The 288,358-nt window shown below is 41.2% G+C and overlaps 2 protein-coding genes, 1 long non-coding RNA gene and 1 pseudogene across 5 annotated transcripts; 1 reads left to right on the top strand and 3 right to left on the bottom strand.

Annotated features, from left to right (window-relative positions):
• Positions 1–7,472: 7,472 nt before the first annotated feature.
• On the bottom strand, positions 7,473–24,126 carry Ppp1r17 (protein phosphatase 1 regulatory subunit 17). Its single transcript, XM_042273369.2, has 5 exons — positions 24,006–24,126; positions 18,868–19,251; positions 15,169–15,321; positions 13,861–14,013; positions 7,473–8,675 (listed from the first exon to the last, which is right to left on the bottom strand). The coding sequence occupies exons 2-5, from the start codon at positions 18,959–18,961 to the stop codon at positions 8,596–8,598; spliced, it is 480 nt and encodes a 159-aa protein (XP_042129303.2). The 5' UTR covers positions 18,962–19,251; positions 24,006–24,126; the 3' UTR covers positions 7,473–8,595.
• A 31,210-nt stretch (positions 24,127–55,336) lies between these two features.
• Positions 55,337–200,069, bottom strand: Itprid1 (ITPR interacting domain containing 1). 3 transcript variants are annotated; one of them, XM_076566851.1, is made up of 14 exons: positions 199,896–200,069; positions 166,368–166,551; positions 164,792–164,840; positions 164,380–164,423; positions 152,203–152,254; positions 149,901–149,987; positions 147,831–148,033; positions 139,228–139,802; positions 135,763–135,820; positions 73,692–73,774; positions 71,763–72,944; positions 63,447–63,574; positions 62,247–62,358; positions 55,337–60,284 (listed from the first exon to the last, which is right to left on the bottom strand). In XM_076566851.1, exons 2-14 carry the CDS (start codon positions 166,528–166,530, stop codon positions 60,003–60,005), a joined length of 3,018 nt encoding a protein of 1,005 aa, XP_076422966.1. In that variant the 5' UTR covers positions 166,531–166,551; positions 199,896–200,069; the 3' UTR covers positions 55,337–60,002. The 3 variants fall into 3 exon arrangements, with proteins under 3 accessions (XP_076422966.1, XP_076422968.1, XP_076422967.1); XM_076566853.1 differs by having other exon boundaries at positions 57,245–60,287; positions 199,896–200,047; XM_076566852.1 differs by lacking the exon at positions 199,896–200,069 and adding an exon at positions 186,191–186,458 and having other exon boundaries at positions 57,245–60,287.
• On the top strand, positions 108,400–111,646 carry LOC143272160 (uncharacterized). The gene is made up of 2 exons (XR_013049599.1): positions 108,400–108,779; positions 110,737–111,646. It is a non-coding gene; the product is annotated as an uncharacterized LOC143272160 (long non-coding RNA).
• Positions 200,070–256,925: 56,856 nt separating the features above from the next.
• LOC102926030 (RNA-binding protein with serine-rich domain 1 pseudogene) lies at positions 256,926–258,671 on the bottom strand (annotated as a pseudogene).
• Between the last annotated feature and the right edge of the window lie 29,687 nt (positions 258,672–288,358).

Below are 288,358 nucleotides of genomic sequence, written 5' to 3'. Positions count from 1 at the left end.
CCCCCAGCACTTGACAATGGAGCAAAAAGCTTCGCTGTGGGGCAGAAGTTAGTGGTGTGGGATAGATTTGGATGTGCTGTGGCACTCGCTTGCTTTCTGAGTAGAATTTCAGAGCAATGAAACGGGGCAGAGTTGCATGACTCCCAGTTTCCCTTGATGTGAGGTTTGTGCTTAGTCCGGGTGTCCATAATCAGCTAGCAGCAGAGTGTGGCACACAGCACTACTTCCTTCAGATGCCTGTCTAGGTCTGTGCCTCGGGTTCCCTTCCTCTAGCTCCCAGCATATGCTGAAAGGTAGTTAGTACAAAGGACAGGCATTCCTCCACATCCTTTCATCCGCCTCTGACAGCAAGGACATGTGGATGGTGCCCCCATCTGCCCAGCCTCCAGTATTATGATAGTACTTAGAGCCCAAGAACAGCCTACAAATAGCCTAGAACTTTCTTTCCTTTAAGCTGTGGCTGAACCATTACATCAAATTCCAAGATGATCATGATGGGAGGCTTCCTGATGTTTCCAACCAAGAGGTATTGGTTTAAATATTAAGGCAACTCCACATAGTTAAAAGGGAAGTTTATTTTGTGGGGTAACCTACAAGTGAAGGGATAGGTTACAGTGTCTGGGAAAGGTGTAGTGCAGTCCAGCGGTGTTCTCTGGAGATCTCTGTTTGGTCTGCGTCCAGCGTCCAGGATCCAGGAACCAAGAGAGCTCCCCCATCTGGATCTTGGGTCCTCAGGGGTCCTCTCTTGGCTCCACCTTGTAGGCGTGACAGTTACTGAAACCTCAAAGGGGGTGGTATTTCCAGGTCAAAGCTGGAACGGCTACCCACTACAAAGAGGGGCAGAATTTTTCTCTGCACCTTGTTTTCTGTCCTTGTGTGTAACAAAGGGTCCAGCAACTGTGATCTGGTGCCCTTGTATACTGTGATCCTTAACCTCCCTGTCAATTTACTAGTGAGCTTATTCTTCTATCTCCATTGACTAAGTAAGCTTCAGTCCTGTGTCATCCCTTCACACACTGCCAGAGGCTCTAGACACACCTATAGAGATAAGATGCAGCCTGTGGATTAACATTCTAAGATCTTGGGTGGAGAAGTACTCTGTCTTGTTGTAGGAATTCGCACCACCAATGACCTTGGGTTATCTGGCCCGATAGAAGTGTGTTTTTTTTATTTTTTATTTTTTTCTGGGTATGTGACTGCTTAAAACTGAGGAGGTGAATGCTCTCTCTCTCTCTCTCTCTCTCTCTCTCTCTCTCTCTCTCTCTCTCTCTCCTCCTCCTCCTCCTCCTCCTCCTCCTCTTGGTGGTCAGAGACCTGATGACTGGTTCCACTGACCCCCTGGTAGAACAGAGGACGATGACTACTTTTTTCTTTTTCCATGAGCATATTTCTCCCCATTTTATATCTTAATAAATCCTTGATACCCTTTAACAGACTCTCATGGACTCATTTAACACTGTCTACCACTCCACATCTACAACTGTGCAGTTCAAGGACTGTTGTGGGACCACCACCAAGTGACCACGTTCAGAGTCTAGGGCTAGAACTGAATGAATAAAGTTCTGAAACCCAGGGGAGCTATCCAATTTGAAATTTGAAACAAAGCACAGTGAACAAAGACACTTTCACACATACTTAATGATGGATCTACTTCCCAATGCAGTGATAACATGACATGTGAATGATAAGCAGTTCTTGTGCATGAATTTAATTGAAAGTGTTGCTAAAGGTTTAAATATGAAATTTCTTCCATGACCCCAAGTACTGAATGCTTGGTCTCAGGCTGGTGAAGCTACTTCATGATGTTTAGGAACCTTTAAGAGGATGGCTAAAGTAAAACACTGGGTTAGGTATGGAACCATATCCTGGAAGGTGGCACCTGGTTGTTCCTTCTAGCTGTCTGTTTCCTGTTCACTGTGGAGTGAAAAACCCTCCTCCACCATTCTCTCCTCTTGCCCCCATGGTCTGCCTAACAGCCTGGGGTCAAGTCTTTCTGCTTTGCTTTTTGTTCTCAGTTCTCATTAGAAACTTGGCTTAAAATACCCATAAATCTTTGGGGCTCAGTCCTCTGAAACACGAGTTGCTTTTCTTTCACATTGTGTTTTCAGGCGTTTTGGCCACAGTGATACAGAAGCAACCAAAACATAACATTGGTATCAGAGACTGGAGTCGTTGCTGTGGCTAAACCTGACGTGTGGTTCATGAGCCCTTGTAACTGGTTTGTAGTAAGAATTTGAAGCATTTGGAGGCATAAGTAGGAAAAGCCCAGAATATGGTAAACAGAGTGTCTTGATGGGAAATTTTGGTGGAATCTTGGAAGAGCAGAATGCCACTGAAAATGCAGACAGAGAAGGCCAGGCTCCAGAGAGTTCAGATAGGAGTGAGAATTCTATTGGAAATTAAACTAGAGATTGTAGTATTGCAATATAGCTCAGAACTTGTTTACATTTTGTTCTTACCCTGATATTTTGTGTGAGGCTGAATTTAAATTTGATGGATTCGTTAATGTGACAGAGGAAATATCACAGCAACCAGCACCCAAGCTGAGGTGTGGTTATTCCTGGCTATTTTTAGCAATGCTTATAATGATATTTTGGATCAAAACAACAGAGCAGATAAACTTGAAGAAACTTGTAGTTTGATCAGAAAATCCTATGCACAGATGCAGCGAAGGAGGGGAATGTTTCAGAAGAGATTAGTGCTATTAAAAAGAAACCAAATGTTTCAGATTAGGACAATGGGGAAGATGCGTCCAAGGAATCTTATGAATTGGCCAAACTCTACCCACTGAGGGCTCAAGGTATAAAAATATAAACCTTTTTTTCCTGGTGCTTTCGAGATGATACAGGGTTCAGGAAGCAGACCAGCTTACTGTGAGTGTTATTGCCTTCTGATCCATCATGATGGGTCTTGTCTAATGCAGGAGTTGGTAACCTTGTTATCCTGCAGTTACTTAGATGGCCGTGCAACCTGGAGCCACCAGGCCTGGCTGGTTGTCAGTTAGTTCATTAATTTACTCACCAGATGACATTCTGAAGTGTTCATATCTTTCCCCAAGTAGAGGAGCGAGTGTTATGGATCCGGATAGTCTCTCTACCCTTGGTCCTTTTCCAACAGTGGGGAGGGAACTGTTGTTAACCAGTTATAATGAGCAATCATACAATGCAGTAAGAACTGTGAAGTAAAGAGTATGTGGTTTCATGAACTCTGGTCTGGGCAAAAGAAAACGGAGAGGGAGTTTGTTGAACTCTGGAGAATAACCAAGACTTCACTTGGGTGGTGAGAAGCTGGGATGCAGGATTGAGAGGAAGGCAGAGAAAGAGAGAGAAGAAGAATTCTCTGCAGTGGTCCATGGCACTGGAGCCCACAGCTGAACGGAGGGAGCATGACTCAAGCTTGAGATCCCTGCCCTTATTCTAAGCAAGAGAAGGCAGTTAGAGGGTCTAACATGATCAGATTTGCACATGAAAGTTGCTCTGGCTGCATAGTAGAGAATAGATGCTCCAGAGCGGGAATAGAGTCAGAAGACCAAAGAAATGTTGTCCTATCTTAAAATATGGTGTCCTGTAGCAATGATTCTATTTGACCCCTTTCGAACCCTGATACCTTTATTTGTATACTTATGCTTTCAAAATTCAAGATATAGAGGGTATATTAGCTACTTTCCTCACTGCATTAGCTACATTCCTACTCTCCACATCCAAAAACACCCAAGAGAAGATTTATTTAGGGTCACATATTCAGAGCATTCAATCCATAGTGCATTGACTGATTCTGGACCCATGGTGAAACCCATCACTGTGGCTATGGAAACAGGTGAAGGAGGAGGCAGTTTACATCATGAAAGACGGGAACCAGAGAAAGGGGCAAATAAGAAGATGCCAGAGCAAGAAACAGTCCCCAAGGGCATAACCAATATTGACATTCTTCCTCCAGGCAAGGCCCCATCTCTTAAAGTTTCCAGAACCTCCCAAAACAGTGCCACCTACTGGTGACCTAGCATTCACACACCAATAACAGGGGGCACTTCAGATCCAACCATGACAGAAGGCGACTGTCAGAAGCTGCTTACATAATTGACTTTCTGGATTACTGAATGATCTCCTAGCCTCCATTGTTCCCTGAACCCCGTTTCGAAGGAAGAGTCTCAGAATCCCACACAATATGAACACACGAACAGGGCTGGGCTAGTCAGACCCCTGCCCTCTCACCAGGGCTGCCTTGACTCTTGGTTCCCTGGGTCTTATTTGACTTTTCACAAATTTCTTTTAAGGATTACATGGCGGCACATAGGAAAAGAGCAGACAAAGACTCAGAGAGCAGTGTTTCTGTCCATCTATCTAGCCAGCCCACAGGGCAGATCTTTAGCATCAAGAGGAAGAGGCACATTAGGATGAACACATTTGCCTTTCATTTCCTGTTGTTTGGTCTCCTGTGACTTCCTTTGAGGAATCTCATCTTGCCGGAAGGACCTACTTTAGGTTTCCAAAAGCAGAAACTGGGAAAAATCACTGAAATTGAAGGGGTTTTTGTACCCTTACAGATGCTGGGCAGAAAAGATCCAAGTTCTGGGCAAGTTTCTCTCTGCCACCAGCTACAGGGTGAGACAATGGTTGGCAAGCTGTCCCTTGGACTTCCAGCTAAGCGTGTTTCTAAAAGGCTGGTGAGATGGTTCAGTGGGTAAAGGTGCTTGTGGCCAAGCTTTCCAACCCGAGTTTAATCCCAGAAACCAACGTGGTGTAAAAAGAGAACAGACTCCCACCCCCTGCAAGTCCTCTGACCTCTTTATAACACACACACACACACACACACACGTAATAAAAGTAATTTAAAAAGACTTTCTGCATTGAAAATTTGGAGTTGAAAGCAGTGTGTTTTTCACATGGAACATACACTACGCTGACCTTGTAGGCTGACAGCAGCCCCCCCCCTCCACCCCATGGAGAAAGCCTTAGGGACAAGGGGCCAATTCAGAGGGAGAAGGAATCCTATTCTGGTTTGCTTGCAGCTGTAAGACATGATAACAACTACTGACATGCAGCTTGGGATTTGAAACTGGGTTTTACCATATATTCAGGAGTATGGAATAGTCTTTTGTTGTTTTTGCCTATAACTGTCAGCTGATTGGCTCCTCTCTCTGCCAACACCTTCTGCACTTAGGATTCTATTTAAGGCATCTTGGAATTTTTCTCATCTTAGGAAACATCCATTCTTTTCTTTTTGAGAAAGTAGGTTGGTATCTTGGATATTCCAGGTCTGCGCTTGTTTCCAACAACACATGAGTTCTCTGAATGCTATTAAAGTCTGTCTGGATTTAAGGAAAGACCCAGGCCGGTGCTTTTGAAAGAGAGGTAACTCTCATGAGTGGTGCCTCCTTATCTCAATGAGCTTGGGTCCAGAGAAGGTGATTTTCAAAGAGAAGACCGGTGCACATTCTTCTGGCTTGATTTGGGGGTTCAAAAATCATGTTCAGAACATCTATAAAGATGATAGATTAAAGGAGATCCTGGGTGTCTGGCATTCCCCAGGGCATTCTCAGCTGCCCACTGTCTCTGTCTCCACTCACTGCTTTGGGCCTCTTGTTAGTGTCTCTTTCACATTCCTGACTCACAGTGGCAAGAAAGCCTCACTCACGGGATGACAGAGGTTCCACCGAACCCATCATGTGGCCAGCCTTATAGCTGGCAAAAAAATAATTGCTTTCTGAACTTATTTCCACAACTACATACTAACTCACTCTCCTCTTCTTAAAAAGGGCAACTCGGGTACCACAGGCCGGGCAAGAAAAACTGGCCCAAATGTCATTAAAAGAAAACCCTGCTCTCTTTCTTCACAGTTCTGTCCTACCTTACAGCACCTCTTCTGACTCTCCAAGTGATAAATGGGCATTAGAAGCTGGCTGTGTGACCTCAGTCAACAACTATTTAAGGCTGTCTGGACAGTGCTTTTGAAAGAGAGCTAACTCTCACATGTGGTGTGTCCTCATTTCAGTGAGCTCGGGTTCACTGAGGATACCTTCAGAAAGAATGAATGGCCAACTGCTTCTTCAGTTTGAACCTGATTTCTGAAAGGTGCTTGAAACCCATTTGCTATCAGCACCATCATTTGATTGGAGAGAATGTACAGTATGTAGAGAACTACCGACAGGTCTAGTCAATAAACACCCAATCTGCTACTCAGAAAAGGGACACGTGGGACACGGGGCATGAGGGAGGATTGGCTTCATCCCACATCACTACAGTGACATCCATGTTTGGCTGCACTTTATCTGGCTTTGCCCCTTCCCATGGAGGCTGGGACTCTGTCACAAGGGCCAGATTCTCACAAAGAGAAGGCAGACATTTCTATGAAGGCTGCACAGGGGGCAGGTTCTACCCACTTGAGACCCTTCAGATGTGCCCAGTCAGTTCTTCATAACTGCTTACAGCTCAATGTTAGGGCAGATGGGGTTTGTCCGCAGAAAGGTACCATCCCTGCTCAAATCCTCCCAGTTTACAGTGGGTGGGCATTTTAACTTACAAAACCCCTTGTCTACACTCTGACTCTCAAACTACAAAGAAAGTAAAATAAGGACCAGTATCCTTATTTTCAAACTCAGAGCTCCAGGGATTTGCTTAGGGTCACATAGTTGGGACTGGAATCCAAGACTCTTCTTTTTAGTACAGCCAGTTTATTCCCACCAGAAATGATGGGTGCTTTCCCAAACTACCAGGAGTCCTTAAGCACACCCTGCAGGCATGGCTGCAGGTGTATGCCATGTTTAAACAGAAAAATCTAATAAGACAAGAGTACATCTGTGTTTTCTCCATGAGAAACCTTCTGCAAATCATTCTGTTGTTGGTGCACTAATACTGCTGTTCACTTGCCTCTAATTGCTTTGGACCACCTGAAACCTTTACAGTGGCCCCGTTCGTTGTTTATGCTTTAATCAGCAATGTGGTCATTGTCTTACACTCCTTCCCCCAAACTGGAATTGCTTAGATCAAGAAGACAGGAAGTCCCTGGGAATAGGTTGTATGTCTTTACTAACTTATTTAACTAGGGCTGTAAACTTCCAGAAAAGGTTTAGAGTCATGAAGCTTTAGACTTCACGTAGTGTGAAGTCAATGGGTCAGTAGCTAGGGTGGAACAGGTCTCCAAAAGGGGTGTGTGCAAGCCTTCCAGAATTGTGTACAGAACTCAGTTGTCTTGGGGTTGGCACATTTTAGTTAGAGCCCAGCCTGCCTAGACTGTCAGCTCTCCAAACACCTTCTCAAGAGAAAATAGAATCTAGAATTCCATGTAGGTTTTCTGGATTTGATTCTTAAATATTAACAACTAATTCAAAGACTTAAAAAAATTTATGGGCCAAACAAAAACACGGGCAAACCCAAGCCAAACTGCAAGGTTTGTGGCTGTTCATTCGTCAACCTTTGTTCTTTAAAATTTTAAGCAAGTGGGTTATTAGGAGAGATATTCCAGGACACAGGGATGTGTGCAGAAGCGTCTTTATTTCTGAAGTGTCTTGCATCTTTTACATCTTTGTAAGGAGAACAGAAGGACAGAAGGGATAACAGCCAGAACTCGAGTATATACAGAACTGTCCCATGCTCCCCCTCTTGGGTCTGAGCACTAGGTTGTCGGCTTTTCTTCCATTCAATACTCCTCACATTCCCCCTGTCAGCTGTTTGGTGGATGAAGTCTGGATGCAAAGCTCCCACAGGCACACAGAGATTGCTGGATGCACTGGAGCTAAATGCACACCGGTATTCACTAGATCACACCACCTCCTATATAAGAAAGTGTATTGGAGTCTAAATAAGTGAGATGCTGAAAATATCAGAGCAACCTTCAACTGGCGTTAAAGTTTAAAAAATAAATTCCTCGCAAGCACTGGTATTTATTTACCTACCATTAGTGATGACTCACTTATGACACAATTCACAATTGTCAAGACAACCAATGTAGTTAAGAACTCTCATTTTTAATGACAAAATTAAATGTAAGACCTTCTACACAGACCAGCACTATCTGCCTCCAGCATCTTCAGCTATGGCACGGTGGACTGGCTGCTTCCTCTTGAGCCTTTATAGCATCTGTAACGAGGGTCTTCAGAGTGTGACCAGAATTGGACTCACAATGTAGAAAGGAAGAAATGAAAAACCATTTCATCAGAACATTCTGTGAGCTAGAGACCAAATGTTCTCATCAGTCTTACTGGCTGCGGTGGCCCTGGGGGACTTCTGCATGGGCGTGGTTGATGCTGAGTCAGACTCTGCCCAGCCACTAAGCCAGGAGGAAGGACCCCTTCTCATCCCTGTTCTTTGCTTGCAGACACTGAGCCCTGAGCTCACACCTTTGTCTCCTACTTTGGAAAAATACTCTTCTCGCTGAATGGAAAACCGGAAGTTCAAGAAGTGGGACTGGAAAGTAGCCCAGGAGGAAAGATAAGGAGGCGACTGGCAAGCTGACCAGTCGGTCTCCTGGGGAGGAGGCGTCTAGATCTTAGAGTCACACTAGGACAAAATGAGAGCAGAGACAAATCTATTTTTTTCCTCTAGGTCACCATAGGGAACCGCTCTAACCTATTTGCACCCAATCCCGGGGGAGATGTCTTTAAATAGCTATTGTGTCGCCGTCCTTTTCATCGTCTTCCATAATCACTCTGGGGCTCTCATCTCCGAGCAGAGTCAAACCTGCAACACACAATGGAGACCTGCAATTAGGAATGTCCAATGGAAATATCAGACAGCCCCGGAGCACCAAGACTGCTCTCAAAGGCATAGTGACCCAGAAATGCTTCTGTGGGGGGGAGAGAACCAAGTGGCCTTATTTGACCACTGTAGAGGTGTTCAAGAGGACACTACTCTGGATGCAAGGGGAGACAGAGGCCCTAAGCCACGGCCCATGTTCACAGGGATTTAGGAGGCCTGCTGCTGGGGGCTTCGGCTCAGCCACTCCTTTCATCTAAACTGGGCAAGGTAATGTTTTGTCGAAATGTTCTGTTCTCAAGTGTAAACAGGGGACACGAATACTCATTACAAAGAGGCTTCGTATCAATTAATAAGATGTTTGTAACACACCAGCAAAAGGTCACCTCTGTGGGCCAGTGCGGTGGCTCAGGGAATAAAGGGGCTTGCCATCAACCCTGGCAGCCCCAGTCTGACCACCAGGACCCGTGCAGTGGAAGGAGAGAATAGTTCCTGTAAGTTGTCCTCTGACCTCCACAGGCCCAGTGGAGAACATGTGCTCCCTGCCACCCCGAATTCATAAACACATATTATAAAAAAATTAAAGCCATATCTATGATCGGCTAAATGATGTTTTTGTTTTCTGCTTTATTTTTCTGTGATTTGTTACTTTATTTCCCTTTTGAAAGGAACAGTAAGACTTATAAAGGCAAATGAGAAAGCACCAGAGAAAATATTGATCTCTGAATGTCTGCTCCCCAGTGTCAGCCCTTGGATGACAGGGTCCACATACTTAAGAACAAAGGGAAGAATATAGAGTGCAGTGTATGTTCACACATGGTATGGCCACACCTTAGAGCAATTCTTTGTTTGGAGATAGAATTAAAATATCCCCCCCCCCTTTTTTTTTTTTTTTTTTTACAAAATGTAGAGATGTTAGATAAATCCTTACTTAGACAAAATATGAAGTTGTTCTTCCAAAGATTCCCTGGCCTGTGAAATTCAGAAGATTTAATTTCTTTTTTTTTCTTCTTAGCTTTCCTCTTTCTTTCTTTTCCTCTTTCACTTTCTTCCCTTTTTTCTTTTCTTTTTGGAGTATAATTTTTCAGGGCTGATCAGTTCAGAAAAGGCCAACAAAGGAGACTCGGGTGGTCCTGCCCATTCTGTGATAAACAGTAGGGCCATTTTCAGAAATGACACCTGAACCCGGGTCAAGCCCAGTCCTTGGTAATTTCTGTCATTTTCCTCTCGTCCCCAGGCACATGTCCCAAGCGCAGCCTTGCACGGCCTGCCTCCACTCCTCTCAGTGGAGACCTTGCGGTTCACACAGCACTGCCCAACCGTCTGAATGTGGGGAATGAAGTTATGCTCTGCAAGAGGCTTTTCCACAGCTCTGGCCTCCATTCAGCATCAGCAAATTAAGAAAAACTAGGTGCGGGTCTTAATGACTAGTCATTTGATTCAATTCTTAGTTTGTTTATTTTTAACCAGTTAGTAGTTATTGGAGGAGAAAAACAATTTCAAGTCTGGCTAAAGTTTGCATAAATCACTTATAAAGCACAGTTGGAGAAGTTTTTTCTTATAACAGTGGCATAGAGTTAAATTTTTATTTAGAATTAAAGATAGTATTGCAGCAACATGTAGAATTAGCTATGTCGATGGACTTTGGGTAATTTAAAATTGGCAAAAATATTTAAATTCCTGTGTTCAGCAACTTTCTAGTTACTTTGGGTACCCTTGAAATGTAGGTCTAGAAAATCTGGGCCAGAAGGTAGGGAGGAGGCTCTGGGACAGCAATAATAGCAGGAACATGTTTAGTGGTAAAGGCCGGCCCTTCCTGAAGTGGGACAACCTGCCCACAGGGGCACAGAACATAATTTCATGTGCTCAATGAGCTGCCATTTTATATCAATACATGAAACACTGGTTGGAACATTATATAAGGAAAAGCTATGGGGTGTATTGTGTTCGGGCTCTTACCAGAGCTCCCAGTTGCTGGTGAGGTCAGGAGGTGGTGGTGTTGTTAGGATGCCGGCCTATCAGAAGGAAGTGAGATCATAGGGGAATGCCCTTGAAGGGCTTGGGCAGCCCATCCCCATCCTGTCTTTCTGTGTTCTTTCCAAGCCACTATAAGGTGAAGGGCTTTGATCCACCATGCACCTCGCTTTGCAATGCTCCTTCCTACCACAGGCTCAAAGGCAGCAAAGCCAAGCAGCTATGGATTAAAGCTCTGAAGACTTGAGTCAAATGAAAACGTTCCTCTCCTGAAGTTGACTTTCTCGGATGCTTCATCACAGTGTCAGAGGATGACTTGTGAAGAAGCTCAGAATCGTCTTGACTATCTGGGTATCCTGTTCAGAGGATCCATATAAGGATGGGTACCTGTGACCATTGCTTCTTTTGTCCTTGTTCATGGCTTGAGGACAACCCACTCTGGGAAATGCTAATGTGATGTGTCTTCCTCCTGGTTTCTGTTCTCCTGAGGAGTCAGAACTATGTCCCGGAATGAAGGGAGACACTAAAGCCAGAGCGCTTCCCTTGGTCATCAGGCACCACTGAGGAGCTCACTCAACCCACCCAAGTCTCAGCTTATCCAGTTGGGAAAAATAAATTGCATTTCCTCTAGGGCTCGATGTTGCAAAAGAGATGTGGACCTTCAACCCCCTTTTCCTTTTAATTTTTCACGTGTGTACATACAGGCATGTGAGTCTATATGTTTTGCAGCTACATGTGTACACATGTGTGTGTAGAGGCAAGAACTTTATATCAAGTATCTTCCATAATCACTCTCCACTTTATATGCTGAGGCAGGGTCTCTCACTGAACCCAAAACTGAACAACTCAGCCTATCTAGCTAGCTAGCTTGCCTTTGACATCCCTCATCTCTATTTCCTGAGCCTTGGGGGTAAAGGCAGGCCTCCATACCCCCACCCAGATAAAAAAAAAAAAAGCAGGGATCTGGAGATCTAAACTCAGATCCTACACTTTATCCACTGAACCATCTCCCAAGCCCAGGCCTACATTCTTTAATGTTGTAATACCCTCTAGAACCTCTGCTAAAAACCACTGTGCATTGTAGGAATCCTTGAGCAACTTCGACTTTCCAGAAATCCCCCACACCCGTCACCTAGCACAAGACTCAGACATAGTAAGATCTAGCAACTACCAACTCCTCTTTTTCTGTATAGAGCAGAATTTAGAGTTCAGGGGACTTTAGTGTGTTAGGTCAAGTTTTCTAGTCCTGGGTCTTTGTGGGGCGTTCACCATGCTGTTTCTGAGCAAGATCCCACCTAGACATTATTCAGACTTAGCTATCTGCATTAAGTATATGCTCCTCAAACCTTGGGGAGCCCTGACAAGGTGTCCTCATACACCAAACTCGGGGAATCTTTTCCCTTGGTAGGGCAGACACGTGCTGTTTTCAGAGGAGGTTCCACTTTTTCCTCTGTGCTCCGTTTCAGTCTCTGACCTCCAACTGGCCTGTTGGTGTTTGCTCTTTCCTGCTGCATTATCTTTCTTTTGTTTGGCTCTTTCTGCCACCGAGATAAACTAAAGTACTTCTTCCTCTCTTAAGCAGTTCTTGGTACCTGCATCTGACCAATCGTAAACAAGGCTCCCTGCCATGCGGTTTTCAAGATGGATCGCTGGCAACTGTGGGCCAAGTTCAAACAAAGCCTAGGCCTGGCAGGGAAGCCTTAGAGGGTCTCTTCAGGCAGTTGGACTTGTCAAATAAGCTCATTAACCTAAGGGGGTGAGATGCTTAGCACGAGATTTAGAAGGGAAAGTGAATCCTTGTCCGGTTTCCATTTGCCAAGGGTTAATGAGAGATGTCTCTATGGTGTGTTTGCCTGTGAGCTTCTCTCAACACCCTTATTAGAATCAGCATGAGTCTTTCTGAATACCTGCCAAAGGCTCCATCCTTTTCAGCTTAACTAGTGTTGTGGTTACTGCCAATTCTTTACATACTAAAAGACTCCAGAAATAAAGAACCTCAGCTACTACAGTAGGGAAAGCCAGGACTGTACAGCAGTGACTGTCGCTGAAGGTACTTACAACAGAGCCTCACTGACTCAAGGAATTTCACAACGTCTGTAGAGCCCTTGTATATTTAACACCTTGTAGACACTACAGTCCTTGATCAGCAGTTTTGACTCAGTAGGGAGGTTGCTTCTTTGGGATACAGGTGGGATGCAGGCAGCATCCATTGTCGTGGGATCATAACTGAGTATTCAGGAAGGAAGGCATTTGCATGAAGATGTTAAGTTGTGTATCCGGGAGAATTTTCCTTCTTCATCTCCCTGGCACATTCCCTTCCAAGCTTGATGCCTCATTTCATTTGTCCCAGCAGATATCAGATGATCTGTTTGTTTATGTGATTGTGGATCTTCCTCCAGTACTAATTCCCAGAAGCTAAGTACTACCAGATAAATACTCATGGAAAGAATGGAGATAGTGTGAGGATGGACTGCTGCATATTCTAACTTTCCCATACTATGGATATATGTGAATTATCTAAGGAGGATGCATCTAGTCAGAGTTCAGAGTGGCTAGTTTCCAAAGCTGTGTGGGCTGAGCAAGTAAGCAAGCAAGTGAGCAAGCAAGAAGGCGAGCAGCAAACTCCTAGTCTAATTGGGAGCAAACTTGTTCCATTCCCCAATCACTCCCCAACTTGTGTGTGAACTTCCCAGGCACAAGGATAATACCTCGTTACATTTTTTTGTGTAATTATCTGACACATATTAAGATAGCTATCAATATCTGTGCACCTCCTCTCTTTCTTCCTCCATCTCTGTCTCCTGTCTTGAAAATTAGTCCCTAGAATCTGGGAAATCATCCATCAGCCATAACATGCACAATCCACCTACGGTGGGGAAGCAGGGATTTCACCTATTCTCAAGGTCCCACTGACATTTCTGTTTCACTGGCTCAGTGAATTTGACCAGGTCTGCTGAAGCATGAGTTCTTTCTGAGCCTCCTCCACCCTCACGTCGGCCCTGGGGAATTGCCGATGGAGGAAAACCCGGAAGGCAGCAGTAAATGCACTCCTCCCTGGGGTACCCGAGTACTACACAGCTTGCTGGGCCAGACACAGGCCATGCCCCTCACACCTCCAGATGGTTAGGCTCCAATCTGCTCCCATCACACTTGTGAATGTTCTACACCAGCTTTTTTTTTTTCTTCCCTTTTTTACCTGTGACAAAAGGAGGCATGTGCAGGGCAGGTGTGTCTTTTCTCCTTGGCCTTTTCTGTTCCATGTCAGTGTTGTGAAGAGCTGGGCCTGTTTTTCCTTTCGGGACTCTCTCTTGGACATCATATCTTTTAATTAAGTGTTCTGAGATCACACCTGCATGGTTAGAGGAGCAGAAAGAGGAACAGGGTCAAGTCTACAGATCCTAATGCTGCAGGGGTGTGCCTAGGTACCTGGTGGACTGGTAGGTGGAGAAGGCAAACAATGTAGCTTTTCAAATTTGCTTTAAAGAAAGTCTCCTGTAAGTAAGTGAGAATCGTTTTTATTATTGGGTGTTTTTAATGCCTGGTTTTCTTTTGACTGAGGAACTTGATATTGCTGCCACTGTCTCCTATCTCAGAAAAGAGAGGCAGAGAAACACCTCCGACTTGTCATGGCTAATGCAGAGGTGGAGCCCATCCTCTATATCTAGGAGGGGTCATATTTCTGTCCTGCAAGCTGTGGGTTACACATGTTCGTCCCGATTTCTTATTCTTCTTCTCCCGGTTGCCTCCTCTATCATGTAGGGAGGGAGGCTTCGCGTGGTGGTAATTCTCCCTCATTTCATGTTTCTGTAATAGCCCCTTTTATGAACGTTTGCACAGTTACTCCTCAGACATAGATCTGTGGTTTTGAACTAATAACTTCCATTATAATGTTGCTTCTTGCTGCACATTTCAACTAGGTGTGCACTGTTCACTTAGTGTCCCTCAGAACATGTTATGAGTAGTAGAAAGATACAAAATGAATGGCCACAAGTAAAGGAGATGGGCAAACAAAACTGTGGAGAATGAGCCTATCACAGGGCACACGGAAACGGTGCCGTAGAAATGTTAACTGTCACTTTTTTTTTTCTGGGTCTGGGGCTCCAGTGCCATTCTAGCCTACTCTTAGGTGACACCTAGGCCTGGGGATGCCCATCTCATATAGTCCTCCCCATCAATCCTCCATTCTGATCCTACTCCGTGGCTGCTGGATGTAACCACTCATGGTAACTTTGGAAGCTTATGGGGACTTTATTCTCTGTGTATTGGTGATGCCAACTCTCATGAGCCTGTGACATTGAATTTCCAAAAAGCAGGGAACCTCCTTGTCACTAATCCCCACTGCTACTGAGAGAAAACTCCTACATTGTAGTTTACATATGCTACTCCACTGTACCGTTAGTATTTTAGACTTTAACCCAAACGCTTGAAGGGAAATTCTTGGAGATGGGTGCAGCCTGGCAGCGGGTTCCAGCAGTCATGCAGAGCAGTGTGTCTTGCCCCTTACCTGGTATGAAAGGCGGGATGTGCAGTGCGGGTGTATCTTTCCTCCTGGGCTTCTTCTGCTCTGACTCAACATTCAGAGTGGCCTGTGCATTCTTCCCCTTTCTCGGCTTCTTTTTGAGGTCACAGTCCTTAATGAACTGGTCTGAAAGGTCATCTGGTTTCAAGTAGGAAAAGGAGTAACACAAATAAGTCTTGAGCCACAACTGGGGATCTCTAACCACATCTGATGTTAGGGACAGAAGCCATTAGGCCTGAAAAAGAAACGTGTTTATTTTTATCTCATCAAAATGGAAGAATTGGACAAATGTGCATGTTTTTGTTTATAGAATAGAAAATTAGAACCTGGCAAAGGTTGAAAAGTGTTTAGCGTTTATTATTATTTTATGTTTGGTGGGTTTTTTTGTTGTTTTTTGTTTCTTTTTTGTTTGTTTGTTTGTTTTTTGTTTTGTCCTGCAGGTATGTCTGTGCATGCAGTACCTGCAGAGGCCAGAAGAGGCATCAGTATTCTACTAGGACTAGAGTTTACAGATGGTTGTGAACTGTTACATGTTGTCTGGGACCTGTGGGCTTAACCACTGAACCATCCCTCTAGCCCTCTGGTAAAACCTTAAATTTAGAGAAATCAGGAGTCATCAAGGCAAGCAGAAACATGTGACCAGGGCTTCTAGAACTGGCTTGAGCTGAACTTCTTCAGGACAGTAAGTTCACTGTTCACAGGCTCTTTTGGTCAAGAATCACTTTCTTTAAAGGTCCACAAGCCATGGAAAACAGAGGCTCTCTGGATCCTGGAATGCTCCACTAGAGTAGAGAGTGAATCTCTTACTTGCCTTACCTCTGTGGGCTGCCTAGTTGGGCTTCAGCATCTATAGGGCTTCCTCTGCTCTGTGTCTTTACAAGTCTCCTCTTTATACGTTGTCTTTTGTCGGATTTCTTTATTTTTCACAGCCCCCTTTACTAGATCCTTTCCAGCCCAGCTTCTATGTTACATCATCAGAGGATCTCACAGTGATGACTCCAGACCAATCACTAGCCTCATGAAAGCTTTATCTTGGCTGCATCTTAAGCCAGACACCTTGGTCTGCTCTGCTCTGCTCTCCTATGCATGTCCCTGCTATGATTCAAGCCCCCATCCATTGTTCTGAAATGATTAATCTCCTGCTCCAGACGGAGTCTTCAAGGAGACAAAGATCACAACCTTTCTGGAATTTTGTTCTTTATTGCACCCCTCTCCAACAAGTGTGCTTTAAATGGAAGTTGGACAACTCTGTTCACACCCTTAGTCTCTCATTTGTTGAGTCTAAGAACTTGGGACTTAATTTTTAGACATGTTGATATCATCTCCACTGCTTTAGTGGGGATGATGCTAAAGCCATGTGCATGTGTTTTGTGGATGGGGTACATGTCACCTGTTCAATATCCTGTCCACTGTGCAATGGCTCAGCCGGAGCTTCCAGCAGAGCAGCAGAGAGCTCCAACATTGTCAGTCTTTGTTTCTTAACCACAGCCCTGACCATCCTTTCTCATCTTCTGAATATTAAAAGCATCTTTGATCAGGTAATATTTTAAAGGATGATGTCAGCATTATTGCTGCTATTAGTTTGTATTTTTTAGATCATTTCAGCAGCCATGAATACATATTTGTTCAATATGTTCTTGAATAAATGGACTCAAATAGACTGAGTGGGAAGAGCTGTTCTACTAGGATTCAATGAAGCTACACGGCAAAGAACCCGTATGTTTTCTCTAAGAACTGATAAGCTTGGCTTGGATACAGTGTGGGTATTTCTAGAAATATGAAAGAATGTGGGGAGTTCCAAGGTTAGCCTTTTGGCACTGCCCTGCCCCACCTACCTTTCTTCTCTTTTTCCTTTGTTTGCTCTCTTTCCTTCCACTTTCCCTTATCCCATCCCATAATTCCCTGTGTAGCCCAGGCTACCCTTGAGCTTAGGATCATTTTTGCTTCACCCTCCTAAGTGTGGGGGTTATAGGTGTGTATGGCTGTACCCTGCTCCCACTTTTCTTCCCTGCTTTATGTGTTTCTGTGGGGGAAAATGTTCAGATAAACTTCTTTAAAATATTGAAGATTAAATATGTGAACCTTTCATTTCATTTTTGTGGGTCTAGACATACCCTGTGTCATTTATTACTCTATTCAGACAACATTTCTTAACCTCCTAGTATCTGTCAAGTCACTTATTAGATTCTAGGGATAAAATGGTAAGAAATTACTCTTGCCTTCAAGTTGCCTATAGTGTGTTGGGAAGATCTTTCATAGTCCATATGTTTAAGGAAGTTACACTAGAAATTTTTAGTAAATCATTCACCATTGTGCTTGAATCATCAACCATCATCATATACAATCAGAACAAAAATCAGATGTCATGGTTCTCCTTGGCGACACTGAACAGTGAGCTTTTCCTGTAACTGGAAGACGTTGATGATGTCACCCCATAGTCTCGATCTAATCAACACTTATTAAGGCTGTACTCTGTGGGGGCCCTGGACTGTGTGAAGTTCACATAATAAGAGAAGGAGTTGTGGGAGATTTTACCCATTTCATCGCAGCACGTGGGCTCCCCCAGCTTACCAATGCCTATGTCTTGTCAGTTGGTTGACATTCATTCCATTCCAGAACAAATTGTCTCATTTAATCTCCACACTAAGCCTTCAGTTATTCTCCAATCATCTCTAGTTGGCAGATCTGGCCAGGTTATTGATAAGGATCAAGCTAGGCTCTTAGAGCTTTTTTTTTCTCAGCTATCTAGTCTACCTGGCTAACAAGCAATTTTTCAAAGTTGTTGCCACATAGTAGTTTATTCGCCCTTCCCCATGTTATACACATTAAAGGCATTGATTAAATGGTGTTGCTTAGGATGAGTGCTGCCCAGCTGTGTGTCCCTAGAGTCATAGTTTGCATATAAATCTATTAGGGGTGGGCTACCATCTAAGCCCAAGGTGCTACTTGGCACCCAGTACAAAGAGCAAGACATTTGTTTCAATTTTGACTTTCATTTCAATTGTAATTTTCCTTATTTTTGGAGGAATCCTGAACATAAAATATCTTAAAGGCAATCGAGGAGAGGGGAGATGAGATGAGTCATAACCAGATGAGGCATTAACAAAGGCTATGAATATGCAAAAGGCCCATCCATCAAAAGTCTGAGTGTCTCATTTTTAGAAATGGGTAGAGGCAGGAATGTTTCTGGTGTTTTCATTACAAAGGTTATGCAAAAAGTCAGTTCTGGAAAGGAAACAGATTGACAATAAAGCAGAAAAGGGCTATTTAAAATTCTGTCTTGATAGGCAAAGAGAGATATTTGAAATATTTTATTGGCGCTGCACATGGGGTTTAAGTGTGCTAGAAAATACTGGAAACAAGCTATATTGCCACATTCCATTTATTGCCTCAAAAATGCTCTGCCTGGGACTCTGTCACATCCAAAACACAGGACAATGCTTGTTGTCTGCCTCTCTCTGTCTCTCTCTAATTCGAATGAACTTCTCTCCAATACTTCAGCTAATATTTACATGGCAGACCCCACAGACTCGTGGCTATTTGCCTGTCCATCTGGTGTAGGCTGTCACCAGAAGGCACAGGCGATCAGGTTTCAGGGGGCCTTCTCTCTGACTTGCCTGAAAGCAGGATGACAGATAAACCTTCTTTGGCTTACAGGACCAGCATTCCCAAAGGAACATTTACCTGAGTGGCTGCAGTGAGGATCGAACTTGTCCAGTATGTCTTCTGAAAGCTCCAGAGGCTGCACTGGCTCGGCGGTCATCATCTCAGTGGACATCCTCAGTGGGAGAGTGAGAGAGAAAGAGAGAGAGAAAGAGAGAGACAGAGAGACAGAGACAGACAGACACACAGACACACAGACACACACAGAGAGAGAATGAAAGAGAGAGAGAGAGAGAGAGAGAGAGAGAGAGAGAGAGAGAAAGAGAGAGACAGAGAAACAGAGACAGACAGACAGACAGACAGACACACACAGAGAAAGAATGTGAGAGAGAGAGAGAGAGAGAGAGAGAGAGAGAGAGAGAGAGAGAGAGAGAGAGAGAGAGAGAGAGAGAGTCTTTTCCAGCACTGGAGAAATTAAAGGCAGCAATCTGTACATAAGTATGCCTTCTGTTCATTCCTTCACTCATTTATTCAATAAATCCATTGAATGCTAAGTGATTATTATTGTAGGCCCCTGCTCAATCCTACTTTTCAAGTCTGCTTCTTATAGTTAATTGCTAAATTTGAAATGCCAATATCAAATGAAACACACACACACACACACACACACACACACACACACACACACACACACCTCCCTCCCTATTAGAAATCGCTGTTCATTACTTGGCTAGTTAAGGGTTCCAGAATCCAATAAAGTCAAAATTAGAAATGAACTGGCTAAGAGTTAAAGAAAGCATCAACCATATGTCACGTGTATGTTCTGTGTTGAGTTCTGTAGAGTATGATCATATCTATATAAGAGATGAGGAATGGGAACGCACAAATTCATAATTAATTTAGTTGTCACACGTTAGTTAGTTAGTTAGTTAGTTAGTTAAGCTTAGAACAAAATCTAGTCCCAGTTAGTTTTAGGCACTTTAGTCTCTTAAAAATAAAGCAAATCCTCTGAACCCAGAGTTCACTAAATAAGGCTCCTGGGTCCTCACCACTATAATTTATAAAATAACTCAGCTGCCACCTCACGCATTTCATGAGGGCAGCAGGTACCCAGAGAGGGAAAGCTTGTTCTCTGTGAATATTTCTATTTTCTTCCTAGGGATTTCTGACATAAAAGCAAGTCTCTTCCTGTCCCCAGATTCCTGCCTTTCCTGGAACACAAATCCATGAACTTTCATCATAATAGTTATAGCCTTGTCCAGGAGGAGTGAAATTCTGCATGGATACATGTCAAGTCTGAATGAGAAATGCATTAGCTGAGTTTTCAAGAAAGTCTTCATTAGAGTCTGTTTCTTGTGTTCCCATCTGATAATTTATTGCTGGTGTCCAGAATAACAAGGGTCAAGGGGAAAAATGAATAAGGTTAAAATGACTGAGCTGATCCTCTTCTCCTGCGAGTCCAGAGCCTGCAACATGCAGAGGAACCACAGATCATCCACAATGACAGTTTAGGAGCCCAGAATGAATTAACTCCTTCGCCTTTGAAGACTAAGCCTCTTTCCATTGGAAAGGCTGAGGGATTCTCCCCCTAGAGCTGAGGTCATTGCAGAGCAGATGGGCCATTAGCTGATCACTTGAGCCTGCTTTTAGTGTCACTCTTAGCAGACTGTGTGAGTGACTTCAGCAGAAATCAATTCAGGCCATTGTTCTTAGTGTCTGGGCAGAAAGTGCCAACTCCCTGGAACCATAAGAAGAGTGTTGTAGCCTTCCCTAGGCTATCCTCTGTGCCAGTATTTTTGAAAAGGGAAGAGTGGGGTCTATGCTGAGGGCTCCAGGAAGGGTGACAGACTCAATGTGGCCCTATTTAACGAAACTTTCTCCTTTCTGCAATGTCATGGGTGTGCTGATAATCACTCCATGAAGGTCTGCTGATAGTATCCATCCTCAGAATAAACTGAAGTTGAGAGAGTTCAGCCTTACCTACCATTACTCATGACTCACAACCAGAATCATTGCAGAGACTCAGGCCCTTTCTGTACGCACTTCTCAGATCTGTCTGCGATACTCCCCTTCTCCTCTCCAACTGAAAGCAAATTGCTGCTTATACTGGACCACATTTCCTGTGAGTCCAGTAGTTGATTATTTACTTTGAACCTATATGTTTAAGCCAAACAGACTTGAAGTAATAATACTTTCCCCCATGGACTGCCTGTGAAGATGGGTTGGATTGCCCTGTGTTTAACACATTGAGAGTGCCTTCTGTTAGATAGTTACTATTATGTTGATGAGAACCAGCTGCATAACTGAAAAATTCTAAGAAACAGTAGAAACTTGTACTTTTGTGTAGATGTAGAGCTGGGGAGAACCTGCCTTTATCTGAGATAAGCCATCTCATCAGCAGTGGACCACCAAAGGAAGCATCTATACATGGCTGGTGAAGTATACATGATCCAGGATATCGGAGCCCCCTGGACAGGCTGGGGCAGCCAATACCTCGTCACAAATCTGGCAATAGCTCCTCTCAAAGACAACTCAGATTGCTTTGTCCACAGAAGAAGTGATTCTATTTTTAAACGGGTGTGATTGAAATCCAGCTGTGATGGACTACCGTTTGATAGATTGGAGGGGCTGGGAGATTATTTTCAGATCTGGGATTTTATGTTACAACAATATCAGAGATATTTGGTAGAGATATGTTTTGCCCAGAGGAATATAAGACACTTTAATCTTGGATGATGTCATTATGACTGTCCTGTCATGAAATCTTCAAAGAAAATAAAGAACTTCTAAGAATGATGAGGGAGTGTTAGATTCAGGGTTGTCTCGTTGATGGAGGTCACTTATCACTGCCTGTTGAGTGTTGGTATTAGATGAACAGAGCCCTACCCTGCTCTCCACTCCCATGCTCAGAGGAAAAGAAGCTCCCTACCATGGAGAAACACAGGTCTGTCTCATTCCTGCTCCCTCCTCTGCCCATGTATTCCCCCTTTAGCTACACCTGTATCCCACACAGGATGTCATAGAAGACCCCGCACTTGTCACGATGTACAGGGAAGCTTTCATTGACTCTCTTGCCTGTTTGTTGTCTGTAATTTTGGGAGTTTCTGGGGAACCAGTTATTTTCTTCCAACCTAAATAATTAGTCCTCTGGGTCCTTAGATTGCAACCCCAATGCTTAGGCCTTCTGAGGTGCTTCTTCAGAGACTACACTAGGGGTGTTTCGATTTTAGTCAAGTGATTTTTGATTCCTTTGTCATTTTCTTGCCTCATGCTGTCTCAGCAGGGTCTCTGAATTCTCACTTTCACTCAGTGATGAGTATTAGCATAGGCACACCCACCCTCACCTGAAGCCAAATGTGCTGTGGAAACCAGGGCATTTTCATTATGTAAAATTCCCAGAAGGGCCTCGGGGAGCGGAGCAATCTTATGATTATTTCTACAGCCAAATGCAAGGATTCACAATAAAGGGTGCAAGGACAAGCTCCATGAAGTTTCATATCCTTTCAGGTCAGGTTTTGCTGCTCAGTGAGTTTATGGTGAACTATATCACAGCAGCAGCATCCTTTGTCCTTCCTGTCTTTCAGCTTTCAGATGTCTCAGAGAATAAAAGGCTGATTACCTGAAGCATTTTCTTGGTGGCTACTGGAAAGAATGTGGGTGGCCCATGGAAAGTATATACTAGATCAACCGTCTTAGCTCCAGGATCTTAGGGAGATTTCCAGGATGCCATATGCTAAAATCTTGCAACTTTCTTACTAACTCTTTCCATAACAGACCCAGTCTTTCTTTTTACTGGAATACCTGCAGATGCAAATACCACTCACTGGGACCCATCCACTGTTATCACATTACACAGCCAATGTTGATGACAGCTGTCACTCAATCAGTCTTTTGAGACTAGAATCAGAGGGCCAAGGAGCTAGGCATCCGGGAAGATACCTCACTAAGGTGAGGATGAGCCAGAGGGCCAGTGCGTGTCAGGATAGCTATGAAAACTCAGATGCACACTTTGCCGAGGCCAATCTCCACTCCCCCAGGCTACTTTCAAGGGGACAGTGTGCTGCCTCTGCAGCTTAGCTTGAGGTCACAAGCAGGCCCCGGGCATCTTGTTTGTTCTCTTAAGAGTGTAAAGATATACATTTTAACCCATAGGCAGGAAATTGCCCCAGAGGTGACAGACATACAGTGAGGCAGCTCTAGGCAGAAGCAGTCTTGGTTACTTTCTCCACTGTCTAGCTGGGTAGCGAGGTATTATCTTGCAAAGTGAGCTTTCTCATCTGTGCACTTGATCCTAGCCAAAAGGCCACGAAGAGATAGCTTTCACACTGTAACTGTGTGCCAGATGCTGTTCCCTAAGGCAGCCGAGAGTGCCAGCATCCAGCCAGGAGCCAGGCACACACTGACCTACCCTTCTATGAGCGGATGTCTTCTTTGCTCGCTTAGTTCCTGTGATTATAATACCTATATGTAAATTACTCTAAATTGTCATAGCAATCTCATCCTAGTTCTGGCCCTTTCTAGAACTGCTAATAAAATTAGCACACACAAAGACACAGATTAAAGGCAGAACATCCCTTTTCAGGCCTCAAGATCAACAGAAGCAAGTCTCAGAAGAGGGTGGGCACTCCATTAGCCACACAATATTTTAAAGGACATCCCCAAACAATCAAGTCTAGCTTTACTCAATGCAATAAAAGCTTTGGAAAAATTATATCTGCAGTCCAGTGTAAATCTGGTTAGCATCCCCTCTGACTTTACACAGTTCATATCCCTGCCAACCTCTTTTAACTGGGGGTTGAATTCAGGCCCCAGCGCACCACACACACAAACACCATTTCTTCATTTGGAAGACCCAAGCCTGCATGCAGTCTTCCTCAAGGACTGCCTGTGCCGTAAAGTAGGATTCGAGGGGCAACTGAGACAAGTACACATTGCCCAGATGGGGAAGGCTTCCTGGAGTATGAAGACACACCACACTCAGCTCCAAACTTCACAAAAGCTTTTGTTTGGGAGGATGCATACTGTCAGAGAACTCAGGGCCCTCGCACACCCAGAAAATTGGTGTGACAATTGTGACTTTGTCTGCCCCAGGGAGCCCCAGCTTAGCCTTGCACACTGCTTTGTCCCACCAAACACAAGGAAGCAGTAAGTTACTGGAAGCTTGCTCTGTTGTTTTTTTCATCACAAAAGTTCCTGGGGTAAAAATCCAAAGCACTTACCAAACAGTGCAGGTGCTGAGCTGAGAAGGCAGAGGCTAGAGGCAGTGTGCTTCTCTCCAGGCCAGGCTCTTACTCCTCAGGAGCACTGGCTGCCGCTGCCCTGCTCCAGCTCCTCTTATCTAGGGACCAGCTGCTGTGGTTGCCATGGGGATGTTCTGTTTCTCAGGCACCAGGGCCAGGGGGATGGAGAGGGAATGATAACTCACTTGGTCATTCCTGCTCTCTGCAGCAACAACTGTGTATTATAAACAACAGCATACAGAGTCTATGTTGAGGTCTTAGAAATCTATACAAACCAACTCCACCTGGGAATCCTCCTAAAAATTCAGCCGCAGATTTAAAACCCCTTTTCCAGGGGTGGGGTTGCCTGGCATCACAAATGTGGAAACTGAGGCCCAGAGGTTACCAGCTTGTCACTGAGGGGCCACAACAAATTTCAACACTCAAGTTGGTGTCGGTTAAGTCCAGAGCACAGTGTCACAATGAGGAAAGGGATAATGGTGGTGTTACCCACTAACATTTACAGACTGTTAACACTCTGGGTGCCAGGCACCCCTCCACATTCCTTTATCGTTGACAATCTTGAAGTGAACAGCTGTAGCAACTCTCATTTTAATAGGAGAGTGAAACTGAGAGGTCACACCATCACCACAAGTGTCTCAAAGCTTTACAGATTTGTTCAGGAGGACACCAAGTCACAGAAAACTTAGGACCCTTGGAAGGCAGATGTGAAAGTGGTCTTACCGTCATTAAACAGCAAGAAAAGGGCTTGAACCCAGCAACTGATGCTAAGTCTCCATTCCTGGCCACTCTGTCTTACTGCTTATCAAAGAACATTTCAAAAAGCCCAAAGCAAGAGAGAGCAGCCCCTGACCACACTGTATGGAGGCCAGAAATCCTGCATTCTTCTAAAGGAATCAAACAAGATGTTCCAAAGCAAAAAAAAAAAAAAAAAAAAAAAAAAAACCAAAAAAAAACCAAAACAAAACAAAAAACAAAAAACAAAAAAACAAAAAACAAAAAACAAAACAACACACACACACACACAAAACAAAGCATATGCAGACCACCAAAGGCTTGGGCTCAAGTAAGCTGGTAAGACATGCTGGCCTGTGGGGGAGTCAAGCTCTATATTCTGGGTCAGCTGAAATACCCTTTGCCAGTATTTCTTTTCTTTTTTTTTTCTTTTTCTTTCTTTCTTTCTTTTTTTTTTTTTTTTAAAAAAAAAAACACTTCCTGTAAAAAAATGAAGGCCTTTAATTCCAGCACTAAGGAGGCAGAGGCAGATGAATCTCTGTGGGTTTGAGACCAACCGGGTCTACAGAATGATTTCCAGGACAGAGAGGGCTACACAGAGAAACCCTGTCTTGAAAAAACAAAAACCAAGTAAACAAACAAACAAACAAATAGAGGCTGCCAATGGATCGTTAGGGAAGGAAGGCTCTCATGCCTCCTTCAGAGAGTGTGACTGGAAGCAGCCCCCTGCTTCTTGCTGCCTGACACCGCACCAACAGCCTTGCTGGCCACTCCAGTAGTGGTGTCTTCCTTCCAAACCTAAGTGGAAAGAATGCATTTTCTTCCAAAATGCTTACGTTTTCATTTCAAGTGTCTGTTTGAGGTAACTGTAAAATAGCATGCAACTTCAAGAAATAAGTCAGAAGGAACCCCTGTAATCCCCAGGCGGTCCCCTTCCCCCAATGGAAGCACCTTGACAAACTAGTACAGTGTCAGCGCTACCACATGGTACTGATGTCATCATATTCAGAACATTTCTGACATGACATGGCACCCTCGTCAGGCGTGTACATAGGAAGACCTCCCTCTCACTCACCCATTTCCTTACTGCCAACCTGTTCGATATTTCTGCGATTTTGTCATTTCATCGCTGTGATGGGACAAGCATGGAGTCCTGCAGGAGAAGGCTTTGGACTGGCATTTCTCTTCCAGTACAGTCTCTTTAGTTTCATCACTGCCTACCCCAGTAATCCCTCCCTTTTTATTATGGAGTAATATTCTGTGGTACCAATGTGCTTAACCATTCACCTACTGAAGAACACCTGGGTTGTCCCCAAGGTTTGGCTATTACAAATAAAGTAGCTCTGAACATTTGTGTAGAGGCTTTTGTGTGAACAAAATCTCTTGTTTCTCTTGGATAAGTGCCCAGAAGTACAATGTCTGGCAGTCAAATGTTTAATGTTATGACACCATACAGCAGCTGTACCGTTTGCCTTCCCCAGTAGCAGAGTGGGAACGCTTTGGTCTCTTATCTTCAGTCGCTTTTTGTGTTGGCACAACTTCCTAAGCACTAGTCTCATTATGTAGTGATAGCTCGTTGTGATTTTAATTTGCATCACCTAAAATGACTGTGATATTAAACATTTTTCATGTGCTTATTTGTCACACACACACACACACATATATATTTTTTTCTTGAGAAGTGTCTCTCTGCATCTTTACTCATTTTCTAATTGCATTGTTGTTTTTCAATTGTTGAATTTTCAAAATTCTTTACATACTCTGGATACTAGTCCTTAATTAGAAGTTTAGTTTGCAAATATTTACTCATAATTTGTGCTTATGTTTTTATCCTCTTAGTAGAGTCCTTCACAAAGGGAAGGTTTCTAAAATTTTACAGAGTCAAATTTATCACTAAGAACCATGGGTAACTGAGGTATTCCTGAGTTATACTGACTCCTCAGAATTGAACTACTTTATTATAAGGCTGTATTCTAGCCTGTGGAAGTTTATAAATTTCTTAGTCATTTAATTTCCCACAGTTCAAAGGGACTATCTTCAAAGCATATGCATTCCTACATGTCTTTGCATAGGCACATGCACTCTCAAGTTCAAGTTGGTGCTGCTGTGGACTCTCCCATCCTGCCTGCATACATTCAACACACCCTCTAATTGATCATGTCCCTCCCCCACTGTCAGCATAGATGAAAATTGCAACTGAGATGGCAGATGGTAATGCAGATGTATGCCTCGGAGAGCTTTAAATAACAATCACACGTGCTCTGGTGAAATCACCGACCCATGGCCTGAACACTCCAGTGTAAGCGCAAGAGGCTACTGTGTCTGCAAAATTATCTGTAGTGTGCGAATCCTTCTGATAGATGGCTGAGGCTTCCACTTTCCCTGTTGGATATCCAATATTAACTATCTCTAAATGAATGCATTTTCATTTTTGTTACAAATATTGAATCCTTATGAATGAGACTGATCTCAGAAATACACAATTCCAAATAATTTATTTCAGTTAATAACCCATGAAATGGGCTCTTAAAATATTTGCTGTTCAAAATCAATTTACCAAAGTTTTCATGTGGATGGGTGGGGTATATGTGTGTGTGCATATGTGTGTGTGTTGGGAGGGGAGATCCCAGATATCTTGGAGATGTCTTGCTTGTCCATATCTGCCTCCAAGGGAGGGAATTATCTTCCTGGGATCAATACTTTCTGGTAAACAGCCGTCTGTGCCTTTGCCCTGGGCACAGCTTTGAACACAATTTGGCTCCTGATAATGGGGGGGGGCATTTAAATTAAGAACAAAAATATCTGATATCTAATGAATTCCTTGCCCCAAAAACATATAACATACTTAATCTTCAACTTTTCTTTCATTTCAGCTGGGGTTATTGTGAGGAGCTAGCGGAGACAGAGCCTTTGTATACTGCATTCATTTCCCTCACTGGTGACACTTTGTAACACTGGTGCAGAAGGTCCTGGATCTGAAAGAGGATGTTGATGTCAGGCCCAACTGCCTTCTCATTGAGATTTTCCTGTATGTCTTTTGCATGTGGGTGTGTTGAGTTCTATACTTTTATCTGCCAGATAGGCTTATGTATGTGCCAGTACAGAGCAGGTACATGTATGCGCCAGTACAGTGCAGGAACATGTATGCGCTGGTACAGTGCAGGTACCGGTGACTCCACAGTGCCACTGTCCCTCCTGCTGGTAGGGGTGCAGCCCCTCTATCTTCCCCGACCCTCCACAGCAGTCTGTGCAGCCACTAATCTGTCCTCTATGGCATTTCACCCCGTGTGCCCTGGCCTGACCACGTTTTCTGAAGTTCTCACTCCATCACCTCACTGTATTCTGGTTAGTGCTCATTGCACCCCCATGAGGCGCATGTTCTCACGTCATGGTACCAGTGTAAAACCTGATTTTCTGGGCCATAGGTCCTGGCCAAGGCACATAGCTGCTAGGAACAAGAGGATGGCTGGAAGCCAGGTAGGTGTCTCTTCTCCAGAGTCCACGCTGTCCTTTGTCTCACTCTGTGAGGAGAATGACACTTCCTGTGTGGTCTCTTCACGTTTCAGCCCTTCCACTCACACAGATTGTTGAAGTGAATCTAGTCCATCATTGGTTCGTTCACAAACACATGTTCCCAAAGCTACACATCTGGCTTCTGAATAAAAGAGTAATCCCTAGTCAGGAGAGCAGAAGCTTTCCCTCGGTCACTAATCCAAAGGTTTGCTTGAGTATCAATTCTGTTGCAGCTGCCCAGACATGCAATCCACATATGTACTAATGATAAGATGCATGCTAACAATGTACTGACTGATAAATCTTCAAGGTGTGAGGGGGTATCCTGGTCATTGCTGACCTCTACAACACCCGAGAAAGAGTAGGACTGTGAGAATGAATTCTTTTGCTCACTTCTTTCCCAATGGGCTGTTATAATTTCCAAGTGTGAATTGTCCAAATTTTGAGAAAGCTTTACTACAGAGGCAATGCAGGAAAGGAAACAAGGCCGATCCCTACGGTGTTGCCAAAGCCTATCAAATGTTCTGCAAGTGTTCTTATAAGGCTGCCTTGTTGGAGGAAACCAGAAAGGGGATTGATGTCAGCTAGCAGATGGCGAGAGCAACAAACACAACACATGGTTTCTGCGGGCTTCCGAATGCAGTGGGAGCGAGTACATATATTCTCCCAAAGGGCACATAGAATTTTAAGGTATGTACAATGTACTTGAAAGCCTTTTTGTGCACAGAGAAGGAGTATTTAAAAATGCGGGATTGTCTTGTTTGAATTCTGCTACAAAATATTAGTAATTAATTTCATTAACTTTCCACAAACATAAGGAAAAGTGTTTAGTACGATTTTTTCTATGTGGATAAAAATCTTTTTAAATTTTAAGATTTTTGCCTCTTTGGTTTCAACGGTATGAAAGATGACACCCAATTTGGGGATGTGGGAAAGCAAATTTTAAGCCCAGCATGTATCTGCAATAGCGGCTATAATTTCTGCACTTGGTTTTAAGAAAAGTGTGTGCCTCATCTCACCACACTCATAAAGCCCAGGGAAGCTCTCTTGCATTTGCTGGTGAGAAGGTCAGTGCCCCAGGTGTTGGCAAGGGTCTGTGTGGAGAGCTTTGATCTGCTTGCTGGCCAGGTAACGGCAGCTCTAGAGTGCCACATACGTGCAGCCCATGTGCTTTGGTCTGGAGGGATTGGGAAAATTGTCCAAGCTTTATTAGAAAGGAAGTATATGGTTTCTCATTCAGTTGTGTAGTCTTTGGGGCCTGGGTTAACGGTACAGAGAAGATCATCTCTGTCTGTGTGTCCAATCGGACGTTTCCTAGATTCCCACTGGCATCCAGGAAACTGTAATGATACCAACAGCCTTCAAGGGCAGTTTTGAGCGTTTCCATTAACAACCAGGCTCACCTGGGCTGATTCCATGTTATCTACCTGGTGGACCACTGCTTCCTGAGCAGTTCCCTCTCCGCTCTCCGTACATGTTCCATCTCACACATATGATCTACCTGGAGAGACAGCAGAGGGCATGAGGTCACAGAGAATGAGCCTATGTCCTATCTCCTCAATTTACACCGTGTTGATCATAGACAATTTAATCTCTGAAATCTCATTTTCCACCTAGAAAAGCACAATAGTCACGCTTACTTACAGAGTTGTGATGATTATTAAGTGAGAGGATATGATCAAAGTGTCTGATACAATGGTTGATTCATCATGGACTTCTAAAAAATACTCATTATCTTTCTTTTGTTTAACCTACTCTTTTATTCTAGTAGTCCCATTAATGAGAAAAATCTAAAAATCAAAGTTCAATTCTGTTCCAATGGGATCCTCCTGGATCAGCTTAGACAAACTCTATGCTTAGATACTCACTAGAACTTTGAAAACCATTTACAAGAGCAGCTTGTAGCAATTATAACTTCATGACTTTTCACTCCATTCATTCAAATAAAGGGGGAAAGAGGCTTCTGTTACTGTTTGTAATGTAGAAAACTGCAGGATTTTAGGAATTGGTTCTTTTGAACCTACTATAGGAATGATGATGTAAAGAAGTCTAATGATTTAAACTTAATGAACTAATTCCTGTTAGGAGAGAAGGGAGCCATGGTTGACTTCATCTGTAGCAGAGGGAGAAGAAGGAAGCCATTGTAGGTGGAAATATAGGGATTCCTCAATGGTGAGGTAAGGGCTGGGGAGACAGTTGAGAACTATGAAGGTCCATGGCCAAAGAGAGTCTGACCTCTTCCCCAGTATCTTCACTGAATGCACCAAGCTCTACAGACTGGGCCAAACAGAGAGGCCTGGGACTTACCGGACCTTGTATAAAGTAAATGCAGTGGCCCGCTCAGTGTTACTTTGAGGGTGGGGGAGCCAAGGGAGCCTCAGAGGAAACAGAAAACTGGTTACTACTACTTAGTTTTTACCAGTGTAAATTCCACATAGACTATAATAAGAAACACAAGAAATAGAATTGCCCACTAAAAGTGCAAGAAGATACACGTGAGTATTCCATATCCTTAAATATGAAAATCAATAAAGCAAAGGTCATGAAAACTGACAATATAAAATTTACAGACTGATAAAAAGTACATTAAACAAATTCAGTTTGTTTGAAATATATATGACAAAGACTGGTTGTCTTTAGTCAAGAAAGAGTTCTTACATATTGAAGAGAAAGAGAAGTAGTTTCCCCCCTAAAGGGACTGAATGTACAGATATCAAAATCATGTTGGAAAATAGAGTCCCAGCCATCCATCTCTTGAGAGGTTAGATCTGTTCCAAACAGGCAGGACCTGGTGATTGACAGTCAGCTTTCCTGGTTTTTGTTTGTTTATTATTGTTGTTTGTTTTTGCCTCACTTTCAACTCAACTCAACCAGAACAAAAAGTCAAATAGTTTTATAAACTGATCCTATTGGATGTTCAGCTTTATTAGCCTGCCTCTATCTTCCTGGTGCCAATTTCATATTAGGGCACAGCAGTAGTCTTTTCCTTTTAATTGTATTATAAAATTCTGCACTCTAAAACCTGTCTTTGAGTCTGACAAACTCAAGTGATGACAGCTGACTCCTTTACTATGGCCAGCTCTGGATGGATAGTCTCTACTCTTCTCATGTTAGTAAATCTTATTTACTCTGTTCATATGAGAACAAGTAGAGGCCACTCTGACAGCCTGAACATGGTATGGGAGAGGGCCAGATATTTCACTGTGCTAGCTTCATGAAGTGAGATGAGAAGGGTGAGCAATGTACATCAGGTAGCTGACTTAGCGGGCTTGTGAGGTAGCCATTACAAGACATGGTGCCGAGGTACAATGAGACTCTGTAACAGAGGTAGGAAGAGCCATTGCATCATGTCTTCCTTTAGTCAGGACTTGGGCTTGAAGTTCAGTAGTTGCTGGTGTATCGCTTAAAAACATACTTGACCTCTTTGAAATCCAAGCCATCCTGAGGTAAGAGTTACCAGTTAGAGGAATTAGGAGACCAACAGTGTTGGCAGAGAGATGTGCAGGGACGTGGAGGAGAGAAGGTGGGAGAGAACTCCCCGAGGCAGGAGCAGCTGAGGACTGATGGACAGTGGGTAGGAAGGGTTCAACTTTGTGGGGATTGGGCATGCGGTCTATGAACGTTTGAGACTAACTGAAAGACAAGGTATCAAATCACTCTCACTCTCAAGGTTGATTGCCTTCTAACATTGCTATTTCTGGGTCATCTGAAGAGCTACTTGAAGACCTGTCACAGGTGGGAGGAGGTCTGGAGGAGTCCCAGATCATAGTGGGACATGTCAAGGTTGCACACAGTTGCACGCTTGCTTCACAAACATTCTACATTAGGTAAGGAGATGAACTGAAGACTGGAGGACAAGGAAAATAAGGGGAATTTGTTCTCTCTTAGTTTTTAATTATGTCTGATCATCAAAAATGGCTGTGGGCAGCACTTCAGCCCTGGGGAAAGTGCCCATTGGAAATGATGTTGAACAGCAGACCTCAAATCCCATTCTGAGAAGAATAGTCTAATAAAGCCTGCCTACTCTTTGCCACCCACATCAGGCTGCACAAAGGAAGTGGCCCCTTGGGCAAAATGAGGAGTCTTATGAAAATTCTGTTTTCCAACAGATGCCCTATTGTTTTCTCTGACAACAGCTCTGAAGATGGCAGATCATGATGTACAAAACTTATTCTTTGCTGTCAGTTAGGGACTAGATGGACAGTGTTGTCATAGTCACTTAAAGTGGTCTGTATTTAACTCTGGCTGTGGGTTTTGAAATAAAAAGCAGATTCAAATACTCAGTTGAGGCAATACAGCCTTTCCTAATTTCATAACAGTAATTTAGTGTTTTTGTTGTTGATAGACTATTCTTTTTGTGGCCAATGAAGGTTAAACAGATATTTTGGGCAGATAGTTTTTCTGGGAGACTTGTGAGCTGTTCTTCTCAGTACACAGTAACCTTCTCTTTTATTTATAAATAAAACATAAATGGGAAATAAAAAGGGGAAAGAGAAGGAAAAGAAGAGAAAGGAAAATGAGAAAGAACAAGTGTTGTGCCAACTGTTACCCAAGTTCCTGTCTTAGTGCTTTTTGTTTCTTGTCCTTTGCTTGGAATCAAATACCCACAAGGTAGCCAGACTAATCTTTTAAAATGCACCATACATGTAGAGCATATTGCTTCAAATACTCCAATGGCTTCTTGTTGCATTCAAAATAAAATTCAAACTTCATTTTGCTTAATAGACTACTATAGTTTTGGACATCCCTAAAGGCTATGTGGTAAAGGCTTGGTCATTAGCCTGTGGCATTTTGGGAAGTAGTAAAACTTTTAAAGGGAAAGTACACAGCAGGAGGAAGTTTGGCCATCTTGTCCTTAAAGGGGCTGTTAGGACTGTGGACACTTGCTTTCTCTTTCAGCTTTCCAGTGGCTCTGAACAGTTTTCCCCTGCCCCACACTTCTGCCATCATATACTTGCCCACCAGAGGCCAAAAGGCAATTGGGCCAACCAACTATGAACTTATGAATCATAAGCCAAACTCAACTATGATCCAAACTAAACCTTTTCTCTGCCCTTAAGTTGTTTGTCTTGTTAGTAGGGCAGACCGGCTGGAAGATAACTGGTTCACAAGCCCCATGCTTTAGCCTCTTCTCAATGCTCCTTCCTTAAGTAGCTTGGGTTGGGGTGACTTCTGCATTTCATAAACAGGTAAATGCTTCATCCCCAGACCAGGTGCATCTCCTTGTTCTACCCTCTCCAGAAACCTTCTGCCGTCAGATGTCACCTTCCTTCCTTCCTTCCTTCCTTCCTTCCTTCCTTCCTTCCTTCCTTCCTTCCTTCCTTCCTTCCTTCCTTCCTTCCTTTCCTCCTTCCTTCCTCCCTCCCTCCCTCCCTGGCATTCTCTCTCTCTCTCTCTCTCTCTCTCTCTCTCTCTCTCTCTCTCTCTCTCATGTCATTGGGACATAATTTGAATACAAGCAACTACTTTAGAAGCTTAATAGTATATTTATAAAATTATGCCTCCATCTTTATAAAGGTTTGAATCCATAGCAACCTCTCCCATTCCTCACCTTGACTCCCAGACTTAGATATCCGTTGAAGCATTTTCTGATTCTGTAGATGTGACTTCTGAATGCGTTCTGCAAACAAGGATATAAAATACATGAACTTTTGTGACTGACTTTTTCCCCTTATTGGTAAAATGGGTTTTTGTTTGTTTGTTTGTTTTTTGAGGTTCATCATGTTGTAGTTAGTATCAGCCATTCACTTATTTAACTTCTGAAAAATACTCCATTGTATTGAGCTTTATCTACTCGTACACTTAGCTACTCATCAGCTAATGTAGATTTATGTTGTTTCTGACTCCCATGAGCAATGCTTCTGTGAACATCTGTGTAGAAATCTACATAGAGCCATGAATTTTTGTGGGTAGGCAAGAGTAGAATTGCTAGGCCAGGTGGTAATTCTGTGTTTATCACATTGAAAAACCAATTAATTGTTTTCTAAATTGGCTATTCCCATTTCTACTATCATAAAATTTATAAAGAGTTGTAATTTCTCTGTATCCTCAACATTTGTTGACATGTGAGTGGCTTAGTTTCACTATTCTGGTCTATATGTCACTGATGGACCTGCCCAATGGTTGATGGCATAGTGCAGTATGACCACCACATCAACTATCATGTTGTCTAATTTATTAATTATATTATATAACTGCACTTACTATTATTTCAATATTATTACTTTTACATATTTACTTATATATATTACCTATTCATGTCCTGAATATCTACCAGAATATAAATTAAGTGAAAGCAAGAACTTATTTACTTTGTTTTGTGTGTTTGAGAGACTACAATCTTGACTAGGATAAAATATGCACTCAGTAGTCATTTGTTGAACAAACCAGCCATCCTACTCAGTGATTCAATGTGTAATTATATCTAAGAGAAGTTCCTTGAAATGCAGTTTTATGGGTCAGATACTCTGTCTTTGATATGCTCTTGGAATTGAATCCTTTTAATTTGTAAACTAACACTAATGGTTATACTCCAGATTCTGGATATGATTCTAGTCTTATGACTACAAGAAAGGGAAATTTAGATAGCCATACATCAGCCAGACATTAATCACCATCAGTGTCCAGTATGGCCATATACTCTGGTACCAACCAGTTGGTACCTGAGCTAATTTCCACGACTGTAGCTTGAAGTTTTCTCTGGTCCCTCCTGGGCCTGCAGCTGCTCAGACCCAAAGAGAGGCTTATATTATTTGTAAACTATATGGCCTAATGGCTCAAACTTCTTGCTAGCTAGCTCTTACATCTTAAATTAACCCATATATATATATTGGCTAATGGCTAAACAGGGACAAACTATGAGGAACAAGACCCAAGAAATCAAACTTCAAATATAGAACCTACAAATGGTGAAAACTGATTGAATGTTTGAGTCTCTTCTATGAATCCTTCCTATCCCAATATTCTATTTGTTCACATTTTTACTACTGCTGTAGCTTCTTAATTGTACCTTTATAACAGGTCTTGAATCAAGACTGAGTTTCCAACTTTATCCTTCTTTCTCCCAATTATCTTGACTATTCTAGTTTTTTTTAATTTTCCCATGTAAACTTTAGAATATGATCATTAATTTCCTTAAAGATTCTGCTGAGTTGGTTGTAATTGAATTCCTAGATAGAATTGGGGTATTCTGACATTTTACCAATATACTATTGACTCTTCCAATCAATAAACACATTATCTGTCTACCTACTTTATTTTTATGGCTTCTTTCATCCATGTTTTGTAGTTTTTCTTCAATGGATAATTAAAACCCAATGGTCAAATAGATGGCTCTGTTTAAATTAAATGAATAATAAAACCAAACCAAGAGTCATGAATCTAGGTCAGAATATGTGGTGACGGTGTGAGTATTGTTACAAATGTGGCATGTGAGGGAGGTAAGAAAGGGTGAGGGGAGAGAGTAATAAGAAATCATTGTCTATATGGATAAAACTGTGCAATAACAAAATTAATCAACAAAAACCCACCCTTAAAAGCATCAGAGAGCAGCTGAAGCCTATAGCACGGATCTCTCCACTTGCCACAATTTACCTGATGCATGTAAATACATTTGCTAAATGTATTGATTTAAAACTTTCTTTTGTTCCATGTCTGCATCAAAAGCATATAGTGACACCCATCCAGGGCAATACGAATCCCTGTTTTCTGGCCATAGTACTCTCATTTGACTCAGAGTATACCTTATTCCCTTTTAAAAATCATATATTTTGTAGCTCTTAGTAAGAAAACATTTGTGTATTTTCTCAAATTTATAAATATTTCATTTATTTGCTCTAATTTAGTTATGACTTTGTTTTATTTTATTTTGTTTTTTTGAGACAGGGTTTCTCTGTGTGGCTTTGCGCCTTTCCTGGAACTCACTTGGTAGCCCAGGCTGGCCTCAAACTCACAGAGATCCGCCTGGCTCTGCCTCCCGAGTGCTGGGATTAAAGGCGCGCGCCACCACCGCCCAGCAAGTTTATTTTTCTAATTATTCACTGCACTTTACAAAAAAGCAAATTTGCTCCACTGAGCCAGCCTATGCAGTCTTGCTACACTCATTGCTTCATAGCTCTTCTGTAGAGCCTTGGGAACAATTTTTAACTTTAAAAAAAAAATGTACGGATTTCATTCACTTTTCTTGCATCTTTGCTCTATTTAAATCTTCCAGTAAAATTTTGCATAGGAGTGATGAGAGTAGGCATCCACCTCACTCCTGATCTTGGCAAGGAACCAATAATCTTTTCACTATTGGTGATGATAACGGTTGAGTTTTTGTCAATATCCTTCACCATTTTTGTGACGTCCCCCTTAATTTTTTTTATTGTGAAACTGTCAATTCTATCAAATGTTTCTTCTGAATATGCTAAGGTGTCTAGATGTATCTTTTCTTATGGTCTACTAGCAATAAAATTATATTAATTCATTTTGAATAGCCTATATAAACTGTCTATATATGTCCTACTGTATTATGATTTGCTATTCATTTTTATGAAAATATAAATCTATTGACCAGTCATTGAAGACACTTAAGCAGATCAATGTACTTGACTTACGTTTTTAAAAGGCCATTATGGCTATTGAGCAGCCAGTAGATAAATGAAGTAATGAATTAAGTATTCTATGACAGCCCATTATGAACATGACTGTCTGGACAGGTGAAGTAGATTGAGTGTTCCAAGTTGCAGAATACAAAATGTCCCTTCTAGCTCTATCTCAGAGATATTCTCCTGATCTAAAAAGACTCAATTAATCTCTTTGAAAGGAAAGGTTCCTGTGAGAGGCAGTTCCTGTTGGATGAGGTCCCACATTGTTGGCAAGAGTTTAGAAAACACCCTTCCTTCAAGCCATCTCAGACATGGTAATCCAGGAGGAGTCAGGCACCGCATCTTAATTGATGTCATGATAAACAGTTGCATCTGCTTTCCAGGAGAGCCAGGCACAAACTCCATGTTCCATATCTATGGCAACTGGAACATCATTTTCTATTATGTTCTATTTAGTTCTGACAGACAAATGATTAATTAGCACAATCAGTGTCTCTCCTTGAAAATGGCCATGGATCAGTGTGTCTTCCTTCTTCATGTAATTGAATCAAGGCTCACACACCTGTTTCCACTTCCTTTAAACAAACACCTGCCCACTAACCAACACAAAGCAATATTAAATCTCAACCAGCCTTGTGCATAAGTACATTGTTCAACCTGACCTAATCAAGGCTGAAAGGTAGGAAAGCATGGGATTCAAAGAAGACTGACTAACTCTCATCTACACTGGATACCTGCAGCTTTGTCCCAACTCAGGCTGCCTGACAGAACAGGCCATGATTAGCTGCACTCCTGAGTGATGAAGACTTTGCCTGGTCTTGCACCTCCGTGACATTATCAATTCCCCTAACACCTATATGCCTCTGTTTCCCATCATTAAAATGTAGTGAGGACAGTTACTTCAGGTGCTTGTTTCTTATATGTGAATCACACCCAAAGATGGTTTGGTGCAGTGTCTAGCCCATGGTTCTCAACCTGTGGGTTGTGACCTCTTTGGCAAACTTCTGTCTCCAAAAATATTTACATTATGATTTATAACAGAAGCAGAATTACAGTTATAAAGTAGCAATGAAAATAATTTTATGGTTGGGGTGTTACCACACATAAGGAACTGTATTAAAGGATTGTAGCATTAAGAGGGTTGAGACCCACCAATTTAGCCTGTGTTAGACAAGCATTAGCATAATTTTTAACTATAATAAGAGAGTATTAAGAACAACTATGCAAGTAATTTCTATTAAGTTGAGGAGGAGTGTGTTGGCTGTAGTTTTTTGTTTGTTTGTCTTTTGTCAGCTTGACATAAGGTAGAGTCATCTAGGGAGAGAGAACACCAACTGAGGACATTCCTCCATTAGATTGATCTGCAGCCAAGTCTGTGGGAGCATTTTCTTGATTAGTGATTGATGTGGGAGGGGCCAGGCCACTCTGGGTGGTGTTACCCATTGGCAAGTGGCCCTGGAAAGTCCAAGAGGGGCAGCTGATTGTGAGCCTGAGGAGAAAGCAGCACCCTCATGGTCTTGGCTTCAGTTCTTGACTCTAGGTCAGTAGTTTTCAACCTTCCTAATGCTGTGACCTTTCAAGACAGTTCCTCTTGTTGTGGTGACCTCCAGGCATAAAATTATTTTGTTGCTACTTTATAACTTTGCTACTGAAAATTACAACAATGAAATAATTTTATGATTGGGGGTCACCACATGAGGGACTTGCCTGTAATATCAAAAAGATACAATCTCTAAGCAAACGTTTTGGTACCCTGGTTTTTACAGTCTTTCTGTCTCATCGTCTGTGATGTTCCCTGCACCTTAGGTGTGAGAGTTGTGTTGTAGATGCTATTCATTGGGATTGGGTACCACATGATCAGTTGTTCTCAGGTGTGAGGGTTGTATTGTAGATGTTATCTATTGGGACTGGGTACCATATGATTGGTTGTTCTTAGTATCTTGGCCATCGGTAGTTTTCTTTAATGGTCTCTGTGTGCTGCAAAGAGAAGATTCTTAGATGAAGGTCAAGAGATATATTTACCTGTGAGCAGAAGGGCAAATATTTCAGGTACAGTTAGGAGTTATACTGTCATAGGAAAGTGGCAGTAGAAGATTCTCTGCTAAGATCCATGATGTCACTCCTCACAGGGAGTTGACTAGGTTTCCAGTACCAAGAATAATTTCCTTCCTGTTGAGAGTATTTAGATCTAATTAGACACTTGTTTATCTACAAAATATGAGTGTCACTATCGCATCTTTAGGGATATCTTGACATGCTGGTCATTCTTGTGGCTCATATTCACAGCTGGATAGGGCTATTGCCAGCTTTCTTCCCTTCGCAACTTGCACAGAACTTTTAGAAACTATGAAAACTCATGCTTAAAGAGGAGGCTTTCAGGTCATATTCATCTCGAATCTTCTGAGTCCTGTGTCTAAAGTTGTGGTGTCTTCAGCATCAAGGGCAATAGTAGCAGCCTATATTTTTTAGGGAGTCTTTTGGACTCTCCTGACAAGTAACATGAAAAGAAGTTTCTCATGCCTGGTATACAGGTTTTTGTCAGATAGTGTATTAATAGTGATTCTCTAAAGCAGTGGTTCTCAACCTTCTTAACGTTGTGGCCCTTTAATACATAATACCTTCAATCATAAAATTATTTTCATTGCTATTTCATAACTGTAATTTTGCTACTGTTATGAATCACACTATAAAATCTATATTTTCCAATGTTCTTAGGCAACCCCTGTAAGAGAGTCCTTTGACACCCAAAGGTATTACAACCCACATGTTAAGAATTGCTGCTCTAAAGGAATAGAATTATAGAACAAATTAATACAAACATACACGTGTATGTAACTATACATACATGCATGCATATATATATATATATAACTATTCACATATACAACTATATATGTGTGTGTTCATATCACACACACACACACATGCATATGTAAGAGATTTAATAGAGTGGTTTAGAGGCTGTGGTCCAAGCAGTCCAACAATGGCTGTCTCCTAATCGAAAGGCCAAAGTTGCTCAGTCCAAGGGACTGAATGTCATGACATTCTAAATCTGATGCTTAAGTCCCAAGAAAGTCATAGAGAACTGCTGGATGTTTGTCTGCATTAGAATCCTGAAGAAGCAGGTTCTAACACCAGCAAAGGAATAACTTTGGAATTGTTGCTGTGGGATGGTTTATATGTCAAATTGCTCTGATTGGTCAATAAATAAAATACTGATTGGCCAGTGGCCAGGCAGGAAGTAAAGGCGGGACTAACAGAAAGGAGAACAGAGAAAACAGGAAGGCAGAGTGAGACACTGCCAGGCAGAGGGAGTCACTGCCAGCCGCCACCATGACAAGGAGCATGTGAAGACGCCTGTAAGCCATGAGCCACGTGGCAAGGTATAGATTTATAGAAATTGATTAATTTAAGATATAAGAACAGTTAGCAAGAAGCCTGCCATGGCCATGGAGTTTGTAAGCAATATAAGTCTCTGTGTTTACTTGGTTGGGTCTGAGCGGCTGTGGGACTGGCGGGTGACAAAGATTTGTCCTGACTGTGGGCAAGGCAGGAAAACTCTAGCTACAAATTGTCATCAAGATGACAGCAAGCAGGCAAAAAGCAAAAGCTTCCTTCATCCATGTCCAAGTTCTTTTATGTGGGCTGCCACCAGGAGTGACCCAGATTTAGGGTGAGTATTCAACCTCAAATAGTCCAACCAAGAAAAACCCCTCACACCCTTGCCCAGCTGCTTGAGTTTTAGTTAATTCCAGATATAGTCTGGTTGACAACCAAGATTAGCCATCAAAGGTAGTCTATGGCTTTGGGGGACAGCATTGTTATCCCATGTGGCAAGACTTTGTTAAAAAGGTGTAATCCATGTTTACACACACACACACACACACACACACACACACACACACACACACACACCACACACATTATGTGACTTTAGGTTACTATGAAATAATATGATTTACTATGGCTTTTTCAAACATCTTTAGTGTTACTGATGCCTCTTTCTACCTTTCCTTACCTTCTGAAGAATATCATATAATATCAAAACATCCACAATATAATCTCAAATTACCTGTGTAGAGCAAACTAAGAAATCTTAATACCCTTCAAGGGAAAACATACCAGACAAAATACAAAGACTTTTAAACATATGTATAATGATATATACTCTAGAAATAAGAGATAGACGTTGACAACAAAGTGAGAGAATGTAGATATATCAAAGAACCATATGGAAACTTTAGAAGTAAAATGTGCCATGACAGCAACAAAAAAAAAAAAATCTACTTAATTTCAAAAGTAGAATTCAGATGTAAAACAGGGGAGTCAAACAGATTGAAGGTAGGTCAACCAAAATTATCCAACATGAAAACACAGAGGGAAAATATTTGTAAAATAAGAAGTACTTCAGAGCACTGTAGAACAAAAGGACAAGATTTTGTGTTAGCAATGTTGCAGCTCTACAAGGAAAGGAGAAAGAATTGATGCATCAATACAAAAATAAGTAATAGCTGATTATTTTCTAAGTCTAGACTAGGTTATGTAGTTATGGATATGAGAAGAAACTTAAAGAAAACAAGTTAGCATTCATTGTAGTTAAGGAACAGGCACATGTCATGGGAATTTTGTATATGATTTCTTCCAGATTTAAGAATCAGATCAGCCAAAGTTTTGCTACAGATTAAAGATTTCTTTTGTACTTGGGACTAATACCACCTCTTGGAATTGCCTTCACTAATAACTTCTGCATGATTAGTTAAGGAAGCTTTAGCAGCTCTTGGGCTTTTCTGGCTTTTTCTCGAATCCAACATCAGCCAGATCTCCCTTCTGGGGTGAAGAGGATAGTTGAAAGCCCAGCTGTACTTGAACAATACCAAGTTTACTCAGATCACCAGAGTTCTGGCAGGGCTAGTGCCTACAAAAGTAAGTGGCTAGTGGTATGATTATTACATTTCCAATTTAGTCATAAACCTGCCTCAGTTTCTCTACTTCCTCCACCGTTTCTGCTCCATTAGCATAGACCCTATAGAGCCTTTCTGAGTCCAACTGTCAGTCAGAATGTAGAAAAGAGATGTGAGTTAAAGATGTGAATATACATGAGCTATTTTATTGGATAGCTGAAAGTGGAAATGGGGATTGCTGTGAACAATGAAGGGACTGAAGTAGAAGGCCTTCGGAACATCTCCAACATCCACTATATGGGAAGTGGGCAGTCAGATCAGGATTTAGGAAGCAAACAAATGGGAAAACAAGTAAGATGGAGGAAAAACCTAGATAGTGGAGTAACTTTTTAAAATGGGTGAGCTCCCTGAGAAAAGTGTGGCCCATAGTTTCAAATTCTGCCCACAGACTCAATATTAGTCACAAATACCTGACTGTAGCTTCCACTATTTAACACTAAGCTCTTCCTTGATCCTGTCACATCATCTAAATGACCTATTATTTTATCCCAAACCTTTCAAATAATCTTATGAGGTCTTTGCTAGAATAGCCAGCCTTTTGTTAATTTTTAGAGTGTTTTCTCTCTTTATTATATAAACAAAGAACCTTAGATTGAGGTAATTCACTCATCTTAATGCAATGTGTGGGAGATAAATGCTGTTTTTATACAGAAACCTTCCAAACACTGTGCTGCAAGCCCTTATATGAACCAAACAAAGGCAAAATAACTTTGTTATTTTCTATTAGAAGTCATCAAGTTTCCAGAACCAGTTTAGTGGAATTGTAGAGGGGAAATAGAAATGAAGCCAGGTTTATGGCTAAATTGGAAATGAAGATTATACATACTATTTTATTTGTCTTAGACAGGCTCTCATGTTGCCTAGGCCAGCCTCTAGCTCTTTCTATAAATAACCAACAGTGACCTTTAACTTGTGATCCTCTTCTCTTTCATTCCCACACACTGGGATTGTAGGCATACGACATGCCTGATTTTATGTGGTGTCAGGGATGGAATTCAGGGTTTCGTGTATGCCAAGCAGGTACTCTCCTAGCTAAGCTATGTCCTAGCTCAGTATGCACACTCTTATTTTAGAGTTTCCTCTGTACAGAAAGATGGGGAAACTGAAGGCACAATGCAATATCATTAAGAATCATATCTGAGTCTGGAGAAATGGCTCAGTGGTTAACAATGATCAGTGGTTTTACAGAGGACCTAGATTCCACTTCCACCCGTCACATGGTGGCTCACTATGGTCTATAACTCCAGGGAACCCAATGGCTTCCTCTGACCTCTAACCTTTTTCTTGCGCATAGTATACTTATGTACATTCAGGCACATACACATACACATAAAAATAAAAACAAAAACAATTGTTTTGGGCTGTTAAAACAGCAGCAACACTTCTTCCTGACTTTCCATCTGTATATGAAGAGGCAACAATTTTGTGTTTGTTTGTGAAAGTTCTTACTTATTTGACAAAGAAGCAATAATGTTAAAAAAATTCAAATTATCTTCTCCTGATACAAAAACATCATTCTCACTTCAAGATGAATAAAAGATAGTTTATTCTGGAGCCAAATATAAGTGATCTTGATTTGGGGACACATTTCAGATTTTCATGAATGCCATTCAAGTGTTCTAACAGTTTCATGATGTTCTCATAATAGAACCAAGAGATTCATTCATCAAGGCACTTTAAAAATATATCGGCTAGGCCGGGCGTTGGTGGCGCACGCCTTTAATCCCAGCACTCGGGAGGCAGAGCCAGGCGGATCTCTGTGAGTTCGAGGCCAGCCTGGGCTACCAAGTGAGCTCCAGGAAAGGCGCAAAGCTACACAGAGAAACCCTGTCTCAAAAAAAACCAAAAAAAAAAAAAAAAAAAAATATCGGCTAGAACATGACGAAGTCAGGCCATAGTAAGTCAAGGATCAGACGCTATCTGGTGACATTGGCTTTTGGTTGGTGGAATATAGTGGCTTGCTAAGCATGCATTTAAAGTGGTTTCTATAGTCACAAAGATGTTAGGTCAGACACAGGTATGAGCAATGGATGGTTTTTAAAAATGGCTAAAGATAGCTCAAGATAATTTGTTCTGAAACATTTTAATTCTCCACAATCAAGAAGTTCTGTATATTGGCCTGGTGGAATCTTTCCCTGTTTCCTACTTTGGGAAGTTCCAAAGAGTATCTCCAATATTTCTAAAGAACATCTCTCTCTAGGTGGTCAGTGATTCCCAGACCAATCAATAGAATGAGGCAGCCATCAGCAGGTTTACAAGATTAAGCAGTTTCTTCTCTCTGTCTCTCTGTCTCTGTCTCTCTGTCTGTCTCTGTCTCTCAGTCAGTCTGTCTGTCAGTCTGTTTGTCTGTGTGTGTGTGTGTGTGTGTGTGTGTGTGTGTGTGTGTGTGTGTGTGTGTGCTGAGACAGGATCTCACTATGTAGACCTGATTGGCCTGCAACTCTCTATGTATACCAGACTGGCCTTGAACTCAAAGAGCTCTGCCTGCCTCTGTCTACCACATGCTGTAATTAAAGGTGAGTTCCACCACACCACACCCTGCTGGTTATTATGATATAAAGTGTTCTGGATAGAAGCATAAGCGGACCCTGCATAAGTCAGGGTTTACTAGAGGAACAATGAAGGTATGTTACAAAGGGGATTTACTAGGTTGGCTTACAAGATAGAAGCTGCATAGTCTAGTACTAGCCACTTACGCACTGGAGAGACTAAGAATTGCTCAGTCTACAAGGGTGGATACCTCAGCTGTACCAGTCTAGTGACCTGGAAAGCCTGGAAGATGCCTGGAGATCTTGTAGTCTTCATTATGTGTTTAATGACAAAGCAGCCGGGCTTTGATGTCAGTGAAGGTCAGTGAAAAGTAAGAGCACTCAGCAGCGAAGAATGAGTCTGGCAGGCAGAAGCAGGTTTTCTTTCCCCCACACCTCATTATATCTAAGCAGCAGCTAGCAGATGCTGCCCACTCTAACAGAGGGTTTCCCCTGCTTCAGTGAATCCTAGTAAATGTCCTCACAGGCCCACCCTACAGGTTTATCTTTTCAGTTGAGTCCAATTTCAACCAACTTGAGAACTACAATTAACCATCATTGATTGATGTAGACTTACTTGACAATCATACATACCCCTCTCTTGTAGTACTGAACTAATACTTGTGATTTTTTAAATTGGTATTCCCTTTTCTCGAGCTTATGTGTACTTTCTTCAACAACACTGAGTACCTTGCCACCAGAAATTTCACTATATATCTTTATCACCATTATTTCTGTGTATTTTGTGATTTAAACATGATATACTTTTATTGCTTGATTGACTTTATATTGATATTACTGCTGTTTTTTCTCCTAGACATGTATTTTCATACTTAAAGAAATGCATATGTATTTGGCTGGCTTCTATAGTTCAGTGTCTGAGAGATAAAAATGATTCAGTGAAACCAATGTGAAAGACTGAGGGGTTAAAATAGAAAGACAGAGCTGGCAAGAGGATAGTGTCAGAGACAATAATTGTTCAAAGAACTTTGTTTGCCTTTATGACCAATAATTACAGGTGGATTTCAAAATAGTTCATGATATCCAAACCAACACAGACAATAGGAAAGGAAGACAACTGGACCCAGAGCTGGAACTCAGATCTCATCTTATTACCTTTTTATGGATTTATTTTCTGTGTGCATGCATGGACATGTGTGTGTGAGTGTGTGTGTGTGTGTGTGTGTGTGTGTGTGTGTGTGTGTGTGTGTATGTGTGTGCATGTGAATCTCTTCATACAAATGGAGATCAGAGGACAGCTTGCATGTGGGTCCCTGGGATTGAACTCAGGTTGTCAGGCTTGGCAACAAGCTTCTTTGCCATCTGAGCCATCTCACTGGTCTGTGGGTCTCATTCTTTTAGCCAAAATCCATGTAATAGGGAAGATTAAAGACTAAATCCATAAAATTCCCAATCTTTAACAGGAGAAAATGGCTTTTATTTGTCTCAAATAAAGCCTACTTCCACCTTCCTCCCTTTCATACAGTCTTCTAAATTCTAAGGTGGAGAAATTGCAATTCTGGCCTTTCTTAAGATTTGTGTGTTACCAGGGAAACAGGAGGTAGGGTCCAGAGCTAATTATGAGAAGGAGGGGCTTCCCTCAGAGATCTCCAAGGATATGAATCTCTGTCCAGCTACTTAACAATTACATACAGTGCTATGTTAGGAGCAGGAGAGTAGAGTGAGGACAGAGAGGCATCAAGATTGGCATATGAAAGAAGCCAGTTGGCATAAAATATGAGAACCCCAAGCAAGATTTACATGTAAGAAACAAACCATGTATGAAGAAAACCCCTGATACATAAATACAACCAAGATGGGTGCTCTATAAATGACCCATAAAATGTCATGACTCATGTGGCCCAAAGCTGTTGAGCTTCTAAAATTGCCAAGCTCTCAGGCCCACTTCCACCCTCAGAAATGCTGTCTTCATAAACTGTATCTATTTCTACATTATCTACGTGTCCTAGGTTCAATTCTTTATTCTAGGACATAAGAACCTAGAAATCCTAGTGGGTGTCTTCTGGGATCTGGTCCACCCTGTAACAGTTGGTGAGTCATTAGCCAGGAAGATTTGCCTTTAATCTCTTCAACATTGTAACTCAAGGGAGACCAGGATGCTTTTCTTTGGTCCTTTCTTTTCTTCCCTTCTCCCTTCTCTTCCTCTGTCCTGCTTTTTCTCCCTTCATCCCTCTCTTTCTTCTCCCCTAAACCATTTCCTCCCTCACTTCCATCCTGCCTTCTTTTTGTATCCTTTTTTCATTATTCCTCCAGGCATCCACACCCAGACTGTGGACCCAGATTCTGGACCATGGGTGTTTGGCTGCAGTTGATATAATGAGATCTCTGAAGGCAGTCTAAGGTACAAGATGCATCCTATCCTTGTCAGCTTCTTTCCCCTCTGGGGTTTATGTCACCCTCATCTGGAAGTGCAGAGTATGCCTTGAGTGAGCTCTGTGGTCAACATAGATGGCAAAAGTGGAAGTATAGGCCACATCCTAGCTTAATATGCACACTCTCTTATTTCAGAATTTCCTCTGTGCAGAAAGATGGAAAATTGAAGGCACAATGCAATATCATTAAAAATCATTTCGGGCACTGGAGGAGCTGCTCAGTGGTTAAGAATGATTACTGCTCTTACAGAGGACCTGGGTTCAGTTCTCACCAGTCATATGGTGGCTCACTACTGCCTATATTTCCAGTTCCAGGGAACCCAATGGCTTCATCTGACCTTTGAGGACTCCTGTATGCACATAATGTACTTATGTACACATATATACATATAAAAAGTTAAAATTTTAAAAAATATGGAGGTATTAGATTGCTGGGACGTATTTATATTATGATAACTTATTGATATTGAACATACCATTGAGTGACTTGGATAAATCAATGCCAGCTGCTTTATTTATCCATTTTCTTCTAGATCAGTTTTCAACCTGTGGGTTGTGACCTCTTTGGCAAGGAGGTTTGGCTATAATCCTAGTACTTGGAAGGAAGAGAAAGGGGATTTCCCAGGATAAGATGGATGGATAGACTAACCAGTAGTAGTGAGGTCTGGGTTCATCAAGAGACCCCATTTCAATAAATAAAGTGAAACAGTGGAGGAAAACACCCTATGTTAACACTGATCCTACACAGACGCACGCACGCACGCACGCGCGCGCACGCAGGATGATTAAGCTTGTTGGAGGTCCAAAATAAACAACAAAAATATTTAGGAGAGACAAAGTACACCAGTGGAATGTAAGTGATCAAGTTTACTATAATTAAAGGTTATTGGACACCATCAATAGGACAAAATAGCAGCATAAAGAATGGGAAAAGATTTTCATCAACTCCATATCTAATAAGAGGGATAATATTCAAAATACATAAAGAACGTAAGAAACTAGACCTCAACAAACCAAACAACCCAATTAAAAATGGGGTACAGAGAATTCCCATTAGAGAAATCTCAAATGACTGAGAAACACTTAAAGAAATGTTCGACATTTTTAGCCATCAGGGAAATGCAAATTCAAACTGCTTTGAGATTCCGTTTTTTACACCTTTCAGAATTGCTAAAATCACTAACATAAGTGACAACTCATGCTGGTCAGGATGTGGAGCAAGAGGAACACTCATCCATTGCTAGTGGGAGTACAAACTCATACAGCCACTGTGTAAATCAGTATGATGGTTCCTCAGAAAATTGGGAATCAATCTATCTCAAGATCCAGCTGTACTACTCTTGGGAATATACACAGATCCTACCAGAAGGACATCTGTTCAACCATGTTCATAGCAGCTTTATTCATAATAGAAACTGGAAACAACTTAGATGTCCCTCAACTGAAGAATGGATGAAGAAAATATGTTGTATTTACACAATGGGTTATTACTCAGTTGTTAGAAAGAATGATATCATGAAGTTTGCAGGCAAATGGATGGAAATAGAAAAAAAAAATTATCCTGAGTGAGGCAAACCAGACCCAGAAAGACAAACATGACATGTGCTCACTTATAAGTAGATATTATCTATCAAGCAAAAGATAATTACACTGCAATTCACAGACCCAGAGATGTTAGATAAAGAGAGCTCTGAGGGGGTGGGGACTTATGGATCTCCCTAGGATGGGGAAACAGAATAGATCTTGTGGGTAGACTTGGGGCAGGTTGGGATGGAAACAAGAAGGATCAGGTGGGAGAAGGGGGTCAGGAGAGAATACAGGGAGAGATTACTGGAATAGGTGAGCGTTGGGGGGGCATGTAGAAACCTAGTACAGTGGAAGCTTCCTGGAACCTATGAGGGTGACCCTAGTGAGGACTCCTGGTAATAGAGGATATGGAGCCTGAACCAGCCATCTTCTGTAACCAGAATAGGTTCCCAGTGGTGAGACTGGTACACCAACCCAGTCATAATACCTACCACCCACAACCTGTCCTGACTGCAAGATGTGCTGGGTGAATGGTGGCACAGAACTTGTGGGAGCTAATGACTGGTCTAAGTTGGAGCCCATGCCCAACATTGCCTGGATGGCTAGGATCTGGAAGCTGGATGGCTCAGAGACATAGGGTAGAACCAAACATGACTGACGAAAAAAAAGTCAATAAATGAGTCCTAATGATATCTACTATACTCAGATATCCCTGTGAGGCCTGCCTGTATCTGAAGAGAAACATATGAGGAGGACAGGATAGGGGAAAGTGGGAGAAGGAACTGGGAGGAGAGGAGGGAGGGGAAACTTGGTTTGGATGTAAAAACAAGAAAGAAAGAAAGAAAGAAAGAAAGAAAGAAAGAAAGAAAGAAAGAAAGAAAGAAAGAAAGAAAGAAGGAAGGAAGGAAGGAAGGAAGGAAGGAAGGAAGGAAGGAAGGAAGGAAAGAAAGAAGGAAAGAAAGAAAGAAGAGAGAGAGAAAGAAAGAAAGAAAGAAAGAAAGAAAGAAAGAAGAAGCAACAACAAGAACTATAAACTTCTTGAAGGTTCTGTAGGAACTCGATGTTACCTTATGTTTTAAAGCAAATACTTGGCACTCTGTGGAGTTTTAAGTATTTATATTCAGCTGTTGAATGTTTTCAATAGTTGTTTGCTTCCTGCACCTAACACTATGCCAATTACTTGAAAATTATAAGAAAATAATAAAGTCTGTAGTAACATCAAAAGAGAGAGAGAGAGAGAGAGAGAGAGAGAGAGAGAGAGAGAGAGAGAGACATTAATTTATGGATATAATGATAAGTCATTAGGAGTTAGCCTAATACTAAGTCTATTCAGCAGAATAATAGTACTAGATTTTCCCCAAGGGCCTATGACAGGTCTAGCCACAGGCCCTTGGCCCCAGTAATAGTGCTAGGAACAGATTCTATCTTATCATACAGGCCTTAAATGCAATCAGAAAATAGTTGGTTACTCCAGTAATATTCCTACCACTATTGCACTAGTGGCCATATCTTGTCAGGCCGGTTGTGTTTTTAGATCACAACTGGGAAGACTGATTATTATTTTTTCTTCTCTGGTAGCTTATGTAGTGCCTTACAGCATTATGAAAACTAGCCAGTAGAGGTGAAACCTTCAGGTGAGTGCCAGTTCAATTTCTTCATATTCTATGACTTAAGCCTGTGGTCCTCTTGGCAATAGGATTGTACTGTTAAGTTCTGGAGTGGCAACTAAGAGCATCGGTAATAGCCTGCAATGTTTGGGGGGTCTGTGGAACTTCACTGGACAACAAGTCTAAAAGAGAAAACCCATCCCAGGCACTAGGCTTTTTATTTGTTAGCTTAAGGAGTTTAATAAGGGTATTGTCACTCTTACAGGTAACTCCACTTAAACTCTGTATATATGTGTACACATATCTATCTATCTATCAATCTATCTATCTATCTATCTATCTATCTATCTATCTATCTATCTATCTATCTATCTATCATCTATCTGTGTCTATTTATCTCTCATATATATATATATGAGAGATAATATAGTATATATATATATATATTAAAGCTTCTGTAATTGTAGATTTCCATATGACCTTTGTTCAAAAGTCTTTATTGTTAATTTTTCCTTACTGAATTTCCTCCTTTACTCTGCCCTCCCATTCCCCACCCCATTGACCACCTCTTATTCCATAATTCCCATTTACTCTTTATACCACTGTGTACTATTCCCCTCAATTGAAAGCCATCACCCCACCCCCTACGATGGCCCTTTCCTAATTTCCTGCTCTCTATTGGTATTCCAAATGAAACATACATATCTAAAGATTTAAAGTTACCCCATGCCTATAAGATAAAACAAACATTGTTTGTCTTTCTGGATCTTGGTTATCTTGAATAAAATGATTGTTTCTAGCTCTACTCAATTATCTATGAGTTACATAACTTCATTTTTCTTAACAGGTAAAAAATATTCCATTGTGTAAATGTGCCAGGGTTTCACTATAAATCAGTTGATAGGCATCTATGCTGCTTCTGTTTCCTGGCTATTGTAGATAGAGCAATAATGAGCATGGATGAAAAAAGAGTCCATGGGTTATTTTGTCCATGAGTGATATAGTTGGGTCCTGTAGTAAGTCTATTTCTAGCTTTTTGAGGAACCTCTACACTGATTTCCATAGTGGCTTACCATCTTGCAGTCCCACCAACAGTGAAATTAGTGTTCCTCTTTCTCCATATCCACATCAGCATTTGTCATCACTTTGTTTTAATCCTAGCCATTCTGACTGAGGTAAGATGAAATCTCAAATTAGTTTCAACTCACATTTCCCTGATGTCTAAGAATGTTGAACCTATGGGATGCTCAGCTCTAAATGGGACATCTGTATCATACTATTCCTCACAAAGCTCGGAGATAATTGTGGAAAGAGATGCAGAGGTGGTAGATGGCTACAAGAAAACAATGTCAACCCAGACAAAATCCATGAAAGGAGAGGGGAGGTGGACACAAAGTCTCACCCCTAGGTGAGGTATTGGTGAAATTATTAAGGCCACTCCACGTAGTTAAAAGGGAGATTTATTTAGTGGCCTAACTTAAAAATGAAGGGATAGGTAGGTTGCAGGGTCTGGGGAAGACGTAGTGCAGTCCATTGGTGTTCTCTGGAGAACTCTGCTCAGTCTACCTCCAGCGTCCAGAGTCCAGGAAACAAGAGAGATGGCGCATCCAGATCTCAGGTCTTCAATGTCCTCTCTTGGCCCCGTCTTGTAGGCGTGACAGTTACAGAAGCCTCAATGGGAGTTGGAACTTCCAGATCAAGGTTGGAATGGCTACCCACTACAGTGAGGAGCTATTGGAAATTAATAACTGCTGGGAGAAGGTGAGTTGATTTTTTTTTTAAGTCAATGCCCCCTCTTTATAGGTCAACTGCTGGGTGTTCACATATCCAGGATCATATGGGCAGTACATTTTGTACTCAACGGGTTTAAGAAAAGAGAGGAAAGAAAAGGACAAAAGGTCAGGTGGGTAGGGAAGGGAACTGGATATAAAAAGGAACTGAGGGAGTGAATATAATCAAAATACATTGCATGCTATTCTCAAGTAGCTAATAAGATTGTTTTTAAAGCCCTCTGTTTAGTAAGAAAAATATAAATAAATAAAAAGGCACTGTGCTGGCTGGCCTAGGTATACAGTCCCATCACACTTGCTCTCCATCCCTGGGAGTGTGGTCATGAGGGATCTGGAGCTGCCAGGGTCCAGGCCCAGCACGCAGCAGGTTTCTGCTTCAAATGTGTCTTGCTGCTGTTCCAGGGGAGAGCTGAGCAGAGAGGGCTTCCTGGTGCCGTTCCCCTTCAGCTGCTGCTGTGTGCAATGTTTGCTTTCCTTCTTCCATAGTTCTTAGACGACTTTCTCTGGTTCATTCCTTGGAGATTCTAGCATAGCCTGAATGCCGGTTATCTGCCACCTACCCCAGTCCAGTATTTTAGATTTTAGAGAAGAAATGTATGTAGCTACCCTGTGGTTCTGGCACACTGTTATTAGCCATTCAGCAGTTATTAGACATACTGAGGATCCAGAAATGAGTGGCAGAGTGAACAAGACCTCCAGTGGGGCTGTTGCATTTTCCTGGTGAGTGAGAGGGCAAGGGCTGGCTCTGAGTTAGCAGGTGTCAGCAGTACTGGACGAACTTACATCCTCAAAGAACCAAGAAAAGAAAGGTCTTCAAGTTCATAATTTGAATAATTTTTGATGTGGACCTTTCTTTACTAACTTGTCACAGATTCAAATAGGGAACATCCCATACAAAACCTGTGTTCTGCCAATCTTTTAAAAGTAGACCCTTTTGACAGGGAGAGACAAAATCACAAAGCGGTTTTAATTTGCATTTCCCTGATGGCTAAGAATGGTGAACACCTTTTAAATATCACTGAGCCATTTGCGTGTCTTCTGAGAACTCTCTGTGCAGGTTCAGAGCTCACTTTTTAATTGGGTTGTTAATTTTCTTGGTGCTGGTTTTGAGTTCTATGCATATTCTAGACACCAAGCTGCCACCAGTTGTAGAGCTGGTACAAATGTTTCCTTTTTTTAGGCTGCCTCTTCAGGTGATTAACAGTTTTCTTTGCAATAAGAAGCCTTTTCATTTTATGAAGTTCCACTTATTGTTGCTGCAGCTTCCTGGGTGACCAGATTGTTATCCAGAAAGTCCTTACCAGAACTTACATCCGTAAGTATACCTCCCACTCTTTCTTCCAGAAGCTTTGGAGTTCCAGGTCTAATGCTGAGAGCTTAGCTCCACTTGGAATTGTTTGTGTTCAGGGTGAGAGACAAGGACTAATTTTCATTCTTATATATCCAGGTTTACCAACACCATCTGCTAAAGATTCTGTGTTTTTTTTTTTTCTTCGATATATGTTTTTGGTATTTTTGTTCAAAATAAGGTGTCCATGGGAATATGGACTTATATTTGAGACCCTGATTCTATTTTGTTGATCAGTAGGTCTGTATGTCTGTTTTTGTGGCAGTAGCTTGCTGCGTTTATTACCATGGCTCTGTGTTAAACATTGAAAGCAGAAACCATGGCACATTTTTTTTTAATCAGGACTGTTTTAGCTATCCAGGGCATTTTGTGCTGCCATATGAATTTTAAGTTTTTTGAGTTTCTTTTTTTTTTTTTAATTTTTATGAAGAATTATATTGGAATTTTGATTGGGCCTATGTTGTTGTTTTTACTCTTTTTCTCTTGACTTTTTTTTCTCCTTCTATTAATTCTCTCTGCCTGCTGGCCACTCTTATCCTTTCTCCTGCCTGGATATTGGCCGTTCATCTCTTTATTAGACCAATCAGGTATTTTAGACAGGCAAAGTAACACAGCTTCACAGTAAACAAATGCAACATGAAAGAATGCAACACATCTTTGCATCACTAAACAAATGTTCTACAGCATAAACAAATGTAACACACCTTAAAATAATATTCCACAACAGGGTTACACTGGATCTATAGATTGCTTTTAATATGAGGGCCATTTTCACAATATTAATCTTACCAATCCATGAGCATGGGAGGTCTCTCTATCTTCTGATGGCTTCTTGATTTCTTTCTTCAGTATTTTGAAGTTTCATTCTGTAGGTCTTTCACTTCTTTGGTTATGTTTATTTTAGTACTTACTTTTGTGTGTGGCTAGTGTGAGTGGAATTGTTTCCCTTATTTCTTTTCCAGACCCCCTACAAATGATGTACGTTACTTACAATACTTTTGATTGCCCACCAGAATTTGACGGTAAGACCCTATTGCTGAAGATACCATATACTCTTGTCATGGGACATACAGAAATCAAAGTGGTGCTGACAAGAAGTTTTCTCCTTGATGGCTAGCTTTCATAGTTTTGGACGATGTTGTGCAGGCTGCTAAAGGAAGAAGCCATCAAAAGTCTTAGCCAGATGTGAATTCTGTCCTGCAATAATGACCAGTATGGTGAAATACGCCCATAGTTAATGGGAGTAACCAAGTGCTTACTGATTAGATTTAAGGGCCACAGCACAAGAGATAACATATATCTGGTACAACCAAGAACTCATGGTTGGTTGTTCACGGGCCCTAGGGTTGAATATACTACTACCATTCTGCTAAATAGACAAAGTATCAAACTGATCTCTAAATTTGAATCTCTCTAAACACAGATGACTTCAGTTTTCACACCTCCTCAGAGAAGTTTCTTTGTGCAGTGGGTGGCGGTTAATACAAGAACTCATAAGCAGCCAAAGTGCAGAGAACGTTGTCAGTGGATTGCTCAGCCACAAATGGCACATCCTTATCATACCCCACTCAAGACTCAGGGACCCTCATAGAAGATCGGATGGAAAGCTATAAGAGCCAGATGCCAGGAAGGACTGGAGTGAAACAGTATCTTCTGGTCATGACAGAACAATGGCACTCAATGTTGGCTATAGAAGATTTTTGCAAGGTAAAGTCAGTCAACATTATAACATAGTAGGTAAGGAATCACAAGCTCCTACTCTTAATTGAGGAGCTATGGACAGCTGATGGCTTCTTGGAGAGGAAGAGTCAGTTGTCTCTAAGGGTGTGGCCTCTAGCACAGCAACTACATTTTTGTGGATGGACCCATATTCAGGAATACATGGATAGCACAAATCGAACATGATAGGTTATTTGAAAGCAAAACAAAGTGAGGACATAAAGTTGGGGGCAGGGCTAAAAGTGGTAGTGGATCTTAGAGGAGCTGGGGGAATAAGAATGAATGTGATGAAAATGCATTGTGTGAACTTTTCAAAGAATTAGTAGAGATCTTTATTTTTTAAAAAAAAGGTAAAACATTAGAGAGGCTGAGCTCAAGTTCAGGAAAGATGGCTTCCATGTTTTAGATTCCGTTTACATTCTCCAATTTTCAAGAAAGGAGATTTGACATCAGTTTGAATAATCTGTGGTCCGTTTAATTATAGCTGTTACATGTTGCTCAAATTCCAATTTGAAATTAAATATGCAACCCACTATCCCATAGGAAACTACCCTGGAAATACCTCCTCCCATGAAGAAATAACTGATTCTTTGACCTCTTTATAAATGTCCTATTTTATTCCATTTCATCTCACAGGAACCAATTACTACCTCAACAAAGAATGAGTCATTCAAGAGTAAATTCTCTTATCACTAGAATCTTTCAGCTTCATTTTTCAATGTTAGCAAAATTATTTTCTTTTGAGGAAATCTAAGGTTTAGCTCTACAGAAAGAAAGAAAACAGAACTAAGAAAGATCTGTTCAATACACAAAGTCTTGTGGAACATGCTTCTGGAGAATATTTTTCTGTGCACCAAACGTGAATTTCTTTACGCGAATCTTTGTGGTCTTGGCATAAGCTATGGATCAGAACAACCTTCAAGGTTGTTTTCTTTGTCTCCATCATGCAACTTAGGTCTTCACTCATGCAGAACAAAAACCAAAGAAAATATGTGACTTGAATTCCAAGTGTTATTTCTGAAATGAGCCCCTCTAATCAAGGCTTTTGGCTTTGAATCCTGAAATCTGGAGGGGGTAAAATCCACAGGAGGAAGATCCCTGGAATATGCCACAGAAAAGGCCAAGTTGTTCCCTGGCAAATTTCTAAACTTGAAGTCTGCTTACTCTTTCCTTCTTTTTTAGTTAAACAAGTAGCTTCAGCTTCATGTAAAAGATTGTGTGTGTGTGTGTGTGTGTGTGTGTTGTGTGTGTGTGTGTGTGTGTGTGTTTATCCACTTCCTGAAGGTAATTTCTCTATTTTTATTTCTATTTATAAACACACGATCTAAGATCTCCTCAAGAATTAACTTGGACAATATCAACATATATTAAAAAAAAAAAGGAAACAGAGCTTGGCATCATTCAGGAAATGCAAAGGAATTCTTGTTTATCTTGATGGTATGACAGCAGTTAAGAGCTAAATGTTGCTAAAATGGTAGGTACAAAAGGATTTCTGTGTAGTAGAAAACATTTTATACAAAAGCAACAGACACTATCTGTTTACAAAAGTCAAATGTGGTCAGTATGTTAAGTTTTTCAAGCTCTTCTAAGCAGTGAGTATTTGCCTGAAGTAAGATTTTTGCCAAACTCAATGCAGAATACAGACAGAAAAAGAGTTACTCTGGTTGAGTTGGGCCTATTAGTAAGCTCCACATAAGCCCCAAGGCTTGACAGTTTTAATATATTTCGTTTTAGAAAAATCAGTGGACCAGTGTCAATTTAATCCCCTACTGCTGTGGGATGAAAACTTCAAACTACACCCTACTAGATCCCAAACCTCAGACAGTTTAGTTTTGGTGTGTGTACGTGTGTACACGTGCGTGCGTGCGTGTGTGTGTGTGTGTGTGTGTGTGTGTGTGTGTGTGTGTTATGCATAGGTGAGTTTCTGCTCTGGAGTTTTGTTGTGGAGATATGTGACAAGACACATAGAGTACTTGGTGCAGCACTTAGCTAAGGGTAAGATGGCCAAGCATTGGCATCTACTCCTGCTAATGACAAACACTGTATTTACTTACTGAGCCTTGGCATCATTCCAGGCTCCAGCTAAAGGGCTGAATAAGCATTCTCTGTGTTAATTTGTAGATGATGACCTTGAGATCTACAGAGCTCAGTTTATTAAATACAAATAATTAGTTGTGAAATTGGATCAAACCTCGGGTTTATTGCCAGAGTTCAGTTGCTTCTTATTAACAAACCCAGCACTCAGCATACCTTTTTATAAGTCAAGCTTTTGGTCTTTGAGCTCTTCTTCCTCACTACCAGAGTCATCCAGAAAAACAGAACCAACTGGAGATAAGATGTTTATCACATGAACCAGGAAAGTCAGTGATTACAATCAGTCTGAGTCTGAGAACTGGAATTCCAGGTGACATTTCGCAATCAGCCCATCAGTCATTAAAGACAGTAAAAGTTCTGGGTGGGACATAGAAGTGTTTCTACATTTTTTTTGTTCACTTTTATCTTTCTTGTTGGAGAGCTGGGGTCTGCCATTTACTATGTAGAGCTCTTTGGGGATTTCATTTGCCATTCTTCATTCAAGCAGTGGGTCTCTGTCTCCTCCTTCACATCTGAAGTCATCTTTCCTGGAGGTTAAAATGATCCACACACAAATCCCTTTTAAGTGCAAGCTTAGCTCCTCCTACAGCTTGAAATGGTGTTGCTTCTGCGGTGAGATCATCCGCTTCCCTGTCTCTTGAGAGTGCTACTTTATTCTGCTCATCTATTCCTCAGGCATTTGTTAATATTCTTCCAGGGTAAGCTGCTTTGCTCACAGAATCCTTCTCAACAGAAAGAAGGTAATGATCACATTGGACTTACTGATGTGTTCGTCTTTCATCAACAATAGCCAACATATATTGAGCATTTAGTCTCTGGGGGATATTGTGTTAATTACTGCAACCAATTTACTGCATTTATTCTGTCCAACAAGCCTTATGTTACACAATAGAGTGTTTGCAGAAAACATACACATCTGCATACTTTGAACACTTTAAATCATCCCTAGATTACTTGTAGTGCCTAATAAAATATGTTACAAAATAGTTGAAGGAGGGCAAGAGCAATGTCTATAATGCATATGCGATTGTTTTCTGAATATCGCAGAGCTGTTAGTTGAATCTGTACATTCAGAGTCTGTGATGTGAAGGAATGTAGGGATATACAAAGTAGTCCAAAGGACAAGCATTTCAGATTGACATGAGAACAAAGTAGGGCATGAGGCCATCAAGCAGGTAGTAGGCAGTCCAGTGAAGAACAGGCAGGAACCACAGGCTCAAAGGCTGCAGGCAAAGGCAGCTCAAGTCTGAACCAAGACAAATGTTGACAGTCTAGAAAAGGAAGAAACTTAGGATGTACAAAAGCAATTAGGAGCCAGTTTGCAGCTGGAAGTTGCATCATACCGTGGGAACCAGAGTAGGGGTGTGGTCCAGGAAAGCAAGGCAGCAGCAGAAAGGAAAGGGCATAGTGATTCCTGGCTGGAGCAACATTTTGGCAGCAGACTGCTCTGGGATCATAGTCTTGAGATGACTCTCTTAGTTATCTGACATATTACTTCTTAGGTTCTCTCCCTGAGTCTAGGAACCATGACCCTATTGGTGCCGGCGGAGACAGTTTGTCAGTTGCCGAGGCATCTCAGAGAGAGGGAAGCTCAAGGCATGTCAAAGGCTCATGCCTTGTGCTGTCACCAGGCTATGAGGAAACAGCAGTGATGCAGTGACTGATACCGAGGTGCCAGTAAAGGCCACACGGGGACAAGGCAGATGGGTTCATCTGAGTGTGTGTGGTAGGAGGATGGAAGACTGGGGTTTAGAAGGGGTTGGCGCTGGGGTCATACATATGGTGCATATGGATGCTGAAGAAGATGTGTGAATGGAGATGTCCACATTCTAGGGAGGTACAGCAGGAGAGACAGTGCATGGTCCCTGGAAATCAGAGCCTCACTGGAGTCATAGCAACCAAAGCAGGAAGATAAGGAATGAAACAGGCTAGTAGACAGTTTCCAAAGGAATATTGTCTTGGGTTCCTAGCTAGGAAGTGCCCTCTGCTTACTCATCCTCTCATACAAACAAGAAGCTTCCCTCAGGAGTTCTTATGATGCTATTTCTCACTATTTCATTTTTCATCTATTCTTGATTCTAGTCATCCCTTGGCTTTCATATCTACCTCCATGCGTTTTCCCTGTAGTAGGAGCCATGCTGTTCCCACAGCTGGATGGAAACAGCTGGACAACTTTTGACTTGAGGGACAACTGTAAGCCATAGGTTTATAGCCAGCAGCCTCACCTCTCCATAGGTTTATAGCCAGCAGCCTCACCTCTCCATAGGTTCCATGGTGGTATCTTTTTGTGATTATAAAAGGTAGCTAAGACCCTATGAAATCCATGTTTAACACTTATGGAGGCTTTCTGTTGCACTTGCAAGAATACATGCCCTTAGACTCCTGACCACGGCCTAGAGGGAGTCAGGGTCCTCACATAGGTCCTCACTATCGCCTACCACAGTTGGCAAAATAGCGTTTCTACATCCCAGCCTGTGAACCTTTCTCTCTTCTGCTTTCCAGTCTTTTGAACATGAATTCTCCAGGGCTTCCATCTTCTTACCTTCAAGTCTTTCCTAATAGCTCCCTTTGATGAGGTCCCCAGGGCACTTCCCTCCCATGTCACATGGTGACTCCTCCACAAACTATATGGAAATGGTATTTATTTGTTGTTTCTCTCACTTTATCCAACTCTTGATGCACAGACATTCTGTCTTGCTCACAGCTGCCTCCAGCATCAGCAGTATCACATCTCTGAACATGCCTTCCGGGTGCCTGAGCAGACTCAGATACTTATCTGTCATAAAATAAGGTCACATTGTCTTTTTCTTGCTTTTTAATTATACACATATGTGTGTTTATATTCGGCCGCCTCCACTAGGACACATGCTCTCTCAGGGTAGAGGCCGTTCTTCTTGACTTTAATTATAGATACATATGTGTGTTTATATTCAGTCTCTTCCACTAGGACACATGCTTTCTCAGGGTAAAGGCCATATGCTACTCAATGACTATAATATACCCCAGTCAGGCACATACCGGGTGACTCCTTATTATGTAATCAATGAATATTAAAATATTCTGAGTTTAATCATAGAATAGAAGGGTACATAGGAATCAGATTCCCTTGTTACAGCTGTTCTGGGATCTTCCATTTTGTACAAAGGTCATCAAACTCTCTGGTCTAGCAGAGATTACTCTACAGTACTACTTGATGAAGGACCCGGACCTGACTCTGTCATAGCTGGTGACTGTAGAGACATCCTTCGTCTGGTCTCACGGTCAGAGGGACAAAGAGCAACCAGCTGAGTCACCCCCGAGCAGGGAATCTGCTGCCCATTGCTGGCAGGCAGGGCAGGCTCAGGGGCCACAGTGTGGGTTTGAACACATGAACTCTGGCCGTGCTCTCCCTCTGTCCAGTTGCATTGCTGCAGATTTGCACAGTGTTCAGGCAGCTCCTCTGAGAGAAGGTCTAGCTGCTGAAAGAAAAGACAAAAGGGAGTGTGTAAGGAGCAGGCTAGGAAGACAGAGCCATGGTGATATACATGCTGTACTGGTTAGTTCCTTGTCAGCTCAACCCAAGCTACAGTCATTTGGGAAGAGGATCCACAACTGATAAAATGCCTCCATCAGATTGCCTGTATATCTTGCTTAATATTGAAATGTGGCAGGGCCCAGCCCACTGTGGGCAGTGCTGACCTTGGGTAGGTAGTGATGGGTTGTATAAGAAATCAAGTTGGGCAAGTCTTGGAGAGGCAGGCAGTAAGCAGAAATCCCCCATTGTCTCCACTTCAGTTCCTGCTTCCAGGTTCCTAACTTGAGTGACTGCTTTGGCTTCCCCTGATGATCAACTATAATTTATAAGCCAAATAAACCCTTTGGTCTCCAAGTTGCTTTCAGCTATGGTGTTTTATCATAGCAACAGAAAGTAACTAGGGCACATGGGGAGGAATGTGTGGGTCCAGAGATCTGAGCTGCAGAGAGAGGCAAGAAACCAGATACTACTAAGAAAGCCAAAACTGCTCACCAAAACAATGTCTGTTTCCAAAGACATTTTACAAAAGACAATAAATAAGCTACATTTACTTAAAGACCATGACTTTCTACTCACCTCTCACTCTTAACCCTAAACAATATCCCCCATGAAACTTACAAGTTTTTGTTCACAGAAGGAAATCCTTAAGATTTAAAAAAAATTTTTTTTAATTGATAATTACGTACATATCTCTTTGTAGTTGCCTAAGGAGTCCAGTAAAGGGTGTTGGGTCCCCTACAGCTAGAGTCACAGGTAGTTGTGAACTACCGGTCATGGATGCTGTGCACCAAGCTTCTGGAAGTGCTCCTAACTCCTGAGCCATCTCCCTGCTCTGTCTGTAACCTGTATCTTTGTTGTGAGTTGCTGTCTTTGAGCAGTGTTAAAAAGGAGAGGGGGTTCTTCACAACGTACAGAAATGTAACTGGAGAACTAAGGTACCCACTAAAAAGAAACCCGAATGTGACCCTCCACCTGTGAGCACGCTCTACTCTTCCTGCACATTTCCCTCTATTAACAATCCATGCTAAAGCCAGGCAGTGGTGGTGGTGGTGGTGGTGGTGGTGGTGGTGGTGGTGGTGGTGGTGGTGGTGGTGGTGCACGCCTTTAATTCCAACACTCGGGAGGCAGAGCCAGGCAGATCTCTGTGAGTTCAAGGCCAGCCTGGGCTACAGAACGAGATCCAGAACAGGCACCAAAACTACACAGAGAAACCCTGTCTCAAAAAAAAAACCACCCCCCAAAAACAACCAACCAAACAAAATCTCTTTAATAAACTTCAATTCTGATTCATGTTGCCTTATCTTGGAATTATTTTCTTTGATAAGGTCATGAATTCTGCTTATACTTGAATGGAGACCCCAGTAAGAAAGAGGGGTTCTCCAGGCCACTGCAGGCATGTGGGAGACATAGAATGGAACTGTTCCTCTGTCCCTGGTGGTGACAGAGACATGTCACACTTACACCGAACAGTTACCTCAGACTTGAAAGAAATGTGTTTATGAGGTGCCAAGGTTCTGTAATGGGCACTTTGAGCCAATAGCAGGGTATAGTAGTGACCTAGCTCATGGATCAAAAGGCTAGCTTTGCTAGTCTGGGATCTGGGATTCTTGTTCTTACATGGAAAATAGGTAGTAGTACTTTGCTTTCCTTTAGATGGCAGGAGAAAGCTTGGAGTAGCTATAAACCCGAGCCAACCACCGCCTGACAGCTGTGTGGGCAGGAGCAAAGCAAGGTCAATCTCTTTATGTGTAAAATGCAGGTGTGGCCATGTAACATGTCATGCTTCCGTCTGGAATTGTCACACCACTGGCTTCTTATTGAAAGCAGCTCTCCCGTGAGTAGTAGGCTGGAGACACTTAGACTCTGCATCCACTCTGCATCCGTTCTCCACCACACCGCTTACCAGTAGGACACCCTCTTTGATCTGCCTGGCCCGGTCTCCTAACTGAAACGCCAGCTCTGCCACCTGCTGCCTCAGGGCCGCTCGCAAAGTCCTCAGGTCCTCAGCCTCTTCCCTGCATGAAGATAATAGAAAAGGAGACTTCAAAATCATCACCAGATGCAGTCTTCTACGCCCCTCTCACCGAGTGGGTCCTGCCTTTGATATCTCTTCTGAATTTTATCTCTCTCTCTCTCTCTCTCTCTCTCTCTCTCTCTCTCTCTCTCTCTCTCTGTGTGTGTGTGTGTGTGTGTGTGTGTGTGTGTGTGTGTGTCCGTCCGTGCGCATATGCCTGACACAGTGGCGAGCAGAGAGCACCTTGCAAGCCGTTCTCCCGATGGAACTCAGGTAGTCAGGCTGGGCAGAGTGAGTACCTTACCCACTGAGCCATCTCTCTGGCCTCTGAGATTCTTTAAAAGAGACATTGGCCTTCAAGATTTGATGCAGCTATAGAGGTAAGTCTGCTACTAGGGCAGGTACCCCCCCAACCCCACCCTGCACTCTTTTGCGATGGAAGCTATGGATTTGCACTTTAAGTACACTAACATTGAGCCGCATCCCTAACACACCCTTATAAAAAAGAAATCCTATTGTGGTATAATTCATGTATCATGTTTATCTATTTCAGCATACATTATTTGTAAGGAAGTTACCAAATTGGATAAGGATGACGAGCATGCAGCTCTAGAACATGACATCTCCCAATAAGAACACACACCACCCATGCCCTTTACTATTAAAACCTATCCCCACAGTCACAGGCAATCAATGATACATCCATTTGGGTAATATTTTTAACTCCTGTGACAATAATGTACATTTCAAAACTCTAATAACAACTCCCCCAACATTTGCTTTTGTGCAAGCCTCATTCCTATCAATTAAAGAAATCCTGCTGGCCTTCCGCATCCTCCCAGCTAATTGCCCCTCTTCTAACCTCCCCAAATAGCCCCAATCTTCAATAAGAGTGTGCCCATCCAGTGATGGCTCTCTCAGTTTCACACTGAGAAAGCAAAACGAAGACCATGAAAGCAGAGGAAAAGCTGGCCGATTTCTCATTAGCCCTGCTCCATCATGCTCGTCTGCCTTGCCTGCTCTGATTACCTCCCCTTGCTCCAGGTGTGTGGTCTGGGACTTACTTTCATGCTTGCCTTAGATAATTACCTTTCCTCTTCTGACATGTCCCTGGGAAAGAGTGCCTGCTGTCCCATGAAGTGCTGTTCAATTTCCTCTAAGTGCTCCTGGAAACTCTGGCACACCATCTTCATGGTTTCCATCTCATAGACTGTGCACTGACAACAGACAGAAAACCCAAAGCTGGTGACCTGTCTGCTAACATGGCTGGAGGGCTGGGCTCTGCCTTCCTTCCCATTTGGAATTCACTGTTTGCAAAGAAGCCCAACTGCTAACATTTTTAGAAGAGACCAGGGAGACCTAGCCCGCAGCTTTGGATGAAATTAGAGGTGGCATTTGACTAAGACAAAGGGGAGCAGTTGCTGAGTGGTACTTGGGTGGGAATTAATTATGTACTGGGGAGTGCAAGCCAGTCCTACACAATAGGCAGGTGCAAGAAGGTGGACAGAGGAGAAGAGGAAGAACCATCAGAAAGCAGACTTACACTTAGAAAAATGGAGCTTCCTTTAATCTTTCTCAGTATTGGTACCCAGAACCCCATCACTCTTAGCATTGAGAACACTGAACATATCTACTCATGTGTAGTTGTTCAGGAAAATCTGCTTAGAATGCTTTTTACTAGTTTTACCCTTGCTTCGCCATAATCCTCGAAGAGGGAAATCTGCAGGATCCACTCTACCCATCTAACAATCCCAACTGAGAGAAATGCTAGGCATCCATGCTCTCTACAAGCTAGAATCAAGACTTGAGCTCTTCTTGTTCCCAGGTTCCCTCAGCCGTCAACCCTTGCTGTCTTTGGAGTTTTAATTTAATATCTTCTTGCAACCTCCAAGAGTTATGAAATTTTTTACAGCTAATAAGTCTGACTTGTAGTGAGTTGACAAGAATCCAGCATACCACTTGACCATGCCCTTATGTTGACCACCCGCTATCATTCAATTAAATTGCTTACCTAAGTGTTGTGGGATACTGATCACACTGTGAACCCTGAGTTTACATTTGCTTTAATTAAATAAATTAACCTTGGCTTAGGAGGCTGACAGAAAGTAATCATAGAGCATCAGAAGGCATCTGGAACAGATAGAGAGACACTGGAAGTAGTAGGGAGGGGTTTTGAGTGGCACAGCTTTTTTGATTTGGCAGAGATGCAGGTAAGGTGAAAAGGGCGTCTTGGGACACTAACATGAATGGCAGTGTGGACACAACAGGGATGTCACACCCATGAATTCTCAACAACCTGGCTGAGAATTCAACCCAGCCTCTCTGAGCTAGCAGGTTTTCACCCCAGCCTTTGAATCTTGAGTCTTATTTATAAATAGAACAATGGAGATTTAGTCAAAGCTACCTTTAACAGCAGTGACAGAGCCAGTGCCTGTGGGAACAGAATTCCCATCAGGCTGTGGCTTGAGAGGCAGAAGCAGATCGGTAGCTGCAGAGTTGCAATTGTTGGCTGGAACAGCAGTAGATTAAGGTGCAGTCACAGTGATGAAGTAAAACAACACCTAAGAAAGCTCAAGGTTGCCAGAACACACACACACACACACACACACACACACACACACACACACACACACACTTGGAAACAAACAAACAAAAACTAGTTCTCACTCTCATCAAGCACTGATTGCCTGTAGCTTTTCATCTAGGGGTAAAAACTGGTTTAATTTTCTTCCATATATGCTCTCATATATGGTGTGGTCTTTGTAGGTCTTGTGCAGACAGCCAGGTTGTTGAGAATTCATGGGTGTAACATCCCTGTCATGTCCACACTGCCATTCATGTTAGTGTCCAAGCAACCCAGCTGTGTAAAGGTCTTCCGAGTATCCTGAAGTCCTTGCTGTCTACTGATGCCCTAGGATTAAAGGATTTTATTTATCTGTGTTTTATTTTCTAAGGGGAAGGTTAACCTGAATTAGATATTCTCCCTTCTTGAGCTCCAAATAGGTGGCTCAAGATAATGCACATTTATCATGCAACAGGATATAACAGCAGACATTCCTGTCTCTGGTTCTTACAGTCTTTCCTCCCTCTCTTCCAGGATGTTCCCTGAGCCTTGGATGCAGGGGTTGTGCTATGGATGTCCTGTTTGGTACCACAAGGCTCACATATTCTCCGCATTCTGACAGCCGTGGATCTCTCTAACAGACTCCAGCTACTGTAGAAAGAAGCTTCTTGCTGAGTGCTGAGAGCTGTGTTGAGTAAGCCCTGCTGGGAAGGGAGGCACAGAGGCACAGACTCTAGCCTTCCTTCTTTGCAGCAGTCACTAAAAGGGTTCACATTTCTGAATGACTGTGTTACACAACCCAGAAGTGTCTTTCTTAAGCCATCCCTTTGAAGTGAACCCAACTAGAAGTCTCCATGGGAGGATGGATTCACATGGGCTTTAGAGAGGTAAATGATATGAAACTTGTTTGACTGACAAGCTGTGGAATCCACCGTCCTCTGCCTCTGTTTCTGGAAAGTCCAGGACTTTTTCAAATCTTTATCCTCAAAATCACATGGTTAATATCATGGCAGCTCTGTGGTTATTGGTTTACCTATGTGTTTAAAATACAGTCAGCTCACAAACACACCTGGCCCCCTGCCCTTTCACCGATTTCTACTTCACTAAATCCACTGAGCCCCTACTCTCTCTCCCCCCCTCTCCCTCCTCTCCCTCTCTCTTATTCTTTCTTTAAAGTGCCCATATCACTCCTGCACAGGTCAAAATGAAGTCTGGCTCTTTCCCTTACTGTCAGTAGTTTCTGAATCAAATAAATCTGTTTCCACCACTTTGACTGATGTCCTCTGTGCATCTGGGAGTCACTGAGCCCAGTCTGTCTGTGGGACACCATGCTGATTTGCTGATCTCCTGTCAGCTCTCCCCCTTGTTTTGCAGGCTGTATTGCATGATTCTTTGTGTACACCTATGACCCAGATCCCCAGGGCCGCTGCCATCCGACTTCAAGTGCTGTTAATGCTGGTGGATTCTGTCTCTATCAGACCCTCTTCCAGATCAGTAAGAGAAGCTACTGGCTGCGGCTTACCTTCTTCCTCCCTTTTTCTCTTAATACATGTCTAATGCTTTACAAGCAGCAATGTGTCTAACTAAAAATCTGCATTCCCTAATCTTCTCTTCCAATGCTGATATCCGAAGAATGGGATCACAGAGGATGTTGTGGGCTTTTTGAGAAGCAATTTTAATGAGAATCATTTGACTGCTGGGCCATGGACCCTACCATCCTCTGCCTCACTTTTTAGAAAGTCCAAGATTGGTTTTTATCTTTATCCTCAAAATCACATGGATCATGGCAGTTTGGTGATTATTTTTTCACCTAGAAGCTTCATAATGGGAATATTATTCTAAGACTGATACTTTGATAAGAAAATGCCACATCATCTTGTTTTGAGTTATTTTATCCGGACTGATATATTTAGCTTTAGCATGAGTGAACTCAAACCAGCTGAGGGAAGACTTTGACACATATTGATGTTGACGAGAATGCTTAAAACATTACCAAATTATGGCTGATAAAAAATGGAAACCATTTTGGAGTCCACGTGAGCATCTTTTGCAGATAAGTGTTTAGACACAAACCCTTTAACAGCTGTGTCTGTAGTCAAAAATGTTATTCAGATTTCAAATCTAAGTCACATGGTGGATCTTTTCCTTCTCAGTATCTAACCAATTCACTTCATGGAGTGAAGTGTAACGAGACAGTATGAGGAGGCACATTTCCCTCAGGAGGGAGCTGGCTCAGTGCTTTGAGTCAATTCAGGTGCAAGGAAGGGCAAGGCCAGACCACAGCAGCACAGTGCTCAAGCAGATTGATTTCATTAACATTGGGCTTCAAGCCTCAGCTCGATGTTTGGGGATAACCCTTTGCGAATGGAATTTATGTGCTGTAGGGCTTGGATTTGGGAATAGCTGATGGCCAGATTCTGATTTAAGACTGCAGTGCTGTGGAACATTCTAAAGTGCTGCCATCTCCTGGTCATTCAGAAATACACAGTATAGCCCCAGAACCGGCAAAAAAGATTTCAGAAGAAAGGAAAATGCAGGCAAGGGGAATGGGAAAGGGGATGACACATCGGTGTTGATCTCTGTTGTCTGATGTAAAATCTGGGTCACACTCACATAAAACACAAGGTCTGCTCTACTGGCTTAACTCATTGATGCAAACGTCAACAGTAAGAGTGACAGTATAAAACCAACCCCCAAACAACAACACCACCTTTCATTTTTTAATTAACTCACACTTTTTAAACTTGGTACAATTTCCTTTTCTTTTAACCTAAACCTATAAATATTATAGAAGACTCAGAAATCTTATTTCTAGTGCATCTTATTCTGGAAATATGTTTGGCTTTGTATTAATATATTTTAATTAAATTACTCCCAAGAATTCACACATAAAAGATTAATTACATGAACAAATAAGTTTTCCACTAATAAATTATTGTTAAAAAAACCCCTCATGTACAATTCCAATTCTAAACACATCAACAAACCATTCTTCTAGATAAGCTAGAAGACCACAAAGCCTGCTGTGGGTTTCTCCATAGTGTTGTGCATCATTGGTTAAAAGACAATGGGATGGGGGATACTTTTCCAAATCAAGATTTTATCCAAATTTGCTCTTACTTTCAACATCTACTTTAAATGACTCTTGTCATTTGACAGCATCCATTTCTGTCTGAAAACCCATGGCCTTGTTCCTGGTTATTTTTGTCCTAATATTTCCTAACCCTAGCTATCCCAAAGCATTCATCAAGCCGTGTTTCCTGCAGAACCTTTTTTCAGGTTTCACAGATTCAACCAGGCGAATTCTCAGGCTCAGTCACGGCACATGTCACCACATGAGCTGCTTTCCTTCACCATTCCTCAATTTTCTTGAATAATACCCTGCTCATAGCAGAAAGCAACCCCATGCATACCTAAGTGTGTGGGTGCAAGCATGTGTGTGTGCACGTGCATGTGTGTGTGTGTGTGTGTGTGTGTGTGTGTGTGTCTGCAAATAGATATACATATCTGAGCACATGAATTCACCATTCCCATTGAATGAGTATTTCTGATCCCTTAAATTTAAGGGAAAATACATGGCTATCTAGTAAAACTCTGTAGGACATCCATTTCAGCCAAAGCAATTCCCTTTGTGTCTTTTCTGTATAATTACAATTTCTGGTTTTGGTGTTGTTGATGTTAGGGCTATGTATGTGTCCATGTTCATGTATGTGTAGGTATGTGTGTGCATTTGAGTCAGAGGTTGGCATCAAGTATCTTTCTCAATCATCCTCTGCCTTATTTAGGGGGTTAGGCTCTCTAGATAAACCTGGAGCTCACCTATTCAGCTGGATAGGCTAGACAGTAAGCTCCAGGGAATCATCTGTTTCTGCACCGTCACCCCAGCACTGAAATTACAGGTGCATGCCCCCCGCCACAGCTTTTTATGTAGGTACCGAAGATACAAACTCAGGTCTTCATGCTTGTGCAGCAAGCACCTTACTGAACCATCTCCCCAACCCCTGATAATTCCAGACTCGAAGAGGAGGAGGGCTAAGGCATTGTGAGGCAAGGGCTGGGAAAGCATGGGGAGCAAAACTCACACTCAATCAACTGCTGCTAGTTTGACACCTACATGCGAATCTGAGGATGATGATTACACACAACGGGTCACAAAACCTTTCTATGCTGTAGTGCCAAATGAAGCTGAACATCTGTTTTCAGATGTCAAATCATTCCGCACAGCTGGAAGTATGTAAGTCTTGGGTCTCCTTCTGACAGAAATAGAGAAGGGAAGGCTCTGGTTCATATTCAGGGAAACTTCTGGCACTGGCCCAGGTTCACTCTCTACCTCTATCATAAGCAGCCGCCTTAACCTAGAACTAGCTTTGGGTCCTTACACCTGAGTTTCTCCAGGTCTCATCAAGTTGATTGCAATTCTCAGTGCAATCATCTTCTAGCTTCTCAGTCTACTAGTACGTGCTTGTTATTTCTCTTCTTAACATTGCCAAGAAATTATTTACATTCTTTTTAATTGGCAGGGGTGACATGATGAGAAAACAGATTTAACATCTTACCACAGCATTATAATTAACAAATTATATTGGATATGACTTGAAGGACTCGTCTGAATTTTTGGATGTAATTTTGATTGTATTTTTCTTGTCATTTCAAAGAGAATGTAAAACTAAATATGATTTAATTTATGCTTCTTTGTAAGGTCTGACTATGTAGCCTTTAGCACTTGCTACATAGACCAGACTGACCTTGAACTTATAATGATCCTCCTGCCTTAATCTGCTGGTTAATGACATTACAGAAATATGCCACCATACCTGGACTAGGATTTCATTACAGAAAAAGGGATGTTTATTTCTATGGTCTAATTATTTGTATAGGATTTCAAATGCCTCCTTCTTTAGCTAACTTTCATGCCCAGCATGATTTCATATAAACTAAATGGTCAAGTGAATGCTAATTGTTCCAGAGCTATGGTGTTCAATCTTGACAACACTTACATTTCAAACTAAATCATTGTTGTGAGGCTGTCCTGTGCATGTATAGTAGCATGTCCAACAGCGTCTCTGGTCCTTGCTCATTTGTTGCCAGTATCACCCACTACACTTTCGGCTGTGACAAGTAAAGATGTCTCCAAAGACTGGCAATGTCACCTGATATAGGGCCAGGGGAGGAAATCATTCATAGTAGAAGAAGAATTCCTTAAAGCACTTATAAGCCTTCAATAAATGAGTACAGTGGTGATTTTCCTATTCTCCTAGATTTTATTTGATTTATTTTGGTACTGAAGATTGAGGTACTGAGATGTTCTACCACTGAGCTATATCCCCAGCTCCATTCTCCAGGATTTGAATCTAGATATTTTGACACTAGGATCCCAGCTACACTTCAGCCTTTGCCCTTTTCCTCCTCTGAATAAAATACCCAGAATTGATTATAACACCTAGATGAAGCTTTCTATGATTAGCATAACCTTTATTCTTGGCTCATTCTTAAATATTCTAAATGTCTGGTGTCTTGCAATCTGAAAATTAGTTTCTCAGTTTATATTAGACTTATGTAGAGTTCTATATGTTAAAAGTCCATATGATAATTTACTTTATTTTTCACATAATTATTCTCATACAGATTTAAATATTTTAAAGTTGGGCACATCTTTGTCTAAGAATTTGAGTTGAGATTCACCACTTAGTGGTTGGGAAGATTATCCAAACTCTCTCAGTTCTAGTTTTGTTTGTTTGTTTGTTTTGTTTTGTTTTTTATTTACAAAAGAGAGAGTACTTGCCACATATTAGAAATCCAATAAATCTTTATGACATGTAAGAAATTGAAGGTTAAATGACACAATATAAATCAAATGTTTAGAATAGACATTCATTATATTTTTTGTGGAATTAAAAGATATAAGTGAACCCATTGGGCATTGGACCATAGTACTCAGTAAGTCACAGTTCCTCTGCAATGTCTCTGAACAGTTGTAGTCTTGCATCATCAAGGCCCTTTACTCTTTGTATATAAAATTTCAGATGTGAGAGTCTCAATATTTTACTTGATAGTTATTCTGGAACTCCTAGATTATCCCTATCCTGAAAATGATGAAAAAGAGCATGAAAAAGACCCATTAAAGATAAGTGTGTTAATCTAGGGTTGAAGTCCATTGACATCACTCAGCTTTTAGTAAACCCAGTACTCACATTTAAGCCAGTTACCAAAGGTTGACCAGCAGTCCCTCTACATGACATCAGAGGTTCATGTAATACAGCAAAAATAAAACAGTAATACAAATTGATGATTAGAGTCATACCCCATCAATTAATATTACCTTGAGCTTTCTTGGTGTTAAATATTGTGATGAGTGTCTAATTATGTTAAGTGCTTTACAAGCCTTAATTTCATCCCAAAAAACTTTATGACAATGGAATGAATCAATTCCTTGCATATGTATATATGTATGTATATATGTATGTATGTATGCATGCATGCATTTCATGGTACCAGGAATTAAATCCAGGAGTTTAAGCTAGTACTTTACCACTGAGTAAGACCCACAGTACTCATTGCATTGTTTTACATGACAGCCCTAGAGACACAAAATGGCTCAGGTACGCCCACTGAATTTAAAACACAGAACTTCTCAGCTAGACTGACTTGGAAATAAGATGGGTCCATTAGTGTTTTATATAGCCTGAAACATATGAGTTTATCTAATAAACTATAAAACACTCAACAAGCACTCATGTTTGAAAACAAAGTTATGCCCTGAGTTTTCTCTGCCATTAAAGAAGATGAAGACCATTTCTGTGGCATTAGTGATATACCTATAGCTTTATAGAGGAAACACTTACAGAACACAAGTCCCTCACAGTAGTGTCCTGAAGTATTTTCAATGTCTTCGTGAACCGGGCTTCAGGATCCTCTGCATGTGAGTACAGGAAATGCCTGCAAATAGAGGGTTCTGGGCCAGGACTTTGCCTCCTTCCCTGGCAATTGGGACAGTGATGACAGCAGACACAACAGTGGGCAGGTGTGGTGTGGCAGAGGCCTGTTGGGGAGGTGCTAGAAAAACCTGTGTCCAAAGAGATGGATTTGGTGAGGGGCCAGGGTCTATGAATTAAGGCCTTTTGTGAGGCCCTGGGTTTGCATTCATATGCGTAAGTCTGAACAGCAACATCATTGACCTGCTTTGCTTCTGTCTGCACTCTCAGGTCTGTGGTATTAACAGGGTGACATGGACTGCAATCTAAAGCTGTTCCTTTATAGTAGGTCCCCAAATCTGCAACACTCTGAGCAGCTGACACCAGATTGGAGGACATCTGGGTTGACACAGACCAAGAGCTGGCAGCATTTGAGTCAGTGGGAGCATCTCCAGGTGGCTTCTCAAGGTGGGGAACTGACTTATCAGAGTTTTGAACAAGGTCACCTTTATAGGGCGTGGCTCCTCTGTGCTGCTGAGAGTGCTGTGCTAGCTTCTCCTGCACCACTGAGCTTTGCCTGGTGTCAGGGTAGACCTTGCTGCTGTCCTCTGTTCCTGGGATCTCAGAGTCCACGAGATAGAAACTGTCTGGAGTCTGATCAATCCCGGATGACCTTGGCGACTCAAAGTGGTGCCTTTGTATCAGCATTTCCCCAGTACCCTTATGCCTCAGAGACCTGTCTTCCTTTTCTGTGACAGGAGCCACCATGATCCCCATTGTGTTATTCCATGTAGAAGTGACTACAGTTCCAACAAGACTCCCTGGGTATTCTCCCACCATCATGGTCTTGGTGAGGGTCGTATCTGGGGTGAGTATCTCTGGTAGCTCCTTCTTAGCCTCAAGTTGAAGCTCCTCCTCCTCCACAGATGCTGAGAACTTTCCTTCCAATATACTCCTATCATGGCTTGACAAAGATGAGCTCATCATGCTCTTGGTTTCAGAGCCATTGGACTCTTGCTGACAGTCCTGCCATGGTGCTGGGCTATGACTCTGATCCCTCGATTTGCTACCTCTACCCTCAGTGGGACTCTGGCTGCCTGGCAAGGAAGACACCTGCAGGAGAAACCAGCATGGGAAAGAATCAGGATGTTGCAGCAGCATTATATGCATATATGTTACCAGTGACACATGTCATGAGCACAAGCTATAAACTTGAAATTATATCAGATTACTACTTCACTTACCACCTCTTCCCTATGATGTTCAGTTCATAATTTAGAAAAAACAAAACAAAAGGGGAAGGAGAAGCAAGTGAGCACTCTGGCACTTGGCCTACTGTGATTTTATCATTCTCTGTCCATTGAGTATATATTTGGTGTGGACTTAAAAACTTTCCATGTGTGGTGTGTGGGTGACCAGCTCCCACTCCCCCCACTCCCCAGGGTACTCTTGAAGAGAGAGGGATAAGAGGTTTAGATAGAAGGATAGAGGGGAGAGAAAAAGACAGAAACACAGGCTCGGGAGGGCCAGGATCCTTATCCGCCGTCCCCTTCTGTCTCTTCTAAAGGGCCTTTTAAAGGAATGCCAAGGGGTGGAGCAAAAGACCTTCCCCCAGCACAGCCAAGCGCAAACCCTTTCAATCACCTAGTAACCACCCACATGGTCAAGCAATCCTCTAATGCAGCTCTGCCAGGTAAAGCAGGCTCAGATCTCACTAGGAACCTTTGTGGGCCTCCACAGTGGTGGGCACTTTACATTCATTCTTCCAAGTTCTTCAGGAGTGCAGGTATGATTGGGGATGGTTGATAGGAATGAAACGTATATAGTAAGCATTCAGTGCCCCATTCCAGCCTCTCCTACCTGGAGGGGATGGGGCTCTGGCAGCTCCTCCAAAAACCCACTGCTGTCTGACTGGCAGCTGTTGGTTCTGTCCACTCGGGTGCCTGTGAGAAGAAAAAGACCTGGAGGTTAGGCAAGTGAAAACTTGCTGCCCACAAGACCAGGAGCAAACTCTCCCCATGCCTGGCACTTTAGAAATCCTCTATGGTCTGTCCATGAAGGACTCAATGGGGGACTTCTAAGGACATTTTTTTCCCTCAAGTATCGGAAAACTCATGTAAAACTGCACCTACAGCTTCCCAATACAAGAGTAAAACAGACCAGTGGAAGAACTTACTTCCTAAAGCACAATACAATTGATTGTGAGCTGAATCTTTACTAAAGACAAGAAAATCCAAGCAGTGCATATGCCCCTAAACGTCACATTAATAAAACAACAACCCATTCCTATGTAATATGTATGCACATTTATATTCTTTTTCCTTTAACTAAATTTTAGGTATGAACCCTCTTCTAACTCTTCCTGGACTCTGATTCTAAGACTATAAGGCCAACCTCTAGTGTAGACTGTGGCTTTTGTTACCATGAAACACTGGACAGGGCAGAGAAAGAACAATGGTGTGTGACCAGGCATCATATGTACATGCTATGTTGTGTTGTGTTATATTGTTTTGGGTTGGGCTGTGCTGTGCTGTGTTGTCTTGGGGTTGAGAGAACAGGTGCCTGATAGCAAGCCACTGTACTAAAGATTAAACTATGGCATTTTATTTTGAGGCAGGGTCTCACATTGCGGGCTGGCCTCAAACTCACTATATGAGCCAGGGATGATCTTGAACATCTTATCCTCCTGCCTCTACTTCCTAAATGCTTGGACTACAAGTTTACACTCAGCACACTCAATTTTACGCAGTGCTGTGGGCTAAATCCAGGACTTCACGCATGCTAGGCAAATACTCTGTTAACTGAGTTTCACTCAGCTCAAATTATTGGATTCCTGTTTTTCTCTAATAACAGTTGCTTACACTAGAAGGCCTTATTTTCTCTGGGGGAAAAACCCCCCACAAAGTGTGAGTCTGGAAGTTGGTCAAAAAGGGTGATTTTTGATAGATATTATGCTTAGATATCTGTGGTGATATTGTGTTCCTCAATATATTGTGCACCCTAATAAACTTATCTGGGATCAGAGAAAAGAACAGCCACTAGATAGACATAGAGGCCAGAAAATGGTGGCACATACACCTTTAATCCTATTACTTGGGAAGCAGAGATCTGTATGGATCTCTGAGTTCAAGACCACACTAGGAACAGAGCCAGGTGCGGTGGCACACACCTTTAATCCAGCACTTGAGAAAGACACATGCCTTTAATCCCAGGAAGTGATGATAGGAAGTGGAAAGGTATATAAGGTGTGAAAACCAGGAACTAAGGCCCTTTAAGCTTTGAAGCTTTTAGCAGCAATTCATCTGAGATCCATTTCAGAAGAAGACTCAGAGGCTTCCAGTTTGAGGAAACAGGATCGGCTGAGGAGATGGCAAGGTGAGGTTAGCTGTGGCTTGTTCTGTTTCTCTGATCTTCCAGCATTCACCCCAATACCTGGCTCTGGGTTTGTTTTTATTAATAAGACCTTTTAAGGTTCATCTTACAGATATCTGGCACCCAAGTGAAAAATAATGTAATTTTCCATTGCTTGGACAGCTAACTGCTGATGAAAAGCTTAGAGATCTTAGCTACTGCTTAGATTTTTCAGATCAAGTCTTGAGGATGCCTTCATTAACAGAAATACTTTCTACCCATAGGACTGTCTTCAGCCAGTTTTAACTGTCATGTGTCTGACAAAGTAGAAATGGTCTCTGAGATGGTCCAGTCAGCCCATGCCTAGCTCATTTATCCTGGGATCAAAGCTGGAAGAAGGATGCTGACCTTCCTATTATTAAGTAGTACAAACCTCACATTCTTTAATTCAGACTCAAGAACAATAGACATAAGCATTTATAGCTGAACCTGGCTGAGATGGAGGAACTCAGAGGAAAACTTTGAGGTAACAGTTCCTCTGTCATAACCATCACTTCTTATTGCGCTGTTAAGGATGAAATATGGAAATAGTCACCCAAGATTGACCTTAAATGGACTTTGGCTTTCAGCAAGTTGGAGTAATAGGGACTAGACTTTCTCTACTTCAGAAATAATCCGATACTGGACAAAGAATGGAAAAAATGGTTTTAGTTGTGTTTTAGGACAGCAGACAGCAACTCGTGAGAGCAATAACTAAGCCGGCTCAGTGATGTGAGCTCCATGGTTACCCAGATATCTGCCTCTAGTTTTCAAACCTTGGTACAGGAACAGGAAATCATAGAGGTTTGGAAGACACCTTTAATAAAGGTGTCTTGAGACTCCAACAAGACTGAACCATCTGGAGTTTGCTAGGCAGGCTGAGAGAAAAAGAAAGTCCTGTGAAGGAAGAGTTCTCAGCTCCCTCTTGAGCTATGCTCCAGCATAGGGGAGAAGCCATCTGAAGGCATTGGAGGAAACAGGGCTCAGCATTTACCCAGGGCCAAGAATAGGTCGTGATTCCTACCTGCCATATACGGAAATTTCAAAATACACACAGCACAGTGAAGGTACCGACTTAGAGGTGAGGACTCAGTAGCCTGAGAATAAACATTGTTCTGGTTCCTCACACTAACTTAAAAATAATACTCAAATGCATCAGAGTGTTTCCTGGCAACTCAACTCTGCCCCAGAAGTAAGCTCAAGAATAGCTTTTCAGGAAGGCAGCAATACTTACCACATGCAAAATTAAATCTACACCACTTAGCATCTCCTACAAGATACCAGATATGTGAAATGTTTGCTCACTCTTTCAATGCACAGTTCCAAACCTATGGTCACACTGAGGGCTGCTGTGGGATGTTCTGTATGTCCTGTGGGAGCCCGTTCTCGGGTTCCTCGTGGCTTTATCCAGCAGGTCCGCACAGAGGATGATTAGGACCACAAGCCTGAGTGCAGGTGTCTGAGATGATTTGCACTTGGCTGTACTGGGGGATGGTCTGTATCAAGTTGCTCTGATTGGTCAATAAATAAAACCTGATTGGCCGTGGCTAGGCAGGAAATATAGGCAAGACTAACAGAGAGGAGAAATAAAAGAACAGGAAGGCAGGAGTCACTGCCTGGAGCTGCCGCCAGGACAAGGAAGATGTAAAGTACCGGTAAGCCATGAGCCACGTGGCAAGGTATAGATTTATAGAAATGGATTGATTTAAGCTATAAGAACAGTTAGCAAGAAGCCTGCCATGGCCATAGAATTTGTAAGCAAAATAAGTCTCTGTTTACTTGGTTGGGTCTGAGCGGCTGTGGGACTGGCAGGTGAGAGAGATTTTCCTGACTGTGGGCCAGGCAGGAAAACTCTAGCTACAGAGGGCCCTTATGAAACATAGTGGGCCACACAGCCCAACACAACAACAAAAAGATGAGAATGTGTGGGAAATCCTTGTAGGGAAGAGGATGGGGAGGGAGATAAGGCTGGTGGGGAGGAATAATCAAAATGCATTGTATACATGAAGGAAATTGTCAATGAAGAAATATAATTAACCATAAAAGAAGCAGGTCAATATGACCCAAACAGGGAGAGAAAAACTGACAAATGGAAACCAATCAAGAATTGATGATGATGTTAGAATAATCAGACAAGGACATTAAGACACTTATAACTATATGCCATATGGCCAGGAATCTAGGAATATGATGAGATGTGTCAAGTGCAGACATCAAAGGTGTGTGTATGTGTGTGTGCATTGTGTGTGTTTAAAGACCTGAATCCAATTAAAGATGAAAATTATACTGTTTATGATAGTTTATAATTGATAAGAATAAAAGCAAATTAAAGACTGTATAATAAAAAAAACTTATGAAAATAAGACATAACTTTGGAGATGTTTCCAAATCAGATATGGAAAGTAAGATTTTAAGTGGTAAAAACCACATCAGTGTACTATGGAACGGCTCTGGGTGGCTGGGCATATTAATAACTGGAAAATTCCAGAGAGCATGGAAAACACTTGAAATGTTTGACAGAAACAAAACCCTAGCACACAGAACATGAAGATAACCGTACCAAGGTACCTCAGAAACAAATTATTCAACACCAATAATGAAGAGAAAAGGCCTTAAAATCAACCCCATATAACATACACCATGAACAAAGATAAAAGCAGAGGGAGAATTAGCTTTGAAAACAACCCAGGGAAAAGATAGGCGAATGACTCCTTCTGAGGATAGACAGTGAAGAACCTGAAAAGAAGTATTAAACATTTTAAAAAGATTTAACTTCTTTCAAAAGATAGCTGAAGACTGGGGGTAAACTAGTGGTTGAGTAGTTACCTAGTATTGTTAAAACCTTGGGTTTGATCCTCAGCTGTGGGGGGAAATTGATTACATAGACAAAAATGATAACAAATAGTGTGGGGTACAAAATACAAAAACCTAGGAGTCCGTAAAAAATAAGTACAATTATAACATGGAACAAGTTATATAGCAGGAATTGGTCAAATAAATGCCTTTAAGTATAGCATTCAATTTTTATGGAACATTAGCCCCAGTAATAGAATATTTGCTTGTTACCTATCAATGAAAATAATATTTACCATTTATTATTGGAAATTTATTTTATGATACTTAATTTGTGTAATATATTTAAGACTTGGCCAATCAAGTTATAATCAAGCTCAACTAGTATTAAAACTTATCAGCTGAATACAGGGAACGTGAGAGGAGAGTGGGGTGATTTTCTGGGTTAAAGGTTTTAGTGGAGATTGGGAGAGAAGAGGGAGGAGGATGAGTTAACGGAGGGTAACATGAAGCAGCCTAATGTGCATCCACTAGTTTTCAAGCCAATTTAAAAATGTAATCTAAAAACAGGAGTTTGAACACAAGTTCCTTCATGGGTGGAAAATGCTGCTCCAAGAAGACATGAATTCTTAATTGAAAATCTGGGTGCTGAGTGCAGGATGCCTTCATAGATGAGTTATTGGCCAGAGGCCCCAGAGCTACCCCAAACAACATGGGCTACTGCTATTGTTCTTGGTTGCCAACCACAACTAGATGCTATGTCCCTTTCTCTGAAGACACCACTCACTTTGAATGTAGGACATACAGAAATCAATTTGTACTGACCCAGAAACTCTCCACTTGATGGGGAGCTGACATAGAGCCAGAAGGTGCAATGCAGGTTGATGAGAGAGAAGAAACATCAATGATCTTATCCAGATGTGAACCCCACATGCTTTAATACTGACCTGCCTGGCAAGATGTGCCCATTGGAGCAATAGGGGCCTGACAGTTTGGTGGACACACAATCTCTTTCTGATTGGATCTGAGGCCCCACCCCACAGGAATGGGTTCATGCCTGATACTGTACACCTGGTCAAAAGCCCATGACTAGAGGGGTCATAGGGCCCTAAAGGGGAAACTTACTAGTGTTATTTGGCAAAATGGTCATGTTGTCAACTTGTTTCCTTAATATTTCTATTTATTTCCACAGATTTGTCTTGCTGGGGTTACAGCTCATGCAGAGACACATAACTGGTCCAAGTCTCAAGCTTAAGTAACCCCAAGCGTTTAGCTGTGGATGAGTTGTCTATATTAGCCTCTTCCTCCACCCCACAGTATTAAAGGCTCAGAAGAAAGAACAAAAAGAATGGACGATCTATTAAGGTGGGGAGATCTGTGAAATGCTAATTTCTGAACATGACATCCATCATTGCTTCACAATCAGCCATAGCAGTGTTACCTGCAGAGAACAAGCCAGTCAAAATCCCAGCAATTCCAGCATGGGTTGGAGAAGAGCTATTTGACAATTGAAAGATGCTGAAGAAGGGAGAATCACTCTCCTCTGTGGATATGGCCTATAAATAGGTTGCCTATGTCCTCATGGATAGCCCCACACCTATCTGCATATAGGCAGCACTAGTTGGACTCAGGGAGTTTTCAATAAAAACAATGAGGAAAGAAGGGAAAAGAAGGAGATGGGGGTGGATACTAGGGAGTATTGGAGGGAGGAACTTGTGGTGATACTTTATTTGTGCTGAAATGTGGGGATATTTTATTTGTGCTTTAATAAATAAAGCTTGCCTGGAGATCAGAGGAAGAAGCCAGCCACAATACAGAAGTCATACAATGTTAGCACATGCCTTTAATCCTATCACTTGGCAGGCAGGATCTCTGTGTGTTCAAGGCCACACTGGAAACAGAGCCAGGTGTGGTGGCACACGCCTTAAATTCCAAAACTAGTTAGCCATGGAGGTCTGGAGGTCTGTACAGACAGACAGGAAGTGACAGGGCTGTGTAGGAAGAGAAAGTGATGTAGCTGAATGGAGAGAGCAAATCAGATGGCAGAACAGCAAGGAATATAGGCGTGGGTAGACAGGAAGTAACTGGCATTTGGAAGCAGCAGAGTTGGTGAGGTAAGGTTGACTATGGCTTTCCCTATTTCCCTGATCGCTCTAAGGCTTTCACCCCTATATTTGGCTCCATGTTTTTTATTTAATTAAACCATTTAGAAATTCATCTACAGGGAGTGGTAAATGAATAGGATCAAAATATGTTGTATAAATGTATGAAATTTCAAAGGATAAACAGAATATTATTTTAAGAAACTTCTTCTGGTCCTTTTGAAGTTAGGAAAAAATCCACTGTTTTGTAATTTATGTGAAAAGTAGATAATTACTATAGTATATCATTTCAAAAGCTTGGTGTAGATTTTCTATTTTTTTTTTTTGCATATTACCCTGACTACTTTTCCTAGAGTGTGCCTACTCAACAGCTGAATGACAGACCATCCTTGAACACTTTCTACATCAATTTCCTATTCCAAGCTACCTTATGTGCTTTAGGGCACCTGGCAGCCCGTTTCTTCTACTCAGCCCTGAGAAGCCCCCGACAGAAGACATTCAGTAAGTAGGACTAACTTCCCCATCTCCTTCATCACCCCTGACTATAGCATTAAGAGCAAAACATCCTTGGAAGAGTCTTAAGCCTTGGGGAAGGGGAAGGATGTGCAGCCATTTGTTTTGGTGAAGGGTTAGAGCCATAGCCTGTGAAAGACTCCCAGCACAACATTGTTATTCACCTTCCCAGAGAATCTCTACAAGATTCTTGTTCTGGAGCAGGAGCCAAAAGTGTGATGTGTGATGGCTAATGGCTGCTATGATTCTTGCCATGCTCAGAGGAAATGCTGTATTTTGCCACTAAACCAAAATCTGTCCGTGTCTGGTTTGTCTCTAACCACTTGGTACAAATGGAAATACTTTTGTCCCTGAGATCTGCAGCTGATTGGTTCCAAGGAACTCCACCCCTCGGAATAACCAAATCTCTAGATACTCAAATCTCTACTCAAAATGCCGAAATACCTGTGTATGATATATACATATCCTTCCTTGCCTCGTGAATCATCTTAGATTACTTACAATACCTAATATAATTTAAATTGTATATAAAAGTTGTTGTACTGTATAGTTTAAGGGACAGCAAAGGGGAAAGTCTATGCATTTAATATATACAACATATTTCTAATAGTTTCAGTCCACTGTGCACAGATGAATGAAGCTCTTCTGGGTCTGGGGGACTCACTGTAAACAGTCCAAAGCACTAAAGGTCTCTATATCACAGGAGTCATTTGTTCTAATGGGTGTGTATTTGTGTGTTAACAATAGTTGCCTTTCATTAACTATGCTCATATAAATCACATAATTGTTAAGTCTCACTAAAGTGAAATCTCTGGAATTTAATTAAACTTAACAAAGGGCCAAACTGAGATTTCACTTCTGTGGTAAGACTCAACAACACAGTGTACCTGATTCTCTGGAAAGAGTGAATTTTCATTTTGTATTCGCTTTAGAAGTCAAATGTGTGCAACCCAAATCATTCTGAGAGATTGAAGGAAAATGTGGGCCAATTTAGGAGACTAGGATCTTTGCCCCTTACCAAGGGGTTTCAGTGACTATCAACAACTAGGTGCTGGATTTTCTCATTTTAAACATTTCGTTAGGGCTGTAAGAGTTAAGCCAAGATAAAGGATGAGAAATCACCTAGCCCGCGATGGCTATGATGGATTATTAAGCAAACAGATAAATACAAATGAGCATCATTTATCACTGCCACACCTTCAAGTTCCCACACAGGCAGGAGGGCTTGACTTTCAGAATAAGAACATGGCCTTTGAAGGGTAACAGTGGCACTAACACAGCTGGCCATCCTGCCCAGTTCCTGAAGCCTATGAGATCATGCCTAGGAGAACTGGAGCAGGTGCCTACTGCCAGGGGACCCTCTGTGGGCACTTAATTCCAAGGAACCACAGCTCTGGCCTAACCCGCTAAGTCAGGCCTTGTTTTTCTATCTTGCTACCTGAGTTTTTTTTTCTTCTTCTTCTAGCAAGGACTTAGCACCATTCCATTCTCACTGTTCCCTGTTCTAAAGCAATTAGATAAATGAGACCCTTCAGCACCAAAAACTCTCTGCTGGTTTGTTCTTGCCCTCACCAACTGCTGGTTCCTCCACTCTGTCTATTTATCCCATGGCTCAAAGAGGCTAAACTCTCCATATATTTTACTTACATCCCATTAGCACACCCAACTGACTCATCTGGAAGATTTATAGCCAGATCTACCAGCTCCGAGTTCCGATTCTCCTACTTAGGAGCTGTTATGCTGATAGAAGGTTAATGCCCAATAATATGTGTGTGAAACCATGAATACATAAATATGTTGTCTAACTACAGGGAAGTTCCTCCCAAGGAGCATCGTTTTAACCATTACAATTCAGTCTCTATTGGTATAACTGTTAACACTATTAATGACTGCTGTGGCTAGCGTTAATATTCATTAGAAGTCAACTTTTGCAGTGTATAATTGTCTTCTGGGATTTAGATTTTACATTTTCAGTTGGGTAAGCCCTGCCTGCAGGCAGGACTGCTGAAACTGTGTTAACACTACGTTGCCAGGGAGAAAGACGCCTCAGGCACTTTGTGGAAATGAACACCAGATGGCAGCATTACACCAACCACAGAGGAGCCAGATCTCTGCCAAGACCCTCTAACTAAAAGGAGCCGCCTTTCTGGACTGTGTCAATAGTAAAAGCACCTGAGTTGCATTGAAAATAGTCTGAGTTCAGAGCATCTCAGAAAACAAAAATAGTAAGGAGTTGAAATGTAAACTGGAAGGGGATTAAAAGAAAGGGGGTGCAGGAACAGGAAGTATGCAGAAATCATACAGAATAAGAAACATTTTTCACCCTCAGACTTTGGGGTTAACCATTTATATCAATAGATTCTGCATTGTTCATTTAATTGCCAAGTGTCTAGCTCATTCATTGTCCCAGGGTAGAAAATTCCATGGCAGCTCAACGGTGAGGCTGAGTCACATGTCTTAGAACTGGTGTGGACTTACAGATGAGGCGAAAGCAGATGGCCTGAGGAGGGGGTAGGAAGCCCGAGATGAGCAGCGGCTGCTTTGCCCAACAGGAAGCAGTGTTTGGACTGCTGTGGTTATCACAAAGGAATTTAAAAATGTTAATTTCAAATGCTTCAGAACATCTTTATGGTTCTGTCTTCAGGTCCCCACATAAGAAGTCAAAATAGAGATACCTACAATTAAACGCTGCAAGCTGCAATACTTTCCAGGGCAGCTGCTCTCAACCTGTGGGTCTGGACCCTTTAGGAGTCAAGCAACTTTTTCACAGGGGTTGCCTAAGACCATCAGAAAATACAGAATATATTTACATTATAACTCCTAACAGCCAAATTACAGTTACAAAATAGCAAGGAAAATAATTTTATGGTTGCACATCTCCACATGAGGAGCTGTATTAAAGGGTCTCAGCATCGGGAAGGGTGAGAATCACTGTTGTAGAGACTTCCTTAGAGTTATCATGCAGCTAGTTTACACATTCTGCTGATAAGGAATTACTCCCATGTGGCAGAAACCATGCAACTTCAGAAAATCCTGATCTATAGCCCATCTCATTGTAAGACCTGTGTAAGAGCCTTCTCCGAAGATGGCTCTTTGGCTTTATAGGCATTTCTCCTCACCCATGGGGCCCCTTACGTTCACTCTCACAGGACAGGGTTTCCAGGTCATTTGTCCTTTGTATTTTTGAATAAGCTCTTAGCACAATTTGCTCAGAGACCAAGTCTCCAAATCTAGCTTCAGGAGCTGAGATGCTGTCTGGCCAGTACGGAACAGAGAAGGGTGATTCTCTTCTCCCTCCATGTAGTTAAGTTTCACACACACACAGGCCAGTCAGAAATGTGTCCCTAGTGTTGGGTTATTTTGAAATCTGTCCTTGTTCTGAAAATTAAATGAATGACTCGGTTTGCATCCTTGTGAGATTTGTTTTGGCTCCTGTGAGATTGAGATTGTGTCACGGAGAGGTTGACTTCCATTCTGAAATCTGTCTCTGTCATCTCTGGCTTTCCCAAACATTGCAGCTGTGAGTGAAGTCCTTGCTACTATGGTGAAAAGAACAGGGCATGGGGGTAGAGCCATGGATGTTCCTGGAGAACCCTTCACTCCTAAGAAACGTACACGGGGTCCCCTCGGGTCTTATATTGCCCTAGATACTGTACAGTGTCAGCAAAGAGCCTGCTCTCATGAGCTCGTATCTGCTTTGGTTCTGTTCCTGGAACTGAAGAGAAGATGGTATGTTAAAGGGTTTAGAAAACCTTTTTGAGAAGTTAGTGCTTCTGTCCATGCCACAAGCTCTGGGTAGCACAGCTTCCTCTGTCGAGGATTTCTGTAGCACATCCGAGAGCATCCATGAGCACTCAGATGATGCTTTTCAAGCTCTTGAAGCTTAGGATTTTCCCTCTCCTTTTCTCTTATTGCTCCAGATTCAGCAGTTTCTCCTTCATTCTTTAGTCAGAACAGCTAAATTTCTTAGTCACTGGAAAAATATTTCTCTAAAATGAGCTTATTTGGCTTGATACTATTAAGTATTAATTAATAATTCACTATTATGACAACAGCACACAATGATGAAGACTCCTTAGAAGATGAAAAAAAACTTACATGATCTAATAAAGTATTCTATGTACTCTAGCTTAGTGTGTTTTCACTGAGCACACATGTATATATTACAGAGTAATAATGCCCACTCCATAGCCTCCTTCTTTTCAAGTAGTATATTGTGAATTTTTCTTATGAACAATTCCTAAAGTGTGTGTGTGCATGTGTAAGCATTTACATTTTCTCTGAATAGACTTCTCTCTTTTATGTTCTTTAGAAGCCTAGAAAGACAACTTTTAGTTTCTTAGACTATTATTCTTAAACTATTACCTATAATAGTCTATTATTTATTATGTAGATTAATGAATTAATCACCTTTTAAAAGTTTACTATTTAGCCCAACTACAAACCTTGCAAGCTACAATAGTGACCTGCCTTCAAGATATACCCACTGGTGCGACAGTGGCACTGATATTAGGGGAATAACCAACCACTTTTTGATTAGGTTTAGACACACTCCATCATATGGAACCTACACCTCATTGTTAAGGAGGTCAAGAACTTGAGACTAGATAGGTCATGGGTACTAGGAGAAAACCAACTATTATTCTGCTAAATGAGCATAGTAATAAAATAACTCCTAATGATATAGTGCTGTACCCATAGATCAGCACATTGCTTGTCTGTCATCAGAGAAGCTTCTTCTTGCACTAGAGAATAATTAACACCCACAATTGAACAATGTGCAGAGAGTGAGAGACTTTGAAATCCTCAGTCTTAAATGGTACATTTGCATGAAACTCTCTTACTCAAGGCTCAGGGATCTATGAGGAAGACGAGATAGAAAGATTGTAAAAGCCAGAGGTGGTGGACAACTCCAAAGGCACACAGCATTTTCTAGACACAAACTCATAGAGACTGTAACAGTATGCACGAGACCTGCATAAACTCGAGCCAGACAAATTCCAGCACTGAGAAGGGGAAGTAGACACAAAGTCCCATTCCTAACCAAGAAACTATCCCAAGTGATACTGGCTGGGAGAGGGAATGTCGGTTTTCTTCAGTGGAGTGACACCCAATATATCGACTACGCTCTGGGGAAGAGCTCATGCTCGGTATTGGGCTAATACAAAATAGACTCCATGCTCTCTGTTTGTTTTGTGCTTTTTGTTTGTTTGCTTTAGTTTTGGTGTTTTTGGTTTTGTTTTAAGAGAGAGAGAAAGACCATGAAGTTGGATGGGTAGGGAGGGAAGGGAAGATGTGGGAGGGGCTAGGGGAGGGATATGATCAAATTACATTGTATGAAAAAATATTTAAAATAAAATGTAAAAATTTTTACTATTTGGAGCTCATCTTCCAATGTTATCTGCTAAATATCTATCTATCTATCTATCTATCTATCTATCTATCTATCTATCTATCTATCTATCTATTTTATTTCAAGACAGGGTTTCTCTGTATAGCCCTCTCTGTAAACCAGGCTGGCATTGAAATCACAGAGATCCACCTGCCTCTGCCTCCTGAGAGCTTGGACTAAAGGTATGTGCCACCACCACCCAGCAAATATTTATTTTTTTAAAGTCCATTTTCTTTAAGAATAAAGATGATGCATCTGCCTCTTGTCCTAAATTTGTCCTTATTTAATAAATTTCTGACATACTTTTAAAAAGTACCCTGTTTAACTGTCTCTTTTTACTTGTCGTATTTTTTCCCATTCAATTAACCCTTCACTTTTCTTTGCTTCCTTAAGTGTACATCAAAACTTTAGTGAACTCTAAATCATTTTCTTCATCAGGTGTATCTACTCCTTCTGTAATTGTTATTTTGAGGTGCATTTTGTCCTATTGCTTTGGATTTTATGTTATGTGCTTTTGTGACTGTGGTGGACATAGCAAAAGCATGTTGTATTGGATGAGAATCCAAGCCCTTCATTTCTGAAAATCAGCACAATGTCTAGGGCCATCCCATCCTGAATGCCCCAATTTTATCTGAAAATAAGCATTACTCTTAGATCAGGACAGTTTTTCTGTTGAGCTGGAATTCAGTCTGGGGTCTCTGTCAGCTGAGCCTTTGATGGCTCTCAATCACCTACAAGACCCAGGACACAAGTCTTACTTTATGTATTTCTACTGGTGCGTTTAAATACTGACCACACTTTCATGTTGAGGTAGAACTGGTTTAGTTTGCATTCATTTATTGAGTGTGTAAGTGGATGGGCCACAGTGTATGAGCAGAGACTAGAGGGCATCTGTCCTCTCCTTCTACCATGCGTGTTCTGAGGATCAGACTCAGTTTAGCAGATTTGGCTAAAGTGTCTTTCTTCATTGAACTCTTGCTGGACCACTAGGACAGCTTTTTAGCTGCATCACAAGCTGCTTTCCTGGAGACGTAAAGGAGGATCAAGGAGATGTGAAGCACTCTCCACACCATCTGGCACTCTGCATTTGGCTATATTATCCTTTTACAGTGTTTACTCTTTTGCCAGCAGTAGTATATTTTATCTGATTGTGTTTTCTTCTGGTAATTCACAAGACACATAGTATGTCATTAATTTTAATTATGGTTATTATAAGATTCAAATGTATTTCATATATGATTATTGTTATTGAACATCAAAGAATTGACAGTATTGGCTTGCAGCTAGTCAGTTTTCATTGACATTTTTCCCTCGGCTGTTCAGCTTTCTATGGTATGTTCCACAATTTTGGACATAGTCACTATTACTCTTGGTGTTTTCTCTTTGGATAAAGCCACTTTCACCTGTGACATTCATTGAGCTGGAATCCTTTGGGTGCTGCCTTGTCCATCCTCTCACACAGACTACACTCTTAGTGGACCTTGGACCTCCCAAGCTTTTGCCTATATGAACTATTATTGCATCATATGCCAACCTGGAAATCTACAGATTTTTTTGAGTCATAAAATGTCCACTTTAAAACACAACTAACACAGCTCTGCCAATCTTCTGTCATCTGAGGCAAGGGTTTGCTGATAGGTGACAGCAAGAAAAGTCTTCTTCAATGAGGCCACAGATGCACCATTCTATTTTTCAACACTTAGCGTAAGCTGCTTTATCTAGCATCTTTTCATGCTGTTTTCTTTAAAAGAAAATGTCTTGTAAACACTCCTTGAAAAGACTTAAAAAGGACTCTTCAAAGTAATTCATGCCAAAAGTGACCCAGTGATGTCTGTCCCTGCTCTCCCTTCCTGGACAAGATATGCCTCTGTCCAGAGGGAGGTCAAGAGGCATTAATAGAATGGAATAATCCAGAAACAGTTGGCCATGGACCTTGAAATAAAACAAGTTGGAATTTTATTTTAGAGCAATATTCTGAAAATAGAACAGAAAATGAATTCATTCTTCAAACAGTATCTTCTTTGTCTACATAAACAATTTTTATTAGCCATTCTGAGATAAAACAAAGAGGGCAGATCCAATTTTGAGATGTAAGTCTGATTCATTGTCCTGGAGGAATGTGATATAATGATAAATTTTAATTTAGATCTGGGTTTATCCCTTATTTCAAAACAGAGAAATAGGAATTCCCAGGACTAACTGAGTAGGGAATTAAAATTCTGACTAACTTAATACTATGAAAATTTAAATTTCCTATTATCTCACATAGTATCATGAGTTGTAATTTTAATTTCTATATTGATTTGCCTACCACAGTTCCATTGGTAAACAGTCCACGTTTTTCTCTTGTGAAGCAGACTGGGAAATATTGCTATTTGAGTCAATTAGTTGATTGGCAAGTTATTAGTCAATTGTTCAAATAAAAAGAAGAATTATTCCTTTTACATGGCATTCTAGTTCATCAAAAGCAAAAAGTCCAAGACAGAAAGGAGAGAAAAATAGTTGCAAGGCTGAAGAACTAAGGTTTTCTTCAAGTTGAAGGCTATGACTCTGCTGTGTCTTGGCATGTGGGGGCCCTGGGTTTGATTCCCAGTACCACATAAATTAATAAATAAATACATATCAAGTTCATGATCTCTTCTCTAGCTGCATTCTAAAGGACAACTATGAACTCATGGCTGAGTGGGAGACAGGGGGCTTCCTCAAGAGACCAGCTGTGCCTCAGTTATTCTCTCCTCAGCCTCCTGAGCCCATGCTCAGTTATTCTCTACTTGGCCTCCTGTGCCCATGTCACCATCCACCCCTGTCATTTTCTGTGCTCAGTTATTCTCTACTCGGCCTCCTGCGCCCATGTCACCACCCACTCCTGTCATCTTCTGACCCCACTTGTGCTTTAGGCTTTGCCTGGTGTTCAGTCAATGGGAGATGACCATAGGAAAAGCAGCTTGATGGACAGGAGGAAGAGCCTAGGCTGCATATTCATTGCTCCTCCTTTAGGATGCCTTTGGAAAATGGTTCTGCATTCATGAAAGAACACCTGTGGGTCTCTCTTCAATGGCCCTTTACAGGCTTCTGCTGGTCTTGCACACATTAGGTGGAGTGGCTTTGTGATCTCACAAACCTTCAGATACTCCCATTTCTTGGTAGTTCCCTGAATCTCATTTTAGCAAATGACTCCCTTTCAAAACTTTTTTCATTTGATGCCCTTTGAATATTTTTCTTGCCTGAATGTTATATCTAGAAAAGCAACCAGAAAAATCTAGAATTGTGGAATAGTCTGTCTTTCTACCATAATTCAAACTAATTTCCTGTTCAATAAAAAGAAGCTTTGCAATTTTAGAGACCTCAACTCATACTATCTTAGAGGAAAGATGGACAGAGGACTGGGACATTGCCTTCTGTATCTAAATATGCAATCCTTTCATCTCTACCTTACTTACCTATTTATATTTTTATAATTCTCAAAAGGATGTCTTTGATGTTATCTTTTTTTTACACTACTGATATTCCTAGTCACTTTCAGTTCAGATAAAATATGTTTGTATGTTATTGGTTACTTCTGGAACAATCACCACTTGTTGATTGGCCACTATGCAGGACCTGGGTGACAGTGGAGCAAGATGAAAGACAGTTCAGCCATTGAGGCGCTCACCCAGCCTGGGAGCTACACATCTGAGATAAGATAGACAGCAATGAAGCTACTATGGTCACCCCTACTATGCCTTAAAGTAATGAAGAACACCCTCAGAATACTGCTCACAGCACATATCTTTTAGAGACTTATAACTCACAAGGAACATCTCCTAAGTATTGAAATTAAGATCACTTAGTCATAAAGCTGGATGACCAGCCCTGCTGCAGGAGACTTACTTCATTGGTTTGTCCCATAAGCATGCACCAATGGTGTGCTTATTGTGCTTCCATCATGTGCTGTATAGAGATATCCAGTGTGGTGGAAGGCTGTGCTTCTGCTCTTCACATGTTCCCAGACTAGTGCTCCAAAGTTAACTCTAAGGATGCTTATTACCAGGTATCCTGGTTGGCTTTTTGTCAACAAGATGGTGTCAAATGGGAAGAGGGAACTCACTTGAGAAAATGTCCACATCAGAATGGCTGATGGGACATTTTCTTGATTGATGATTATTGTGGGAGGGCCCAGTCCACTGTGGCTGGAGCCACCCATTAGGCAAGTGGATGTGGGAATTACAAGAAAGCAGAGTAAGCAAGCCATGAGCAGCAAGCCAGTAAGCAGCACTACTCTAAGGATTCTGCATCAGTTTCTGCCTCCAGTGATAGAGTGCAACCTGAGAGTTGTCAGATGAAATAAATCCTTTCCTTCCTAAGTTGCTTACGTGGTGTGTTATCACAGCAATAGAAACCATGAGTAGGACACCAAGTAAAGCTGTGTTGTAAGACTCTTAACCTATGTCCCTTCAGCACTAACTCTTTACAGCAGGATTGCACTGACATGCAGAAAATCGCTTGAGTTCCAAATTGTGAAAAGTGTTCAAAAGAGCAAATGCAAAGAACTGCTATAGAAAAATAACAGGTTAAACCACTGCATTCCCCTCAGTGATATCCATAGTATCAAGAGAGGGACAATTTAGGAAGGACAGTCACCAGCCTGGGAAGAGCAAAGCCTGAAGGAAATGTATTAAACTGTAGCTTGTAGGAGCCACCCAGCTAGGACAATGCACAGCAGTGGTTCTCAACCTTCCTAAAGCTGCGACCCTCTATTACAGTTGTGGTGACGCCCCAACCATAACATCATTTTCATTGCTTCCTCAAAACTATAATTTTGCTACTGTTATGAATCATAAAGCAAATATCTGATATGCAGGATATCTGACATGTGACCCCTGTGAAAGGGTCATTTGACCCCCTCTCCAATGGATGGAAACCTACAGGTTAAGAATTGCTGATGTTCAGTGTGATTAGAACTTAATACGCACAGTAGCCACTGATACAAAGTGACTAACTTCAGATAAGCCATGCAATTATCTTTAGCTTCATCAAACACGCTGTGTTGAACTGGACAATGCTCCAGTTTCTTCTGGACTTTGCACGTACACAAGAAGAATTAGAAGAATCAAAAACTGTAGCAGATTTTAAGATTGAATTCCTTTTTATTTCTTGGCAGAACATGTTTTTGCCAAGTTTGCAACCCACTTGAACTTCTGTCTGTTCTTTGATTTTAGAATGAAATTAGTTTCCTTGCAACACTGGAAAAATTATAGATTTTAGACCTAGTTTTAAAAACAAGTCTTAAAGTTTCCTGCAGATTTTTAATCATTACCAAAAATGTATAATTAAAATCTCTTCTTCTTAGCATCTACTATAGTTGAATCTGAAATATCGTCTTTAATTTCAGGTGAGATTCTGAAAAGGTCTTAGAGGTCGTATTTGGTCCAAGTACTAACTCTTCACCAGGCCTGCAGATGACTGACAGGTAAGTAATCATGAGTAGAACTTGGCACCTCTGGCTTCATTGTATGTCTCCTCTACCTTAAGCTTTGGGTCAAACCCCCAAGTATTCCCACAGGCGTATAAAATAACTTAACAGATATCCATCTTCCACCAGTAACACACATTTTCCAAGGCTGAAAATACCAAACAACTATGATATTTTCAAGATTTACAGGGACACTATAATCTACAGATGACCAACTGACAGCTTGCATGGTATTGTTCCTGATCCCTTGAGTGGCACCTACGAGTTCTGCCCTCCATTTTCCAGGGAGAATAGACTCTTCCAGGAAGATCACTCCATGATGAAAGGGCGGCCACATTATAGGAGCATGGTTGTCCTCTTTTGGGGACCATAGGCCTGATGGGTAATGCCCTGAAAAGCAGATTGATCCCTGGAGAAACCCCCATAACAGCCCAGTTTCCTAAGTGCCTACACTGAATGGAGATTCCTCTAAGCAGTAGGGGAATAATGGCAATATCCCTTCACCCAGAAAGTTGTGAGGAGAACTGAGGTAGTGACCAAGTCAACCTTGGTTTGGTTATTTCTACCCCTTGCCATCTTCCTGATTCTTCTCTGATTCAAAGCTGAAGCTTGATCAATTTCCCCCAAGAAAGGGTGAGAGACTTAATCTCCCTACCTTGTTGTGTATCACACTGAGCACTAAGTTCCTGTCCTCCTCCATTATTTTTTCTGGAGTGAGTGCCAGGACATGATGTGTTGGGGTTCTAGGCCTCTGTCCTAAGAATCCAGCACCAGAGAGTTTTACTTCTATAGAATAACTATAAAGAAAATATGTTTAAAGACATTTTAAGAAAAGCTTGCTTGATTTTTAACTTAAAAAAGAAACATGTTTCATCTTTGGACCTCTGAGTATTTGACACACACATCCAGCACAGAGGTAAATGCTGGCCAGGAAGACAAAATGCTATGGTGTGATGGAGGTCCCAGCCAGCCAGAGTCACAGAGAGTTTACACAGCCGGGTCCGTGTTTATTCTTAGCACCTGCTTTGCAACCCCTGTGCAGAGGGGACTTGGAGGAATTCACTTTAGGTCTTTGTCTCGAAGACTTTTCTAGCAAGTCCATCTTTTCTAAAGAGAAGAGGCCCTTGGGAGCATTTGTATTAGACCACAGGTTAGCAAAGAAATTGTCTCATCCAAAGATGTGTGGAACTGGGGTGTTAAAAGTTGGCCGTATCTAGATGTCCAGATTGCTCCCCCAAACCCCACTGCAAATGATGGCTGCTGGTCCTTGCAGGGTCCCATTTCAGGGACCCATGTTCATAGCATGGAAATGATTGGTGTCTGTGGTGTTTAACATGTAAGGCTCAAGTTTGGTTGTCATGGGTCAATTATGAAATGATAGATATTGAGAAGCTCATTCATGTCAATCATCTTCTCTGCTAAATTTATCACTGAGTCATTTGGTGTTATTTCCATTCTAATGAGAGTGGTATTCTATACCTACTGAGGCTATGCAAAAGATCACAGGATCTCCCTTCTCAGGGTGGAGTGAGCACAGGATCTTCCTCCCTAGGTAGAGTGAGCACAGGATCTCTCTCTCCAGGTGGAATGAGAACAGGATGTCACTCAATAGGCTGTTCTTCCTAAAATACACCAGTGCTTTAAGATCTAAGTATGTTGATGAACAGATTACATGCGGAGGGGAGTTCTCACCTGCCACATGGAAGTCCCTCTCTAGGGGGCTCCCTACAGCTCTCTATATAGTTTTACTATGTTACCAAGGAGCAGTTTGTTAAAAAAGGATAGTTACTTGAAATGTAAGCAACAAGGAGGTTTGAGGAAGACACGATGTAATTATCTAGCCTGAAATACAACCAGGACATCTATGCTGCACTATCACCAAAACTACAACCAATCTTTTTACAAATGGACTACTTGAGTTTGGAAAGACTAAAGGCAGCCAGGAAAGGTCTGTGGCCTGGGAAGTGTTTGAGAGACAAGCCAAGGTTTTTATGTTGCCAGCACATGAATTCTAGAAACCTTTTTGGTCTTGTGTGATTTGATTGTGTTTCCCATTCACACGTGCCTAGACTTTGGGCTGATTCCTGCTTTGATCACAGAGGAGATCACACAATAGGTCATTGAAAGCTACTCACCAAGACGTCTTGGGGATCTTTCTCTCACTGGTTTAAGATACTGGGGAATCAGTAAGATGTATCAATAATGAACAATTTGGCCCTTTGTTGGTGGATTGAATGGCATGCTGGTGAGTGAGTTACTTCTTTCTCTTTCCTATGTATTTCCTACTCCCTCACTCTTCTTCCTGATGAAACTTCTTAACCAATGACTCTGAGGTTAATTTCTATTTGAGATTTATTTGGGAAACACAATCTATGGCACATGGTACAGGTACTTTGTAACTGAATGCTAGGATCTAAATATTTATAAATATAATTATTAAAAATAGTAGGTACCAGCATGTAAATGCTCATTACTGCTCCCTTAGGGATAACCTCAATTAATAATAGTTGACATTAAGAAAACAATGAAAGCCATAATTGAGAGTCATGGTTAAGTTAAGATAATATTAGCATTATATTAATAACAAACTGTGAACTCTCCAAGTTGAAAAAACGCCAATGATTTTTGCTTGTAAGAAAAGTAGCATTCTCACAGTATTATCACAGACTGTAGCAACCAGGGACTTAACAGAAAACTAAGACTTTTCAGTAAAGCCCAACACACTACTTCTGCTGTCCATACCTGATCAGTAATTGTTCTTAGCAATGGATTTTTCCTATGTAAAAATGAAAGCCTGTAGAGTTATACATATTTTGCCTTTAGGAATTAAGGATTTCCATTTTAAATGATTTGTTATTTCAGTCTGCTTAAGACATTTCTAAATACTGTACATTAATAATCATTGAAGATGGTATGATATCTTTGTCCAAAAAAAAAATGGCATGGGAAAATTTACATGTTACTTTCAAGACAAATCCCTACTACAGTGGTCCCTACTTATCCAAGGTTTTGCTTTTTGTACTTTGAAATCCCATAATCAATTTCAGGTTTGAAAACACAATGGAGTACAAAAAGGTATTTTGAAAGCTAAGAGTGAGACAGAAAGAAGAGAGGAGCCATATCCATGTAAGTTTTATTATAGTTATAATATTATATATACTTACAGTATTTTGTTGTAGTATATTATTTTATTTTCTTACATTGTTTAGTTTATATAATAAAATTTATTGTAAGTTTACATACACAGTAGTTTGGATGAAAAATGCCCTCCCCCCCATGGATTTGGAAACTTGGCCCTTGGTTGTTGGTATTATTTGGGGAGGTTATGGAACGTTTAGGAGGTGGAGTCTTGCCAGAGGAAGTACATCACTGTGGGTGGGTTCTGAGAGCTTATTATAGCCTTGCCCCACTTCTAGGTCACACTCTTTGCTTTCTGTAAATGGTTGGAGATATCATCTCTCAGCTTCCTGTTGTGACAGCCCACTGCCATACCTTCTCTGCTGTTGTAAATGCTCCCTCTGCAACAGTAAGCCAAGATAAACTCTGTCTTCCATCAGTTCCTTCTGGGCATGGTATTTAATTATTGAAGTGGAAGAGTAGCTACTATACTATATAAAGGAAAGGAGGCCTCTATTATGTATCTTCATATCTCCCACAGACCAGAGGGGCCTGCTATAGTAATGATAGTACAAGCCGTTGCTCTGTTCACAATTACTGTCCATGATAGTCTGTAGAGATGGCAATCTTTACAGTGCAAGGCTGAATGGAATTTATCATGCTTGTCATGAAAATGGGAGCACTGGGGTTTGTAGGCTTCTGGGGCACTAATGCCATACATATGCCAAAGTTCTAAGAACATGTTTTCCCCACTCAAACATGTATATCAGTTCCTTTGACTGTGGCTGTGACAAAATACTTAACCAGGGCAATGTGGGGAACTAAGAGTTTGCCAGGGTTCGAGGGTCAGTCTGTTATGATGGGTAAGTCATGGCAGCAGGAGTATGAAGTAGGGTCACAGTGTGCCCACCATCAGGAAGCAGAAAGTGATGACTCCTGCTGTTTATTTCATTTTATCCTTTTTATTCAGTCTAGGACCCCATTCCACTGAAAGAGCAGCACACAGTTAGGGTGGGTCTTTCCACCTCAATTAACTAAGTCTAGAAACTCCCCTTCAGCCATGCCCAGAGGTTGATCTCCTAGGTGACTATAGATGCTGTCAAGTTGACTGTATTAACCATCACAGCAAACCTATCAATTTTTTTTAGTATTGACCAATCAGTTCTGTATCTATGTCCAAAGAAGAAATGAAGATACATCAGATGTATATTTAGAGAACCTATCTCACTTTAATTTTTTCAGAACAAAATTCTGATTGTGGTGAATTTTAGAACTTTTTTGACCAGTGCATACTTTAGAGGAACTATGTTAATTGGCTTGAATTAAGTTACAGTCTCAAGTTGATGGCACAGAATGCTTAGAAAGCACTACTCTTTGTCTGTTGGCTGATGGTGGCAGAAAGCATCAGCAGTGGACCTGATGGTGATGTGCAGCTTTCATCTTTGATACAGTCTCAGAGAATAAGGAACTCAATCAAGAGGTCCAAGTGATGAGAACACATAACAGAATTCTGTGGAGACCGACAAAGAGTATCTAGTAAAACTTTGCTCAAGGTCAGAGAATCTGGGCTTGCTTTACCCAGCAGGGCTGCATAATGGGATGATTTGGCCAGGGGCGAGTTTACCAAGTGTTTGTAAGGGTCTACACTTGGCTGTACAGTGTGCCTTGATCTTGCAAGGAGGAGGTCTTTTGCCTCTCCCCTTGGCATATTATAAAAAGCTCTTTTGAATAAACCTCTGGGCAACTGGGTATTGACCCAGGGCCCTCCTGAAGCTATCCTGTGTCTCTGACTTTCTTATCATCTCTTTCTATCTTTCTTCCTAATATTTCCTCATTTCTCTCTCCTCCACCCAAGAACCCTTTGACAGGTCAGAGCTGGACTTTGACAGACTCCCACAGAACCCCCAAGTCTGGGGTCTTCTCAATGCTTGTTTCTAAACTAGGTAAATTGACAGTGGCATTCAGTACTCCTTCCTCACAGGGTCTTTCTGAAGATAGCTAAGCTATCATCACTTTCTATGCCAGAGCACTATGAGTTTCTGTTGTCACACTTTATATTTTATAACCTTTAAAAACATCTGAAATTTTAATTAATATCATAAATTCATTGCATATCAGGAATGGTCCCAGGATAAAAAGTATGCATTACTGAACAAAATTAATGTATTCATGAAGATCATATACCTATGAAGTGTTTAACTTCTTGTGGAGGCCTAACGTCTTCATCTTAGTGCTGGGAATTGCATGAGTTTAAAAAATATGTGTTAAGCTACTAGAATGAATATGTGTGAAACTCAGCATGAAGCTCTCTTTTAAAAATAAGTGATGGATCTTGGGAGGAGAACCTACAACCACCTCTTTATTAAACCAGCATGTTTCCTAATTATACTCTAAATATTTCCCTTCATACTCACAGAAAAATGTAGTCCTCCCCCACCATCAAGAAAATTTCTCTTTGCAACAGACAGTGACCATACAGAAAACAACACAATCAAAATGCAGAGTTCTGGATCACACTCCCAATGGATACAGATACAGCTCTTGCACCTAAGGCTCAGGGAACATTGCAGAATCGGGGATGGAAGTATTTTAAGAGTCAGAGGATGGGGGAGTTTGCTGTGAGATTATGTCTCCTAGTCAGGTCAGAAGCTATACCCCTAAAGTCTCACCAACATGAGCTAAACAAGGACAACAACAGACATGCTAATGTAATGTTGGAAAGCCTAGGCAGCCTCAACCCTACACAAAGAGCTAAAGGGAATGAAGGAATGATTAGAGTGGGAAATATAATCTTCCCTTGGGAAGAGCACACAATTCTGTTGTCCAATACCAAATGATCAGCCCTAAACACATATATAAGTGATATAATACAGACTGAGGAGGCTATATTTAGGAACATATATGTATATACATGCATGCAACAACAATCAAGGGAAAAAGGAGGCCATGACTTTGAAAGAGAGCAAGGACAGGTATATGGGATGATTTAAAGGGAGGAATAAGAAGGGAGAGATAATGTAATTATATTATAATCTCAAAATTAAAGGAAAAAATAAGCGATGGAGATGAATTGAGTATCACCTCAATTTCACTCCCATGAACCTAAACCAAGCAACAGTAACTTATTCCAGCCTTTGAAATACAGTTTTATTAGGAGGCATTTATGGATTCTTCTTCACTTCCTTTACTTTTGGTGTATAAGATGATATCAGAAGTTGTATAAGTATTATTTAGCATTACATGGTTTAGACTAAATGACAACCTAGTACTTCATGTTCTCTAAGGTCAAGAACAAAGATAGTATAGTGAAGAGGTCCCCAAATGCTCATATTCTACATATCAGCTGCTTGTTCTATGGCAAGACACTTGCCTCCCCTGAGCCAAAGGTCAGCATCAGAAAATGCATATTAATCCTGACTTTACAATCTGTGGCACATGTGACTGGAAGGTAAAAGAAAAGAGCTTAGGTACTAGACAACTGTGAGGCTTGTGGGAGTCACCAAAGTAGCACAAAGACCATTCAGTGTGGTTATACTTCAAGCAGAGCAAAGAGAGTTCCAATGGAGATCTGCATTGCAGAGATGCCTTTATACCCAAAAGGCAGAGTGCTGTTGAGTATACAGCATAAATATAAACATACTCACAGGATCTGGCTTTAGAGTGAAATATAACAGACTGCTGATCATATGGGGATTTAAAGGAAAGGTGGCCTTAAACAAGAATATCTTTCCTTCTGGTGTATCTTGCCACCAGATATTCTACAAGTAGAAAACTTTAAAGCCATAATCCAGTAACAATCAGGTAATTATAATAAACACATACCCTGACTGAAGCATAATTAGATAAATAACTTTATAATAAAATGAACATAGAGTAGCATGAACATGTATTTTGTTTCATGCTTGTGCACATGCCCAAGAAACTCTTAAGAAACCTCAGTCATGCACCTCCACATAACACTGAAATAAGGCACAAACAGAGAGTGGAGGCAAGAACTCATCTTCAGCAGCTGGGTGGTTGAAGGTGTGATCCAACCTGACAGAACGACACCCAAGAGTGGAAAGCTTTTTTTGTTCAAGTCAATTAAGAAAATCTGATTGATCATTAGTTGACTGCTAGATTATTAAGCAGAACTTCAGTGGCTACACATGGCAGAGAACATGGAATTGAAAGAATTATTCCAGAAAAGTTACATCAAACAAATAATAAACCACCACAACAGGCTGGGCAGTGGGGCGCATGCCTTTAATCCCATCACTTGGGAAGCAGAGCCAGATGGATCTCTTTGAGTACGAGGCTAGCCTGCTCTACAGAGTGTGATCCAGGACAGGCACCAAAACAACACAGAGAAACCCTGTCTTGAAACCCCCCTCCCCCAAAAAAACCCCACAACAAACCATCACCACCACAATGTTGATAGGAATGTTTGAGCTCAAGAATTTTCATGTTACTTAAAAGTCCCAGTGTATCACAAACTACTCAAAGACACAATTAGAAAAGTATGATTACCATACAGCAAAGTCAAACAAGATAAACAAAAAAATCAGCCAATTAAAATTCTTCATGAAGAAATGCAGACATTGCACTCACAAGACAAAAACAATAAATCAACAATTACATATATATGCTTAACATATATTATGTGTTTGATATATATTCTATACATGTTATATATGTATATATGTGTGTGTGAGAATTAATGGAGTAGCATTTGAAAAAGTAAAGCAGTGTGAACATTAGTATAAAAACACATAATAAAAACCAAATAAAATCTCAAAGGTCTGGAGCATGATAACTAAATGAAAAATGCAGTACATCAGATGTGAGCTACCAAGTGAAAGAATCAGAAACTTCTAAAATAAGTTGACTGCAAATATTCAGCTGTCAAAACACAGAAAAATGAAGAGTCCCAGAAATTGGTGGGATATCATCAGAGGTGCCAAAACACAAAGTAGAATTTAAGAAAGAAAATAAAAGGAATAAATAATTCAATAAAATTTCCTATTTTGAGAAAAAAAGAATATAGACTTTCAAAACTTAATGAATTCTAGGTAGAATAAGCTCAGAAAGAAGCATGATTAGATATATGATTATGAAACTCTCAAAAACAAAAACAAAAATTTTGAAACTAGCAATACAAAAATGACTTAGAACATAGAAGAGAAAATCAGTGAAGTTAAGAACTGTATTCTCATCAGAACCCATAGGAGCCAGAGGTGTTGAAATGACATTTTCAAAGTAGTAAAACAACAAAGAATGCCAATCAAGAGTTCAAAAGTTCTTTATCCTATGGAGTCATTCTCCAAAAAGAAAACACCATTTAAGGCATTTCTGGGGCTGGAGAGATGGCTCAGTGGTTAAGAGCACTGACTGCTCTTCCAGAGGACCTGAGTTCAATTCCCAGAATCCACATATCAGCTCACAACTGTCTTTAACTCCATTTCCAGGGAACCCAACACCCTCACACAGACATACATGCAGGCACAACACCATTGCACATAAAATAAAAATAACTAAGTTACTTTTTTAAAAAGACATTTACACACAAATAACAGAATTCATCAATGGCAAAACAGTTTTGTGAGAAAAAATGATGGGAGTCCAATATGAGAATGAAGCTTTTACATTCTTGTAAATTTTTAATCTTAATATTGTCTTAATTATTTTAAGCTAAGACACTAAATTGAACAGCATAAACATTAAGGGGAAAAAAACCCTTAAAATTGAAATAATACAAAGTATGTTTTCTAACTGTTTTAGAATTAAGGTAGTTAGATCCTTGGTAGTTGGGTGAACAGGAAAAAGGTACATTAAAATACTTTTTGCTTAAATAGTTAAGGCAGCCCACTTCCTGTTTCTTCTCCTTTTCCAAGATGCAGACTTGGTGGGATTCCACTAACTCACCTGCTATTGGGAACTACTACTCAGTTGTGACTTTCAAACATTTGGGAAGTTGGGGGGGGGGGTTGGAGCTTCTGTAGTGGGAACCAAATAGCTAAAAACCTAGTTTTTCCTGCCTTTTTATTCTTTAACTCAGTGATGAGAAAGAATCAATTTCTGCAGCCCTACATCATGTCATCATGATGGACATAAGAATGAAACTGGAAATTCACAGCAAAGGAAATTTGAGAAAGTCACAGATATATAGAATTCTTTAAAGCACAGTCCAAAATAAGGAATGGACTTAATGGAAAGGATAACTAAAGACCTTTGAAAATGCCATATGGAAGTCTATTACTGTAAAAGCTCCCTAAAATATATGAACACACATATATAAAAGAGGTTTCTACAGAGTTACCTTGTAACAAGGAGCCAAATGCTCTTAACGTACATATTTATGAAACCTGTGAGCTACAATAATGACTGGCCTGTCAAGATACATTTTTCTTTGGGTCCAAAGCCTGCTCTACAAGATGGAACTTTTGCTTGGTTCCATTAACTTAGCCAAAAACCCATGACTGGCTAGATTATAGACCTTAGAGGAAAACCTGGTACTATTATTTTGCTAAATAGACATAGTAATAAAACATCCTCCAAGTTCTTATCTTTATATTCATAGTGATTAATACAGAGACTCATAACTGGTAAGTGTGCAGAGAGTAAGAGGCTTTAGAGGAGTCAACTCTAAATGGGACATCTGTATCATAACCTCTTCTCCCAAGGCTCAGGGACCATTAAAGAAAAGGAAGCAGACAGACTGTAAAAGCTAGGAAGAGAGATTCAAGAAGATGGTGGAGACGAGCAGACACAGGTAGGCCTGTGGTGGTGGCCTGTGGAGGTGGATGGGCCTGGTGGCAGCAGCCGACAGGGACATTTAGGCCCGGCGGCGGAGATAAACAGACGGAGGTGGATGGGCCCAGCGGTGGCGTCCAACGGAGACATTCAGGCCCGGTGACGGCCCACAGAAGTAGACAGGCCACGCGGCGGAGACAGGCAGACGCAGGTCGGCGACCCGCGGAGGTGGACGGGCCCGGTGGCAGCGGCCGACGGGGACATACAGGCCCAGCGGCAACCAGCAGAGACATTCAGGCCCTGTGGCAGTTCACAGAGGTGGATGGGCCTGGCAGCAGTGACAAGCAGAGGTAGGTAGGCCTGCGGCGGCAGCCGGCAGAAACATACAGGCCCGTTGGTTGCCCGCAGAGGCAGACAGACCCAGCCAGCGGCAGCTGACAGGGACATACGGGCCCAGCAGCAGAGACAAGTGGACGCAGGTGGGCCTGTGGCAGCAGGACTCAGGGGTCGACAGGCCCGGGGATGGAGAGGGGCGGACGCAGCTTGGAGCGGGGATGCCCCTGGCCCCAACACCTGGGGAGGAGGCTATCTCTGTGGGTCGGAACCAGGGCGAGTCTGGGCACTTTGTCTGGGGACAACCCAGGGCCCAACTGCTGATCCTGTGAAACCCAACAACTTGGAGGTGTTGGTGAGACTACCCTGCTCAGCTGAAACCCATCTGGGAGAGGATTCAGATGCCTACAGTTGAAGTCTGAAGAAACAAGATCAGCTGAGGAGTTGACAAATGAACAAAACGTGACCTGGGAACACAGAAGAAGGCGCTACCCAGCCACTAAACCAGATCATCAGAATCATAAGTATATAATTCACCGACTGAAATCAGCTGTCCCTGAAGAAACAGCCCAATAGCACCAATTTTACCAGGAACCCCTACTAAACCAAGACTAAAAATTAGAACAAGAGAGGCACTCTCAGACACAGACACCACCTGCACCGCACAGAGGAAAAGATGAGTAGACGCCAGTGCAAAAATACAGGCAACAACATAAAGACCTATATGGCAACATCAGAACCTAGTGATTCTACACCTGCAAGACCTAAACATACCATGACAGAAGAAACAGAAGAAATCAACCCTAAAAATGACTTTAAGAAGATGATAGAGGCCCTTAAAGAAGAAATAAAACATTCCCTCAATGAGGAAATAAAAACTTTCCTTAAAGAGGAAATAAAAACTTTCCTTAAAGAGGAAATGAAAAACTCTCTTAAAGAGGAAATAAAAACTTCCCTTAAAGAGGAAATGAAAAACTCCATTAAAGAGGAAATAAAAAACTCCCTTAAAGAAATGGAAGAAAAAACAAACAAAAAATGGGAAGAAATCAAGTCAAGCCAAGAAAAAGCAATTAAACAGATGAAAGAAACATTCCAAGATCTGAAAAATGAATTTGAGACAATAAAGAAAACACATGCTGAGGGAATGCTGGAAATAGAAATCCTGACAAAACGAACAGGAACTACAGAAACAAGCATAACCAACCGATTGCAAGAGATGGAACAGAGAATCTCTGACACTGAAGACACGATAGAGAAAATAGATTCGTCAGTCAAAGAAAACACTAAAGACAAAAAAGTCGTAACACAAAACATCCAGGAAATTTGGGACACCATGAAAAGACCAAACCTAAGAATAATAGGGATAGAAGAAGGAGAAGAATACCAACTCAAAGGCACAGAAAATATATTCAACAAAATCATAGAAGAAAACTTTCCTAACCTAAAGAAAGAAATACCTATGAATATACAAGAAGCTTACAGAACACCGAATAGGCTGGATCAAAAAAAAAAGTCCCCTCGCCACATAATAATCAAAACACTAAATACACAGAACAAAGAAAAAATATTAAGAGCCGCAAAGGAAAAAGACCAAGTAACATATAAAGGCAAACCCATCAGAATAACACCAGACTACTCAATAGAGACTATGAAAGCTAGAAGATCATGGACAAATCTCATGTAGACACTAAGAGACCATGGATGCCAACCCAGACTATTATACCCAGCAAAACTCTTAATCACCATAGGTGGAGTAAACAAAATATTCCAGGATAAAACCAGATTTAATCAATACCTGTCTATAAACCCAGCCCTACAGAAAGCACTAGAAGGGAAAATTCAACCCAAAGAAGTTAAACACATCCATGAAAAATCAAGCAATAGATAATCCCACACCAACATACACCACAGGACAACAGTTGATGAAAGATACGACAAGCATTAAAGTGTGGGTAAAAAGTTTGGTGAAATTCTGAGTGAAGTTTTAGTTAAAGTTGGTTGAACTTGAGATTGACTGGGAGGCCAAAGATTTAAAAAGCAGAAGATTCTCTCAAGACACAAGTTGTGTGATAATAGTGTGTTTTGTGTGTGTGAATGAGAATTTGTAAATGTTGAATTCTAGGCTTCAACAATCATTGTCAGTGCAGATCAAGCTGCAAGTACTTATGTTTTAAAACTTAAATTATAAAGCTAGTTACGTCTTTCTAACAACTAGTTTTAATGTTTATGAGCATATTTTACCTACATTACCTTTTCAGGATGTTGAGAAAGATGCATCACAAGCACAGGCTGGAGGCTGGGGGCTAGATGGTTTTGAGGAAGAGGTCTTGGTGGACTCTTTCATAGAGCAAAGGGAAGCAATGCCTTCTGGGAAATGAGCTAAGTTTTAATCTAGTCTTTAAGATTAGAAGTCAAAAACAAAAATATTAAGGAAAGGAAAACCTAATTGAGCTTTGAAGTATTGTTATGTGGAACTGAGTGGGACTTTTGAGGCCTTTCTTCCAGAAAACAAGGACTTGGTTGTCAGGCCTATATTAGGCCTAAACCTTGGTGCCATGTAGTTGTACTTAAATCATTTCAATGGAAAGTGTCTTAGTGATTGGAACTTCTAGTGCAGTTTGGAGTTCTTCCATTTGAAAAATGTGATATTTGCATGGGATTTTTTGAATCTTGTTTTCTAGTCCCTCCTCATCACCACCCTCATAGTCTGAAGGTAGATTTTTCTCTTGATAAAGGAACAAAAAAGGTGAACATCTTTTTTGTAAATAGGTATCTAGTAACTAGTGGTAAACTTGAAATGGTAGAATTCTTTAAAGCCTAATTCTAGGTAGCCTTAAGAAAATGTATCTTAATTATTTTTGAACCTGTATTCACCTTGTTTTTTTCAAATATCTTAAGTTATATTTTCTTTTTCAGAGCTGCTTCTTATTTGGGGCTACTTTTTTTTTTAATTTAGGCGTAATTCATAAAAGGGTATATTGTTTTGATGAGACTTTTTACAACTGTGGCTGGATGTCTTTCTTTAGTCTTCCAAGAAGGGCCATTTTACTTTTTTAGAGTTACTTTTTAAAGTCATGAGGTCAACAACTTAGACTACTGTGCATGTAAGTGCTAATGCAAATTAACGCCCAAGTTGACCTCCAGCAGCAGTTCATTCTATGTTGACAGTGAGAGAACACTTTGCCTGTTAGGATACTGTTACTCGTGGACTGAAATGCTGAAGAAACCCCTCCCCCTATTTTGTTTTTTGCAAAAATCAAGGTATATTCTAGGGTTTCCTGGTTGACCTCAACAGATAAACTGAGATGACAGTCTTAGTTCAGGAATGATCTGAATGTAGATTTACAGTCTATGTGTACAGCTGGCTAAGTGAGATCGCTTTCACAGTTCTGCATGTATCCCATCGGCTCCCCATTAGTCACTGAACTCTTAAAACTGGTATTGTAACATTATCACAATGTTTTGCGCCAATTTTATAAACTTTACAGTGCAATATGTGTTCCTTTTCTGAGGCAAACTAAAGGTATATTTCTCAAGGTTCTGCTGCTATCAGCAGCGTTGATGGAGGATTTTATATACATTTGTAATAGATAGAAATAAACCAGAAAAAAAGAAGAAAAAAAAAGTGGTGGAGGAAAAGGTGAACACTGCAAGAATACTCAAAAGGGCTGAGAGTTGCAAACGCCAAGAATGGCTTTGCATAGTAAATGGAATAGAACAGCTCTGAACTATGGCTAACTTTTCCTGGTTTGGTCTGACAGAATGATTGAATGCTTTTGTACAAAAATCAGAGCCTTAAAAACAAGGATTTGGTGAGATTGTAAAATGGTGTGCCACTTTGGCAAAACAGTTTGGTGGTTGGTCAAAATGCAAAACTTTGTTACTCTGTTACTCAACAATTCTACCCTTAGGAATATATCCTCAAACTACTGAAAATGTGCACCTATGAAACATGTACATGAAGGTTTACAGCAGTGTGTTGCTAATAGTAAAAAAGTTACAACAACTCAAATAGCTATCAAATACTGGAGAGAAATAAAATGTGGCTTATTCATACAATAGAATATTATTAAGACATAAAAATGAATGAGAAACTGACAGATTAAATGACTTTGGTGAACCTTCATAATTTCATTTGTAGATCTTTCCATTTCTAATTTATAAATACATTTGGGGTTATAAATTATAAATGTACTGCCTCCTGTCAACATTGTATACTTCTATTTGATGATTTCTGTGTCAAACATTATATGGAAATGTTTCCAAGTATTTTCTGTATTAACTGTGAATGAATAGAACAAAATAAATTGCCTGTGATGGGAAAAAAAAAGCTAGGAAGAGTAGATTTTTGTAGTGAAACAGTGTTGACTGGACATGGCCATGTAGTTGCATATATGAATTCACAGTGGCTGGGACTACATGCTTGAACAATACTCAAACAGGATCAATCCAGCTGGAATCCTAGCAAGGATGAAAGAGGGGTTCATAAAATCCCACCCCTATCTTTGAGTTGCTGGAAACTTAATGGATCCTAAGAGAGGAAGATTCGGTGATGGTGGACCTGAGAGGCTACCCATGCTCCATAGACGGTCCCACATCCATGCACATATAGCATTAAATGGGCTCAGTGGGTGCTAAAAATTTAAAAAAGCACATGAAGTATAGAAGGAAAAGTGTGGGGGAAGTATTGGGCAAGAATTGGAGGGGAGAAAATGGATATTTGATCTAAACACATTAGATGAATATGTGAATATCAATCAAATGTTTTTAAAAGAAGATTAAAATATATTTACTATGAGTTAAAATTAAAGGATTTTATATAATAATTTATGAGATATAGCCAAAAGCAATGCTTAAAGGTTATAGTTAAAAATGACTACAGTAAGTGATCTGATCTTGGAAGGGGGTGTGGCCATAATTAGGAAGGGGAAGGAGATAAATACAGAAGATGAAAGGAGGAGAGTACCTTAAAACTATAATATACATGTGTCTGTGTTTTAATATACATACATTATTTGAATAAATTTTCTAATCTAGGCTGACAATGCTCCCTCCAAGAACCAAAGACTACATAACACAAGAATCCCTCTTTTGAGTTGTTGTAAGAGTTTTCCAAGAGACTCCCCCAAAACATATAGGCTATTGTTATTGCCCTTGGTTGTCCCCCAGAAGTAGAAGTCCCTATTACTGAAGACACCATGTATTTTAAACAGACCTGGAGGCCTCTGAGCTGGAACTGGCCTAAACGCCTCATCCTTGAAAGCAAATTTCAGTGGTACTGGAAGGCAACATACAAGCTTCCAAAGGAGGGAAGCAACCAACAGTATACCCAGCTATGATGCCTGTCAATCACAACAGCAATTAACATGGCACTTGACAACCCTAAGTGTGCAGTAGCAGCACACATACCTAGGCAGTAACCAACAACTCCCTAACTAAGCTTAGGAACTTCTCAAAGAGTGAAATTATGCCTTGTACGGGAAAGCTAACCATCACCTAGAGTTGGTGAAATCGTGGATCTTGAAGGAGAACTTATAACCACTTTACTAACTAAACCAGCATAATCCATAACTACAACTAAATAGTTGTTTCACTGTCTAACATCTCTATCTCTATCAATCTACAAAAGTTGTGGTTCCTATTCAATTATAAACCAAGCTGGCTTTGGAGATGGAATTAGCTCACTCCTTCTCTAAACCCAAGCATATTGCTAAAAGAAAAGGTCCCATTATCAGAAGAGCCCTCTGGTGTGGGACAGAAGGAAACCAATAAAAAGGGACCATTGTCTTCAAGATTCTAATTCTCTCCATGCTCACTCTTGATTTCTCGGAATCCTTTCTTACATCTTATGTCCTCTTTAAATCCAAACTTTCCATTTAGATAAAAAATAAATTTTTCCAATAGCAATCTCTGAATTCTCCAGAAGGAAGATGGGGCCCCAACAACAACAACTCTACCCAATCCAGAATGATACCATGCTAATCATCATCATACTACACTTCTTGCTAGAATTTCAGACAATTTTACCCATTATTCTAAGACTTGCTGCAGAATCTACAGTTAGTCTAACTGAGATTCAACTATCTGAGCTTTCTCACAATACCCAACAGAGATACCATCACTCCCAAAACAGCAGGAAGCAATTCTAAGAAAACGATGCCCCTTCTCCCTATGGTTTCATATTTCTCAGGGTTATAGATGATGGTTATAGGGTTGGGGGGTGGAAGAAAATATTAAATTCAGTATTCTCCTAAAAAATGTGGGGGGGAGAAGAAATGGAATGGATAGGTATAAGATATTATGGTAGATTGTTTTATATACAAGTAAACGAATTTAGTAAAATAGCAGCCTTAGATAATACTATAATTTGCACTGTAATGGATCCTTATATGTTGATACAAATGTAAACTATTTTTATATTCCTGTTTAAGATAATTTGTATATTGATACAAATACAGAACTATATTTGTTATAATGTACATATATTTCTACTCTTATTTGAAATATTTGTATATTGATACAAATGTAAATTTATATCTGTCATACTGTATGTATGTTCTACTTTTGTTTAGCATATTCTGTATATTGATATATATTTAAGATTATTGTCTTATTGCATATCACACTATACATTCCTGCCTCTGTTATTAATATCTTGTGTATTGTCATAATTTTGAAGTCATCATCCTTTACCATATATTTGCTTATAGACTTGTTTACATGAAGCCTTAGTTCTTAGGTTATTTTGGTAGATAAGACTTATAGATTTATAGTCACCTATGCTTGTCATCTCTATAGTTACGTTAGTTAGGTTATCCAGATTTATAGATACATAGGTCGGATGGACAGGTAATCTTCAAGCACTTCATAGACCTCAGGAATATGGAACTTAAATAACTTAGAATTCTGTTGACATGAGACACAATTGCTCCTGGCAGCACCAATTTAATCCCGAGAGAATGCTGGGCTTCTAAGATATTTCCAGTTGGAAGTTTGTCTTCTTGGCACAAAATGGCCTATTGGGCAAAGAACTGCCCTTGCCTTGACTGCTGACAATATGAGTGCTATCCTTCTGGACAAGTGGGACCCAAGGAAAAGTGACTTCTGAACTCTGCCAAGACAGGGTAAGATGGTCTTTCAGAATTCCTGCTTCTGAAAATCATCTGTCAGATACTCTAGGCCTGTAGCCAATTTGAATGCACCAACAATGCTGAGAAACATTAGGTGACTGTCCAGGCTGCCAGCTGTCTCTGTCTACTCTTGCAAGGTTCCTAAAAGTTGCTGGCATCTATCTTCCATTTCTCAGGTACCATTATGTTCCTTCTCAGGTCTTTGATGGGATTGAAGACTAGCAGTTATAGTTATAACTTAGTGTGTGTGTGTATGTATATATATATATATATATATATATATACACACACACACTTATATATGTATATATATTTTATTAGATAGAACATATTAAGTATTAGATTCAGGTTCTTTAGGATAGGACACCTTTTGGAATGATCTTTGTAACATGCCATTTACCTACACTCTAGACTTCTCTGGATTTTAGTATGTTTCTTGCTTCATATTGTTTGCATTGGTTGTAGTTCCATCTTATCTAGGTCATTAACCCTCTTTACTCCTAGACAATATTTGATAACCTTTCCTTGTATATAGTCTTGTATTAGGTTAGAATCTTCTTATTTAAACAAAAAGGGGAGATGTAGTGGGTAGTGATTCCAACCTTGATCTGGAAGTTCCAACCCCCATTGAGGCTTCAGTAACTGTCATGCCTACAAGGCGGGGCCAAGAGAGGAACTTGAAGACCTGAGGTCTGAATGCTCCATCTCTCTTGTTTCCTGGACTCTGGATGTAGGAGTTAGACTGAGCAGAGTTCTCCAGAGAACACCACCGGACTGCACTGAATCTTTCCTAGACCCTGCAACCTACCTATCCCTTCATTTGTAAGTTACGCCACTAAATAAATCTCCCTTTTAACTATGTGGAGTGTCCTTAATAATTTCACCAATAGTTGTCCTTATACCTACAGATAAATATAGTCTTGCCTTCATCAAGGAAACTTCTCTTTGCAACAGAAACCATTATAGAAAACCATAACAGAAAATGCAGTTATGGATCCCAGTCCCATTGGATACATGTGCAAAATAATTCCTGTACCTAAGATTCAGGGAACATTGTGGAAGATGGGGTGAAAAGATTGTGAAAGCCAGAGAATAAGAGGTTTGCTCTAAGACTGTGTCTGAGGTAAACTCACAAAGTCTCACCAACATGACTGCCTAAACATGAGCTGAAAAAGGACAACAATAGGCATGCTAATGTAGATAGAGGAAACCCTAGGAAGCCTCAACCCTACAAAAAGAACTACAGGCCACTAAGGAGTGCTGAGAGCAAGGCAAACCATCTTTTTCAGAGAAGAGCACACTAATTTGTTGTCCAATACCAAATGGTCATCCCTGAAAATATATGCAGGATATATATATATATATATATATGTGTGTGTGTGTGTGTGTGTATACATATATACATGTAACAACAATTAATAAAAAAATGGCCATGAATTTGAAAGTGAATAAGGATGGGAATATGAGAGAGCTTGAAGGGAGAAAAGAGGAAGGGAGAAATGATGTAATTATATTATAGTCTCAAAAATAAAATGAAAAATTACGAAAAGGAAAGCTAGAATGACAGCTTACTGCTATCACACTTGTCTAAGGTGTGCAAGTCTTTGGGTTTCATTTCCAGCATCACAATACCAAATCCAAAACAGTTTAACTGTGATGGTGGTGCATGTGTAAATACCAGTGTAGGCAGAAAGTCCTCAAGTGTAGCCACACCTGGGCTACAATGAGAATTTCAGAACAGGATTCATTAGATAGTGAAACCTTATCAAAAACAAAAGAATGATTTTCAAACTAGGTTTTTAAAACTGATTTCAAGACAGTGAGAAGGGAAGACCAAATTAAATGCATGGCATGTGGAATGAAGGGAAACAATGGAGATTACAGCAGAGATAAACTAAATAGATGAGGAAAAGATGAGAAAGAATAAAAGAAACTTGTTTCTTTTCAACAGGAAGAAAACTTACTTTATATTGATTCAACGAGTGAAAAGGAAATTTTCAATTAATAACTTGAAAACTAAAAGAAGGAATAATCATCAATCTTTCAGAAGAAATGAAGAGTACAGGAAATACTGAAAACAAACTTGATTTTTAGATGAAATGTCTGAATTCCTAGAAAGATGTAAGACACTGAAAAGCAGTCTTGGGAAACTAAAGACAGATACTTCTTAGTAATTAACTAATAACTTAAAACATTTCACAAAGGAAAGTTCATGACTATTTGACTTTGGTGATAAATTCTACCAAATGTTTAGAAGAATATTAATAATTTGATATTATAGCTAAAGCACTGATAACAATTGATTTACTCATAATTCTTCAACAAAACACAAGGGGAGAAGGCATCTGTAACAAACCTCTGAGATATATAACTTACAAGGAAAAGAGTTTATTTTGCCTCATAAATGTAGAGGTCCCATTGTTTTGGTGATATGGAGAGGAACTAGTGGCCATTTTGGGGGAGCAAAATTGCTCATCTCATGATTGTGGAGCAATCATGTGGCTAGTTTCTTTGGTCTGCTTGTGTAGACTTAGAAACAATAAGGAAACAGACCTCTGAGTATGTCTATAACATTGTTTCCAAGAAACATTGATGAGGAGGACAAACCCACTGTAAATGCTTGTGGTGCCTCCCATGGGCTGGATCGGAGACTGAATAAAAAGGAGAACACAAGTCAAGCATCCATCATTCATCTGTTTCCTAGCTGTGGCTGCAATGTGACTAGCTTCATCCAGCCCCTGCCTCCATGCCTTCTCTGCAATGACTGAATGGCCCCTCCAGCTGTGAGCAGAAAAACACCTTTCCTCCCTTGGGCTGCCCTTGTCAGGTGTTCTGCCAATAGCAATAAGAAAAGTAACTAATGCAGTTGTGGAATATTATTCTAACTCTACAAAGATATGTTACGTTTGTTTATGCTGCAGAATATTACTTTAACTGTGTAAAGGTATGTTACATCTGTTTCACCTTGCCTGCCTAAAGCACCTGATTGGTCTGATAAAAAACTGAATGACCAATAGCTAGGCAGGAGAGAGATAGGCAGAAAGAAAGTGGGCAGAGAGAATAAACAGGAGGAGAAAGCTATGCTCGAGAGAAGGAGGAGAGAACTAGAGAAAAAGAGAGGGACACACCTTGGACCAGAAGCCAGGCAGCAGCCAGCCAGACATGGAGACAGCAGAAAAGTAAGATATACAGAAAGAAAAAGAAAGGGAGGAAGGAAGGAAGGAAGGAAGGAAGGAAGGAAGGAAGGAAGGAAGGAAGAAAGAAAGAAAGAAAGAAAGAAAGAAAGAAAGAAAGAAAGAAAGAAAGAAAGGAAGAAAGGAAGAAAGGAAGAAAGGTAGGCAAACAGTCCCAAAGACAAAGAGATACAGATTAAAATAAGAGCTAAGCTAAGACCAAGCATTCAAAACTAATAATAAGTCTCCGAGTCATGATTTGGGAGCTGGTTGGTGGTCCCCCAAAAACGAAGGCCTGCTATATAATGGTGCCCTATCATCTCCTTCACAGCCATTCTCCAATGACCATGAATTGTACCCACTAGGTCTACCCTTCAACATTTCTGCCATCTCCCCAAAGTACCACACTGGGAACCAGTCTTTGCTGTATGGACGTTTGGGTCATTCCATATCCAAAACTTTACTGATTCAACTTAAATATGTGTTGGGTGCTAAATCTGGACAAAGATGTCACCAGAGGACTATGCATACAGATGAAAAGGCAGCAACAAAATATTCATACTAACTCACTAACATGAACACAGAAATGCATGTATACTAGATTATGCTCTACAACCATATGAGAGTTATCTCAGGAATGCAAGCATATTTTTACATCAGAAAATACTCTCAAATAATATTCAGTAAATGAAATATAAAAACGTGTTTATGGCAACTTCAAACAATATAAAGAAAGCATTTGACAAAACATAATATTCTTTAATGATAAAAAACACTCAACAAATTATAAATAGAGCTGATTTTACCTGAAAAAGGGGGCTCTATAAAAAGAATATAGTACACATTGCACTTAATACTAAGAGAGTAGATGCTTGCTTCCAAAGATTAACAAAGCAAGGCATTCATTCTTTCCATTTCTGTTTCTAGGAAAATCCAGCAAGAAAAATAAATAAATAAATACAGGATGAATGTAAAGAATTAACATTAGATTTGCAGGTGACATGATCATATATGAATATATTCTATATACATTAAATACACATATGTTCTATATAATCCTATAATACACCACATCTAGAATTTCATTGTACTGATGTCTCATGATTTGAGGAAGTTTTTATTCATTGATCATCTATTTGTATAAACAATTCATAGAACTGATCTCAGGCTGCTTCCATATTTTTAATTTTATTTGTCTTTTTTATCATTGAATAAAATCAAAGAATCCTGGGAGTTCTTTACATATTTTATAATGTCTGTATTCTGTATACATTATATCTGTATATAAGATCTACACATGTGTATCATATATACACATAATATATGTACTCATTTTATAATTGTATGTACATATATAGAAATATTCTAATTCTGATAATTTCACTAAATATATATGTATATATGTATATATGTATTTCTATATATATACATGTAATTCTGGTAATTCCACTAAAAACTATCCAAGTAAAGAATGAGTTTGGTAAAGTTGCAGGATATAAAATCAGTATAAAAATTCAATTCTATTTCTGTATATAGCAGGAGCAGTTTCAACTCAACGTTAAGAAAATCATTCCATTTTTATAACAACAAAAAGAACAAAATATTTCGAAATAAATTTAAGCAAAGAGCTGCAAGTCTTCAAAATGGGAAGTTCCAACATACTGTTGGAGTTAAAGATAACCAGATAAATGAAATATGTCCATATTATTATGGCAGAAATATTATTATTAATAGTGTCCAACTTGATATTAAAATGAAGTTAGTCCAATTTCCATCTAAACTCCAAATCCTCTTGTGAGGAAATCAAAAAGATGACTCTAAATTTCTCTTGGAAATTCAAAGACAATATTGAAAAAAATGAAGGTGAAAAGCCCATATTTCCTTTTCTAAAATCCACGGCAAAGCTACAGTACAAGACAGGCTAGCTCTGGCACAAGGACATAGAGACCAATGGGATAGAATGGAGTAACTCAACAGAAACATACCCACACAGTTAGAGTTTATTCAACAAAAGTACTAAGGTAATTTAATTCCTAAAGAGTAGAATTACAGACAAATGCTGCTTTGTGGCATCCAAATAGCCACAATTAGAACAATAAAGTTGAGCCTTTTAATTGATACCAACCACAAGAATTAACTCATGTTGAATATGGGCAATTTTCTAATGTCTCATATCCTGTACTACAATCCTATATAATCCTATATAGGATTATAGGACAAATCACCATAAATTTTACTATGCAATGATGTCTTAGTTATGAAGCCAAAGGAAAAACTGAAAAGAGAAACTCAGACATATAGGACTTCTCAATTTAAAACTGAATTTCAGATGGGATTATCAGCAACACAAGCAGACAATCCATGAAATGGGAGACAATATTTTAAAAGAATATATGATATATGCAATAAGGGACTAACATTGAAAATATATGAAAAGCTCTCAGGACTCAACAACAGCCAAACTCTCAAACTCCAAATTAAAAGCAGGGTTTGAAATCTGAAATTTCTCCAAATCTGTTATACAAATACTTGACAAGCACATGAAAAGTCAATATTATTCATCATGAGGGAAATAAAATTCAGAACCACAATAAGGTACCATTAGTAGTGTATCTAAGATACTAAGCCAGATAATAGAAACTGGGTGGAAAGATCAATAGGTAAGAGTGCTTGTCGTGCATACATAAAGACCTGGTTTTAGGTCCCTGCACCCACATAAAATACCTGGTGTGGCAGTGCATACTGGTGACCAGGTGCTGTAGGGGGCAGAGACATAATCATTGGGTCACTCTAACCTCCAGATAACTTTGGGTTTGGTAAGAGACTACATCTCAAGGAATAAGACAGAGATTGATAAAGCACAAAATCCGATGTCTTCCTTTGGCTTCTGCACCCTTAAGTATAGACATGACCAATGCCCCCAAACATGTGGTCCTATACTACATATATGACACTCACACACCATACAATAGCATAAAATAAAAAGACAGATAGTAATAAATACTGACAGTAATTATGGAAACTGGAACTTCTTTGCTGAAGGAATTAGGAAATGATTTAGATGCTTTTTGAAACATTTTGACAAGTCCTCACAATGTTAAACAGCGAATTAACTACCACATGCCCCGAACTCCACTCCTAGGTATGAACTTAAGATAAATATAAGCCTATGTATATACAAAACCTTAAACATGAATATTAATAGCAGCATTCATAATAACCCTTATTCAGAAGCTGTCAGTGTAAGTTAATCTTAATTATCAACTTGATTAGATAGGGAAACTCCTGGATGATTAGCAGAGCTCATTCTAAGCATGTCTACAAGGGCACTTGCCAGACATAATTATACCTTGAGGGCATCTAATAAATGGTTTATCTACTGATGGGTTAAAATTTGACTGTACTATTGTGAGTTGATGGACTGTGGATAGTGACATGGCCCTGGTGTCTTGTCCTGACTCATACTTCCTGTATGCCTAACCTGAGCTACTCTGCTGACTCTTCCCAAACAGTAACAGACTGAAACCACTGAGACTCTGAACAAAGTAAACCCTTAATCCTTCCTGTAAGTTGTGGCTGCTGCCATAACAACAAAATCTACTAACGCATCAACTTAACATCTATTAGCTGATGATAATCAAGTAAATTGTAACTACCCACAAGATAGACTACTATTTGGAGGCAGCAAAGGATCTTTTTCTGGTAGAGGATAAATCATGGATGAATCTCAACATTAGGATAAATGAATGGAGTCATTCAAAAAAGATCTCATTTTATATCATTCCATTCACAAAATATTTGCGAACAGTGTAGGGATACAATATTGATAGTCATAGTCTGGGAAGAGTGGATATCAGAAATGAAAAAAAAAATGACTAATGATGGTTCTAAGATTCAATTATGGGGTGATGAAAATAATCTACAATTAGTAGTGACAGTTAGACATGAAGGGTCAGTTTATGGCATATAAATTACATCTCAATACAGTTGTCATAAAATGACTGAATTAAAGAATGAAAACAAACATGTAAGAGAAGGAGATAATACTTTGTTTTAAGAGCTGGAAAACATATGAAAAATGTTAGCTTACTTCCCAGAGGAAAATGAATTCTAAAACAACAAAACAAGAATGAGCTCCCTAAATATATTAGAACCATCAAATGGTACAGGAAACCTTGGTAGCAATGTCTTTCATAATTGGAAGTAAAGGAAGGTATGAAGAAAAGTTGATTCAGTAAGAGCTGTTTGGGGAGAAGTTAGATTGTAGATTGTCTTCCTTCCAAGCTTATAATGTTGAATGGCTATTTACCTCCAACCCAGCCAAATGATGGAAGTTTATTTATTGGATCTGGGAAAAACAGAGGATCCAATGACCTTAACTTGGTGTTGTGCCCATTGTACTGCAAACATGCACACACTGAGTTCTGAAAGCCAAAAATCTCTAAGCTGCCTTGACTAGCTTCCCAGATCACTAAATGACTGAATGTTACTCTAGGCAGGAGATTAGAAGAATAGTCTCCGAGGAATATAAGTAGTTCAAGATAAATGATCTAAATATATCACACATGGGTTGCATTTAGTGTTATCTACTCTAGGCCAATCTGCATTTAAACAAGTTCAACAAACTCTTTACATATTCAGAATTCTTGTATATATAATATATGAATATATATTCTTATATATACACTATATTCTTACATATAATGATATAATTAATATAATATAATTTATAACTTGAGGTCATACATTTGTGACTGAAATGGACCCTAAACATACCCCACTCAGTGGATGAAAATAGGTCCACTGTGAAATTTTAGAGCAATAGAGATAAGAATATCGACATTAGAATTCTCAGTGGCCAAATATTGGAGTGAGAGAACAGTGGGACAAAGTCTTCAGAACACTGGATGGATTTCTGTGAACCCAGAATTCATACTGAGCCAGGATGCCAATTAAGTACAAAGAACATATGAAAACATTTTCAGATACCCAAGTTATCAAAAAAAAAATCTTCCAGTTCTGTGTAGTGCTTAGAAAACTACTAGAGATAGTCCTCCATCAACATGAGGAGGTCATCAACCAAACTAGAAAAGTTGGGGCCAAGAGAGATGATTCAGCCAGTGAAGCACTTGCCATACAAGTGTGAGGACCTGAGTCTTGATTCCCAGCACCCATGTGAAAAGCTAGGTGAAATGGTATGAGGCAGGAGGATCCTCAGGGCCTCGCTAGCCAGTATGTCTAGCCAAATCAGTGAACTGCAGGTTCAGTGAGAGACCCTGTCTTAAAACAATAACATGGAGAGTGATTGAGGAAGACACTCAGTCATCATTAACCTCTAGCCTCTGTGTGTATATGCACTCATATCTGTGCGCACGCGCGCACATACACACACACATTCACAAACACATCAACATGTACATATCACAAACATGCACATGCATATATATTCATGTGCACACAAAGAACATATAAATGTATATATATATCACATGCACACATGCATACATACACATGCAGATACTCATTTGCACACAAAAGGATATATATAAACATGTATATGCCAAATACATATATAGGCACATATACATCTATACACACATGAACACATATACATACATGAAAGAGAAAAGTTCTAAGGAACAAGCTCCCAGCTGAATTCAATTCAAAGGAATCTCCAACTGGGTAATGCTAACAAATCCTAAAATTACAGCCTTGAATGAGGAAATGAAAGCAACCTGTGGGCAGTAGGAAAGGCACATTAAGGACCAAACTTTGTAATGGAATTCTGCATCTTTCAAGTCTAATGAAATTGTTGGAGTATAGTCTCTTTAAGTAAATGAGGACAATACCTAAAGAAAAATGAAGACAGGAGTTGTAGGAGAGAAATAATCAACCTAATAAAGAGCAAGGCCAATATAAGGATGAGATCTCCAGTGCAGGCTTAGAGTGTTCCCATTCAGTGATGTAACAGAGAGGAAATTACCAAAGATGAATAACATGACTTTTAATTGAAACTACCAGTTCATCAGCCTATGCGTCATGTAAAAGTTTACCTTCTGCAAAAATATATTGAGAGTATATTAGAAGGTATAAAAATAGTTGACAATATGCACCAAGGAAAACAATGACAAGGAAACAATTAAAGCATTGGCAGTCCGTCAAATCAGTTTGCCAGTCATTGCCCTGGGAACCTCCTCCAAATGGCTCACAAGAATTGTCTTTACACATATCTTTGTTTCCTTTCTCAGCCTCTTCTTGTAAACTTTCAGATGCCTCTTTAGTTTCCATACTGAAAACTCTCATTGATACCATTTGATTTTAATGTGAAAATATTTGTCTGATGGGTAAAATTTTATTTCTTCTAATCTTAAACTCTTTTACTTGCTTTCCATTTCAAGCCAGAATAACAGGAATTTATGGTCCTGGTTGACATGATCTTTGTGGAGTTTTATTACATGCTTTTGTTTTGTTTAAGTCTCTGATGCAGAACCATGAAGAATCTCGTGTGTGTGTGTGTATGTGTGTGTGTGTGTGTGTGTGTGTGTGTGTGTGCGCGCGCGCGCGCGCATTTCCTCTCTTTCCTTTCTCCCTGTCTTTCATCTCTGCATTTATTATACATTAAGGTTTAACTTTATTGGAGATTTTTCTATGGAAAAAATATGGCCTCTGAGAAATCTCTGCTGGGCCTGTTTATCCACTGAACACACAACTATTGAACTTCTAGTCTGTGTCAGATCCCAGACAGTGTGGAATTTCTTGGCTAATGCATGGCAATATCTTTGGACATCTACAAAATGATAAGTTTTTCCATTTTATAGTTAATAAAGATCAAATATTAGGCTTTAAGTAGTAATATTCTCAGGAGCAGAAATTTGTACTATCAATACAGTAAGAATTATAATGATAAAAATGTGAAATGCCTTGTAGATTGACTCTACACATGTTAAATGTTAATGAAAATAGAAAATCTATAATGTCCATATTTTATTAAAAACAATTTTACAATCTAATTGATTAGTGTATCCATCTGTGGCCGTGATTAAACCCATGAGATGGTCATGCAGGAGAGCAAACTGCACATGTTGAAAGAAATAGATGATGTTAGACATCACCACTGAGGTCTGTGTGAGCACCAGAAGATGACTGAGTTGGCAGTAGAAGAAACCAATCAAGCTCTCAGCTGCATTGGCTGAGACCCTTTCCAACTCCCTTCCCCCTAAAAGACCAGCCTTATCTCTGGCTTCAGCTTTCCCAGAGAAGGCTAGGAGAGGAAATGTCAACTTTCTCTAAGGCCAGAGCAGCCAGAATAAGATGATCACTTACAGAAGGAGGAACCCCAGTATCTAAAACAGTTTTCTGGTATCACTTCCTATGATATTGAGGTGCCTTATTAGGCATCGGCTATGAGAGTCTCATGTCATGAGGAAAGATGATGTCTGCTACACAGCCAAGACCTAGGATCTCCATTACAACGACACCTGAAAGGGTGGTGGGAACCTGTGCATGTCCCCTTGTTCCCCTCAAAGCCCTTCCTTGATCATTGCCTTGACTTCATGCTATCTGGGACTTCTGGCCAATCACGAGCTTCATAGTTAATGGTATAGGTTTGCTGATGCACTGCTCACTTTTTCCTTTTGGCACCAAATCTACCTCATTCCACTTTCTCTTTAGGAGTTCCTAGCAATCAGCCAGACCTTGGTCACAACCTCCTTTCTTTCTGAAATGATCTCTCTAAGCTAAAAAAAAAAAAAAATGTGTAAGAGATGTATTTTCTAGCTCTCTTCCAAATCAGTCCCCAACTAAAACAAAGCTTGCTGGTTTCTGGTTCGACTTGATGTAAAGCTACATTGTGAAAAAACTCACTGATGCCTCTTGTTAAGCATCAAGCTTAGCATGTGGGAAGTAGAGCTAAGCATGCTTGCCTTCACAGTCACACCTAGCAGAGCTTCAGCTATGGTGTGGCTTAGAGTTGTTATTACTATCATAATTAATGTTATACATGATATAACATGCAAGTTGTGAAGGATTATACTGTATTAACTAAAGTTGACCCCTAGTTAGATAAGACATTTTTGGTTGCTTTCCTTCTTGGAGTGTAACATCTCAACCACAGTAATATGAATTGGTCTCCATATCCCTTCAGTTATATTTTCTCTATCCATAAGTCCAGTTCTATTTACATTTTTCCTTTAGGGTACTATTTGAATAATCTAGGGGTTTTTTTTGGGGGGGGAGGGTGACTAGGTAAACAAATAAGTTCTGATGAGAATGTCACAAAGTTTATGAGATGAATCAATGAAATCACAGCTCATTTGCTTTTTAGCTGGGTGACCCTGATCCAGTTCTGCTGAGCTTTGATATCCTCCTCTGTAAAACAGAATAAACTTTATTTACTCTCATGATCGTTTTGAGGATGAGTTAAAAATATAGTTGTGGTTATAGCTCAGTAGTAGAGCATGAACCAAGCATTCCTGGGATCCTAGGTTCAGTTCCCCATCCTCCCAAAGGAATAAACAACTAGAAGGCACTATAGACTAGAAGTTGTACTGACTATATCTTGGTGCTGGGGAGTTGGCTCAGCAGTCACAGTGCTTGCTGTTAATGTGTGAGAACCTGAATCTTGGCCCCCAGCACCCACATAAAATCCGACTTACACATCTGTGCTAGTGCTAGTGAGGGGCGGACATATCCTAACAAGTGGACCTTCCTAGCCATACAACCTAATCAAAGTAATGATGTGAGCTTCAAGTTCATGAGAGACCTTGCCTCAAAAATCAGGGTGAAGAGCAATAGAAGACACCTGTGGGACACCTCTATTCACAGGGGCATGTAAGGATGGACATACACACATAGTTTTTCTCACTGCCTAGCACACAGAATGCTCGATAGTATTTTTTAAAAGATTTATTTTATTCTTTGTAATTACCTATGTAAAGGTGTGCGGATAGGTATACACAAATGCAGGTGCCTGCAGAGACTAAAGATGCCGGGGCCCCTAGGAGCTGGAGTGATAGCAGTTGTGAGCCACCTGACATGGGAAGTGAGCTGGGTCTTCTGGAAGAGCAGTATGTGATCTTAACCACTGAGGTGTCTCTCCAATTCTCACCAGTTTTCTTTTCCCCCTCCATTTCCTATAAACTCCATGTTAACCCCTTTGTAGATCGAATGACAACTCTTAACTGAGAGAGAGCCAGTAAGATACATGCTAAGTGTTCTTAGAGATGTAATGATAGAGTTTGGAACACATGCTTTGTGTACAGCTCATTTTAAGAAGCAAAATGAGTTAAGACTTTTCATGGAGGAATAGATGTACCTTGTGGAAGATCCCTGAAGGCATATCCCTGGGAAACAACTTGTGGCAGAGATGGTAGAAGAAACAATAGCTGAGCAGAGACCTTGAAGGACACATGACCTTTTTGACCTTTGCAAAAGTAGATCAGAAGTGGATCCCATGAAAAAGGAACAGCACAGCCTCAGAGACCCAACAGTAGGACATGGGGAAAGGAAGTGGGTATTTAGTAACCTCAAAAACACAGAGAGGGCAGGTGAAGAGAAAGAAGGACTATAGGATGGGCTGAGATTAGAATTAGAAAGATCTTTCATTCAGTCCTAAGGAGGTTCACATTCATTATGTAGATGGCTTAGAGCCATTCATCATCATCAGGGAAGTAAAAGCCTCTGAACAAGAGTAAAGTGTCTTATCTACAGAACTTAGCATTAGACAATTGCCCTTTTCACTCCAAGGTGGGTAATACTTATGCTATCTGAACACACTCAGTCAATTAAGAATACTGACTGCCGGCTGCAAAATATCCCCATCCTGCCAAAATGTCTGTGGAGTGGGTGGGGAGGGGGAAGAAGGTGTGATAATTAAAAGAATTGTTACTTGCGATGTCACAGGAGCCGATGTGTTAACTCCACATGCTGGGAAGCTAGAATGCTCCCAGCTGCCATGGGGAGGGAGGATTTTGATCCCTGGCACCACTCATTGGGACAAGATGAATCACAAATGTGTTAATAGTGAGGTTCCATGTCATAACGTGCCAGATGGAGGTGGTTACATCTCTGATTGATTGCCTCCTGGCCAAGACAGGGGTTTTCCAGAAGGCGAATGTCTCCAAATTGGCATCCAAGCTCTAGGGATCAGCAGGTCTTTATTATGGTCAACAAGGACCTGACATTCTCTACTTTATGAAGTGTGGCTGCCCCCAAGACATGGGCAGCCAGAACCAGTATCTGGATAAAGAAAGATGTGTTGAAGGTGTGATTGACAACAGAAACAGGTTTGGGCTGGGCAGTGCTTGTGTGGTTAAGTGTGGTTGTTAGCCAATCTGGATGTATTGAAAATGAGAGGATGTGGATGGGGGTGGGGTGAGAAGAGGCAGTACATGTTCTACTTATAAACAAAATAAATTAGAGGGAGAGAGAGGGGGGAGGGAGGGAAGGAGAGAGAGGGGGAGGGAGGGAGGGAGGGAGGGAGGGAGAGAGAGAGAGAGAGAGAGAGAGAGAGAGAGAGAGAGAGAGAGAGAGAGAGAGAGAGAGAGATGTTTCCAAGTCTGAGACCCCAAATCCCCACAGCAGATGAGCATGGATGCCAGGCAGAGACCGAGGGGCAGAAACAGAGCAAAGGACAGCGAGATGACCTTCCTGTCTGTTCCCTTGCATGCACTCTGAGCATGACCACCCAGCCCTTTGTTGTTGCTGCTCCCCCCCAACCCCCCCACCCCCGTGCAAGCTTCCAACTATGAACAGCCAACTACAAGGGCAATAACAGTGGCATCCTACTGGGAAGGAAGGCAGCCTCTCACAGTCTCCTGAGCAGGCGCTGGGTCCTAATACAGGACAGAGAATAAAGCTTCATTACAGAACAATGGAGTTAGCTGCCAGAGCCTACAGATTTGAATAAACAACAAATAAGCAACATCTGCTCCAGCATATGTGTATGGTAAAAAAAAAAGTCACAAAATAAAAGAATTTGTAAATGCCAAAAGCAACACTAAACTGCCAGGGCTACTGTAGAGTGAATTTTTAATTGCACATGCAAAGAGGCAGGCTGTGGGTATTAGTCTCACATATGTCTTCTTGCTGCCAACCTGGGAGTATAGATGAATTTAATTAAATAAGGATTATCCCTTCTCCCCAGTACAATTACTTATTTATAACAATGATAAAATTGCCTAATAAAATTGTAATATTTTTTAAAACAAGGATAGAAAATACCCAGCTTTCTGTAAAGTTGTTCAGGGCTATTTGGGCTTGAGTATGTCTTTAAAATTAAGTCCTTGCCTACTGCCAAGGAACAGGGAAAAAAAGAAAGAAAGAAAAGAAAACCACCACCACCAAAATGCAGGCAGCATCTCATCATAAAGCTCGTCACATAGAAACAGACAGAAACCACATTATGGAGAAATATAAAGATGACAGAGAATAACATGGGAATTTGCTTCCACAGGGTGTGCAGAAAATTAAGCAATTGGACTCGTATTGAGTCCAGACAACTGAGCCGAGGGACTGGGCCCCTGAGACCTGCTCGCCATTAGTCTGCTTGTCCTAATCTGTCTTCTGAACAGGCAGTTCCTGCAGGTCAGTTTCCTTCATGTTGGGAAGATGTGCTGTTGCATGAGCATTCTCTACCTTCGAACACAGTATCTCTCAAATCAACCGAACAGAAAGAAAGAGGGCCATCCTGTTCCTCTCCTCAGCAGTAGTGCAGTCTGTCTACAACTCAACAATGCACATAACCAGGGAGGCCAGAGTTGCTGGTCTGTGTTTAAAGCTGCCATGGGCAAAAAGACTCACGTGTAGGATGCTATGGCAGAAAGCTCTGTCTTCTGCGGCATGGGAATCTCAGTTTATCTCTGAGTGACTTTCGTAGCTTTCTTGCACAAGGATTCAAGGTGAGCACTGAATGCCTCATCAGGAGCACTCTTTCCAAGCCCATCCACAAGACAACAGAATGTCACATGGCTGACTGGCCAGCTTCTGCGGTGTTTGGCTGTGTGGTGCCAGGCCCACCCTACTTCCCTCCTCTGCCATGGGGCCGGTGGTGAGTGAACTCACCTCAGAGGGTGCAAGCCTAACGCCTGAGAAGAGGCATGCAGTCTGTGGTTGTGCAAAACAACCCACAAGGAGAATTTCAAAGGACGCTTAAGAGGGTTCTCCAATCGACCCTCAGCTCTTTGCTATTCATGCATTCCTCTTTTTTTTCTGTAAAATTCAGTAATGATCTGTTTTCTGTTGATACTCACAAGTTCTATGAGAATAGGGTTGTCTTTCCTCTCATTTTGAATATAAGGAACTTGAGCATCCATGAATTGTGACATCTTCCAAGGAATCCTGTAATTAATCTCCATATATACTGAGGGGTGATTATATTGAAGTCCTTGCTATGAACTAACTAAAATACTAATAGTTTGAGAATATCCATTGTCTCCCACATAATACACATTGTCACAAAATTAAATCATTACTAGTGAATTACAATGGGAACTTCTGAGCCAGGGATGTAGGTGAGTGGTAGAGCCCTTGACAAGTAGGCATGAGGCCCTGGATACCCAGCACCACAGGTGAACAAATGTAGCATTAGGACTCACTCTTCAAGAAAAGATTTGAGGAGCCCAGATGTGACATGACCAGTGTTGGGGGCAGTGTGCATGAGCCAGGCACTGGGTTCCACCCTCAAGTGGGGCGGTTTAGCAGAAGAGAGAGAAACAGAAGCAAATAGAAACAGAAGCAAATATATCTCTCCAGGTGAGACCAATAGCTGTGCCATTTGCTCAGAGGGGAGGGGGAGAAGCAAGAATCCGGTAAGCTGACTGTGAGAAATGAGAACGGTGGATTGAATTAGTGCCTTAGCGCTTCTGAAGCAGCACCGGAAGACAGGCTAGAGGAAGACAGGAACAGAGACAGGAAGAACAGCCAATGTCTAGTGTTGAGTGATAACTGAAGAGAAGCCCAGCTCAGGGACAAGATATAAAGGAAATGTGTTCAAATGTATCTTCTCTAAATCTGAAGCAAAAGCACTACTAACAAACACTTAATAATTTATTCTTGCTAATTACACAAATATACTTAATTTTATACGCACTTATAGCTCACTTTTGTTGAATAATTGTTGGGTTTGTTTTGGACTAATTAGAAGACACAGACAAGAAAAAGAGAGAAAAGCCAGATGCCATTCTTCTATCAATGATCACCATTAACAGCACTGTAACTGTCTGTCTGTCTGCCTGGCCGTCTGTCCATCCGTCTGTCTATCTAGCTTTACATATCTACAGATTTGTCTATTTACTTACTCATTTATTTGCCCATCAACCATCTATTTTTATGAGAGAGGTTAAATATTTGCTGAAACTTAAATCTGTCCATTACACAATACAAAAGGAAGAAGGGAAAAAATGTACATCTGAAACCAATCACCATCAGACAAGTAGCAGACTGTTAACTACAGTTTATCTCACACCAAACGTTTACGTATGTTGAAGAAATGATACGTTTTACTTGAGACAGGATCTCTCTATGTAACCCTGGCTGTTCTGGAACTCAGTGTATACCAGGCTGACCTCACACTCACAGAGATTACCCTGCCTCTGCTCCCTGGGTACTAAGATTCAAGGCAGTAATATCACACCCAGCTATAGATGTATTTTTATGTATATGTGCATTTTTAATGTAATTGAGAGCGTTGTCTGTAGGAACAGACTTTGTAATGATATCTTAGGCTCTCAGCTATGGCTTTCACCAGTGCATCATGACAAAGCAAGCACTAGTAGCTTCATTCTCAGTGAAGTCTTCACAATACATTTTATGCTTCATTGTTTAAATAATTCTCTTAGATATCTAAGCTAGTTCTGATTTTTGCACCTTTTTAGTATTTTGAAGAGTAACATTTTGAAGAGTAACATTCTAGTGAGTGAGGCCCGCATGTAATCCCAGTTGAAAGGTTCTGATATAAATTGTCCAATGGGTTTCCTTGAGACAAATTACACGGGCACTTATAACTCCATTTAATTTAAATTTTATTTTTTGATTGCAATTGAGAAAAAAATTGCCCACTTACATATTCCTTCTGAAACCTTTGATTATTTTTTTTGTGAACTATTTGAAAATCTTCAGATATTAATACACATAAAGTACAGAAAAAAACAACAAACATTAGATTCTTATAGGCACCCAAAGGCTCTATCAAAATTTAACGTTTTGTAATCGCTACTTTTTTTTTTCAAAATTTCTGGAGATCAACCCCTAGGCATTGCACATTCTAGAGAAATGCTTTACCACTGAGATGTATCCATTTAAAAAGGAGAATGACAGGTATAGGAAAGCTGGATTAACTCTGTGATCTCACTTCCACCCCCTTTGCCTTTCTGCCACAGTTAAGCAGGGTCCTAAGTGGGTGTTCATGTTTCCCTTGCACATGTTTGTGTTTTTCTACTTTGTATATATTTATTGCAAAATGAATATATGGCTAAGGTTAACATATATTATATATGCACACTCGCACATTCTATTTGTGACACTTACCTGTGTGGAAAATTAACTTGTTTAATATCATTGCTGTGTATGAAGCTACTATACAATTAATTACAATACTGAATTTCCTAGTCTACAAATTATGTTGTCAATTTTAACTATGTATCCCATGAAATATAAATACTGTTAACACAATATCAATAATTAAAAGTTTATAATATGTAAAACAAAATTGTATATAAATTTGTGCATATACATCTATGTATATGAATGTATACAGAGGCACATAATTTATACATAAAAAAGTGATATAATGTGCAACACACATATACTTTCCTAGAATAAATGTCATAGCAATTATCTCTGGTTTTAATTACACTTGTGTTCCTCTATAATTTAAATAGATTTTGCGTGTTATATTATTTTTTTTCTATGTCAATGTTTGTTCCTCTCCACTTTTATACGTTTTGTCTTCTATTACATTGTTGTAAAACTATATTTCTCCTGTCACGAATTTAGTGCTTGAGTTTTACTTAGCAAATGATTTATCTCTGCTTTCTATGTTAGCAGTTTCATTTTTATCATTCTTTAGCATTTCTTTCTTTGTCTCTCTATGTGTGTAGTGCTTCTCTGTGGAGGTCAGAGGACAACTTGGAAGAGCTGGCTCTCTTCTTCCACCACCTGGGTGCTGGGATCGAACTCGGGTCATCAGGCTTGGCAGCAAGTACTCTTAACACCTTGCCATCAGAGGCCTGCCACTTATCTTTATTAATTTCTAACTTCAACATATGTTTAGACAAATGTTTTATTCTTGCTGAGTTCTAACTAGATAATGAAAACAATTCATATTGTCAATTTGCATCAAATTGCTGCTTTTTAAAATAACTCTACATTTTCATAAAATGTCTTCACCATTGACATATTATCAGAATTAATAGTTTCAACTTACACTACCAGCGATTTTATTTAGGATGGAGGACACAGCCCTTACAAGCTGTCTTTTTTTTTAAATTTGTTTTGTTTTTATGAGATTGGAAAGTGTTGAATTTAATACTCTACTGGATTTAATTTCTATGGAAAAGTGGCCTATACTTGTGTGTATCTAAGAAATTAATGAAATAGCGTGCATTCATAAATTGTTAGAAGATTTTTTAAAGTTCCAAGAATACTGTAACAGAATATTTATATAAACATTTTTATATTACGTGCATATAGTGAATTGTAATATCAGAATCGTGCCTCCTTCCTGGCTGTTTTTGTTTGATCTGTAGAAGCCAAAATACTAGAACTACTTTTTAAAAAATGTATGATATTTTAATTTAATATATATGCATGTTTTCCCTGAATCTATGTCTGTGTACGATGTGTGTGCAGTGCTCACAAATGCCATGAAAGGGTGTCATATCCCCTGGAAAAAGTTATGAGCAACCAGGTTGGTTCTGGGAATCAAACCTAGGTCCTCTGGAATAACAGCCAGTGCTTTTAACTGCTGAGCCATTTCTCCAGCCCCAAGATTGTAAATTTTAAATGAAGTTTATAATTTTGAATAACCTAAAATTTAGTATTTTGTTTTCAATATTTTCTTCTGCTTTAATCAAAGTATGCACTACTAGATTTTAATATTATAGGTCTTAATTAGTTTCTGTGTTTGTTTCTCTATTATCCCATGTCCAACTTTCACAGCTAAACTTTCATGATAGGTTTGCTGTAATAAAATGGAATTTAAACAAAGAGTAGTTGTATTTTTAGTCTCATGGTGTGTGTGTGTGTGTGTGTGTGTGTGTGTGTGTGTGTGTGTGTGTACATGTGCATATAGATACATATACATGTGTCTACATGTTAATGTACAGTGAAGGCCAGAGGTGGATGTTGTCATTTTGTGAAACAGAGTCTGTACTCACTGCTTTGTTTCAGCTTTATACCAACCTAGACGTATCTGGGAAGAAAGAACCTCAATGGTGCACTTGCCTCCATCAGACTGGCCTTTAGGCAAGTCAGTGGAGCATTTTCTTGACTGACGATTGATGTAGGAGAGCCCAGCTCCCTGAGGGTTGTACCACCCCTGGGCAAGTGGTCCTGAGTTGCCTAAGAAAACAGGTTGAGCAAATCATGAGCAGCAAGTCAATAAGCAGTATTCTTCCATGGTCTCTGCTTCAGTTCCTGCCAGGCTCCTGCTCTGAGTTCCTGCCTTGGTTTTTGATGATGGATGGTAACATGTAAGCCAAATAAACCCTTCCCCCTCCAAGTTGCTTTTGGTCATGTTCTTTATCACAGAAACAGAAAGCCAAAGTGGAGCAGAGTTGTAGTGGGATATTAGTTAAAGATGTGTTACATTCTTTTATGCTGTGGAGCATTTGTTTAATGATGCAAAGATGTGTTGCATTCTTTTATGTTGCATTTGTTTAACTCTGTAAAGCTGTGTTACTTTGCCTGCCTAAAACACCTGATTGATCTAATGAAGAGCTGAGTGGCCAATAGCTAGGCAGGAGAGGGATAGGTGAGGCTGCTAGGCAGAGAGAATAAATAGGAGGAGAAAAAGAAGAGAACAGAGAGGAGCAAGAAAAGGAGTGAATGATGCCAGGGGCCAGCTACCCAGCCACCCACCACTCAGCCACCCAGTCACCCAGCCAGCCAGCCAGCCAGCCAACCAGCCAGCCAGCCAGCCAACCAGCCACCTAAACACCTAGTCAGCCAAAGAATAAGAAGGGAAGAAAAGTATATAGAATCTCTACATAGAGAAAGGTAATAGAGAAAGGTAAAAGTTCAGAGGCAAAAGGTAGACAGGATAATTAGTTAAGAAAAACTGGCTAGAAACAAGCCAAGCTAAGGCCAGGTATTCATGAGTAAGATAACTCTCTGTATTTATTTGGGTACTATGTGGTGGACCCCCAAAGAAAACTACACAGAGTCTCTTACAACTGGAGTTCACAACTTTGCTAGGCTTGCTGACTAGTGTGGATTCACCACCTTTCCATCCCAGTCCACTATACCCAAGCTTTGTGTGTGGGTGTGGGGTATTTGAACTCAGGTTCTCATGCTTGTATGGCAAGTGTTTTATAACTGAGCTATCTCCTGGCCTCTCCCAAGTAACTCCATAGCATTCTTTCAAGAGTTAAACTGGAAGTGCACATCTTGTTGCTCTTCCTATTTAAGTTACTTCTTCCATACCCTATTCTAAGTGTTCTAGAATCCTCTTAGTAACATTTAATGAGAGGAGCAATAAAAAGAGCAGTCGCTAAGAGCTTTATATATATCAACTTGTTTACTCCTTCAGAGAACTTAGAGCTGGATCATCTTGCCAGTGCTCTTAAAGTTTTTCTTTAGAGACACAGAAGCACAAATGCTGGGTAAGTCATTTTCAAGCTGCCGCTGCTAGGGTGTGATGCTGGGCTTTACTTCCTGGGTTCACCTTTCCAAGTGTGCCTGCAGCTCTTTGAGCACTTTGTCCTTGAGGAGCGGGGTGTGCTTGCTGAGGTGTCCTAGCTTTGGAAATGATGTTATGTGGCCCTTTATATTGAAAGAATATGTCTGGTTTAAAATCATTGTCTCACATATTTCAGTTTTAATAATAGTATGTTGTGGGTTTTTTCAACTTGTCATTTAGAGTTACTAACAAGACACTTGATTTTCTTTGTATTTTTCTCTCTGGAAATTCATGGATTACCTTTGCCTTGCCGAATCCTTTAACTTCATACAATTTATTTTGTTATTTCGTATTCTAATTTTGCTGATATGCTTGGGCTTGGTAAACATTTTATTGCAATATTTATTTATTTTGCCCTAAGTATGATATACATATTTAAAAAATCAGATTCTACTAAAAGCCGATAGTCAGTGCTTCCACTTGGATTTTTGCCATTGAAGATGAGAGGGTTGGAACAGCAGAAGCTTGGAGTACTTGTCTCCCCTGTCCTTCTGTTGGGTGATATGCAGCTTAGCTGCCTCCTTCCACAGCTTTGAGCAAAAATGCACTCGTGGTTCCAGGTACAACTTCCTTCCTGACTGATCATCCTGACAGTGGCGGTGTCAGCATGATGCTTCTGCCTCTAGAATTTGCATCAATTATTATGGGTTCTATCAAATTGGCCAATAGTTTCATGGAAACTGCTCTTCAGTTACCCAATTTGAATACACCATCTGGTTTTTGTTTGTTTGTTTGTTTTATTTTGCTTTGAAATAAAGTCTTTCTTCTACTTTGTCTTTCAACTTTCCAAATCAAAATGTTCATTTCAGCCATCATTCCAATTTGTTATCATCCCATATTTGTCTCCCTGGTTGTCTATTAGTCAGTTCTCAAATCATAAAACCAATAGCTAGTATTTAGCTGGCTGTGTAAACACCACACACTGCAGTGATAATAGCTTAGTAGATGACATTACATTTTATCTATGCCAGTTGTTACCAAATATTAGAGACCATCAATTTAAAACCACTTAGAAAGAAATGACAAAGCCCTGTCAAACTAAGGCCTGTTATCAACTATAAGATATGCCTCAATTGCTGAGATGAAATCTGGGAAAATATGGTCAAATTCAATGACAGACCCTTCTCCTGTTCAATAGGTTTCTTTACCAGGAGTCACAATTTTTTCTGCACTGTGTTGGTGTTCCTCCATGGGAACTATCTCCTAACTGTAGAGAGTCATTTCAAAGGCAGACAGGCAGCACTCTGGAATACACACTCTGGAAAAGCAGGCTCTCCGGCATCACCAGTAATATCTCCTCACCCACTACCCTTGCTTTCTCTTAGTCTTTCTGCAACTTGTTCCTTACTTATAACCATGGTGAGCCAAAAGGCTGAGGGGCTGAGAAACTGGTTCCTACAATTTTTTTGTTGTAAAAAAATCTGTATATAGCATATGTCTATTATCTACCTATCATCTATCTTGTTATCTATCTATCTATCTATCTATCTATCTATCTATCTACCTATCATGTATCCATCCATCTATTTATCTGCTATTTAATGGCTTTGTATCTGATATAATTTTTCAGAACCTTGGTCAAAACAGAAATAGGAAGAGTCTAACTGCCCATTAAATCCACTTAGTATTTCCTAGGTCCATCTAACTTTTTGTTTATTACATAGTTTCTTTGTCTTTTCAAAATATTTAGATAATTTTTCCACACATCTTCTACTTTTCAGTTATTTTCTAAGGTAATCACTCTGTGATTAATTGCTTTCATTGTGTCTTTTTAAAAGTGTATTCCATTTTTCTATTAGTGTCTTCCTTCTATCATTATGGTTTTATGTTCTTAATTTTTCACAATTTATTTAAATTTGCTGTTCTGCCATTTCATGTATCCACATGAGTCCACTTACTAGCTTTCATATCCTCTTTGATATAAATGATATATATTACATCAGCAGAGGTTTGCTATCCATATTTGAAGTACTTCCTTGAGTACTACTGACAGAAGTTGTGCCTCTGTTGAGACATTTTAGTTAGTGTGATTTGAAGATGCCTTTATTGTCTTCTTCCATGGTGCTTCACTACAAGCAGATTCTGACATGAATATTGTCTGGGTCTCCATAATTTCTGAGGAGAAATCCCTTGTCTTTCAAATCTTTGCTTCTCTATTCTTTTTCTGTGTCTGTTTGAACATGTTCTCTTTCATTTGATCTTTATGACTTTGATCATAACGCTTTAAGGTGTAGTATTCTTTGCATTTATGCTATAGGTATTTGCTAAGCATTTAGAATTTATATTTGCATGTGTACATTAAGGAGTGAATTAGGGGAAATTATTCTCTCAAAATATTTTTCTTGCACAGCTCTCCTCGAACCATTGCTTCTCCATCTGCAATCACATGTATAATTAGTCTTCAACATTGTTCTACAGGTTTCTCTATCTCAGATAATTTTTCCTGTGGTGTTTAAATTTGTTTGCCCTTTTAATATTATTGAATAATTTCTATCAGTGGATGCATCTGTAATATGTAAAACATGTATGTTAAAGCTCACTAAGTTTTTTTTTTATTATTTTCAATCGGTGTTTAAAAATTTGGGGGGAACTGATTTTGACTATGTCGAACAGACTGGCCTGAGATTTGTAGTGTTTTATACCATCCTTAGAAGCTGGAATTAAGGGTGTATACTACCTGCTCATCTTGCTGTTAAACTCATCCACTGAAGTGTGAATTTTAAAAGTTATATCACTCATTGAATTTTTCGTGTTATAATTTCTATTTTGCTTTCGAGATTTGTTATCATTTTTCTTATTGTGGGCATATTTTCTTTTTATAAAATTTAACATGTTTATATTTGGTGATTCCAACATCCAGGGTTTCTGACCGCTTTTCTCCATTACTTTATTTTTTTGAGCACTGGTTGTACTTTCTTATTTCTTCATGTGTAATAAATTTTATTGTGACTAGACACTGAGAACAGTTACTATGTCAGGATGCAAGGAACCTTCATGGAAATCTGCCTATTTTTTCACTTCTTTCAGCCTTTGTTATTTCTTGGTCTTCCTGAAATTTATATTCCATATTTAGTTCAAATACTGAACAGTCCTCTGGGCAGATTTCATACCCAGAATTTGGGGATTTCCTAGCCTAGCCATCTTCTTTCTGGGATTCATGCCTCCTTCCTTTCCTAAATCCTTCTGTCTTTATCCTGGACTTTGTCTTCGGTCTTTTTTGTTTTTGTTTTTGTTTGTTTGTTTGTTTGTTTGTTTGTTTAGTTTTTTGACTTGTAACACAACTTTCTGGTTGAGTTTTGGAAAGATGCCAAATGAAGCCACCTCAGCTAGGAGAAGGCTTTTGCTTTCCTTGAAGAACCTGCCCAGGTTTCAGTCCTTTCTCTCAAGCATTGAAACTCTCAACTATTTGCCTACTGATATTCTACTTTCAGTGTCTTTAGTTAGAACTTTTAAAAATACTTTGGGAATTGCAGTTATTCATGGGAAAGCAGCCTATCATCAGAAACAAAATCAGACCTTGAATGCTAGATCTGAGTAGAATTTTATCCCTGGAGCACTGCTCTCCTGGAGCATGGAATTTCCTCACACATCTCATTGGGAATGATCACCTCCGGTCATTTCTAAAAGTTTCTTGTAGTCAGTCTTTTAGTGGCAGATATTTCTTCTAAATAACCAGATTTTAAAGAGTTAAATCTTGTGGTAATTTTCCATGTTTGTTCATTTTCTAAAGTGTCAGGAAATGGGTGTCCTGATCAGTCTAATAGTTATATTTGAAAACTATGCCACTGATGTAGTGTGCTGTTTTAGTAAACCATTTTCTTTAATCCCATGATGGGTTCTTCATTTAAAATCATCCACACAACTTCTCTCACATTCTTTCTCTCATACAGAACCTACACAATCCCCATGGCTTCTGGAATATAGAAGATGTACATTCCCGCTTTAAATAGCATGCACATGTATTTCCTTCATTATATTACCTGTCATTCTAGTGTTAACTTTTCAGAGGTTTAACAAGGATGTAGTATTTATAGCTTTGGTCTCCATAACATATAAGAAGTCACTTTGCTCAAATTCACAAATGAATTTGAGTAGTTACATTTTTGGCTAATACTCAGAATTTTGTGCATGAGTAGAGGCAACTGAGCCTTAATGGTTTATGAGATTATCTGTGCTCTCAATTATTTATGTGTAATGTGTGACTTTAAATAATTGCTTCCCATGGTTTTGCAGGCTAGCTTGCTTAGCTGTATGGTTGTCTCTGATTCTGTGCTAGTTTCAGCTCAAAAGTTGACTAAACTAGGCATCAAGGATGGCTCATTCACGTGGAAGTTCATTAGGGGTCATCTACCAGAATGTCCAAATGAGGCATCTCCAGGCAGCATGAGCCTAGTTTCCCAGAAGAAGTGTTCCAGGAGTAGACATTCCAAGATCCAGGAAGCACCCAAGGGATTAAGAATCATCAGCAAGTGTCCTAAAACTATCCAGCCATAGTTTACTGGCCATGAAAAAGCTCATGTACTAATTCAGATGAAGTCATCTTTGGAATTTTGCATTTAAAATGGTATGAATATAAATATATATGTGTATATATATTTATATTTTTGGATATATATTTCAAAGTGATACAAGACAATTTTCTTGCCTCATTAACTCAATTAATTTGACTCTTGGATCTCAGTCCTATTTTCATTCTGTTGTTTTGAGACAGGGTATCCCAGGCTGGTCTCATCCTCCTGCCTCAGCCTCCTGTGTGCTGTGATTACAGACATGTGCTACCACACTTTGGCACAACACTATTTTTGAAAAAAAAAAAAGATAAAAAGGAAAAAAGAAAATCCCACCTGCCCAGATTTTTCTTATTAGACAAACTATCACTTCTCTCCCTTAGCCTCTCATTTTGCCCGACTTCCCACATAATCTTTTTGGAATAATTGGGATGGCTTATGTGATATCAGTAGACCTCCTAATTGAATGTCAAGGAAGGCAGTTCCTATTGACAAGGGGACCTCCAGCTTCATTGAGAAGCATTCAATTAGATGGAAAACAGATGCTTATTTTTGTCTTATAAACCTCAATGCAGGTTATGTGGTAATTACTTGAAGAGCAGGATAACAATTTATGTAATCAGCAGGACCCTATAATTACTAATGCATAATTTCTAAACAGCATTTAGCAAAATGAGACCCATACATACACTTTGTAATGGAAAAGATGTGTTTGACACCACACTAAATTAAATTTAAAATTTGCATATTTTCTTCCAGGAAACACACCAGCTTCATCTGCTCTATTTTGCTTGACTAATCTCTGCCTGCTTCCAGCTCCACTGAAGGACCATAGCAGCTGTGAGAGCTGTGACTAGGGGGATGAGAAGCAGAAACAAAGCAGGGCTGTTGCTCTATAGTCTAGAATGTGGAGCATCATCCCAAGAAGAGACCAGAAAGGCTGTAACCTAGCAGTTTCTATCCCCTGAGAGTCTGATGCAGGGTCATACAAAATTCAGAGTGCAAGTGTCTTAAAAATCTTAAAAATTATTTGCACTTATTTCTTTATTATTTATGGAAAAATCTGAGGCCTGCAAAATGGGATGACTTGTTCAACACCCAGGACCAGGGAGGAGGAAAGCATCCATTCAGTCTCAGGTGTTAAATCCATTCTACCACACAACTCATACAGATTCTGTTGGACAAGCCACACACAATAGCCACAGGGATAGTGAATATTTTCCTGAAAAGTATTTTAAAATAGACATGTATATTTACATTGAAACCCAGACAATATAGGAATATATGGGACTTTCATGGAGATAATGAATCTCCATGTATTTTAACTGAGCTAAGTGCCGGCTATTTCATTCTCTCTCGATCATTGATGAAGTCATTCATATCCATTATTGAATTCTTACCTACAATTCCTGAAATCGGGTTAATAGGGTTGCCAGTGTCCTCTTCAAAGCTTTGGACCTAAGACATCAAAATGCATCAATTTCATTAGAAATATTTTCATAACAAATTCACTTTATTTAGTCAATAAACGATGATTATCCACTGATAACCACATAAAGGGAAAAGCATGAGTTACTGAACTCAAATAGGCTTCTGGGAGGAGGTGGCATGAGTTGTCCACAAGAAGGGCTCAAAGAATTCAAAGAGTTCATGGGAGGGGAGGATCACTCCTGAGTGGGAGGATCACTCCTGAGTGGGAGGATCACTCCTGAGTGGGAGGATCACTCCTGGGTGGGAGGATCACTCCTGAGTGGGAGGATCATTCCTGAGTGGAAGGATCACTCCTGGGTGGGAGAATCACTCCTGGGTGGGAGGATCAAGTCTTCTTTCTGGAAGTTGTGCATTAGAACTTGCTTTTGCCACTGAAGAATATTAAATATGTGTGAAAAAGCTAGCTAACTATGGTTTGATAAGCTTATGCACAGTAATTCAGATAATCCAGCTACTGCATAGTTCTTAGAGACACACACACACACACACACACACACACACACACACACACACATACACCCCAGAGAGCCCAAAATTTATTTCTAAATTAAGAGAGCAGGGTTTATTTTTGAAATATTTTGAAAATTAATGAATAATATTCTACAAATGATGGCAAAGCTATTACTAAAACAGAATAGTAACTATTATCTTTAAATAGTAACATAGCTCACTGTAGAAATGTGTCATCCAGAAAATTCTTAGAGAGGTGAAAACAGATACTGTCTTAATTTTGGAGTGTTTCTTTGTAGGATTTATGTTTTGAAGACTTTTTCTAGCTATAGTTATGAAGTCAAAAGTTCTCCTTCAAGAATTTGGAGGAGTGGTATCTTATACTCAGAATTCATTAGATGTACTTACCAGCATTCCTTTTATTGGTTTTGGTATCTCTAACCAATGTACACCATCACATTTTTAAATGTAATGAGAAACTCTCTTCCCACATCATTATCACGAAGAAATCTCCACTTAGTACAATGCAAAACACACTTGGAAAATAATAATAGAAGAAAAGGGTGCAACAATTTAAAATAAATGCCAGGTATATCCTTGAGTTTTCTACCCAATACAAAGTTATTAGTTTTAAAAATCTGTAAAAATTGAATAAAGAAGCAGTCTGTACCCAATGAAGATGCCAACTGACAATAACATTGGTCTCACCTGTATTTTCTGAAATACAGGGTCCATTCACTAGAGAAGGGAGGGTACAGGTTATTAATCAGGAACATAAAGAAGCATATGTCACATAGTGTAACTGCCTGCATTTCACAAGCATTAAATTCACTTAATATTCTTGGTAACTTAAAAAGAAAGGAACTGACTCAATACTGCTTAGTTGAATTAAATACAGAATGTGTTGATCTTTGCATTAGAAATCTATGTAAAATTTTTGTTGGAATTATAATTTTGAGATTCCAGCCAAATGTGGCCAAAAGCAACATTCAACAGGCCTGGAGGGAAGTGTGATAGATTGGCTTTAAGGGAAAATTTGGCCAACCATAGTTAAAACTCTACTGGCCAGATATTTATGCATATTGGCTATCATTTAAATGCCTCTAAAAATCTGTCAATTTCACACATATTTTTTATTTCTTGTATTTGAATTTTTAGATTTGCCATTCAAAAATAGATGTTAAACCCAACATTGGCTCCTGTTACTACGCAGTCTCCCTACATTGCATTTACTAATTCATACAGCATTGAGTGCAATGGTATTTTCCACAGTGCTAATACAGTTTACAAAAACTTTTTTGTTTGTTTTAAGAGGTGAGTTTCTTTCCTATTGTTTTAGGGTTATCTCTGATTTATACACATATGAAGCTTTTCACATATAAAAGAAAATGTTGAAGTTGGTTATGAAATTCTACATAATCTAGTTTTCTTTTTATACATTGTGTGTGTGTGTGTGTGTGTGTGTGTGTGTACATTTGTGGAGGACAAACTGCAGGGTCAGTTCTCTCCTCCCACCAAGTGAGTTCTGGGGATCAACCTCAGGTCTTTAGGCTCAATGGCAAGTACCTTTACGTGCCACCTCACCTGCCCAATATTCGTTTTTTTATGGAAGCCATCTTGGACTAACGTAGAGTATTTTAGTGATATTTAATTCAGAAAATATTTAATGAAACTATTATTTTATTGTTCATGTAATCTTTACAAGTATGCATTTGCCTTATAATATTAAATTGAATTTAAAATAATGCATAAAATTACAAAACTGGAAGAAAACAGATCTTTGGTAGAGTGTTATAAATTGACAAAAAAATGTGTTGCAAAAAGTGGTGTTTTAATCTTGTAAAGGTTCCTTGTAAGGATTTATATAAGGCACATGTGTGTGTGCAAACATAAATATGTACTAGGTTCATTGGTAGCTCTGTATTTAATGAAACATTTACATCTTTGAGGGGCAGGAGGGTTACTATAGGTATCCTTCCCTGACTAGACCCTAGTTTCCTTTCAAGGCATACTTAAGCTTTACTCTTCCTAAGTTCCTTCATCTTCTCAGCCACCTGGCTACTTAATCATACTTTTCGTTGCTTCTTGGCTATCACAAAACACGTTTGCAGAATGATATAAGGGCCCATCTGTGGACCTGTGCCCGTTTCTCCCTGACATTGCTTTGTGTGCCTATTCTTGTTATCACTCCTTTCAAAGCAGATTCTGTTATCAACTGTGTGCTGCTGGCTGTGCCTGGCACATGAGGGCTCAGCAGACAGGCAACTGCCATCTTGTGATTTATAAATTAAATCAATTACCCCACTCATCTTGGAGTAGTTCAGATACACAGGGGCTTGGCAAAGCACCCTTCCTTATTCCTTTGTAACTATGTTAATGAACAGTTATCAATAAGCTCATGTCCCATCCTAGTTTCCATTATGAATACAGAGGTAAGAGGAAACACACACACACACACACACACACACATACACACTCACACACACACATAGACACATATTTTATCAACTAAATGCAAAAGGAGATATTAGAAAAAGAGTGCAAATTAGTATAAGAAAAAAAGAATGAAGAAGTAAAGGATGCAGGTGAAACTTAATGCAAGGTCTCAATATATGACTATCAATAAACGCTAAAGCAGGTAAACAAAGGAAACTAACCCCTATAAGTTGTCTTGGTCATGGTATTTTAGCATAACAGTAGAAAAGTAACTAAGACAGCAGGAGAAGGCTGGTTTCATACCACTTTGGTTCTTCCTGAAGCAACTACAATAACTTTAAGTGTCTGAGACTAAACTGAATTTGGAACTCTAAGATAAAAGAGCAAAAGGTTGGGATATCAAGTGAATCAATGGAGGCAAGAAGGCAAACGGATATGGTGGCATGGGCCATTTCCAATGGAGGCTGAGCAGTCGAGACAACACTCACCTCTTCCATTTCAAAGGAGTCTGGTCCTTTACTCACAATGTGAGACAAGTTCTTAAGCTTGTCCATGTGAATCCACTTCTCCTTCCAAGTTTTTCTCCTAACTGATCCCTCAGACACATTGGTCTGAGGAGACTGTTTTGCCAGTGAGGATGAACAAGGCCACTGCTTGTCCAGAAGAGCTTGTGGAGGAAGACAAGGTAACAAATCATTGCAGGCTTGGGGAGAACCATGCTCTATAGAAGGAGGCACTTGACTCCCATCATTGCTAATGGAAGCCACTTGTAATTCCAGTCTATGCTTCCATGGCTTGGTGGGCAGAGTAGAAGTCCCATCTTCCATCTTGAATGATTCTGACAGTGCTGGGTTACCAACCCTCCTGATATTCTGTCTTGAAGTTCTTCTTAAAAGTTTACTCATTCTTTGCTGATGCTCTTTAGCATCACTGGATGTGGGGCTGTGCATACCCTGTCTTCCAGCTTTCTCTTCAGCTTGGCTCTGGTGGGTGTTAACATCATTCAACAAAGATGAGAAGGCATTGGTCACATGATCCAAGATTTCCAACTGTTGGAACCGGCCTGAAGAGCATAGGAACATAGACATTTTAGGATAGTTTTGTTTTCCCATGATACTACTACAAAGAAGTAAATAACACAATAAGGACTAAACAATGGGGCCAGTGAGATGGCTCAGCAGGTAAAGTCATTTGCAGCTAATCCTGATTATTTTGGTGTGATTCCTGGAATCCACATGATAAAGGAGAAAAACAACTTCTGCAAGTTGTCCTCTGGCCTCCACATGTGTGTCAGGGTATACAGGCTCATGTACACAGGCATACACACAATAAGTAAATTCAAATGAAGGAAGGAAAATGCACTTAAAGAATGGATAATGTGATTATCTGAGAAAACAAAGACTTCAAGCTGTTAAAACTCAAGTTTTTCCCAGCAATGCCACACTCTCTGAAGATGAAACCTCCACCTAATGAGAAGTCACTGTATCACAAGGAAAGCTGTTATCTTTTAAATTTAGATGGAGGCACATAACTTTGTGGGTTCACAAATAGTTGTCATTAAAAAAACCTAGAGATAAACTCTATATGTTTATGTGTAGAAAACTAAATGTCAAAAGATGAGCTCAAGGGCAGGGGTTGTGGCTAAGTGGTAGAGTGCTTTCCCAGTGGACAAAGTCCCAGCATCCATCTGTACTACTGCAAAAGATAAAACACTTCCTAAAGCAGTAACCCAGGTTTTTAACATGAAGTTGCCCAAGTATGCTTCCCACAGCTTCGTGCACTAGCTGTCTCGTCATCATGTCCGTCATCCCCATCACTCACATATGGGATAGCATATGGAATCAGGAGGCCTGGTTCTAAAAACATCCACTGCTGCAAGTTTAGCCCCACTGTGCATGAGTTAATACACATGCAGTGCTTAGCTCTGTGCCAAACATAGTAAATATTCGTGTTTTTTTTTTAATTTTATAATCATGGACACACACACACACACACACACACACACACACACACACATAGAGGGAGGGAGAGAGAGAGAGCTGTGCTCTACATCAAAGCAGGTATATAAATAGGCAATATAGGTCTGTGTTGATGTTCATGGCTCCTGATACTATCAAGGGCAATGCCAATGCCAGGGGTCTGGGCTGCCACCTGTAGCTGGTGTCTGAGGGCCTTGCTGCCATAGGGGCCATGCTAATCCTAGTGGCCTGCATAGCCACATGGGGATGGGCCTGGGCTGTTGCCATCAGCCATATCTGGATCCATTGCCCAACAGCAGCCAGGGTCTGGGCTGATGTTCATGGCTTGTGTTGCCATAGGGAGTCACAGGAACCATGGGTGTTGAAACCCGAGGCTAAGACAGTCCTGTCCCTTAATAGCCTGGGGTACCAGGCTCTGCCCTTTGTTGAGCATTGCAGCAGGAGAACTGGTACTGCCCCAACCCCCATGAGAGAGCACTCTGGCGAGATGGACCCACCCCAGATGTTGGAGAGCTAGTCCCAGAGGTCCAGACCCATATCCTGGGCCTTGGGTTGGCCCACCCTAACAGCTACCCCATCTATGACATGCTGGAGTGCTCAAAAGTACTGATCCTGCTGAACAATAGCCTCAGGATCTCCATGACTCAGGGCAACAACAGGATATCCAAGAGGATTTTGATGGAGGCCCAGTGATGATGGTGTACCAGAAACCAGAAGCCTTGAACCAGACCAATGACTCATTACAATGAACATTTGTGGGTGGGGCTGACTGGACAGAAGGTGTATACTGTGTGACACATCAGCAGCTCCCATTTCCACTAGAATGAATAAAGAGGTGTTGGAAAGATGGAGAAATGAGGTAAGTTTTCTTTGTTTGTTTTGAATTAATTTTGGGGGGAGCATACTGCAGGGGTGAGGAGCGAATATGGAGGGACTGGGAGGTGAGCAGGATTGGGGTACATGATGTGAAATTTCCAAAGAATCAAGAAAAAATTATGTTTAAAATTTTTAAAAAGTTATTTAAAAGAACTATATTGTTTTCAATTTTTTAAGAAACAAACAGTAATTAATGAGGACTCCCATTTACTTTCATACTTAAGAATAGTCTCAATTTGTTAGTCTTTCTTCATAATATGGCTACAATACATTATTAATCTAGCAATATATGGAAGTATTGGCTTAATAAGCATTGGAGAAGGACCTCAAGAAGTGAGAGACAATTTAGGCATATGATATCCGTTTGTAAAACATACTGAATTATTTTCTATTTTGGTATATTGGTATAGTAAAACCATGGTGATGGGAAAGCAAGGAATTTTATTTTGTAGAACAGCTTTATCAAAACCCTGATGATAACTTAAAGATTATATGACTCAACAATGGTAAAAAGCCAACATAGCTGGGCAAAGACACTCTCTTAGTCATATTTTCTAACTACTATGTCCAAATACTTGAGAGGAAAACTTGAAAGATGGAGAGGAGAGGTGATTAACTTTTATTCCTGTTTGCAGAGGAGGATTCAGTTGATCCCAGTGAGGAAGTTGTGGCAGAAGATGACACCCTACCTCATCAAAGCCAATAAAGGGAGGGGAGAGAATATGTATACCTGAGTCAGTGGGATTTCTTTTTTCCATATTATTTTTTATTTAGCTCTTTCACTGTTCCATACATATATTTAACATATTCTGGTTACTTTCTCCCCCTATATTCTGGTTACTTCCCCTTCCCCTCTTTTATCTTTTTCTTGTTCCTATCAACTATCCCTTGACCCATCTTTACCAGTCCTTTTCCCAGATTCATGACTCTTGGTTTGTTTAGATTAACTAGGGCTATCTAGGTGAGCATTGGAATGGAGCCTGGAGGAGTCACCAGTGTGTATGCAACTGAAGGTAATTACTTCCTCTCTTCCTGAATACATTAGTAGCAAATAGTTAGCAGTGAAGGGTGAGGTCCTTTGAGTCTCCCTTCCATTCATACCTGAGTGTTGATGGGTCCATTCTTACCCAGACCCAGCCAGGGCAGGCATCTTTAGCAGTTATAAGTTCAAGGTTACAGTGACACTAAATTGCTCAAAAGATGGCATTTTGCAGGCCCTTGCCCATTTTTTCCCACTCTTACAATATTTCCATACTCTCTTGGGTAATGTTCCATGAGCTATAGAAAGAATGTTATGAGTGTTTTATTCATGACTGAGCACTTATTCTCAGTACGTTGTGCATCCAAGAGTCTTTCTGTATCCACCACCATTCTCTGGAAAGCAAGGTTCTCTACATAAGGCTGAGAATAATATTCATCTATGAGTATAAACATAAATATCTGGAAGCTATTTTGTTCTCTGTATTCTATTTAAGCACCAAGACTGTGGGATGGTGCTACTCATATTCAGCATACTCTCCCTACCACTTTCATAGTTAATCCTCTCTGGAAGCATACAGACATACCCAGAAGTGTGCTTTATTGAATTCTTGTTTCTCAATATAGTCAAGTTAATAATCAAAGTTAATCATTACAAGTCCATCCCTTGTCAACTTGTTACCCAAATTAAATTATAGCATTTCACTTGGCCTTCAAAAGACTCACGGATGACTCATGTAAATACGCATCAGTCCATCTCCTAGAGTTTCTATACTCTTAGCCGTGTGGACAGCTCAAAAGTACAAGTTCAAAGTCTCCTCTGAAGAGTGAGACTATGTAAAATCAAAAGTAGGTTATATACTTCTGAAACATGATGGACTAAAATAAACATTTCCCCTTCTAAATGGAAAGATGGAATCACAAAAGAAAGGTATGGGATCAAAACAAGTCTGAAACCCAACAAGACAAACATTCAATCCTGTGGTTCCACATCTACCATCCAGGGTACAGATTGGCATTCTGTGAACTCCAATTGGGCTGGTAAAGCCTGACTGCTTTGGTCTTATTATTCCCAGCCTATGTGACTCCTCTCTTGGTCTTGATCTGCTCATTGGCTGTGGCTTTTCTATGGCAGATGTTCCACATTGCTGGGATCTCTAACTTCTGGGGTTCTCTTTTGCATCTTTGGCTTCCCTCTCATAGCTACATACATACATTGTCCTCTCAGGAGGACAAATTTCCTGACATTCCATGCTTTACTTTGAAATATGGATGAAAGCATCATAATCCTTTGATTTTTATATACTACATGCTTATAAACCAGCATCATGAGCTGGATGTGGTGGTGAACACCTTCAGTTACAGCACTTATGAGGCAGAGGCAGACAGATCTCTGCACATCTAATGTCAGCTTGGTCTACATACTGAGTTTCAGGACAGCCAGAGCTCTATAGTGAGACCCTGTCTCAAAACAAAACAAAAAACAAAAAAACAACCCCCAAAACAAAAAACAAACAACAACAACAAAAAAAAACCTAGCATCACATTGATAAAGAAAAGGTATACTGCTATCCCAGCAGCAGCTAGATGCACTTCAGCTATGACTAAAGCAACCTACGAGTACCTAGATGACTACTTTCTTAAGTAGCTTTGTGTGAGCTGGGTAGGCCCAAACTCTTCTTCTAGTCTTTAAAATTAATTCAAACATTGCCACTGAGCCTCTGATTAATAATGTCTCAACAAATTCATTTATGTCTTTTGAATGTGTATGCATACTGTATATGCTCCTTTCTATGCATGTTCTCCTGTGTGTGGGTGTGTATGTGTGTGCAAGTGCACACGCAAATGAGTTCGTGTGTATGTGGTAGCCCATTGTTGATGTAAGGTGCCTTTCTTGATAACTTCCCCCCTAATACATTGACATAAGGTCTTTTACTGAACTTGGAACTCATTGTTTCAGCTTATTTAGCTATCCAGCTTAATCCAAGGCATCCCATTTCTGCTTTCTCAGGCTGGAATTACAGACACTCTGCTGTGCTTACTTGACACTTACATGGCAAACACTTTAACCACTAAAGCCAGCTCCTGCTCAGATGTTTTTTATGGGTTTTGGGGGACCAACCTCCAGTCAACACACTCACTTAGCAAGTGCTTTATCTGCTGAGCATCTCCTCAGCTGTGGCCCAATTTTTAAGATGCCTTTAATATGTACTTTCTATTATTGTGATGCAAAGTACTTGGTTTCTTCTAATGGCCTCAGTTGTCTTGCAGTCATGATCTCTACTCTGCCTTTCCATGGTTATCTAGGCAAACTCACCTTTCAAATGTTTTCCATTAACATTTTGCTCATTTATAATTTTGCTCATAATAATCATATATGTTATAAATTTTGCTAGAAACAAATAGCAATAACCATACTATAGCAGCATACTAGTCTGCTTTGAAATTCCCTCTGTCATACAAATCAGTCCATCATTAAGTTCAACCTTTCTTCAAATCTCTTGGAACAAAGTATGTAAAAGTTTTGCCCTAATATCACAGGAATGGCTTCCAGTCTGTTCCTAGTTCTCAGAAGGGAAAATCTCTCAGCCCTTACAAGCTCCACCTTCACTATTTGTCTTCTATCAGCACTTGGGTCTTCCAAACTTCTTCTACAGTCCCCTATTAATGCTGTTTATAGCATCATTCTGGGGCTTCTCCAGTCCACTTTCCTGTCTTCCCCCAATTTCTCTCACAAACCACTTCCAAAGCCTTCTGAGCGATATTGTCAAAGTCATACCAAAGATCCCACTTCTCTACTAGCAATTTTCTGCATTATTTGGATACCTTTTAAAGCTGTTACCAAATACCTCAGAAGGAAAACTTAAGGGAATTACTTATTCTGGTCATGGTTTCAGCTGACATTGGCTAGGTGGGCATGGTAGAGCAGAGCAACTTGGCTTGGTGCATAGGACAGGGCTGTCTGGCCTGCCTGCTGGGACTTCTCTTTCTCCCCTTTATTCTATGCTGGACTCCTGCCTATGGAATAGGAATGCCCATGTTCCCAGCATACCTTTCTCCCTTAATTAATCCTCTCTGTGAATTTTCTGACAGAACACTAGAGATGTGCTTTAATAATCCAGGCAAGTTGACAATGAAGACAACCATTGCAGATGCTGTCCTCTGTTCTATTGTATGGACCCCCAAAGCAACCTATTGAGCCTTCCCTGAGCATATATTGTGCTCACACAGTTTTTGGTTTTTGTTTGTTTGTTTGTTTGGTTGGTTGGTTGGTTGTTTTTTATCTGAAAGGAGAAACTATCAGCCAATCATTCTGCTGCTTTGAAAGACCTGGTAGATTTTTCACAGAGGGCAGTGAAATTCTTTCAAGACCTTTGGAGAAATTCTTGGGTTTTGGGTGTTTCCAGATAATTCTGATTATATTCTTCCCCTATCTAAACCTTGCATGAACTATCATCTCTTGGATGAGCTTGGGGACATAATTGTTTTTACAATTGCCTTCTCTCCATCTCATAGCAAGTTTTGGTACTTACACTAAAACAAAAACCTACCAATTTAATCAGTTCTGTCAAGTCAGAGAACAACTGTCCAGAGCATGTATGAATGTTTTGTGTTGGCCTGGGTGCAAGTTACATAACTGATTCTTATCCTGGGTTTGAACCTACTGCAGTAACTTTGAGGAATGAGACGTTCTTTCCAACTCTTATCTCCAGTAGCCAATTAACTTAGCTCTTGCTTACTTTATATTTGATCTCCTTGGCTTTATTGAAGTAGAAGTGTATGTGTGTCGTGTGTTATGCAGAAGTAAAAGTGAGGCACCCACTCCAGGACCAAATGCCCACCCTTGGTTTCTCTAAAAACAATGTTTCAATTTCATTTGTGAAATGCTTTTCATACAGATTAGCAGAAACACTATGTAAATACCATTAAGTCTGGATATTTTCTAGAAATTGAAGATTGATCAAAGAACTTCCATTTCTGGAAGGAGGGGGAAACCATAGTAACTCTTTCTATTAGTAAAAAGAATATATCAAAACAACTTCAGGGTTACATACTCTTAAAAAAACCTCACTGATAGCATTTTGAGAACCATTTCATACAGAGATAGACAGAGAGAGAGAGAGAGAGAGAGAGAGAGAGAGAGAGAGAGAGAGAGAGAGAGAGAGAAAGGGAGGAAGAGGAGGATGAGGAAGATGAAGAATTAGAAGAACGAGAAGAGAAGGAGGAGGAGAAAGAGGAGGAGGAAGAGAAACTAAACTGAGAAATCCAAGAGAAGTCTCTTTCTCGATTAATTACTTGAGAAAATAGTTCCTCTTCATTGACGTAACATTGAGTGAATTTAAAAGAACTTATTTCAGAATCAGAACTTTGCTATCTTCCTGATCTACATTTTCTCAAACTCTGTCATGTGTTCCATGGCATTGTCCCTTGCTTACCCAAGAGGAGTTCCAGATTTAAATGAGTTTGAACATGTTATCTACCTTCCCTCTAGGAGTCTGAGGACTGTCCATCAACCTGGTGGTAAATAAACTGTTTAGCTACAAGGTTTCTTTCTCCTAACTTATTTGCACATGTGCAGGTTCTCCAAGAGGATCTGCTGAGATACCTTAGCAAAAGTTATTCCACTGACTGCATGCTAGAGAAACAGCAAGTACACACTGTCTGTAAGGACTAAGTGTAGTTAATCCACACTTCGGGCAGATATGACAGGTGAGTAGCAGATACCTGTATCTCAAGGCATATTCAGGAGCAGTCTAAGCAGCCTCTAGTGGAGGAGAGGGTTTCACTTAAGGCTTCATGGTGAGCGGGCTGATCTGTCTCCTGGGGTGTGGCTGGAGTAGATGTTGGAGTACCGGTAAGAGTGTTTCACCTTTGGGCTTACACAGGATTGCACATTCTACTGTTCTCTAGTTTGTGACTTGTTTTGGCCAATGACATCTGAGTAGACCTGTGTTGAGTATACTTTCCCATTCCTATCATTTCCCTGTCATTACAACTAGTGATGCTCCAGACTGTTGTAGGGGCAGGGCAAATCCTTTAGTAATACTGGAGCAAATCAGTCTTCCTTCTAAATATGCATACCAAACCATGGCAGACATAAAGAGAGATCAAGAGGTCAATCTTTTCTGTTTTAAGTCACTTGGGGTTTTGAATGGTATCGCACACAAGGAGTAGTCTATCCTGTCAAATGCTGTGGCTCTGAGCACACAGTACTCAGTGCCAAGTACTGAGAGGCAATGCCATCAGCTCCTACTTACCATACAAGTCAGGGTTCTCAAAGTCCATCCTCTGCTTCTGTGCTTCAAGAAAAACACGCATGTTGATTCCTCTGGCTGCTGAGCTGCAACCAAGGAATCTGGCTGGGATTTGTGTGCAGATATCTGGTTCATCAGCACCAAAGCCTAGATCCAGGAGAATCTCCACTGGGTCTTTTTCCCAAAATTCCAGCCATTCAGGAATGCTGAGATAAAAAAAAAATAAGAATATCTTTTTCTATAGCAGCCCATTTAACCATAAGCCATTTTTCTCTACTCACCCAGTCTTCCACAATTTGAGTGGAAGGAGATCTTGAACAGACAAACAGATGGTAAGTTCGCTAGAACTCACATAGCTCACTTAAAAGACAGTCGGTCACCCCACCCAGGGATGCTTGCCTGTGCTTTACAAACAAAACCATGAGCTTATCCATCTTGCTTTTCTTTCCCAGTGGGCAAGTGTTAAAATGGACAGGGCAGGAAGACTGGGGAGTGGAAGTCATAGACAGTGCACTGACAATCACCTCCAAACAGTAACTGGTGACAAAAGAGGAAACAGAAAACAACAAAAAACTGGGAATGGAAACTCATAGAAGAATATTTTTTAAAGCATCAGTCTGGGGCATCCTTAGCTACACAAATCTGTCAAAGATATCACTCAGCGCACACTATAGGATCAATGTTTCTAAATAATGCTTTCAACTCCCTGGGTAGGATTAGAATATGTTAGTGTTTGTTTGTTTGTATTTTGTCTTGGCTTGACTGAGAAACAAGATATCCCTTTGTCAAAATGTTCTAGTCCATGTTGGCACAGAAATTAAGAATCAATTACCTAGGAGTTTTATCCTCACTCAAAAAATTCTGGTGTTTGAACTTTCAAATGCCATGGACTCTGTGGGAACTGAAATTTCTCATAAAGTTTCAGCAGATTTTCTGGCCTCTTCATTAAGGTTTCTGTTTGCTTTCCTTTCCATGCTACTTTCATGAGCTTATGTGAGACCCGTTAGCTAATTTTCTCTCCAGAGCCTCAGTCTCATTAGTCTCATGGGCAAGCCCTCTTCCCTGACACCACCAGCATCACGCTCACAATTTCTGATGTCACTTGCAGATTTGTTGATTTGCCTTCTGACCCAATCAAGAAAGAAAAGGCAGGTTAGGAGCTCGCATTGAGTGGTCTAAATGGCTTGCCTGGGATACCTTAATCATTTGAATGATCTGGAAAGCTGCAGTGACAATCAATTGATTGTATGCCATCGACAAATTAATGTAAAGAAGATTCAAATGAGAAATTAGTTTGGAGAGAATCCTAAATGAAAATTGAATTATCTATTGTTCCCACTGTATAAATTTTTATTCAGTCTGTTTTTAATAATCTTTATCAAAACTCTGTGGTGTTGTAAGTTCTGAGGGTAGGTACCTATAACACAAAGTTAACAAAGACTGACTTCCAAATGGTACAGTGTCATGGCCACCAATATGATTATTGATTGACTTGTCATTAAACATATTGTTGAATCATTATGAAAATATCATTAACTTATTTAATTGCATAAAAAATAAACAAAATGAACTCACATTTTATAAAATAAAATATTGTATAAATCTTTGTCCTCAGTTTTCCCCCACTTTCCACTAAGTCTATAAGTTTCCTCCCGATCCTTTTCTCCCTGGGTGTATACACACTTTGTAAATTTTACCTGCTTGGCCTGTCAATAATAACGTGTCTCTATGCCTCTTGCACCTTGTGGTTTTAGAATGTGACCCAGTGATAGTTCTAATAGGTGGAGCTGTAGTCTGTATACATCTTCCTTGTTTTGTCAATGAAGGAAATTCCAACAATTGTACAATCTAATCAATCATTTATTGGTTATTTCCTAGTGATACATACTTAACTTCCTTTCCAATTTCACTACCTCTTTTAATATGGTCTTGAAAATCAAGTTTGGAAATTCTTGGCTCATCCTTTCATCCATTAATTCAACTAGTATCTCTCAAGTACAGATTTATAATTTCTTGAAGCCCGTTGTTGAGCAGAATCATTTATTTGGATGAAAGTGCCAGGAAGTCACCTACCTTTGTGGTACCCCTGTGGTGGAATAGCATGAGTTGAAACTAGTCCCTCTAGACAGGGTAGGAGTCTCTGAGAAGTGATGCAGAGATCTGGAATGCAAGGGGATCAAAGATGAGTCACATTAATTTAGATTCTCTCAGGAGGTCCTTGAGATGATTTCCCTTCCAGAGAAAGCATTTGTGTCTCCTCTTGTTTCTAATAAGCCAATGGTGGCCACGCCTTGGAAGGAGGCAATGTGTGCAGCAGAGGGGTGCTCCTCCTTTCTGAGCATCGTTATGGAAGGTGTGAGAATTTAAGTGTTAGGTGCCTGCAAGTGCTTATTATAAAGGTGATAGAATGTCTCACTCTTGACAGATGGCAAATCATTGGGGGACCTTTCGGGAACACAGCTTTGCTAGGCTCCAACTTGAGGGAAGAAGTTAATATTATGTGATGAAAGACATGCAGCAAACAACCACTGGAGGTACTCCACCTAATTTCTCACAATGAAGAAGGATTTCATACTTCATGGCTAACAGTCTCTAACCTGTGTCCCCAGAGCTCCTGTGGCCAACCATATGCAATAGTAATGAAGTCCCTTACTACCCAAAACAATGAGAATCACCATATCTGGTACTCCTGTATTGTAAAACATTTTAAAGCACCTCCAAAGAAAATTGAACTGTATTATAATACGATTCTGTTTTATGTAGCTCAGGTATATCATGGATCATATTAGACAGTTGGCATACAATTAAAATTTATCAAACAACACTCTGCAGATGTCAATGTTCCCAAAGAGACCAGGTTACTAAACTTGAGTTGCTAAATTTGTTTTAGTCCTGTCCATACTGAGTAAGAACATCTGGACCCTGCCTCTCTGTTTAATTGTTTCTTTTCATTAAAGATGAGAAAGAACATGTTTCTGAATAATAAGAATTCTAGTTTTAAATGACCATAGAGCTTGAGGAAAGGGGAAATATATCCTTTTATTTATTGCCTTGTGCACTGGTTAGTTTTTGGCTTGTTCTTGTTGTTTTGTTTGTTTGTTTGTTTTCACCTTGCCACACAGACCAGATTGAGGAATTGCCTCCATCAGATTGGCCTGTGGGAATATCTATAGGGCATTTTCTAGATGGATGGAAGTTTAGTCTACTGTGGATGGACCCATCCATAGCGAGGTGGGCCCAGGATGTATAAGAAAGGTAGTTGAGCATGCCACATTTCTCTATGATCTCTGCTTCAGTCCCTGCCTCCAGGTTCCTGCCCTGGCTTCCCTCAGTGAAGGACTGTAACCTGGAAGCCAGATAAAGCCTTGCCTCCTTCAAGTTGCTTTTGGTCAGTGTTTTTTTTTTTGCAGCACCAGAGAGGCAAACTGCAACATGTCAACCCTCCTTCTGTCTTTGAATTTCAGTTTTCTTTCTGAATTTCAGGGCTCCATCCATTTTGCCATGTTCAGTTGAGCAACCTAGAAGCAGAACGGGCCTTAGATCCAGAAGAACTCATGCACATGTGTTTTGATCCAGCCATGTGGGCATGAGCTTGTCCCCTGAATCCACCTCTTAAGCTCCTCTTTGAGCTCCCTGGGAGATTTTCTTGGTGCCTTATAAATATGTGACTGCATCAGAGCAAAGCAACCGATCACCTAAAGGAGGAAGAACTGTGGAATGTGTGCTCATCAGCACTGAATATTTAGTTTTCTGGAATAGTTCTGAAATTACAAGAATGACTCAAGAACAGGAAGCAATCCTTGCCCCAAAGAGCTCAGTCAGTCCCAGCATTTTTAAAACTAGACTGTGCCTTAGAATTGTCTGAAGGGTTTGCAAAGCACAGTTCTGAATCCCATCTAATGTTTCAGTTCAGTAAGTCTGAGGTAGGCTGCATAACTCAGTGTCATGCAGCTGTGTAGGGGAGTACCCTCTGTAGTCTACTCTTTCCTCCATTAGAGACACACTGCTTTCCACCAACATCTCAACAGTCAGTAGACAGTGTTACATCATCAGCCAGACAAAATCATGAGTTTTTAGCAACACATAGTTTTAAAGCAACACATTGCAGTAGAATGCATTTAGGCAAATATGATAATTAAGTTTTATAGCAGGCCAGCATTTGCTGTTGCAATCCTCTCACTCCTTTATGATATTTAAGATACCTCTAATTCTGCAAAGACTATCAAAAATGCTCCAAGCCTAGTAGCTAAGAGAGTGACATTTCAGGAGATCCCAAGAACTATAAAATTAATAAGAAGAAATTATTATATTGTTTCTACTCCATTTAATGATGTAGATGTAAAATTTCAGAGTGAAGTGACTGACTGCTACCTACCTCATGTAGTCTTTCACAGTCATTTGAACCATTCCTTGTTCATGCAAAGAAGCTGCAAACACAAAAAAAGAGGGGTAAACATGATTGTCATACATGTCTGAAGATTTCTCACCTCCAGATGAGCCTTTGTGGGAAGGGATTCCTGTGTCCATCAGTGTTAACTGGCACTGTTTCTGCAACAAGCAAGATACAGTGCACCAAATGCACACTCAGTGTGGGAATGGGAGGGTGGGATGGGTTCAGCAGCAAACAGGAAGCTTAGCAAAGGTTTCATGGAACAGATATTTGGATTTTGAAGTGTGGTTAGAATGTGCTGGATAATGGAGAATCATTGTTAGAGATAATCGAACTGGCATCTGCAGCATGCATGAAGCACCATTCTGGGGCTATTTTCACAGGATCATTAGCTTCTAGGGGTGCTCAGTCAAGTGTAGCAAAGTTAAGAAATGTATTCATACCTTTATTATTGATCACAACAATAACAGTATTTATTTCGCACTAACCATGCTCAACCTGCCATTTATACAATTTATTTTATTAATCTCTTTAGATTTATTTATTTTATTCTCTGTGCATGTTTGCCTGCATATATATATATATATATATATATATATATATATATATATATATATATGTGTGTGTGTGTGTGTGTGTGTGTGTGTGTGTGTGTGTGTGTGCAATGCATTTGAGGAGTCCAGAAGAGAGTATCAGACATCCTGGAACTAGAGTTATGGATGGTTTTAAGCCATGTGGATGATGGGATCTGAACCTGGATCACCTGCAAAAACTGCAGCAAGTGTCCTTCACTGCAAGTCACCCCTCCAGCCCCTGTGCAGTGTTCTGTGTTCCCATAGTAAGTCCTTGAAATGGGGCTTGTTATTTCACACTTAAGGGAGAAAGAAAGGAGGCAGTACAGTTATATAAACTTCTCATGGCCAGTAAAATGCCACAGCTTATTTTGGTTTGCTGCTGTTGTTGTTTTCTTTCTTTCCCAAACACCACACTGCCAACAGAATGTCCCATGGTGCGTTTGAAAGCCAAAAAGCGTAATTTACATTTATGCATCAGGATATGAAAATCCATTGTTTTGAGCAAAACATTGTACATGATAAAGATGGTGCTGAGGATCCAGTTGCCCGTTAGATGCTAGGAGGAGGATGCTGGGCGGCAAAATAACTGTTGGACATTATAGGGGACAGTTAGAGGCCACTGCAATATTCAGACTGTGTCACAACATGTCAACAACATCTACAAAAGGAAATATTCAGATCATGGGCAAATTTATCAGAATGTCCACCGGACTTGTCACTCCTGGCTGTCCTGTTACACCAAGTGACATGCATCAACTTAGGTGTTGCAACCTGTACTGGGAGAAAATAAAGCTTTCCTCCACAATAAAGAAAAACAGATCACGGTTTGAATGAGAAAACCTGACTGAGGGAAACACAGGGGGAAATGCTGGGTGCTATAAAGGGCTTTAGTTTGGAGCCAGGGTTACTGTCTAGGTAGTGAGTCATTGAATGACATCAAGGATTCTAGGAACTTGACTGTAGATTTCAAGTTCAGGGACTGGAGATAAGAATACTCACATGCTTCAACAAATGGTCCTGGCATAACTGGATGTCAGCATGTAGAAGAATGCAAATATAGATCCATATCTATCACCCTGCATGAAACTCAAGTCCAAGTGGATCAAAGACCTCACCATAAAGCCAGATACAGTGAACCTGATAGAAGAGAAAGTGGAGAATAGCCTAGAATACATTGGCACAGGAGACAACTTCCTGAACAGAGAACACAGATAGCACAGGCCCTAAGATCAACAATCAATAAACGGGATCCTGTGAAACTGAAAAGCCTGTATAAGGCAGAGGACACCATCAATAGCACAAAGTTTCGGACTGGAAACACCATTGAGTGTGGAGAGCTCAATTGAGATGTTCTGTGGGAGCTTAGAAGATAAGAATGTTGACAGCAAGGCAGAAAATGGAGGCCTGGCTTGTGAAATTTCAGAGGGAAACTTGAAGGACTTATCGGGACCATTTGCTATTTTGAATTAAGATTCTGTTGTTCTGGTCAGCTGGAGCTGAAGAGTCAGTCATAATTAACAAGAGACCAGTACCACTGAAGTAAAACCTTTGTGTTATTGGGACAATTGATGCTGGTTAGCTGGAGCTAATAAATTAGTGGTGATTAAGAAGAGACCGGCACGGGGGTTGGGGATTTAGCTCAGTGGTAGAGGGCTTGCCTAGCAAGCACAAGGCTCTGAGTTTGGTCCTCAGCTCTGAGAAAAAAGAAGAAGAAGAAGAAGAAGAAGAGGAGGAGGAGGAGGAGGAGGAGGAGGAGCAGGAGCAGGAGGAGGAGCAGGAGGAGGAGGAGACCAGCAAAGCTGAGGTGAGATCTTCTGAGAAGTGTTTCCTGAGAATACATAGAAGCTGTGTTCCAGAGGCAGCCAAGGCTGTACCTTGTGTTGGCAGATGGGATTGGTAATATGTGAAAGTCTCCCAGGTGGTACTGGTTTTGAAGGCATGAAAGGGTCACAGAGAGCAACTGAGGCTTGGCACTGTGAGAGGCCAGGAGAGGCCACTGATGAAGGTACAGCCTCAGTGGCAGTTGAAGATCCAGGGTTGAAGGGGTCATGAAGAGAAGTTGAGGTTTGGCACCATAAAAAGAGCCTATGAGGGGCTATTGGCAAAAGTGCATCCCAGTTGCCACAAGAGACCCTAGCAGTTTTGGAGATACCAATATCATAGGATGACCACCAAGGTAAGCAGTCACTGTGGAGTGGAGGCAGACTAAGCTTATAGAGAGCTAGTGAGAGTAAAAATACATGGAATGTACAGCAAAGCAAGTGGGACCCTCATCAGAGTAAGGTAGGATGAGAAATATCCATCTATCTGAATGCTGGATATAGGCCATGTACATTCTCTCAACACTATTCCCATGTCAGTCATCACTAATCAGTCACAGAAGCTTTTCACTGAGCCTAGACAGAGTTTTTTAAACCTTCATCTGGCAGATTTTCATATGGGGTAAAGGACATTTTTCATAAAGTTAATAAGTAAACTTTTTAAGGAAAAAGTTACTGGGGGAGTGTATCTAATCTTAGGAAATCAATAATGACTAAAAATTACCATTGCTTTACAGAGTATTCTAGGGAATGTGACCTTGCATTTAGCTGCTTTTTTTTTTAATGCCAATAGACACCTCAATGAGCCAGAGTTTGTAAACAATACTGGCCCCTCACCTGGAAAGGCGTTATTAATTCATAGCAGCACACTTGCTCACCGAACACAGCTCAGTCTTGGAGCATCTCAAGATCACAAAATAACAATCAAGTGAAGTTGTCACATGAAAGAAAGCTGATTTACCACCTTATTAACCACATCATAAAACAAGCACAGTACAAATTCTCAGCAATTACTTGAAGACTTGATGTCATGATGAATTAAGTAACAAGTTGCCAAATGGAAGGTAAAATAAATTCCTTTTAACATTTTAGGCAAACTTCCCCTATGGTTTTCTTCCCTCTTCCTGTCAGGATGGCCCCCATTTTTACTTTGTAATCCACTGAGTGAATACCTGTGCATACCTGGTCTAACTCATCAGGGGAATTCTGGATTCCTTCTATGCAGTTCTCCCTATGGAAGAGCTCTGTGGTTCTGGGGCATTTCATGCTTTGTCCTGTGGCTGCTCCTGTGTTGCTCCAGCCTTTTCTAGTTGTCTGTTGCAGGTTTCCTAGAAAATGTGAATGAATGTGTATGTCCATGCAGGGATCTGGCACTGTGGCCACAGTAAATTGCTCAAACTGTCAGAGAGGAAATGGTCCATTTTCTGATATTGATGAGAAGAATTAACTCAGCCTTGCTACATTAAAAAAAAACATAGCCCTTGAAAAAATCCAATCACCCAGAAAATTCTGGTCACTGGACACTGGCTTCTCTTGCCCTGGACTTCATGAAATTTCAGTGACTGCACTGTAGCCACACTCCAGAGAACACATCCCTCTGCCTGAAACTGTAGTTAGGCGCAAGCTGGTTGCCAGGAAACAAAGGGCAGCATCCAAGGGAAAAAGAAGTTGGTAAAGGTAGCATATGGTCTGTGGAATGTGATGTGGGCCAGGCTTGCTCACAGTGGGGGATTGTGTGGTCTCCTTATACACATGGAAACCTTAACACCATCAGCACCAGCCGGGAGAAGAGCTTCCCTGTCTTCCATCATTCAGCCATGTCTCCCGAGGCTTAGCATCAGCACCAGTTAGGAGATGGCTGCCCTGTCGCCTCAATCTCATCATCATGGATACACACATACAGCTGCTGAGGGCTTTTCTAGACTCCTGATACTTTTCTGGACAGTTCTGGAAATGACACAAAATTCTAGCTCAGCCAGTGCATTCAGACATGCAGCACTCTCTGCTGCCAAGCTGAGAGTCTGAAGAAAACCCAGCCCATGGAATCTGATAAGACTTTTAAAGAAAAGCCTGGTCTATTTCTATTCTACATTCCCCATCTCCCTCAGGCCTGGGAGACCAAGTCCTGGGTTCATGTGTTTCTGTGTATTGATATCTTGAATCTGCAGAAGCAGCAGCTGGTCCTACAGCAGGTGGACACACTTGTGGAGAGTCTTACAGACTGCAGTATGAAACTATTACTTCCCCCGCCCCCATTTTTCTGACTTGTAAGGTAAGCTTCCTGGAGGCCAAGGTTGGATTTGTCAAGGTTAAGGCTTCTCTGGCCTGTTTCCAAGATGAACCTGAAGAAGAGGCACAAACTAGTGGCCCATAGTGTGCCAGAACTCACAGGGATTGGAACTCCAAGACTTTCCTTAAAACTTGGAAGGGAGAACAGAACAGGCCCAGGTGTCTTCGGGGTAGCAATCTGTTGAAGGCAGCCTACACTCCAATTTTCTAGTCTCTGTGCTGCCTGCTTCATTAGTGATTATCTGCCCAGCTCCTTGGAGCATTTGCTACCTCTGATCAGAGCAAGAATCTGAAGAACAGGGAACATCATAGCAGGAGTGAAAAGCTTCCCCTATTACACCAGATGTCCTGAAACTTCTGTAGGCCTCAGGCTGAAGGCTGTGTGTGCAGAAGGCAGAACTCATGGACACACCTACATCTCCGATGCAGTGCAGCGCCCGGCTGGCAGGGCACCTTCAGTTCCACACTCCATCTTGTTTTGGCTTTGGTGCTTTCTCTGCCATTTCCCCCTTTCAGGATCCCTTCTTAGATTTTTTAATTCTGGCTGAAAGCATTTGGAGAAGGTGAAACAAAGGTCAGCAAATTCCTGCTACCAACAAGTTCCTTAAGGATTGGTGTGGGGGAGAATTAAAGAGAGAACAGAAGTCCCTGCTCTGTGGCTTTCATTCCCTTCCGTGGTTAAAATTCCCATTCTGCTTCCTTCTAGATATAATCTCCAGCCACCCTCCCTACTGTTAGGTGGACTCCTGCCATCTGAAGCAGCAGATACCGCACTTAACCCTGCACAATGGATTACTGGAGAAGATGCAGTCAGATATGCAGAAGGCACTAATTAGCACCTTTGTTGGCTTAGAACGCATTTTTTATTTTGGTTTTCCTAAGCATTTCTGACTGATTCATAGAAGACATTTGGTTCTTTGGAATATCGTCCAATAGACTAATCAAATTACAGTTTTTGCAGTTCTCTAAAATAATAGCATTCTGCAGCTTTCTGTAAATTTAACTCCTGCCTGACCAGAACACTTTGTAGAGGTAATCCACAGTATGTTTTTCTGGTTTGGCAAATTATTAATCCATATTCTTACCCCAAAGAGACTCTTATATATTGTCTCATACTCACATTAAAAATCTTAAAGCTAAATGGAACCATTTTCTCTCTCCCTCACCCTATGTCCTGCTTATTTTCTGAGTGGCATTCTCTCCTCTTCCTTGTTCCAGAGTTGACACTGGTGCAAAGCCTTGCCATCTTAAGCCTGGATCAGTAATAACTTAGGCCTCTCCCACAGCCAAGAGAGTATCAGAACCTCACGTCTGTTTCCTCCTTGTAGTAAGGTCATAAGCCACACCAATAGAGATGCTCATCAAAAATTGTTCATGACTCTCTTCTAAGCAAAATCATGACATTAGAATGGCACTGATCCCAGACCTCAGTTACAATTACCCATGCATTTGAAACCAGGTCTTAGCTGACACTCCTCTACTGTCCCCATCCTGAGACTGTATGTGATTCCTCCTTTTTGGACTTTCAGAAATTTATCATCTGAGTACATTTTATTTAAACAAAAATAACAGTCTCCCTCACTGCACAAACCACTTCTTCAGACTGATTGCTTTCCATATGCTTTCCTGCATACATTTAGTTTTCTTCCATTTCTTTGTCTTTATTCAAACTCTAATTACTTCCATCACATTAAGTGTTCTTGGTTGCCTCATTGTTTTCTTGATTTTTCATTGACGAGGTCTAATCTTCTGAGAAAGACTTCTAAGCTGATAACATCATATTTGTGTTTTATTCAGATCCTTTTTTGATTAGTTTTGGGGCCACTGGGTTTAAAGATGATCCATACCCTAGTTAGGATTTCCATTTTGCCAGGGAGGAGGATCAGGTCTCTAATAAACTGAACTAGTGTAAACCAAGGGCCATGTGAGTGGGATCTAGGATGGGTCTAACTGTTGTTCACAAGACAAAGTGCATCTCCATGAAGAATCCAGAAGGCTATCAAAGAACACGGGGCTTGGGAGGCCTCAGGGAATTGCAAGAGGCCATCTGAACAAGACGTCAACCTAGAAGACATTAGATGAAGAAAGATTAAGAAGCAGGAGGAGCTGAGACTACAGGGTCTCATCGTGAGGCTCGTCTAGATTATGTTCAAATTGCCATGATGGAGAAAGAGTAGGATTCTTGGGAACAAGAGTCACCACATATCTGAGCCTCCCCAGAGCAGAGTGTCTTCAGCTTCCACTCAAACCCTCTGGCCTGGTGTGGTGGTTTGAATAAGAAAGAATCCCCCACATAGGGTAATATATTTGAATGTTAGTCATCAGGGAGCGGCATTATTCAAAAAGATTAGAAGGATAAAGAGGTCTGGCCTTGTTTGAGGAAGTGTGTCACTGGGGATGGGCTTTGCGGCTTCAAAAGCCCATGCCAAGCCCAGTCTTTCTCTCTCTCTGTCTACTGATCAGTATGTAGAACTCTCAGCTACTTCTCCAGCATGATGCTTGCCACCATGTTCGCCACCGTGATGATAATGGATTAACCTCTGAAACTCTATGCAAGGCCCCAATTAAACTCTTCCTTTTGTAAGAATTGTCTGCCTTGGTCATGGTATCTCTCACAGTAACAGAACAATGATTAAGACACCTGGGTATATAAAATAAGTACACAACCAAACATTCATCCATAATAAGTTATAAAGAAGTTTATTTTAAGCTGGGTGGTGGTGACATATGCCTTTAATCCCAGCACTGGGGAGGCAGAGCCAGGCAGATTTCTGTGAGTTCGAGGCCAGCCTGGTCTACAGAGTGAGATCCAGGACAGGCACCAAAACTACACAGAGAAACCCTGTCTTGAAAAACCAAAAAAAAAAAAAAGTTTATTTTAAAATAATTCTTTCCTATACAAAATATAACTTTATCATTTTTAAAATAAAATAAAAATTTCACACTAATAAGATTGATGTGTTCTATTAATACTATGTATAGAACTAAACCTTTTCTGAAATATTTGCCACAGAGTGGAATTACAGAGCATTCGGTGTTTTGGGGAGATGAATGATGTTATGATTTAATAATTAGCCATGATGAGAATATTTGCTGCATAAATACACAGTATAAAATGGCAGAAGCATGTTTAGAGCCATTTCAGATATTGTGGGAGATTCTGTCCTATTTTCAAGGCCACGTTCATTGAATGATTTTTTTTTAAAAAAATAAAACTCAAGTCAGCAAGTCAAACATCAGTATTTAAGATTAAATGTTCTAACAAAACATATCCAAAGACAAACTATCTGATACTTACACACAGAGGAATGATTGTAGGAAAATGTCGAAAGTTTTACATCCCATAATTAAATTGTTATGCTCCTATAAAGGCAGGAAGCTTTCTATCTACGGTAATTCACTGCACTTCATGACACACAGTGGTCCCACAGCATTCCAGGGTGGTCTATGAAACATTCGTTGGCATTGCATCATGAGCTTGATGCGTGGTGAGAACCAAGGTGAAGTCATGTGACACAAATCTGATTGTGTGCTGCCTCAACACTTTGGGTTCCATTACATATTTGATCTGGAATGAAGTTGTTGCTGTGGGATGTTTTCTCATTATATATTCAGAAACCTTTTACTGTTGCCAGGTTTTTGGGGACTCCCACAGCTGTGTGACCCCATGTAGAGTCACAGCCACTGTTTAAGAAGCAGGGAACAACAGTCTTCACTCTACATATATTCCCTTCACGGGCTTTAACGGGCTTCAACTGGCTTTACTTTGATCCTTTCTTGTGATACAGAGCACCAAGCTTGTAATTGGTTTTCTAAATTTTATGATTTAACATATCCCTTCAGGAAATAAACCCATTTACCCCTCTGGGGACCTGTCTAAGGATTGGCACATACCTGAAATCCTAGAGTTCTGGAGGGAGAGGAATAAAGTTCAAGGCCAGCTTGAGCTATGCAACAAGTTAATGTCTTAAAAGAACATGGCCTAGGGTCTGTAGAGATGGCTCACCAGTTAAGAGCACTGGCTGCTCTTCCAGAGGACCCAGATTCATTTCCCAGGACCCACAACACAGTTCACAACTGTCTCTACCTCCAGTTCCAGAGGATCTGATACCTTCATACCAATGCACATAAAATAAAATTAAAGAAATTATTTTAAAGAAAGAACATGGTCTAGCATAGAACCCAGTTTTATGCTGCTTGCTTAGTACCCATAAGACCTTGTGTTCAGTTTCTAGCACTAGAAAAGTAGAAAAATCAGAATGTTGAAGAAGATGAATGAATTAACTATCCACCAAGTAGTAACTGTCACTACATCTGTTCCAGAAACTGCTTTTCTGACATGGGAAATGGCTCTGGCCTTTTCACTCACAACGATGGGTAGGTGTGTCAACCATGTCAATTGTGTTACTTTACATGTTGAAGCATTGGTTAATCCTGACTGTCTCATCTTTACACTGTAATAAGTACATACTTTCACAGTCAGGGGGTAGTGACAATCAGTCTGTTCCCGGGTGGTGGCAATGAATTTGCCACAAACTGACACTGTCTACAGTTTCAGTATGTCATGTGAGATGAAGAGTGAGTCGTCAGTCTGGGGAGATGGATCTTATGAACGGGGTCCTTGGCACTGTGTCCTCAAAGAGGCTCGGAGTGTCTGCTTATGGTGTGGGTAGATCTGTGGTACTCCACCAAGCCCACATAGTCAACTGCTGTGCAGTTAGAAACCAATAAGGAGAGGTTGTCTGGACTCGGCAGTGGGGTTTTTTAGAAAGGGAATAGAGAAAGAAAGCGAATGCTGCCCAAGTCTTGCTTATAAGTCACCACCTGCTAGCTAGTAGACAACACTCTGGGGAGACTTAAAGGAGGCCACAGGGTTTTCAGCTACAGTGCCGTGACATTTGTTAGCAAATGGGGCAGACGGTGAGAGAGCATCATTCATGAAGTCTGCGTTAGTTGGGACATAAGTGGGAAGGGCAGCTGCCCAGCCTTCTGCAATTATTAAAATTAATATGGAAAGAAGGGACAAGGGAGCGTATCCATTCTAGTTAGAGGGAGGACTTTCTGTGTTAAGCCACTGTCTCTGTGGGAAGGAGGAAGATAATGTGACATCACCTTATATCCTGTCAGGGTTTTCTGAGTTTTATCCTCATCATTTCTTAGCAGCAACTGCTTTTCTTCCTTCACTGAAATTTATTTTTTCTTCTCCTACACTTCGCAGTGTGGTTCTGGACTTCCCTAAGCTCTGTGCATCTTTATGTACATACGGACTCATGGGAGGCCCAAAACTAACCTTCTGTGACCAAAACTCATGGCATTTAACACTGAGACTCTTCACCTGTGGCACAAGAATGAGACCAGCTCTGTTCCCACATGGGTGAATCAGTTCACGATGTGATCAGTGAGAAAGGCCTTGGACAGCAAAAACTCGATTTGTTTGTAGAAGCTCTTCTATTGTTAAAGGCCTTGCTGAAGATGAAGGAACTGCCAGATAGAAGCTGTGCCCCTCTGATCTCAGATCCACACAGAGACCCTGCTTCCCTCTGCCTGTGTCTTCAGAGTTCACCAGCTTGGCTCTGATGAGGCCAGACCAGGAGCTGTATTTTCCAGGAAGTGAAGTTTTTAATACAGTGTAACCAAAGGCCTCTCCACATCACATGAGCAAGAGTCAAAGGCAGATCTATGCTGAGAAATGTACCTACATTTTTATCTCTTCCTTGAGTCTGAATTAATATGAATAGAGAGATTGCCATATTCAGTTTATTGGAAACAAATGTTCAGTAATTTTGACATCACAGAAGCTTCATGGTAAATATAAAGCATTTTTAGATGAAATGTGGTCAAATTGCCTATTAAACTCCCATGTTTCTATCCATAGATTAGTGTTTTCCTTATTTGTCATCAGAGAATTGTCTTGTTACAGCCTACAGCAGTAAATGCAGAAACATGTAACTAGTCAGTGTAGAGAGTAAAGGACATCGGAGTGCTTAGCCCAAAGTCGGTCATCCACAGCGTTCTCTCTGGGGCTAAAGGTCTATCTAGGAAGAAGGATGGACAGAATGGAGGGGACAGAGTATGGTCAGGTGTGTTGTAAAAAGACTTCTCGTAGAATGATATAGCCTTCGTTCAGTGAGCCCACTTCAGGTCTAGAGACCCGCACAAGAGTGGGCCTGTCAACATTTTATCATGGAAGAGGAAAGGGCTCATGAGGCCTAACTCTCCCTGATGCACTATTGGCACTTAATGGTTCTTAGGGAAGGACATTGCTTTCTTCAGTCATGTAGCCACAGGTTGGTTGGATGATCTAGTAAACAACTTTTCACCCAAGCTTATGTGAGCAACCCTAATCAAATGCAGTAGAATACACACATGCCATGAAAATAGGAGGAAACTTTCTGGGAAAAGAAGGAGATGACAAGAGAAGAAACTGAGGATAACAGGAGGCAATAGGAGGTGATGACTAAAATCATTATGTACATGATGACACTGTCAAAGAATAAAAAATAAATATAAATGTAAATTATAAATATAAATAAATATAAACTATAAAGCAACCCAGTGAAGGAGAAAATTTCAAATATAGTGTCAGTTTAAACTTTTAAAGTATAATGTCCCAATCTAAATTGCTTGGCAAGTAGTAGTCAATCTTACTTGATGATGACGATGATGTGAAATAATTAAGAGCATCAATGTGAGTTACTATAAGACTAACAGACGTCCCTCTAATCATTATATTCCTAATTTATGTCATATTTGAATACATTCTTTAGGCATTTGCTCAATTCTAGTATGTTATTTATTTTAACACCTATGATCAAGGCTTGAAGAAAACATTGATTTTCATTTTCAGTCACAAGATTTCATCTGATCCATCCAGTGGTATTTATAAAATAAGCACATTTTAGAATAGAGGAATCTTAGATCCCATGAAGTTGGGTATTTTCATTTAATGAAGTGAGACCTGTACTCATTATTTTAATAATGTTATTATCAAATCCTAGGAAGACAGTATGATACATTTCCTGTCTCAGAAATATTTGTGCTGTTTGGTTTAGGATTTAGTCATTTGTTCAGCTCTAGGATAAATATATCATTAGAGAAGAGATAGAAATAGAATTTTGATACCAAAATACCAGAGAGAAAATAGGTTTAGAAATAAAACTATAGTATATTATGAATAATTAAGCTATTTTGTTTTCATAAGGACACCCTTGCAAATGTCTGCATAGGCCCAGAGAGTTTCCTGCGTAGTCTGAGTGTTTGATGGTAGCAATGACCCTGGTTTCAGACCATAACCTCCTGCTGGGGGCGTGGCCACACTTTCTGAGTCCTAGTCTTATAAAATCAAATGAGAAGATCAACTTACTTCCGAAAGCCCCTTCTATGTCTCCCTTGAGGAAGATCTATTAACATGAGTGTTTTCCACACATACATCTACTCAGCTCTACAAAGCGCAGATGCTCTGGGTTTTCTTGACTTACCAGAATGGTTGATGGCTTGCTGGAAGTTTTCATTTACAGAGACACTAAAAAAGAAGCAGAAGCATTGTGAGCCCCAAACTGTGTGTAAATACATTAGTACCGAGTTGCTTTTGTAATTAAACAGAACAGAAATCAGACTTAGATTTCACTGAGAGGACTTTAAAAAGTGAACACACAGTCAGCTCCAAATAGGATTCTATTTTTGCACTTTTTAATTGACATATAGCTTTTGAAGGAACATAGTAATCCTTCAATTACCCAGTTAGTAGGAAAATCATACCTCTCCCACTGTGGTAACCCATAGCTGGGAGCCCATCCCAGGGAGGGTTAACCCACATTATTTTCATGGAGCTTTGCAAGAGAAATGTATAAGGTGCACACACATGCTAAAATAAAATAAAGCACCACTTACAAGAATCCAGAGTCCAGCCACTGCTGGATACTTTCCTGTTTGGAATTTTCTATAAAGAAAAAAAAAAAAACAGATCTGTTAGTCAAAGCACAATCAGCTACAATGACCCACTCTATCATCAGCCACACTCAGCAGCTCTGTTTCCTACATAGTTAGTCACATGTTCATGTAAGCATATTCATTTTTCCCCTAGAGGCACAACCTCCTGGTTTCCATAATCAGCCTCTTCCAAGAATTGATGTAAACTTGCCAAAAGACTATAACTTAAGAAGAAAGGAACAAAATGTTAAGGACTAGCAAAATGAATCAATGAAGGGTGAGAGATGTTAGAATGACTATAAAATTACCTAGTGTGAATACAATGGGAAGAAAAGCATATGAGACTTTTGTTTCTCTCTTGTTGGTTCTAAATCACCACGGAACCTCTCCTTATTAAATCCCAACATTTACCTAAGGCAGCTAGCCAGCAATGTTTATTTGCAAGCAGTTCTCTGCCAGGTTAGAAACCAGATTTGCATTCATTCCAGGGACAAATTGCAGCAGAGTCCCAGGATTTCCAAAGGCAACCTGTGTTAAAAAGGCATCAGCCTTTTAAGGTGGATCTTTAGCACTGGCTCAAAAATAGGCAATGAAAAAGGAAAGAAGACAAGGGAGCAGCTCCTGACAGACATTTGCTCTAGTTCCTGTTGGCTACCACCTCATACACTGGGCTCAGTCTGACTTTGTCTGTAAAATATTTGAATAATCCTCACATAAGTTATCAGGTGAACCAAAACAGCCCATAAGCCTGTGAGATTATGGGGAGTATTGATTTGTGGTGCCATGGGTGGACAGAGTGGGAATGTTTTATTTATTACTCTGTATGTTATTAAAATGATCATCAGTGCCTTATTCAAGCCAAAAAAACATTCAATGAAATGGTGTTCTGAAACAAGGTTCATTGGGAGCTGGGGAGATGAGTTTCAGGGCAAGTGCTTGATGAGCAAACATAAGGAACTGCCTTTGGATCCCCAGCACCCACAAAAGATCAGGTCATGGCTGCACTCTAGGGCAAGGATCCCTTGAGCTCACTAGCAGCCAGTCTAGCTGAATTGCACTGCCCCAGGTTCAGTGAAAGACAATCTCTTTATTTCTCTGTCTCTCTCACACACATATGCACAAAGGAGGAGGAGGAGGTGAGAGGGAGGAGGACTAGGAGGGGGAACATCATTAGGGAGAGGACCATGAGGGAGAGCACCAAGGGTATGAGGAGGGGAAGGAGGAAGTGGAGTGGGGGAGGGGAGGGAGAAGCTTTATGTTTCCAGCCTGGATGCATCTTCAGAATTTTGGGATTTAGCATGTGGGTGTTAGAGTGGAAAGGAAGCAGTGTTTATCCCTTCGCTGGTCTATTTGTGCTGAGGTCCATGGGGGGTCAGATATGCCCATTTCATAGAACTGCTTGCCATCATGTCAGGAACACTTGTTTCTTTAATGCCAAGTTCAAATCCTTAGAAGTCACTTGCCCCCAAGCAAAAGCCTCACATCTCTCACCACCCATGACAGGACATTTTCTAGATGCCTAGAAGGCCCCTCTTACCTTGCATGTGCATAGAGACCATTGCGCTTTCTTCTTCAGAGCCAGGAAGCAGCTGGCCATCCAGAGGTGTCCATGCCCTCTTGGTATGCCTTAGGATCTCTCTCTTGCTCTTTTCCAGGACTGCTACAGGAGTATCAGAGCCTTGTAACTTCTCCATCATCATGAGGGTGATTCTGTGACCTGACTAAAACCACACAAGCAGACAAAGCAGCAACAATGAGGTTTGACTCAGCCAGAAGGAGGGTTCTAGAAGCAATGGAGCCATCTAAAGTCACCATCTCACTGAGACAGGCTCACCTACTGAAACAGTGTTCCTGCTGATTTTGGCAGAAGAGTTTCTTTGCTATGGAAAGTCAGACCAGGAATTAACTTGGCTTTGCTAGTCACAAGGCCACATTCACATTGATGGATTCAATGTTGTGTTCCGAGATATGAACAGAGAACAGAAAAATTGAACTTTGACAACAAACTTACCTTTATGTCATGCTAGTCTTTGAGCTTTGACCACATGATAGGTGTTAAAAAAACATGTAAACATTTTTATTTATTCATTTTACAAAGTTCAGATTCAAACCCATCCTTTTTTACATAAATTATTGTCATAACATATGTTTCAAGTAGCAATAAATCAGTGTTGTAGAATGTTATCTTAAGATGCATTACATTTGTTTATGCCGTGGAACATTTGTCTAATGATGCAAAGATGTGTTGCATTCTTTTATATTTCATTTGTTTAACTCAGTGAATCTGTGTTACTTTGCCTGTCTAAAACGCCTGATGGTCTAGTAAAGAGCTGAGTAGCCAATAGCAAGACACATCAAAGGACAGATGGGGCTGGCAGGCAGAGAGAATAAATAGAAAGAGAAATCTGGGAGGAAAAGAAGAAAAGTAAGAGAACAAGGAGAGGAGGATGGTAGGGGCCAGCCACACAGCCACACAGCCAATTACAAAGTAAGGGTGAAAGTAAGATATACAGAAATAAGAAAAGGAAAAAGCCTAGAGGCAAAAGATAGATGGGATAATTTAAAGTTAAGAAAAGCTGCCAAGAAACAAGCCAAGCTAAGGCTGGGCATTTATAATTAAGAATAAGCTTCCATGTGTGATTTAATTGTGAACTGGGTGGTGGGCCCCACAAAAGACCAAAGATCAGAGAGCAAAAGAGTAAAAAGCAAAAACAAACAACAGATCAATCTTTAAATTCAGAGAAATGGCTGAAAAGCCAGGATTCAGCAGCATTCCTAGCACCCTGGTATCGGTGCCTGATCACTAATCACATGGCATATAAACTGCCATCTGCGATGGGTGTCTGATAAAGGCAAACATTCAGGCTCACTGCAAATATCTCATTATTCTCTTTTTAAGTTCAGGCAAGCACTCCAGATGCAATTATCAGTAACATTGCCCTTACACACTTTATATATTTAAATTGTGCCATAAGGTGAAGTACATTCACAAGTACAGCTGTAAATTTACTGTAAAAATGACTGATGCTTATGGTAAATATTACTTTTACATTCTAAATCTAAAGATGAAAAATTTTCAAATAGTTAAAAATAAGGACTCAAAGGTGGACATTCCATTCAGGAATGTTAACTTTAGGATACCCTGTATAGCAAATTAAAAAGAAATGACAACAATTCAAGGCACAAATAATACAGATCAGATATTTCAGACTTCATGCAGTAGTTGTCTGGTATACTAGAATTGAGAACACTGGAGAAAGTAGCTCCAGGGTCAGCATTAAAAGCATAGTTATTTGATTTCACATAGGTTTTGACTCTTTAAAATTTAAAGAAAAAGTTGTCTTTGGCAGTACCTTGCATTCAATGGGTATGAGGGAGGATCAGAGCATCAGCTTTGACAATGCAAAATTTCACAAGAAGTAAAATTCCAAACTTGTGCTCAAGGATATCCTGAGCTATCCTTAGACTCGTTAGAGAAAGATGTGTTTCATGAGCCCTGCTGCCTCCTTTAGAAACCCGTTTCCAGGAACATTTGAAACCCAGGTCTGGCCAGTTTCACTTCACACTAGGAGGTAGCCTAAGCCTATATTATGTTGTTCCCAGAACCTGAAACATCCAGTGGTTTCTCTCCCCACATCCTTCTACTTTAATGGCAATGGCATTGATCCCTGCGTGTATAAAGAGACCCACTAATGTGGATGGTTGTTTACATCATGTTTAAAATTTTAAAGGTGCAAAACTTTATGTGCCAGATCTTCACTTTGTACAAAAAGCTAATATGTTGAAAAAAGAAAACACAAATGTACCAAAATGTTACCAAATTCTCAGAATGTTGAAGACCATCAAAAGGAGCAAACAAGTGGTTCCACTGAGATTCTATTTGAGTTTTCTCTGGTTTGAACAACATCAACCCAACTGTTCCCTTTCACATCAGCGGATAGCAATGCTAGGAAACGTGAAACTCTCATGCCGTGACAATCATCACAGGTTTTGCCTGTGTTACACAACCGTCTCCAGAGTAACACATGGGCCAGGGCAAAGGGTCTTGGGAAAGGGAACTCCAGTTAGTTTGGGCAGTATTCTTGTTGCCTGTTTTGTTTGTTTAATTTTTCTTTTGCATTTACCTATCTATCTATCTATCTATCTATCTATCTATCTATCTATCTATCTATCTATCTATCTATGTATCTATCATCTATCTGTGTGTGTGTGTGTGTGTGTGTGTGTGTGTGTGTGTGTGTGTGTGTGTGTGAAAGCCATGGAAAAGATAAGGAGTTCAGAGGTCTGGTCTAACCTTCCGCCATCTGAGTTCTGAGGCCTGAACTCAGGTCATCAGGCCTGGTAGCCAGTTGCCTCTACCCACTGAGCCACCTACCTCACCCAATCCCATTCTTGATTCTTATGTGTTTAAAACAGCATATCTGACAGCTCACAGAGCCCTGACTTTCACCTCAGTTTCTTTGCCTTCTGAACGTTGAAGGAATTCTCAAACTTTTCTTAGACCACATTCCTTCACATCTGGAATAGTTGTAAAATAACTACTTCATAGGGAAGATTAATAGGAAATCTATTCAAAACGCCCACATATTTGCTAGCTCTTCTTTCTATTTTTGTCTTTTTTTCATCACTATCCTGTCAAGGACTGCATTGCCAAGTGAAGGAAACAAAACACCAGTTGTTCTGGTTTTGGTGCTATCCTGGCTGATTTTATGTCCACTTGACACAAGCTGGAGTCATTTGGGAAGTGGAACCTCAACTGAGAAAATGTCCCCATCAAATTGGCCTAAGGAAAAGCCTACGGGACATTATTTTAAATTAAGGATTGATGCAAGAGGGCCCAGCCCATTGTGGGTGATGCTATCCCTGGGCTAGTGGTCCTGGGTTCTATAAGAAAGCAGGCTAAGCAAGTTATGAGGAGCAAGCCAGTAAACAGCACTCATCCGTAGCCTCAGGGTGAGCTCTTCCTCCAAGTTCCTGCTCTGTTTGAGTTTCTGCTCTGATTTCCTATTATGATGAACTATGACATGGCAGTGGATGTGAAATAAACCCTTACCTCCTCAAGCTGCTTTTGGTTATATTGTTTTATCACAGAAATAAAACCCCTAAATAAGACAATTTCCGTTGCTGTGATAATATATCCTGACAAAAACGCACCTTAGGGGAAGAAAGGGCTTTATTTCACCTTACAGTTCTAGGATCTAGAGCATCATTGATGTAAAAACTTGATCCATTGTCAAGATCAGGGAGAAAAAAATGTGAAGACAATGCTTGCTTATATCCAGCTTCTTTCTGTCCTATAGGGAAATTGCTAACCAGGATGAGATGATCCCTCTATATCATAAAAAATAAAGATAATCATCCTCACAACATGTTCACAGACAAATCTGATAAAGTGAGGCTCTCTTCTCAGATGTTCTAAGTTGTATAAAGTTTACTTTAAGACTAAACACTATACCAATAAATAAAAGAGTACTTTCGGTAGAAAACATATTTGACACTCTTAGTTTGTGGATGACCTATGTTGGCTTGAAATCACTCAATCTGAATAACAAAAATATTTGGAAGTGGGAGGATACAGTATTTCTACAATTGTGGGAATGAAGAGTCCCTGGGGCATGCTAGAGGCTTTTAGCAGGGTCTTGAAATTTCTTCAAATGTATACTTGATCTCATGGGTACAAGTCGCAGTTTCTAGCCTTGGTCATCTTTTCTTAGCAGGCCCTGTGGGCAATAAGGTAACTTCATAAAGGAAGAACAACCCTGACACAGTCTGGGTCCATGGGGATCTCTTAAACCACCTCGAGTCCCTTCTCATACTCATTATCATAGCTGTTCTCTAGCCCTTCATAAGATCTCCAATATCACCCACTCTTCCCTTCTCTCCTCTACTCTGCTCAGACACTGACTCCCCCAGCAGTAGCTCTTAGGAAAAAGTTACTTGAGACTAATCAGTGTCTGGTAGGACCTGCCTCTGTCCAACTGTGGCCTTGCTCACAGAATTCTATAAAAGAAACTTCTAGGCTTGTGCTCTCAAAAGATTATTGTTAAAACTCTCAAGATTACTCACTTCACTACCCAAACCAAGACTCCAACTCTTGAGAAGCTGAAACTTTAAAAGAACCAGAGAATGTGCATTTTCTCATTGTGCCCCCGAGTCTTACTCATGTGAGTAGCATTGCTTACCTCACCCAATCTTCTACCCTTCTTGGACTTTCCTAATCTCAAGGACTCACGTACTACTACCTACTGTCCCTGGCATGCCAACCTCATCACTGAATATCCTTCTGTCTCCCTTATCTAACTGAAACCCAGATGTGCTTTCCTTTGTCAGCCTCCTAAACCAGGATTGCCTGTCCTTCCTACCATATAATCTGAACTATAATATATATTTGGGGGTGGTATAAATTTATTTTGTGCTCATCTTGCTGCTTTGTGGTCTTGCTTTCTCTGCATATGTCATCAGGTTATGGAGTCCTAAATATTTACTGAATTCACTCTTACTACCAATACTAGAATGACTTTCTTGTCATCTTTCTGGATTACCAATATAGATGACCCTTGAACACTGGACTCATCAGTCCATTATGTTTTCACTTTCAGTAGTCTTTCTCTCTACTCAATTCCCATGGTCATACTTTATTCATCATTAGAAAATGGCCTCCCAAATTCCAAGTCAAGCTTTTGCTGTTGCTTCTATTTCATTCGGATTTCCTTGTACACCTTCTTTTTCCTTCTTGTTGGATCATTCTATTCGATTTTAAACATACTATAATATGATCCATCTTAAAATAATCCTCCATCTACCCTGCCAAATCTAAATTCAATTTCTCTTTGGTTTTATAGAACAGTGTTGATGATCCCCAAACCCAAATTTCCAAATCTTGTCCATCCTCTGAACTTCAGATCATGGTGTTCCCATTTACTTGACATGTCCACATGGATATTTGGAGAAAAACAGTATGTGTCACACTGAATTCTTCATTGTTTCCCTGATTTCATCTTACTCTCCTTTAGCATTCTGCGTCTCAACAAATTGCATCCCCTTAGCATACCTGCTCAGTCAATAACCTACAAGCCTTCCTCAATTCTTGTATTCCTTCCTTCTTTCAACTTTAATCCTAAAACAGCCTTACCACATACCTCAAAACATCCATTTCCAGTGCTGACAACCTGACATAAACAGAATTTGCAGTCTCTCTTGGGTCTTGTAAGAGGACCCTGTCCACACACCATCCATATGTAACATTCCATATGTAACTGAGTATACTGTTAATACTTCATTTTCTGTACTTACCATTTTAGAATCTCTGAAAGCTGTACTTATCACTTCCTCTTAATAGGAACAAGTTTTTAGTTGGGTTTTTAGTAACCAAATTTCCAGAATTTCTTCCTACTTAGTGTAAAGCATTCTTTTTCAAGTTTGTTTTCATCTTCCTCGATTCTAAATTTTGAGTGTTTATACCTCAGTATTCAGCATCCACTTCTCTCTTCTGTCTACAGCCTCTCCCTATATGAATGTGTCCGTATTTATTTCACTGTTACCCATAGCTCACTGTAAATTGCTTTAAAATATTGGCTTTGTTTGATAAGTCTGTGTTTATCCCTCAATTTATCCTCCCTGTTTCTTAACCACCTTGACCATCCTGAGAGTTTCCCCAAGGCAGATATCTTGGTTATTTTATCATATTGGCATAGGTAAGATACTAAATGTGTACTTGCAGAAGGAGCAGCTATGTAAATGAGTGCCAGAAACAACTGAGCAATAGCAAAACATAGCTGATTGACTTAGGGAAAGCTAGAAAAGATGTCACTCCTACACCTTTGTCAGGAATGGTTCACAGCATCAAGAAGTAATGCATAATAGATATGAATTAGAAAAAATAATGTGATTATATATATATACATGTAGACGCATATAAACAATATTCCTATCATAGTAAGGACTATCTAAAATATAGTCTAAAACTATTTGAATAGTTTCTTTTCATTTCTCCTATTAACCTCTCAACAGCTAATAAGCAAATGAAAGATTTTAATCCATCCACCAGGGAAATGAAAAGCATGTCGTTTCCAGTTTAATTAATCAACAAATAGCTGTCACTTGGCTGTATGACACTAGACATGTAGTTTCAAGTTTCTTGGAATGTAACTTCTTTTCACATAATAGGAAGGAATTGAATGAGATGAGATAATTCTGTAACTTCATTATTCTATTTCCATTTTCCACACAGACTATTTAATATGTGGCTAATGGTGCTCACACTGAAAATATTTTAAAATTATATTCAACAAAATTACATGAACAGGAAGAATAAGCCATTGTTCCTAGTACTCATAAGTTTGGAAGATTCAAAATCTCAAGCAAAAAAGTCAAGCCAGGAATCCCCTTCTGCTCTCACTTCTTATCCAAGTCTCAAAGTCCCACAAACACTGGTAAAGAGTTCCAAATGATTCAGGAAAGTAGAGGCAGATCCTGGGGAAGAGTGTGTTCCATCAACACTCTGCTAAGGGGAACAGGCAGTCTGTGATGACTTATTCTGTGGGTGGCTTCCTCCCACCATGAAATATGTGAAGGTTGCTTACTCTTGCCATTTAGGAGCAAGCTGGATTTAAAGACAAGGCATTTGTGCCCCAGCCGGAACCTAATGTCAGATTCCCTAAACTTGGAGTTAGCATCTTTTCATGGTGAAAATAAGCACAAGATTATTAGTTGAAAGACCACATACACTGCTTCCTGGAGACCTGCACAGCTTCAAGACTGATGACATCAGACCCACTGACTCCTCACTGCCAGCACTGTTTTAGTCACTTCCCAACTTTCAAGCTTTTTCCCCCCTTCCTCAATGGCTGCCTTTACTTTTCTCTTGGTTGCTCTGTTGTCTTCTCCACATTGCCTTTGTCTTCTTCTACCAAGGAGGAAAGAAAAGATGAGGGAATATCAGTGATGCTCATGTAGCTCATCTCCTATTCCACCATCTCTGCAATCTAAGTCCCTTCAAGTGCATCAGACTCTGAAAGAGGAGAACTAAGGTTCATCAGTGTGTTCTCCCCTCTAATCGTGGTGGCTACAAGTCATGCTACAAGCAGTGCCCTTCTCTTCTCTGGACACTGTCTCGTTGTACTAAAATAGAGCTTGTTTTTGAGTACTTCTCTCCTTCAATGTCTCACAACAACTTATGCAAAACCCTATTACAGCACTCACCATCCTCAAGTGGAATAGTTCACCTCATGAATGCCTCTCCCATCACACAAATGAATTAACTGAGGGCAAAACCCATGAAATTCCTTCTGGATCCATGGTTCTTAGTCCAGGATACAAGTGATTGTAGATGATTAGTGATGGCTGCTTAATGAATGAAACAGTGATTGCATCTGACCTTGGATTCTGTGTTCTTAGTAAGTGGAAATTGTGACTTATTCATCTTTATAATGTCTATTATGTCAGACACTGTATCACATATCAGAAGTTATTCACAAAATACATTGTAAAATTAAGCCATTATAAGTAAATGAATTCAATAATGACATTTACCAATTTAATTCAATTAAATATTTGAGTGTCTACTGTGTACAAGAAAAAATTTAAGAAGCTTAGAGTTGATTGTGAGAAATTATACCAATTAACTACAGAGATGTAGGAGGATGTGCATCCTAACAGAAGCACAAAACCATTCTTCAAATGCTATGAGAAGAATCCTTTCATTTGTGAATACATTAGTATTCTTAGAAAGGAGACTTTTGATTCTGGCCCTTAAAGATTGAGAGACAAATAGAAAAACTTTCCAGAAACAGGCATTAAAATATTTATCAACAATAGAATACATAGACTGTTAAAAAGTGGCTTGTTGTAGAATATTATTTTAAGATGTATTACATTTGTTTATGCTGTAGAACACTTTAATGATGCAAAGATGTGTTGCATTCTTTTATGTTGCATTTGTTTAACTCTGTGAAGCTGTGTTACTTTGCCTGTTAAAATACCTGATTGGTCTGATAAAGAGCTGAAGGGCCAATAGCAAGGCAGGAGAAAGGATAGGAGGAGCTGGCAGGCAGAAATAAAAAGGAGGGGCAAGAAGGAGAGGAGCAAGAAAAGGGGGAGAGGAGGACTCCAGGGCTAGCCACCCAGCTACACAGCAAGCCATGGAGTAAGAAGTAAAGGAAGGTATACAAAAATAGAGAAAGATAAAAGCCCAGAGACAAAAGGTAGATGGGTTAAACTAAGGCCCAGCATTTATAAGAAGAATAAGCCTCGTGTGTGATATATTTGTGAGCTGGGTGATAGGCCCCCCAAAAGAACAAAGAGTAAAAACAACCAACAATGGTTGCTTTGTGATTAATATATGCTCTTTAGTGTTAAATCAGATGCCATCTTATCTGGTGATAATTATGCTTAAGTGACCCTTCTGTTTGCCTCTATCACACTTCCTTCCCATGTATCTTTCCTGTTGTTTTTAAAATATGATGGTCAACTAGGAATTTCCAACCTAACATATAATCTCTACAAAAGGTATGCAAGTAGCATCGTACTTGGTGAGAAATTTCTAGCTGCCTCACTAAGATCAGAAACAAGGTAAATATGCCTCTTCCTACATCCTTTTTCAATATTGTACTAGAAGTAAAATAGGTGGTTAGAACAAAACAGAGTCAGAAACATTTGCTACTGATCTTGAAGGAGGAAGGGACACTAGAAAAGGCAATGGTTGCCTTTTCAACAAAGGACACTAGAATAATAAGACTCCGCATGCAAAACAATGAATCTGGACACAGCTTTCACCATGCAGAGAAAAATGAAGTCAATATGAATCATAAGCCTAAATGTCACATGCAAAATAAAAAAATATAGAAAAATGTCTAAATGACACTAACAGCATAGTTTAGGAGAGAAAGAAGTTATAAGCTAGGTATTGTTGAAAATATATAAGCTTTCTGTGTAAAGGACATTGTTAAGAGAAAGAAAAGACAGACCAGGAGAAAATACATGAAAAAGACATTATCTCATAAAAGACTATCATCAATGAGCAACACCTGTTGAACCCTTATAACTAAATGAGTAGACTAAAAAAGTGACCAAAAGACCTTAAGTGATACCTCTTTAGGATATCAGGGAAGAGACACAGATGATAAATACACATTGGAAAAGATGCTCCATACCATACCTTGTCAAGGAAATACAGACCAGGTACACATACATGTAGATGTAACCAACCGTCTTATTAAATAAGAAACAGAGAACCAATGCAAAGAAGAAAGCCAAGATATCAGAGCTAAGAGCCTTACCCATCTGCTGCAGCTAGCCTCTTCAGCCAAGAGAGACCTACTTCCTGTGTGTTTGTCTTTATATAGACTTTCTGTTCTGCCTTCTCATTGGTTGCAAACCCAATTACATGACTGCCTCATCACTACCTATTTGTACAGACCTCCAGATATTCTATGGTTGATCTTGAGATTAAGGCATGTGTCTGTACAATGCTGGCTGTACCCTTGACCACACAGAGATCTACCTAGCTCTGCCTACCAAGTGCTGGGGTTAAAGGCATATGCCACGAACACCCAGGTCTGCTATGGCTTGCTATTAGCTCTGACCCCCAGGCAACTTTATTTATTAACATACAAATAAAATCACATTTCAGCACAAATAAAATATCACCACACACACACACACACACACACAAACACACACACCTATTAGAGTGGCCCAAACACTTCTGAACACTCATTTGACCTTGTATGGACATAGATGTAGAGTATCACGAATATTCATTCACTGCAGGCAGGAATAATAACTACTGTAACCACTTTGGAAGACAGTTTGGCAATTTCTTACATATGACCCAGCAATCACACTCGTTTTGTTTACCAAGTAGAGTTGGAAGCTTATACCCATATAAAAACTTTCACATGGGTGTTTATGGTACCTTTATTCATAACTGACAAAACTTGGGAAAAAACAGGATGTTCTTCCCTCGAGAGGTTGTAGGGTTTTTGTGTTGTTTTGTTTTTTACTCTTTGGGCTCTTTTGTCTGGCTATGTAGCTGGGTGGCTGGCCCCTGATGTCCTCCTCTCCTCCTTTTGCTCCTCGATCCTTTTTTCTTCCCAAATTTCTCCTATTTAGTCTCTCTGCCTGCCAGCCCTGCCTATCTCTTCCCTTGCCTTGACATTGGCCATTAAGCTCTTTATTAGACCAATCAGGTGTTTTTAGACAGGCAAAGTAACACAGCTTCACAGAGTCAAGCAAATGCAACATAAAAGAGTACAACACATCTTTGTATCACACATCTTAAATTAATATTACAGGTGAATTGAGAAATAGGCTATGGTTCATCCCAATAATAGATACAAACTACCAAGCCATGAAAAGATATCAGGTAGCCATAAATGCATATGTTTAAACAAGAACAAGTCTGCAAAGCCACATACTGCCTGAAAGTAAATGTATGGCTTTCTAGAAGGAGGAAAACTATGAATTCAGAAAAATAGCAATAATCATTAAGGGTTAGGGCAGAAGAACAGTGAATAAAGGAAGCACAGAGGATATTCTAGTTTAGTGAAATGTCTCTGGGTAAAGCAATGATGTTTTATTAAGTGATGTTGTGCATGTGTTTATGCTGTGGATATCGCTCTATATAAATAAAACACTAATGGCCAGTGACCAGACAGGAAGTATAGGTGGGACAAGGAGAGAGGAGAATTAGGGAAACAGGAAGAAGGAGGGAGAGACACTGTAGCCACCGCCAGGACAAGCAACATGTAAAGACGCCGGTAAGCCACCAGTCATGTGGCAAGGTATAGATTTATAGAAATGGGTTAATTTAAGCTATAAGAACAGTTAGCAAGAAGCCTGCCATGGCCATACAGTTTATAAGTAATATAAGCATCTGAGTGATTATTTTATACATGGATTGTGGGACTGTGGGGCTTGGTGGAACCTGGAAAGAAGCCCTCCAGCAACATGCTTATGCCCATAGAATAGACACAGGGACATGAGTAATAATGAAAAGTGTGGACCTTGGGTGATGATGCTTTCTAAATGTGGTTTCTTAATTGCCACAATATGTTGTCCTTTTGAGGGATGTTGACAATGAGGAAAGCTATAAATAGAGGGATAGGGATGTATGTGAATTCTACCTTCTTCTATTCTTAGTTGTGTAGCTAAATCTGCTTTTAAAAATAAAGCATGTATATTAAATATTACATACAATAAAATATTCTATATACAGTATCTATTCAAGGAGAATTGTATCATATTTCAATCCCATAGTTGATGATTATGATGACACCAATGATAAGGGACACACAGAAAACCAACAAAAACAAGACAAAACAACAGCAAAACCCTAAAGAAATGACTGGTAATTAGAAAAGATTAAGAATTAAGCATGCACTTGTGTCTAAATCCCTTTTCTATCTGTATTATTTGAAGAGGTATTATTAATTCCTCTGCCATCAATCTACCAACATCTTTCCTTTCTCATCTTGACCATAACCACTGAATCTTAAGGAACCAAGAGATGGGAGGAGATCTTACTCCTGGTAAATGATCATATAAGAGACTGTAAAGGCATCACCATGTTTTCCTTCAATGATTATATTCAGATATCAAAGCATGCCCTAGAGAAAATGCCCACATGAAGAAATAGGTTGCTGGTATGTTGTTGAGGAAATGCCTGCAGGAAGACAGGAGATTTGAATAACCTTAAGGTGCTTTCCAACTTTTAAATTCTGACCTCAAAGTCCCCATCTCTCATTTTATAGAAGCAATCTTAAGTGTAGGCTTGCTTCTTACCCTGATTTATGACTATGTTTTACCAGCTCAGCTACAGAGAAACTCACTAAAAGCAAAGGAAAGAGGACTGTCACAGTAAGCTCTAGTTACACCTGTTCTCCTAATTGAAATCCTTTTGCATTGCCCAGTATTTTCATAAGTTGCCATTAGAAGCTTCTGCCACCCAGTAACTCATGTCCCCATTCCCAATATTCCATGTTTTAATCTTTAATCTCTAACAGGGAATCCAAAGCAGCTTTCCCTTACTGTTGTTGACTATGAATGGCAAAACAACAGAAATTGTTATAGGTAGGAAACTAACTAAGGGTTTGTAGGCCCCTCGGGAAGAGAAGCCAAAGAGTACTGATAGCACTTTTTGGGTCTATGTGACATGCACGGAAGATACAGCTGTTAGACAAGATTTTGTCTGGAATAAGAGTCATGTGTATGAGAGAGAGGCAGATTTGAAGAGGCGACGGCAGTGAGGGGGCGATGTAGATGTCCCTACTGCTACCCAGGGCAAGTATCTGGCTCTGGGGTGCTGCCAAGGGCCATCACTTGGTCCATGACTCATGAAGGCAGAGAGGAGAGAGCCTTACAGAGTTGGCCCTGGCCCCCTCCAGCTGAAGCACTCAGGAGAGAGGGCCCTATACCTCACCTGGGCAGCACAATAGAGCTGACTCTGATGGTGTGAGAATGGGAGAGCAGGTCATGCCCCTTTCCTCTGCCATGTGGTAGTGTGGGCAAGAGAAAGATGTTCTCCCCTTGACAACAGCAGCAGGTGGGGGACCTCACCCAACCCCTCACCAGCTGCAGCACTCAGGGGAACAGGCCATCTGCCTCGCATGGGCAGCACAGTAGAGTTGACCCTGTAGACGGCGGTGTGGGTGAGCCAGCCCTGAGGGCGTGAGAGGGGCATAGCTGGTACCGCCTCCCTCATCTGCAATTTGTTGGTGGGGAAAGATGTCTTCCCTTCTTGCCCCTATAGCCTCCAGCTGGCAAAGGAGCTGACCCCTGTACCAGGTGCTTTCCCTGTACTAGGGAAAGCTGGTCTTACACCTCATCTGGGTAACACAGCAGAGCTGACCCTGTTGACAAGGGCACAGGTAAGCCAACCCTGAGAACACAAGTGTGGGAGACCTAACCCACCCCTTAACTGCCATATGGCTGTATGGGCAGAAGAGAGAGATGCCTCACCCCCTGCCCACCAACACCTGAGGCAGGTAGGAGAGCTAGCCCTGAGGTCAGAAGAGCAGGAGAGCTGTTCTTGCTCTCTATCAGCTGCAACATACAGGAGAGCAGGCCATGCACCTAGACTGAGTAGCACAATAGAGCCAACCAACCCTTTTGGCACTGGTGTGGGTGAGCATGAAAGAGCTGTCCTCATTACTCATCTGTCTCATGGCCACGTGGGCTGGGGAAAGATACGCCCATGCCCCACCCAGGGCTGCCCATCAACACCTGAGGCAAGTGGGAGAGCTGGCTCTGAGGTTATAAGAGCAAGAGAACTGTTCCTGCCCCTCATCAACTGAGCACTCTGGAGACCCCAACCTAATCGGAGGACATAAAATTGGGAGAAAGGGCCCTGCCCCTTGCTCATCAGTGCAAAGGGTGAATTAGCCAGGTCAATGCTGGAGAGTTCACCATGGTGGTGAAGACACCATAGAGCTGGTGGGCTGACCCAACCCTGCAACTACCCAAGCCTAGAACTAGGGTTATGTGTTGGTCCACCTCAACATCCACCCCATCTGTGATCTTCTGGGGCACAGGGGTGGGGTGGAGGTTGGTCCTGTGAACCCAGGGCTGCAGGATCTCTATGACACAGAGCAGCAACGGGATGTCCAGGAAGAGTCTGAGCGAGAGCCCAGTGTTGATGGTGCAGCAAAGACCAGTGGCCTCAAACCAGACAAATGATTCTTTGGCATGAATGTCTGCATGCAAAAATGTGTTGATAAAGGGGTTTACTGTGTGACTCACTGTATCACATTGCAGCTTCCATGAGGAGATTCTCTCTCTCTTCTCCCCATTCACTCCCCTACCCTCAACTTCTTCTCTTAAATTTTATTTTGTTTTATTGGGGGGGATGGGTGAGATTGGAAGAAATGATGTGGAGACATGATGTGAAAGACATAAAGACTAAATAAAATGAAAGTTAGAAAAATTTAAGGCTAGCTATTGGAAAAATGAAGATTATATTTGCTTATTTCAGCCACTTGAAGACAAAAACTAAAATGATGAAATGTCAACAGTTAAAAACAACAATCAATGTACAGTGGAGTCAGAAAGGGCAGTTAAAGAGACAGGAAATGCAAGCTGGGGTCATGTAGGCCTTATATATCTGTGAAAACACTACAAATATGTTACATTTACATAGGAAATGGTAGACAAACTCTAATGGAATGTTCTTAAAGTACAGCTGGTGGTACTTAGAGGAGAAAGATTTATGAAAAAAAAGAACAAGAGAGGCAGGCTAAAATGAAGAAAGATGTACCCTTGGAGAAATACTTTTAAAATACAGCTATATCAATATTAATTTAAAACAAAATTGAACTCCAGGTAAAAGGTATTAACTTGACAGATAAGCATCTCACCTTGTAAGATATAATTATGTGTTGCATAGCAACAGAGAGAATCTTAGAAAGCTTCATTAGGTGGCTTTTGCCTAGGTATGAGCAGCATAGAGCATACACATGCAAACTATGACAGCCATGACATCAGTACTGTGTCATTTTATGGGTCACTGGCATATATTCTCACCATTAGGCCAACATGCCATTGTATAACATGTGACTGTGTTCGTTTTACAGAGAGATAAATTATAGACATTTGTACCTAGTATATATCTTTTGAAAAAGTAAAGCAAGACAGAAGAGGTGATTAAAGTAGAAATTGGGACTGCAATTCATACTAAAAACTTCATATACATACATACACACTCATAAAAAGTAAAAGCTAAAATGGACTCAGAAGGAAACTCAAGGACAATTGTACTCGAGTTTGAGAAAAAGAAATCTAATCCCAACAGGGTAGAGATGAAGGCGCTCTGAGCAGTTTCTGGGAGTACATGGAAAAGGGAAGGGAGAGGCGGCCGTGATTTCGAGTTAATGGTCAAGAAAGGCAGTCAACCCAGCCCTTTACTTGCCTTCTCCCTGAGTAGCATTCCCTATCAAGAGAATGAACATCAGTACCTCCCCCCATGGCATATTATCAGTAAGCTATCAATCATGTACCAGTGCAGAATTAATCTAAAATTACGAAGAAGTGTCAGGTTAATGTTTAAAACAAACTATTTAGTAAATTATCTTGGAACAGGAAGATATTCATTTGGGAAACAATAACTATCTAAATCCCTACTCCGTACAGCTGGCCAAAATAAATTAGAGGTGAAATCATAAGGTAAGAGGTGACAGGCAGATGAGCAAAACTATGAGAAACACAGGAAAGTATTTCTATAACTTAGAGTAGAAAAGTCCTGCTTAATCAAGATAAAAATGAAAAACTGTTTAGAGCAAAAGATGGCTATACCAAAATATAAATGTTTATGAATAGCAGGATGCTGTGAGTGACAAGAAAGGCAACAGCAAAGAAGATGCATAAAATACAGATAATCAACCAGAGTCGAGGCCGGCGGGATGGATATGGACACAAAGATCAGGAGCTGCCACTGTTTCTGCTTTGTGGGTGTTTTCTATGCAAGTTAAAAGATCAGCTCTCCCAGAACCCCAGAAGTTTGGATCTGCTGTAGTATCTGCTATAATTCAATGCCCCAAGGAAAGACTCCCCACATTGCCCTAAGAAGGAGGCTGTGCTGGATAGTTTTGTTCTACCTTGACGCGTGCTAAAGTCATCTGAGAGGAGAAAAACCTCAATTAAGAAAATACCTCCATCTTATCTTGATGTACCCATGCATCTTGGTGCCTGGGGGCAGTCAGCTGACTCTTTGTCTTTCTAGGTGGCACTTTTAACAAGGCTGTTGATGGCCTGGCAGGGCATTCGCTAGCCTGTGGCCTTTTCCTCACTTAAAACAGGGACCCAACAGCATTTGGGAGTCAGCTAGTGCCAGCACTTGGCAATTTTTTTGGGCTTTTACCTTAAATGCCATAGATGACTCTCTTGCCTGTGGGGTCAGGAGCCTTGCTCTCCAGATGCTTAAGTTTTAGTTGGGGAGGTCTGGGGAACAAGAGATGGATTTTACTCCATGTCCTGAATTTTTTTTCTTCTGATGATTGATGGCTTAAGGACAGATTTTGGGAGATCTGTCAGTAGGCTGTAAGCTGATTTTTTGGTTTAAGAGCCATCCTGATTATTGTAAACTTATTTGTATGGATCTTAGCCGCTTCCAGACCCATCTGTGCTTCTCAAGGCAGTTTGAGAATGAGTGGGTGGAGTTAAGGTGAGTTAGGGCAAGTCATAGAAACCGCCCAAGCCCGCCCACTTAAGCCCGCCCACTGCCTGCAGAAGTGAGACAGAAAAGGTTGCGTGCGGCAGATGCAGAAGTAGGGAAGGAGAAGGGTTTAGATCTGTAGCAGAAAGCTTGGAGATAAAGTAACTCTTGGTTTTTTTTGTTTGTTTGTTTGTTTGGTTGTTTTTTTTTTTTTTTTTTTGATTTTTTGAGACAGGGTTTCTCTGTGTAGCTTTGCGCCTTTCCTGGGACTCACTTGGTAGCCCAGGCTGGGCCTCGAACTCACAGAGATCCACCTGCCTCTGCCTCCCGAGTGCTGGGATTAAAGGCGTGCGCCGCCGCCGCCGCCGCCGCCGCCGCCGCCACCGCCACCGCCCGGCAATAAAGTAACTCTTATTTGCCCATTTGCTGGCAGAAGTTCCTTCAACTCTGTTATGCGGCCAGGATGCCCCCCCCCCCCCATCCACCAATGTATCCACCCCTTTGTTCATGGCTGTAGCCAAGAAAAAAATAAAAAATTAAAGTAACAAAAAAAAAGAAAAAAGAAAAGAAAAGAAAATATCTCCAAAAGGTTGGGCTGTAGACAAGCCTGTAGGACATTTTCTTAATTAGTGATTGACATGGGAGGGTACAGTCCGTTTTGGGAGGGAGCTGCGCCTAGACTGGTGGTCCTGGATTCTAGAAGAAAGCAGGCTGAGCAAGTCATAAAGAGCAAGCCAGTAAGCAGCTCTTCTCCATGACCTCTGCAACAGCTTCTCCCTCCAGGTTCCTGTCCTTCCTGAGTTCCTGTCCTGACTTTCTTCAGTGATGAACAGTGTGATGTGGAAGTGTAAGCCAGATAAACTTTTTCCTTCGGAAGTTGCTTTGGTCATGGTGTTTTATCATAGCTGTAGTAACAGTAACTAAGACAGAGGCTATGACTGTGGAAGGCTCAAGAGAGTCATGCAGTCTCCCTGGGCTCAGACACGCAGAATCTGTTGGAAGACTCTTGATGGGGCAGGACAAATAAGAGAAAATGTCTCAAACTTTTCAAGGCACGTGTTGAGTAAGAGGTAGACGCCAGCCATATCCAGGTAAAGAGGCCCGAGAAATATCTCTGCTAATGAATAAAGGATGTTCCAGACTGGAAATGAAAATGTGACAGGCCACATAAACATCTCAAGTCCAAGTTTGGCTGAAGGAGGATTCACACCCTCTGCCCCAACCATCCAAAGCCAGTGGAGCTGAAACCAGAAGTAACAGCAAATCCTTAGTAGAGGAGGCAAACAGTACAACTCCTCACGGGCAGAGCAAATGGGAAGATTATCAGAGACTACAATAATTATAAGAAATATACTGACGTTCCCCTTTTCATGTTTGTTTTCCTTAAAGAAGCCAATTCCTAACTTCCATTGGAAAGCCTAATTGATAATACCCACAAAACAGTCCACAGTCTCTCTCTCTCTCTCTCTCTCTATCTCTCTCTCTCTCTCTCTCTCTCTCTCTCTCTCCCCCCACCTCCCCACCTCCTTCCCTCAGTCCTTCCCTCTCCCCCTCTCTTTCCCCATTTCTCCCTCTCCCTTTCCGTTCCCCTCCTCCCCTTTTTCCCTCCCTTCCCCCCATCTCTCCCCTCTCCATCTCTCCATATTTCTCATTATCCCTGGCTTTATTTCTCCCTCTCTCCAGCTTCAACAGTTGGGTGAACTTCCTGTAACCTCCAGACATACCTCCTGAATGTCTCCCATGATCAAGTCCCAGAAATGTTGGGATGTCTATGGGAGACATATAGGAAGTATTCTATATTGGCAAAGTAGATGCTAATTTTCTATGTATTATTTTATTATTTTTAAATATTTATCAACTTGTTTGGGTTAGTTCCACAATACACCTGGGACAACCTACTGACTAGTGAACTCAGTAAAATTCCCAATGTGCTTAAACCTTGTTCTGATATTTTGGGCAGTGTTTCCTAAGTTTTTTTTTGATATGCAAAACATATCTGTGCCCCACTCCCTTGGGCTCTTTAGAGTCCTAGAGGAGGTTGTTCTAAGGGGTGACTAGCCACACTGGGCAGCCAGGAGATGAGTGCAGGGAGTAGAGCACTCTAGCAGACATACATGCTTAACATCACAATCATTTGGAAACTGTTAAAAGGGAAGTATGCATGTCAACTGAGTGAGGCGAGAATCATTGAACTCTGAACTCTTCTGATCGCTTCGAGGTTTGCTTCCCATCATAATGTCTGAATTCCAATATGAAATCTTTCCCTGCATGTGGTACTAAGGCAATGATAAATGGGAGATTTTGCAGTAAAAATTTCATAATGAGATGATTATGTTTGTTTATTCCCTCACAGCCTTCTTCAGTTCCAACCTTTTAATCAAGTTGCCTGGTTCAGCAACTAAACGTAGTCAGTTACATTTGAAGTTCCGGTGGAAAACAAATAATCAAAATCCAAAGCACACAGTTTATAGCACTAGTGTGGCCAATGAATTATTTGGGACAGACTTCAACAAGTCAAACAATCAAATAAAAGTTGTAAATCTAAGAGTCAAATGTAGCTAAGGCTCCTTCATTTTATCTGGTAAACCTGTCCTGAAGGAACAGTCTCTCCTCTTTCAAGATTTTCACTTCCATAGCATGCTGTGTGCACATGCCCATGCATGTATAGAACACACACATACACACACACACACACACACACACACACACACACACACACACACACACACACACATATCCCACATGGCTCTAGTGCATTAAATTCACTCTTCATGTTTAATGAATTCATTGATTAGTTAAAAATGAAAATAATCAGTGAAAAAAAAAGACACAAAGACCCCAATAAGCAAAGAAGAGCTACCAAAGGAAGACAGCGTCATTTCTTAATCACTCCTGAATACACTTCTGGAAACAGTATTGAGTCCTTACTGCAACCTGATGAGTTTGAGCCTAGAGCCTAGAGCATTAGACCTTTCCATGTTAGTAGTGGCCACCCAGGCAGTGGGGCATGAAGGCATGCAGGCCTGGATCCATGACAATTGGACCACGTTACCTACTGCTAATAGCTTTCTTCCTGGGAGCCACCCTGTTCCACAGCTGCAGGTAAGGACTCTCAGAACAAACTCCAGCTTCCCTCTCATTCCAGCAGAAAGGAAATGAGAGGCGAGCTCTACCATCTCCCCACGGGCTGGGATAACATGGACTATGAGACTTACTTCAGCAGATAAAAGAGGCTCAGCAGCGAAGCAGGAGTCGAGCTTGCTGTAGTTGCTCTGGAATGGGGAGGTCTTGGTACTTTCTGTTTTCTGTCTTCACCATCACTAAGATGGAAAAATCCTGGTGACCAAAGTGACCCCAGTTTCTATCTGCTCCTATTTAAAAGCAGATCATTATGAAAGCCCAGAATGATCTGCTTGCCAAAAGTCATTGTCAAGTTCAAGATGAAAACCCACTATGATTCATTCCCTATCCCTTCCTCTCTACAAGAAAGAAAAACAGCAGAAAATACAAATGACTGGAGTTATTAGTCACAAATCCTGGGCTGTGAGGAAGAGTGTGGGAAATGATACAATGGGTCTGTTGTCTTTTTATTTCTATGAAACTGCCTGTTCCTTCAATGCCCTTTGACACGTTGGCTGTGGCACCTGGTCTGAATGCAGTGCTGGACAGCACTTTCCTGAGGAAGGCAAGCAACTTGTCTTCATTTGGTTACCATGGTTATGGTACTGCCTGTTACCAATCCAGTGATTTGCATTGCAAACCATCATTGGAAACAAGGACAGTGGGACTTGGTATTCAGGTCTGAGAGATTCAATACACAGAAACATCAACTGGAAAGTTCCAACGGAATTAAGTATAAACACACACACTGCTCCAGTTCTGGAAGAGTGACCTAACTAAGAGGCCATCCCAAGGGCTCCTACTGTCCATAGCACTTCAGTGTGTGTGTGATGCACTTAAGAAAGTTGAGGCGTTAACTGTCTAAAGGAAGAGATAAAGAAGTAAATCCAAAATAGTAATATAGTCGCTTAGAGTGTGAGGACACTGCCCAATTGGAAGTCTGCATGAAGCAGCCTGGGAATTCCATTTTCTAATGTTTGTCCTAAAAAGGAACAGGAGTCAGACAGGATGTGGCAGGAAGGGGTAAGATCTAAAATCAGATTCTCTCCAGTTCCTAGGAGCCCAGGGAAAGGTGCGAGAAACAGCAAGCCTGGCAGTAATGCCACACATTGAGAATTTTGGTTCAGTAGTCCCCAAACCATAGTGTGCACAGAAAGTCCTAATTCTTTGTAGCCTGGAGTGGGATTAACAGCATGAATTGGCCAGGTCTGTAAATCTACTCTAGCTAGCCCCATGACATTTCAAAACCCTTGTTTCTAGCTGTGTGCTTCTTCTCCTGGAGGGGTTCTCACCTGTGTCTTGACATTGTTCTTTTATGTCCACACCCTTGCCTCACAGGACACAGTTACATAATATCATGATTGAGCTGGGGAGCTGTGCTACTGGTCCCACTGCCACCTGGGAAAACCCTTCTGCTGAGGTCATTGGGATGGTGATGAGGGCTGAGCAGTGGTTAGTGCTCAAGACAGATCCTGGGCTGGGAGAAAAATTCACTTCCCTGTTACCTTCATCAGATGAAATTCTTTACAAAGACAAATTAAAGTGATGAGTGATTCTTCTTTTTCACAGAATGAGATCAAAAGAGCTTCAGAATAACCTGTTCCCATTTCAGTGGAAAATACAGCCACGAGATGACAGTTACTGCTGTCATTTATTGGTCACTTGTGCCAAGACCCACACTGGAAGCTTATGTCATTATCTTATTTGATTGGTGAAAGTTACTACTGCATAATTTTATAGATGAAGAAACTGAGGGTCCCATATGTTAAACAGTTTATCCCCAGTCACTCTGTGAGCTGTGGCCAAGCATACCTGACCCAAATCTGTTCTAGTTTGCTCTCTATTGATATGATAAAGACTGACCAAAAGTAGCTTGGGAAGAAAGAGTTTATTGGCTTACACTTCTGTACCATTGTCCATCATTGAGGGACATCAGACAGGAACTCAAGATAAGAACCTGGAGGCAGGAACTGAAGCAGAAACCATGGAGTAATGCAACCTACTGGCTCTCTCCCTTTGGCTTGCTCACATTGTTTTCTTGTAGCACCCAGGATTTACCTGCCATGGGTTGGTACTGCCCACAGTGGGCTGGACCCTTCTACATCAATCATTAATCAAGAAAAAGCCCCCTTTGATATTCCCACAGGCCAATCTGATGGGGGCAATCCCTCAATTGAGGTTCCCTCATCCTAGGGACTCTATTTTGTGTCATGTTGATAAAAACTAACCACATAAGCATAGTCTATTGAACTCCCAAATGCATAGTCAGAATCCAAATCTAGAGTGTGACAATAGCTGTAATACATGAAAATCTATTGCTCAATAAATATGAGGATATTTCCATTTTCCAAAAAATTTAAACAGGAATGACATCTAGGTAGGTCCTGGAGTTTTACATAAATCAATAGGGTTGGAGGAATGTGTTCCTTCCCTCCTTTTTCATGCAAATAGATGAAAACTTAAAATGATTTTAACAGTCCCAGTGAGACAGAAACTTACTTGAAAACACAATCTCCACGGACAATACAATTAAACAATGATTGGAACTGATTTATTGGTTAGCAAGCCACAAAAATAAAAGGAAGGCAATTTCTTTCTAACTAATCTTTAGAAGATAATATGGTAAATCTAGCTGCTAAGTGCCCATCATGAGACTGACTGGTCCCAAATAGCTCTGTTCCAGTAGATGGACTTGAAGATGATGTTTCATTTGTTAGGAAGACATTTAACAATGCTGTATATTGTTCTCCTTAGATTGTGATTTGGCACTTCACGCCTGCTCAGTAAATATTTTGTATTTATTCTCATCACAATAAGCTTTATAGTCAATTTAATTTTTTATAGTAAATCAAATGCTGCCTCCAGAAGAAGAGGGGAATAACTTCTTCATTCTTCATTTGACAATCCCAGAGCACTTACTACCTTGTGCCTGCTGTTATACCATTGAGTTTCAACTGGAACTGGTTTTCCCTCAAGAGGACTTTTGCCAGTGGCTGGAGAGCATTTTATTGTCACAATTGGAAGAATGATATTATCAGTGTCTAGAGGACAGAGGCAATGCACAGCAGAATGCTCCACGTAGACCTTCTGCACTGAACATCAAACACTCTGAGTTGAGCATCACTGAAGACAAGGCATGAGCCAGACCTTGAGTGGCAGTCTAGACAAAACAAGACACAGGCATCTCAAGACTTATAGCCACAGAGTTTAGCTTCAGTTCAGGCTCTGTCTAGCTGCAAGAGCTTAAGCAGGTCATAGTGTGAGCTTCAAACTCACTACTGAGCAGATATGATTTTATTGATGTCCCCAACATAAAATTATTTTAAGGATCAAAGCAATAACACATGAAGAATTGCTTCTAAGCTTGATGTAATCATTTTATGTAGTGTTAGACATATGATGATGCTTCTAAGCTTGATACAATCATTTTATATAGTGTTAGACATATGATGATCATGGCAATAGTGATTATGCAATGAATATGGATGCATAGTTATAGAGTTTGTTGAAGAATCTGGCTTTTAAATCTAAACCTGAATATTATTCACTTTTATTTCATCTCTATATAGTTTATCAAGTAGCATCTTTGGGCTAGTACTCTTAAAGGAGCTATGGGTATGAAAAATAATAGATACTTCCTGCATTAAGGCTCTTCTTGAGGAAAGGAGATAAAGTCATAAACAAATAGTTATAATAGTATGTAAAAGAAGCTAACAGGATATAGGCATAAAATTTTTTCAAAGCAAGTTGATTCAAGACATAAACAAAATTTATAGGCTGCATTATAACTAGCAACAAAAATTATTTCCTTTCTACCTTGCTATATTGATCCCCAAAGGGAAAAATACACATCCTTGTGACTTCAATTAAACACTCAGCAAAACAGATGAAAGGCAGTAAGAAAACTGAAATTGCTTTTTAACAATGGATTTGTTAAATCTTGCCTTATAGTTAAAGAACAAAACAAACAACATTCTAACCTTCAGCCCTGGAATGGAAACACTAGCCACAACTGAAAGTATGTTCATGTTCAGGTATTGTTTGTCACTGTAAATAAGGCATAAAATATCTCTGAGTGTAAATGAGTGTTTCAGGGAATGTTTTCTAGAACACTTCAGGTGCCTGGACAACATACTCATTTACTTTACTTGGCTCATAGAAAAGAGTTGCTCAATGAAAGTATGATAGATGGGATTAGATTGACTTCACCTGGTTCTATAGGAAGTGGGTACTAATTCCGCCCTCTTTACGATCAAACCCTCATGTCTGGTTGAAAAGCCCACTACCAAAAGTCCAGGGACATATCACATGGACAGAACGAGTATCTATAACTTCTAACACTTGGTCTTTGGTATGCAGCAGTATCAGGGTCATTGAATATCTGCTTCCATACTGGCATACTTCCTGCCCTGGTGTACTTCCTGCACTGGTGTACTTCCTGTACTACCTTTTGTCTTACTTCTTCCATGAATTCCCTGAGCTAGAGTATATTCAGCATGACTAATTATGTGGATCTTTGGCATTTTGATCCAAAGGGCTCTTCTGCGCTTCCAGAAGAACCAACAGCTTTACAACTAACACCTATGCCAACAAACCCCACATAATTAGTAGGCCAAACAAGACATGGTATGTTATCATCCCAGTATTTGGGAGGCTGAGGCAGAAGAATCTCAAATTTGAGGTTAGCCTAAGATACATATCCTGCCTATGATAGCTAAACTTGATTGTCAACTTGATGCACCTTGGAAGAAGAAACTTTAATTAAGGAATTGCCTCCATCAGACTGGCATATGGGGATGTCTATGGGGGTATTTTCTTGACTACTAATTGATCTAGGAGGTATCAACTCACTGGGTTCAGCACCATCCCTAGGTGGTAGGATTGGGATATACATTTGTGCACACACACAAGCTGATTAGATAGAGAGACGACTCAGTGGTTAAGAGTACATGCTGCTCTTGTAGAGGACCCAGGACTAGTTACCAGCATCCGCATGACAGCTTACAACTGTCTGTAACTCCAGTTACAGTGGATCCAGGACCTTTTTCTGATCTCTACAGGCACCAAGAATGCATGTGGTGCATTTACATACATGCAAGCAAAACATCATACACATAAAATAAAAATAAATAAGTCTTTAAAACAAAGCAAATCAAGCAAGCTAGAGGAAACAAACCAGTAAGCCACATTCCCCCAAGGAAGGCCTCTGCTTCAGTTCCAGACACTGAGTTCTTGCCCTGACTTCCTTCAGGTGTGGATTGTGACCTTCAGGTATGGATTTGCAAAATGAAATTAACCCTTTTTTCCCCAAGTTGCCTTTGGTCATGGTCTTTATCAGAGCAACAACAAAACTAGAATGTTATCCAAAAATAAATCATAAACACCTAAGTAAACAAATAAGGTTTCTTAAATCCTAATGAAGAATAGCTTGCAAGTGGATTTTCCAGATTAACCCTAAATGTGAACCTGGCCCAAAGCACTGAAGGTTCCTTATGGACTACCATTCAACCATTTGGGGCACCTTTACTGTAGTAGCCAGTTTTTTAGGGAGTCAGCTAGACATGTCTTTATGTGACATCTCTCTTTTGCCAGCATGTCAAAAGAATCAATTAGATTAATCTGAAACGGCAGAACAAAGCCTTGTGGTCTTTCCCAGGCATCAACCTCCCGGCCAAACCTATGCATTTCAATTCTGTGAGCAGGAGTCAACGTGTCAGAATTTCTCCTGATTACTGGAACCAGTCTGCTTCCTCTGAAGCCTTCCACAGCCTCAGGTAACGGAGTGTGAACGGCAAAGGGGAAGAACTAAACGTGAGCATCGAGAGAGTACAAGGTGCTTTGCTGAGTGCTTTAAAGACAACATTTCACTTTAAACTTCTGTTACCCCTAACTCTCCAAGACTTTCCATAGATAAGTAAGTTACATATTTAAATTAAAGGTAGTTCCCTATACAATGTAGGTGGCAGGATTTAAACACAAATGTTTTTCAGCTCCTAACTTCTTGTTTTTCTACTACGAAATTTCCCAGCAAAAGTGGTTTTAGTTAGGGTTTCTATTGCTGTGATAAGACACTATTACCAAAATCAATTTGGGGAGGAAAGGGTTTATTTGGTTAAATTTTCCACATTATAGTTCATCATCAAAGGGAGTCAGGGCAGGAATTCAAGGCAGGAGCCTGGAGGCAGGAACTGAAGCAGAGACCATGAATGAATACTCCTTACTGGTTTGTTCCCATGGCCCGCTCAGCAGGCTTTTTGATAACACCCAGGGCTACCAGTCCAAGGATGGTACCACCATGAGTGAGCTTAGCCTTCTACATCAATCATCAAATTAAGAAGATGCACCAGAAGCTTGCCCACAGGATACATCTTCCAAGGACAACCCATGGCCTCCTGTCATTTCCTGTCAGGAGCGGCTTCACTCATTGTGTGAGTTACAGATAAAATGAGAAATCTGAACTGGCATCTCTAGCGCTCTTTCTGGATCTAAGATTCAAGATTCTCTGCTTGTGTTGATGAACTGGGCAAAGTTTCACAAATGGGAACCTCTGGGAGATCTTGTGCCTTGTCCAACTTCTTTCACATCTCCTGGATGGTGATGAAAAATTTAGATTCAGGAAATGTATGCTCTGTGGGAATAGGTTCAGAAAGCCTTTTCCATAGTTCTAAATAATTGATTATGTGCAGTTAAATCTGCCCTTACTGTTTTACAAAGGCTTAAACAAACAAGAACAGCTCAAACATAGATTAAATGCGAGCATAACTGTGCCCTTTACCCTGTGCCCTTTACCCTTTACCTGTTCTGGCATTCTCTACACAGTGCAGAAAGCGTCCAGTGTAGTGTGCAAAATACTGACTGTCTGTAACTACAGCATCTTACTGTTTCTGTGAACCCTAAAATGAAGGAGGAATAGCAGGAGAGCCCAGTTTTTGATCCATGCATCTCAAACCCCATATAATGACCCGATTCTTCTATGTCTCACTCAGCAACTTACTTCAGCCATTCTACCCCTGTTTGCAACCTCAAGCTCACCTATAAGTCTATTTCAGTTTGTATTCACTTACTGTTGCTGAGATAAGAAATTAAGACAAGTTTAATTGCTTAAGAAAACATGAAATTATTTCATAGTTACAGAAGTCAGAACAAATTAGCATTCTGAGCTAAATCAATGCCTCAGAATGACTTTGTGGTAATTTGAATAAGAATGGTCCCAATCGGCTCACATATTTGAATGTTGAGACACTAGGGAGTAGAGCCCTTGAACAGAATTAGAAGGATTAAGAGGTGTGACCGCATTGGAAGAAATGGATCACTCTGGGGTAGGGTGTGTATGTGGGTGGCTTTGAAGTTTCAAAAGCTCATGCCAAGCCTAGAGTAGTCTCATCTATCTATCTATCTATCTATCTATCTATCTATCTATCTATCTATCTATCTATCATCTATCTATCTATATTTTTCTACTCTATCTCTCCAGAAGTAGCTCTCATCTACTACTCCAGCATCTGCTTACATGCTGCTGTATTTCCATCCATGATGATCATGGACTTGTAAGCAAGCCCCCAGTTAAATGTTTTCCTTTATAAGAATTGTTCTGGTCATGGTGTCTCTTCACAGCAATAGACCACTGACTAAGGCAGGTTGCATTCTTTGTTAGAAACTAGAGAGAAATGCAATTCCTTTTCTTTTCCAGTGTTGAGAAGCTGCCCACAACCAAAACCTGAAGAACAGCATCTTGAAGTTTTTCTCAGGCTATGATGTTAGTCTTGATAGCCAACTTGATGAGATTTAGAATCACTTAGGAGATACAACTTTAGATATGTCTGTGGGAGCATTTCTAGAAAGGAAAGGAAAGGAAAATATCTGTTCTCAAAGTTGGTGTCACCGTCCATTTACCAGCCCAGATATGAAAAGGTCTGAGTAAAGAACAACTCGTACCTCCCTGCCTTTGCTTCTCTACCTGCATTAGATGCTAACTTCTTCAGCCTTCTAGTCTGGATGTTCTTGCCTTTCAGTACTGGATTGTGATTGCTGAGACATCCTGCTTCATAAATTGAGAAGCTACTGGGTTACCTCCTTCCCCAGCATGAGGACATCCATTGCTGGCCTTCCAGCTCCTACATGAATCTCTCTCTCTCTCTCTCTCTCTCTCTCTCTCTCTCTCTCTCTCTCTCTCTCTCTCAAGAAAATGCCTTTATAAGATTGGGCTGTACAAAAAAACCTACAGGACATTTTCTTAACTAGGGATTGATGGGGAACGGCCCAGCTCACTGTGGGTGATGCCACTCCTAGGCTTGTGGTCCTGGGTTCTATAAGAAAGCAGGTTGAGCAAGCCACAAAGAGCAAGCCAGTAAGCAACACTCCTCCATGACCTCTGCATCAACTCCTGCCTCCAGGTTCCTGCCCTGACTTCCTTTGATGGTGACCTGTGATATGCAAGTGTGAACCAAAGAAACCCTTTCCTTTCCAGCTACTTTTGATCATGGTGCTTAGTCACAGCAGCACCACTGTTTGCACAGTTACCTCTGGGTTAGGTAACTTGGGTGCTAGACACCTTTTCCACAAGTCACCATTTTATTAGCTACATGTGTAAACAGACATGCAAGGCTCTAATCATGGATTTTTGAAAACATGAAGCTCTCAGGCAAATTTTGTTATCTCCCTCAATTGCATAAACTTCAATGAGACAGACTTAGATTCAAATCTTGGCCTCATCTATTTCCTGTGCCCCTTAAAGAAAGCTGCTTCTTTTCAAGGCATACAATCTTGGACACAGCTACAACTTTCTGTCCCCTTTATAAGACACTTCATGACCCCTGAGATTCCTGCGTGAGATCTGAACCATCTGAGATGTGTTATAGTCACAACTGAATTTGGTAGACTTAGAAAAATAAATACGAAAACGAGGAAGAGCATACTCATTGAGTATATTTTGGGTAGCTTTTCCAAAGGAGTGTCCATATATTATGTACTGTAGCAATTTTTTCTCTGAAAATATTTTAAATTTGATACTTCCCAGAATCAGTCTCTCTCTCTCTCTCTCTCTCTCTCAAAATAGTACCTAAATTTCTCCAATATGATGTTCAGGTGAAGGAATATTATGATCATTAAAATGGATGGAATATTATGAACATCAAAATATGATAGTCACACTATAAACCAACTTCACTGATGAATGCAGATGTAAATTTTCAAAAAATATTTGCAAATAGAATTTAAAAACACATTATGGAGTTTATGAACCATGATCAGTTTGGTTTCATTCCAAAGATTCAAGGATGGTCAACATATATAAATCAATAAATACAATATATTTTATAAATATACCCCACAACAGAAATCTCCATATCATCTCAATAGATACAGATAAGTCTCTTTTGATCAACATTTATTCCATTCATCTGAGCTTCTGGACTGTGGAACTATTTTCTGAATGATACACTTGGCTCTGCTACATTCAAGGCCCACATGAACACTAAAAATATTTTAACTAAAAGAATACTTGTGATATAAAATAAACCAAAAAAAAAAAAGATAACACCAGAGGCATTAACTTCAATGCAATAACAGGAGAAACACAGAAATCCAAGGCAACTTTAACTCCTCCAATAACTACCAATCTTCCAGTTCTGGCATCTGATGACTATAAGTTGGGTAAAATCTCAGTGTGGTGTTTTAAATAACAATGGTCCCCAAAGACTCATATATTTGAATGTTTGTTTCCCAGTTGGTGGACAGTTTAGGAGTGTTTAGGAGGTATGGGCCTGTTGGAGTAGGTGTGGCTTTGGTAGAGGAGGTGTGTCACTGGGGGTTGGCCTTTAGGTTTCAAAAGCTTACACTAGGCCCAATCCTGTTCTCTCTCTTCCTGGTCTGTGGATTAGGATGTAAGCTCTTACCTATTGGTCCAGCCCCACGACTGCCTGCCTGCTGCCATGCTTTCTGCCATGATGATCATGCATTAACTCTCTGAAGCTGTAAACAAGCTCCCAACTAAATGCTTCCTTTTGTAAATTGCCTGGGTCATGGTGTCTCTTCCCAGGAATAAAACAGTAACTAAGGCACCCAGACGGAGAACTCAAAGAATGATTTTAAATATGTTCAAAGAAATCAAAGAAAAAAATTAAAATCATTGCTGTGAACACAAGCTGAATGAAATAAGAAAGACTATGTAAAATATGAAAGATGAATTCAATAAAGAGATATGAAAAAGAACCTGAAATAATATACATGGAAAAATACAAGTTCAATAAAAAGCTCTGTGGAAAGTCCCTTACAAGAGACTAGACCAAAGAGAGGAGTACGCTTGAAGACAAGGTAGAGGAACAAAAACAACCGAGGGCAGGGATAAAATAATGAGATGACAGTGTGGATTCCAACATAGACACGACACTCTGAAAAGACTAAGCCCATGGATCACAGGTATGGAAGAAGGAGAATCTAAAGGCATAGAAACATTTTTAAAACATTCGTAACAAAAAATGTCCTAAAGTCAGGAAAAGATCTATGTTTTTGGTCCATTTGTCAAAAGATAGAAGGCTGTGGATGCATACATTCATCCCGGAGCATGTTTTTGTACAAGTGCATGAGGCATGTGCTACTGTCACTCTGTAGTATGAGATCAGCCTTCCGTCTTTTTACAAATAGGCCAAAAGCATACAATGGAAAAAAGACAGCCTCTTCAACAAATTCTGCTTAGAAAACTAAGGTGGACGAATGAAACCAGACCCCTAATATTCTGTACAAAACTCAACTTAAATAAACTAAAGACCTTCATGTAAGACCTGAAACTTTTAAACCTCTAGTAGAAGAAAAACCATAATAGAAATGCTTCAAAGTACTGACATAGGCAAGGAATTTCTGGTAAGTTCTCCAACAGCTCAGGAAATAACAAGAAGAGTTAATAGTACTATTGCATGCCACGCCAATACTTCTGCACAGCAAATTAAACCACTGACAGAGTGGAAAGACAGCCTATAGAATTGGGGAATCCTTATCAACTCTACATTGGGTAGTCAATTAACACCTAGAGTCTATAAAGGATTAAAAATGGGAAAAAAATTACTACAAGTCATCCAATTAATAAATGAGCAAATGAATTATTTCTTAAAAGAAGAAATATAGGGGCTGAGATGGGTCAGAGTTAGTGAAATACTTTGCCATACAAGCATGAGAATATGAGTTTTGAACCCTAGTTCCTTCATAAAAGCTAGGCTGGGAAGTGAATGTCTGAAATTCCAGCATGGTCAGAGAGACAAGGGTGAGAGGAGGGTCCTTGAACTCCACTAGCCAGCCAATCTAGCCAATTGGCAAGCCAAAGATTTAGTAAGAAACCTTGTCTTAAAAATAAGGTTGATAGCAACTAAAGAGGACATACTATGTCAACCTTTGTCCCTCCACACATGTGCAAACCCGTGTAGGCACTCACACTTGCATATGCAGATGAATGCAAACATTCACCATATATACACACACTCACACACAAGTATATACACCTGGCCAATAAATACATGAAAAAGTTTGACATACTTAACCATCAGGGAAATGTAAATTAAAGCATCATTGAAACTTTATATCACCCCAGTGAGAGTGGGTGTTATGAAGAAAATAGCAAGAGCTGGCAAAAATGCAGGAAAAGGGAGCTGTACATGGTGCTGGTAGGAATACAAATCATTAAAACCACCACGGTGATCAATATGGAGGCTCTTGAAAGCTGAGAATAGAAATGCCACATGGCAGAGCTATACCATCTGAGGGTGTATATCTGAAGGATTCTAAGTCAGCATACCACAGAGATACCTGCACATCCATGTTTATCACAACAGTATTCATAACCACCAAGCTATGGTACCAGACCAATGCATAACACATAAGTGGAGAAGGAACATGTGGCACATATGCACAAGAGCTTTTATTCAGCCATGAGGAGGAATGGAATTCTACTATTTGCAGGACAGAACTAGATATTGTCATGTGAAGCAAAATAAGTCAAACTCAGATAGACTAATTCTGCGTATTTTTCTCATATGCAGAATCTAGATTTAAATGTGTAGTGTGCGCGTGCGTGTGTGTGTGTGTGTGTGTGTGTGTGTGTGTGTGTGTGTGTGTGTAGAAAGTAGAAAAGAGAATATGAGAGAAAAAGAAGGAATCTTAAAGAAGAGGGAAGGGGGAACAAAATAGGGTAATAGTGAGAGTAAGGAAAAATATCACATTTTCTCCTGTATGCAAGCTTTATATTTTAATATATGCATATATGTGTATATATAAATAACATATGACTTGAAATTAGAAAAGGGACTATTTGGTGTGGAAGATGATTATTAGAGGGGTAAAAATGACAAGACATGAAATGTGCAAAGTACAACGGTATCTATGTAGCAAACAAGGAAACCCATCATTTTTTGCATTCTAAATTTGAAAATTAATAACAGATGAACGTGTGGTTTAGAAAGAAGGTGTTATCTCTAAGCTCTCAGCCCCTACATCGTACCCAGCTCTGTGTCCCCGATTCTCTGGAAAATGTCCAGGTTGCTGTGCGTGGCCTACTGTTCCTCACTGTATGCTCCTCCCTCCCTTTAACAGTACACTTTAATTTGTAATGTTTAATTGCAAATCAACGTTTAATTATGAATCTAGCAGCAAATGTCTGTTGAGAGTTATTCAAACTGCATAGCCTCTCAATTAACACAATGATTTCATCCACTCATACCACGAAATGGGTCAACTCACACCTTCCCTTCGCTCTGGGTGGTACTCGGTGTCTGTTCTCTAGGTCCTTGTCCTTCTCTCTTGTACGCTCCCTCTTCACATTGTTCCTTATGTAAGAAGTAAATCAGGCTGGCTCATGGTGAGCTTGTAAAAGAGCAGAGTGTAGGTAAAGCTAAGTGAATGTAATATTCCTTCTTGCCCTCATCCATGCAAAGCGTCTCAAAAGCTGCCATCAAACACTGTCCTTTGAGCGACTTCATTTCACCGCATTCTGTATGTTCAAGCACACACATGCTTAATTTTAGTGGCCATATAATAGTCCACTGCATCACCTCTCATTTTTACTGATGCTAGAGAAAGCAGAGAGTTTCCTTCACTGTGTTTATAACATTATGATTTTTTTTCATTATTGAGAAGCAATAAAAAGGTATCCCTACAATGGTTCTCTATAAAAACAAAACAAAACAAAAACTTGTCTCTGAATTCCTCACTCCACATTCTTGACTATTCCTCGGTAATGGAGACACACACACACACACACACACACACACACACACACACACACACACACACACACAAGTATGTTCTACTGTTTGGTTGGAACATTCAACTTCATTAATGTATAACAGGTGTTTCATTAATTAACAATCCATATCTGTTAAAGATGCATTAAAATATCATTCTAAAAATTGTTCTAGAATGACATGCTCACACACAAACACCACCAGTTGGAACCTAGAAATTGAGCTTTTTCTCATGTGGTGTGTGTGTCTGTCTGTCTGTCTGTGTGTCTGTCTGTCCTATCTTTGGCTCCTCTGACACTCCCTCCATTCACCTGTGAATTCTTAGTTCCTATAACTCTAATTACTGTTTCTCCCAGTGAACTCTTCAACACCCTCAGCACCCACAACATCGATGCCCTGTTTGTTTCTAGCAACCCTGGTTTGGTCAATTTCGCCTGCATTCCATGTCAGCCTGTTATTCAGGTTACAGTCCCAAGAGTCACCACAATAGGTGGAGGGTAACAAGAGAACTCAGGTAGCCACAAGAACATGTCGGGTACTTTGGCTCACACACAAAGTTGGCAAACAGTCTTACCTTCCCAGCTGGAGTAGAGTTCTGGGGACAAGCAATGTTTCTCCAAAGCCACTGCTCACCAGGGTTCCCTCCACAGCTGCTTACAAGTCCCCCAAAAGTTGTGTACCCGTCCCCCAGCTGCTCACCCCCCACCTTCCCCAGCCCTATCCACCTGCCACAAGCTCTACTCCGAAACCGTCTGAAAGTCACAGTCAGGGAAGTGCCTAGAGGAAGCAGTACAGCATTTGACTAATCCTGCATGATATTTTCATATTCCACGCCCATTTGTTCTAAGGAAAATCTTGTTTTCCTGAGCCAACAGGGACACTCAAAAGAGGGGACCTGGGCAGCACACTCACCTCAGAAGTGAATCAATCAAACTGGAGGAGGCTCTTGGCATCTATGTGCCCTGAAGATGCCCTGAGCTCTACTTTATGCTGGACCCAACATTGGGAAAGTGAATATGAAGATAAACAAATCACTCTTCTCCCCCAAGGAGCCTGCACATTGGGGTACCAGAAATGCAGATTAGCTGTGAGAGCTCACTTAGAAATGTTGAGGCCCAGATCCAGAGGGGATGAATTTATAGGGGGGCGGGGGGGGGCTTTCTTGAGGATAACACCCTTTGTGAGTCTCAAAGCATTAGTGTTTTCCTGATGAATGGAATTGGGAGAGTTAAACTTTTCTTGGACTGCTTGGAGAATACTGAAGGCAGAGAGTACCTACCACCTTAGACACCAGAATAGGGTGGTGCCTTTGGGGAAAATGCCAAGGAGTCTTTGTGTGGAAAACAAACTCTACAAAAGTAAAGTGGAGAGCAGAGGCCAGAGAAGCAGGGAAATTGTCAATGGGTTGACTTACAACTCAGAAACCCCACTTAGGAATTTGGGTAGAATAATGGCTCTACATTTTATTTTAGATTAATTTTTTATTTATGTGTGCCTATGTGTCTGTGTATTTGTATGCCATTGTGTGCGGGTGCCCATGGAGACCAGAAGAGAGTAATGAATCTTCTGGAGCTGGAGTTACAAGTAATTGTGAGCCACCCAACGTGGGTGCTCGGAGCTGAACTTGGGTCCTTGGGAAGGGTAGCAAGCTCTCTTAACCACTGAGCAGTGTCTCCAGCCCCATTAGTGCCTGGACTTCGTGATGTTACATGTAGTTATGAGAGAAAAGCTTCTAAGGGAATAGTGTGTTTTGCTTATTCTTTGTGCTCAGATGGATGAGTGGTTTGGCTGACCAAATAACCTAGCTGGGATGACATCACCGGTTAGCAACTGCCAAAATAATTAGATTATTAGTGTCCATTAAATACCAAAACAATCCTTGGCACATGTGAATATTCTTTTGCCAGTCCAGAAGGGTCTTCAAGACTTTCCAGTTGCTGGGCCTGTCATCATCAGGAACACCATCCTGTGAAGGGTTAAGGTATTTACCAACAAGTCTGCTGGGGAGGACTTGAACTTAGGGTTCTCCTACTGAGAACTTCCTATGGTGGGCTGGAGAGATGACTCAGTGGTCAAGAGCACTCACCACTCTTCCAGAGGAGTAGGGCCAATTCCCAGCACCCACATGACAGCACACCATCACCTAGTCTATAACTTCAGGTCCAGGGCATCTAGCACCCTCCTCCAGCTTCATGGGAACTAGGCACCCATGCAGCACTTAGTATACTACATGTAGGCAAAACACTCATACACACAAAATGCAATAAATACACCTTTTTCTTAATTCACATGCATTTGGAATACTTTCACACGTTCATGTGCAGGGAAGCCTCCTGACAGATTGGATTTGTCCAGCGTGATAACTGCCTCACTGCTCGAATCTACAAACAAATATCAGAATAAACCCCATTCCTCCACGTGACCTAGCAAACATATGGTCTTGTGGTTGAAACTTGGCAAGCTAATTGTCATAAGAACCCTGAAAGGAAGGTGGAATGAATTGGTAACTTTATCCCTAGGTCAGACCTCTGCCCTTGATATTTCCCTGTTCCCACAGATGAGCAAATGCTTGAAAATCAAGAGCTTGCTTCTGTTGACGTCTCTTCCCCTGTGCCATCACAGTAATGACTGTACTGTGTGCCCTCTGGGTTGGCTTTGCAGCCTCAAGCAGCACTTTCCCCTTTGTTTTGTTTGGTTTCTAAGGACTTCCTTGGGTACTGAAGGCAGGAAAACTGCTTTGTTTTCTTTCCTCACCTGCGTTCAACATGTGAGAACCTAAGGCTCAAAAAGGCAGTACGCTTTGCCAAGAGCCACATGGGGACAATTACAGCTTCTCCTTCTGTCTCCTAGCCTGGCTGTCCTTTTGACAAGGTCACAGACCCTCCAGAATAATTCCTCGCAATTGTTGCCTGTGGTCAGTTTGCTGTGCTTTGGGATGGCCCCTGTGCAAACTCTCTGTGTCCATCTCCTCAGCCTCTGCCAGTGATCAAGTCACAATCTTTAAATTAGCTTGTTTCCCTCGACCTTGAACACGACCTTTCTTGCTCTGGAAAGAAAACCTGGTTTTTGCAGTTCCTCTCTCCCTTCTCTGTTTAGACTCACTTTTTATTTTTCTGCTAGCAACCTAAAGTTTCAGTTTACTTTTAGATGGTCTATCTGTCCTCAGTTTGTCTGGCAATATTTCTTTTTGAATAGTTCCTATAAAGATTAGAGACTTCTGCTGGGGAGTAATGTATGACTTTAGTTCCAGCACTTTGGAAGCAAACAAGGCAGATCCATGTGAGTTCAAGGCCAGTATGATTTACAGAGTGAACTCCACTTCGGCCAATTATATATAGTGAGACCCTGTCTCAAAAGGAAAAAAAAAAGACTTCAGATTATGAAGCAAATGATATGCTCATTATCTGAGCTTTCCAGCTACCTGTCAGAGAGGTGGAGCTGCTTGGTAATATAGGTTTAGAGTCAATTAGTCCAAAGAGCATGAGCAAGATACAGAAGTAATCATTCCATTTCATACCCTTAAAAGTGCAGCTAGACTCTAACTGTTCCTAGCTATATCTTGTTGAACACATGACTACTCAAGATCAAGGAGCACAGGAGTTTGGAAGAACCTCCTCAGATATAACAGAGACCAGACAGGGAATATGAAAATCTGAACAGTTACCAAGAGAAAACCAAGGGCTTACCTAATAACTTAATGCAGGATGTCACATCTAAGGGTCAAGTTGAGTCCTGAGCAATGTGAGGTCCTTCTTGGTGGACAAGGTGAAACATGATGCTGTAGGAACCAGAGGATGTTCTAACAAGGAAATTTTTTTTTTGTCTTAGGAATCATAACTGGTGTGGGGAGAATTGTTAAGTTCAAAATCTTAACCAACCATGTCAATTGATGAATAACCATTCAAGACAAACAAATAAGGGAAGGAAGCCTAGAGAGGGGAGTGGTTGGCAATGGAATGGAGGGCCACAAAAACTATCAGAGTTTGTTTAATAAAGCCAAGGCTTCACGGGGCTCCATGTCCAGCTCCAACTGTCTCTGACACTAAATGTACACACTGTACCTTCCAGAGATCCTGCAATAATCCAATTTCCCCAGATCATCTGTTCTGTCGGGCCTCATGAAATTGCATGTACTCTTTCACTTTTCCCCCGTTTGACAGGTTCCAGGTTAGCCCATGTATTTGAAAGTTTTCTGCTGCTGTAAGGTGTGGTGTCTAATGGGGTCTCTCCTGGCTCGATCACCTTGTGTTGTGTGGGATCAAAGGTCGGGAGCATGGGAGGGGTAATTCCAGATAGGAAGCCAAGACTTGTATTGTATGGGATCAAAGGTCGGGAGCATGGGAGAGGCAATTCCAGATAGGAAGCCAAGGAATATATAAAATGACTGGGTTTCTTGTTTTGTGACACTCTTTTGTTGAGAACCAACTCAGAGGCCTCAGAAGAGCTACCTTAATCTCTTTCAAAGGCAGTGTTTCCCATGACCTAAAGACCTTCTGCTAGGCTCCACTTCTTAAAGGTTCCACACCCTGTTGATATGATCACAGGATCACCAAGGTCTCAACACCTGCAGAGCTGGGCTTCCAACATCTTTTATAGATCTCCCTTTGGTCCTTTGCTCACCTGTTTTACATCTTGCACTGCATTCTGATTTAAAGAACATACCAATCATATTGCATAGGTAATCTGGTTTTACAGACAAGGACCAAAGGCCCATGATGAAGGAACATTAGCACTCAGAGTAAAAACCAGATTCAAACCCATGTAGTTGTGTATAGAGTTTAACATTTTAGCTTTTACTCTATATCTCTCTCAAGGCAGTGCTAATGTCCCCTACCTCATATCATTACTGTGCCCTTCATGTATTCCATAATATCATTTACCACATCTATAGGAAGTGGAAGAAGCCTTGAGCGAATATTTTAGTAGGAGACGAAGCCCCGATTGAATGTGTATTGTTTGACATGGGCATGGCTATGGCATGATCAATGTCTCAAACCCATGGGAATTTGGCAAAGCCTTCCCTCTGGGGTGAGGCTGAAAGCCTTCCTATGGTCCTACTATGTATGTTGACAGAGTATACAAGTATGGGTGTTTATGAATAACTGACCAGTGTGTAAAAGAACTAGCAACGCCGGGCGGTGGTGGCGCACACCTTTAATCCCAGCACTCGGGAGGCAGAGGCAGGCGAATCTCTGTGAGTTCGAGGCCAGCCTGGGCTACCAAGTGAGCTCCAGGAAAGGTGCAAAGCTACGCAGAGAAACCCTGTCTCGAAAAACCAAAAAAAAAAAAGAACTAGCAACTGCAACTTCCTCCTCCCAGATATTTACAGCCTGAGATCACTCGCCTACAGGACTCTGATGGAGTGGTACAAACTATCACAACAACCTGGAAACTCATTGAATTTGTTACATATGGTACAGGAGGAGTAGGAGTAGGAGTTAGCTAGTCTCGGTAGGAGATGTCTGTAGGTGAGTGCTCTTTACTGTATGTGTGCTATATTTCTGTTTTTTCTTCATTTTCTCACTGCTCCTAGCAAGGTTTACAGGATCAAGATGCACTGGAAACAACACACTCATCAATAGTAAATACTTGCTTCTGTGATTTTTTTTTAGAGATTCTGAACATAAATGCCAATGACTTTTCTTTATTTACAAACATAATTATAAACTGCAGGAAATGCTCCCTTGTATGTCAGCTCTCAATAATGTGATCATTGTCTAAATCCAACCCCAAAATGTTGCATTATCCTTAGTTTATGCCTTCTTCATCCTCATCATAACCAGGTCCTCTCACCTCTTCCTCCTAAATCCTCTCAGATGTTTTTTCTATCCATATGTACTGACACTACCTATTCAAGTCTGAATATTTCTCCGCTATACCTGCTCCTTTGATGGTCCTCTTGCTTTCTGGGATCCTATCATGCCAATTCACTCCTATATCTAATAGTGATCTGACATGTCACATGCCATTTTCAAGTACCCTAAAGGGCTATTTCTCCCACACATCACATCCAGGAGGATCCTGATCCCTCTTTGGGGGGTGAATTTTGTCTGACTTCTTTGCCTGTATGGTTCCTACACATTGTTTAAGGACCAGGCCATACATCTGACTGTGTTTGTTCTTTACAAAACAGAAGGAGATTTCTCGGGGCTCCAATGCTACACCTTCACCTACAATTTCATTATGAGCACTATTTTTCACTACTGATTCTTGTGAACTTTTATAAGAGTGCCTGACAAATCCACTGGATTTCAGAATTATTGTCAACTGATGAAATTCATAGGCCAGAGTCAAGAACTAATGAGTATACTTTGCTTTATGCAAAAGTGTGTTTGTGATCAGGGATCTGTGGTGTTATGGATGTGTATAGCACCCTGGAATCTTTTTTTTTTAAAAAAATTCAAAGAGACACTGCATTTGGAGGTCTCAGCAAGTCTCTAAGACAGAAAGTTACACCATTGCTAACAGGCCAACTGCCATAGATTGATTTAATTTCTCTCTGGTGGTGAACTAGAGGGCGGATCCAGTGATTTCAACCATTTGTCTGTGTTTCTGACTGGTTCCTAAGAGTCCTTTGTATTTTCTAAATTAATCTTTTGTTGGTTTTTGCAGGTGCAAATATGTCCTAATCTGTCACCCATATGCTACTATATTTTACGGAAACCTTCACTGAACAGAGGTCTTTAATTTTGATTTTGTCAAAATCAGTTTTTACTGTATGGCTTGTGCTTTGGATTTTTTGTTTGTTTGTTTTTTTATAAAAAAAAAAAGTTTCCTCACCCTGATGATTTTTTAGAAACTTTATATTCTACCTCATGTCTCATGATTTTACCTTTATATCTAGTTCTCACACACCTCTGGGGTTACTCTTATATCTAGCATAAAATCCAGACCCACACTTACCTTTTATGTATACTAAAAACCAGTTTTCTGAATACAATCTACCAAATGCACTAGCACTAAATTTACTCCCTTTATTTCTGGGTATGATTCCATTTCTCTATAATCCCAGACCATTTCTGCTGTTAAGGGTGTTTTATTTGCTCCCTAGTCTGAACCACCACCTCACTGTTTTGAGTTACTGAAGTCTGAAGGTAAACCTTTTAAAAAGGGTAAACCTTTCCACTATTGCTATTCTTGTGGGCTGGGGTCATCCTTGGTGATTCCTGGCAACTTCACTAGCCCTGGGTTTCTCTCTATCCCTATGATGTCTTCCTCTATCATGGTGTCTCTTTCATTGCTTTCCCCCTCCCTCCCTGTTCCAGCTCAACCATCCCATTCCCTTATGCTCTCATCCCCTGTCCCCTACCCTCCATTGCCCATCCCTCATCCCCAGTTTACTCATGGAAATCTCATCTATTTCCCTTTCCCAGGGCTGTCCATGTATCCCACTTTGGGTCTTCCCTGTTAGTTAGCTTCTCTGAATTGTGGGTTGTTGCCTGATTACCTTTGCTTTATATCTACTATCCACTTATGAGGGTGCCTGAACTGAACTGGCTTGCCCCAGAAATCAGACCGGTGAATACACTAACTGTCATCACAGAGCTTTTCTCCAATGACTGATGGAAGCCAATGCAGAGATCCACAGCCAATCACCAGACAGAGCTCCAAGAGTCCAGTCAAGGAGAGAGAAGAAGGATTCTATGAGCAAGAGCATCAGGATCATAACAGGGAAACATGCAGGAATGACCAAACCAAACTAGAGGGAATTCATGAAAGTTGGATCAATGGCTGTGGAACCTACATGGGAGTGGACTAGGCATGGTGAGACAGTTGTATAACTTGATCTGCTTGGGAGGCCCCTGGCAGTAGGATCAGAATCCATCTCTGGTGCAGGAGAGGGTTTTGGGAGCTGACTACCTATGCTGGGTGGGGGTGAGGCTTGGACTTGCCTCTACTGGATTTGTTTGCCTCCCCATGGGTGGCCTTGCCTTCTTGTGGATGGGAGTGGGGAGTGGGTTGGGAGGGGGATGCAGGGGGGGGCAGGAGGAGGGAAGAGGGGGATCTTTGTTGGTGTGTAAAATGAATGAAAAAAATTCTTAATACAAATATAAAGAAAATAAATAAATAAAAAGGCTAAGCCCTTTCCCTTGTCCTCAAATTTGCTGTCCTAGTTATTTTTTGTTGCTGTTGTAAAACACCATGAGGAGAGCAACTTGCAGAAGGAAGGGTTTACTTGAATTCCAGGTGCAGAAAGGTAAGAGTCCATCATGTCACGGAATCATGTCTGCCATTCTCCGCAATCAAGAGTATTTCTAGGATGGGATCCTGGAAAAGAGGACATGTTAGTCAGATTTCAATCACTGTTTTAGCTAATAGCTTTCAGGGCTCCAGTCCATGACCAGGTGTATCAGGGTGGGTGCCATGTGTTAACGGAGGAAACCATGTGCAAGAACAGAACTGGCCACCTCATGTCAAAGAACTGAATGAGGAAGGGAAGATTATGGTCCCACAGTTTTTCTGTAAGGGCATGACCCAAGTGACCCGAGGACCACTCCCTTGTCATACAGCTAAGATTTCACTATCCCCTAGTAACAATCCCCAAGGCCTGAGCTGTCAATGCACTGGCCTTTGGAGGACATTTAAGATCACAACTATAGCAAGACCCAAAGGCCATATAAGTTTTCTGTCTTGTGTATTGTTTTTATGAGGGTTAAATATAACTATAAATCAGGTTAGTTCACACTTGTAACTCCAGCACTTGGGAGCCTGAGGTAAGGTCACTACATAGTGAGTTCCAGGTCACCATGGGCTGGCTGGCTATAGAGTGAGATCCTATCTCAACAAAGTGAGAAATAAAAAGATAACATGAAATAAAAATTGATTACTACATAAAATCGTTTGGAGACTAATATGTCAAAAGTAATTAGACATCATTTACATTCACTGATAACCTTTAGTTTTCTAACAGAGTTCATACTTGACACAAATTAAGTCTCTTTCACACTGGTGTCTCCATGCTGAGCAAAGAATCACAGAATGTATTCCATCTAGACCTTTGCTCCATAGATGATACAAAGTAGTGTTTTAGTATGCCCTGATTAGAGATTTCTTAATCACCTGGGACAGAGAGGGTGATTGCAAAGGCTCAGAAAAAAAGATAGATTTTTAAATGTTTTATAAGTTTTCCAACAACTCTTGAATGATTTTGTGGACAGAAATGATGACTATGAATGCCCGTCTCATGGAGTTCTAGGGCAATGGCCATGCAAGGTGACACTGACGTTGCAGGCCAGATAGCACGCTGGGGTCTGGGAGTGAGAGCACTGAGCTGGAAGCCAGGAGTTGGCAGCTAGTGGACCACCAGAAAACTTGCCTTTTGTTTACAGTATGGATTTAAGGACTGGGCAGCCATTCAGTAGCTGTGTGGAACTGGCCGACTATCTAATGTTTTCCTCCTCAGCCAGTTGGGATAATAATGCCATGCTACCTCACGGAGTGGTTTAACATGCAAAAGTGAGCAGCTGCTCACTTTGTGGTCAACCAGTATGAATGTATTATATGGATACCTGAGCATCCATGGTAGAGGGGTTTTCCTCTGGAAAGGAGAGGATAGTGTGGAATAGCCCAGGGCGTCTCAGGAAATCTTTTAATCCTAATTGTGGCCATGCTACACCATTGGACCTGGTGTTTTGTTTTTCAGTTACTAATAATATCTAACCACTGGACCCAAGCTCATTTGCTAATTTCTTCTTCAGGGCTTAAAAAGAGGCTGTAGCCATTACAACCTCTACCCTTTGTGGCCCAAACCCCAGAAAAGGAAGTTCTGCTTACTGAATGTAGAATTGGGTTAATCACCTCAGTTATAATCTAATTTCCTTCTGACACAGCCAAGTAGCCAAGTAGCTTAGGCCACTGGCCAAGCATTATAGTGAAAAGAGGCAAAGGCAGAACTTGGATGTAATGCTCCGTTACAGGCAGGTAGGGACCAGCTTGATTACGTGATAACATACTGTTTCCACTTGAGAATAACAACAAAGTGCACCAGAACATTGGCCAAATTTTATTATTGAATTTTTTTTTTATTTATTTTACATGCCAACCACAGTTTACCCTCGCTCCTCTCCTCCTGTTCCCTCCTCCCACCTCTTTTCTACCCTTACCTCTCCGTCCACTCAGAAAGGGTAAGTCCTCCTGTGGGAGTCAACCAAGCATGGCTTATCAAGTTGAGGCAGGACCAAGCTCCTCCCTCCTGCATCAAGCCTGAGTGAGACATCCCACCATAGGGAACAGGTTCCAAAAAGCCAGCTCATGAGCCAGGGACAGATTCTGGTCCCACTGCTAAGGGCCCCACAAACAGATCAAGCTATACACATTGGCCAAATTTAATAGAACTTCTACCCAGGTATGGTGATATTGTATTCCCCAATATATTGTGCACCCTAATAAACTTGTCTGGGTTCAGAGAACAGAAGGGCCACTAGGTAGACATAGAGGCCAGAAAATGATAGCACACATACCTTTAATCCTAGCATTCTGGAGGCAGAGATCCATCCAGATCTCTGTGAGTTCAAAGCCACACTGGAAACAGTCAGGCATGGTGACACAAGCCTTTAATCCCAGGAAGTGAGGGCAGGAAGCAGAAAGGTATACAAGGTGTGAGGACCAGGAACTAGAGTCTTGTTAAACTTTTAGACTTTTAGCAGTAGTTCAGCCAAAATCCATTTGGATGAGGACACAGAGGCTTCCAGTTTGAGGAAACAAGATCAGCTGAGGAATTGGTGAGATGAGGTTGGCTGTGGCTTGTTCTGTTTCTCTGATCTTTCGCCATTCACCCAAATATCTGGCTCCCAGGTTTGTTTTTAATAAGACCCTTTAAGATTCATGCTACAAACAGGTCTTTTGTTATTACAGGATTTCACTGGGGAAATGTGGATAGAGATGCCCTATGATGACAGTCGTTTCCAGCTTCTTTTCTTCATTCCCACCAAACTGGATGAACCCTCCACCTTTGCAGCAGGTTAGTGGTGTTGCATAAACTGTATGTACAGATTGAGAATCACAGAACACTCTGAAAACACCCTCCTGAAGCTGTTGAAAGAGAGGACGTGACAGTCAACATTTCCTTTCCCTACAAAAGACACTGAGACATGACAGAATTCCTTCCTCCATCTTAAGGTCTATCAACCCTGCTTGCCCTGTGTAAGTGCAGTCAAAAGTAACACATGCACTTTTGACAGAACAAAGGCTTTTTGACTCTCTGTTCTAGAAAACATAATCTGTAATATCTCTCCCTCAAACCTTTTCCACAATGAGAGCCACAAACACATTGATTCTCCCAGCTTTCGTAACACTCTTGTCTAAGTTCATGCAAGTGCTACATGGGAAGCCAGGAAGTGAATTCAGGTCCCTGTGGTTTCAAAGCTAACAGATTTCTATGGTGTCGTTGCACTAGCTCTACATGTGCCGCCCCCACAGATCCACACCACACCCCAAGTTTCCATTCCTCTCACTCCCTGCAAAACAAACCAAAATGACCAATGATCTTTTCAATCAAAAATCCAGAGAGAAATAATACCTGTCAGTTAGGCATGGTAGCAAATGGCTATCCAGGTCCTGACTCTGGACTTGAACATAGCAAAGGAGATGCCATTCAGGCCTTGGGGCCACACCACAGGCAGTTCTGCCATGCAGGACCTGGATATGAGTCAGAAGCCAGGGCCAGAGCTTCTAGAGACTCTCTCCAAAGTCAAGATACTGGTTTTTCAACTTAAAAAAGACTGATCAGTAACTGATATGACTTTGCTACCAACAGTCCAAGCAAGAGGGCTGTGGGGACCTAGTGCCCACATGTGACACATCCATAGAGTTTCCTATGTCTGTTGGGTAGAGTGGGGTGTGTATGGGACAGGTGGCAAGTGAGCGGGTGCAAATGTAGCTATAGCGTTTCCGGTCCACTCAGCTCTCTACAGGAAACATTCTGAATGTCTGGAGTCATATTTCTCTCAGGCTTACAAAGCATTTTACCTTGTTTACAAAAGTCATTAGATCTGAAGGGTGAGGCACCACTCAGTGACAAAAGACATTTAAAAAAAATAGTCTAGCCTTAAATTTCACAGATGACCTCCCTTTAAATTGCCAATGTGAAATTCTCTTCAGCACCCAGCTGCTTCTGAGATTAAGGTTGCAGTGCCCTTGAAAACATGCTTGCTGAACTGCTGGCCTACGGGCTGTGACATGAATGGTCCCCTGAACCTTCCCCGGGCTTGAGAGTTGCTCTCAGAGCTCAGGGATAAGTGTACTTGCTCCATGTGCTTTATTACAGAGGATCAGAGTAAGGAGTAGACACTTGGAGGACAGGCCTAGCACAAGTTGTGTCTCAGGGAGACAGGGCTTCTATTTCCTCACCACCACCAACCCCTCACCCATCCAGAAACTCTCTGAACCCTGGCGTTAGGAACTTGTGGAGACCTTGTTACATTTGCATGAGAGACTGGAGCAATGACCACTGGTGACTGACTCAATCCTACCCTGCTCCCCTCTGCAGAGCTGAGCAGGGACAGATTGATGCAAGCATTGGCCCACCTATCATGAAGCTGGTTCCCATAGAGAGCCAGACAGCCATGTTCTCCCAAGTGACCGCATCAGCAGAAACTCAGGTGTGGATGGAAGGGGCTTATTAGGAGCAGCAGAGTGCCCTTGATGCATGCAGTCCTTGCAAAACCCCAAGTACTTTAGAAGCTCTCTCAGGGAATGGAGAGGAAGACCAAGCCTGTATTCTTTATGATATCATAATAATTACAATTATCATAACTGTGGCAAAATAAGAAATTACATTTGTGGCAAAATAAGGAATTACATTTTTGGTTCAAGCCTCCAGTTCCCATATAACAAATGTACATGAAACAAGTGTGTGTGTGTGTGTGTGTGTGTGTGTGTGTGTGTGTGTGTGTGTGTGTGCGTGTGTGTCTGCACTTACACAAGTTCAAAGAATTGTTGAAGGAGCCAAACAACTCTTCAAATATCACAGTCTCTTCCTTCTTGATCTGACTTTGTTTCTTCTTTGTCAAATGGAATGAACATTCAAATGATATTATCAGGAATGGGACATGTTTTATGGTTGCATGCTATCTTCTGTTTATTAGAAAATTATATCTATTGTTTGCTTACAATTCACTGAGCTTAAAACACTTAGCTCTGAAACTTTGTTGAGAGAGGAAGAACACTAATTTTTTTTGTCTGCTGGCAATTAGGGTAATAAAGAAGAAACTGAGCTAAATTGATGTTTGTTTTTAAAACCTGTTTTTCTTATTTGTTGCATAAAAACCTGTTTTTCTTAAAACAGTTGCATAAGTGATTTGTATCTTTATCAGACTTGTTTTAATCCCAATACCTTCTTCAAGTTTGCATGGAATTTACAGAGTGTGTTCTTTCCTAAGAGTTTTGATTTTAGTCTCTTTTCCATTTTCCCCAAGGCTTCACATTGAAGCAAAAAGTATTAACGAGAGCTGTGCAATTTGTCTTTCGTGTTATCACCTTTATTGCCCTTGCTTTTCTTTTACACTTTCTATGCTTTCTGGAAAATGCTTACCCTCCCCACTCTGTGTGCTCTTATTTATTTATGTTAAAGAAGAGACATCTTGCAGCAGATGTCCTGCTTCTCTGGCTCTCTCAGTCTTCCAGTCCCTCTTCCACAGTTCCCCTGAGCCTCAAGTGTAGGAGTTGTGTTGTAAATGGACTAGTGGGGGGTGGGCATCCCATGGCCCATTGACCTCTGACTAGTGACCAGTTATGGCATCTGTAATAGTCTCTGTCTGCTGGAAAAAGAACTTCGTGGATAAGAGGTGAGGACTACCCTCACCTGTGAGTATGAGGATAGAAAGCAGTGAGAGATAATCCTGGTTTAGGAAACGGGCAGTAGCAGGTTTTGCTCTAGAGCCCATGGCCTCACTAGCCATGAGTTGTTGGCTAAATTAACAGTGCCAGGCCTGAATTCCCTTCTATTGATCAGGTTTTTATGTCCAATTAAGTGGCTGTTGGTTACTCCAAGGATATAAGTGCAACTATTGAACCTCTATAGATATCTTGCCAAGCAAGTAGTTGTAATGGCTCACAGGCATGCCGGTAGGAGAGGACTATTGATGGCTTTTCTCCCTTGGCAGCTTACATAGCACCTTCCTGCATTATGAGAGCTAATCATCAGGGAAGAGAGTTCTAGGTCAGATCCAGATTGATTCCTTCAAGTCCTGAGTCAGAGTGAGTGACATCTTCAGTAATGGAGTCTTACTTTCTTTTTCTGGGAGGTACCAAGGGCAAGAGTAACAATCTATATTGTATGGGTAGTTTGTTGAACTCCCCTGACCAATAACTTGAAAGGAAGTTTCCCATGTAAGACATTAGGGGTTTTGCTAGTCTATGATTTGGCGTGATCATTGTCATCCCAAGTGCCAAAACTTCAACAAATATATTTTTAACATAAATAATAACCTACAGCTTTTTCAAACATCCTATTGTGATTTATCCCTCACCCTTCCTTCTTCCTCTGTGTTACCCTTCCTCTCCACCTCCCCCAAGTAAGTCTCCCTTGCCCATTTTTCCCATTTTCTCCTCCACAGCAAATGTGTCCTGTTTTTCTCTTCTCTATTGCTCCAATACCCCCACCTCTTGCCATGGTCCCTGTTAACTTTCCTGGTTTCTGCAGTCACTCCAGGTTATATGCCCACATCTAAAGATTCCAAGCTAGCACCCACAGATAGGACAGAACATACACCATCTGTGTTTCTGGGTCTGGGGTACTTCATTCAGTATACTTTCTAGTTCCATCCATTTACCTGAAATTTCATGATTTTATTTTTCTTTACAGTTAAATAGTATTCCATTGTGTATGTGGACCACATTTTCATGACCCATTCATCATTTGATGGATATTTAGGTTGTTTCTATTCCTGGCTACTGAGAATAGAGCAGAGCAACAATGTGTGCCACCAGGATTAAACTATGCCTAGCCTCACATTCATTTCCTATGAGCTTATCAATAGTAATGTGTGCTTTGTTATGTTGTGAGGATTGAGTGAGAAAAACTCCACTCAAGTATCTAGCAGAATGTCTTCCTTCTTTCTCTGTTTTTCAGATATGTTTTTATTTTTAATTGGCTCGATAATTGTAAGTGTTTATGTAGTACAGTGTGACATTCAACATATGTATAAAGTGTGTGATGATTCTACTGTGATAATAGGCAGATTTATCTTCAACTGCTTGCCATTTCTTTGTGTTAAGAACATTCAAACATCTTTCTACTAGCTACATTGAAATATTCTGTTGATTGTTGTTAATTTTGGTTATCTTCCTGTGACATAGAATATTAGAAGTTATTCCTGCTATCCAATTGTATCCCAGGATTCATGAAATCTCCTCTTTATCCTCCCCACCCTAGCCCTTGCCCAATAACCTAATTTTGCTCTCTACTTCTATGGGTCCAAATTTTAAGCTGAAACTCATTTCTGGACAAATATTTTTACACATGATAATAAGCTTGGTTGGCCCTATCTAATGCAAAGATTCTCCACAAATGGCTAGTACTTGAGAAAAAATCTTCCACACTCCTCCAGACTTACTTCGAGGTTGTCAGGATAGCTGAACACTTCATTTGCAGAGTATTTGTGTTAAGCATTGAAGACACTGGGAAAGAACAGGTGATCTAGGGAACAGTGACCACAGTTTGTATCACTGGAGAGCTAGCTTCTCATATTAACAATACAAGTCAACAAGCCACCAAGGAGAATGCTTGCTGAAAGCTACTGTTTGCAAGGACCAATGTGAGGGGACCAGCTAGGCTGCCTGTGCTGGGCATTACGGGTTGAGGATGGGCTACCCACACCTATGTCATGCTCATTGTTCTGGACTTTTGTATTGAAGGGTTTGTACCTTACAATGTCCTCCATCCAATATACACTCATGACCACCGTAAGTGGGGATCTGAGGCCCGTAATTTAACTCTTGAGGTCTTGAGCCAAATGACCTCCAAAGATCATGCTGGCTCAACACTTGTATCCTAAGATTTCTTTTACAAAACTCCTGGGAAAGAATTCCAGTATGTCTTGTCTCTGATACTGCATCCCGAAGCATAGTATTTGATGTGCTGAGTACATGAAGCTGATGGACTCTGGAAGAACCTTCTCTGTGATGGTTTCCTTTCCTTCCTCCCTTCATCTCTCCTCCAAGAGTCACATAGTGCCTCTTCCCAAAGCCAGACGCAAGTCCTTAGTAGGCCACTCTTGATCTCTGTCCTCTACAAGTCCTTATATGACAGGCATTCTGCCTCACAGCCATTGGGGAAAAATGTCACACAGAGGTTCAGGAATGAATCTGAACAAAGGAGCCTTTCAAAGTTCTATTTGTCATTGTCATTACATATACAATACAAGATTAGGTCATATCCTTTGTGCTCTGTCACAGTTCTTCATAGCTATCCACTTCTTTCACCAGACCACATAAAAAATCTTTTTCTCTAGTATCTGGGTCTTTGTTTCTGAAGGCTCCTGTGTCTCATAAAACCTCAGTAAAATAAATCTACTCTGCTTTTCTGCTGCTAATCTGTCTTTTGCTACTGTCAGCCATAGAGATAATATCATTTTTACTTCCCTACAAATCTAGAGACATTTAGGAATACAGAAAGAATACAGAAAAATTTGCTTTCAGGGAAACTTCCCTGTTCTGTGTTTATCTGTACAAGGCTTTAGAAATATTACAGGTCCACTGAAAACTGCTACGTGACAGAACCACAGAGTCCTTTCTTTTCTGGAAAGCTCAATAACAATATTATACTCATTTGTGGAGGGTGAATGATGATATTATCTAAAACAATTTCCTGGGCACTGGAAACATCTCATTTTCAAAGTGTGGTTGTGCATATTATTATACTCTCAGCAACCAGGAAAGTGTTTGATGAACTACTACTCTCACTGGGAAGTTTAATATGATAATTGAAATCTTGTGAAGATCAGTACTCACCATCAATGATTGAATCCATACCACATGATAGATATCTCATTTTTTATAACAGAAGATTCCAGTTGGGGAGGTTCTGGTGGTGGTAGTGAGTCCAGTTCTCTAACATTACCATTTTTGCCTCACAATAGTAACTTCCAAGTAAATCCCAAATAGCTGTGATCTGGATTAAAATCAAACCCAGTATCTTCCCCATCCTTCTTTTCTAAACAACAATTCATCGTCGAAACAATTTATCTACCATTCTGTTAGTATAGTCTCACTAGAGACCTCTGCCCTTCTTTTGTTTCAAATAGAGCTGATGCCACAATATCTGATTTGATTAACTACAATGTCCACCCAGCTGCTTGATTAACTGCAGAGTCCACTTGCTCTCCTGAGTAGCAAGGACTTCCCGTTAGCTACAGGATGCAGCCGGGCTGTTTATGCTCACATCAGCGGTGAGTCCTGCTTCCCTTGGGGGTTAGGGAGCTGTTATTGCAGTGAGTAAGAACGGCAGAAGGAGAGCCCTCCTTCCTTTGTTTTTTGCCAGACCACATGGGCCACATCGAAACAAGTCACAGGTTCTCCTTTCCCACCTTAGAGAGAGAGAACTGAAAATCACAAGAGAAATGGATAGGCTTGCTGAACACCTGGAATAGTCTTCCCATTCTATTGGAAAAGGCAAACGTGAGGACTGTTCAAGACACAGTTCCTTGATGACAAATGTGGATGTTTCATTTCCAGCCTTTTTCTCTATAGGCAGGCTCAGCCCTTTCCAAGGTCAAGAACTTACTAAATCAGGGCCCCTGGATTTCTCTCTTACTTTTCACATTTCGTTAATGATGGAGGGAGCTACTTGGGTTGGCTGAGTAAGATTTAGGGGGATTTGGCAGTTTCACTTTCTCGAGGCAAACTCAAAGGCTCATAGTCTAGCTTTGCTCTTTCTACCCTTGTGACTTGTGACAAGTTAGCTCTCCTCCTTGAGAGGTGAAATCGGTTGTCCTTCACAGGGCTGCACTGAAGTTGAAGTATGGAGATCTGTGTAAAATGTGCCACAGACAATGAAGGTTAATTCTTCCAATAAGTTAAAGTTGAACTTGGGATCTTTTGTCCTGTTACCTGCAGATACCATTCTTTCTCCTTTGAAGTCTCAGTAACATTTGTGAAAGGCTCCAAGAATGATGGATCCTGAACAAACTCAGGGCTGGTATGAAGGCTAGCATAGGGTGAACACAATTGTGCCAGGTCCCTTCCATAGCTGCGTGAGATGCAGGTAGAAAGTGCATGCTGAGGAAGCGAACGAAACCTCCTGCTTGTTTTAGAGTTGTATTCTCTGCATTTTTGTAAGGGGGATAGAAAATGTCTGGCTAAATTAATGTATGTAAGTGGTAAAAGGGGAGAACTAACATTTATTGAGTACCTAGTATGTGGCAAATATTGATAGGCACTGTGGCATTTAACTCAAAGAATGATTCTTGAAGATGCGTGTTAATCCCATTTCAGAGAAGAGAAAATGATGTCTAGAGAGAAATGACTTGTCTATAATTTAAAAGTGAGTGCCTTTCAGGGTTAAGCTTTAAACTGAAGTCTAAAATCCAAGTTTTGGGGACTTGACAAGCAGATCCACCAACAGATGCTATGGAGTCAATGCCAATTGTCAGGCAAGACTCTCCAGGCCCACAATCGCAGATATTCCTCATCAGAGAGTCTTGTCTAAATGTTTCACACTCGTTTCAGTGACATTGACACAGGAGACAGATCTTGGGGAACTGGCTTTGAGACCAAGTTTGATTTTGTATCGCAGGCATCCAGCTAATCTCACTGGCCTCGGTTCCCTTATGTGAGACACTAGAAAATGAAACTGCTCTCGTGGAACATGTCAGCACAGAGCAGTGCACAGGCACTTTCCATTCTGCCTTCAGGATAAGCCTGTGTTGTTGTCTGTGCCATGACTCTATGCAACATGCAACAATGAGAGTTCTCCTTTTGCCAATAGGAGGAGGAATGTTAGATGTGGTAGAAGGGCTGGAGAGATGGCTCAGTGGTCAAAAGCATTTGCTGCTCTTGCGGAGGTCTGGAGTTCTGTTCCAAGCACCCTCGCTGGCAGGCAACTTACAACTACTTGAAACTCCAGCTCCAGGATGCCCTCTTCTGGTCTATAGTGACACCTGCATGCATGTATGTACACACACACACACACACACACACACACACACACACACACACACACACCTGTAAATAAAAGAGTCCCCACTTCCAGATGCAAACAGAAAGCAGTGGCCTTGGTTCTTTTTCTCGTGTGTGTGTGTGGGGGGGCTATCTAGTGTCCAGCTGCAGAGCATAAAGAACAATATGGAAATGATCCTTTAGGAGATGCCATTTGTGAAGGTGACTCAGAGGCTTGAGGACATAGCAGGAGTGGGCCATCAGAGTTCTTGAAAATGGAAAATGTGACTGGTGATTTAGCCAAGGGTCAGGAGTGAAAGCTTTTTCTGCCAAATAGTTACAGCCCAAGTATTTATTCTCTGAACGGCATGCTTGGTCTTATTTCTTACTCAATTATTCTGTCATCATCTGATGTTCAGCAAACATTTAACGAACTTTTTTATGCTTCAGGCTATAAATTAAAGAAGTGGCAAGTGAAGTATCTGACCTCATATGACATGCCTTCTAGTAGGGGAAACAAATAAGTAACCCCTTACAGTAAGATGATTTGGGCTGGGCAAAGTGGTACACACTTGTACTGGGAAGCTAAGGCGGGAGGATTGCTGGATACATAGCCATAATAGATTTCAAATGACAATCAAATTTAGGAAGAAAACATAAGATGATTGAGTTATAACCTGCAAAGGATTGGTTTGTTAATTAGGTAGCCAGAAGAGCCATCCAAGAACATGAGTGGTGGATGTATCATGATGGAACCAGCCAGGTGGGCTGTTCTCCTCATCCGTGTCCACCCATGCTTTCCTCTGATGCTACAAAGAACATCATCAAGATTCACTTCCCAGCTGGACCCTGATAGTACTCCACCAGCCGAGTCAATGATTTTGGCAGGGACAAGCTGACCTCTCCTCTTCCTCTACTTGTAACCTGAGCCTTTGCACAGACCATGGCCCTCTACTGCTAACAACTAAGCAAAGTAAGGCCCTGAGGAGAAAACCTCCTCTGATGTATCACCTTAAAAGTGTCATTTGTTTTGTTTGAGCTAAGGTTTTCTTTTTGGTTGGGGAGGGGGCAATGAATATGCTCATTAGTTTTCCAGTTTTTTATTTTTAATCTGTAGAGCATGTGCTTTGACCCCATACTGAGCATACCCATTAAATATATGTCTGTCACCTATTCGTTTTGAACTATGTCCTTAAATTGAGCATGCTCAGGGATGTGCCCACCCCTAAAGTGCTTTTCTCTGTGAGTAGCTATAGGCTTGCCCAAATCTCCATGCAGCCCAACTTTTAGAGTCATTCTCGTGCTACCTCCTGCATGTAAGAAATGTTTCCATTCTTTTTACCCCCTTTTCATCCTTACTAGCTCTGCACTCATAGGAAGAGGAAAAACCATTATGATGGAAGCTCCCATGGGGTATTGAATAGGGTGGTCTTTTATAACCCTAGCTCTTCCTGGACTTCCAGAGCAGAGCTGCCTCAGCCCTTACTCCAGGCCTGTGGCATGGAGGTAGCAATAGCTTCTGGCTATTCCAACTCTCTAGGTCTCTCAACTTTCTTGCATGTTCTCTATTCCTACCCACACATCTGCCCCCCCCCACATTCATTGGATTCTATGATGTTTTTCTTTCTTTCTTTCCTTTTTTTAAAATTAGAACCTTAGCATATACCCTCCTGGTAGGCAAGAATAAGGTGTCCCAGGCAAAGAGAAGATTATAATTTTGTGGGCAAGATTAAGAGAATGATAATTATCCTTTGTGAGATTGTTCTATAAGAATGGAAGCATTTTTGCATGTATGATCTCATTGTAACCTTGTGAGGACAGTTTGGGCACAAATAATTCCCACTTAAGCAAGGTGCCTGAGGCTGAGAAGTAAAAAGACTTGCCAAGAAGTGAGCTAGGTGGATGATACTAGAGCCCACAGTAAACCTAGGTTTCTGGATCCTGCTCTAGGCTTCCTCCCTACGGACATACAACAGGCAGGTGGTAAGGAGAATCAAAGGGTATTGGTCAGGAACTAGCTGACCACTTCCAACAGGAACCCACACAATCTATCTGCTGTGAATCTCTAATTAGAACCTTCAGCTCAACCACGGGGATGTGCAAACCCTCAAAAGTACAGAAATGCCTTTCAAGATCAAATGAGGGCAGGCCAACTGTCAAATCTTATGACGGTGAATGGGGACTAAATCTCACCACTGGACCCCTGTTTCAGAGCACGTGCATATGTCTGAACTTTGCTCAAAAACATTTTTTCCTTAATATGTATATGCTATCAGGATGCATTTCTTCATTCATTTATTTATGCTCGGACTGGCCTGAAAATCACTATATAATTTGGGCTAACCTTGTATTTGTAGCAATCCTTCTGACTTAGCTTCCACAGTGCTGCAGTTACCGGTGTAGACCACAATTGGTTTGTTCCCATTTTACAGGAAATGGAGAAGCGATGTATTTATAAGGTGTGCATCACTTGGTAAGCACTGCAGAGGTTTTGACATCTGGATAACCAATATGTACTAACTGTATTTTGAAGTTAAGGTGTTTGTATAAATGGTTTTCTCAGGCTGGAGGATACCCTGGTAGTTACAAAACTGCGCTCATGAACAGTATATTTTGAGTGAGTGGAGAGCTAACAAGAGAACTTATTCCTAGAAGTAGAGTGAACCACAGGAAAATTCAATATCTAGCTGTGGATCATTCCTCTTGATGCTCCCACAGGCCACCTCCTCATTAACTAATCATTTTCAGTTTAAAATATCTGCGTGCACCTCTGTGATGCTCCAATAGCCAGTCCTCGGGGGGTTACAAGCCAGATTGAACATCTGGATTTTACAGCAAATCCTAAAGGTCACCAGACTCGGAGTGATGGAAATGGATGGATAGATGGGGACACGATAGCACGCAGCCAGCGAGACAAACTGCTCCTGCTGGCTAGGCTGCCTCCGAGAGCTCCGGCGCATCAGACCACATGGCAATCTGCTAAAAGATGAATTGTTACACGACTCTGGAAAAAGTCAATGTTTCCATTTCTTTCTCTCCCATTTGGCATTTTGGAAGCTGCTGTGAGGATTCACACCGAGTTTTGGCTTGGTTTCTAGGGACTTTTCTCCCTCCTCTGCTACCGTTGAGCTTAAAGAAAAATAGCACAGAGAAATTGTAAGAAGAAAAGAAATCATGCTCCAGATGGTCTTAAAGAACTCCACACTGACCAGAGCCCAGGGAAAGACCTCTCCTGCATAAAATGTGGATCATCTTAAAAGCAGCAACTGGTAATTGCCCCCATAAGCATAAGCACACACCCTAAGGTGTAATGGAGAGTAGCTGCAGGTTCACATGAAGCCGTGTATCGGGTCCTTTCTGAGGGGCCTCGTGGAATCTGACCTATGACCTTTCAGCTCTGCCACTGCTCAAAGAAGTAAGAGATGCTCCGTTTCAGTTGCCTGGTTATAGGAAACTTCCAGTAGATCTGTTTGGGAAAAGTGGGATGTCCCACCCTGTACTTGATATAAGGTTTCCGGAAGGACAGTGTTCCCCGTGGATCTCGGTGGTCAGCTTGGCACACAGCAGGGATGGAGGAAGCTCAATGGAAGAATGCCTCCATCAGACTGACCTGTTGGCGTGCTTGTGGGGCGTTTTCTTGATTGGCAATCGGCAGAGGAAGATCTGGCCCACCGTAGGCAGTGCCATTCCTAGGCCTGTTCTTTGTAAGAGAGGCAGTGCAGCGTGAGCCAGGAAGCAAGCCAGTTGGCAGTGCCCCTCCATTCCTCCGTGGTCTCCACTTCAGTTCCTGCCTTGCCTTCCCTTAATGATGAACTGTGTAACCTGTAAACCAAAACACAAAAATGTCTCCTCCCTGAATCTGCTTTTGGCCAGCATTTTATCTTTGCAACATAGAAGCGAACTAGAAAAGAGTCTTAGGTACTGGGAGAATTACGCCAGGATAGCCCCGGAGTGGGGTGAGGCACCTGGAAAGCTGCATTTGTAGTGCCTTTAGTTACAAGTTTCAAAGATAGAGCTCAAGTTTATCCAAAACAAGAAGTGAACAGGATTTTTAGCAAGCTCTGTCTGGGTCAAGACGCAGAATGAGGGAGTGAACACGCTAGAATGGTCAGGGCCTGTGGCTCAAACCCTGCCACCATCTCCCATCTCCCTGACTTCTCTCCTCCTTTCTCTCTGAGAGCACACATTTTCTGTGGCCATGGGCAGTTAAACAAGAGTCCATTCACGAAGGGAACATAACCTTTCCTATTGAATCCAGTTAGAATATCCTTCGGGGATATAATCTCATGAGTTCAGCCTGGGGTCCAAGTTTCTCCTTGACAGATGACTTAATCTATCTGAATATGATGACTGCCCAGCCTGGATTCCCTGGGGACAAGAGTTTAGGGCATACTACAATAAGAACCAAGGTGAAGAGAATCTGTGGGGAAGGACAACAGAGGAGACTCAAAGCGCTGATGACCTCAGGCCTGGTGCAGCTGAAAGCATGTCGCCCTGGGAGAGCTGGTGTGTGTGCTCACAAGAGTGTCTTACAGGGCATACCAGTCAGAGACAGGCTGTGTGTTTTCAAGCTGGAAAAAGACTTCTCGCTGCACTTAAAGTTGGGCACAAGTAGCCTTTCCAGGCTGTGTAGTGTGGCACACTACTGCCCCACCTCTGCAGTGTGGGTGCTGCCATGTCTAGGACACCAATCTCATCTCAGGTACTGGAGCACAGCAGGCTGTCTCCCTGCTTCAGGCTTTAATGCCCACCGTTCATTCTGCCTCCCTTGCTTTCTGCATGGCTAACACGTTGGCATCCTTCGGGGCTCTATCCCTAGGGGGTCTTCTTGGAGTATTCTATGTTTGCAAGCCTCGTTCTCCAAGTCCTTATCAGAGTACTTTAGTTTCTCTACTGCCTTGCCAATTCATGATTTGTGTCTTCTTGCTTTGTTGTTTATTCTGATCTTTCTGATCTCAGGTACCATATCAGACTCATTCATCATTATTCTAATGGCGGAATGTGTCCTGCTCACAGCAGAGACTCAGTCCGTATTCAGGGAAGGAGTAACTACACAGAGGGATACATTGTCCATGTGAGTGCCACAGCAAGTGAGGAACATAAAGAAAAGATAAAAACCTAAAAGGGTAGAGAGTGCTTTTCAAAGGAGATTCAAGAGCACCTGATAAAGAACTCACGCAGGGCTTCTGCGATCTCAACACCAGGGGGCACTGTGTTCACAGACTACAATGGCCCCAGGCTTGGCATCAATGTTGTCTAGCCCTTGTCTCCCACAGTACATAGCAATTCAGGAAAAAAATGAATCAATCCTAGAAAACCACAGAGCACTGGGCTTGCCTTGAACTTGAGAGCAGTGTTTCTTAGGCAGTCCGTGATGAGGGAATATTTTCATTAAATTATTTATGATTGATTGCTCAACAAAACTTGAGTAGCATACAATATTAAAACATATAATCAGGAGTAGGGTTATTATATGTTATATGTAAAAGGAGATGAGAGTGAGGAAAGGCAGAGCTGTGAGTAGGTAAGAATGGGGCACGCACATAGTGTCTTTCTTTATAATTTTGAAGTTTGCTCATCATGAGTTTTAAGTTACTATTTTCTTGATTCCTAAGGGAGTGTGTGTGTGTGTGTGTGTGTGTGTGTGTGTGTGTGTGTGTGTCCTTAACTTTTGTGTCCACAATAAATTGTTTACTTAAGACTCCCCAGATGCAGTCTTAGGACGGATGTAAGATTTACTCTTACAGAGAGGAAAAAGTAGACCGAAAGGTGAATTTTTCAAACTCAATGAATATATAGCTGAAGCCTCAACAGAGCCCTAAACCCAAACCCACCTAGTTTCTACTGCAGCACATTGCATCCTGTGAACAGCAACCCTTTGTTCATTGATTCCTCATCCCCTCACTAAACATAATATCAAAGTGTCCCTGGTGATAAATCAGTCTGAAACATTAAGAAGCCAAATGACACACAACCTTGAAAATAGAGCTGAGATTTTAGATTCTGTCTGAAATTATTAAAACATTCTGGAAGTGATAACGTCAAATTTAATATTTAGCGAGTTCACTCTGAGCACTGTTGGGTAGGGGGTACACTGGACTAGGAAGAGCAACTGAGGCAGGAGGAATGGTCCAGGTGAAGCAGGAAAAGCCAAGCCAAGATGCTAGCACATTGGACATGATTCATCAAGAGGATGCGCTATCCCTGCTGCAGCCAAACCTTGTCTGGACACTGGGGTGAGGGGAGAATACCACCCACTGGGAAGCCAGTCTATGCCCATGCATGGGGTGGAGGGAGACAGAGGAAATCTCAGTAATGAGAATCTGCAGTGAGGAAAACGGGTGCAAGGAAACATGGAAATGCAAGAAGCTGGTAAAGGAGAGAGCAGAAGGCAGGCGGCATCTGTGAGCCCAAGGACAGGAGGAAGGAAGAAGGCGGAGTAGGCGGCAACAGCAGTCGGGTTCCCAGCAGCACTAAAATTGTTCCTGCCACTTGGCAGGAGTCAGTTCAGATGTCTCGGATCCAAGCGCCTCGTCCTTTTCCTCACTCAGATAACTGTCAATTGGTGAGACTCATGGACCAAAGGATCCTTGGCAAATCTCCTTTCTCTCCTTGGTGGTGATTTAAGCCCTCAATGTGTTGTTTATAGAAGGAATGACAGAGGCAATGAGTTACTCCTGCCAAAGTGGACTGTAAGACATTTGGCGTGTCTGATTAAAAGTTTATGAAGCACGGTTTAAATACACCTATCTCTCTTAGAAAATATTAACTTAGAGTCTAGATGAATAGAGGATGAGTGTTATTATTCCATCCTCAGGCACCTTTGTGACACTTTATTATTGATCACTTTTGTAGCAAAAAAAGAAAGAACCTTCGTATTACAGAAAACTGTGCATTTCTCTAAGCTTTTCATCAGTATTATGCATTTGATTCCTTCAATAAGCCATTAAAAGAGAATATGCAAGAGATTGTCATCCCAATTATTCCCAGTTTGCAGAAGCAAACCTAAGGCTAAGAGAGCTACAGAAGTTTAATTTACGCACACCACACGATGTGTTCGGCGGCAGAGCTAAAGCCAGCTCTCTTGATCAGGACTACTGCTTTCACAGATTCCCAGCCCCCACTTTAGACAACTTGCGGGTGTAGTTTTTCTGGAATGACAGTGTGGTGTGCATGTCATTATCCTCTCCTGAAGACTGGCTGAAAGATCTTCCATGGGACACAGGTGAAGAACCACCAAATCTGAGGCTGCTTTGACCTAACATCCCTAGATCTTTGAGCATCTCTTGGCAGTTGCTGTGTCAAAATCAGTCATCATAAAGTACTATTGCCAAGCATAATGCAGAGTGCTGAAGGGTGGAACACAAGGCAGAGATGTGGTTAGAAGTGGAAAAGACACAGGAAGTGAGGACTCTTAAGATCCTCGGCGAGAAGGAGGCCCCATTAGACTGTATAAGTGGGGAAGAGGGAAGAAGTACACATTTAGAACCTAGCCCCTAACTAGGATGTGTCTTGCTGGCAGGCAGAAGGAGAGTTGAGCATCAGATCCCACCCTGCTGGATGCCAGAGACTATGCCTGAACTCTTAGAGGAAGTATTTAATCAACAAGCACTTTCCACCCCGGCTGTGCTCTGAGCATAACTACAGATATTAGAGATGCCCAAGTAGGGAGAGACAGGCTAGCATGGCCAGGGGGGTCATCTCCTTCCCTTCTGGTAGTTCATCAGGGAAAGTGAAATCAAGTGGTCACAGGTCTCTAGATGCTCCACCTTTCCTAGGAGTTTTCTATTTTACACAGTTGTTCCTCACAAATATGCAGACTACAGTAGTCCTGGATGCTCTCTCTCCTCCAGAGCCCATTTTCTGGTAAACTCAAGCTAGGCTTGCTTCTCTATAGGACACTGAGTTTTTGGTGACCGCGGATGTGTAGCCAAGCTTCTGCTTGGTAATTCTGCCCCCCACCCCCAGTGTGTTCCAGTTTATAGGTAATCTCACAGCACTTGGGGACCTGTGTTTCCATGCCTTGTGTATAAAATGCAAAGACACTCTTCTCATAAAGTAAACCTTGCGGTGGCCAGGAAGAGTAATAAGCAATTAAGTATAATATACTATGTCATCTCATTCTCCCAACTTTGTCCTAATTGTCCAAGCTTGAACCCCTGCAGGTGACAGATGTCTTTCATTTCTGTCCATAATATGCTGGACACAAAAGCAAGAATCCTGTCCCTGTATATGCCAGTGCCAAAGGGCTGGAATCTTGTCAGGAGTGCTTTGGGACCCCCAAGCCAAAGGTCTGTTCATTTACAATCTTGTAACAAGACTGACTTGGTTAGGCTCCTAGGAAGAGTTCTGGATCACTTCCAAATTTAAGAACCATTTTATTTATTTACTTATTTACCTGGCAGTACTTGGGACCAAACCTAGGGCTTTGTACATGCTAGACAAGTACTCTATCACTGAGCTATATCCTTTGGGCAGCATAGATACAGATTCTTTGAGCCAGGATGGTGTGCCTAGTCAGTACAGAGAATGAAACAAAGAAACTACAACTCTGGCCTGAGGAGTTTACATCGTCATCAGGAGAGAGGGCTATGTGGATCTGATTATTCATACTCTTCCCATTTTTAACTCTGGTCTCTCTGCCTGGTGCTCTCAACTGCTACCCCTTCTACTGTTATCTATCCACAGAGGATGATGAGTCCCCCACCTTTTAGCCCCAGCCTGGGTCTTTTCCACTAAGCACTGCACCCACACATTCTTCTCAGCCATTTCTCAGGTACTTCCACATGTATTCCAGGGACCCAGAAAATTCCCCTTCTCTCCATTTTCAAACTTCACTTATATAACCACCATCTGTCTGGCTGCACAGGCTAAAAATCAAGAATCAATCACTCCCAATCTTTTCCTCACCCGTTCTTCCTTCGACCAATCTGTCACTAAGCCCTGCCAAGTCTTGAGTCTCACAGTTCTGGCCCCATAGCTCCCTTTCTGTGCCCCCTCTGCCTGAGATTCAGCCCCAGCTCTTCCAGCTCACATTCACAATTTGCTGACTGACATTAAAGAGAAGATGATTGTATGCACATGCTAAGGTCATTATGAAAGCTGTCTTTCAGGGTGGGGCATTACAGGATACGAAGGAATCAGCTGCCGTGGAGTAGAAAGGAAGCTTGTTGTCTGAATGCAACTAGAACAATGGAGAATGACAGTCAAGGCACTGAGTAGGGCTCAGCGGATGGGAAACTTCTAAGTAGAAACATCAGGCAAAAGGGGGGACTCTGGCTAAACACGCTTGGTGGCATAGTTGTGGACAACAGGCCAGGGAGGTAAGCTACTAAAGGTGATAGATGAGAATTTTGATCAGATAGCAAGGAGTCTCAAGTGCCATGGTGAGCACAAGCAGCAGGATTGGAGGTTGAAAACTGGACCAAATGGACAGCCAGTGGACCAAGGACAGAACCCATGACCCTTCACCATGCTTCCAAACACACTCCACCGTGGTCTTCTTGTACTATACACTTAAGTCTGCAGGAAAGGGGCTAAGTTCCCAAACATAGCAAGCTCTCTCGCTCCCCCCCCCCCCCTCTCTCTCTCTCTCTCTCTCTCTCTCTCTCTCTCTCTCTCTCTCTCGTGTGTGTGTGTGTGTGTGTGTGTGTGTGTGTGTGTGTGTGGCTGGCTGGCTATCTATCTCTCTGTCTGTCTGTCTCTCTCCCATGCTTATCCCTGGAAAGGACCTATCTTTGGTCCCTAATGTCCTTTCCAATCTCCTAACAACTTGTCATTTGGTGCTAAGCCTCCAAGTTCTTGAAATGTAACCCCTGGTCAGCCTGATGCACTGTCCTTTTCTAAGTCCACTTGACCCCAGGGAAGTGCTCATCCCAACTCTCATTGCTAGACCAGGTCTAGTTCTGAAAGCAAATCCACACTTACCTCCATTGTTGCCTATTTCCTATTAAATTGAGAGGTCTCTATGTCTAGGGCCTGGAAGTTGCTTCACAGCAATAATACTAATAAAAATAACAATGAGTCATCTTGGTTCCTATCATGGTGCTCACTATCATGGTGATGTTAGTAGTAATTTGCTGACCTGTGGGTTTTTTTTTCAAATAATTTTCAGAGGGATCATGTGAAATAATAACTTCCCTTCTTCCCCTATGGAGCGGCTGAGTATATATTGCCAAATGAGCACACAGCACAGAGGTAGCATGTGACAAGACTGAATCTCAACCTCCAGACCAGAACCTTTGCTCTTCCCCACTGAAGAGCTTTATCACTGTACACAGGGACACTGTGCACACTTGGTACCTGGAAAGTGGTGGTGAAGAGATGGGAGGCTGGAGTGAAGAAAAAAAAATGGCTAAAGCCAAAAGCCCAAGAGCTATGATAGAACGGGAGAAGAACAAGCATTGGGTGGTATGCTCACCAACTGGAGAGGCTGTTGTAGACGGTGTGGACGGATAACTCTGGCAAGATGTCACACATTCGGGAGGAACTAGGCAGTCAGTCACGACTGAGGAGTGACAGAGCAAGTTTCTGTTTCCAAAGGAAGTCTTTCTTGGAACTTGAGCAAAGAAAGCTCATAGCTTGCCATTGTTCTCAGCCCTGCCACATGGCTTGCAAGGGCCCTTGGTTCAAGCCCTAGCAGATGACAGAAGTGGGGGACAGAAAGAGAGGGGGGGATCTGGAATAACACCCATCTAACAAAACAAGGGAGCTTTCTCTTTCTAGTGTTCTAATAAAACTGTAGAGTTTGCCTCAATTTAACCACCTGAATCCCCTCTGTCACTGCTGCCCAGGCTAGTAAGAAAAGCCTCATGCTGTGGAAGTTCAGGGATGAATTTCACCACTCCCTGGACAGTAGCAGCAATAGGACTAGGAGGCATCACGATGAAGTTTCAAAACTCACACTACTTTGAAGTTATCACGTAAGGATTGTCACAGGGGAACCCAGCGAGACTGCAAGTTCTCCTTGTTTCACACTGTAGGACTGAGGAGGGAGTTGAAGGAGATTAATTACTTTCCCTGCTAATCAATGCAAAGACATATTTTCCTGTTCCTCCATCTCATAATTTTTATTTCATCTAGTTTGGGCTTTTTTAGGGTTGCCAGATGTCCCAGTTTCAGTGGGACAATCCTGCGTTTTGAAGGTATGTCCCATCTGCTCTTGAAAATATTTCTGTTCACTGCTCTCTTGTCGACTGTGGGGTTTTTAGAGCTGCCAGCCAGGGTAGAGCTGCTGGAGAGGAGATGATAAATTATTGTAACACTATAAAAAAAAAATCACTCACATCCACCACCACCTCACCTCAGCGATGCTTCGAGTTAATTCTACAGGAATGTTTGTCGTGAAAGGTGAGTCACCAGACCTCCATCTGGGGATGGGAAGCTCTTTCCACCATGCCTTGAGGAGAAGCAGATTGGGTAGAAAGAAACCTATGGGAGGATTCCTGGACTGGCCACAGGAACACCTGCCTCTGCCATTTTCCTGGAGAGTGGCTTAGGGTTGTTTACTTAAAAGGAAAAGTAGAGGAAAACATTGGGCAACTACTGTCTACCTGATGCTCTGCTTAGCAATTCCGGTAAAATACCTAGTTAATTTCTAGAGTAAGTTGGGTGGCATAGGTTTATATCCCCACCTTGCAGATGAGGAACTTATAGCTCAGAGCCTGCAAATCCAAACTCCTGATATAAACCCCAGGGCAGAGGCTCACCTTCATCTGCCAGGCTGCCTCTCTAGGGTCTCTTCTAGGTTCGTATGATACCAGGAGAACCTGTCAGTGGGAAGCTTTGAATGGACAAGATATTGAGAAAACCTTCTAAATCTGGATCTATATACTGTTTACACTGCTTTAAGATGAACATTGAAGCTGACATTGCTGGATAATAACATTGTGACCTTTGGCCATTTTTTCCAAATTATCTTCATCAGTCATACCGTGGCATCCCTTGTTTCTTGTAAAGGAGCCACTGAAAGTGCTGTTTCGGTTCACCGTCATCTGAGGAGGGGCCACTGGGTCCATTATCCACAGTCTCTGGAACTTGTTGAGTGAGTTTATCATCATTACTTGAACAGAACAAGTCCCTGACAGTAGAGGCCACACAGGGCAGATTCTGACGGTTGCTGCTGTCCCAGATAATGGAAATCTGCAGAGTAAGCTCTATGCCAAGAGGAAAATGAGAATGTTCTGGAATCCTCCATAAGTGGCATTGAGTGAGTCCATTAATATGCACTGACCATCATACACACAGCCTTGTGTTGTTGTTTTTTTTTCCCCACACTTCTGGCTTTTTTTTTTTTTTTTTCATGCCTCAATAGAGAGGCTCAGTGCGAAGAAAGCAGATCTCCTCTGTGGGCCTTTGTTAGCGTCTCCAAGTGACAAATGGGCAAGTGGGTGAAAGCTCCGAAAATACAGCTCTCACGTCAGCTGCCATCACTTTGGACGCCCTCCTGGCGGCGACAGAGACACCGCACAGCCCCCTCACCCGGCTGTTCTGCTCTTGCCCTCCCCTCTCTCAGTAATGATGGAAATCTTTCCTGAGTTTAGCTCCCTGTACTCGCTCCCTTCCTGGCTGCTTCGTATGGAGGGCTGGGCATTTACCTTCTGTACACTCTGGAAGCACTAGAGGGCTCCATATGCCCCTTGCACTTTCAGGGGGACGTGTGTACACACTTGTACATCCCATCCATTCCTCAGAGGCTCCCCAACAGCAAAGTGGGTAGATATCTTTTCTCTGTGGCTACAGAGCTGAACAGAACCACCCAGCTGGGCAGCAGGACCCTTACCAATGATCTACTGATGAAAAGGGTTAGCTCTGCTCTAATTCTCTCTGTTCCCACGAACAAATAAATGATTGTTTTCCATTCCTCTGTATTCCTAGCTGTGAAATGGGCCCCTTTGCCTCTCCCACAGGCTCTGCAGCACGTCTTTTCCCTGAAGTTGGCTCCCTGGACATGGGGACTTTCCTATTGCTTCTCAATACTTGGGGGCTCTCCTGGTCTGGGATAAAACCACATGGTGGTTTCTCCCACTGTATGATCACTTTGTGTTCACCTGCCCATGTCCCCTCTAGAAAAGAACTCCCAGGGAGGCGTGCCTATGGCGGCATGATTTGCCAGTGGTGTCTCAAAAGCGAGACTGAATGAAGAACAGAACTCATAAATGGTTGATGGGAAGCAGCTTGTCTAAATTCCCACCCAACCCACTGCCTACTCCAGAGAGAAGGGAAAAATGAGTCCAGCAGTGGGGGTACCGACAGAGACATGAGAGGGTGTATGTGTGGGTGCCCTGGCTGTCTGACAACTTCTAAGGAGTCTGTGCTCAGCTTATTAAAATCGCCCCCAGACACCTCCCTCAGAGATCCTGAGTCCCACTAGGAAGCAGCACCCAAAACCACACCGTAAGAGGCTCCCAGATGATCTCCACGGGGCTTGGCTAGATCAAAGTAGATGGTGACCCTGACATTAGGATTGATAGACAACTGTGTATACTTCTTGCTATCAGAAACGGGTCTCTGGCAGGACCAGAGTAAAAATTTGAGTTCCTCAATTGTCCTCTGGGTGGCGCTGTGTAGATGCGTCAGCTCAACAGAAGGCGTCCCTCCCCCACGACCGACCACCAAGCTCTTGTAACCTCATTTCTCACAGTGGCCCCAGGTGGGGATTCGGCTGAAAGCCAGGGTTGCCAACACCAGGGATTTATATGAGGCAATGTCTGGCGAGTACAAGGTCTCAGTCGAAGTCTCTGCTCACTCTAACTTGGGAACAAAATGTTTCAAAGACAGGACACTGGGCCTCCGTGGTGCTTTTGCACCTCACACAAAACAGTTTCAGAGCGGCTGGGTGTTCGGCGACTGCATTATTAGTTTTCAGACTGTCGTTTGTAACTACAGAAGTAGCGCGTGTTTTTGTGGATGATTTCAAAAAAAGCATACAAACAAAAATAATTTTTAAAAGTCAACTGAAATCACACCACCCACGACTAACCACTGTTAACATTTACTGTGTTTCCTTAAATGGATACTGTTTGGTAACCTGCTTTTTCTACCTTAACAATATAACAAGAACATTTTCCAGGGTAGGAACCACATTAAAATCATTTTTTGAAGTTGCATAGTATTATAGTATTTCATTTACAGATGGACCATGGTTTATTTAACCAATTCCATATTGTGAGACATTAAAAATTCTCCCCTGCCATTCTCCTCTCCCCCTCTCCCTTTCTCCCTCTTCAAGTGTCTTTTGCTTTTATGGTCAGTTCTTCCAGAAGCTCTCTTACAGTTACCCAGTTGCTCTCTGCGCACTCATCCAGTGAATGCTTCCTATAATTATGCTTCTTATAATACACATTCCTAGAAGTGGGAAAAGGGTCACCCAAAGCACTCAAGGCTTTGTTCTGAAGGCTTTTTGCAGAGTTTGCCCACTGCATTCACACCACTCGGGAACAGGAGAGACCACAGGGGTCTTGCTGAAGGAACCCTGTGAAGTCATCTGAGAATCCCCTCCCCACCATTCCTGGGGCAGAGTTTTATGCTGGAACAATTTACCAATCCTGTCCCCTATGGAAAGTCGACAATCATAGCTGTGGAAAACCTTCCCAGAAGGGCCTCATCTCCGCCTTATTCAACAGGGCAGTCTGCAGGTCTGGTTGCTTCTTCTGCCTCTGCCTTGTAGGATTGAAAGATTGGAAATACACTGACCTTCTCTGGGAATTATTTCCATAGGAGCTATGAGAGGGTCGTGGTAGCCTCAAGGCAGTGGCTACTGTAAACACAGCCATCTCTGTTTTGGACAATGATGGTGACCGCCCTTTCCCACCATTTTCAATTCCTGGGGTCTAGGCAGAGGGAGAAGGTGGGAATCTGCTTTTTTCGGTGTGATGTATGAGGTTCTCAGTAATGCCAATATGAAAGCATTAGAATATGCTCCATTCCAACAACAGAAAGAGGAACAGAGGCTGACCCTGGCCAAAGCTGAAGTTCTGTAAGGCAATGAGGACAGGGAGAGCTATCAGAAGGCACCAAATAAGACCAGAAAGCCATAGGGATGACCCAGCCAGAGACAAGATACAAAGTGAGCCAGAAAAGTTGCCTGTGCGTCAAGTCAGAGGCAGGGCCCACTAGTTAAAAAACAAGGGCAGGTGCCAGAGGCTTGAGCTGTCCAGGGACAGCTTGTATCAGCGTGCCATGCGTAAGCACTATGCATGAAAGACTCACACAGAGTCTCCACAAAAATCATGGGGTCTCTGCCCTGAGATCCAAGAAGAAAACAGACTGCCGATACAGGCAGAACCTTCAAGAGAACGAGTTCTCCAGGGTTCGAAAAAGACCAAGTGGCAGAAACAGGCTTTGGCACCTGGGATGCCAAGCAAAAGTGAAATTGTTTCAGAGTTAGGCAAAATCTATATCAAGGAAAGTAATTCCTGGCCCAGGAGGGAATCCAGGTTTAGATTGAGTCTTGCCCCTATTTCTGTATAGTCAGTATGCTGCAAGAAAGGGGTCCTGGAATCAAAGGTTTACTCTCACAGCAAGAGCTGCTGTCTGGCCTGGCAGATAGTTTAACAAAATGTGCTGAAGAGAATGAAGCAGGGCTGTGTGGAGACAGAGAGGCAGGCCTTGGTGTACCCCCGACTCGTCTGCCATATGAAGATATTGTTTTCACAATTTAAAGAAACTGATTAAAGCTATTTCCTAAATTGTTTTCATAGAATTTTGCAGCTGTAATGTGGAGGAAAACAATACACAATGAAAAATTATATATGTGGTATAATTTCAAATATGAAGAAATATTTATACATAATAGAAAAAGGCATGGAAGGAAATACACCAATATCTGAACAGTGTGGAAAAGAGCAATATGTGGATAAGAAGCAGAGTGGGGAAAAGTGGGGGCAGGGGGTGAGGAGGAGCCAGGGACAAGACAGCCCTCATAGGCCTAGTGGACTATTTCACCTAGGGCCTTACCCACTGACGTTTCATAGTACCACTAGCTGGGAACCACACATTCAACACAGAACCAATACAGGGCATTGCATAGTCAAAACTATAACGTGTCTTTAGTCTACTGTTAATAGAACTGATGTACTTTGAGCTTTTTTTTTTTAAATGTCTTATTGTCATTCTGATTTCTTATATGATATTTTTTGGTGTATTAAATTGTACTATTTTATAATCAAGCTAGATGTGGTAGTTTGAATGCAATTGCCCCTATAAGCTCATAGGGAGTGGCTTTGTTGGAGGAAGTGTGTCACTGTGGGGGTGGATTTGGAGGTCTCCTTTGCTCAAGCTTCACCCAGTGAGATAGTTCACTTCCTGTTGACTCCATATCAAGTTGTAGAATTCTCAGCTCCTTCTCTAGCACCATGTCTGCCTGCATGCTACTGTGTCCTGTTATGATGAAAATGAACTAAACCTCTGAACATAAGCCACCCAATTAATATTTTCCTTTGTAAGAGTTGCCGTAGTCATGGTGTCTCTTCACAGCAATATAAGCCCTGATTAAAATAAAAGTTGGTACCAGGACCGGGTATTGGTGTGATAAGCCAGATCATGTTTTTGTTTGAGGGAATATGTGTAGAGTTACTCTAATTATTCTTTATCAATAAAAATTCAGGTGTCAGCTATTAGGGTAAGAGCCTGAGAGATCAAAAAAGCAGAGGAACCACCAGTCCTTCCTACCTGCTCCATTCCTTCCTCCAAACAGAGAGCCAGATTCCTCTTTGCCCTGCCTTACTATTTCTGGTCCTATCTGTCCTCAGTTTTCTAAAACCTCTGTGGTTGGCTAGTGACTAACTCCATCCTCTGACTCCAAGCAAACTTTATTTGTCAGAACATGATCAAAATATCACACATTTCCCCCAATTTGTCTAAAAAAAAGAAAGAAAGAAAAAGAAGAAAGGAAGATTTTAACTAACATAGTAAAATCATATACAATACATGCAATAAATATATGCAAATATATAGGTAAGATTACATTAAAAATGTCTAGTCTATTTTCATTTGACAAATTTAGAGAAAATACTCCTTTATCTATCCTATGTTGGTGAGTCCAAAGTATTGTACCAAATTCACGTTCCATCATAACTTATATTACCAACCCAAAACTATCTTTTTATGTCTCTCAACCTTATATATTTTACACTTTTTTTGTTTTTGTTTTTTTTCAAGACAGGGTTTCTCTGTGTATTTTTTTGCCTTTTCTGGAACTCACTTGGTAGTCCAGGCTGGCCTCGAACTCACAGAGATCCGCCTGGCTCTGCCTCCCGAGTGCTGGGATCAAAGGTGTGTGCCACCACCGCCCAGCATTTTACACTTTTTTTGTGAGTGTCTTTTCTGAGTCTTGTAACAAGGAAAACTATAACTATCTAGTTTTGAAGGCCATCAGAGACTTGAGAAGGATATAATATTATCCAAGTAAACTGGAAGTGCAGGGTAAACAACTTTCAAAATTAAGAAATGACAGAAACAGCTGGATGCCTAAACAGTCACTCAAGGTTCCTCTGTAATGTTGGGGCATCCTTCTTTGGCCTGCAGGTCTAGAATATCTGACAGACTTTTCTGTGAATCATGATTTTTGAAGGATTTTTGTCCTGTCTTGTCTTGGCAAAGTTCAGCAGTCACTTTCTTTTGTGTCCTGCTTGTCCAATTTGGACAGCATACTGTCAGCAGTCCAAGTAAGGACAATTTCTTGCCCAGTGGCTAACTTTTGCCACAAAGAATGTAAACTCCATATGGACTTTCTCAAATGCCCATCATCTTCTCAGAAGTAGATTGGTGCTGCCAGGAGCAGACATGTCTCATTGTTATGAAAATCTTTAGGTTATTAAATATAATAAATGCCATGTTCTGTAGGTCTTTGAAGTGTTTGAAGACCATTTATCTATTTAAATATATATAGTATATATTTATAGATATGTTTATGACCTTGAAAACATACTTAGCATAAGTATAAATTTGACTATTATAGATAACTATTAATCTGTATTTCTTAACTATACATTATATTTTTAAATGAGCTGAATAAACACAATACCTTAAACAAGTGTAGAAATATACATACAGCATAACAAAATTAACTTTAAATTTGCATCAATATACCAAAATCCATACCAATATAAACTACTTAAGATAATAGTTGTTTTTGGATTAAAGTAGATTTAGTAATCTACCTTCTTATCCTATCATTTCTATATCACTCCCCCCTTTTCTTTTTAGAACAAAATCCCTGAATCCAATCTCCTTTGGTCAGTTTTCTTTCCTGACCATTGCCAATAACAATTTGTAACCAACCCCCTTAAATGGTAATAAATATCTAGAACCCATTTTTTGGGAATGTGGGCGTAGTTCTCTAGACTACTTACTGTTAATTGAGGGCACTGGTAATCTTTGGGGGAAACCTTGAGAAAATCAGGATAATTGTTAAGTCTTGGCTATCCTATTCTGTGAGGCTGGATCATCTCAGTCAAGAGCCTAAAAGCTGTTCTGGATGTAGAATTTTGAGAAAACTGTAACAGCAGCATTTTGAGATGCTGGATCACATGGGACATCTATATTCATTGGTATCTGATCTCCTTGCTCTGAAAATACATAAACTTTTAAAGGTAACATATATATATATATATATCTGCATTAATAAAAGTATAGACTGTGATTGTATACAAGTCAGCCAAAGATGATTTTTTGGTTTTATGTGTTTGAGCAGTTAAAATATACCTTCCATGTCTTGTAGTTCTTTTAGGTTTATTTCTTTATATTTGCAGCCAGGATTTCATGGTGTCTTCCTCAATCAAATCTGATCATCTTTAACTCTGAATGAATCTTACAGTCTTTCATTTCTTGTAGAAATAAAAGCAAAACCTCTCTCCCAAAGTAACACACATTTTGACTTAAGTTTTGAAGTCAAGATTTTTTTTTAATATATAGGTTGGCTGATTCTAGCAGTGTTCATTATCCAATGTATCTTTGTATCTATTGCGTGTTTGTCAGCAGTCAACAAATTCAAAATACACACAATAACGTACAGTATCCAGACTCTCTGTGTATTTCCCATCTTTACTTGGCCTTTTTCTTTTATATTACTTTACCCCCTTTTTAAGGACTTTATTTTATTATTTTAAAACTATACTTTTCTTTTTATGACTATCTATTCCCTTTTTCTTTTCTCTCCCAAACCTTTGTGCATTTTTTAACACACTATAACCCATTTAGAGGCCTGTTTCCTTCTGTATCTGTTTTTACTGCATATCTCTATCTTTTTATGACCACAGGAGCCTTTAAACTGCTAAGCAACATGGCTAGGACCAAAGTGGCAGCTTTGGGAGCTGGCTCCACCCTGCTCCTTTGTATGTGAGAGCTTAGCTTCATGGTGGAGGTACAGGCAGGAGCGCTGGAGAGTTTGGGAGTCCGTGATCATGAACCCCATTTAAGTGTTTGTTAACAGGACTTCTTAAAAGAGCTGCACCCATTTTTGCCACTAGCACTGAATCAGGGAGCCACCTGTTAAAGGAGCCATGCCTCTGCTTGCTGCTTGCAAACAAATCCTACTGAGAATAGGCAGTTGCCAAGAAGCCATGCTTGACTCAATTCTTGTGTGTCTAGAATCCTTTTTTAAGCTTTCTCGGGTTTTATGTGGAAATTCTTTCCCCATGTTGGGTGCCACATGTAGTGTTACTCTAATTATTCTTTATCAATAAAAATTCAGGAGTCAGATATTGGGGTAAAAGCCTGAAAGGTCAGAGAAGCAGAGAAGCCACCAATCCTTCCTACATGCTCTGAATATGGACCTTGGGATTGTGGATTAGAAAAGCAGTTGAACGCTTTAAATGGAGCTTAGTGGGCCATGCTAGTAGGAGCATGGAAGACATTAGTACTGAGGGTGATATGAACTGTTGGTGTCTGAACCAAGAAGTTTCAGAGGAGAAGAATTTTAGTATGTTGCTTAGAGATTGCTCTTGTGATATTTTGGTGAAGAATGTGGTTGCTTTTTGCCCTTGTCTGAAAACTCTGCCTGAGGCTAAAGTAAATAGTTTTGGATTGATTCCATTGGCAGAGGAAATCTCAAAACATATAGACTCTGTTGTGTGATTATTAATGTTAACTCTAATGAAGATTTATAATAAAAAAAAGAGCAAGCTGAGGAAGTAAAAAAAAAAAGTGTACAATTTGAGGAGAAAAGGAACACCAGGAAGTAGAGTGGAATTAAGTCCTATTATCAAAGAGATAAACAGATTAAGAAATGGAATAAAGGTGTCATGACCTCAGGGGAAGATCCCATTCAGCTAAGTTTCCAAATTGTGAAAAGGAATTAAAGAAAAGCATAGAGGTGGGTGTGGTGATGCACACCTTTAACCCCAGTATTCCAGAAGCAAAAACTGGTGGATCTCTAAATCTGAGACAGCCTGGTGTACAGAGCAAGTTCCAGAAAAGCTAAGCTGAGGCATTGAGGATTACCATGGAAAACAGAAAGCTGATGAATATCTAATTGAAAGATCTCTGAGTTCTAGTCCAGTCTGCTCTACAGATCCAGTTTCAGGGCAGCCAAGCTTAGGCTGTGATGGAAAACAAAAAACTGGGGAAGATGTAATTGAACAAGGGGGCTGACCATATTCCAGCCCCAGCAAGCACCAGAACTTGGCAGCTTCAGCCACATGGTTCTGGCTTTAAGGACAAAAGAAAAGGGGCTATGAAATATCCCTGCATGACTAAGGAGGCCAGGCATGTGACAGGGGTATCCCTGAATGGAGGCCTAGAGAGGCCATTGTGTGAAGCTGTGAAGAAGCCTGGATTGCTTTTGAGACTCCAATGTAGACGAATTAAAACATAGAGCCAGAAATTTGGGTTAAAGCCTTAGAGAGATCAGGGAAATACAGAAAGCCACCAGCCAGCCTCACCTCACCAACTCTGCAGCTTCCAAGGAGAGTGACTTCCTGTCTACCCAGGCTTATATGCCTTGCTTTTCTGCCTTCTCATTGGCTCTTAGCCTAGCTGCCTCACTTCCTTTTCCTACACAGCTCTGTCACAATTTGTCTGTCTATATAGACCTCCAGGTCTCTATGGTTGGTACTGGGATTAAAGGCATGTGTCACCATGCTTGGCTCTGTTCCCTAGTGTGGCCATAAACACACAGAGATCCTGCCTGCTAAAGGATTAAGGGTATGTGCTGCCTGACTTCTTTGTTTATTTAAAATGGCTGGCCTTTTCCCCTAATCTCCAGGCAAGCTTTATTTATTAACACACAAATAAAATATCACCACAATTCAGCACAAATAAAACATCATCACACTCCAAGATTTTGGAGATGCCATGGCCATGGGATACCTGCTGAGGAAAGCTGCTAACAGGGAGTGGAATAAGCCCAAAAGAAAGTGTGTTGCAGTCAACAAAGTTGAAAAGAGTTGGAGTTCTGAAGAGTGTTTTGACATCAGACATGGAGATGGAGAGTTTGGAGTTTGCCCAGCTGGTTTTTGGTCTTCCTTTGGTCCAATATTTCCTCACTATGCTCCCTTGCCTACATTTTGGAACAGTAATGTATATCTTCTCCCATTATGTGTTGGAAACATGTGATCTCTTTTTTTTTCATTTTGATTTTATAGGGGATTACAATTAAGAGATTGTATGAATCTCAGAAGAGACTTTGAATTTTGGATTTCAGTGAGGTAACTACTTGATTACAGTAGCACATATGTGGTGAGTAATGTCTGTAGAAATACAATGATTACAGTTGAGTCAACTGAAGATTCAGCTGCAGAGAATTCTTAACCCATGGAGCAGATTCAGCCATTGTCATGTAATCTGATTCTATAACTCTCTGATTAAACCTGCACTGGTCCTTTGCATAATGCCCCTCTCAGAAGCCAAAGATTAATAAACAAAAGTAGCTGGTGAGGCATACTTCTTTATGAGCCATTTGTCAGAGAGACCCCCCAAGAGGCACCTAAAACAGAAGAAGCTGTTGTCAATGCTCCTGGTTACCCATCCAAATGGGACTGTAAGACCCTATTGTTGAAGATATCACATATTTGGTTTGAAGGACATAGAGAAATTAAGCTGAATCTGAGTATAAGTTTCTTCCCTGTTGACTAGCTTTCATAGTGTCGGGAGGTGCAAACCGCTGAGAGGAAGAATTATTGGTTACCCCCATAATAGGCATGCCTAGCAAGATATGCCCACCAGTGCAGTAGTGGGATGGCTATTGTGGGGGTAACCAGTCACTATCGGATTTGAGCCTTTCTCCACAGGAGATAATTTTTGTCTCATTCTGTAAACTTGGGTAAGAACCTATGGCTGGGGAGTCCATAGGCTCTAGGAGACAACCCCTACTGTTTTTTGATAAATGAACATGGTCTCAAACTGCCTTCTCTGTAAAGTAGACAATGGTTAATACAGAGACTCACAACTGCTCAAACTGTAGAGAGTAACTACAGAGCGCACTCAGAGATATGGAGACAGGGAATAACACAACTACACAAGAAGAAGCATCTTTAATGGAGCATAAAAGATAAGGTATGGCCAGTGTGGTGGCTCATTTCTGTAAGCACAGCACTCAGGAAGCTGAAACAGGAAGATCACCACAAGTTCAAGGTCAGATTGTGTTTCATGGTGCATTCCAGGCCAGCCTGGTTACACTATGAAACTCTGTCTCAAACAAAATTTAAAAACAAAACAGAAAAAAGGCAATAAAGAGAGAAAGGGGAGGGAGGGAAGGAGGGAGGAAGGAAGGAAGAAAAGGGGAAAGGAGGAAGAAAGAGGAAGAAAGGAAGGAAGGGAGGGAGGGAGGGAGGGAGGGAGGGAGGGAGGGAGGGAGGGAGGGCGGCCTAAAGGGAGAGTAACAGACCCAGACATGTTAAAGAATGATTGGGGGTTTGCAGTTTTTTTTCTATCTCTCACCCACCTCTGATCTGAGACTTAAACCAGATAGTTTTAGAGGCTCTGTTTTCTCACTTTGTGGGCACATAACATCTCCCTCAATAAATAAAATTAATATAGGGGGGCTAGAGGATTCACTGCACCATGGGAGCTTGCATGTGGTCCCTCCTCCACACTCCACCCAGATCACTGCAGGTTTTCTCCTTCCTGCCTCAGAGCCACAAAATACGACTCCTTCTTGATTCCAGATTTCTCCCTTCAGAATCTGCTAATTCTCCCTTAGTGCTAACGCGTCAACTTGTCTCTCATCATCTCTACCGACATCAGCTAAATAATTCACAGGGTCCAGTGCAAAATGAAGACACACCTTGGTAAGAGAATTATTAGTAATGTTTAAATAGCAATAACTAAGCCTTAAACTAAGCTTCGGACCCTTCCAAAGATGGAGTCCGCTGCTATTGTGCTCTACCACCCATTAAGCTGATGCAACCTGGAACTCTGACAAGTTATCTTTTAATTCTTTAGACTTTCACACTGTGTTTCCAATTCCTTTGAAACTATCATATACATTCCTCAGGTTTTTCTTACACTCTTGTAACAGTTTGTATTCATTCAACAATCATTGGAAGAATAGCTCCCACATACATGTACCCAAGTTAAGTGTTGGACATACAGAAAGAAGTCAAGGGTAAATATGTTTTTTAGGAGTCTGAAATTATTCTCCAGAGAATTTGGGCTCCAAACTTTTAGGTAAAGTCCCCAAGGAGGAAGCCATGTCACTCTTGTCCTCTCTGATTTCTGATCACAGTGTTCTGTGAAACACAAATGTGTTGATGATACAAAATAAATTCTATCAACTGGGATACCACTGTTCATCAGCCAGAGTAGCAAAATCTGAAATCAAAATTATAAACCCTAAGACAGACAGAAGTTGACACTTTCATTTGCCTTTTGAGATACGGTATTTATTAAAATATGTAAAGATATTTTTAGTTGAACTGCCTTCCTTTAATTTCTCACATAGGCACATTAACATAAATGCATAAACACTCAAGCATCACAATGTAGAGTTAGGGGAGACAGAAATGTGTTTGGTGTAATATTTTTATAATAAAGGTCTAAAAACACCACACAATGAGATTTATTAAATAAATTTTAGGTTGTATATATGGAATAACTTTGTACAACTAAAGGAAGAGTGATGCAGTTTTTTTCTTTTAAAAAATAACTTACTTACTTTTATTTCATTTGCTTTGATATTTTACCTGCATGTATGTCTGTGTGATGGATCTTGGAGTTAGAAACAGTTGTGAGCTGCCGCATGGTTGCTAGGAATTGAACCTGAGTCCTCTGGCAGAGCAGTCAGTGTTCTTAACTGCTGAGCCATTTCTCCAGTCTGATGTAGGTTTCTTTTAATTTTAGGATGAACAAAGTATCATTGAGAATGATTTCAACAAAACACAGAGTAGTTTGTACACTATAATACCAATGGGGTAGGTTTTATTTTTTAAGATTTATATATTTTTATTTTATATGTATGGGTAGTTTTGCCTGCATATGTGTCTGTGTGCTACATGTGTACAATGTCCAAAGAGGCCAGAAGAGGGCATCAGATTCTCTGTAACTGGAGTTGCAGGCAGTTGTTAGCTGTCTGGATGGGTTCTGGGAATCTGATCCTCTTGCAAGGTTAACAAGTGTTCTTACCCACTGGGAGGTCTCTCCAGCCCCTGCCAACAGACTTTTAGGAACAATAATCAAATATAAATGACCTGTAAACACATCTATTGCTATGTCTGGGTCCAATACAACCATCAGAGACTTGTAGAAGAGCATGAAGCAGGGCCATATACAATCTCCATAATCAAGAGAACTAGGCCTTGTCTCTCTCCCCTCAGCTGACAACAGTTTTACTCTAGGTACACAAGGGCAAACAGAAGCAGTCTCTTCATTCCTGAAAGGGAAACTTGACCCAACAATGGTCACCTAGAAGAAGACTCTTTTCCACTGAAAATTCTTTACTCTGAGCCTTGTAGAAACCACTTAGATGGATTGTTTTAAGTTCTCAAAAGCCTTTATGAAAGGAAAAATAGGAACAACCTGACATATATGATTCCTTCTTTCTTCTTTCTACATCCTGACACCTCCAAAGTTCATGAACACTGAGATTTAGGCTGTGACCCTTGCAGCTCAGGGGCTGCCACTCAGAGGGTGGTTCTCATTCCTGTGGGCTTCCAGTATGCCTTCATCATCATCACTCAAGATCCCCCCAGACTGATGTAACAGCTTCACCTGGAATAACTGAATAATCTGGGCTCTTGGCAGAAACAAACAAAGTGAGTCTCACAGCTCACACAATTCTATGGCCTCCACTCATGAGAGGTAGACATCACTGTTGTCCAGGTCTCATTGGCCAAAGCAAAAGTCATGACCACACTTGAGTGGAAGAGAAGTGGCGAGTTGGTAAACAACAATACAGAGAATGAAATGAAGAGTCACGGTGAGTAGGGCACACTAAGCACGACTGAGATCTGACTTGTGGATGGGCCCAGGAGAAAGAGCAAGGCAGCCAACGAAGGGCCTAAGCCTATCGGGCCATGCTCCTTTGCTCTTGTTCCGTAGTGACCCTCTTTGTGGTGAATGCCCTTATGTAAGTTTCTCCGGTGATAATGGCAAAGAGTCAACACTATTCTAAATAAACAATGCAGTTAGAAATCAAGAGACCAAAAGTCAAAAAACTATGTTTGCAGTCTCGTTGTTTTACTCTCTGGATTAATGCTGTCCAAGAGATTACAGTTTGAGACACTTAAGTACTGAAATTTTCAGTAGTCACATTAGAACATAGAACAAAGAAATGGGTGAATTGAACTTAATAGGTTTTCTTTTGATTGATGCATCCAAAATATTATTTTATCAAGTGATCGATATAAAATTATTGTTGAAATACTCACACTAAAATTCTTGCCAAGTTCTAGAAATCTGACTTCATTTTATCCTTACAACAACCTAAATTCAGATGCTAAATTTTCCTCAGAAATAATTGATCTGTATTTAGATTTACAGCTTAAAAAGTAGGTTAACACATCCAAACTGCACTAAATGCACTCATGGTTTTCCAGCAAATGAATCAAATATCCATTTTTAAAATTTGAATTAGCTTAGATAAAATACAATTTAAGATTCATTTTTCAATTACTCTGATCACATTCCCAGGTCTCAATAGCCATCATGGTGAGCATCTACCAGATTGCACAGTGTGGATTTAGAATGTGACCTTGGAGATTTTAATCTCCACCCTGAAAATCATATTTTTCATATAGATCATAAAATTATTGAGCCAGTTTATCTCTCTGTTATTCAGAGGTTTTGTTGTAGTTGTTGTTTTGTTTTTATAGGTGGAAAGCCAGAGCTATAAAGTGCCACAATCTCCTCTTCATCCTACTGACCTGTTTGTTTCTGAGTTTGTTTCTGTAGCAATGGGTCTCAGAGATCTCTGTGACTGTTCCAAAACTAGTCAAAAATTAACCTGAAGTCATCTTAATATAGTCTTCAAATGCCTTTTTGCTGTTGCTGTTATATACTTAAATGTTTGGTCCTAGATTTTGGATGCAAGTCATCCATATCTGAATCATAAGGGAAGGTTGTGTGCATACCACAGCCCATTGCCATCTGCTTCCCTTTATCATTTTTCATCACTTTTCACCTGTCCTGGGAGGGTCCTGTCCTTACCACAAGAACATTTTTTCCACGTCATCTGCCCATATTAAAGAATTAAATATAATCTCTAGTTTTCTATATGACCTTAGAAGCCAAGAAAGCAAGTTCAGAGCTGCACATCTGTTGCCTTGGTTTTAGATAACTATATGACAGACTGTATAAGGAGCCCGGTATGTAAATTTCAAACATTTTTATATGAATAACCTCACTTGAACATTCAGCGTTCATGTTGGTATGAATGAAAGGAAAAGGGAGTTTAAAATCAGGCAGCCAGTAAGTAGAAACATCTGGATTATAAACACAGCCTTCTCCATCCTTGCTCAGTGCTCTAATAGACCACCTGTCTCTGATATACCAAGTGTCTTCTGGGTTAGCATCAACTTAGGCACCTTCTTATGTGTCTGTGATATCCTAAAGACATTATTCACTATTTCAGAAACCAGACTTGTGGCAGGTACTTTCAACAGCCCAGCACCAAATCCTAAACTAAAAATCAAGAACAAACAAGAGTGATGTCATTACTCCAGTAACCCATCCATTGGTATGGCCAGTGCCACTGCTTCCGAGGGCTTGTTACCTGCATGGGGCAAAACAATGGTGACCATTTCCTAATTCATATTCTAAACAGAAAGACATTGCCCTCTGCCAAAGGATCCTGTGACCACAAGAAAAAGATGAAGATGAAACAATGGGTACAGAAGGACAATCAGGGACAATTGGTCCTCTAGTCCTCTAACACAGGAGTGGAATGAGATGAGCTTCAACAGAGGTCTTGAAAGAAAGCCCACCAGTGGTCATTCCCACTGACTGGGCTTCACCTTGCCTGCAAATATGGGACACAGCAAGGAGAGAGAGAGAGAGAGAGAGAGAGAGAGAGAGAGAGAGAGAGAGAGAGAGAGAGAGAGAAGAAGAAGAAGAAGAAGAAGAAGAAGGAGGAGGAGGAGGAGGAGGAGGAGGAGGAGGAGAGGAAGGAAGGAAGGAAGGAAGGAAGGAAGGAAGGAAGGAAGGAAGGAAGGAAGGAAGGAAGGAAGGAAGGAAGGAAGAAACATAAGTGAAGTCACATGACTAAACCACATGACAGAACAAGGCTCCAGGACACTGATCAATGGGACAAGAGCAACAGTTTCTCTCAGACTCAACCATGTTAATGATAACTGATTCCAAATAACAAAGGGTTAGTATGGAAAATCAGACAATCACAATACACTAACAGTGCTGATCTTAAGAGCAATACTAATTGTGAACATGATAAGACCACTTTGTTCTTTCCTGGACTTGCTGAGATGAGGCAGACCTGGAAACCATCTTCAGAACATCATCATCCTGCACCTGCCTTGGCCTTGAGACCTGATCTTGCTTTACTCCTCCATAGCTGCCTGGTATTTCTATGGAGAGGTCCTTCCTGGCCACTGGAGTAGGAAACTGGTTAGGAATTAGAAGCATGGGGGGATTCCAGAAGATGGGGGCATAGCTTTGTTCTTGGCCATAGAGAGTTTCTGACAATGAGGCTACAGTTCCAAAACCACACCAACAACTGCCCATGGAGTTCTGTCCAGAGATTTTCAGCTGGGCAAAACCAGGGTTCCTGGGTTTTGACAAAGAAATGGGTTTCAGAGCCAGTCAAACCTGAAGAAATAATGTGTTTGTTGAAAATAGAAAGAACGGAGGTCTGAGAGAGTAAGTCACACCTTACAGAACAATCACAGACAGCTCTAAGGAAAAGCAGTGAGTAGCTTTCTTAACAATAGAATGTTGGTATCTCTTACGCTGCGTTGTTACATTTCAAGAGTGTTCTCAGAAATCACACCCCACTTCTAACATTGTCCCAAGTGTAATTTATAACAAAGGTAAAGAGTTAAAGAATTTTTCTCAGTAAACAAAGTTGGAGATTGATGAGGGGCATTATCCAGGTCTGGGAGGTAGGCACTCTAGGAATATAAGGCTATACAGAATTTCAGCCCTAAGTAAGCCCAGCCTAATTACTATCATGGGCATCTTTGATGGGGTGTCTTTGGGAATACATTGTCTGGCTCTAATTGGGTGCACTTTATTTATTGTCTTGAACAAGATGTCCTTTGGGAAACACATGTTGTCTCAGTGGGCTGTGAGGTCCTTAGCTATAGATTCTGAAGTTTCCCCCCTTCCCCATCAGTGAAAGCAGATCAGGTCTCAGGAGCAAACTCTCTTTTCTCTCCCAGCCCTTCCTCCCCATGTCATCCTGCCCCAAGACATCTTCACAGTTCAGATACAATACCCAAGGCAAATCCAATGCCCAGCTAAGATGTCTCCTTCCTGGCCTGTCCTCTGAGTAGATGGTGTCCCAGGTGGTGGAACTTCTGGAAAACTTCCACAGACCAGCGGACAGACTGTGGGCAGGCCAGTCCCACATTGTGCAGGTCTAACCAGCATTAGGAGGAGCCTTCTGTGTACATCCCCAAGACATCACCCACAGATACCTAGCTCACACCTCCCTTCTGGAGAACTGTGAGTATAAATGTCTTAACTTCACGACAGTCACTTGAGTCTGGGCACCTTACTGTACCTGATTGAAATAAACCCCGAGTCCCCATGAATAAAAATGCAGCTGTGGATCTGGTGAGCAATGTCCTGTGTTCAGTACGCAGGATCTGGTGACAGTAGGAATAACAATTTGTTTAGGGGATGAGAACAGCTTGCCAGCAACCTTGAGCAGCTAGGAAGCTGAAGTCTTGCTGGATAACTTCCCACAGCAGGGAACACAGGCAGTCCAGAGCACGGTTGTTTCAGCAGTTGGAGCAGACCCTGTCCTAACCACAGAGCACCTGCAAAGCCAGTTTGAATGGGGCAGGAAGAAAGAGGTAGGCAGCCTGGAGCTAGCTAATGTCATGTCGGCTGATTTCCTTTATCCTATCTCTTAGCCACGGTTGGGAGGCTGACGTTCTCTTTTAGAGACTATAGTCATGTTCTGGGGCAGCAAGGACAAATGGAGGGTTTAAGGGACGTTTCTACTGAACTCAGTAGGATGGTGTTTAGCCGAGGCAAGGGAAGTGAAGCACAGCACAAGACATGCCTGTGAACAGGGGGGAAGCAAAGGCTGTGTGCTGCACGATTGCTCTTCCTCCCTCATGTGATTCTCCATCAGCATCAGAGGCTACATGTGGACGGGGAAGGTGGGATCAGTATGGCTGGTAGCACATTGTTCGGAGCATATCGTCCTTTGATGCATACCGTATCTACTAATGAACTAAGCTAAAAGCCTCCACTAATTAAAACTGGAAACTGGAAACCTATGATTCACCCCTCGGCTCTGATAAACTGTAAATTCCCCAGTGTTGCCAACATCTGATACAGGTCCACTCCGAGCCTCGGAAAGCATTGAGCAAACACGGATGAAAGGCTCTGGGAGTTGGTTGGGCTGTCGTCTGTCTCATGGTCCCTAGGACACAGGGGACAACGGCAAGGAGGAACAGACTTCTAACTGATGCTCAGTTGATTTCCTCTTGCCAGAGCACACCTGCATCTCTCTTTTGTGTTCGAACTGTGTCTTGTTTTACTGCTATCTCCCTGCTCTGCTCGGGGAGGCCATGGCCCCAAGGACAGGTGAAGGGGAACATAACCTAAGTTGAGGTGTCATGTGGCTTCCCCCGCCCAGCAATAGGCAGTGTTTCCCATCTCTTTGTAGCTTTTGGGGGTTGCAAAGTGTCTTTTAAGTGTCTCAGCCTTGCTACTATTGACACTTTTGATTGGCTATTCTTCTCACTACAGACGTTAACTGTGTCCTTGACCTTGGCACACTAGATGTCAGCAGCACCTCTTATCTCACTGACTGTGACAATCAAAACTGTCTCCAGACATCGCCAGATGTCTGCTGAGGGAACTCCCATGCCCTTGTTGAGAGCCCTCCTCTGGCCCACACAGAAACTTAGACTGAGAAACACTGTGCTGGAGGATAGAGGAGGGCCAGGGAGGACCTTGCACTCAATGGAAGGTGTCAGGTTTGGGCTGCTTTGACAGTGAACTCCCTACAAGTGAGGAGTTATAGAGGCATACTTCAGGTCTGGGAATAAACACCAGGGTGCAGGGGCCGTGGGATCATCTCTGGCCTACATGTTTCTCCTGCCTGAGCTCGGGCAGAGCATGCTGTGTTGGCCACTCGGGTGGGAGCAAAGGCCTCTCATGAAAGACTGGGGACCAATCTGGTTGTGCAGCCCTCAGGGCCACCTCAGACTGCAGCTTACCTGCCCACTCCCCCACTCCGACAGAAAGAAACACTTCTCACTGCCCTTTGCCTGTGCTCTCCCAGCTGAGCCTGGGACAGGATGGATCCTGACCCTCCGCTGCTTGCTTCTCTTGCCTGTTCTTAGCTCAGGGGCTGTTCCTCGGTGAAGCTTTCCATGGACCACAAGCACATCCGCGTGTGCACGTGCACACACACACACACACACACACACACACACACACACACACACACACACACAAAGAAACAGAGAGACAGAGAGGCAGAGAGGCAGAGAAAGAGGAAAAGTAAAGCCCCACCTATAAGTTCCTATGAGTTCCCATGGTCTTCAAGGACTGCCTCTTTCGTAGCATCATGTGACACTTTCCTGAGATTTTTGCTTTAGTTTTATGTGTCTGTGGTGTCTTTGAACAAAGTACTGGTTTTGGCCTTCTTCCTCCCCTTCCCTGCCCGAACACAGGACAGGGCCTGCTATAGTGAATATAAGATGTTACCAAAAGATAAAGCAGATCTGATAAAAATGACTTCTTAGACTCCTGACCACACCAAGACTGTCTACAATCTATGGTCAATCAGAAAGGTTAGAGGTCAAAGTAGCTCTTTAATCTATTTCTGAGCAATACAAGTAAAGACTTCAAAAAAAAAGAAAAAGAAAAAAAGAAAGAAAGAACCATATTGACAATAATGAGAAGAGCATGCCCCATGTAGAAAGGCCTCCGTCCAAAATGCCAGCCTGAAGCCCTTTTTATTCCGAGTATGTGTTGAGAGCTCTTGTCTCCAGCCTGGCACCGACGTAGTTAAAGCCTCACCATTTGCTGTGTGAGGCTGATTCTGCTGACTTTATTTCAAGCAATCAGAACTATCTAATTTGCATTCACATTCACATCAGTGGCCCATATGTTAGCCCTGTTTAAAAGCTATAGGCTTGCATTCATTACGAGAGACTTGGCTCCTCTCCTTATCTCTTCACTTGAAAATTACCGAGACACTGTCGCTACAAAGGGTTATATTTAGCAAAGGCCCAGCGTCTCCCAGTGCGTATGTGTCTCTGCCTGTGTCTGTGTCTGAGAGGGAACTTGATATTTGCATCTTTCTCCAAAATATCGTATAACTTTCAAAACTGGGAAAGGAAGAACCCTCTTTCCCCACCCCTTTGCATGTGACAGCGCTGCCTCCTACCTAAGGCATCATTAAAATACCATGTCTCAACATTTCAGTGCATATGATGATTCCAGACCACACACTAGGCCTCTGATAAGCAGGCCCCTTTGGAGAGCCAGAGTAGGAAAGTCAGTGCTTCTTGAGAAGGTCCCAGCCAGGGTCACCTCCCTCATTCAATCACAGCTCAGTGAGATTCCAGTTGACATTTGGGGAGCCCTTGTTGGTGCCTTAATTTTTATTCTATTTACTGTGTTCCTACTATGTGATAAGCGCTCACAGAGGCTGATAATGCAGACTTGTGTTGTCAGGGAGTAAGGGCAGCAGGAGGCAAGGACCTCAACAATTGCTACCCCTGGGAAAATGCCGACAACTCACTGAGATGCACAAACCTCTGGGACAAAGCCAGAGTTGGGCTCCTCCTGGAATATGAGAGCAGCAGGCAGGGCAGAGCAGGGCAGGGCAGGGCACTTGTCAAAGGCTGTGCACATTAGGCCTTTCTATTGAGGAAGGGATTCAGGGATCACCAAAAGATAAGGGAGAGAGGAGAAGGAAGCAGGGTGTGGAAGCCAAGAGCACCTTTGTCCCACTCCAAGGCAGATGGGTCCCTGTGGGCACACCCTCCCCCATCCTTGATGGCAGAGCTAAAACATGCAAATGCCGGTGGGATGTCCAACCCCCAACAACGGAGTCTTTGTTCTCTAGAAAGACTTCATAAGAAACTGTTAAGCAGGGTTACTCTACAAAAAGGGGCAGAGACAGAGAAAAGCAGTCAGAAGCCTGTATCCTTTTATCGTGCTTGGATTTTTTTTTCTTCTTCTTCCTCTTTCTCTGCAGAGGCACTGGTATTTAAAGAAAAAAAAAATGGGAAGGTATTTTTAATTGATAAATTCTGGGAAGCATTCCATTGAAAAGATTTTATCCTTAGAGAAGCTAATTACAGAAGATGAATCATGACAGCAAGTTTAACAGATTAGACAGAGGGAAAGAAGCCATAATGTGTGTATGTTGAGTACCTTAAATCTGCCTTCCCATACCCCTGGACTGAGAGAGTGAGCTCAGAAAAAGCTGCTGAAGATCCTGGAGCTGCAGGAGCTGGTTCCAGGAAGGGCACAGCATATTGCCTCTTATCCCAGTGAGATGATGGAGGGTATCCTTGCTTCATGGAATCCCAAACGATGAGAAGAAGGCCACTACCATGATTTGAGCCAAATTTGAAGCAAGCTTGATTTTTTTTTTATTGGGGTGAACTCAAGAGCTGGCCAGAGACTGCCTTCCAAGTAAGGTTCAAGAGAGCAGCCCCAAATCCATTTTTTAGGCCTTATTTAAGAAGTAAAAACATGAGTAGTTTTCCAGAAGAGAGACAGTGGGGCAATAAGGAAATACAAAAAATATATAAAGAAAATCATGTGGTCACCATGTGTATGGGAGGGTTAGAAAGCGTAAGGGCATTCACAAAAACTCATGGGTTGGGGAAGGTCAGGTTCCAGAATACAGAGAGCAACTCAACTCTTAAGTCAATAGAAACTTTTTTTTTTTTTTTTTTAAACAATACAGTATAATGGCTCCTGTCTTCAAAATGGAGTCAGGCAGGTTCCTCTTAGTGAAGGTGTCCTTGTTCCAGGACCAGTAAGTAGAAACTTACCCTTCCAATACATTAGACATGTGGTGCAATAAAAACTCTCAGCATACTGGCAGAAGTCAGCTCTTTGTCCACCTTATTTCTTTAGACATTGTTTCCTCTTATTATTAATCTTTAAGTTTTTTCCATTTTTGGCTATGTAGATAAGCTATTTCTCAAATATAATATATTGCAGTCATTTTAATTACTTATAGTTTTGTTTCTTTAGATATTGCCTAGTTCAAAATTAAAGGTAAAATACATCTTAAAAAAGAAAAGAAGAGAAGGGAAAAGAAAAATAAAGAAAAGAAACACAGTGCAAGCCTGTAGTGTAGTCAGTGATGGAGCACTTGCCCAAGTGCACTGGCCTTGGGGTAGAGCATCTGCAGAACAGAGAGAAAGAGAAGAGAGGGAGAGCAGGGGAGGGGGGGAAGGCAGGAGAAGTGGGGAGAAGAAGGGAGGGGACACTACTATTTAACTTGGAGAGCTCATTCTTACAGGCATGTGAGCTTAAATTTAGAGAGGAAAAAGAAAAGCCGCTTCAAAGGCATGGGGTCCTGGGCCAACATACAGTACTGGGAAATGCTGACCCTTGCTATGTTTGGGAAAAATCTGTACAATGGCCCTGAAACACACACACACACACACACACACACACACACACTACACACACACCATATATACATACACCCCACATTCAAACACCACACACACATTCATATCACACTCACACACCACACACACACACACACACACACACACACACACACACCTTAGAATGGAGTACTACCATCAGGAAGGCCCTTGGGATTTTGAACTATGTGTTTCTTAAGGGGTCGACTGTATACAACAAGCCCCAGTGTCCGTCCGCCCTTTTGGCAATCACAAAGGTTTTCCTGGATATTTGACCATCCCACTGAAAACTTCTTTCCTCTTGGCCAATGAGGAAAGAATGCAAGTGACTCCATAATTCGGGATCATCGGCTAGAAGACAATCCCATTTGTCCTGCATCATTCTCCCCCCCCCCCCCCACCCAGCTGCAGCTGGAAGCCCAGGTGCTTGAAGCAATCCTAGAGGCAGCGAGTTAAGGATGGCAAAATCACAGTACCCTTGAATTTCCAAGTCTCTGTTTAAGCCATCGAACAGGTGTCTCACTTAAAGAACTCTTCTTCTCTCCTCTGCACTATGCAGCCTGCCCCTGCCCACAGGAACACAGGACTTCTCCATAGATTAACTGGCCATACGCTGATTGCTTGTGAGTCTTGGCATTTACAATGAGCTTTGGATAAGTCGCTGAGCTTTTGCACACTCATTTTCATCATCTGCAAAAGAGAGTACTTTTGAAGTATGAAGCTAATGGGCTGTTGAATGCAAAATGCTAGGTGTAATCTTTGAGATTACAGCAAGCACTGAATCGGTGTTGAACATGTTGATAGCAGTAGTAGTGGTAATAAATGGCCTCCCCTGTAACCCTGCTCAGAGAAACAGCCCTGGACTTAACGTTTGTATTGAGAAAGCTCGCACGGTTGAACAAAAGATTGGACAAAGGAAGTGGCTCATATGTCAGGTTGGCGTGACTGTTGTATAATGATGCTATGTATCAACTAAACACAGTAGGTTCTCCATGCCTATGTATTTCATATATTTGCATTAGTTCCAGATTGAAACTATTTAGAAAATATTTTGTTTCTACTGAATTATATACAGGTGTTTTGCCTTGTTATTGGTTATTCCATAACCAACATGGTTTAGCAATTGCTTATACAGTTTGTAGTGTATAAAATATAATAAGTAACCTAGAGACGATTTAAAGCATACAGAGGATATACGTAGATTACATGCAAACACTACCTCAGTATTTGGATTCCAGTGATCTGATAAGGGGTCCTGGAACCATTTGCTTTTGCTTACCTAAGAAAGACTGTAGTCTCTTTTTAAATATGAATGAAATCACAAAGGAAGCTGCCACTCGGAGGGGTAGTGTCATGTTAAGACCTACTGACGACAGAGCACAGCTAAGGCTGAGGCAGTATCAAGGGCAGAGAATAAAGCGGCTGCCTAGAGAAGTCAGAGAGGGAGAGGGAGAGAGAGAGAGAGGGAGAGGGGGAGAGAGGGGGGGAGAGAGAGGGAGAGAGAGGGAGAGAGAGGGAGAGAGAGGGAGAGAGAGGGAGAGAGAGGGAGAGAGAGGGAGAGAGAGAGAGAGAGAGAGAGAGAAAACAAGACCAACCTTGAACGTCTAGGAATGGGAACCTGGCCTCCTGGTCACTTTCCAGTCCCCAGGGTTCCTAGCTGTACTTTGGTTTCTGTTCTTTGGTTTTAGTAAATGTTCTTTGTTTGACTTTATAACAACAACAACAAAAAAAAAAAAAAAGCCACTTCAAAGGCATGAGGTCCTGGGCCAGCACACAGTACTGGGAAATGCTGGCCCTTGCTATGTTTGGGAAAAATCTGTACAATGCCCCTGAAACACACACACACACACACACAGTACACACACACTATACATACATACATCCCACATTCAAACACCACATACACATTCATATCACACACACACACACACACACACACACACACACACACACACACAAAGCTTAAAAGCCTTCTCTAGCCCCATGTCTTCCTGCACATTGCCATGGAGATAATGAACTAACCCTCTGAAACTGTAAGCCAGCCCCAGTTAAGTGTTTTCCTTTATAACAGTTGCTGTGGGGGCATACAGATCTGAGTGCCACATACTACTGTCCAGTGCCATGGTGATGTCTGGGCCAGGGCTACAGCTGGGGGCCATGTCTGGGTCTGTTGCCCTACTGCAGCCAGGGTCTGTGTTGATGTCTGTGGCTCCTGTTGCCATTGAGGGCCATGCTGATTCCTGGAGTCTGGTCTGCCATCTGGGGCCCTGTTGGTGTCCGAGGACCATGCTGCTGCTGAGGCCATGATGATCTGGGTGGCCTTCACTACTACTTGGGGTCATGGTGACATCCAGACCTAGGCTGCTGCAGAGGACCATGTCTGGGTCTGTGGTCTGACCACAGCCAGTGTCTGTTTTAAAATCCATGGTCCATGTTGCCACTAGGGTCCACGAGGAGGCCCAGGGTCTGAGATGCAACCTGTGGCCCTATTGGAGTCTGGGGGACACGCTGCAATCTGAGTCATACAAATCTAGGTAGCCTGTGCTGCTACCCGAGACCATGGTGTCATCTGGGCCTGGATTGCTGCTGAGGGCCTTGTCTGGGGTCCATTGCCCTATAGCTGCCAGGGTCTGGGCTGATGTCCATTGTTGGGAGGCCTTTCTGGTCAGGTGTTGCAATGTATCATGGCTTGACAGCTTTCTCCAAAGCTTGACAATATGAGGACACACACCCACTCCCCTCAGTGAGACTTCTTGCTCTCTGCTGCCCTTATCTGGAGAATGTGCCTGAGCCTAGAGGACTCACCTTATCTGAAAGCTGTCTCTAAACTCTAAACTTGCATGCCTAATTTATCTCTACGGTGACCCTTGGCATAATTTCCCGCTAGACACCTTTTCCCTGCTGCTAACTAAGATTTGTACTAGGAGCTTTGCTATAGAAAGAACCCTGTTGCCACTAACCCAGCCTTGTGATAGGAGCATACTACTTATTGCAAATTAGGGTCTGTCCCCAGCTTTCCCAATCCTATATATCCCCTATACTCTGGAATAAAGTTGAGCTGATTCACCGAAGTCATCTCCTGGAGGGCCTGTTTCCCAATTCTTCTTCTTCCACCTTCATGGGCCAATGCACCAACAATCCCCAGGAAGAAGTAGAGCCATAGTCTATGGCTCCTGTTGCCACTAGGGATATGTAGATGCCCAGGGTCAGGTCAGCCACCTGGATCCATGTTAGTGTCCAAGGGTTATGCTACAGCCATGGCCCTTACAGCTCTGAGGGGCCTGCACTGTCACCTGAGATAATCGTGACACCCAGACCTGGCTGCTGTAGAGGACCTTGTCTGGGTCTGTGGTCCTACCATGGTTGGGGTCTGTGTTGAAGTCCCAAACCTGTGTTGTAACCAAAGGTCACATGGAAGCCCAGGGTTGGGGCTACAACCTATAGCCTTGCTGGTGTTCAGGGGCCATGCTGCCACCAGAGCCATGGTGATCTGAGTGGCCAGTGCTTCCATCCAGAGCCAGGATGTCATCTGGGCCCAAGTTGTGGCCAAGGGTCATATCTGGGTCTATGGTCCAGCTGCAGCTGGGATCTGTGTTGATGTCCCATGGCCTGTGTCACCTGAGAGAGCCAAAGGAACCATGTTTGATGAAATCAGGGGAGCATGCTGAACCAGGCCTATACTTTGCTGGTGCTGCCTCTCTGAATATTGCAGCAAGAGAACTGGCCCTGACCCACACTTGGAGAGAGGGCCCTTGTACTCCTGAGAGATAGTCCCACCCCTCACCATAGGTAAGAGAGAGCTGACCCTGCTGGCATGGGCATAGGGAAGCTGGCTCTGCCCCCTTGCCTGATTCAGGCAGCCCCAGTGGCCCACACTGACCAGTTCAGTTGCTAGCCAAGCCCACAGCCAGGCCTTGGGTTGGCCCACCCTAACATCTGCCCCTTCTAGGACCTGCTGGAGCTTGTGAAGGGACTGGTTCTGTGGAAAGATACCCACAGGATCTCCATGACTTGGGGTGGCCGCTGGATATCTCAGAGGAATTTTGGTAAGGATCCAGTGATGATAGTGTGCCAGAAACCAGAGGCCTTGAACCAGACCAAGTAATTCATTGACATGAACATTTGCTAGTAAAGCTGACTGGACAAAAGGGTGTACTATGTGACACACTGCTCCCAGTGCCACCAGGATGAATGAAGAGGTGTTGGAGAGGCAGGAAAGAAGAAAAAGCAAAGAGGGGTTTTGGTCTCGGGGGTGTTTTGTTCTTGTTTTTGTTTGTTTGCTCTCTTTGGTTTTTAATTTAATTTTATTTTTTTGCATTCTAATCCTAGGTTTATTCAACAGTCCTTTCACACTACACAAGTACAAACACAACCTCATCTAAAATGCTACAAAGTTATAAAACTCAAAACAAATTTTATTGTTCTGACTGTACAATAAAAGCAAAAAGAAGCAATGTATACATTGCCAAGGTTAGCCCGCAACGTCACCGTGAATGGCAGGTGATAACGAGGGTGGCGATAGGTTCCATGAGGACCCTGTGGCCCTAACTGGCTCACCAATTTCAGAGTAACAGAGACACGGGGACAGGAAAAGAGAAAGGTGTTTAACCCTACAAGTTGAAGAGGACTCCGAAGAGGACTCGGCAAGGGCACAGCCAGGTTGCCTGACTGGTCCCGGGTCACCTGTGGAAAACGGTGTGTTGCCATTTGAAGGCTTGCTTGTCCCAGGTGGCTCGGCTACCCAGCAGATTCTCAAGAACTGGAAGGGTGAACTTTCTAGCCAGAAAACTACAGGGTACCTCAATGGGCACAGTTCTGAATCAACAGTACCTCTGCAGCCAGAATCCTCCCGCAGAGGAAATATCTCCACTGCTGTCTTCAAAGTCCACCTGGTATGGGATCCTTTCCTACAAACCCTCATTTGGCTAGAGAAAGGACAAAACTGAGTTGGGGAAACATAAGTTACAGAGGTACGAATCAAGGTCCCTGCTTATCGGGAGGAGTTGGAGCTGGAGCGGCTCCTATGCCGGCGGCGGCCGGGAGATCGAGACCTCCTACGCACAGGAGACCTGTGCCTTGGGGAGCGAGACCTCCTTCTCATCCATGGGGGTGACCTGCGCCACATGGGTGGTGGCGGAAGCATCCTCCTGGGTGGGCTAAATCGCCGTGGGGGTGGCCGAGTCCAGGGTGCCGACACAGCAGTTGCAGTGATCTCTTGGCCATCAATTTGTCCTCCATCCATGTGCTTCAGTGCCTTCTCCGCTTCATCTGGGTTCTCAAACTCCACATATGTGCAGCCTTTGGACAGATGTATCCTTTCTACAGGCATGTCAATCATTTTAATTTTCCCAAAAGTAGAAAATATTTCCATGATATGATCCTTGGTCACGTTCCTGGTGAGCCTCCCAATATGCACTTTGGTGGGTTTAGGTGAAGGTAGGGCTCCGCCTTTTCCTCTCCTTTTCATCTCTTTCAGGTGGTTTGGATTTGGAGCCTGCACGGAGAAGGGCTTGGGGAGCCAGAGGAGCTGCTAGAGCTGGAGCTTCGGGAAGTGCTGGAGCTTCCTGAGTGGCTGGACGCAGAAGAAGAGCTAGAACCACTGCTTGAGCCTGTGCTGGTGCTGGAGCCCGAGCTGGAGGTTGAGCTGGACCGAGACCTGGTGCTGCTGCTCCCACCTGAAGCACTCCATCTCTTCCGAGTCTTATCCCTGCCATGGTCCTTCTCACTTGACTCTTTAGTGGCCCCTTTATCTTAGAGCGATCCTTGGAGCGGTCCTTGCATTTGGTAGGAGAAGGAGCCCTAGTGCTGGACTTTTTATTATTTTCTTTGACTCCTAGCAAGCTCTTCTTTTTCACTCCTGATAAATCCATTCTCCCCCTCTGAGGTATTCAAAGCAGCAATGTTGGCCTCACTTATCTGAACTCTCACTTCTAACTCGAGTCTGAGAAACAATCCCTAATCGATTGCAATTTACGCCAAAGAGCAGCATCTTCCCGAGGCCGCCACCTCCTCCCACTCTTCTCAGACCGGGAGGCCGGCGCAACTCTCTAAATTTTCTTTTGGGGTGCTGCAGGAATGAGAGGAGGATATGGGGGGATTGAAAGTGGAGTGGAATTAGGGTTATGATTTGAAATTCCCAAAGAATCAATAAAAATTGTGTATATATACATATACATACATACATATACATACACACACACACAGAGCAGACATGTCTCACCTTCGAGAAAAGTCTGAAGTCTTAAAACATTTTAAATTCCATATTCTGTAGGTCTTTGAAGTATTTGAAAATTGTCTATCAGCAATATATCTCTATATCTAGAAAATCTAATATGACTGTAACTTTGACTATATAGATGACTAACTACTAATTTCTATTTCTTAATTATATATTACATTTTAAATGAGTTGCATAAACATAATATCTTAAACAAGAGTAGAAATATAAATACGGTATAAAAATTAACTTTAAGTTTGTAATAATAAACCAAAATCCATACCAATGTAAAATATGTAAGATTAATAGCTGTTTTTTGGATTAAAGTAGATTCAGTAATCTACCCTTTTATCCTCTTATTTCTACATCCTCCCTTTTCTTTTTACAATGAGATCCCTGAATCTAATCTCCTTTGTTCAGCTTTCTTTTCTGAGCATTACCAATAACAACTTGTAACCAATCCCCCCTAAACAATGACAAATATCTGTAATTTATTTTTGGGAATGTGGGCATAGTTCTCTAGACTACTTCTTGTTGATTGGGGACACTGGTAATCTTTGGGGGACCCTGAGAAAATTCAGGATTATGGTCAAGTCCTTACTGGAAAATTCTGTGAGTCTAGATCATCTCAGCAGCATCCTTGAAGCCATTTTGGATACAGAACTCAGAGGAAATTGGAACAGAGGTACTCTGAAATATTTGATCATCTGGGCCATCCAGTTTTATTGGTATTTGCTCCCCTTGATCTAAAATACATAAACTTTTAAAGATAATATACATATTTGTATTAATACAAATATAAACTGTGTATTGTACATAAGCCAGTCAAAGATATTTTTTGTTTTATGTTTGAGCAGGTAAAATATTCGTTACATGTTTTGTAGTTACTTTAGGTTTGTTTTTCCATGTCTGTAGTTAGGATTTCAGGGGGTCTTCCTTGATCAAACCTGATTTGCCTTAACTAAGAATGAGTCCACAGCCTCTCATTTTTTTTGTGTAAATAAAAACAAAGTGAGATCCAGGAAAGGCGCAAAGCCACACAGAGAAACCCTGTCTCAAAAACCAAAAACCAAACCAAACCAAACCAAACAAACAAAAAAGCATAACTACTTTCCCAAAGTAACATATCTTTTGACTTAAATTTTGGAGTTAAGATGTTTTTAAAATATATAGGTTGGTTTAATATAGCAGATTCCATAATCCAAGGTCTCTTAGTAGTTGTTATTTGTTCATTAATAGTCAAAAATATAAAGACAACACATTAAAATATAGAATCCAGACTCTCTGTGTGTTTTACATCCTTATGTGGCTATTTTTATTACTCTATTCCTTTTAAAGGAGTTTATTATTATTTGATCTACCCTTTTTCTTCACTCTCAAACCTATACATGTTTTTAAACAAATTGTAACCAGTTTAGAGGCCTTTTGTCTTAATCTATTTTTTACTATGTATCACTGACTCTTTTTGTCTATATAAGCAAAACCCAAAACCTGCTGCACAGTGTGTTGGCTCAGCTCATGCTGGCAGCTCAAACATGCTGGTAGCTCAAGCATGCAGACAGCGAATGGGAGATGTCTCTCTATACCACAGCCTATATGAGAGACAAGAACTATGAAGATGTCCTTGGATTATTTTTGTGTTTATTTATTCTAGAACCCCTTGTCCTTTTTTAAAGCTTTCTCAAGCTTTATGTAAATGCATGTGCCCCATGTTGGGCACCATATGTAAATGGAGACTTATCTTTGTACTGCCTCATCCCACAGCCATTTCCAAATAATCACGCAGAGGCTTATGTCAATTATAAATGCTTGGCCAATGGCTCAGACTTATTACTAGCTACCTCTTATATTTAAATTAACCCATATATCTTATCTATGCTTTGCCATGTGGTCCACTGCTTGTTACCTCATTTTCTGCATGTCTTGCTTTCATGGAGGCTGGCTGGCATCTACCCCAACTCCTCCTTTCTTTATCCCTGTCTTTAGTTTGATCATATTGCCTAACCTTATTTTTCCTCACCATTGGCCAAAACTGCTTTATTTACAATCAATGAGAGCAGCACACATTCACAGTGTACAGAAGGGCATCTCACAGCAAACAAATACTCAGAGAAATTATTGTCCATGCATGGAATAACCTTTTAAGTAAAGTGTAATATTCCAGAACCTGTGTGTTCAAAAATGACCATGAGGCAAGACAAAAAAAAAAAATCAAGGGACACTGGAAAAGAAAGGAGTCTATATTAATTAGGGTTTCTATTGCGGTAAATACACACCATGACCATGGCAATATATATATAGTACCAATTACTTCTAAGAGGATAATGGGCATCAAAAAAATTCATTATGGAGTTTGCTTTCAATGTGGCAAGGCTAGCCATTTGGGCAAGAAACCACTCTTGCCTGAACTTCTTGACAATATGCTGTATAAACTGGATATGCAGGACCCATAGGAAAGTGGCTGCTAAACTTTGCCCAAACAATGTACGATGGTCCTTCAGGTTCCTGCTTCACAGAAGAAACTGCCAGACATTCTGCAGGTCACAGAGGAAAGAGACTGTCAAACTTTGCCAATATAGGAGGGACAGCCCTTCAAATTTCCTTTTTTACTAAAAAGTCTGCCAGATATTCTAGGCCTATACATTGAAGATGGATGTTCCAACATTACAAAAGAACTTTGGTGACTGTTCAGGCAGCCAAATGTCTCTGTCATTTCTAGAGTTTTGGAAATTACTTGCAATTCACTCTCTGTTTACTAAGGTATTATATACTTCTGGGGTCTTTGATGGAGTTGAAGACTAAATAGTTATAATTACAGTTTTCTTTAGTTATAATAGAAAATAAATTATATGCAAAAGTTTAGACTCACCAACATAAAATAGATAATTAAGTATTTTCTCTAATTTTACCAAATGCAAATGGATTAGAGAGTGTTATTATAATTCTTAATAACTACTTTTATTTTATATAATGTTACTCTGTTAAAGTTAAAACCTTCCTTTTTAATTAGACAAAAAGGGAGAAATGCTGTGGAATAATTCTCTTGTATACTGGAAAAGTTTTTTTTACTTGAATTGGTTTAATAAAATACTGATTAGTCAGTAGCCAGACAGTAAATATAGGCAGTGCAACCAAACTAAGAATGTTGGAAAGAGGAAGAGCAGAGTCAGGAGTCACCAGCCAGGTGCAGAGGAAGCAAGGTGAGAATGTTGTAATGAAAAAAGGTACCAAGTCATGTGGCTGAACATAGATGAGAATTATGGATTAATTTAAGTATAAGAACTAGTTACTAATAAGCCTGAGATACTGGTATAAGCCTCTGTGTGGTAATTTGGGAAGCAGCTTTTGGGCACTTGGGAGTTGTCAGTGGGACAGAAACTTCTGCCTACAATAGATTTTTATCAGTAAATCAGAATGTTGTAAAATGTTGATGATGGAATGCTTGCAAGGAACTTTGCACAAGGAATTGTCTCAAAAGGATGGTAGAAAAAAGATGACTGAAAGCATTTATAATCCCTGTTGAAGTTTAAAAAGAAACAGTGAATTCTACCTGTTTCTACTAAGTCAGCTTTGTCCCAGCATCTTACAAGGGAGAATTTCTTCAGTATATTCAGTGCCTTGATGAGGATGTTTGGGAGGCCAGTTTCCATGGGACCACTAACCAGATAGCCTTCCCTACATAGTGATCTTAGGATATTCAGATTTAGAACATCACAGTGTTTCAAAACCTTTGACAGAAGCCCCAGAATATTATCTCTGCTACATTTCCCATGGCAAACAAGATACAAGAGGAGAGAAATTGGACCAATCCTCATATAAAACAGCAAGAACTTGAAGCCATTTTAAATCTCTCACACACTCTCCCAGAGAATTGCTCTGTCCCTAACCATAGGTATTCCAGTGTCTTCCGGTGTGTCCTCATTACCATGTTTTGGGACAGTACTTTTACAGACTTTGCTCACATTTCCTTCATGAGTCGGGTTTCCATTTATATTTCTGGAACTCAGCTTCTGATCCACACATTCTAGCTGTACAGATGTTAACAGCAAAGATTGTGTGCTGCTTTGGCTTTGTACCCTACCAGCTATAAGACAATTTCATTTATCTACAGATCCCAAAGTACTACATATACTTTTAACCAACTTTTGGGTGCATGGAAAGAAAAAGTATTAAGAGAGGAAACAGAGCCGGGCGGTGGTGGCGCACGCCTTTAATCCCAGCACTCGGGAGGCAGAGCCAGGTGGATCTCTGTGAGTTCGAGGCCAGCCTGGGCTACCAAGTGAGTTCCAGGAAAGGCGCAAAGCTACACAGAGAAACCCTGTCTCGAAAAACCAAAAAAAAAAAAAAAGAGAGAGGAAACAGTACTATGCCCCCCCCCCCAAAAAAAAAATAACAAGATTAACAAAAGAATCTTGAGGTGCTGAACTATATGGAATAGACCTCCTTGGCAGATATCCTATGGTCTGGCCTCTCTAATATCTTTGGGTCTCCAATATAGCTTGGGCTTCATCTTTGACAGTTCATGAAACAGCCTATTCAGGCATGTTTGCAATGTCTTGAACCATGGCAAGAAATGTCCAGCTTCAGCTGCTTTCCATGACTCTCTCAGAATTTTACTTTGTTATGCCTTCAAAACCAATTCCAAACAGATGACATTACCAAGTTCTGCTGCCAGTTGCAAATGTAGCCTTCTCTCCTTGAATCACAGCTGTATTAATTACTTATCTTTTGCTGTGATAAAATATCATGGCCAAGGTGACTTATAGAGGAGGGGCTTATTTGGGCTTACAGTTCCAGAGGGATAAGAGTCATCATGGCCGTGATGATTTACAGTACATAGGCATGGTGGCTGTAGCAAGAAGATGTGAGATCACATATTTTTATCCCCAACCTCAAAATAGAGAAAAAAAATGGAAGTAGGACAAGGATATATAATCTTAAAACTTGGCCCGAATGAAGTACTTATCCAGAAAAGTTATATCACCTAAACCTCCCCAAACATCAGGACCAACTGAGAACCAAGTCTTCAAATGCTTGAGCCTATTATGGGAGGACACTTCTCATTCAAACCACCACATGCCACTCCCTGTCCTACATAAGCTCATGACCATATATATCATAAAGCAAAATGCCTTTAGTCCAGCATCAAAACTTCCATTAGTTCTTCAAAGTCTCGACTCTGTTCAAAAATCCAAAATCTCTTTTGAGATGGAAAATAATTGCTTAGCTGTAATCTCCTATATGATCAAAAAGCAAATTATATATTTCCAACAAATAATGGTACAGAATAAACATTACCACTCCAAAAGGAAGAAATGGAAGCATAGCAAGTAAATACTGAACCAAAGCAAGATGAAAACCATCAGAACAAACACCAAATCTTGTAGCTCCATGTCTGATATCAAACAGTTTAGATGACTCTGTCACTCCAGCTCTGCAACCTACAAAATATGCTGGTTCTATACCCCAAGTGTGAAGCTTTTCTTAACAGATGGCTTATTCCTCTGGCATCTTCAATATCTTGGAGTCTCCACTGCAACGTCAGCTTCACTTCCATAGCTTCATATAAAGGCCACTCAGGACCTCCTGCCCTCTTAGGGTCTTCATGCATGATCTCCCATGCCACATGTTTCCTGGCCTCAGCAGTTCTCTGAAATCATGGAGGAAGAATCCCTGACCCCCACATTCTTGCATTCTTCATGCCTCTAAAGCCAGCACCATGAGCAGCACTGTCAAGTTCAGATGCCTGCTTGGGATGGCCATGTTAGCAGCAGTGCTTTTATTCAGTTTCTTTCTAGGAGTAGAGCATGCCCTAGGCTCTTTTTCACTAGTTGAAAGCTTAGTTGGTGGGGTCTGGCCATGAGGGCACCATCCCCTTTATTTCCATGCAAAACAGGGTTCTCCTTAATGGATTGCAATTACAGTCATAACCTCTCTTCTAGCCCAAGCCTTGGTTGCAGCAATAAGCTTCCTACTCCTCCTTTTCCCCCCTCTAAACTATATATTTTGTATTTCTGCCCCATTTACTCTATTTCAACGTAGATATAAATCATTAGTGTTACTAAAAACCATGCCAAAGATCAACATTATGCTGTCTTGAAATATCCTCTGCTTAAAAAAAAATAATAATCTATTACTTTTTAATTTTGTGTCAGGCAAGTTCTTAGGGCAGGGACAAAATGCAGCCAGATTCTTTGCTGGACTATCGCAGGAATGGCTGCTAGACCACTTGCTAATATTGTTCCCACCTGAAACCTCTTGAGTTTGGCCTTGACAGTCCACATTTCCCTCAGCACTGCTGTCTTCTAAGCTTCTATTAGAATGGTCCTTTAAGTTCTGTTTATAGTATCCAACCATTTTTGAAGTTCAGTTTTCCAAATTCTTCTATATTCCTCCAAAAACAACAGAGTTATATTCTTCACAGAAACACCCAACTCCTATTACTAACCTCTGTATTAGTGACTTTTCGGTTGTCAGAATAAAATACTATGACCAAGGTAACTAAAAGAAGGAAGGGTTTATTTTGTTTATGGTTCAAGAGGGATAAGGGTCCATGATGACAGAAAGTAGGCACAACAGCTGAAGCAGGAAGCTGAGACCTTATATCGTCAATGGCAAGTATCAAACACACACACACACACACACACACACACACACACACACACACGAGAGAGAGAGAGAGAGACAGAGGGAGACAGAGACACAGAGAGAGACAAAGACAGACAGAGGGACAGACAGACATAAAGACAGACAGGTAGACAGAGAGCACAACATGGAAGTAGGGTAAGGCTATATAATCCCAAAGATTGACCCTAGTGATATACTTCCTCCATCTAACAAGGCACCTAAACTTCCCTGAATAATACTGCCAAGTGAGAACCAAGTGTTCAAATACCAAGATTTTGAGGAGGCATGTCTCACTGAAACCACTATAGCTCCTGTGTGCTGACCCCGAGGACACACTTTCCTATTGTCCTAGTGCAGAGCATCAGATTTTTCTTTAATAGGGGTAATCTCTTTCACAGTTACAGCTGCTTTATTGCTTGCATTTTCCTTGTCCAAAACTTAAGGCTTATCCACATACCTTTTTCTATTAATCAAATCAGTCCACTATCTTCAAGCTCAACTCCACTCAAGTTCACAGCTCACACAGATAATGAAATCAGACTTTTATCCAAAACATGCATGAATGGCTCCTAGTTGAGTTCCTAATATAGGTTTTATTCCCCTCTGAAACCTCATAAGCCAGATGCCACTGTCTGCATTCTTCCAGCATTCCTGTCCTCCACATTTCCCCTAGAAAGGCCTAGTAAGCTGTGCTCACAACACTGAAAAGGGCTTCCTGCCCAAAGTCCAAATTCCTCTTCCACATTCCTCTTACAAAACAGTTCCAAAGGCCTAGAAGCCACAAGTTCAGGTTTCCCATAGCAATAGACCCACTTTCGCTACCCATTTCTGTCTCAGGATTGTCTCTTTTTGCTGTGATAAAATATCTGACAAAAGCAACTTAAGGAGGAAAGAGTTTATTTGATTCACAATTCCAGATTATAGTCCATCACTGTATGGAAGTCAAAGTGACAAGAACCTGAAATCACAAGTCACATCACATCCACAGTCAAGAGCAGAGAGCAATGAATTAATATGCACATGCTAGGGTTGGCTAGCTTTCTCCCATTTGCTTGGTACAGGAGACTAAGTTCATGGAATGATTCCAAACATCATGAGATAAACATTCCACATCAACGAAATTAAGATAATCCAACTCAGACATTCTCAGAGGTCATTTTCCCAGTTGATTCTGGGTTGTGTCAAGCAGACAATTAAAACTAACATTCACAGGCATGTAGCTCTGAAAAATACTGTTCAGAACAGTGCTCAAACAATATAGAATTAGTAGGAGAATGAAGACTATAAACAGAGAGTGTTAAAATAGGCACATGTGTGGAGAAAGAAAGTAAACAAGGAACTGCCTGGAGGACAGGGTGTGCTAAGGAAATAATGGAGGAGGAAGGAGAGAAATGGGGAATGGTGGCCTAATGGTAATGAGGTTTTTCTTTCATGTGAAGAAGATACCCTAAAATTTATTTTGGTGATCACTGTAAGACTCTGTGAACATACAGAGCCCTAGAGTTGGATTTCTAATATAATATAGTGGGTCAACTGTATTATATCTCAAAAAAGCTTGTTTTTTATTTTTTCATTATTATTTGTAACTTTCATATATGCATATGTGTTTTGATAAAATTTGTATCATATTCCCTCCCACCCAGTTCTTCCCATTCTAATACCCCCATCACTATTTTCTTCATTTCTTTAGCCTACTGAGTACACTTAAATGCTGCTGGTGTGCATGGGTATACATACTGGGTCTATACTGAACATACCAGCTATCTACTGGATAATGAATGGGAAACCTCTCAGGGGCCACATACTTGAATGAAACTGACTTACTCTCTCCTAGAAGTCCTCTATTGAGGAACTCCTCAGCTAGTAGTGGAACTTCATGAATACTTTCCCCATCTATGCTGAGATTTTTTTCTGGCTTGGTCCTGTACATGAAGTCATAATTGTTGTGAGATATGTGAAACTTCCCTGTTATGTCCATGAAATACTGTTTTATTATAATTATCTATCACCTCTGGCTCTTAAAATATTTCTGCATCCTCTTCCACAAAAAACCTTGAGCCTTGGGAGGAATGTTTTGGATATAGATATCTCATTTGGACATCTGTGGTTTGGATTAAGATCAGCCCATGTGGAATTAATCACTCCACCATTTCTTATTCTGTATTTCTTATTCTGTGCATATTGATCAGTTGTAGGTCCCAGTGTTTATTTCCATATACTACAAAATGAAGCTTCTCTAGTGAGGGTTGAGGGATGCACTAATATGTGGATATAAATATAAGTATATAATATAGGGAGAAGTTTAATACTACATCTATTTAGCAGAATAACAGTACTAGGTTCCTCCCTAAGACCTAGGATCTAGGACCTATTCATCCATGGGATCTTGGCCCCATTGATAGCATCAGATATGAGTGCCATCTTGTAGAGAGGGTCTTAAGTCTAAGCAAAATAAAAAGTGATTAGTTATTTGCACAACAATAGTGCCACTAATGTATCAGTGGGTATGTCTTGCCAGGACAGTCATTATGGTAGTTCACAGGGTTAACAGCTGGATAAGACTGTTGATTATTTAACTCCCCTGGTAGAATGCATAGCACCTTCTAGCACTATGAAAGCTTACCAACAGAGATGGAGCATACAGATTGGTACCAGCTTGATTTCTCCATGTTCTATGACTCAAGTGTGTGGTATCTTTAGCAATAAGGTCTTACTGCTGGGGGATGTCTTTCCGTACTCTGTGAATATATGTTGTTCCCATTGGTTAGTAAATAAGCTGCTTTGGCCTATGGCAAGGCAGCGTATTTAAGTTATAAGAGCTAGCTAGCAAGAAGCCTGCCATAGGCTATACAGTTTTTAAATACTATAAGCCTCTGTATGTTTACTTGGGTCAGAGTTGCTGCGGGACCACAGGTGAGAGAGATTTGTCTGGACTATGGGGCCAGGCAGGACCCAAGCAACATGTGGCTACATCTTACTGTCAAGTTCTGGTGGGTAACCAAGAGCAAAGGCAACAACCTGCAATGTTTGAAGGAGAGGGGTCTATGGTACACTGAACACAATTTGAGCAAAGGTAACCCATATCTGGTACCAGGATTTTTATTTGATAGCTTATATCTGAGAGAGACATTGTCCCCATGTTACAGAATACCTCCATTTAAATTCTCTCTGTACATGTATATGTACTTTGTGAAGCTTCTATCGTAGTAGGCTTCCATGTAACTTTTAAAATAATCTTTAGTGTTATGTTAATGTAATAAATAATCTTTAGATTATTTCCATAAAATGTTTTAAATGATCTCTCCATATGCCTTCCTCTACCCTGCCTTCCCATCCCCCACTTCATTTAACCCTTCTTATTCCATTATTATCCACTACCATCATGACATCTGAATGCTATTTCTCTTTCCTTGAAAGTCCTCCACCCAGAACCTTTCACTATTTTCTTGATTTGTAGGGATATTCCAATTTAAACACACATATCTGAAGATTCAAACAGGCATCCATCTATTAGAGTGAACACGTGCAGTTTGTCTTTCTGACTCTTTGTTATCTCACTTTGAATGGTTATTTCCAGTTCTGTCTATCTACCTGAAAATTTCATGTTTTTCTTTGCCGCTAAATAATGTTACATTCTATGAATATGCTATATTCTCATTATCCATTATCAGTTGATAGACATCTAGCCTGTTTCAATTTCCTGAGTACTGTGAAGAGTACAGCAATTAACATGGATGCTCAAGTGTCTCTGTAAAGGATATGGAGTCCTTTGGGTGGATGCCCAGGAGTGGTATAAGTGGATCATATAATAGAATTATTCCTAGCTTTTTGAGGAACCACCACACTGATTTCCATAGTGAATGTACCAATTTATACTCTTACTGATAGTGAAGCAGTATTTTCCTTTATTCCCCATCCATAACAGCATTTTTTGTCATTCAAAAAAAAAATCTTAGCCATTCTGATTGCAGTAAGATGAAATCTCAAAGTATTTCTAATTTTCATTTAGCTAATAGCTAAAGATGTGAGATTTAAAAATTGTTTATTTGTATTTCTTCTCTTGAGAACTCAATTTATAGTCTGATGTCACATTTAAAAAAACTGAATTATTAGTTTTCTTGGTGTTTAGCTTTTTTGGTTCCTTATCTATTCCAAACACTAACCCTTAGTCAGATGTATAGCTGACAAAGAATTCCCCCCTTCTATAGGCTGCCTCCAGTTGGCTCATGCTGTCCTTTGCAGTATAGAAGATATTAATTTCATGAGGTCCTGTTCATCAATTGCTTGTCTTAATGATTATCTATCAAGAGCTTTTCAAGATCCTTTCCTGTGCCTACAAGTTCATGTGCTTTCCTTATCTTCCTCCAACATATTCACAGTATCAGGTCTTAGGTTGAGGTTCTTGATCCATTTGGAGCTGAGTTTTATGTATTGTGAGAGACAAAGGATTTGGCTTCGTTCTTCTACATGTAGCTATCCAATTTGTCCAGCACTATTTTTGGAAGCTACTGTCTTTGGAAGATACTGTCTTTTCTCCAATGTGTGTTTTGGGCCTGTTTTTATTTTTTAGAAAAACAGGTAGCTGTAGTTGCATGAAACTTAATCTGAGTTCTGTATCTGTTTTCATTGACCTATGTGTCTGTTTTTATGCTAGTACTATGCTGTGTTTACTGTTGTAGTTCTGTAGTATAACTTGAAACCAGAAATGATGATTCCCCTGGCAGTAATTTTAATATTCAGGATTGTTTCAGTTATCTTAATAACACTGCTTGAAAATTTAAAAAAAATCATTTTCCAATGATATAGAATTTCACTACTAAAGTGGTGTTATTTTGAGAGAATGTAATAGAAACCTGTATGCTATGTCTAACGGGCCTTTTCTCTTCTCTTTCAGTGCTCAGCTCTACGGACACATAAGCATACATCCTTCCCAGTCATGCCTCTCTTTTCCATCTTGTATCTTTCCCATAATACTCTGCAGCCTCATCCCCATTCCAAATTTTGAGTAGCCTTTCAATATCCATAGCATCTCAAATGCTACCCTCAGAAACATTCTCTGGGAGAAAATCTTATCCTCTCCTGTCCCTGGTTCTTTTCTCTACTTCTACCAAATTAATAATCTCAGTGTCCTGTAATTAATATTCTACATGTCTGTCTCACTCACTAAGTGATGGAATCTTACTAGGGATTAGCAAAACTTTTAGCCACAAAACCCCCATCACAGCTACTCATTGTATGGCTGGTTTGCAGAAGAAGTTGTGGACAGGAACTTCCCCTGACCCACCTGTGCTCCAATGAGATGTTAATCATTAGCATGGAAATTTGAATCGTATAACTCTTTTATATGTTAAGAAATAATATTCTTTATACTTTAACTCTTTTCAATTACTTGAGTATCGGGGATTAAGTAAGAAATAACCCCCAAGGTCTCAATGACATACTCAAATTATATTCCACCACAGTTCCCCCTGGTGAACTAATGAGTTTATTGGACTTACAGAGCCTTGGTGAGGGTTTAACCAACAGAAGTGTGAGTGAAAGTAAAGCAGCCACATTCGGAAGTCTGTACCCAGCACAGATGATGGCTACCCCATAGCTGTGCAGAAGAAGCCAGTCCCCTCGCCCTTCTCAACTTATACACTCTAGCTCCTCCAGAGATGCAGAGGTCACAGGCAATTAAGGCAGAATTGCATACAACTGTCTTGGGGGAGTGGCTGGATATTTAGGTAGTCCAATGACTGTTCCTGCACCCTTTTCTATGAGAGAATGGCAACAGTTCATCGGCCCACCTGGTAATCATTTGCAAATGGGCTCAGCTGAACTCCTTATGATGGTGACTGTTTGGATTGGAGGACAGTGCTGTACAACAGCACACAGGTATTATGTATCATTATGGCTTCTTCTAACAAAGTGAGTTTTAGTAGATTCTCATCCCTCTTCAGTCTCCCCACTTACTGCACCCTCGCCTTCTCTTGTAACTTCTCCATGGTCTCCTTTCTGCTTCCATGTCCTTTTCATGTTCTTTTGGCCTACCCCTGTCTTTGGAACATCTTTCGATCTCCTATCCTAGTTTTGTAGGTGTTAGCCACATTTATATCCATTTACGTACATATATGTTTACGTTACAAGCTAGGGATCCATCCATACATGAGAAGGAACATGTGGTTTTGTCTTTCTGATTTTGGGTCACCTTGCTTAATATACTTCCCAGATCCATACATTTTTCCTTCAAATATCATAGCTTCATTTTTCTTTACAACTGAATAAAACTCCATTGTGTATGTGCACTACATTTTCATTATCTATTTATCTCTTGACAGACATCTACTCTACTTCCATTTCTTTTATATTGTAAATAGAGCAGAAATAAGCATTGATGTGAAAGTATCTCTGTGGTAGGATATACAAGCCTTCGTGTGTGTGTGTGTGTGTGTGTGTGTGTGTGTGTGTGTGTGTGTGTGTAGAAATGGTATCTTTTAGGGTTCCTTTTCAGCAGCGACAATGGCCTCACTTCTCAAATTAGTTTAGAATTTCTAAATGAATCAAAATAAGAAGGCAATGTCGAGTGTTGCGCTGAGCTGGCTGGACGAAGCAGGGAGTCTGCAGAGGCCATGAGCTGGCTGACATCAGAGCATTATGAGTTTAAACCTTGTTAAGATAGTTGCCTTTATTTCTTCCTGGCAGCTACAGGGAGCAGTGTCCCAAGTCCTTGAGAGAACAGCTTGGGTGACAGAACTTATGTGAGATGACAGGAAAAGTCATTGTAGCAGACAGATGTGACACAGCTAAAATAAGCCATCACGAGATGGCAGACACGGTGCCAGAACTGAGAGGAGTTTTATGAACCAGGCAGAGGTTATTGGGTGAGAAATACAATCAGAGGAAAGCCCTGAGTGTTGGAGGAAAGAGACAGAGAGAATTGAGAGTCTCTTAAATTTTGATCCAACATGATGACTGTTGGCAAGGGAGATGTGGAAGGAGGAGGACTTTAAAAGAAGGACCAAAGACACCATCATTAAGACAGGGTTGGCCTCTGAGGGTGATGCCAGGATTTTATGTACAGCTAATTGAAAATATGTAGTTTATCTCTCAAGAGATGGAGGGTTGAGAACAATAAGGAAACACATTTGAGGCTCAAGTTTTATTTTCTGCCAACAGTGTTTGAGAAGCTGTAATAAACTTATATGGTGGTTTCTATCAGCCTAGAAATTTGAATTTAAATTTGAGAGGGTTGTAGTGATGTTCTGATAGTAAGTGTTCAACAACTGCCTTTATAGCACTGGGAACACCTGATTTTCAACTTCAGCCAATGTCTGTGGCATGAATATTTCCACTGCAGCCGATTTTAAGCTACTTGGTGGCTCTGGCTGTGCATTTGGGAAAAGCAGCAGTACCCACTGATAGGAATGGATCCCAGCACACTACAGGAAGATGGTAAGGATAGAGACTCGAAAATCAGAGGAAAAATGAAACTGGATGGGACCTTAGAATCTTGCCCTGGGGCTGGAGAAAGGACTTCGTGGTAAAGAGTTTGCTCTGCATGTGTGAGGACTTGAGTTCAGATCCCCAGACACCAAGGAAAGCACTGTGTCCTCTCAGCACTCCTGCAGTGAGATGGGAAGTGGATACAGGAGCATCACGGGAGGCTCACAAGCAAGCCAGCCTGGTACATGCGTATGTGAACCACGGTGACCCTGCCTCAACCAAGGTGGATAGGGAGACCCTACATTCAAGATTCTCCTCTGATCTCCACACAGCACATGCAGTGAAACACACTTGCCTACACTCAAACACATGAATATGCATGCATGTGGTACACACACACACACACACACACACACACACACACACACAAAGAGAGAGAGAGAGAGAGAGAGAGAGAGAGAGAGAGAGAGAGAGAGAGAGAGAGAGAGAAGCAGGGGACCGAGAGGGAGAGGGACAGAGATAGGGAAAGGCCTGGCCTTAGCCTGTCACTATACAGTGATGAAACTGGGGATGGAAGGACCCAGAAGTCACATGGTATCATATGCCTTAAGCACAGCACTTAGTGGACAGAAGACAGAGAATTGCTACAAGTTTGAGCCCATCCTGGTGTACATGGTGAGTTTCAGGTCAGCCTGGGCTACATAGTGGGACCCTGTCTCTACAAACAAATGCCAGGACAGAAAGGAGAGATAAACTCTTGGACATGGTAAAATGTTTGGAGATAGAGGCGCCAACCTTTGTCTACATAGAGGGAGATCAGATTGGCACTTTGATCAAAGATTCAGATTGTAACATCATATAAGGGACATGTGTTCCCCACTGGTCATTACTACACAGGACAAGGAGAGGCTCATCAGATTGGCTGATGTTCTCTGTCCTGATTTACCTACTCTGCTTTATTTAGCTGCAAGCACAAATCACTTTATGACCTAAAGATTTGAGTTTGCACACATGACCAGTTTGACTAATTCCTACAATAAGTCAAAAGCAATGATTCTTGGGAGTGTTTATCAAAAACTTCAGCTCTCACCCTGCCCTTACTTTTTTTTTTTTTTTTTACTATTGTTCTCTTTATTGTGGACCATTAAACCACACAGGCTCAAACACTAGGATAGCATTATAACTTATGAGGAGCTGTACTAATAAAAACACTACCTGCTGGGCGGTGGTGGTACACACCTTTAATCGCAGCACTCGGGAAGCAGAGGCAGGTAGATCTCTGTGAGTTCCAGGACATTCAGAACTGTTTACACAGAGAAACCATGTCTCAAAAAAACCAATCAACCAACCAACCAACAACTCCATATACCTGCTATTTATACTTTGTTTTTTTGAGATAAGGGTTCATGTAGCTCAGGCTGGCCTCAGTCTTAGTATATAGATGAGCCTTGAACTCCTGATTCTTTGGCTTCCTCTTCTATACACAAGAATTAAAGGTATACAAACGCTACTATCCCCCCTACTATTTAGACAGACAGACAGACAGACAGACAGACAGACAGACAGACACACACACACACACACACACACACACATCTTGAAGATTGAACCTAGGGCCTTATACATGCTAAGCAACTGTTCTACTGCTGAACTACACCCATTTTTCATTTTTAGTCTGAGTTAAGGTCTTACTAAAAATCCCAATTTTGCAATCATCCTACCTCAGTCTCCTGAACAGTTGAGATTACCTGTGTAGCAACATGCCTGGCCCATCAAATATTCCTGTATAAGATTCTTCATTTATCGGGTGACTGAGATGGCTTAGCAGATCTGACTTTTAATTCCTCAATCCATCTGGGCTGGAGACACACAGGAGCTTAGTAAGAACTCACTTAATGTCTTTAGGGTGGTAGGGGGTCATTGACTCCCCTGTCACAAAGGCTGTAACCGGGAGCACGTACAGCTTCAATTGCTCCCTAGTGGATATTATACACTCCCTCATCCCTTAAGATCAGTCTCTGATTTAGAGAATTGGATGGGAGGTTACTGGGGTTCAAGGAAATCACAACACACACAAGCACACACACACACACACACACACACACACACACACACGAATGTATGTATGTATGTATGTATGTATGTATGTATGTACATATATTAAGAGCTTCACTGGTGGGACAATTCTCAATAACTAACTCTCTGGATGTGCTGGACTCTGGTCATAAGATGACTGGATTTCATGATATGTCAATGAATTTCTCCCCAAGAGTAACTTGAGCCCCTCTGCTATTGCAAAGCTTTTCAAGGTGGGTTCTAGGGAGAGATTTATTTTGTGGAGGAGAAAGGCTCACCTACCCCATGAATTTTCTTTGACTCTCTTTCAAATTTGTGTAAATGAAAGCATTGTGTTCTATAAGACCCTGAACCATGTGAGGTTAGACACAGAAGTCCTCAGATAGATTCTAACGCCACGGTGGATATCACCTGCTGAAACATATTAAAATACACAGAACCAAGTGGTTCCTCAAGCCTTGACCTTGCTGAGAAAATGTTTGTGCAACTCAGTCCCTCTTTAGTGGATGAAGCAATAATTTCTTTGATTAGCAGGGTCAACTTATTAGTTAAGAATATTACATCTCTTTTCTTGTGTAAATTTGGCTCTAGTGTTAAGGCTATCTTAGTATATACAAACCACACACACATAACACATGTATGCACACGTGCATGCCTATACATACACCTCTACAGAAAATAAGTGTGGTGATATTTTATCTGTGTACACCAATAAAGTTTATCTGAGAATCAGAGGAAAAAGCCATCCACTATAGCAAACATAGAGGTCAGGCACACACCTTTAATCCTATCACTCAGAAGGCAGAGATCTGTCTGGATCTCTGTGAGTTCAAGGCCACACTGGAAACAGAGCCAGGTGAGGTGGTACATATCTTTAATTCCAGCACTAACCATAAAGGTCTGGAGGCCTGTACAGACAGACAGGAAGTGACAGAGCTGGGCAGGAAGAAGAAGTGATGTTGCTGGGTGGAGAGAAGAAATTAGTTGGCAGAACAGAAAGGCATATAGGCGTGGGTATACAGGAAGTAGGTCTCTTTGGCAGAGGATCTCCAAGTGGTGAGAATGTGGCTGGCTTCTTTCTGCTTTTCCGATCTGTCAGCTTTTTACCCCAATATCTGGCTCCAGGTTTTTACTAATAAGACCGTTTAGCAATTCGTCTACAAATAAGGAAGTATAGCTCTTCCCTGAAGGTTTCTGTAAAGGTAGGTGGGTATCAAGAGGGTAACCCTGCACATTGGATATACCCACATTTTATGAAAAGCTTAACTATAGAGCTTAACTTTCAGGTACCCCCTGCTCTCTCTTTCTTTCCACCCTTTACAAGATATTCTTTCTGTCTCCATTCTGTTTTTCCCCTCTGCTGTACTTTCTCTCTCTCTCTCTCTCTCTCTCTCTCTCTCTCTCTCTCTCTCTCTCTCTCTCTCTCTCTCTCTCTCTCTCTCTCTAATTAGGACAAGCAAGCCAGTAAGTCCTTGGATCCTTTCAACACTTTCTTCACTTGAAGTCCATGTTAAGAGAAAATGTGATAAATAAATTGTATTCCTTTAGCTTGTTTTCCCATGATAAAAATATATCTGTTCCAATAACTGGTCCAGCTTGTGGAGAGAGATAGTTAGAAACACAGGGTAGCCTTGAGAGGGCCTGAGTCAAAACCCATCAGCTTCTTCTGTCTCTACTGAAGGGCTTTTAAAGGAATGCCAAGGGGTAGAACAAAAGACCCCCCCCCCCAGCACAGCCAAGTGCAGACCATCCCAAACACCTGGTAACCACACACGTGGTCAAACCATCACCTAATGCAGCCCTGCTGTGTAAAGCAAGTTCAGATCTGACTAGGAAACCTTTGTGGGCTCCCACATCCTTGTCAGTTGGAGTCATTTTAAAGATACAGTCCTGAACTCCCTGAAGGCCAGGAGTAAGGGATACTCTCTTTTTCTCAACCTGGTCCTAAAACTCCCCCCACCTTCCTTCAAGGAACACTTGATTGTATTAGTGTATTTCTGACTATGGGTCTTGGCTCATTGTAGACTTTGAAAGCAAATTTCACATTATTGTAGAAATTAGAATTTGGTAGGACAAAATGTATTAGAGTACATTACATATGAAAACGAAGGCTATTTTATTCATCTTCCCAATCAAAACGCTATGTAATATATCTCTTACTGAGAGTGCAGCACCAAAATGGTGCGGCTTCTGAAAGGTGTGCTTCTTCAGCTGGCTTAAGGTGAGGGTTGAACCGGTTGGCTTCAGCTCAGCAGGGCAGACTGACTGGCGAGAATTGGACATCATTCTGATCTTCCCTTAGTGAACCCTGTACAGAAGCAGTCCCCTGAACTCTGGGATTCGCAGACATCCACCTCCTAAGTTTTCAGAGAGCTTTACTTGGAGTCTCTCACCAACAGATGCTCTCTTCGGAATCTCAAGACCTTCTTCCTTTAAGTCCTGCTCCATAAAAACAACAGTTGTTAAAGGCTGGGAAAGTGGTGCGGTTGGTAAAGTGCTTGCCTGGCAAGCATGAGGGCCTGGATTTGGAGCCCCTGAACTTGTGCAAAAGACCAGATGTGGTAGTCTACATCTGTAAATCTCTACCTACAAAATGGAAGCAGAGACAAGAGGATCCCTGGAGTTGGCAGACAGCTATCCTGGCTTAAAGAAGCTCTGGGCCACTGAGCCCCTACTATCCTGGCCTACATAGTGACGCTCTGGAGGAATGATAAGTCCTGGTTTAATGCATGAGAGCCTCATCTCTTGTATCATTACAGCTTGGATTCTTATCCCTTGGTCTTATTGTGCTGTGATGGGGTGGGCATCACCCTTATCCTAAGTTACTTTTATCTAGACTCTTACACTCCTATTATTGAAGCATAAAGAACCTCATGCCCCCATCTTCCTCTTCCTGCTCCCTAGGGACAGCGCCTGGGAGAAAGCCAGGTTTGCCACCTCGAATTTATAATTGCTGTTCTAATTAGCTGCAGTTGGTAAGGGTAGCTTGTTAGACTCTGTCATGTCATTGTTTACACTATGCCCCCCCCCACATATGCATGTTCAAGATCTCTAAAGACTGGGTGTCTTCCAAACACTGTAGGCCAGGTGGCATGCTTAAAATGGCTGTGATTCCCTGCGCATTAGAAAGTGTGCTCTAGCTGATGGTATACTGAGTAATTTTAATTACAGAAGCTTTAGTCAAGACAGCATTCAAAGACAAGTTGAGATAGGAACTTGAGTCCTGGTAGTGGCCTGGATCTATCCAGGTGACATCTGATAAAACCAAGAAATTGCCTGTGTGAGAACTTAGGGAATGAGTGTCGACAGCTTGGAAAGAAAACACCAGAGTGGGGAACAGAACATCATTTCTCCGTAATGCCTGCAGCATCCTCTGCATCAGCCAGTTATGCTGGTGGAAGTGCACAGACACTGAAAACACTGAGCCCAGACTCAGGCAGGAAGAAGATCCTGTTTGCACTTTCCTCTGGTTCCCATCCAAAGAAGTGCAGAATTGTGAATGCTAATATTTTCATTAAGGGCCCAAAAGAACTTCTAATCTATAGAAAATAAACCCATATTGCATGAGGATTTTACCATAGTTTACTGAACATTTTTTTCTTTTATCTAGTGGCACAGAAAGTTAGGTTTATCTTATGCCCAATAGCACCAGAAATTAGAAGAACATGGTATTATATTCTGAATCCACCTTCTTCACTTGAGATTTACCTGTGTCAAAATATAAAAGAATCTATGACTGTCTGCCACATTTCCTAATCCATATCTGAGTGATTTGCCAAATGTCAAGTCATTATGGACAAATACTCCTCTTATTTGAATCCTGCATGGTGTCCTAGTATGTAATGACACTCAACCAGCTCTTGCTTTCCAAATAAAAGAATGAATGAACATAGCTCTGGCCATCTAAGCACTCAAAATAATGTGATCATAGGGTTTTATAATTAGTAAGTTCTTGACTCAGTTGTGGAACAAGGCGAACCTTTGTCCCACAGTAAATAGAATGTGACCAAAATGTGTATCATGAGGCAGTTAGGATCATCTTTCATGAAGGGAACCCTGTTTTATGCACTATGAATCATGAGGATGATGAATGAAAGACAGACCACCTAAATATTATTAGCAGAACAGGCAGAAGAGAGCTTTATTGTGGAGGGATACTATCTCCACATAGAAGAGGACATTTCTGCTTTAAATTGTTCATGGAATCACAAATTATGGCAGGGTGTACAACCCTGGCTCTAGATAGTCTCAAGCCAGTACCCAAGATACTCTGAGTCTTTCAGGAGCCTCATCTGTGATGGAAATATGCCACTGTGGCCCAAGGCAATGTCACCACTCAGGGGGAAACAAAGCACAAGGCTTAGGTCAAGGGAGTTGAGTGCGCAGAACACCCACAGGCATAAGAGGTTTCTTCAAACGGAAGCACAAGGATAACTGTGAGTGAAAGTATGCAAATTACCTTGAAAATTAGATGAGAAAGTCTTTCAGAACTATGTGAAGCCCTTGATGGACCCCTAGCTCTGATGCCTCATTTACATGCCAGTTAATTAACTAGCCCTTTTAAGAAAGAAAAAAATTTTTTAGCAGTACTTAGGCCCCAAATTTATAAGAACTGATGGTTGGACCAATGTTATACAAAGACAATTTTGGCTTCAAGTTTGAGAAGAAGTGAAAATCTTTTTATGGGAAAGCAGAAAACACATAACTGGGCAGATGACTACCGAGAAGCAAAGCATGCCTACCTCATGGCTGACCGTGAGCAGGCCCAGCCTCCCATAGAAAGTAGAGCACTACCCAGCCACTTGATCCCATTTGAAAACTTACTGTCCCATGCTGGAAGACAGGTGATTTAGTCTTGACCCTGCACTCACACCTCCCTTCCCAAGTGTCTCGGGGCATCACTGAATTGAGGCTAAGATGCTGATAAGGATAAGGGAAGGAGAAACAAGGAAGGAAGGGTTCACTGGTCTACAGGAGAAAATGCCCAAAGAGACGACATAACTCATAGCAATGTGGGCTCAACCCAAACCATTGTCCCTCATGTTCAGAAGGAGCAGAGGCATGAGCAGAGAGCCCCACGAGAGAGTTTGGTAGCAGTACACACACTTCCAATTTTTTGAACCACTTAACACAACCCCTGTCTTTCTTCTGTTCCAGCTATATATGAGACAGTGGACTAACCCATTCATGTCATCAAGTGTTATTGTCTTTATATTTAAGATGTCTGAGAAGATTCCACAGTGTTATAGGTCCACCCTGTTATGGGTTGTTCCTATTCTTACAGAGTTTAATTTTAGTCAGTCAAAATAAATTACAGGGGCTTGAATATAATACACTGATAGAGCAATTGCCTAATATATACAAAGCCCTCAGTTTGATCCCTGTAATCACAGACATGGTGTATGTGTACACATTAATATGTATACTCACACACTAGATATCCATACATTCCAAAAGGAAGTAATACAGTTCTGTACATGTATGACAGTTATAGAAGTAGCCCAGAGAAGTACATGAAGCTTAAATCCTGAATGTGTGAAGAACTGGGTAGCAACTGACGGTTTATACAAAAGAAAGTACTGGCTTCCTGTAGAAAGTAGTAGCCAAGAGAATCTTTGAAAAATGAGTAAGTGGGAAGGGAAGGTAGGAAGAAGAAGAGAATGCCAGAGAACAAAGCTCTTTGATTTTTCTTCTGTGTAATAGACTGTTACACACCTTCTGTATGATAAATCACTTAATCCCCTCAAGCCATAAGTAGCTCTGATTAGACACATTTTATAAATGAAAAAATTAAGGCTCAGAAAAATTATGAATATGGCTGAAATCACATAACCAGGAAATGTTAGAATAACATTGTGAGCATGGGCATGCTCAGCTCAGGCCTTCCGTGTGCATTGGGGAGCTGAGCAGAGCCCCAAAGAACACCCAGCAAATACTTGAATTGAAAGAAGACAGAAACTTGCCTCATGAATAAGATCCAGAAGTTGGTGATGTCACTTGTTTAGGGGACAAAGGTAGTGGCTGTTACTGCATGACAGGATTCTGTGAGAGCATCACAAATGCCTTGAGGCTCTCATTGCACAGGTGGATGGGGGAATGAGGTGAGGGAGCAACACTACATGTGAACATTATACATTCTGCTGTCTCAGTTAGGGTTTCTATTGCTGCGATGAAGCACCATGACCAAAATCAAGTTCGTGAGGAGAGGGTTTATTTCATATTATAGCTTGTGGTGTGTCATCCAGGCAAGTCAGAACAGGAATTAAGGCAGGAACCTGGAGGCAGGAACTGATACAGAGGCCATGGAGGAGTGCTGCTTACTGGCTTGCTCAGCATGGCTTACTTAGCCTGTTTTCTTATACAATACAGTGCTACCCACCCCAAAACAGCACCATCCCTGTAGGCCAGGTCTAGGCGCATCAGTCATCAATCAAGAAAATGCACCACAGGGTTGCCCACGGGCCAGTATGGTGGGGGCATTGTCTCAACTGAGGTTCATTCTTCCAAAGTGACTCTAGACTGTGTCAAGTTGACAATAAAAACTAACCAGTACATCTGCATACTTTGTTTTTGCACACCAAAGATACTTTTATTTTTTCAATCCACTTCTTCTCAACTATACAGGTAAATAGCACAAGCAACTCTCATAGTCCCTTTGTGACTGGCCATGGCCAGTGCTGTGGAGGTGACAGCTACACAAACTCCTGTTTCATTCTCTCTCTCTCTTCTTGCTGTCTATGCTCACACTTGCAAGAATGCACTCACTCCTGTTTGTACAGTGCTTAGGGTCACTGTCATCTTTCTAACAGTTTTCTTACTTGGCACATGACAAAATGGTGATGGGTGTCATGTGATACATGGGACTCCATCAGGAAGTGTGAAGGGGACACAGGTGATCTACTTCTCCGGAGACTGGGGCAGTGGGATGCACATCACCGGTAGAGGCAAAGGTCTAGCTAGCTGCTCTATTCAAATCTTCAACACTCTCCTGTGGGGAAAAAAAAGGTGCTACTTGTTAACCTTTTCGTCTCTACAAAGGCCTGGTGAGACTCAAGGACCTGGATAAGAGAGAGTTCTCAACTCAACTTAAGATATATTTTAATGTTCTTTGCCTAGAGAAAACAGTTGCCTAGGAAAAACAGTTTACAAGAAAGTAGAGAAACAGAAAATATTAGTCACAACCATATAACCCAAAGGGAACTATGCCAAGGATCTCAGCTCCTTTCTAGCATTTTCAATGAGTATGTATGACTAAATAATTGCAGTCATACTGCATATAAAATTTTGCATGCCATTTTCAACTTAACACTACATTATCTTAGAAGCATTTTTCTGCCCACTAGAAGTTCTTCATAAACATAATTTAATGATTGCATAATATTTAATTGTATGGCTGCTTCATGATTTGTTTTTTTAAACCCTTATTTGGGAGGCATTTGCATTGTACATAATTTTTATATGTTATAAAAGTATGCTTCAATTAAATCATTTATTATGAATCTTGATTGCACCAGTCTTAGAAGTTTATAGGCTAGATTTCTGCAAGTTAAATTACTTAATAAAGTGTGATTATTATTAAGACATCGATGTGTATTGTCAGCTTCCCTTATAAGTGTCTGATGCCTCACTTTCCAGTATCCAAGACTCCAAAGCTTCCACTTTGATTTCCATTTATCCTGACTTCTTCACAATCTGCTTTTCTCACCCTTTCTCCTCTCATTGGCCTTTATATTAGCCATGCCTCTTGTCACAGTGACTAAGAACCTGGCAGAAGTAATGGTATGGAGGACAGATGCAGCTGGGCTCATAATCCATCAGGATGTAGCCCATCATGGCATGGCAGGTGTGGAGACAGTGCAGCCCCATCCAAAGTATCTGAAGCATGAGGAAGCAGTTCTTCTCATCTTTCTAGACTAGGAAACAGAATGAGAACAGGCCAGAAGCCAGACAGGACTAAAATCATCAAAGACCCACCCCAGGGACTCACCTACATACCAGCCAGGCCCCACAATCTCTCCCAATATTGCCTACCCAATGAATTTTCTATATTAGCAAAGCCTTATAACAGTGGTTTTCGACCTGTGGGTCACAACCTCCTGGGGGATTAAATGACCCTTTCAGAGAGATCGCCTAAGATCACCTGCACATCAAAATACTTACATTAAGATTCATAAAGTAGCAAAATTACATTTATGAAGCAGTAAGGAAAATAATGTTGTGGTTGGGGGGTCTGTATTAACATGAGGAGCTGTATTAAAGGGTCAGAGCGTTAGGAAGGCTGAGAACCACTGCATTACAGCCTATCCCAATGCTGCTACTGAGTGTCCGAATATATGAACCTGAGAGGTACATTTCAGATCCAACAAAAACAAATCTGCCCTGACCCCTATCCCACAAGGCAAAAGCACATTTCATCTAACTTCAGGAGCTCCAGTCAACAGTCTCAGCACTGCCAAATATCTAAAGTCCTAAGCCCCTTCCCAGACTTGGGTTATCTTATCTGTAAGCCCTGTCAAATCAGAGAAGGTGCACACTGGAAGACACAGTGGTAGAGTAAACATTCCCATTGTAAAAGCCCAGCTGGGTAAACATGATCTGTGGCCCAGACTCAGCTCCTCACATGGTCATAGTATCTAAGTCCCAGTGGGCTTGCGTATCCAGGCCTTTCTGGCTCTTTTGCCCAAAGCACTTCTCTCTTGGACCAACTCCACTCTGTCTGCAGCTTTTCTTAGCGGATATCCCTATTTCCAGCATCTCTGAGATCCAGGTCTCCATTGCAAATGAGGCTTCCCCTTCACAGCTTCCTGGATTGGCCTTCCGTTTCCTCACTTAGGGAAATCCAGCCCAGTCATACATTGCCAAGCCCCCTTGACTTATTTCACTTTTTTTTTTTGTTAGCTTGTTTCTTTCCCCCACTTTTGGTGATCAAGCAGATGTATTTGGCATCTCAGGTGCTTGTGGAAGTAATTTGGGGGTTTGGAGGTCTATGAGAAGTAGCAGCCTTCCTCTTGTTCAAGGAAGGAAACCATTACCACTGGAAATCAGGTGTAGGCAGGCATCTCTCACCAGAATCAGTGTATTCCCAGGTAACTCACTGCTGCAGGTAGCCTTGAATGAGATCCCAGAGTGCTTTTGGGCATTCCTGCTTTGAAACAAAGAAAGAGCAAAACAGAGGAGGTTTGTTTGTCCTTCAAGAGAATTGGTGAAGGAGGGTATGCAGGGAGACTTATGGATAAGTTCAAGCACTTCTCAGGATTCTAAGTAGGTTTTCAATTTCTCTCTCATGATCCCAAATTAAGGCTAGTGTTAAACATAAAATCATATTTTAAAAAAGAACTGAGAGGACCTTGTGGTTTTGTTGTTGTTGTTGTTGTTCAGACCTTAAGAGCTGTTCATCACTCCCCTGAAGTCATAGCACTACTGTGTGTGAGTTGCTTCTGTAACATACCTGCAACAGTCACATTGGAAGCTGCCACATGCACCAGAGAAATTCTGAGTGCCTCACAGAGACTCATGCAGTATCTCACACACACATACAAGTCAGGTAGAGATGCTGCTGACATGCAGGTCCTTATTCAGGGAATCCAGGCTGGAGTCTAAGATTATGTTTGCTAACAAGCCGCTAGTTGCTGATGATGCCACTGCTGCTGCTGCTGGTAGTGGTGGTGGTGGTAGTGGTGATGGTGGTGGTCCATGGAGCACCATTTGAGCAGTGGGGTTCTGGTCTGATTGTTCCTCACCATGCAAAGACTAAAACAAGTTATTTTATTATACATTTCTTTTGTTTCTTTATATTAAAATTGAGGTATTATACCAATTTTTTTCAGTTAAGTTAGATTTTATTCTTTATAGGTTTTATTTTACAACAATAAAGGAACAAATATTCACAGTAAGAACTGCAGTGTGCAAAATGTGATAGAGCTGAGAACAATTGCTTTAGACTCATTCCAGCCACTCTGTGTACTTTAGGAATATGTACACAGGAATAGGAAGGTAAAACCTGTCTCTGCATGGGAAGAATCCTGGGAGGATACATTCAGGAATGTATTTGGCTCATTTTAAACCAGGAAAAGTCATAGAAAGTGTTTTTGTGGGTTTTGAAAAGAATGATGTGTCACTTTCCTTCTTATAAGAATGGATTACAGGGGATTGGAGAGAGTGCTCAGTGGTTAAAAGCACTTGATACTCTTCCAGAGGTCCTGGGTTCATTTTCTAACACCCACATCAGGTAGCTTACAACCTGCCTATCACACCAGGTCCAAGAGATCTCACACCTTCTAACCTCCACAAGAGCTCACATACATGTCACACACACACACACACACACACACACACACACACACACACACACACACAAATAAATAAAATAATGTTTCTAAAGAGTGAATCATAGGACTCATTCTCCCACCTTCCTCTGAACACCAAGCAGTGATGATCTAAAGACCAAAGCTGTGGGAGCTGTTTCACTCAAATGACATAGGAAGCTGTCATAAGTCCTAGGCAGAGAGAGACAGGAGAGCAAACAAATGGAGTCCTAGACTCTAGATGCCCCCATCTTGGCTCACCTATTTTGTGTGTGACATACGAGTTAATAGACACCTGTATTAGTTAGGTTTCTACTGCTGTGATAAGGCACCATCATCAAAAGCTACTTGTGAGAAGAGGGTTTATTGCAAGCTTACAGTTCCAGGGGCAGCAGCTCATCATCAAAGGAAATCAGGGCAGGAACTCAAGGAAGGAACCTAGCTAGAGCCAAGAACTGAAGCCATGGATGGGAGCTGCTTACTAGCTTGCTCAACCTACTTTCTTATAGCATCCAAGACCACCAGCCCATGGGTGGCACCACCCACAGTAAGTTGGGCCCTCCTACATCGATTATTAATTAAGAAAATGCAGCACAGGCTTTCCCATGGGCCAATTAGGTAGGGGCATTTCTCAACCGATGTTTCTTCCTCCAAAATGACTCTAGCTTGTGTCGGGTTGACATAAACTAGCCCACACAATGTCCTTTTGTTTAAAACATTTGAAGGGAATGTATTTTGTGTTCATGGGACATGAGTGTTCATTAGGTGAAAATGAACTTGAGAAATAATAGCACAGAGGTAGCTCATTGCTGTAGCTGAACTGAACTGGTACCGGGAGAGAATGCCATGAGAGAATGGAGGCAGCTCAGACTCAAACCTGAAGTACCACACACTTGGTTATGACAGGGAAGACTGGACACCAGCAGGCAAGGGGACCTGGGGACTCTGGCACTGATGACAAAGAAGGAGCAGGAGCCTGTGCTGCTGCCCTCACTCTGGCCAGCATGGTACAGCGTTTGCCTTGCTTTCTCCCTCACTACTGTTTAGGATGCTTCCCCGGACTCCAAACTTGCCAAATCTCTCTCGTGAACAGGAATTGTTTTCATGCAAAAATCAATTAATATGCATGAAATGGATTATTTTCGTGTTTGAATTGTATCCCCCCAAAACACATTTTAGAATTCACAAAGCAGTATGAATATAAATTCTTCTTTCTCTCACGTGGGGAAATTCCCTTCCTTTAAAAAAAAAAAAAAGCATGAAGAACACACTCAGAATTCACTAAACATGTGGATGGAATGCTTTTGCTTTTTAGGTTACAAACATAAAAAGAGTGACTGTCTGCAGTGAGCCCATGGACCAGGACCCAGAAAGGGTGGTGGCAGCATGTGAGCTAGAGGGACTTTCTGTACATCTATCTCTCTCAAAGCTGGGGTGTGGGAGGATGATGGATGGGCAGAGGGAGCGGCAATCTAATTTCTAGGGAGAGTGCCCAAGGCAAAAACTTTGAGACACATTGATCTGGCTTATTCTGAACAGAAATGACTTAACAGTCATTGAAATTAAAACAAATAAACAAAAGACACTTTCACAAAAGAACTTTATCTTTGACATGTGCTCTGGTTTGAATAAGTGTCCCCTAAAGGCCAATGCATTAAAGGTTTGATCCCCAGCCTGGGGCACCATTGAAAGGAACAGGGGCTGGTGAGAGGGACTAGTTTAAGGTCAGTGAGGATAATTCCTTTGAAGGGGACATTCAAGCCCCTTTCACTTCTTCTTCATTCCTTTTGCTTCTGGTGGCCATGAGGGGAGCAGCTTTGTTCAATACCCACCAACCATGATGTGTGCCCTGCTACAGGCCCAAAAGCAATGGTACCCAATTGACCTCTGACTGTAATGCCCAAAATTGTAGAGCAAAGTGAGCCTTTGTAAGTGAATACCTTCAGGTATTTTGTTACATTGTGTCACTGTCTCATTCAGCCTTGTTGTCTTTTATCTGGATCATCTCTTCTCTTCTTACATTGTCTCTGGTAGACCTATAGTCTTTGTGGACTGGAGTGTGGTGACCTCAGGCATCCAATGCCTCTACAGTTTCCCTCCTTAGTTACTCCAAATGCATAACATTAACTTTCAACACTCCACCATAAAAGTGTTATATACTTGGTACAGTGACCTAGTATACCAAATCATTTCCTACACACCTTCTGTACAGATGTGTGTATACATGTGTATACACATGGTATCTCATTAGCAGTCAATTCTATTTTAAAAAAACAAAAACCTAGATTCATTGACACCATTGACTTTTTATCTTGTTTTCTTCCCCTGGTGTTCTTTGTAAAGCTGTAGGCTCCAGGTGAAGTAGGCCAGTAGTCATGCTTGATTTGTCCCATCTGTTATTGTTTTAAATAATATAATTTTGAAATCTAGGCTATTTCAGTATGACTGGAATGCTCATTTCTAGTGAAAACTCCAAAGCCGGTCACTTGCCCACAGTGGAAGCTGCTCTGTGGTCAGCCAGTTCCCTCACTCTGTCCTATTAGCATGCTCACAAGTCATGTGCCCACCATGCACGTGATTGAGCAGTCATCATGTTTGTGCTGCTTTCGTAGATTATTTTTTTTTCCTTTTTCCGTACTCAGGGAATGGCAAACCACAGACAACAGTTTAAGGAAAACCACCACACTTGGGCTTCTTTCTCTGTGAAAGTAAAAGTGATTCCTGTATGTGTTGTAGCAAATGAGGTACCCATTGGAGTTTGCATCTCCATACACAAGACATTGACTTGCAAGACAGTGTCTCTCACTATTCCAAAGAAAGCCAGACAGCTCAGTGTAACACGAATCTTAAAAGGTCTTATTAATAAAATCAAACCTGGAGCCAGGTATTGGGGTGAATGCTGAAAGATCAGAGAAACAGAACCAGCCACAGCTAACCTCACCTTGCCAGTTCCTCAGCTGATCTTGTTTCCTCAGACTGGAAGCCTCTGAGTCCTCATCCAGAATGAATCTCAGCTGAACTGCTGCTAAAAGCCTAAAAACTTAACCAGGCTCTAGTTCCTGGTCCTTACACCTTATATACCTTTCTGCTTCCT

The sequence above is a fragment of the Peromyscus maniculatus genome, chromosome 3 (assembly GCF_049852395.1).
Source record: "Peromyscus maniculatus bairdii isolate BWxNUB_F1_BW_parent chromosome 3, HU_Pman_BW_mat_3.1, whole genome shotgun sequence".
NCBI classification, from domain to species: Eukaryota; Metazoa; Chordata; class Mammalia; order Rodentia; family Cricetidae; genus Peromyscus; species Peromyscus maniculatus.
Note: the sequence above shows the minus strand (reverse complement) of the source record. Positions and strands in the feature narration are given on the sequence as shown.

What these genes read in the sequence shown, in the direction of transcription:
- Ppp1r17 (XM_042273369.2), bottom strand. Translation starts at nt 18,961, where the DNA reads ATGTCCACTGAGATGATGACCGCCGAGCCAGTGCAGCCTCTGGAGCTT. An exon ending in TCCTCACTGCAGCCACTCAG is followed by an intron (nt 15,322 to 18,867) that starts GTAAATGTTCCT and finishes ACTTGAAACCAG; the next exon opens with ATGACCTTTCAGACCAGTTC. An exon ending in CATCCCGCCTTTCATACCAG is followed by an intron (nt 14,014 to 15,168) that starts GTAAGGGGCAAG and finishes CTAACCATGCAG; the next exon opens with GTGTGATCTCAGAACACTTA.
- Itprid1 (XM_076566853.1), bottom strand. Translation starts at nt 166,530, where the DNA reads ATGATGATGGAGAAGTTACAAGGCTCTGATACTCCTGTAGCAGTCCTG. An exon ending in GCAAGCCATCAACCATTCTG is followed by an intron (nt 152,255 to 164,379) that starts GTAAGTCAAGAA and finishes TTGTGTTTGCAG; the next exon opens with CTTCTTTGCATGAACAAGGA. An exon ending in GACATGTCAGAAGAGGAAAG is followed by an intron (nt 62,359 to 63,446) that starts GTAATTATCTAA and finishes ATCTTCATGCAG; the next exon opens with GGAAGAGGCTGAGGACCTGA.